The sequence below is a fragment of the Leopardus geoffroyi genome, chromosome B2 (genome assembly GCF_018350155.1).
Source record: "Leopardus geoffroyi isolate Oge1 chromosome B2, O.geoffroyi_Oge1_pat1.0, whole genome shotgun sequence".
Lineage (NCBI taxonomy): Eukaryota > Metazoa > Chordata > Mammalia > Carnivora > Felidae > Leopardus > Leopardus geoffroyi.
Genome location: NC_059332.1, coordinates 58,691,308 through 58,979,665, shown reverse-complemented (window position 1 = coordinate 58,979,665; position 288,358 = coordinate 58,691,308). Strand labels below are relative to the sequence as shown.

Below are 288,358 nucleotides of genomic sequence, written 5' to 3'. Positions count from 1 at the left end.
TTGTATTTGCCCTGTTACTATTAAAACATTGAATAGAAGTCAAGTTATTGCATCTAGGAAAATTATTATGTAGAAGCTTTTACTAATATGATGCTAAATGTATCACAACTTCTACATAGTCATGTGTAGAGTCATAGCATTGAATACCCCCTATAGATTTCTATCAGTATTATCAATTTAACTTTAATAAATGTGAAATTTAAATTGCTTGCCTAAGATAAAATAAGTCAACTGAAAGAGAAATAAATAAATTTGCTTTTTAAATTTTTGATTAATCCATACTAATTTATTTTGTCTGATAAAGTAAAATGATACAGTACTGTTTTTTTGTTCTAATTATCTATATTAAAATGTTTTCCTCTTTTAAAGGTTTGTGAATCTAATGCTTAGAAATTGAATAAATGAATGCAATTCTGTTTTTTGCTTCAATGGAGCTGTCAGAATTATGTCAACAAATTTGTCTGTTTGTGCCCAGAAGAGAAGCTACTCTAAACAATGTGTTTTTATTAAGACAGGCGGTATATAAAAATTGGCAAAAGATATTAAAATTCTTCACTAGCATCCTTGATAGTCTAGTACTTCTCAATCAATATGTTGTTTCTAAAATTTCATCTGCATTTGTTTATCTTACATATATTTATCCGTTTACCTCTATCAGTCTTCCCAAAGCAAATAAATTATACTCTTGTATATATTTTCTTAAATTGATAAACGTTTATGTAATTAGTAATCTAATGTGTTACCTTTCTAGAAAACTAAGAATTCATATATTTATTGTGGAGAAAATAATATATGTTTTTCAACTTATGGCATGATCACAATGCATCAAGAATGGGTAGATAGTATAACAATAACTAGACAGCAACAAGAACTCAGAGTCTATTATATGCATCCTTCATTATTAAAATATCAAATACTTTCATTCACAGAATGTGGACAAAATGCACTGCAGAGGCAAGATTATGTTAATTTTCCAAAGCAGTTACTTTTTTTGTTTAATGTTTATTTTATTTTTTTTTTTTAAATTTTTTTTTTTCAACGTTTATTTATTTTTGGGACAGAGAGAGACAGAGCATGAACGGGGGAGGGGCAGAGAGAGAGGGAGACACAGAATCGGAAACAGGCTCCAGGCTCTGAGCCATCAGCCCAGAGCCCGATGCGGGGCTCGAACTCATGGACCGCGAGATCGTGACCTGGCTGAAGTCGGACGCTTAACCGACTGCGCCACCCAGGCGCCCCAATGTTTATTTTTGAAAGAGAGAGAGCGAGTGAGCATGAGTTGTCAAAGATAGAGAGAGAGACAAGCATCTGAAGCAAGCTTCAGGCTCTGATATGTCAGCACAGATCCCTGTATGGGGCTTGAATGCACGAACCATGAGATCATGACCTGAGCCAAAGTCAGACGCTTAACCGACTGAGCCACTCAGGCTCGCCTCCAATGCAGTTACTTTTTTTTTTTTTTTTTTTTTTATTTATTTTTTTTATACTATATGAAATTTATTGTCCAAATTGGTTTCCATAAAACACCCAGTGCTCATCCCAAAAGGTGCCCTCCTCAATACCCATCACCCACCCTCTCCTCCCTCCCACCCCCCATCAACCCTCAGTTTGTTCTCAGTTTTTAACAGTCTCTTATGCTTTGGCTCTCTCCCACTCTAACCTCTTTTTTTTTTCTTTTTTCCTCCCCCTCCCCCATGGGTTCCTGTTACGTTTCTCAGGATCCACATAAGAGTGAAACCATATGGTATCTGTCTTTCTCTGTATGGCTTATTTCACTTAGCATCACACTCTCCAGTTCCATCCACGTTGCTACAAAAGGCCATATTTCATTTTTTCTCATTGCCACATAGTATTCCATTGTGTATATAAACCACAATTTCTTTATCCATTCATCAGTGGATGGACATTTAGGCTCTTTCCATAATTTGGCTATTGTTGAGAGTGCTGCTATGAACATTGGGGTACAAGTGCCCCTATGCATCAGTGCTCCTGTATCCCTTGGATAAATTCCTAGCAGTGCTATTGCTGGGTCATAGGGTAGGTCTATTTTTAATTTTCTGAGGAACCTCCACACTGCTTTCCAGAGTGGCTGCACCAATTTGCATTCCCACCAACAGTGCAAGAGGGTTCCCGTTTCTCCACATCCTCGCCAGCATCTATAGTCTCCTGATTTGTTCATTTTGGCCACTCTGACTGGCGTGAGGTGATACCTGAGTGTGGTTTTGATTTGTATTTCCCTGATAAGGAGCGACGCTAAACATCTTTTCATGTGCCTGTTGGCCATCCGGATGTCTTCTTGAGAGAAGTGTCTATTCATGTTTTCTGCCCATTTCTTCACTGGGTTATTTGTTTTTCGGGTGTGGAGTTTGGTGAGCTCTTTATAGATTCTGGATACTAGCCCTTTGTCCGATATGTCATTTGCAAATATCTTTTCCCATTCCGTTGGTTGCCTTTTAGTTTTGTTGGTTGTTTCCTTTGCTGTGCAGAAGCTTTTTATCCTCATAAGGTCCCAGTAATTCACTTTTGCTTTTAATTCCGTTGCCTTTGGGGATGTGTCGAGTAAGAGATTGCTACGGCTGAGGTCAGAGAGGTCTTTTCCTGCTTTCTCCTCTAAGGTTTTGATGGTTTCCTGTCTCACATTCAGGTCCTTTATCCATTTTGAGTTTATTTTTGTGAATGGTGTGAGAAAGTGGTCTAGTTTCAACCGTCTGCATGTTGCTGTCCAGTTCTCCCAGCACCATTTGTTAAAGAGGCTGTCTTTTTTCCATTGGATGTTCTTTCCTGCTTTGTCAAAGATGAGTTGGCCATACGTTTGTGGGTCTAGTTCTGGGGTTTCTATTCTATTCCATTGGTCTATGTGTCTGTTTTTGTGCCAATACCATGCTGTCTTGATAATGACAGCTTTGTAGTAGAGGCTAAAGTCTGGGATTGTGATGCCTCCTGCTTTGGTCTTCTTCTTCAAAATTCCTTTGGCTATTCGGGGCCTTTTCTGGTTCCATATGAATTTTAGGATTGTTTGTTCTAGTTTCGAGAAGAATGCTGGTGCAATTTTGATTGGGATTGCATTGAATGTGTAGATAGCTTTGGGTAGTATTGACATTTTGACAATATTTATTTTTCCAATCCATGAGCAGGGAATGTCTTTCCATTTCTTTAAATCTTCTTCAATTTCCTTCGTAAGCTTTCTATAGTTTTCAGCATACAGATCCTTTACATCTTTGGTTAGATTTATTCCTAGGTATTTTATGCTTCTTGGTGCAATTGTGAATGGGATCAGTTTCTTTATTTGTCTTTCTGTTGCTTCATTGTTATTGTATAAGAATGCAACTGATTTCTGTACATTGATTTTGTATCCCGCGACTTTGCTGAATTCATGTATCAATTCTAGCAGACTTTTGGTGGAGTCTATCGGATTTTCCATGTATAATATCATGTCATCTGCAAAAAGCGAAAGCTTGACTTCATCTTTGCCAATTTTGATGCCTTTGATTTCCTTTTGTTGTCTGATTGCTGATGCTAGAACTTCCAGCACTATGTTAAACAACAGCGGTGAGAGTGGGCATCCCTGTCGTGTTCCTGATCTCAGGGAAAAAGCTCTCAGTTTTTCCCCGTTGAGGATGATGTTAGCTGTGGGCTTTTCATAAATGGCTTTTATGATCTTTAAGTATGTTCCTTCTATCCCGACTTTCTCAAGGGTTTTTATTAAGAAAGGGTGCTGGATTTTGTCAAAGGCCTTTTCTGCATCGATTGACAGGATCATATGGTTCTTCTCTCTTTTTTTGTTAATGTGATGTATCACGTTGATTGATTTGCGAATGTTGAACCAGCCCTGCATCCCAGGAATGAATCCCACTTGATCATGGTGAATAATTCTTTTTATATGCCGTTGAATTCGATTTGCTAGTATCTTATTGAGAATTTTTGCATCCATATTCATCAGGGATATTGGCCGGTAGTTCTCTTTTTTTACTGGGTCTCTGTCTGGTTTAGGAATCAAAGTAATACTGGCTTCATAGAATGAGTCTGGAAGTTTTCCTTCCCTTTCTATTTCTTGGAATAGCTTGAGAAGGATAGGTATTATCTCTGCTTTAAACGTCTGGTAGAACTCCCCTGGGAAGCCATCTGGTCCTGGACTCTTATTTGTTGGGAGATTTTTGATAACTGATTCAATTTCTTCGCTGGTTATGGGTCTGTTCAAGCTTTCTATTTCCTCCTGATTGAGTTTTGGAAGAGTGTGGGTGTTCAGGAATTTGTCCATTTCTTCCAGGTTGTCCAATTTGTTGGCATATAATTTTTCATAGTATTCCCTGATAATTGTTTGTATCTCTGAGGGATTGGTTGTAATAATCCCATTTTCATTCATGATTTTATCTATTTGGGTCATCTCCCTTTTCTTTTTGAGAAGCCTGGCTAGAGGTTTGTCAATTTTGTTTATTTTTTCAAAAAACCAACTCTTGGTTTCGTTGATCTGCTCTACAGTTTTTTTAGACTCTATATTGTTTATTTCTGCTCTGATCTTTATTATTTCTCTTCTTCTGCTGGGTTTGGGGTGTCTTTGCTATTCTGCTTCTATTTCCTTTAGGTGTGCTGTTAGATTTTGTATTTGGGATTTTTCTTGTTTCTTGAGATAGGCCTGGATTGCAATGTATTTTCCTCTCAGGACTGCCTTCGCTGCGTCCCAAAGCGTTTGGATTGTTGTATTTTCATTTTCGTTTGTTTCCATATATTTTTTAATTTCTTCTCTAATTGCCTGGTTGACCCACTCATTCGTTAGTAGGGTGTTCTTTAACCTCCATGCTTTTGGAGGTTTTCCAGACTTTTTTCTGTGGTTGATTTCAAGCTTCATAGCATTGTGGTCTGAAAGTATGCATGGTATAATTTCAATTCTGGTAAACTTATGGAGGGCTGTTTTGTGACCCAGTATATGATCTATCTTGGAGAATGTTCCATGTGCACTCGAGAAGAAAGTATATTCTGTTGCTTTGGGATGCAGAGTTCTAAATATATCTGTCAAGTCCATCTGATCCAATGTCTCATTCAGGGCCCTTGTTTCTTTATTGACCGTGTGTCTAGATGATCTATCCATTTCTGTAAGTGGGGTGTTAAAGTCCCCTGCAATTACCACATTCTTATCAATAAGGTTGCTTATGTTTATGAGTAGTTGTTTTATATATTTGGGGGCTCCGGTATTCGGCGCATAGACATTTATAATTGTTAGCTCTTCCTGATGGATAGACCCTGTAACTATTATATAATGTCCTTCTTCATCTCTTGTTACAGCCTTTAATTTAAAGTCTAGTTTGTCTGATATAAGTATGGCTACTCCAGCTTTCTTTTGGCTTCCAGTAGCATGATAAATAGTTCTCCATCCCCTCACTCTCAATCTAAAGGTGTCCTCAGGTCTAAAATGAGTCTCTTGTAGACAGCAAATAGATGGGTCTTGTTTTTTTATCCATTCTGATACCCTATGTCTTTTGGTTGGCGCATTTAATCCATTTACATTCAGTGTTATTATAGAAAGATATGGGTTTAGAGTCATTGTGATGTCTGTATGTTTTATGCTTGTAGTGATGTCTCTGGTATTTTGTCTCACAGGGTCCCCCTTAGGATCTCTTGTAGGGCTGGTTTAGTGGTGACAAATTCCTTCAGTTTTTGTTTGTTTGGGAAGACCTTTATCTCTCCTTCTATTCTAAGTGACAGACTTGCTGGATAAAGGATTCTCGGCTGCATATTTTTTCTGTCTAGCACACTGAAAATCTCGTGCCAATTCTTTCTGGCCTGCCAAGTTTCAAAAGAGAGATCAGTCACGAGTCTTATAGGTCTCCCTTTATATGTGAGGGCACGTTTACCCCTTGCTGCTTTCAGAATTTTCTCTTTATCCTTGTATTTTGCCAGTTTCACTATGATATGTCGTGCAGAAGATCGATTCAGGTTCCGTCTGAAGGGAGTTCTCTGTGCCTCTTGGATTTCAATGGCTTTTTCCTTCCCCAGTTCAGGGAAGTTCTCAGCTATTATTTCTTCAAGTACCCCTTCAGCACCTTTCCCTCTCTCTTCCTCCTCTGGGATACCAATTATGCGTATATTATTTCTTTTTAGTGTATCACTTAGTTCTCTAATTTTCCCCTCATACTCCTTGATTTTTTTATCTCTCTTTCTCTCAGCTTCCTCTTTTTCCATAACTTTATCTTCTAGTTCACCTATTCTCTCCTCTGCCTCTTCAATCCGAGCTGTGGTGGTTTCCATTTTGTTTTGCATTTCATTTAAAGCGTTTTTCAGCTCCTCATGACTGTTCCTTAATCCCTTGATCTCTGTAGCAAGGGATTCTCTGCTGTCCTGTATACTGTTTTCAAGCCCGGCGATTAATTTTATGACTATTATTTTAAATTCACTTTCTGTTATATTATTTAAGTCCTTTTTGATCAGCTCATTAGCTGTTGTTATTTCCTGGAGATTCTTCTGAGGGGAATTCTTCCGCTTGGTCATTTTGGATAGTCCCTGGCGTGGTGAGGACCTGCAGGGCACTTCCCCTGTGCTGTGGTGTATAACTGGAGTTGGTGGGCGGGGCCGCAGTCCGACCTGATGTCTGCCCCCAGCCCACCGCTGGGGCCACAGTCAAACTGGTGTGTGCCTTCTCTTCCCCTCTCCTAGGGGCAGGATTCACTGTGGGGTGGCGTGGCCCGTCTGGGCTATTTGCACACTGCCAGGCTTGTGATGCTGGGGATCTGGCGTATTAGCTGGGGTGGGTAGGCAAGGTGCACAGGGGCAGGAGGGGCAGGCTTAGCTCGCTTCTCCTTAGGTGATCCACTTCAGGAGGGGCCCTGTGGCAGCGGGAGGGAGTCAGATCCGCTGCCGGAGGTTTGGCTCCGCAGAAGCACAGAGTTGGGTGTTTGCTCCGAGCGAGGAAGTTCCCTGGCAGGAACTGGTTCTCTTTGGGATTTTGGCTGGGGGATGGGCGGGGGAGATGGCGCTGGCGAGCGCCTTTGTTCCCCACCAAACTGAGCTCTGTCGTCCGGGGGCTCAGCAGCTCTCCCTCCCTTTGTCCTCCAGCCTTCCCGCTTTCCGAGCAGAGCTGTTAACTTATGACCTCCCAGACGCTAAGTCGCGCTTGCTGTCGGAACACAGTCCGTCAGGCCCCTCCGCTTTTGCAGGCCAGACTCCGGGGCTCTGCTTGGCCGGCGAGCCGCCCCTCCGCCCCAGCTCCCTCCCGCCAGTCCGTGGAGCACGCACCGCCTCGCCGCCCTTCCTACCCTCTTCCGTGGGCCTCTCGTCTGCGCTTGGCTCCGGCGACTCCGTTCTGCTAATCCTCTGGCGGTTTTCTGGGTTATTTAGGCAGGTGTAGGTGGAATCTAAGTGATCAGCAGGACGCGCGGTGAGCCCAGCGTCCTCCTACGCCGCCATCTTCCCTCTCCTCCCTGCAGTTACTTTTTAAAGAGTGTCTTAATACATAATTCCCTATTTGGAAGTATTTTGAATTTATGTCATTATGACTTTGGCAAAGATGGCAGCCTGAGATATATACAACTAAAATTACCATTGTAACATATTTTTTCTTTCCTAATACTTATTCCATTGACATGAAATAAATTGAACTATTTGGTTTTGTCCCTATTTCAAACAAGTAATAAGCAATAGTATATGTTTTCATGGTTTTGTATTTTTTAATATAAAAATGAACATGACTCGGGGCGCCTGGGTGGCTCAGTCGGTTAAGCGTCCGACTTCAGCTCAGGTCACGATCTCGCAGTCTGCGGGTTTGAGCCCTGCGTCGGGCTCTGGGCTGATGGCTCAGAGCCTGGAGCCTGCTTCCAATTCTGTGTCTCCCTCTCTCTCTGCCCCTCCCCCATTCATGCTGTGTCTCTCTCTGTCTCAAAAATAAATAAACGTTAAAAAAAATTAAAAAAAAAATGAACATGACTCATATAAATTGGTCTGTTTATGTGGACCATATTCATAACCTCCACCATTAGAGAGGTTGAGATATAAGGCCAAAATGGGTATGACAATCAGGTGAATGGTAATCTCAGAAAGAGTGATTTTATTATTAACTATGCTTGACTAGGTTAGATCATTTATGTTAGGAAAATAAATCTTGACATTTATATGGATAATTTTGTGGCTTACTTGTCAACCTTCCTGTGAGACATGGGTCTGATTAAACTCTGATTGAGAATGAGAACTGTAATACATTATTAATGAACTCAGGGTAATTGTAAAGTTTTATGACTTAGGGATCAGTGGAAATTGGTTCCATGGTCAGTTTGAGAAATTATGAGAATACACCTTGCACCGACAGTGCTGATAGCTTAGCATTAGTCATGGTCTTCCCACAGCCATGGCCTGTGACAACACTAATGATAGTCATTTTGTAGCGTGACCATGCATTAGAATACATTTAGAGGAGCATAAAATGTCAAATATTGGAGTAAAGATTTTTCAGCAGTTCTTGGCACAAGAAGTCTTATATTCCCAGAAATTCATGTTTCTTGGAATTGTGACCCATGTATAATAATATCAAGATTAATAGAAAAATGTTGATTAAAAATCAATTAGACTTATTTTTTTAAACAAGTATCATTTTGATTGTCAACCATATTGACAATCAAATTCCCCCCCAAAAAATACCATAAAAGTTTGTTCTTTAAGTGACAATTATGTCAATAAATTACTTTTCTCATTTTTTAACTGAACATAGGGCAGGATAAAAGCAAACTTAGATCTGACGTTTGTTGAATGACTTAAGTAACAAAGTAATATTAAGAATTTTCGGGTGCAATAAATAAAATTTTATATGATAAAAGAATATTATAAATTTATAATAAAAATATCAAATGATGGATATTAAAAACCCCAGGATGACATAATGGGTAAGGGCATTGACTTAGAAACAGAGGCTTGGAAGAGTCCAGGCTCCAACATGTCTCAGTTCTTGCCTTAGATTATTTATTTATCCTCACTAAATTTACTTTTGTTATCTTTGAAGTAGAAACGACAGTGATTTTACTAAAAGGAGTTTTTGTAAGGAGTCACTGAGATAGAGACAGTGGTCATTTTGATACCTGATATATAATGAGCACATAAGGTGGTTCCATTGTTATCATTTCAACACAGTGTTACCTAATAAAAATGTATTGACCATTTAAACTAGTACTTCATGATGAAGGGAATATTGAAATTACTGTTTATGCTTTGCTATTAGAATGAAAGGATTTGGGGGTCATAACTGTGAGATCTGCTTTGAGAAACCGTTATGATTTCAGTAAGAGCATTTCTGTCTGTATAGACTTTAATGCAGAATGTTTTTGTTTGCTGTTTAGCCTTCAGCTTCACTGTTAGACGGATTTGTAGATAAAAAGCCTAGGTTGTTTATAAAATTCAAATTAAATCAGAGAAACTAAGATGTAAATGTAAAAAGATGCAAAATAATGCAAAATTTGGTGTTTTTAGACTATTAGGATGTATTATTGTCCTGAGACAACATATTCTGCTTTCAGTAAACTGATTCAAATGTTAAGGACTTAGCTAATCATTTTTTTTATGTTTTTAAATCAATAAACAGCTTAGAAAAAACAATTTCACCATTTTTCATGTAATTAAAAATAATTTTTGAGATTTTTTATGACATGAAAGTTGAAGTATATCAGTTCTTACTCTCAAAATTATAGCTAATGCAGCTCACAGGTTCTTTGATCTGTCCATAATAGGCCCTAATATCCTGAAGCAGTGCCTCAATTATCATATCATTTGTTAGGTAAGTACTAGAAGCCATTCTTTCAGCCATAAAAGGAAAGTTGCCAAAGTTGTATACTTTGAATAAATTTAAAGACTGCCTCCCATTCGTTCACTTCCTAATAGCACCAGTACTATTCTGGTAACATCCTGTAACTCTCCACCTGGCCTGACTAAATCTCAGTCAGTGGACAGCTCTTTCCCTCATCCTGTTCTGAAAAATCTCTGTGGTGACCTGCTCTCACAACCTCCTTGGAGGAAATGTGCACCTTTTAGTGGCCATTGGGGAACAGAGTTTATGGAAAGATGGGTACTTCACTCCTACGTTCTCACATTCCTCCTTTTCTTTGAATCTTTAATGTTCCCACTTATTTTTTTTTTCTTTTCTCTTTGCCATCTCTTGTTAGTCGGTGATAGGAATAAAAATAGACTAATATACTGTGACAGAAGAAAAGTCTAAAATATTTCTGCCTTTCTCTTTTCTCTGTTACCCCAATTATGCCTTTCTCTGCCAATCAAAACAATGAATTACATTGTCAGAGTTTCTGGTTGTGGGAACAGTGTGGGGAAGGAGATGACTAGGGAAAACTGTAAGTAAACTTAAAATAGCTCAGCCTAAAATATATTCTTAACAATCTGTTTAAATTCAATACTCCGTAGATTTCTATTCTCTCTCAGTACTATCCCATAGAAATATAATGTGAGTCACCTATATAGTTCTAATTTTTTTCAGTAGCTACACTAAAAAGTAAAAAAAAAAGAACTTAAATTTTTACTTAACTCAATATTTTATATACAACTATTTTATATATAATCAATATGAAAGCATTACTAACATACGGTATGTTATTCATACGTTTTTTCTAGTTAGTCTTTGAAATCTGTTAAGTATTTTACACTTACAGAGCATCTTAATTTGGATACTAATTTTTCTTTGGAATTATTTGATCTGTATTTTCACTTATAGAATTTAAGGTTGAAAAAATAGACTTCTATACATCAAGTTGTCCAAACATATTGAAATTTTTTTCAAGTAACTAAAATGGGTAAGTTTTTAAATTTAAATTTAAATTAACTTAAATCAATTATAATTTTTAAAAAGCGTACTTCCTCTTGCACTAACCACATTTCCAATGCTCAACAGCTACACATGGCTAGTGGCTACCATACTGAACATTGCATTCATGAATGTTCCTATTTTAAAAAGTGCTTTTATTATAAGAAAGCAAAGTCCTTGATATCAGATCAATTGAATGCACTAACTCTGACCACTTTTGATATCACATTCATCAATTTTATATGTAATTGTTTTCTTTTTGTTTTTAGGGTTTTTTTTTAACGTTTTTACTTATTTTTAAGAGAGACAGAGCATGAGTGAGGGAGGGGCAGAGAGAGAGAGGGAGACAGAATCCAAAGTAGGCTTCAGGCTCTGAGCTGTCAGCACAGAGCCCAATGTGGGGCTCGAACTCACAAACGGCAAGATCATGACCTGACCCGAAGTGAGAAGGCCAACTGACTAAGCCACACAGCACCCCCTATATGTAACTGGTTTTTACTTACAAGAGCAACAAATACCTAAATTTGCCTCCTTGTTATTTGTAATCTATACAAACTACCCCACTTTGCGTGCATTATACATCCAACAGGATTATTGCTTTGGGTTTTTAGCTAGTCCACACTTGGAACTTCATTCATTTACATATAATAACTCTCAGCAGCTTAGGTTAATTTAAATATCAGATATTAGTCACATTCTCTTGACCTCCAACTTGTTTTAAAGGCATCATTTAAAAGACATTTTCTTTCATGGCACTCTTGCTTTGTTTTTCCATCTTCTGTTTTGCTCTTGTTTCCTGTAACTTCATCAGCAGTTGAGCTGTAGAGATGATAGATTAAGAAAGATGGTTTAACAAATAAATCTTTATGTAATTTATCCTGTAATATTTCAGATTGAAGTTACTGTTCTCATTTTTGGAATTTGTTTATCATAAGTGATGAAGTAACAGTCTGAAATGAGATTCCAAATCTGACTGCAAACATAAAGTGCATGCTGGCAAATAAATATGCAGACTGCTAGAATGCAATAAGCCTGTTCAGACTCCAAAAATTAAATTAAGGAATCATCGTATGGTAATATGCCACACAAGACAACCAGTGGGCTACACAAAATAGAAAAGGGAAAATCAATTATGATTCGATAATACCACTTTCTCAATTAATTAAAAATAACAAAAGTGCCTTGTTTACAGGAAGTCCAATGGCATAATATTCTGACAGCTCTTCATCTATGAATATTAAGCATTGCTTGTTTAATTATAGTGGAAAGTACAATTGAAATCATCTGAGAGAGAAACATATTCATTTGTTTCCAGAAACATTAAAACTACCTCAAAGTACTTAAGAAATTATTTTGAAGGTTTTCTCTTATAAATACAAAATGATACATTTATAAACATTTGAACATTTTATAGACACCCTAATTTTAAGGCAAATCAAGGAAATACAGTTGCTACAATTGTGAATGTTGGAAAATGTGCTTATAAGAAATTATTATCTATGTGATATTAATCTAGAAAAAAATGGAGTCTCATCTATGAAGTGGCCTATGTTCTAACATTCATGTTGAACAGAGCTCTTCTATAATAGAACTTCAATGCTTTTTTTTATTTTAACTTAGTTTTGATTTTGAGAAGAAATTAATGTTAAGAAGTTGTAATTCTGTTTGACATTGAAAATATTCATGTTATATATCTAATTTGTCAGTTTATGAGTTTATGTTAGTTGCTTTTACATTCTTCTGTTTATACCATGCAATTTTATTATAAACCTAGAGCATTTTCTTCTGTGCATTATTAGCTTAGCTTGTTAAGTAGGCTTACTAATGCAACCAGTATTTTGTTTCCTATTTGTCTCTCTTTCTTTAATAGTGACAAAGACCTTAATTCAAGCAGCTATCTTGTAAGTGCATTCCTTGACTAAAATTGTGGACCTTACATGAAAATGTCATTCTGCAGAGGCCACAACCACTCAGAGTTGATTGTTAAAATTAGCAATCCCCTACAGGTTTGTTCAAACTCAGACCCAGAGCTAGTAGTGCTTGGTATATTAGTAGATCCTGGTGTAGGAACTCCAGAGGAGTTGTGTGTGACTCTGCTGTTTCCGTGCTTGGTGCAGTATGTGTTTGCAGGTGAGCATAGGTAACTCATATACTCATTGATTATTGCGATTTCACCTCTGTGTCTACCTCAGTGTAGTGTGGATGATACCATTGTTCTTCCCTCTTATTTCTGGATTCTTTATTCCCAGTTCAGTTTATGGCCTAGTTTGGACCTGGGGCCCCAAAGAACATTCTGAATATCTGGGACTTGTATCTCAGCTGGGGAAATCTACTTCAGGTTGTTAGTTTCAGTGAGTGCTTGTTCTTTTAGATGTGGCCAACGTCTCTCTCTTCTACACTTCTGCTGTCGCTTCCCAGGTTCCTGATACCCAAAGTACTCAGCAGACCCTCTCCACTGGACCAACATGAGAGGGACAATGCAGAAAGATGAGCAATTCACTCTAACTGTGTAAAGGGTAAATCCCGCAAACTTTGGATTCAGACAGAACTAAAATTGAATCATAATTTTATTGCTTTATAAATATGTAAACTTGAGCAACTTAAGTTAGTTCTCTGAGTCTCAGGTTTTCCATCTTTAAACTTATGATGATGATAGCTATTTACAAATATATGTTGAAGTACAAAGCGTGAATATATATGGAGCAACTAGAGTGATGCATCACACATTATAAAGGTTCAATTAATGGTAAATAATATTACCATCACTAAAAAGAAATCATTTACTATATAGAAAAAGGTGATTTGATCTGTCCTCTTCTGAAGTGTGATATAATTTGTGTTTAAGAAAACTATGTAAGTTTGTGTGTAAGATCAGAACTCTTTCATTCAATTTTGGCTCTTCTGTATAGTTCTTTTTATTTAGAATGAATCAGAAAACACAAAGGAAGTTTTTTTTTTTCTTTAGTGTGAGACTTACTGAGAAAAAATGATACTAATAAACATATTATATTAGAGATATACCATATATACCTATTATCATTTTAGAATTTATGCATATCATTTAGGAATACATCATATAAGAATATATACTCAAATTTATTGTAAGAAATAAACTATATGATTACGGTGAGATATCTATCATTTTGACTCAGAATAATTTTTCATCATTATTCATTCTACCTTTATGAGAAAAGCAAAATTAAACCTTATAGTTCAAAAGATAACAGATATATAACACAAGCCTATTTTAGCTAATTTTTTCCTAATTTTTAAAGTAGCGATAAGAACATGTTTCTTAAGATGCTATAATAAAAATGTTATAGGGGCGCCTGGGTGGCAGAGTCGGTTAAGCGTCCGACTTCAGCCAGGTCACGATCTCGCGGTCCGTGAGTTCGAGCCCGGCGTCAGGCTCTGGGCTGATGGCTCAGAGCCTGGAGCCCGTTTCCGATTCTGTGTCTCCCCCTCTCTCTGCCCCTCCCCCGTTCATGCTCTGTCTCGCTCTGTCCCAAAAATAAATAAACGTTGAAAAAAAAATGTTATAACATGTATTTACAAATTTATTTTAAATATTTATAGTTATTTTTCTTTGGAGAATTTAATTTGTATAAATAACGTTATGATCTATCATCCTTATTCTTAAAACTGTCCAACAAAAATCAAATGTGGTGTAACCAACCTCTTACAGTTATATTATGTAGTTGTCATTTGGACTGTAAGGTAACTTTCTGTTTCCTCAAATCCAACTTGATTTACTGATTTACTGTTTTATTTTCTTTTCTGTCAGATAAAAGTTGCAGTAGACATTGATGAATGTGCTTCCAAGCCCTGTAAAAATCAAAGTATGTGGTTTCACCATAGTTACCAGCCAGATAAATAACGAGATATTTATATATTTTAGGCCTATCAAATGAATTTTCATTTCAAATGAAATTTTCAATTCACTACAGGTTATATCTGGTATGTTAACAATTCTCCAAGAGTTTATATAATTCTCCTTAGAAATGTTAGACTCCAGGGGCACCTGGGTGGCTCAATTGGTTAAGTGTCTAACTTCACCTCAGATCATGATCTTGCAGTTCATGAGTTTGAGCCCCGCATTGGGCTCTGTGCTGACAGCTCAGAGCCTGGAGCCTGCTTAGGATTCTGTATGTGTCTCTCTCTCTGCCCCTCCCTGCTCACACTCTGTCTCTCTCTCCCTCAAAATAAATAACCATTACAAAATTTTTAAAAAAAGAAATATTAGACTCTGAAAAACTCAGATTCTACCTTACTAATGCAAACTGATGTAGCAACTCTGGAAAACAGTATGGTGGTTCCTTAAAAAGTTAAAAACAGCCTCAGTGGCTCAGTCCTTTAATTGTCTGTCTCTTGATCTCAGCTCAGGTCTTGATCTCAGGGTCATGAGTTCAAGCCCTACATCGGGTTCCATACTCAGCATGGAGCCTACTGAAAAGAAAGGAAGAAAAAGAAAGAAAGAAAGAAAAAAGAAAGAAAGAAAGAAAGAAAGAAAGAAAGAAAGAGGAAGGAAGGAAGAAAAAAAGGAAGGAAAACGTAGAACTAGCTTACAGTCCAGCAATTCCACTAGTAGGTATTTATCTAAAGAATACAAAAATATTAACCCAAAGGGACATATGAACTCTGATATTTATAGCAGCATTATCCACAATAGCCGAATTATGGAAAGAGCCCAAGTGTCTATCGACTGATGAGTGGATGAGGATGTGGCATATATGGATACACGTATACATATACATATGCATATATACATATGTATATTACATATATACACAATGAAATATTAGCCATAAGAAAGAATGAGATATTGCCATTTGCACAGACATAGATGGAGCTAGAGAGTATTATGCTAAGCGAGATAAGTCAGTCAAGGAAAGACAAATACCGTATGATTTCATTCATATGGAACTTAAGAATCAAAACAAATGAGCAAAGTGAAGAAAAAGAGATAGAACAAAACCAGGAAACAGACCCTTAACTGTAGAGAACAAACTGATGGTTTTCAGAGGGGAGGTGGTGGGGAGATGGGTTAAATAGATAGTGGAGATTATGGAGGGCACTTGTGATGAGAACCAGGTGTTGTATGGAATTGTTGAATCACTATATTGTGCACTAATCTTACACTGTATGTTAACTAATTGAAATTTAAATAAAATATTTTTAAAATTATATATCATAAATGTGGGAACTAAAGTTCTATACAGATAGTATCCTAAGAAAGTTTTGAATCAAAACAAACTTACAATAGTATTTAGAAAATGCACTGCATACACTTAATAGTATAATTTGATTTCATCTAAACATGAATTAACCTGAATTTCCTCAGGGATTATTAATAAATGTCTCTTTTTCTCATAAAAAGTTTTCAGTAAAGCTAAGACTATTAAAAAAACTCATAAATTATTAACTAATATGTATTGTGCTTAATTGTTTAAAAGGTAGTTACAATATACAGACAAAGCTTGAATATTTATATAGTGTTCCCATCCTCTAACAATATTTACTGCTCTCACAATGTGAAGAATTTTTTAAGCTATTGGTATTATTAATTTTTTTTAATATTGTGAGTGTATGTAGGCAGTGTTTTTGCTAACCCATAGAATCAGTGAATCATAAAAGTGGGTAGATTATTAAGCCCTTGGTTTTAAACAAAAGTACCCAAACTTCTCGTGGGATACAAACATAGTGTAAAAGGAACAAGAATATTCAAAACAGTGACTAAGAACTCATGTTCACAGCTTCTAAGTCCTCCTACAAACATACTGAAGATAACAAGAAGATTGGATGAGAACCCACAACATGAAATGAAAATTATATATATTTTATTAGGCAGTAATTTTAGTATAATTATACACAATGAATACTTGCATTATATCATGTGATTTTAATACTGCTTCAACTTGTCCTTCTATAAGAAGATACTGAAACTCTTAGCCAATATGTCTTACTTATTAGAGTAATCTTGTGTGAATATTTCTTTTGCTTTCACATGCTTTGGTGAAGCATGCATCGGTGTACCCGGTCATTTTTTTTTTTTCTCTTGAAACAAAGGCATATCTTTATCTGGCTTGGCAGTGAATTACATTCCTAAAAATCTTCTCATTTAAAACCTTCTCCAGTGGCCCCTCACTTCTGCAAATCAGCTTCTTTTTTGGTACCGTTAACTGCTCTGATCTGACACTCTAGTTTGTCTTTAGAATACTGCTTTTCTACCATGTTGTACTCACCTTCTCACTGCTGCAAAGGGGAAGTGTAAGTTCCTGTTTGAAATGTATCTTGAGAATGAATTTCACCACACAACCTTTGTAAAATTACTAAACATTCCCTTTCTAGTAGTCCCTAACAGGTGTTTGTATTTAATAAGATTTTTCCACATAGTCTCTCCTAGGTCTTGCCAAAGTCTTGAGTAGACGTGGCCTTGATCAGGTACTACCAAGGGCAAAATCGTGTGATATTCACACAGGAAGATAGTTTTTGAGATGCAATACAACCAGTGAAAAAAACCTTACTGCTACACCTGCTAGGATCCTGAGACTCCTATATTGACTGAAAAACAGGAGCTAAAGAAATGAATAATTGCAGTTTGGAACCAGTTTTTGCCATGGGATCAACATATTGCAGTCTCAAAGGGAATTGTATACTTCTCATTTTTGTTTGTTTTTCAAAGTTGAAAAACAATTTTAACAGTTTATTTTCAGTTTTTATTATTAAAAACATTAAATCATACAAAATAAATACATATCATAGTAAGCTATTCTAAGGTGAACTAGGTAACATACCCTTATAACCACCACCCAGGTAGAAAAACTGAACTTTACTAGATACCCTTGAAGACCCTGTAGTGTCAGTGTGAACCCCTCCCTTCAAAAGCAACCACTCTTGTAACCATTACAGACAGACTCACTTTTGTGCTTTTTTTATTTCCTGTTTTTTCTAGACGCCATTGTTTAGTTGTGCCCATTTTTAAAATATGTTTTTTAAGTGTCTGGCAGAATTCAATTTCTTTACTCTTCCTGGGACTACCAATTCAAATTCAGAATTATAGACTATTATACTTAACATCTCCTGTATAATATCTGTATATTCTCTCCTTCATACTTAAAATCCTAGTTTCAAGAATACAAAGGGTGACTAAATCAGAATATCCCATTATTACTCATTTACTTTATACTGCAGTATGAGCATAAAATAATAGAACAAAAATACTAATGGAAGATGTCAACATAATTATGGATAATATATTAATTTTTGTTCATGAACTCTCTTAATTTCCCTCTAATTTTTTCTACTATATCTCTGTATTTTGAATCTACTGGAAATATGTACAATGCACTTTCCTTTTGATCCTTCATTTAGTTTATTCCTCCAAGCATATAGATGTATAATGCTTGACACCTATTCTTGTGTTGGTGTCTCTCCAATTATTTTGGTGCCTAAAGCTTAGACTTTAGGGGATTCCTCAGGGAGGGCTCATGGGAATAATAATCCTTAAATTCTGTGTATTGATAATCATAGATCTGTGCCTTTTATACTTGAGAGTACATTTGCTTGATATAAAATCCCTTGTTCCCATTTTCTTTCATTCTTTCTTACATATTGTAAATTTTCCTGAGTTTCTAAATATTTTATTTTCTCGTGGGGTAATGTTGCTCTTGAAAGTTTGATGTTAATCTGTCTTTTCCATTATAAGTTACTTGCTGCTGTTTTCCCCCTCTTTATGACCAAAAGTTGCATTTTCCTTTAAATTGCAGTAATTTTACTAGAATGAAGTGTTCTTGAATTATGTTTTTGATGTTTGTTTGTTTTCTTTAATTTTGTTTTTATTTTTCAGGAAATCTTTAATTCATACATTGAATCTTTGCCTGGTTTCAATATTTGTCTGTTTCTCTCAAATCCCTTATATATTTTTTTCTTCATTTCTGTTTTATTTTTTTTTTCTATCTTTTAATTATAAGTAATTATCTGCTGTGTTCATTCTTTTTATGTTCTTTTTGGAAATGCTTTACTTTGTGGATTCTTTTCTGAGTTCTGTGACCTCATTACTGAGTTTTTCTAATTTCTGTGTATGCTGTTCACTCATAGCTTATGCTATTTTCTTAATGTCTTTTAGCTCATTTTGAAGTAATACGTTGCATATTTGATCTGATTTTTTGACAATGTCTTTGTCATTTGCTTTCATTATTTCAGAAACTTTCACTGTCCATAATGATATTATTTCTTTTTCTTTTAATAACTTTGTATTTAAGTTAGCCTTGATACTTTCTGTTACTTATTTTCAAGTGTTAATAGTCTATTTGGACATTGAGAAAGACAAATAAGTCACTGTAGCTCTCTTTACCTCACAGAGCTCCCTTCCTGTTGTTTTCATCTGTTTGTCTATTGTTTTAGTGTATAATGGCTTGCCTGCTGAGATGCCCTAATTCTGTCCCTCTCCCCCAAATATGTCTGATCTCTCTCCTTCACCTCTGTTCTCCCTATCCTACTTAATTTCTATTCCATTTTGAACAATTTCTCCCCAGAGTGGGACCCTGTTTAGAAAGGCGGGTGTGGCAGTTTTGTGAATTTATGTAGCTATGCTTCTCCGAAGGCATTTTGACTGTTCTTTGTATTTGCCCATTATAAGAATAGATAAACATTTCTAAGCCTCACTACTGTTTCCAAGTTGATTTCCTGTACGTTCCAGTGAATACAGGATAGCTGTTTTGACTCTCTTATCTTTGGGTCTGTAAGATGCCCTACTATTTCCTATGGCTATCACTGGAATATATCCACTTAGCACATAGTTTGTAGTTCTTGTGAATATATTTAATAGTTGCTATTGGTATTGTGTGTGCATGTTCATGGAAATACCATGTCACTAAATTGTGTTTTAAATGGTGTGCATGGGTTTTTGTTACATTATCTAATTGTGGTCTGATTTTAGGCAGATATTCAGAGAACTTTAAAAACTATCCCAATATTATCATAATTTCTCCAAAATCCCATTCGTAAAACAGACTACTCATATTCTGTTTATTTATAAGTATTTTCATATATTTTTAAATTTATGTGAATTTTCCAAAAAATTTTTCTGATACCGAATAGGCTGAAAATTAAGATTCTTATTTGGTAGCTTAAGTATTAACACCATTTTTTATCTCTAGAATCACTTATCACTGTTTAATATGGGAGTAGAAAAAGAGGAACTACATCAGGAGACCACATTAAGCAAAGGAGAGAAACAGTGAGAAACTAAAATAATTGCACTTATTTTGGAAGAGTGCACCTAAAATAAGAGAAAAATCTTGGCAACAAAGAGAGGGAAAGAAAAAAATAAAGAAGATAATGAACAATGTAGTTTTCTCTTTTGTTTTATTTTCTTTGAGGCAGAATATTTTTAAATGCTGACAAGAGAAAAGAGTGAAAAGGGACATTTTGAATATTCATGAGGTAAGAGAAGAAGTAATAGAGGAAGGGCCCCCAAAACCATGGGAAAGGCTAACCAGCACATGTGTAGATGTGATAATACATAATATCCCCTTCCAGGGTGGATGGTAGAGAAGAATGAGTATGTGGTGGGCACAAGGAGCAAATGTGGTAAAATGTGAAGATTAAAAGTCTTGAACTTTATGGAGCTCTTTGATTGCTATTCTTTCTAAGGAGTAAAGAGTTAGTTCATCTCTTGAAAGGGTGTTATGTTAGCAAGATTAAAGGTTAAAGGAGTATAGAGAAATTTAGAAGTATACTCTGGTATCTAAGAAATTTCATGACAGCATCAGATTTTACCCATACTGGAGAACATGATTCCTTAGCAGAGTTTTGCATCAGCAAATTTGATTACTGCATTGATTCAGAGCAGTGTTTACCAACATTTTTTTAACAACAAAACACATAAAAATAAGTAGCATTTTATGACCATGGTGTACACTGATACGCCCCCTTGAAGCCAGAGATTGCTGGCCTCCAATACATGGCTGATCTGAAAACTGCCACCTGGCCATGGGCTCTAAGGGTCAATATCTAGGCTGACCTGAAACCCATGTGTTGCACACTGACACACATCTGAGAAGCTCTGACCAAGTTTTACTTTACCTGGTGAATTTTACAAAAGAAAACAACAAAGGAATTGAATATTTGCAAGAGAATGTGTTTATGGAATGAAAGAAAAAAGGTACAGAGACCTAGAGTTCAAAGTAAAAGTGTAGTGGGAGAAACTGAGAATGGGCAATAAGCATGGGTGATGGAGATCACAAATTATTAATTGAATAACCATATATCTGCAGAAAGACTGTATTTATTTAAGTGATGGAGCAGTGTGATGATGGGAACAATAGCCATGGCTTATTCTTGGGAGTGTGTAGGTGATGTGAATTGGATGTAAAGGTCATTGGAAAATAGAATGTTGAGGAAATGAGACATGCACCGAAATAATGGGAAGGGTAGTCCAAATAAATGTTGGCATTATCCAAGATAACAGAATTAGGATTGAAAAAAAGACTTCTCAGGCATTAATCTCTTCAGTACAGCAGGAGAAGTTGTAACAGGATAAGAAAAGTTAGCAATGAGAGTGTAGAAGATAGTGTCACTAATTACCAGTAAGCTTTAAAATACAATGATTTTGTTTCATGAATATGAGTTAATGGGCAGGAAACAGAGAATTTTAACACTACCTTCATACTGTTAATTTCCTACCATGGTATAGAATTAAGTTTCCTCTTTAAGCTGCCTCACTGAAACTATGATTAAATTATTAGTTAGATCTATGCTAATTCCATAATATGTAATATGAGATACTAAAAGTATCAAAGCCAAATAATATAATTTTTTTAATGTTAAGTTTGGGAGAGGGGTTTTCTCTCTGCTATGGTACGCTTCTTGCACTATTCTGTCCATCTATCATGCACTAGTGGATATTATAGAACATAGGGATATTCCTTTTTTTTTAAATTTGTAACGTTTATTTATTTTTGAGAGACAGAGACAGGGTGTGAGCAGGGGAGGGGCAGAGAAAGATGGAGACACAGAATCCAAAGCAGGCTTCAGGCTCTGAGTTGCCAGCACAGAGCCCTACATGGGGCTTGAACTCACCAACCCTGAGATCATGACCTGAGCTGAAGCTGGATGCTCAACCAACTGAGCCACCCAGGCACCCCAGAACATAGGAATATTCTAATGCTAATATTCTTCAGAAGTCTCTTTACTCCTCTTCGTAGCTAATCATTTTCACTAGTTAATAATTTTTATGTTAAATTTTTCCTTTTTAAATTCACTAAAGTGTTTTCTGTCTTCTCTCTGGATCCTGACTGATACAACCAGAGTAGCAACTGTTGATTTTTGGACTGCAACAGTGTTTCATGCAATCTAAAGCACACCTTTTTCATTTATTCACATGTTATCATTTCTAAAACCAGAGAATACCCAACAGTTGATGGTATGTTTGTCAATTTCTGGAGCATCTGGTAATGTGTGACATCTTACATTTCATTAACTATGGTGGTATTTTCCTGCTTTATCTGTGCCCTGCATACCAATCATTCAGGGACTGTAGAGGTAGGATCACTTATATACGTCCATATAGAAAAATATCCTCTTTTTGGTTTAGACATATGTATTTGATCCTGATTTTAAAAATGATTTTCTTGGATCTTTGAGTTAGTCTTGAAATTGAAATTTCCACCTGAATTCTTTATATATATTTATTTCTCACTTATTTTATATACTCAATTTTCTTTCCTTGTCTACTTGTCTTCCCTCCTTCACTCTAATCCAGCAGACACAGATCATTAGGATCAATGGTAGTGGAAGTAGATATCTTAATTCTTGAAAAATACATTGCCATTTTCTTTCTAACAAGGCAATTTTCATAAACTACTTAAAAGTAGAATTAGGCAATAGACCACTAACTTTTTGTGTTATGTCCTTTCAAGAATAATAATTCTACGTGCTAAATATGACTTATCATATTTGAATGACCCATCCCATTTGCTGTTCCTCCAGGATTGAGCAGATATTACATAGTCCATCTCCCAATTGTTGCATGCACAGTATCTCATTAGTATCCTCATAGTGCTATGTGTAACTATTTGAGAATGAATAAATACTTTTACTGGAGTGAGATTAGCGTATGATTAGCAAGTGTCTACTAAGAAAGGAACTGATTTGAAAGCATACAATCTAACCAATTTCGATAGCTTCCCTGATGAATTCAAGCTTGAATCAATTTGTACTCAGACTTTTGAATGTGTTGTAATTTTGACTAAAAACTGAAACAAGATTATTTCTGTAAATCTAATATCTCCTTTCTGAAGTGTTCTCGGATATAAAGTCTACTGTACCATGAAATAGGTCTGTTGTACTTTTCCTTTCAACTCTGATGACATGCCTAATAAACTCCTGCTTCATTATATAGAAAAAAAAAATCATTTCTGAGAATGAGCATTATAGGAAAATGGGTTTCCATATTGTTATTCCACCTGATAGACTATTAAGAAATCTGCAAGTGTATAATTACCAAGAGTAATCTTGTTATTACCAATTGTTCATGACCTGAAAATAGGTTCAAAATTGCTAAAGGCACAATCAGAGATAATTTCTAACATTTATGTGTCTCACAGCTTTAATAAACTTACATAATTTCACCAACTTCATCTTAACTCTAATAACAATATTTGTAGTTGGACAGTGAAAAGTATTAACATTTATTAAGAAACTGAGATTATTCATTAGCCGTCCAATAAATATGAGGATCCTTCTGAGAGATCAAGAATAAAAAGACTTGGTATTAACCCAAGCTAAGATTACATGGCTTTAAAAATGCCCTAACACCAATAAACAACAATGTCCTAACCACTTTATGTTTCTGGTTGTTATTGGATTAATTAAGTAGAGGCGTTGTAATAAAAACCTGTCCTAAATTCTACATATAATACTCAAGAAGGGATAGAGGGAAAGTATATTTCCAGTGTTACAGAGATATCACCCTTAATGCTGTTGGGTCCGTTGAGTGTTTGAACCAAGAAACAGCATTTTTCTTTCATGCCTCAGTTTTAACTAATGTATAATCATAGCACATCCATTTAACTGAGAATCAAAATGTTAAATTTAGTAATGATAATATCTGGAAGAATATAGTTTCCTATAGAATCCAAACGGGTGCACCCAGTCTGCAAAACAGAGTACTTGGTTGCTGCCTCCTACCTCTGTCATAGACAGAGATCAACTCCCCTGAAAACTGGACTTTTGAAAGATTAGCTCCACTTAAAAACTAAGATCTTTGAACCAACTCTGTTTTCCACCACCCAGGTAACTCACTGAACCATTTGTGGGAGGATAAATAGAAGGTATAAAGAAGCCAGGAGTTTTAAGACAAGGTTCCTCTAAGTGGAAATGAGGAATGGAAGAGAAATTTCCCCTTACTGTAGTTCTCTACCTCATTCAAATCCATCAGTGATGGAAGTATTGATCCTTGGATCAGATTTCTTGGCCATCAACTCTGATCTGGGTTGTAAATGAAAGAGCTGCAGTCTTGACGTGATTTGAAATTAGAGGATCCTTTCCCCTACCTTCCTGGCAAGACTTTATACAACATTATCCCCAGAAGTACTGAAGCTGTACTGAGTACCTTAACTCCTTCTTTTCTACTTAAGGAGAAACCTAACATATCATGCTATACAGTGAGATCTTTGTTTATAACAAATTCAGAGTTTCTAAAAAATATTATTAATCATACCCAAAGCCAAATACACATAAAAAGGAATTTGATACTTATAAAAAATTCAGTAGGATAAACAGCAAGTTCAGCCTCCAGACTAATTATTAATGAGTAGATTAATAATACTAACATTAATAAGTTTTTCTGAAGATTCAGTCATTTATGTATAATTTAAGAAAAATTGATTTTAGAATAGGTTAATTCTTATTCTAAAATTTTCCTTGAGATATATATATATATATATATATATACTCATATTTCTATATATTTTTGTATACTAATAATGGACTGCCTTCTGGAAATCATTAATTCATTTAAAATATTTACTGTAGTCCAACTTGTAGGAAACATTTTTTTGTTGATGGAGAAATAGTTAACCCCAGGACAGACAAGGTCCTTGCTCTTATGTAGTTAACTTTCCATTTGGAGAAAAGCCACATAACAAAAATAAGAAACACATACACACTCATATACACATGCATGTGTGTGTGTGCATACAATAAGTTCCACAAAGCAAGATAAAATAGAGTGATGTGAGAGAGTGTACAGTCAAGATAACCTCTTCAAGGAGTTTCCATGTATACCAAAATCTGAATAAGAGAGAATGAACCCCAGGAGAATAATGCTGTAGGTTTAGAGGGCTGCTAGTACAAGACCCTCAGGTAAAAAATGAGTTTGGTGTGTTAGGAATCTAAAGAAGTACATTGTGTCTGGAAACTAAGTTAATGAGAGAGGAGTAGTGTGAGTTGTGGTCTGAAAAGTTGTTTAGGGCCCATAGCATAGAAGGTAAACAAGTTGGATTATATTTAAAGTGCTCCCATAAGCTGTCATATTGGATTCACATATCATAACTATATTCTGTGTTTTTAATCACTCTGGATGTGAGTGCAGACTATAGTAGAGTGAAGGTGAGAACAAGGAAAACAGTTAAAATGATTGGTATTCTCACTTGAAGGGAGATAATTGTGATAGACTTGGACATTAGCAATTGAGATAGAGATAAATAGACAGATTTGGGATATTTTTTAGAAGTAAAGTTGCCAAGCTTTGCTGGTAAATTCAGTGAAAGTACGGAAGGATAAATAGCTAGTAAGTTTTACAGTTTATCATAGTTAATAAGGAAGGATGAAGATAGAGGGTTTTGTTTTGCCTACTTTGAATTTGAGATGTCTAATAGATATGCAGGTGGTATTGTCAACTGACACTTAATTAGTTGTTCAGCCCTAGAGTTCCAGTTAGGAATGGACATTTTGCTTGGGAGTCTGTTATGTAGAGATTGTGGCATGGCTGATATTTTCTATAAATCAATTGATCACTTGTTTTAAGTGAACTGATGATGGTAGGTAGAAAAATATATGTTTAAGTGAAAGAATTAATAAAAAATGATAGCAACAATCAGCAGACAGGAGAAGATAGGAAAAATTTTTAGTACCTAGGCAAGTCACAAAAGATAAGGAGTATGAAGAAGTTGAAGAGACAGATTAAAGAAATTATAGGATGATTGAGATACTATGTATGAAGCAGGAATCTGATTTTTAGGATTGCTTTTTGGCCACTGGATCATTCCTGTTTTATGGTTTCTGTGAAGAGTAACCTATCACAGTCAGATTTAGCCCACATGGAGCAAACAAATCAAGAAATCAGAAGGAAGAAAATATTATAAAACACAGATAAAAAGCTAGCTAAACATAGAAATGGAAAACTAAGTGTGTGTGTGTGTGTGTGTGTGTGTGTGTGTGTGTGTGTGTGTTTTAACCAGAATTGAAATACAGACCTGGAAATATATAAGGAACGAATGAATATTATTTATAAATTAATATCTAAAATGTATTTTAAAATAAGATATAGTGGGACTCCTGGGTGGGCTCAGTTGGTTGAGCACCTAGCTCTTAATTTCCGCTCAGGTCATGATCACAGGGCATGGGATCAGGCTCATCCGGCTCTGCACTCAGCATGCAGCCTGCTTAAGATTCTCTCTCTCTCCCTCTGCCCCCCTACCTGGCTCATGCTCTTTCTCTCTCTCTCTCTAATAAAATAAATAGAATAGAATAAATAGAATCCTTGATTATTCAATTTGTGTATCCTAAAACTCACAAACTAAAAGGATGCACGAATACTACTTTATTGAATGTATTCAAACTGGTTATGCTTAATAATTTGTCAAACAAGAGGAGACTTTATTGCTGCTCATTGAATCAAATTAGAAATGTCATTTAAATTCTATCTACATTTTGGCAATGAAAGCTCTAAAGTAGTATACATGCACACCTTAAATGCAGCTTCTTGTTGACAAATCATGTGGAACATGATCAGAAATTGAAGAGAGTCAATCATAAATTTTGTTTTTGACAAACTTTATGATATTCATTATATCACTTGGAATTTTAGTGTTTTGTTAACGAGTTGTCCTAAACAGGATTGGTAATGATTATCTGTCCTTTAGAGTTACAATACCATTGCCATTTATTTGCATTCAGTCACTGTTAATTTTTCATCCATTTAACAAATAGTTTTGAGCACCAATATGTGTCAGTAGCTATTTGAAGTGTCAGAGATGCCAGAATGGATATTTATAAACATACTTTTAAATCTTTTTATAAGCCTACATTTTTAGGGAAGACAGATCCATCCATAAGTAACTGCCTACAGGGAAAGGTGTAAATAATATAAAGGTGGAAATGACTACCTGTACCTGGAAAAGACAGGCAGAGGCTCCCTGAGATGACTTTTGATCAAAGTTTTAAAAAGGAACCAGGAAAAATCACAGGCATTTAAAAACCTGTTGATATTGCTTGGAGCAGAGAATGCATGAGAAAAGGGCAGGATAAGAAAGATACTACCTGGAAAGTAGGATAGGTACAGGTTTTGATATTTCTGTAGACTATAATGAGAGCTTTTTACTTTATTCTCTAAGTCTGTATTTCTCAGGCTCGGACGCTATACTTTAGGGAGGTGTATATAAGCCTTAGGGAAATTCACAAGAGTAATTGAAGCATCATCTTGTAAAGTTCCATACAAATTTATATGTACTATGCTATAAAATGATCTATATCTTCACAGGGATTAAATAGGGTGTATAACTCAAGATTTGCATGAATTTTAAGTTTAAAGTGTCAAATTTGGGAGAAAAAAAGTCTTACTGGTAGGTATCCTGTCAAACACTTGTGATAAATCCCCTGTCTTCATGAGTTAGGACTGCTTTAATGACGAGCTTCAAAATATGGATGAGGGGCAGGGATCAGTTGGAGGGTGAAATTGTAAGGTATTCCATCAAATTTGTCTTTTAGAAATATAGGCTGGTAGCAGCAAGCATTCAGTTTGATCAGAGATTACTGGGATCAGACCACTCAGAGACATATTTATGAATCATAACCAGAGGAAAGACATGGGTGATCTTGTTCAGTAAGTGTGGAGATGAGACAGACCCATGTTTCTCAGACTTTACCACAATGCAAGAAGAGTGTCATATTAACAATATAAATTAATATTTTATTAGTTCCTTCAACTCTTTGGGACCTCCAGGGTTGTAGGGATTTTCATACACTTATCATCACAAGACTTTAATAAGGCTGATGCAGCCTTCAGATTTCCCTTGGTTTGAGCAAAGTTTAGACAGTCTTCTTGCCTTCTTGCTTACTCCATTCCTCTACAGACTCCAAGTGGCTTAACCACAGAGGACCCTCTCCTCCCTTTTCTTAGAGCACTTCATCCAAGTCGTAAAACTGCCTCCTATCTTGAAGATTGGGAAAGTTTACTTTTCTTTTGTGTAAGGCCAACTAGCAAGTACATATAGCTTATGATTATAGGTGAGAGATCTTAAAAACTCTCTTATCCTTTGTGACAGTTGTAGTCAAGCTCAATCTGAGTTCTGGCCTCTCTTCTCTATTGCAGTAGCCATGAATAAAGTTTTTCTTGCTTGTTTAAATTTGGTGAAACATTTGCTTTGACAATAGGCTCTTCAATTTCCACAAAATTACATAACCCTGTCCTGAATACCGGTGTAAATAAACTCAATTATTTGCTGAAGCATGGAGTTTTGTTTTTATAAAAGCAACATTTCAGCCTCCCCAGTGTATATTAATCTAATCTAAACCTTATTTCAATTCAACATTTACCAAAAATTGGACTGGAGGAAAAAAACACCTTTTTAGGGAAGATCTAAATTAGCCTGTGCCTTAGATATCCCATAATCTATTTCTAAATATAATTAAGAAGAAACATGTACTAAATTCCTATGTAATTATTTTTACATGTTGGAACTTTAATGTATGTAAAAGCAGATTTTATTGATGGAAATTTCAAGAAACAGCTATATGAAACTCATCTTATGTCACTTGAAGGACGTCTTAGAAAAGTTACCCACATCCTCTTTAAGAGGACCCTCTAGTGACATTTCCTTCTGGCATTAGTCTCAAGAATAATTACTCCTTCTCTCGAATCAATAATGCATGGTTATATAATGAGCACTGCTAAATGGTGTAACTGGCCAGCTTTTCTTCTGTACTGCGTGCTAGAAATACTAGGATCAAGTTGGTAGACAACCTAAAATCCTTAAGATATGGCATTTTTAGCCATATTCCTGAATTTATTTTATAAACCCGCTGCATTTATTTTCTTCCAGCTTTGCCTTTGAGACTAAGTTTCTGTATTCTATTTCACTTGCTTTCAAATCTTCTTAACGACACCCTGACTGATACACACAAATGAATGGACGGATAGCTAAATGGATTAGTAGTATGATTATAGGGAACCCAGACTGATTTTGTTTTGGAACTCCTGACTTAGCTTTTTGGAGTGAACTTTGAAAAGGCTCCTTCACAGAGATTTTAGAGACCCTAAATCCTTGGCAGGAGACATTACAACAGCCAACATTTTAATAGATCCAGAACAGGAGATGAAGGGAAAGCCACATTTCTTTTAATAATCAAATGAATTATTCTATGGGCACAAATAACCAGAAATATATGGAGTAATTCTACAGAGTGACAGATATTATTAAAATGAATTAGTTATAAGGAATAAGAAATCTTACAGCAGGTTGCTTGGATTTGAATTACAGCTGTCACTTACCAGATGAGAGATATAATAAGCAAGTTTATATAACCTCTATTCATCTAAATCCCACACCTTCAAAATAGAAATAAGAACAGTGCCTGCCTGGGGGGGGGGGGGGATCCTGGGAAGATGGCGGCATAGGAGGACACTGGGCTCACCATGCGTCCTGCTGATCACTTAGATTCCACCTACACCTGCCTAAATAACCCAGAAAACTGCGAGAAGACTAGCAGAATGGAGTCTATGGACCCAAGCGCAGACCAGAGGCCCACGGAAGAGGGTAGGAAGGGCGGAGAGGCGGTGTGCGCTACACAGACTGGCAGGAGGGAGCCAGGGCAGAGGGGTGGCCTGCTGGCCAAGCAGAGCCCCCGAGTCTGGCTGGCAAAAGCGGAGGGGCTGGACTGTTCCGACAGCAAGCTGGACTTGCTATCGGGAAGGTTATAAGCTAACAGCTCTGCTCGGAGAATGGGAGGGCTGGAGGACAACGGGAAGGGAGAGTTGTTGAGCCCCGGACAACAGAGCACAGCTTGGTGGGGAACACAGGCACTCGCCTGCTCCATCTGTCTGGCCCATCCCCCGGCCAAAATCCCAAAGGGAACCAGTTCCTGCTAGAGAACTTGCTTGCACCACGCAAACACCCAACGCTGTCCTTCTGTGGATCCATCCCTCCGGCAGCTCTTCTGCACGACATATCATAGTGAAACTGGCAAAATACAAGGATAAAGAGAAAATTCTGAAAGCAGCTAGAGATAAACGAGCTCTAACATATAAAGGGAGACCTATAAGACTCATGACCAATCTCTCTACTGAAACTTGGCAGGCCAGAAAGGAATGGCAGGAGATCTTCAATGTGTTGAACAGAAAAATTATGCAGCCGAGAATCCTTTATCCAGCAAGTCTGTCATTTAGAATAGAAGGAGAGATAAAGGTCTTCCCAAACAAACAAAAACTGAAGGAATTCGTCACCACTAAACCAGCCCTACAAGAGATCCTAAGAGGGATCCTGTGAGACAAAGTACCAGAGACATCGCTACAAGCATGAAACCTACAGATATCACAATGACTCTAAACCCATATCTTTCTATAATAACACTGAATGTAAATGGACTAAATGTGCCAACCAAAAGACATAGGGTATCAGAATGGTTAAAAAAACAAGACCCATCTATTTGCTGTCTACAAGAGACTCATTTTAGAACTGAGGATACTTAGGATTGAAAGTGAGGGGATGGAGAACTATTTATCATGCTACTGGAAGTCAAAAGAAAGCTGGAGTACCATACTTATGTCAGAAAAAGTAGACTTTAAATTAAAGGCTGTAACAAGAGATGAAGAAGGGCGTTATATAATAATCACAGGGTCTATCCATCAGGAAGAGCTAACAATTATAAATGTCTAAGCGCCGAATACAGGAGCCCCCAAATATATAAAACAATTACTCACAAACATAAGCAACCTTATTGATAAGAATATGGTAATTGCAGGGGACCTTAACACTCCACTTACAGAAATGGATAGATCATCTAGACACACGGTCAATAAAGAAACAAGGGCCCTGAATGATACATTGGATTAGATGGACTTGACAGATGTATTTAGAACTCTGCATCCCAAAGCAACAGAATATACTTTCTTCACGAGTGCACATGGAACATTCTCCAGGATAGATCACATACTGGGTCACAAAACAACCCTTCATAAATATACAAGAATTGAAATCATACCATGCATACTTTCAGACCACAATGCTATGAAGCTTGAAATTAACCACAGCAAAAAGTCTGGAAAACCTCCAAAAATGTGGAGGTTAAAGAACACCGTACTAAAGAATGAATTGGTCAACCAGGCAGTTAGAGAAGAAATTAAAATATATATGGAAACAAATGAAAATGAAAATACAACAATCCAAACGCCTTGGGATGCAGCGAAGGCAGTCCTGAGAGGAAAATACATTGCCATCCAGGCCTATTTCAAGAAACAAGAAAAATCCCAAATACAAAATCTAACAGCACACCTAAAGGAAATAGAAGCAGAACAGCAAAGGCAGCCTAAACCCAGCAGAAGAAGAGAAATAATAGAGATCAGAGCAGAAATAAACAATATAGAATCTAAAAAAACTGTAGAGCAGATCAACGAAACCAAGAGTTGGTTTTTTGAAAAAATAAACAAAATTGACAAACCTCTAGCCAGACTTCTCAAAAAGAAAAGGGAGATGACCCAAATAGATAAAATCATGAATGAAAATGGAATTATTACAACCAGTCCCTCAGAGATACAAGCAATTATCATGGAATACTATGAAAAATTATATGCCAACAAACTGGACAACCTGGAAGAAATGGACAAATTCCTAAACACCCACACGCTTCCAAAACTCAATCAGGAGGAAATAGAAAGCTTGAACAGACCCATAACCAGTGAAGAAATTGAATCAGTCATCAAAAATCTCCCAACAAATCAGAGTCCAGGACCAGATGGCTTCCCAGGGGAGTTCTACCAGACATTTAAAGCAGAGATAATACCTATCCTTCTCAAGCTATTCCAAGAAATAGAAAGGGAAGGAAAACTTCCAGACTCATTCTATGAAGCCAGCATTAGTTTGATTCCTAAACCAGACAAAGACCCAATAAAAAAAGAGAACTACAGGCCAATATCCCTGATGAATATGGATGCAAAATTCTCAATAAGATACTAGCAAATCGAATTCAACAGCATATAAAAAGAATTATTCACCATGATCAAGTGGGATTCATTCCTGGGATGCAGGGCTGGTTCAATATTCGCAAATCAATCAACGTGATTTTACATTAATCACATTAATTTAAATTAATTAATTTACATCACATTAATAAAAGAAAAGATAACAAAATGATCCTGTCAATCGATGCAGAAAAGGCCTTTGACAAAATTCAGCAACCTTTCTTAATAAAAACCCTCGAGAAAGTTGGGATAGAAGTAACGTACTTAAAGATCATAAAAGTCATTTATGAAAAGCCCACAGCTAACATCATCCTCAATGGGGAAAAACTGAGAGCTTTTTCCCTGAGATCAGGAACACGACAGGGATGCCCACTCTCACCACTGTTGTTTACCATAGTGCTGGAAGTTCTAGCATCAGCAATCAGACAACAAAAGGAAATCAAAAGCATCAAAATTGGCAAAGATGAAGTGAAGCTTTCACTTTTTGCAGATGACATGATATTATACATGGAAAATCTGATAGACTCCACCAGAAGTCTGCTAGAACTGATCCATGAATTTAGCAAAGTTGCAGGATACAAAATCAATGTACAGAAATCAGTTGCATTCTTACACACTAATAATGAAGCAACAGAAAGACAAATAAAGAAACTGATCCCATTCACAATTGCACCAAGAAGTAGAAAATACCTAGGGATAAATCTAACCAAAGATGTAAAAAGATCTGTATTCTGAAAACTATAGAAAGCTTATGAAGGAAAGTGAAGAAGATATAAAGAAATGGAAAAACATTCCGTGCTCATGGATTGGAAGCATAAATATTGTCAAAATGTCAATACTACCCAAAGCTATCTACACATTCAATGCAATGCCAATCAAAATTGCACCAGCATTCTTCTCAAAACTAGAACAAGCAATCCTAAAATTCATATGGAACCACAAAAGGCCCCGAATAGCCAAAGTAATTTTGAAGAAGAAGACCAAAGCAGGAGGCATCACAATCCCAGACTTTAGCCTCTACTACAAAGCTGTCATCATCAAGACAGCATGGTATTGGCACAAAAACAGATACATAGACCAATGGAATAGAATAGAAACCCCAGAACTAGACCCACAAATGTATGGCCAACTCATCTTTGACAAAGCGGGAAAGAACATCCAATGGAAAAAAGACAGTCTCTTTAACAAATGGTGCTGGGAGAACTGGACAGCAACATGCAGAAGGTTGAAACTAGACCACTTTCTCACACCATTCACAAAAATAAACTCAAAATGGATAAAGGACCTGAATGTGAGACAGGAAACCGTCAAAACCCTCGAGGAGAAAGCAGGAAAAGACCTCTCTGACCTCAGCTGTAGCAATTTCTTACTCGACACATCCCCAAAGGCAAGGGAATTAAAAGCAAAAATGAACTAATGGGACCTCATGAAGATACAAAGCTTCTGCACAGCAAAGGAAACAACCAACAAAACTAAAAGTCAACCAACAGAATGGGATAAGATATTTGCAAATGACATACCGGACAGAGGGCTAGTATCCAAAATCTATAAAGAGTTCACCAAACTCCACACCCAAAAAACAAATAACCCAGTGAAGAAATGGGCAGAAAACATGAATAGACACTTCTCTAAAGAAGACATCCGGATGGCCAACAGGCACATGAAAAGATGCTCAACGTCGCTCCTCATCAGGGAAATACAAATCAAAACCACACTCAGATATCACCTCATGCCAGTCAGAGTGGCCAAAATGAACAAATCAGGAGACTATAGATGCTGGAGAGGATGTGGAGAAACGGGAACCCTCTTGCACTGTTGGTGGGAATGCAAATTGGTGCAGCCAGTCTGGAAAACAGTGTGGAGGTTCCTCAAAAAATTAAAAATAGATCTACCCTATGACCCAGCAGTAGCACTGCTAGGAATTTACCCATGGGATACAGGAGTGCTGATGCATAGGGGCCCTTGTACCCCAATGTTTATAGCAGCACTCTCAACACTAGGCAAATTATGGAAAGAGCCTAAATGTCCATCAACTGATGAATGGATTAAAAAAATTGTGGTTTATATACACAATGGAGTACTACATGGCAAAGAGAAAGAATGAAATATGGCCCTTTGTAGCAACATGGATGGAACTGGAGAGTGTAATGCTAAGGGAAATAAGCCATACAGAGAAAGACAGATACCATATATTTTCACTGTTATGTGGATCCTGAGAAACTTAACAGAAACCCATGGGGGAGGGGAAGAAAAAAAAAGAGGTTAGAGTGGAAGAGAGCCAAACAGAAGAGACTCTTTAAAACTGAGAACAAACTGAGAGTTGATGGGGGGTGGGAGGGAGGGGAGGGTGGGTGATGGGTATCGAGGAGGGCACCTTTTGGGATGAGCACTGGGTGTTGTATGGAAACCACTTTGACAATAAACTTCATATATTGGAAAAAAAATAAAATAAAATAAAATGCTTATATTAGTAAAGAAAAAAAAAAAAAAAAAAAAGAACACTGCCTGCCTCATGTTGCTATAGGGATTACAGAAGTGAGTAGATGTAAGCACTGTGTAATTGTGACCCAGCTGGTTTGATCTGTAGATACATAAACCATACACCAAAATATGTAATTTTAGAGAACATCACTTCCAGCTTTTCTCTGAAAATCTCTTCTTTCTAAAATAATAGCAGGAAAGAGATGCACAGAAACTCAATAAAACATTTTTTCACAGTTAAAGAAAGCAATCTTTTCTTCTTTTTGTGAAATGGAAATCATGCTCTCTTTGGCTTATTAGCTAGTGTATCTATAACTGAGTTGAATAGAAATGCCACCTTCAAGTCTCAGTTTATTTATAAACAAACTGATATATATATTTTTTCAAATTTATAAGAAATAATAAGGATATATCACAATTCATTAGCTTTTAACTTTTCCTAATGAAATGTATTTTTCTTTGCATTTATTTTTCTCTTCTTAAATCCATATTTCTGGTGCTATATGATTATTTTTGTAGAAAAATACTATTCTCTTATTCAAATATCTTATTAAGGTAGAGGTACTGATTATAAATTAGCTTCAAAATATGGAAAGTGGGTTTTTTAGAATTAACTACAAAATCTCTTTTGCATAATTGAATGATTCACAGAATCTGAATCGTGGCTGCATATAACACTGAAAACTTTATATATAGCACAATAGAAAATTGAGATTTAACTTTTTTGTTGTTTTGATTATAAAATTAAGAACCATATATCCTAGCTTACCTAATGATAGTCACAGAGCTAGGCATTTTTATGAACTTCACACCAACCTTATATATACTCATCCATTTAAATTCAGGTATTTCATGACAGATAGGATATTTTCTTAAAAGGTTATTGAAATTGTTACAATATTGGGGCATTTGGGTAGCTCAGTCAAAGTGTTAAGCTTTGGCTTTTGTCATGATCTCATGGCTCATGAGTTTGAGCCCCATGTCTGCCTCTGTGCTGACAGCCCAGAACCTGGAGCCTGCTTCAGATTCTGTGTCTCCCTCTCTGACCCTCTCCCACTCATGCTCCATCTCTCTCCCATTGTCTCTCTCTCTGTCTCTCTCTCAAAAATACATAAACATTAAAAAAATTTTAATTAAAAAATAAATTGTTACAATATTTAAAAACAAACAAAAAAACAAATTGAGCATTGAACATGCTAAATAGAATCAAAATGACTTTCAGTAAAAAACAACAGATTCTCTACCTTCAAGTCTGCTAGAGACAAACATTTTTAAATAGTTCCTTATTTTATTCTATTATGCCTTATTTGCTCATTGAAAAAATGTCTTTGCTCTTTTGAGTTTTGTGAATTAGAGATACTAGTTATTGGTTCTCCACTGTGAAAGGTGAATCTTCTCATTAATTCTTTTTAGGTTTTCCCCTAGTTGCTTTATCTATAAAATTGAAATATAAATAATAATAATGACAAAAACCAATTGTTATACATACCACTAATGGAGTTATTCATTGTGGGTATTAGAAATATACTCAGGGTGGTTTAACACGAAAATGATTTAAGTTAGAGATTATTAAAAGAACATTACATGTAGGACCTATAGGAGCATTTAGAATCAGATCTGGAAAATAGGCACAAATGAGGGAGTCTAGACAGCAGATAAGGCAACATCATATATGAACACAATGTCAGTAGGGATGAGCATTGACACTAGATAACACTGAGGCAGTGTTGTCAGTAGTCCTTGAAAATTGGTATGGTTGTCCTAATTTTGCCACCTGCAAAACAAATGAGTTCTCCATTCCTGTTTATTTTTGTCACCAGCTTACATTCACATTCCATGGTGGGTCCTGGATATATTAGCCCACTTTGGGTTGCATATCCACATTTTGGGATAACTGAGACTGGGAAAGATATATCTTGCATTTTCACCTTCTATTATGAGAAGTGGTCTCTAACTTTTATTAAAGAATCATTAAGTAGTTAATTATCCAGATGCAAAAGGAAGTTCAAAGGATGAATAGTGCAAATAAATGATAGACACATTCCACTACATCTTCTTTCCTTAAATGATTTTGAACAAAAACATACCTTTTTACTTAGAAACTGTCTAAACTAATTTGTGACTATGAAAATTAATTTAGTTTACAGTAATTGTGGAAGGAGATCACTCAGAGAATGTGACTGCCTGTTGATCCTCGTGTGTTAACTGGACATTTGGAGGCTCCTTACACCCTCCTCTGTCCTTAGAATATACATGCCACCCACTATTCTCACACTGGGAGCTGTGTTAAGGACATAACCTTGAAGGAGGAAGGTACTATTGAGATTATCTGTACTAAATAAATGACTGACCTAAGTTATAGACTATAAATAAACTTGAGATTCTGGTGGGTGGATGCAGAAATCTATTGGTCTTTCGGCAGCCCAAGACAGGCCTTGTATGTAAGTTCCTTTTATTAATAAACTTACCACCTACCCATCTGAAGTGGTCTCCTTCTTTTCTTCGGTCTCTTCTTGCCATCCATATACGGGGGCCAGTTTGCAGGCCAGCAGTAACTTAATGAAGCAAGAAGCCGAGAAGGTCATAGGTTTTGTTTTTGTTTTGTTTTTAAAGAATTGCATGCAGGACTCAAATGTGTATAATGGCCTGGTTTGAAGGAAAGTCAGTTTGGTTAACATTATACAGTCATATCAAACACAGTCATGTATGTGTTTAATTTAAGGAAATAATGTACATTTTGAATTCTCTTGGATTCACTGAAATGAAAGTAAAGCCACAGGTTTTCAGTCACAACAAAACAAAAAAAGAAAGAGTAAATATCTAGTTGATAGCATTAAGCAATGAAAATTTTTTGCAGACAAGTTGGGAGTCTCATATTTCTGAACTTAGGTCTTAGATTTAGCTGCAAGTTGCATCAGTGACACATTTATAATGAAGTGAATCCTTTGCTTGTTTCTAAATAATAACTGTGAGATTGAGGTAGATCAGTGCCTAAGTGAGGCCTGTGCAAATGTGTTGATCTTTACAGCACCTTCAGCTGCCTGTGTCCGAATGGATTTCAAGGTAGGCACACATGCTAAGCAAAACTGGGATAACTGAAGGTTAATTTGAGGTGGAAATAAATCCTTATTTTTAGAAGATACAATTCATCTAATAGACATGCATATTAGTTTCTTTTTCCGTGAGAACATTTGAATATATAATATCTACTTGGATTATTTTACTGCATCTTCACATAATCACAGAAACAGGTGTGTGCAGTGTTGAGTGAATATTTTTTTGTTTTTGTAAGTCAACCAGTGTTTTTTAGGAGATTTATCAACGCTAAGTCCATTACACTTATTTAAAACTTGTAACATTTCCTTGCATACCACATTCCATTCTGTTACTGGGGTAACTCTTACAGGGACCTTTGTCAATATTTATCACTCATTTTGATAAGAGCTGTTTATGTTTTTAAATATTTATGTTCTTTTTATTTACCTTAGGGGAAACTCTAATAATAGACCTTTGCTTTTCAATATTAGAAAAAGTAGTAAGACTCTCAATATTTTATATGCAAGCAAATACTGTCAAACGAGCATGATTGCAAGCCAAAATGTTGTTCAAAATCTAGCTCTCCAAACCTCTTCCTAATTCTATTCTTATGTGACTGATTTAAAAGTAAAAACACTGCACAATCTTTAAGCAAAGAGAAAGTCAAATTTGTTTTGAAAATCATGAATGAAACAGCTATTTATTCTATTGAATTTGAGAAACTGGTTTTATGTGGTTGACTTTAAGAATGACCATATCCAGGGGCGCCTGGGTGGCGCAGTCGGTTAAGCGTCCGACTTCAGCCAGGTCACGATCTCGCGGTCCGTGGGTTCGAGCCCCGCGTCGGGCTCTGGGCTGATGGCTCGGAGCCTGGAGCCTGTTTCCGATTCTGTGTCTCCCTCTCTCTCTGCCCCTCCCCCGTTCATGCTCTGCCTCTCTCTGTCCCAAAAATAAATAAACGTTGAAAAAAAAAAAAAAAAAAAAAAGAATGACCATATCCAGATAGTGTGCCCACTTATTAAAAACTTAACGTACTATTTATCATCAACAAAAACTCAAGATAATTTTTTAAAATTGTATGAGACAGAGCAAAAAGAAAGTCTTTTGGAGAGGTAAATTTTGGCATATTCCCAACTACAAGGAACAAACCAAGGTTTTTAAATGTGCTGTTTTTCTCTCACAAGGTTTTAAAAAGTGCTGTTTTTCTGTTGATTCATAAGGAGAATTACCCAATAAATATTTTAAGATTTAAACAAAGTATTTATTCATTCATACTATTATTTTTAATTTTCACTTTTTCCTCAGTTTAACCTTGATGTTCTAATGTCATATTTTCACTTAATATTTTGTCAGTGATAATATAAATAGGTTTTCTATTTAGTTAGGTATGCTCTTTCCTATTTAAATATCTATTACATTAATTTTTCTCCAGCCCAGATTTATTTCACTATTTTGGAGAAAAACATTTAAGAATATTAGAAAGACTTCATTCATCTAATTTGTGAACACCATGTGTTATGTGTCAATGCCAATTTTTCTAATCTTGTTCAAAATAGGCAAAAAAAAAAAAAAATAGCTATCAAAAGTCTTAAGAATCAGGGTGCCTGGGTGGCTCAGTCCATCCAGTGTGCAACTTCGGTTTTGGCTCAGGTCATGATCTCATGGTTCTGAGTTCAAGCCCTGGTCGGGCTCTCTGCCGTCAGCACAGAGCCCACTTTGGATCCTCTGTTCTCTCTCTCTCTGCCCATCACCCAGGAGCCCATGTGCTCTCTCTCTCTCTCAAAAATAAATAAACATTTAAAAAATTTTAAAAAACAAAAAAGTTTTAAGAATCAATTCAGTGTCAGTTTAGGCTATGCTTTCAACTCATTGCAAATCAACAAACAATCCAAGGACATAATATGAAAGGTCAGTTTTAGCAACACAAATTCTAAGTGAAACATTAAGGGAATATCTGCACTATAGAGCTAGTTAAAAGGAAATGTGAAGGGGTACCTGGCTGGCTCAGTCGTTAGAACATGTGACTGTTGATCTCAGGGTTGTGAGTTTGAGCCCTGCACTGGGTGTAGAGATTACTTTAAAAGAGAAATAATAGGGGCGCCTGGGTGGCCGGTTAAGCGTCCGACTTCAGCCAGGTCACGATCTCGCGGTCTGTGGGTTCGAGCCCTGGGCTGATGGCTCGGAGCCTGGAGCCTGGAGCCTGTTTCCGATTCTGTGTCTCCCTCTCTCTCTGCCCCTCCCCCGTTCATGCTCTCTCTCTGTCCCAAAAATAAATAAACGTTGAAAAAAAAAAAAAAGAAATAATGTTAAGGTTAGATATACAGTTAATGAATACTTCTGATTTGTTTTCCTTCCATATAGACCTGCTATGTGAAATTAATCAAAAGCAATGTGATTCATCACTCTGCCTCCATAACATTACATCTACAAAGTTCATGGATAAATTCAAATCCTTGTGTCCCTCTGGCTTTATGGGTTAGTAACATTTGACAACTGTGCCTTGTAGAGAACATTTAACCCTAGGAGACATACATAAGGATGGTATTGATTCGCTAGTATTTTTTTGTTTCTTTTTTTATTGCCCTTAGACTAACATTTGATTTGCATCCCAATAACTTGAAATATCTATTCCATCTCTAGACTCCAAAGCAGAAGATAATTTTTTCATATCTAAAGAGACTTTGAATACCTACCAATTCAGAGGAGATTAGTCTGCATTTAGTAATTCCAAGAGAAGTTGTTGCAGTTTGTAACAAGGTTTGTAAGGTGAAATGAATGGATTCTGACACTAATATACGTGGCATTCTTATCTGACAATTTTAGTTTCATATTATCACCCCCAATGGATTAGAAGATTTGGGCAGTTTTAAGAATTATAACCTGGCACCTGCTTGCCTTATTAAAACTTAATTTTTTTTTATTATTTGTTTCAAAGATTTAAGATGTGAAATAGATGCAGATATGAGTGCTTCATATCTGTGCAAGAAGGGAATCACCTGCATTGACCAACCTGGTAATTACTTTGGCCAGTGTGTGGCTCCATTTAAAGGTAATGAACACCAAGGGAAAAGGAAAAGCAAACATAATTAACTTTAAAAAGCATTTCTGTCTCTTATTTGAACTCATTTCAGTCTTCCGACATTATTAGTCCTTCGTTTTTTTAAAGTCAGCTTCTAAAGTGACCAACCAATTATCCCTTAGGCAGAAACTGGAGTGAAATGAGCTTTGTTTACATCCACTAAAACAGCCGAGTTTCTTATTTCTCTATTGAAAAGGCCACCGATACAACCAAATGATAAAGTGAAAAGTAACGACTGTAGTACCAGTCTATCATGATTTAAGAATTTAGTCCTATTAATTTAATTTCTCATGGAATTGTCAAGGTTAGTAATCCGTTAATAGATACTTTTTATTTGGTTTAAACTTTCATAATATTTCTTTAGCTTTAGTAATGGAGTTATAATTATTTTCAAAAACTAAATAAATTTATGCTTTGCCTTATAAATTATAAATTATAAATTTTGTAAATTATTGTATATAGAAAGGAAACTAGTATATAGAAAGTAAATCACTGGATACTTCCTTGGACTTCAGTATCTTTTTGTAAGATATGGAATTTGAAAACTAAAATAGCCAGTGTTCTTTAGAGAAACAGAACCAATGGGAGAGCTATCTACCTACCTACCTATCTATCTATTTATCTATCTATATCTATGTATTACAGCAATTCATTATGAGTAATTGGCTTATAAAATTATGGAGATGAAAAGTTTCATGATCTGTTGTCTGCAAGCCAGAGATCTAGGAGAGCCATTGGTTATAGTCTTGAATTAAAAGTTATAGTCTTGAATTAAAAGGCATGAGAACTAAGAAAACAGATGGTATAAATTTCAGTCCAAGGACAGAAGAAACCAATGCCCCAGTTCAGCTGGTAGGCAGAAAAGGAGCAAGTCCTCCCTTTGTTTAGTTTTTGTGCTACTCAGGCCCTCAACAGATTGGATGATGCCTAGCCAGTTTTGGAAGGGTAATCTGCTTTAGTGAGTCTACTGATTCAAATGCTGATATCACCAGGAAGCACCATCACAGATACACTGGAAAGAATGTTTAATCTGGGCAACCTGTGGTCTAGTCAAATTGACACACAAAAATAGCTATGGCACTGTTCAACTAAATACAATCAGTTTAAATATTTTTAAATATTGTACCTCATTTTCTTAGTTCTTCCTATAATTATTAATGAACAAATATGCCTGCTGACAAATTTCAAATGTTTTGTATCTGTATAAACTAAGTTATAGATTTCATTTTAAAAATAAAAAGTTTGACCAGTACCTAGATATTACTTTCTCAAACCATTTTCCAATAAAAGGATCTGTGTCTCTTTAGAAATCTAGGTGATTCTAGGCATAAACACAGAAAGTACAAATGAGTGTGGAGAATCTTGTAATGCCAAAAAGCAATGAAGTACTTAAGAAACAAAAGTATGAGAGTGTGTCAAAGGGCCATATGAGCCAACCCAAGGGACTCCCGATGACCAAAACTAGAATAATTTGAGCAAGAAAATAAAGGAATAATGAGTTATTACCCAAAATATAGAATAAATATCCATGAGTCCCTACTGAGAAAAAAATAAATGATTGATGAATAAATGAATGGGAATAATAGACACATCTTCTATACAGAATAATTCCGAATAATTTATGTAGATACTTTGCACTCGAGGAGATAGAACATAACTTCCTACCTCTTAAGTTTGGGCTGCAGGTAATGACCACCTTTCAAACTATATAGAGCAAGGAAATGGGGATTGGGAAGAGTTACTTTACAGTGCAGAAATCTGATAGACACTACCTCAGCCAAGTGATCAAAGTTAACATCAACAGTGCTAAGTCATGTTAATAACATAAATATTTGATATGAAGTAATGAGAATGACACTTTATCTTAGTTATTTTCTTTTTAAAAACACTTTACCCCAGGGGCGCCTGGGTGGCGCAGTCGGTTAGGCGTCCGACTTCAGCCAGGTCGCGATCTCGCGGTCCGTGAGTTCGAGCCCCGCGTCAGGCTCTGGGCTGATGGCCGGGAGCCTGGAGCCTGTTTCCGATTCTGTGTCTCCCTCTCTCTCTGCCCCTCCCCCGTTCATGCTCTGTCTCTCTCTGTCCCCCAAAAAATAAACGTTGAAAAAAAAAATTAAAAAAAAAAAAAAAAAACACTTTACCCCAGTTTAATCATGATAAAATCATCAGACAAGTTTCAGTTCTACAAAACTCCTGACAGTACTCTTTAAACTGTCAAGGTCATCAAAAACAAGGAAAGTCTGTGCAAAAGATTTTTAGATTGGTATAGTCACAATTATTTATTTTTGCTCTTGCTGGCCTTGCCAGAGGACACAGATACAAAAAAACTTATACCTATTACTGATTTCTATGGGTTTGCCTGTTTTTCTTTTAGGAATTGTATGGTTTCAGGTCTTATGTTTAAGTCTTGAATTGATTTTGCATTTACTTTTGTATACCATGTAAGAAAGTAGTCCAGTTGTTTGCAGGTAACTTGTCAGTTTTCCTTAAGGAACCCATCAAATGAAAAGGCAGCCTACTGAATGCGAGAATGTATTTGCAAATGATATATCTGACAAGCAGTTAATAGCCAAAATATATAAAGAACTCATACAGATCAACACCAAAAAATGAAAAAATGCAGTTAAAAAAGGGGCAGGAGACCTGAAAAGACACTTTTCCAAAGAAGACATACAGATGACCAACAGACACATGAAAAGATAGTATCACTAATCATCAGGGAAATGCAAATCAAAACCACAATGAGGTATCACTCACATCTGTTAGATTGCCTCATGTCAAGAAGAGAAGAAATAACAGGAGTCAGCAAGGATATGGAGAAAAGTGAGCCCTCGTGCACTGTTGGTGGGATTATAAATTGGTACAGCCTCTATGGAAAACAATATGGAAATTCCACAAAAAGTTAAAAATAAAACTACCATACGGTCCATCAATTCTACTTCTGGGTATTTATCCAAAGAAAATGAAAACACTAATGCAGAGATATACACACTCCTGTGTTCATTGAAACATTATTTAAATTAACTAAGATATGGAAACATAGGAAGTCTCCTTCATAAATAAATGGATAAAGAAGTGGTATACAGGGGCGCGTGCGTGGCTCAGTAGGTTGAGTGTCCGCCTTGGGCTCAGGTCATGATCTTGCGGTCTGTGAGTTCAAGCCCCGCATCGGGCTCTGTGCTGACAGCTTGGAGCCTGGAGCCTGCTTCGGATTCTGTGTCTCCCTCTCTCTCTGACCCTCCCCCACTCATGCTCTGTCTCTCTCTCTCTCTCTATCAAAAATAAAGAGACTTTCAAAAAAAATTTTAAAAAGTGGTATACAGCATAGGGTATATAATATTACAGTTACTATAGGGTGACAGATGGTCACTACACTTATGGAGGTGAACATTTCATAGTGTATACAAATGTTGAATCACTATGTTGCACACCTGAAACTAATATAATATCATATGTCAACTATACTTCTATTAAAAAAAAAAGGAAAGTCTGAAAAATTTTCAAAGCCAAAGGAGCCTAAAGAAGCATGAGTACTAAATGTGGTATTGTGGATTGGATTCTGGAAAAGAAAAAGACATTAGTTTAAGAAATCCAAATAAAATTTGGACTTTGGTTAATAATAATGTATCATGTTGGCTAATGTGATAAATGTACCATACTAAGGTCAGTTATTAATAATAGTGGAAACTGGTTGCAGAGTGTACAATACCCTCTGAACTATCTTTGTGACTGTTCAGTAAATTTAAAACTATGCTAAACATTTAAAAAGTCACAAAATAAGTGACTGCAAATAAATAATTTCTGATTCAAATAATTTATAATTAAAGAAAACAGAAAATATTTAAAACATAAATAGTCATTTTAGTTAATCATATATGATTTCACCTTGTCATGTATTGTAATTCACTAATTATAATGAAGGAAAGAATTCTTCAGTTAATAGCAGTGCCTTAAATTTGTAAAACCTATTAAAATGTTCAAGGGATTTTAACACAAAGGCATAAATAAAACATGTAAGCAAAAATGAAGTTAAACTATTATAAAATGAATGTTCCCAATAATGAATATAATAATTTTTCTCATAATAATGACATGTAATATAATTTATAATAGTACAAATATACTGTCAAAAATACATTTTTCACAACTTTTTAAAAAAAAATTTTTTTTTCAACATTTATTTATTTTTGGGACAGAGAGAGACAGAGCATGAACAGGGGAGGGGCAGACAGAGAGAGGGAGACACAGAATCGGAAACAGGGTCCAGGCTCTGAGCCATCAGCCCAGAGCCCGACGCGGGGCTCGAACTCACGGACCGCAAGATCGTGACCTGGCTGAAGTCGGACGCTTAACCGACTGCGCCACCCAGGCGCCCCATTTTTCACAATTTTTAATTCACTTTATATTAGTATACATCCGTCTGCTAGAAAGTTTGCCTTGTTTTACAAAACCTAGCTTCTTGTCCCACTTTTTCCTTTGCTTTTGGCATAAGCTTAATTATCTTTCACATATTTGGGACCGTGTGAATGGTCAGAACCAATAGAAAATGGATGGAAGTTTTAATCTCGTACTCTGGTCCATAAAAATGTCCTAAAAGTCTTTTGTTCCCTTTATTCTTCTCCATTCTTGTTGGAAGTGAGATGTCTAAAAAATTGGAAGAAAGAAGGACCAGAAGATAGAAAAGCATAGGTCCCTAAATCCCCCGTAGAAAGATGTCCATGGGTCAGAAATATCCCCCTTATACTGAGCGCACAGAAAGCATAAAAATTTTTATTGTGGTAAGCCATTAAGATCAGTAGTGTGTGTGTGTGTGTGTGTGTGTGTGTGTGTGTGTGTGTGTTTCAGCAACTAGCATTATTTATACTAAAAATTACTGCTTTCATCCTCATAAACACTTCCTTCAAAATTTCACTGGAATTGATTTTTAAATCCCATGAATGAATATATTTTTTGAAAAACATGTCTGTGTAATACAATTATGAATAATTTCTATAGGAAATATACATATAGTTTTTTCTTTAAAAAAATTTTAATGTTCATTTATTTTTGAGAGAGAGGGAAAGAGAGAGCGAGAGAGAACAAGTCGGGGAGGGGCAGAGAGAGAGGGAGACAATCTGAAGCAGGCTCCAGGCTTTGAGCTGTTAGCACAGAGTCCCACATGGGGCCCTAACTCACAAGCCTTGAGATAATGACCTGAGCCGAAGTCAGACACTTAGACTGAGCCATCCAGGAGCCCCTAAAATTTCTTCTTTTTAAATTTGTAAGTATTTATTCTCTGATTAAGTTTAAGATTGTTAGCAATTTTGCAATCTGTTTCAAAAAGAAATAAAATATTATTAAGAAATAATGAAACTTCAGCAAAATGCATTGAAATTATAAGATTTAGTTGGAAAAAAATATTTAGTTGATTCATCAAGTCAGTGAGGTTACTTGTATTGAGTAGATGGTTTAAGAAACTATGCCCCCAGGTGGGAAAAGTCCGGTCCCCTCCCTATTTTGTAAATCTCACACTCATTCATTTTACTGTTGATGGCTTCAGCCGTAACTTCAAGAGTGTATGCACTCATTGCCTGTCACGCCTAAATTATTTATTGTTTGACCACTTCAGAAAACATTTACTCACCTTTGGTGTAGAAAATGCTTAAACAATAAGCTATTTTATAAACTTTGTGTTGTAGCTTTCTGTTGGTATACTCCCAAGTGTTATTTATTGGTTCTTTTTTTGTACTAATATACACTTTGTTAAAGTAATGTACAAAATGTTGTCTTTTATAGGAAGGATATAATTCTGTTCTACTATCTCAGATTAATATGATTTTTTATTTTCGTAAAAATTGATGCCAGAAAAATAATATACATATTAAGAATTTATAAATTATAAGACCCTTTTTTTTGAAAATTTAAAAAATATGTACAGTTTCTATTAACCAAATATGTGGATTTGTAAGATCGATGTCCTTTGAGTGTTTAAGAATATACCCTGGTTCAAACATTTTGCCATGCAGAAGTTATATTTCATTCCTAGTTATAACTTATTAAAACATATAGCAGAGAAAGGAATTTATCCAAAAAGTAGATTGTGATTATAGAGTCTATTTATGGGGACAAAAGAAATAATTAGAAAAAATCTTTGTATAATTACTTCTGGAAAGCTGAACAATACAGTGTTTTTATTCATGTTATTTTCTAGCATTATAATTACAGATGTTCCTTAAAGAGTGCAGGTTTCACACATATTATTAATGCTATGTATCAATTTTGAAATCTGTACAATCCTCTCTCTTTTTTTAAAGAAAACATAAAGATGGATAATAAAGTCATTAATACAACAATTCTTTTTTCATGAGGTGTTCATCCACTAGAGTTAGCTGGTGGTTAGTTTTGATTTAATCTAGGCTCCCTTCCAAGTTCTAGTCTTAGGAAGTTAACTTAGCAAGTAAACATCAAAAATAGATTTCCTTCAGACATAAAGGGCATTATTATTTTGTTTTCTGTTTACAGTGAACCAAAATCTTCTTCAGCAATGAACAGAGTATTTTAGTAAATGCAAATGGGTTTTCACCTTCCCTAATAGAGGTAATTGTGATTTCCATCAAGGGAACTTAATGCTTAGAGATCCTGAGTGGTTCAGTTGGTTAAGCGGCCAACTTCAAGTCACATCATGATCTCTCAGTTCATGGGTTTGAACCCCACATGGGGCTCTGTGCTGAGAGCTCAGAGCCTGGAGCCTGCTTCAGATTCTGTCTCCCTCTCTCTCTGTCCCTCCCCTGCTCATGCTTTCTCTCCCTTTCTCTCTCTCAAAAATGAATAAACATTAAAAAAGTTTAAAGAAAACCTGGTATTTTCATATAAGAAAACAAGATATGGACTATATACATATTCTACATGTTTGGATACCACAGTTTTATATTTTAATTAAAGCAAGAAGATACAAGTCAGTCATTCACAATGAGCACTCTTCATTAATTAGTTTGTTGTCACAGCCTATCATTGCTTACTGGCACACCCTCTACTAAAACCCTCTATGTCCAACACTGCCAAAAAGTAATCAGTAATAATAATTTATCTTGTTGTGAAAAATGTACTAAGCATTGGTTTTTATGTTTCCGTGTATGGAATAACTAGGAATAAATAATTCCTCAAAGTGTTATCTTTTGCTCTGTGTATGTATACTTACTTGTCTTTCCTCCAGAATTAAATGCAATTGTGTATGAGGCCATGTTTTATAAATTCTAGTTATTACTCTTTGTTTAAAAAATATAATCAGTGCAAACTAATAATGTAGCCCTTACCCAATCAACAATTCTAAAAGTTATATCCTCGAAATATAATTCAAGTAAAGAAAAGCTGAAGCTGGCTAACTATAATGAAAATTGCTGCTGACAGACTCAGCCAGTGCACTTCTTACCAATAAAGCACTTAAACAGGCAGTCCATCTCAGAATTGGGAGTGTTTTCTAAGTAGCTAACGAAGACCACAACTCTCAAATTGCCTATTACACATTAATGATACTTTGAGCTGTATTAAGTTAATGTAATTCTCTATAGGAAAGTATGATTGATGGGGTGCCTGGGTGGCTCAGTCAGTTAAGCGTCAGACTTCAGCTCAGGCCATCTCACTGATCATGGGTTCAAGCCCACATTGGGCTCTGTGCCTGTGCTGACAACTCAGCGCCTGGAGCCTGCTTTGAATTCTGTGTCTCCCACTCTCTCTGCTCCTCCCCCACTCACGCTCTGTGTGTCTCAAAAATAAAAATAAAACATTAAAATTTTTTTTAATAAAAAAGAAAAGTATGATTGATAAATCCAAAATTTTAAGTTTATATTTACTTGCAACTAACAAAACTGTTGATTCTATAATTCATAAAATGAACCATTTGCATATTGAATTTCATTAAATGAAGGAATCCTGGGAGAAAATAATGTTGCATATATCATTGTTAAAGCAATAGTCTGTATTTTTGTCATGTTTTGGTGGCAAAAATTAAGTCGTTAGCCTTTACTTCTAAAATATAAAAGTTTCCAATATCTAATACAAAGAGGACAGGGCTTTGATGTAAATTACTGTTTGGTTCTCAAGAAAATAAGTGCTTAAACTAATAAGAATGTCATTTTAATAAGGCTGCGTATGTACAAGTAGAATAGAAATATTGTTTGAGCAAATGTCTTATCTGCTGAAGCTTTAATGACACATGTCCCTAAATGTGTAGCAATTGAGATAAAAGAGCAGAAATGGTAATTAGCCATTAAACATGTTTGCAAAAGAAAGTAAACAAAGAAGAAAGAAAACTCAGCAAAATAAAAATGCCTAAGTGTGTTGAAAGCTAGAATAATAATGCTGTTTTCCGGATAGGACACTCCGTTATGGGAACTTGTAATTAGAAAGCAGATTTAAGTACATATTTTTAAGTGCTTGTGAAGTGAAAAAGACCAGAGTACAGATAATGGAGCAATTAGTTTTTCAGCCTTCACAGGCCATATCTCAGTCATTCTTGGTTTAAACTACAATGGGGAGCTACGGATGCTGTAATTAAATGCTCCAGTCTAGTCAGTTCACGGCTATACTAAACATTCTTGGAGAACAGAATATTTTGGCTGAAAAATTTCTTCAACTCAACTACAGATTGGTTGAGTATATTAACAAAAAGTTAACTTGATTTAAGTCTTTTGATGAAAGTAATATGGGAATTATTTTGCAGAGGTCAAATAAATCAGACAAATTGTAAGGTACTGAGTTCATAATAAGAATACAATAAAAAATATTCATTTAATAGTTGATGTTGATGATTTAGTCTCCTATTTGTTCTCATAGCAATTTAAACCAGAGTACACGTTGGTTTGAAAACAAGTATTATGTTCAACTTCTTGGTGATTATATCATTACCTTTAGTCTGATAGAAATAATTAGATGCTGAGGTCATTTAAACAGCAAGAATATAGGGAACCTGAGTAGAGGATAATTATGTTTCTTTGTACTATTTGTACATTAATGTCTTTCTCTATTTTTAGAATTCATCAGTATTTAATATCTTGGTCACATATTTATTTAATTGTATGATTTCAATTGTATTTTCTATTAATTTCTAATTAATTATATTTCTTATTTATCATTTTGACATCCCCTACCTTATTTCTTTATAACCTGTAGACTACATTTGTACGGATAATTATATTTGATGATATTTCTATAAAAATAACATATCAAGTGGAAAAACTACTGTTACTGACTGTAAGAATGAGCATATTATATGGAACATGCTATGGAGTTTAATCAACAAGATGTTGTAGAGATACTCCCATACTCCAAACCCATCTGGGTAACCCAGTATGTGCAATGATAGAATGACAGGTCTGGCAGAGTCAGAGAAATGCTTAGCTATAACATACATTTTATACCAGTCAGTTTTGATTTACATTACCAAAGGGAAATAATGTACCCTTGACAGTCTAACAATTAGGGAAAATTATAATTAAGTTGAAATTTACAGAGAAGCAACTCTGTAAAATTGGAAAATGATGACACCACTATTTTTTTTTTAATTCTTAACTTCCTTGTTTCCTAGGGTATTTCTCACCTTTAATTTCTGGTATTATCCAGCATGTTGTACTCAACTCCTTTACCTTTTACCTTTTCACTTTTCAAATGCTTTTAGGTTGATCAAATCTATCCACATGTTTCAATGACCTCTTTCCCAGCATGTGGAGAACGGACTTTTTCCTTCAAGTTGAAAGAACTACATGTTGCTAATTTCTAAACTACTGTGATAGCTACGTACTATGAATATTCCAGGAAGAAATTTAAAATAAAATAAAATAAAATAAAATAAAATAAAATAAAATATAAAATAAGCTGAAGCAAAAGGAAGCATGGGAATTTGAAGGGCTCAAAGATATTCAGTGCAGCCAAAATTTATCCTGAGAGCAATGAGGGTAGAGTATTAAGCACCATCCAAATCACTAATGCCATCTAAGGAATACTAGGGCCAATGACAAGTAATTAATCTGGGAAAAACGTAATCAAATACGTATTTTGAAGGATTATAAAGTGGAGTTTCACTTTTTGTTTTTCTTTTATAGAAGCATTATATACCAGAAGAAGGGAAAAATTTAGGTGCTTGTAAAAATCAAGCTATTATCTAAAATATAGACATGGAAACAAAACTTTAGGTAACTAGACAATTTCAGAAGATAATTTAGGTGAGAAACCAAACAGGATAGGCTTTTATGATGTTCAGATGTGTGAAGTGAGAAAAAAAATATGCTCAGCATCCCAGGGTAGGTAAATGAATTATTGCTCTGGGGCCACAGAGATAGAAGAAGCCTGTTTAATGAAGAGAGAAATCAGCAGAGCTTCAAACATACTGAGTTTGTCAGACAATAAATTATTAAAGTAGAAGTCTCCCTTAAATAATCCTAATATGTGTGTCTAAAGCACAGTAGAGAGTAAAAAGCCTATAGTTTACTAAGACATCAGGAAGAAATGGATAGAATGACAAGGAAAGAATTCTTGGGATAGGCACTAAGGAAGACTAAAATATAAAGAATGGATAGAGAAGGGAATAAACAATGTGAAACAATAGAAGAGAGGGTTTCTATTAGGAAGGAATGGGAAGAAAGTGTCAAGTATTTTTTGGACAGCCGGGTGTAAATATGGTCCAGAAAAATAATTATTGGAAAGGCCTTGAAGACCTTCATAAGAAAAGTTTCATAAGAAATTGCTAGTTGTTGATGGTGGTGTTGAATGAAGGATGGGGGAGAAATAGATTAAATGAGAATGTGAAGCAAATTTATGTTGGCATCAGTATTCAAATCTGTGTGATATTTCCCCATCAGTCCTCAATAGCTGAAAAGGTGGCAGAGAGAAGAAGTGAGTTTGATTAACCAGGAATTGAGGAAATACAGAGAAAACTATATGTTTTTGTGCACCAATGAGTTATAAGAGTAATTCAGTCCCACTTCTTGACTCTGAAGTTTAAGTGGCATAGGAAAAATTCCTGCCCTTAGAGGGCTAAAAGCAGTATAATGGGGACGGTTTTAATGGAGCAGGAAGGTAGAAGGTATGTTCAATAAATAATATAGGAAGGTTGTTCATTGTAAAAGGTATACAGTGTGACAAGGTTGGGAAGACAATAGCAGTGGGAGGTTGGTTTACGGGAGAAGAAGCATAGAGATGAATGAGAACAAAGGAGTTAGAAAAGACTGCATGCGGTGAATATTTTATTTTGACAATTACCAGAGTTTTCAGATAAAGTGGACTTAGGAGGACTCACACAAAAAAGGCAAAAATTAATCCTGGAGACTTCTAGTAATGGTACCAGCATATAAACAAGCCATTCCTCAGATGACAATTGTAAACCCTGCACGAATTATAAAAACAACTATTTGAAGGCACCGATGAGTGACTAAAAGCAGGTAGAAATTGGAGTGGAGTCAACCCATAAACAAAAGAAACCTGATTGGACAAAATTTGTGTTTATATGGCTTTTTATCTGAGGAAACCTTTAATCTTCACTGTATGGACATTGGAAACAATAGCAGAAATCTTCAATCTTACATATGTTTAAAGTAAGAAGATATTTTGAGACTTCCAAAATAGCAAAAGTGATCCGCTAATGGAGGGAATGGAATATGAAGGAGCAGCAAGATCTCACATAAACTGCACACATCCCTTGTTAATGCTTGAGTGGCACCAAGGTTCCCAATGAAAGCAACCACTGAACATATGAAGGGCTAGCAGTTTCTGCTGCTTCCAAATCTGTGAGGTAGAATATGGAGTTTTCGTTTGGCTATGTCAACGTCCTGCTATAATTAATAGTATCATTATGTATCGGAAGAAAACAATCCGAGGACAAATATCAACATAAGGACAAAATATTATCACAGTGTCAAGAATGACTAAATATGACTACAGAGACTTCACTCTCAAAATACCTTCACTTGATATCTTGAAGGAAGTTCTTCAGGCTAAAGGAAATAACACCAATGGAAACTCAGATTTATAAGACATGAAGGCCTTGAGAATGAGAAACAGGCAAATATACAAAATATATAATTTTTCTTCTCTTTTTTATATTTTTAGTCTCTTAATTTCTTTAAAACATTTACAACTGTTTATTGTTTTTTTTGCCATTTTTTAAATTTATTGTGTGTGAGAGAGAGAGAGGTGAGGAGGGGCAGGGGGGGGGGGGGGAGAGAAAGAATCCTAAGCAGGCTTTGCACCGTTAGCAAACAGCCTGATGCGTTGCTTGATCTCACTAACCACGAGATCATGACCTGAGCCAAAATCAAAGAGTTGAACTCTTAACCAACCTAGCCACCCAGGCACCACAACATATACAAATGTTTAAAGCAAATTTTATAACACTGAATAGTGTGATTTATTGCATAAGTGAGTATAATGTCAGTGATAACAGTAGTATAGCAAATGGGGCAAATAGAACTAAATTAGTGTAATGTTCATACATTTTATGTGAAATAGTACAAACCAATTGTAAGTAGAATATACAAATGCCAATCCAAAGAAAAACAATTTAAAAATTAATGTAAGGATGTATAGCTATGGTTATAGCCAATAGACTAATAAAGATATTTAGCAAAAAGAAAACAGAAAAATATACAGACAAAAATAAACCAAAACAGACCAAAGCCAAACAAACAAAAAGCAAAGGACAATTGAAAATAAAAGCCAAATGGTGGACATAAATTCAACCATAGCATAATTAAATTGAATGTTAATGAATTAAAAACATCCAGCTGAGGGGGGCTTGGGGGGGCTCAGTTGGTTAGGCACCTGACTTCGACTCAGGTCATGATCTTGCAGTTTGTGGGTTTGAGCCCAGCATCGGGCTCTGTGCTGACAGCTCAGGGCCTGGGGCCTGTTTCAGATTCTATGTCTCCCTCTCTGTCCCTCCTCCACTCGTGCTTTCTGTGTCTCTCTCAAAATAAATAAATTAAAAAATATATTTAAAAACTTATAAAAAAACCATTCAGCTGAATTTCACATTGCCCAGTTATATAAAAACCAAGACTCAATTTTATTTAGTCTCAAGAAATGTGTATGAAGACCTAGATAAGTTTAAAAATGGTAAATATTGGGGCACCTGGGTGGTTCAGTCAGTTAAGCCTCTAACTTCCGCTCAGGCCATGATCTCACAGCTTGTGAGTTGGACCCCAGCATCAGGCTCTGTGCTGACATCTCAGAGCCTGGAGCCTGCTTCGGATTCTGTGTCTCCCTCTCTCTGCCCCTCCCCTGCTTGCACTCTGTCTCTCTCTGTCTCAAAAACTAAATAAACATTAAAAAACTTTAAAAACGGTAAATATTTAATATTTTTAAAAGCATAAAAATGTGCTGAAGCTCTATTTATATCAGAAAAATAAATTTGTGTTCAGAAGTAGAAAGTGATTATCATAATAAAAGGTCAATTCATCAGTGACCTTAGCTAACATGTAGAACAGCAGTATCACCCATCAGACACAAATTCAACAGAAATGATAGGTTGTTGCTGTGAGTCTCTATATACATCAGTTGTTTGTAACGTAGATAAAGATAATTGAAACAGAAATTAGTATCCAGGAATTAGTTGTTCTCATAGCAGAAACCTAGTATATGTAGCTCTGGGATGATTTGAGGAAGAGGATGCAAGAACAGTGAGGCAATTTTAATGACATCTAGAAGAACAGTGAGCACATTATTGTTGGGAGCTGGAGACATTAGGATCATGGTAGGTAATGGGCAAATACTGGCAAGAGTCTTGCCTGTGCTAATGTGGAAGACAGAAAATACACCCAAAGACCTCATAGAGTTGGCAAAGAAGATTTAAGAGTAAAATGTTGAAATTATCAAATAGCTTCATTTAATCGCCTGTGATAAAATGGGAAAGGAAGTAGATGAGTTAACGATGTGACTGTTTTCAACCAGATTTTAGAAAACATATTTTTAACTCAGGACTGCTGTGTTGGAAAATAAATATGATTGTTATTTCCAGACTCTCCAGCTGGCAACAGATTTTCAAAATGGACTCAGGGCAATGATCAAATCCAGGATATTACCAGTAAAATTGAGCTTCCCAGGAAGTTCATGGGCAAGATCAAAGGTGCATGGATTTAAAACCCTGTGTTAAGACAATAGTATAAGTTAAGGCAAAGGCACGGAGATCTCCTCAGCTAGACAAAGTGCTTCTAAAAGCCTTAAGGACATAGCCTAATTTTCACCCCAAGGTACAGAAGAAATACTTCAAAGAAATATTTAGGTCTGGCAGGAAACAAGCTGAGAAAGTTACTCAGCTGCAAACAGGAGCCATTAATTATGGCTGACAGAGTAGAGATTACAGAAGTACTATGGACTAGTCTTTACTATGTTTCTTCCTCCCTTTCCTCCCCCTTTTGAATGTATGTCCACTGCAGTATTCTTGTCTCTGCCTCAGCTTTGTATGTTGACAGTATGGGTGAGCAAAACATTTGTCTTTTTAATTTGTAGGTCTCTGAATCAAGGAAAGCTATATTCAAATGCTGAAACAAAGGAGCTATAATCAAGTAGCCTCTCCTACATCTGAACTTAATTTAAATAATGTTAGCCTAGATTTTAAGCCAATTCCAATGGGAGAAGACATTTATGAGTGAAAATAATATATTTTTCATATAGAGGTTGTGAGTTACAGTGACCAGTGGTTGGACTATGTCAGATAATATCTCAAACTGATCATTGAGTATTTATTTTGGTCAACTGGAGCTGACTGACTATTCTTGTCCATGTGTCTCTCTCTATGCCTACCTTGGGATTCCTTATAACATGGCAAATACAAGTGTAATCAGATTTCTTTAAGTCAGATTTTTGGAGCAGCAGTTCTCAAATAAATATGGTTTTGCCCCTCCTGCGGACATTTGGCAAAGCCTAGAACTATTTTAGGGAAGTGACAGAGGCATCCAGTGGTTATGTTAGGAGTTGAATTGTGCCCTTCCATAATTTATATGTTAAAGTTCTGATCTCCAGTATCTTATAATGCAATCTTACTTGGCTATAGGAACATTTCAGATATAAGCAGTTAAGATGAAATCATATAGACATAGGATGAGCCTCTAATCCAATATGACTGGTGTCTTTATCAAAAGGGAAAATTGAGACACAGACACACACTGAAGGAGATCACCGTGTGAAGACGAAGGCAGAGATCAGGGTGATTATTCTACAGTCTATGGTATGTCAAAGATTGCCAGCTAACCACCAGAAGCAAGCAGAGAGGCATGAAACAGATTCTCTTTCAACATCCTTAGAAGGAACCAACCCTGTCAACACCTTGATCTTGGACTTCTTACTTCCAGAATAAATTTCCACTGTTTAAGCTACCCAGTTTGTAATGAATCCCTGGAAAACTAATACAGGTAGAGTCAAGGGATACTGTAAGAACACCTTAAAATTAACAAAATAGCCTTACACAACAAAAAAGTATTTGATGAAAATGTCATTACTGCTGATATTAAGAAATCTCCTCTCAAAGTGAGTATTTTGAGAGGAAGGAACTAGAAACTTCAAGTCTTTCAAGATCTGTGTCACAGAAATTGAGCAAGTAACACTTCTGCAGGGTTTCACTAGGCAAATGTTCACAGAACTCATCCAGATTGAAGAAGAGGGGTCATAGTTATTTTTCTCTGCTGTAATCTGCCATGCAAACACAAATTATTTACATTTAATTTACAAGCAAAATACACACTCTCTTCTAAGAGAAGACCCTAAAAGCATAAGCATCAGGCTTACGTTGAGATTAGAAAATGAAACTTAGAAAATTAGAAACTTAGAAAATTAGAAAATGTTTTTTACAAAAGTTACAAAAACACAAAAAAACTTAGGGTTAAATTAAAATTTAAAAATGTCTATACAGAAAACTGTAAAACATGGCTGAGAGAAATTAAAGTTTTATAGAGATGGAAACAATGTAACCTGATTACTACACATTAGAAGAATGAATATGATTAAAATGATCTATGAATTAAAAGTCATGCCTGTTGTAATGTAAGAAGTGTTTCTTTTTTAAATTGGCAACTTGATTTAAAATATGAGAATATATGTACTTATAATGGCAAAAATAATCTACTGAGTGAAAGAACAAGTCTGGAGAAGTTATAATATCTGAGTTCATGAATTAATACCAAGAGATATTAGAATAGATAGATTAGGCATTAGTTTTATTAGAATAGAGTCAAGGAAGGAAAGAAAGAAGGGGGGGGATAAGAGAGGAAGGAAGGAGGGGTGAGAGAGGGAGGAAGGAATGGAGAAAGGAAGAAAAATGGATTAATGAAAGTGAAATGATATTACAGAAATAGAACCACATCTATACAATTTATTTTCAACAAAAGATCCAAAGCAATTCAATAGGAAAATGAATGTCCTTTCAACTTGTGGTAATGGAATAAATGGATATTTATGTGGGAAAGAATGGAATTGACTTCTACCTCATACCATACACACAACATTGATTTTAGACAATCATTAATCTTTATGTAAAAACTAAAACTATAAAGCTTTGAGGAGAAAAAATGGGAGATGTTCTTTTTGACCTAGGAGGAAGCTTTTATTTATTAGAAAAGTCAAAACAGAACAATACCCATAAAAGAAACAAAATATAATTTAGACTCATTAAATATAAAATTTTTACTTAGCAAAGATACCATTAGAAAATAACAAGAGGAGCATGAGAGAAAATATATGCATATATCTATCTGAAAAAGGACTAAAAAGCAGCATATACATAGAGCATCAATAATTCAATAATATGAACAAAACAAAGCATTGAAAATAGTTTGCAAATGACTAGAACCAACATTCATAAAGGAAGATATGCAAATAAAAAATTCTTATCATCATTTATCATCGAGGAAATGCAAAATAGAACTAGAAGAGGATTCTCCTCTAAAGTGCCTAAAATAAGAAAGAATTGTTTTGGAAATTGTGGAGTAAATAGAACTCTTATACATTGATGATACAGATTTAAAATTATTGATAGAAAATAAAATGTAAAACATTTGGGGAAACAGGAAGTTACTTTTAAAGTTAAACGTACACCTAACATAGGAACACCAATTGAATCCTAGGTATATAAACAAATGAAATCAAAATATTTGTCTATAAAAACCATTTATAGGAATGTTTGTAGCAATCTTATGCATAATTTTTCAAATCTAGAAACATGCCAAGTGTCTGTCAATATAAAAATTTATAAACGAACTAGCGATAGGTACATACAGTAGGCTATTACATAGCAATAGGAAGGATCAAGCTACTAATAAACAAGAATATTTCAGACGGTATGCTTAACAGAAGATGAGCAGAAAGGAGAATGTATTCTAAGATTCCACTTATGTTATTTCTCAAATAGGAAAAAAAATATTAAAAGTGGTTTCCAGAGACAGAGTTCATTGGGAAGGGGAATGCAGAACATTTTATAAGGTAATAAAAATGTTCTAAATCTTAAAGGAGTTTGTATGGACTAAAAAGTATGCATTCATTAAAAAAAATATCTACTGCACACTTAAGATTTATTATGTACATTTTTATTTTTTTATTTTGAGAGACACAGAGAGAGAGGATGAGTAGCGGAGGGGCAGGGAGAGAGGGAGAGAGAGAGATAATCCCAAGCAGGCTCTGCATTGTCTGTGCAGAGCCCACTGTGGGACTCAAACCCATGAACCATGAGATCATGACCTGAGCCGAAGTCACGAGTTGGACACTTAACCGACTGAGCCACCTATGCAACCCATATTCTTAATGTAAATTTTAGTAAAATACAATACCAAATAGATTTTTCATTAGTTTTGCTTAGCAGCTTTGGTTTTGGTTGGCAATTCTGTGTGTGTGTGTGTGTGTGTGTGTGTGTGTGTGTGTAATACAGACTTGAGTAAATCAGTGAATATACTGAGGATAATAGGAGTTAGATATCTCACTGGTAATGGAGGAATTTACAAATATGGAAAGAAAGAGAACTAAAAGACACTCCAATGGTATTAGCTATAAATTGGAGGTATGCATATGAATTTATGGTTCTTAATAAGTAGACATAGAAACATAAATGTGACAATTTACACGCATGCGTTATTATGTTATGCTATACTGGAATGTGCCCAGGGGTATTGGATGATTGGGTGAAGTTGCATGTATCGCCTTGAACCTGATGTGTGTGTTTATGTTTATGTATCTGCATGTATATCTGTGTATATACATATATATGTTATATATATGTATGTGTGTTTATATCTATATACCTATATAATATAGATAAAACCAGATTTTTATTTCTAAATATCAATCTCTATTTAAAGTGTCTGTGACGTTTTAGAGAAAAGACACATTCCAAAGGCAAACATAATATAAACCATAAATATCTTTTTGCATTAATAAAAAAGCAGAACTCAAAGAAAAATGAGAATTATCAAAAGGAGCCAGCTTTTTCAATGGGCTCCCTTTGGCCAAATGTAAGAAAATTTGAGCATTAAAATAAACAATAGAGTTGATAGATTAAAAATCATTTAACACTATAATAAGTGACGCTTCAGTTCTTACATAAATGCGTAGTGGAAAAATAGACAAATAGGAGGTACAAAATGAAAACTCTTCATTATAGCAGAATATCATGTAACAAGTATGAAAGTAATGATAAGGGTTGGAAAATCATCAATAGTTATTAGAAATAATTGGTGGAGAATTCATAAGAGATAGGATGTGTACATAGACTTAAGATATTTGTTAAATCTAGAGGGACAAATTATAAGTTTTTATTGAAATAATATCACCAATATTGAACAAAGGAACTTAACAATGTCCCCTGAAATGATGCACTGAGGACACCATATCACTTCTGTAGTGATTCTTCCAAAAGTACCTAAAGCCTGAATTTACATCATAAGATGACATCAAATAAGCCAAAAATGATGGGCCTTTTACAAAATTACTGGACTGTAATATAAAAAAAAATGTCAAGTTCCAAAAAGACCAAAAAAAGATAAATAACTGTTCCAGACTAAAGATAATCACAACTAACTTTGGGATGTGAGCTTGGATTTGATGCAGACCAAAAACAAGCAAACGAAAAAACTATCTGTGAAAGATGTTAGTGGAGTTATTGACAAAATTCAAATGTGTGCTGTGTGTTAAATAATAGCATTGATTTTGATAATTGTACTGTGCCAATATAAGGAATAACATTGTTATTAGAAAAGGCACACTGCTATACTTAAGGGTAGATAGTCATAATATTTCCAACTTTCCCTCAAATGGCTCACAAAAATGATGATATAGATTATATATAATAGAAGTACATGTAATATATGTAAATAAACATCAGAGGAATTATGAATGCAAATATAGCAAAATATAAACATTTTGTGACTGAACAAATTACTGGAGTTTTTTGTATTATTTTTAAATTTTCATGAAAGCTTTAAACAATATTAAAATTAAAAGTTAAAAAAATTGTCTTAATATTCCATGGTAACCACCATACACCAGCAGTGTGGATAGGATGAAATAAACAGATAACAACTAAACAACAATGCTGAATGTTTGTGAGGAGACAGAGCAACCAAAACCGTCATTAGTGGGAATAGAGGAAATGCAAAATGGTAAAGCCCGTTTGGAAAATCATTTGGCAATTTATTATAAATTAAACATACACTTATCATACGAACCAGCACTCAGGTATTTACTTAAACTCAAACACAAATGTCTCTACTGCAGATTTATACCTATATTCATATCCATCAAAAAACTAGAAATAACCAACATGCCTTTCGATAGATGCCTGGGTAAACAAATTTAGTATACCCATACAGTGGTATACTGCTCAAGAATTAAAAGGACCAAATTACTGATGACTTCGCTGTGTAAAAGAATCAACACAAACAACATATATTGCGTGATTTCATTTATAGGACATTCAGGAAAAGGCAGAAGTATAAGGAAAGCAGATAAGTGGTAGCCAGGAAGTTTATGGATGGGTATTTTTAATGGGACAGTCCAGAGATCCTTTAGGTTGATGTAATTGTTCCATATGGTACTGAGATGGGAGATGCATCAATCTATACATTTGTCAAGTTGATAGAAACGTAGGTACATAGTAAACTTTACTGTGTGCAAATTAAAAACAAAATCAACCAGGGTATTAGAGGGTACAATCACAGAATGCAGACTATCAGAAATAAATCCAACTTCATTACATATTTATGACCTAATCTTACGAAATGAAGAAGGGACTATCAGAGCTGACCTAAATAACTTTGAAAAACAGAGTTTGACAAGTTATAGTAAGGTAAATGCCAAAAAAAAAAAAAAAGAAAAAAAAAAGAAAAAAGTCTAAACATAAATGCCATATTTTGGGGTAAATTTGTTTCTCACAGAGGTAAAGTTTAGCAAGTCTGAAACTACTTTACTTGTATACTAGGGTTGAACATCTAAGTAAATAAATTATAGATAATGGGAACCAAGCTGCTCACCATCAGAAGGAAAAAACATTATAAATAAACAAGTGAGGAAGACTACAACAATATATGTGGTGATGTATTAGAGATATATGAATGGCCACTAGTTACCTGAAAGCATTTTCCAAAGTGCTAGGTAGACTTTTGGACTGTGCTGTCCTAAATAAACTTCAGATACAAGACTTTGTGAGTGAAATAAGTGACTTATCTCCTTTTCAATCTCCCCAAGGAAAGGCATTGAAGAATTACTAAGTGGTCATAGTAAGGTAATGACTGATAAAGAATTAGAAACAGGATACAACTTTACAAATAAAACACACATGGCAATTTAGAGTACTTTGGGTGATAATTTGACTATCAGGAATGTATTTATGGACTAATTTTCGAAACATATTTTGTATTTGAATGACTCAAACTAATTTTGAGACACATGTTAAAGAATCACTGCCCTGGGTAGTCTGTTTTAAAGACTCTTTCTTTTTGTCCCATTGAACAGTTTGTAAAGTTCCATTAAAACAGTGTTACATTCAGGGGTGCCTGGGTGGCTCAGTTGGTTGAGTGTTCCACTTTGGCTCAGGTCATGATTTCACAGTTCATGGGTTTGAGCCCCACATGGGATCTGTGCTGACAGTCTGAAGTCTGCTTCAGATTCTGTGTCTCCCTCTCTCTTTGCCCCTCCCCTGTACGAGCTCTGTCTCTCTCTCTCTCTCAAAAAATAAATAAATGTTAAAAAAACAATTTAAAAGAAAACAGTATTACACTCAAAGACATACATCTGCTCTGTTCTCTAAAATTCAAAGTCCATGAGGTCTGTTTTTTTTTTGGTTTTTTGTTTTGTTTTTTTTTTTTTTTTTTTTTACTGCTTGAATGTTTAACTCATCCAGACTACCAGTCTTACACCATGTGCACCCACTATATACTTGCTAAATGAAAGAATTCTTTTTTTTCTTTTTTGGACAACTTATATTCTCTAAATTATAATGGTTAAATAGATGAGAAGATCAGAATAAAATATTATGTATATCCCTATAGGAAAATATCTGGACTTATATATTCATTAAAACCCATTTGTTTAAAATCAATTCATTTGCATTTTCTTTGTTGCAGACATTTTACTAAGGATGACATGTGCTTTTCTCTTATATTGTTTTCAATAGATAATATCCAATTGCTTCATCTTTGGCATTTGATGGTTTATATGTTTAATGGATTTAAGGGAACTCAGGGCTCATAACATTTGTTATGGCTAAATATGTTTTATCGTGTGTATATTTTGTGAGTAACACATTGATTTTCAATGTTATGATGGACACAAATATACTCTGTAGTCTATTGAATAATTTAATCTCTAAGATATTCAGAAGAGCACTTTTTCTTGGCAATTTAAATGTGACTGAATATTCCTCGTAATGTAATAATGCTTTTCATATACAAGAAGAGTTTTATTATATAGGAATAAGATACAGGAATTCATCTGCTTCTGTTTTATTCAGTGTTAGGCTTTAACCTACATTCACTACCTTTAATCACTCTAGTCAAGGATTTATGCCATGAAATTGCTGAAACCAATCATGTGACTGATAATACTCAACGAATGCCTGGAGTACAGCTTTTTTTCAAGGTTATTTAAAAAGTCATTTTGGAGCACTTTCAAACAAGAGTGAATGTTAGTTCCTAGAACTTAATATTGGGGGCATTTTTTAAAAGCCATGTATGTATACTTCTTACATAGAATTACCAGAATTAAAGTAATAATTTTAATCAAAACCTATGATTTTCAACTGGTAGGCAACTCAGATTAAATAAAGCAAAATGGATATTTAATTTAAGATAATTTACATGAAATTACCCAGAATTTCTTACATTAAAGAACAAGCCAACAAACATCGTTTTGAAAACCTGAAGAGCAGAGGGAGTAACAATGCATTGTGAGTGAGTTCATTGAATCTGGGGCCAGATGTCCGGGACAGAGCATGGCTCCCCTACTGACATAATCAACCTATGCCACAATTACCTCATCTAAAAATGTGGGGATAATTGCAGTACCCACTCATAGATTCTTTGTGAGGAGTTAGCATACATAAATCACTTAAAATAGTACCTAGTGTGTTTTAAGTTCTAAGTGATTGTTATTTTTATAAATATTACCTAAATCATGTCTCAAGTGTTACCTTACATTGACTTTATGTACCTCACTAGTGATACAAAAGACTAGAAATATTTTCATTGCACTCTTAGCTTTATCCTTTATGTATTTACTCTGAGTAGAAGCTTACAGAAACTACAGATTTACATTTATGACTATTTTTCCAAAATAAATTTAATTTTATAAAATATGATGAAAAAATAAGACCACCTGGGAAGCTAAAGTTGTTTACATTAAAGAAGAGGGTTGTAGTCATGTGACCTAGGAGGCTCTGAGTCTTAACTAGTATTGTGCTATTCTTCAAACTTTTAACCTTACCAACTATTTTGCACTTGACATTGTTTTTAATGGGCAAATATGTGCCATAGTTTAATCTGAAATTTGAATTTAAATGTTTTGTCACAGGAGAAAAATTCTTGAAAATTTTAGTCCTGTCAGTGCCAATAAGATATATGATTGGGAAAATGGGTAGGCAAGGATCCAGACTGAATTTTTAGAATGTGTTCCTTGATAAATATTTGCTGTTCTACTTAAAAGCAAAAGATTTTGTATTATTTTAAGCGACCTCCCCAATAATATTCAATGTTGTGTCCCAAGCTTGCCTGTTCTTCATTAAACTGAGAGTCAGCATCTTGAAGTTTGTACACGGGATGAAAATATACAGTACTAAAAATGTAATTTTGCAAGTAAGCAACTTCCTTTTATATTTTATCTCAACATACCATTGAAGGTACTATTGCTGCTGCAGATATAAAATAAGCTTGACTATTAAAGGTACTGTCATTGTCGATATAAGGTTGTTGGTTATTCCCAGGTTAAATGTCAACTTCTTTTGTGTTCAATAATCTGTGTTTTGTAGGGTTTTTCCTTTTGGGATTTTTTTTTCCACTTCAGTGTGATATCTGGTTTAAAGGTGGTTTATGTAATATCATGGCTTAGAGGAAATTGTTTCATTTGTGTGTTTTACCTGAGTTTTCTCTGGCTTCTATTGAAGTTTCTCATAGTGCTTGATCTGTTTGCCCTTTTCTGCCATTGTATCACCCTCTGCTGAGAGACCAAGATTGATGTAAATTGTGGTCCATTCGCTTTCCTTGTTCATTGTAAGATCATTCTCTCATTCTCTCAAGCTCACCTCACCACCCTGCACTTCAGGGATTCCCTTTAGCTTTCACTGCTGCTAAATTTACCATGGCTATCAAGATCAGTGGTTCAGCCCTTCAGACCTTTGCTAAAAAATCATTTCACCCATGCCTACAGAAAGCCACATACCAGGGTCATAACGGACTACAAGGAACAATTACATGCCAACAGATTGGATAACTTAGAAGAAATGGATTAATTTCTAGAAACACTTAACCTACCAAGACTGCATCGTAAAGAAATAGAACATTGAATAAACCAATGAATAAAGAGAGTGAACTAGTAATCAAAAACCTCCTACCAATGGAAAGCCCAGGACTAGATGCTTTCATGGTGAATTTTACTGAGGGTTGAAAGAAGAATCTTTCTCAAATTCTTCCAAAAAAAAAAAAAAAAAAAAGAAGCACTCCTAAACCTATTTTAAAAGGCAAGTATTACCCTGATATGAATGTCAGATAAGGTCACTACAAGAAAATAAAATTATAAGCAAATATCCCTGATCAGTTGAATTCTTAATTGTATATGGTATCTGTTCTTCCCTTAATCAATTAATTAATGAATTGACCTAAGGGTGACCAACCAAAGTTTAACAGGAATAGCAGTTAATATATTAAAAAGATAATATTACCCTGTTATATTTCAGTAGCTTTATTGACATATAATTCATATATCATAAAATTCACAAGTTTATGCAATTCAGTGGATTTTAGCATATTCACAGATTTGAGCAACCATCATTGCAACCTAAATTAAGAACATTTCATCACCTTGGGGCACCTGGGTGGCTCAGTCAGTTAAGTGACTGACTTTGGCTCAGGTCGTGATCTCACAGTTCATGGGTTCAAGCCCCGCATCGAGCTCAGAGGATGGAACCTGCTTCAGAATCCGTGTCTTCCTCTCTCTCTGCCCCTCCCCTGCTCCTGCTTTCTCTCTCAAGAATAAATAAAACATTTTTAAAAAAAGAACATTACATCATATCTAAAAGAAACTCTGTACCCTTTAGCAGTCACTCTTCATCTCTCTCCCCAACCCTAGGCAGCCACCAGTCTATTTTCTTCCTCTGCAGGTTTGCCTATTCTAGACATTTAATATAAATGGAATGTGATGTGATCTTTTGTAGCTGGCTTCTTTCACGTAGCATAATTACCAATAACGTAGTATTTCTGACAGTTTTGCTATCTTTAGTATGTCATATCTTTTTTCTTTTATCTTCAATTATTCTCTTCTTTTTGTATAAAATACGTATTTACTTTTTTTTAAATTTTAAAATCTTCATTTATTTTTAAGAGAGAAACAGACAGAGTGTGAGTGGGGGAGGAACAGAGAGAGAGGGAGACAGAATCCAAGGCAGGTTCCAGGCTCTGAGCTGTCAGCACAGAGCCCAATGCTGGGCTTGAACTCACAAACTGTGAGATCATGACCTGAACTGAAGTCGGATGCTTAACTGACTGAGCCTCCCAGGCGCCCCATAAAATAAATATTTTCTAGTGTATGTTTTTGATTCCTGTCTTCACAGTCTTAACCACACACTTTATTATGTGGATGACTGAATTTTTTTTGTAAAATGGATGGGACAAAAAAATAACAGGACAAAGGTACTGAAAGTGTGATGAGACTGGATTAAGACCTGATGTTTGTTTCTATTTCTTTAGCAACACAGGTGAAGAAGGGGCACCTTCGTGGCTCAGACTTCAGTTCGGGTCATGATCTCGTGGTTCCCCTGCCTTCGGCTCTTGTGCTGACAGCTCAGAGCCTGGGGCCTGGTTTGGATTCTATGTCTCCTTCTCTCTCTGCCCCTCCCCTGCTCGCCCTCTGTCTCTCTGTCTCTCTCAAAAATAAATAAACATTTTAAAATATTATGAAAAAAAAAAAACACAGGTGAAGAAGAAAGCAAAGGCGGAGTTAAGAATAATTAGTTCATGTTTCTATGGGGGTCTGTAGCTCCATAAAGAATTTTATTATAAAAGAGTAAAATATACCTATTTGATAGACATTATTGCCAATGGATTTATCTTAATGTAAAATTTACTGTGTTTTAAAATAAATCTTAATGCAGAAATTATTGGGTTAAAAGAATTATATCACCCCTTTCTGCTTTGGTATCACATTACCTTACATCTTTGCCATTTTTCCAGTTTGTAGGCAATTGAGATAATCTAATACAATTTATTTTTTGATTTCCAAAATTGAAAATGATATAATAAAGAAAAGTAAATTTTCTTTTTTGTACCTATATATTTTTTTAAATAAAACTTAAGCTAGGATTGCAAAAAAGTTAAAAAAAATTGTAATACATTAAAAAAACATTAAAAACATTAATATATTAAAATACGTTAAAATGACACATATGTTTTTTTTTTTTTCTGGTGCTCAATCACACAAGGAATTGTAACTACATGAGGAGATATGTTAGTAAGCTTAACCACAGTAATCATCTCACTATGTATATCAAGTCATCATGTTGTACACCTTAAATATGCAGATCTTCCTCAACTCACAACGGGCTTATGTTCTGATAAACCTACTGTAAGTTGAAAATATCATAAGTAAAAAATGCATGTAATACACCTAAGCTAACGAACATCGTAGCTTAGCCAAAGATGCTTTAAATGTAGTCAGAATAATTATTAATCTTTAGTTGGGCAAAATCACCCAAGGCAAGCTTATTTTATGATAAAGTGTTGACTATCTCCTGTAATTTACTAAATACTGTAATGAAAGTGAAAAACAGAATAGTCGTATGGGTACAGAATGGTTGCAAATATATCAATTGTTTATCCTCACCATCATTGGCTGACTGGGAGCTGAGGCTGGCTGCCAACGCTCAGCTTCACAGAAGTGTATCATACTGCATATTGCCACCCCCAGGAAAAGGTAAAAATACACAATTTGAAGTGAAGTTCTACTGAATGCATATCACTTTGCACCACTGTAAAGTTGGAAAATCATAAATGAAGCCATAGTAAGTCAGGACCATTTATATATGATTTTTATTTAAGTTTTTTAAATTATAAATTCTAAAATATAACCAATACTTGTAAAATATATCTATATCATTGGCCACTAATACATGAGGATTCTGGGAAGATAAATGAGGAAATTTCTGAGAATTATGAGAAAAAATGTGGTTGTTTCCATTGTTCTGTCTCGCTGATCACTAACTTTGAGAATTAATCAAATCTTCAAAAAGTATAATTATACTTCAAAGTATAATTGGGAGCTGTGATTCTGGGCATTTGGGAGACGGAAAAAGAGAAGATGGAGATGGAGGAGAAAGAGAGAGGAAGAGAATATCTCCCCAGAAAAATCAGTGCCCTGATTTCATTAGTCTACATGAAATTTCTGATGGTAGATAATTACAGACCTCCCTGGTCATTCACAAGGCACAAAAATATTTATTACCACCTTAATGTTCAGTAAAGACAGACAGTGTCCTATAGTTCTTCTGTTTAGTAAGCATTGTTTCTCCTGTGCAATTTGGATAATAGACTTATAATGGATTTTAAGAGAATATAAAGAGCACATCTTTAATATTTCAATGTATGCTTCATGAAGAGCTACTCTCTTTACTCAATACATATCCCTATAACTCTCTGCAGAGACAAGAGTTTACACTGTCCAGGTTGATCCTTTCAAGTCTTTGTTGCAGATTGTAAAAGTCAGAGGACTTGATTTCTCTTTCTTGTATTTTTGTAGTGGATGCCACCATGCCTTTAGTACTGTCATTTACACCTCCTATATGACACATCCTAACAGAAATGTAACCTAACCTAACCTGTTATTTACTATTTATAACATTGTTTTTTTATAAATATCTGAATTCTGCTATCACTGAAGAATTTTTAAGCATTTTTCTTTAAGTTTATCTAAATCGTCATAAAAAATTCAAACCACTAGACTAATATAGACTCATATTATGAGCATGTTTAGCATTTTCACATTTTCATAAACATCTACATCCACTCAAAGCTTCCAAAACAGTATTTTCCTTTGAGTTTAACAATATCATAGAGAACTTGATACTAAAATTGATTCATACACTTGGAAGTAGCATACTAATTTGATTGATGCAAATTTCAATTAGAGGAAAAATAGTTCAGTTAAACATACATTTCTACCACCAGTGCAACTTCAGTTGGAACATAAGCATTTGGGATTTTGTAAATTGATGACACAGTTGTAAAAGGAAACTAATGAAAATAGGTTTTTAATTTTTCCCACCAACTATGTATGCAAATAAAATGCATATTACCATGGCTTCTCCATTTTAAATTGTGTCAACAAAATACAGTTTTCAGCAAAATAAAACCTCAGGTAAAATATAAACATTATGCATACATTTTTAAGTACAACTTGGAAATGCAATGTAATTCTTACTGTGAACAGGCTTAGTATACTTCATTACCACTTTTTAAGGAAGGATTTTAATGACTTCTTAATGCACATAGGTCCAAATCCTATGGACCGAAAAGCATTTTATGATCTTGTCCCAAACTAAGAGATATTATTTAAAATTTGTGAATTTCATTTAACTCATCCCCACCTTTATAAGATATTAACATCATTTTTTTTTAATTCCAGTGTAGTTAACACACAGTGTTACATTAGTTTCAGATGTGCAATATAGTGATTCAACAATTCTGTACATTACTCAGTGTTCATCATAAGTGTACTTTTAATCCCCATCACCTATTTCACGCATCCTCCCCGACCACCTCCTTTTTGGTAACCATCAGTTTGTTTTCTATAGTTAAATGTCTCTTTTTTGGTTTATCTCTTTTTGTCTTTGTTCATTTCTTTCATTTCTTAAATTCCACATATGTGTGAAATCATAGGGTATTCGTCTCTCTAAGAGACCTATTTCACTTAACATTATACTTTCTAAATCTATTCATATTGTTGCAAATGGCAAGATTTAATCTTTTTTATGTTTTATGGCTGAGTAGTAATATTCATACATATATTCATATATATTCATACATATATTCATATATATTCATACATATATTCATACATATATTCATATATACAATATATGTATGAATATATATATAATATATATATTATATATATGTAGTAAAATCTGGGATTCTGGGATTGTGAGTAACTTGTTTATTTCTAATAAATTTTAACTTGATAAATGAGCAATGTCTTGCAATATGAGTAGTACGTGATGTTGAGCGTCACATGATCACAACTGAGCCAATGGTTCTTTCTCTCCCTTGCTGCAGATTGTGGGGATCATCTCCCATGCTCAGAAGCTCAGTCTCAGGCTGTGGTGTTTGGCAGAAATAGAACATAGGAAGGTGCCAAGAATTGACACTAGTGGATTTTTTGTCACTTCAAAGCACCTATGGATAGTCCTTTGCTTTTCCATATAAGAGAAAGCTTAGGAATGCTTTGCTTCATTCTAGGTCAGGCTGCCTGCAGATATAGATCCTTTCCTCTGCTACTGTATTGTCAGTTACATTAAATACAGTTATGACAAGAGTTTATTAATACTGTACTATAGTCAGCATTGGTGCAAGTGTATACAATGGCCCCCATGAAGAAAAAGGATGAAAAGAAAGGCGATAAGAAGGAGCTGATTATGGTAGAAGTTAAGAAGGAAATCATCGAGAGGTACTAACAAAGTATGTGAGTGGACGAAATTCAAGATTTTATAAGAAGTCTACATCTAGGGGCGCCTGGGTGGCGCAGTCGGTTAAGCGTCCGACTTCAGCCAGGTCACGATCTCGAGGTCTGTGAGTTCGAGTCCCGCATCAGGCTCTGGGCTGATGGCTTAGAGCCTGGAGCCTGTTTCCGATTCTGTGTCTCCCTCTCTCTCTGCCCCTCCCCCGTTCATGCTCTGTCTCTCTCTGTCCCAAAAATAAATAAACATTTGAAAAAAAAATTAAAAAAATAAATAAATAAATAAAATAAAAAAAAAGAAGTCTACATCTGCACCTCATCTGCAGAGGAGAAGGAGAAAAAGGCTGAGGAATTCCTTATTTCAAATGAGGTTAGGGAGATGTGTAAAATATGGAAAAGAGTGCAAACTTTTGTATAAATGCACCACCCGAATAAGGCTGTCGCAGTGCAAGTGATGAATGTGTTTAATGACAACACAATGTCCCATTTCCACAAAATCCTCAAAAGGAGGCAAAAGCAAGTGTCATTGGATAGGTTCTTTGTTAAAGTTGCATGAATAGAAAAAAGATTCCATTGAGCCAATAGATAGCACTGATTCCTGTAGTGTTTTGTACTCTTTGTGTACCTATTGGTAGTGAAATTACTAGATCATGGTAATTGTATTTTTAATTTTAGAGGAATATCCAAATTGTTTTCTACAGTGGCTGCACCAGTTTGCGTTTTCAGCAACAGTGCACAAGGATTCCTTTTTTTCCACATCCTTGCCAACCTTGTTTCTTGTGGGTTTTTTTGTTTGTTTTTGTTCTGTTCTGGTTTTTTTAGTCATTCTGAGAGGTGTGGAGTGTTTTCTCATTATGGTTTTGATTTGCATTTCCCTCATGATTAGTGATATTGAGCATCTTTTCATGTGTCTGTTGGCCATCTGTATGTCTTCTTTGGAAAAACATCTGTTTATGTCTTTGGTCCATGTTTTAATTGGATTATTTGTTTTGGTTGTTGAGTTGTATAAGTTCTTTATATATTTTGGATACTAACCTTTTATCAGATACGGTATTTGCAAATATCTCCTCCTATTCTGTAGGTTGTCTTTTAGTTTTGTTAATTGTTTCCTTTACTGTGCAGAAGTTTTTTATTTTGACGTAGTCCTAATAGTTTATATTTGCTTTTGTTTCCCTTGCCTCAGAAGACATAGCTAGAAAAATGTTGCTACAGTTGATGTCAGAGAAATTACTGCCTGAACTTTCTCATAGGATTTTTATGGTTTCAAGTCTCACATTTAGGTCTTCAGTACATTTTGTATGTATTTTTCTGTATGGTATAAGAAAGTGGTCCAGCCTCATTCTTTTGCATGTAGCTGTCCAGTTTTCCCAGCATCATTTGTCGAAGAGACTGTCTTTTAACATTGGATATTCTTTCCTGATTTGTCAAAAATTATTTGACCATATAATTTTGGGTTTATTTCTGAGTTTTCTATTCTGTTTCCTGGATCTATGTGTTTATTATTGTGCCAGGACCATACTGTTTTGCTTACTTTAGTTTTGTAGTGTATCTTGAAATCTGGAATTGTGATACCTCCAGTTTTATTCTTTTTCAAGATTTCTTGGGCTATTTGGGTTTTTTTTCTGGTTCCATACAAATTTTTGTATTATTTGTTGTAGTTCTGTGAAAAATGCTGTTGGTATTTGGATATGGACCACATTAAATGTGTAGATTGCTTTGGGTAGTACAGACATTTTAGCAATATTTGTTCTCCCAGCCCAAGAGCATGTGATATCTTTCGTTTTTATGTGTTTCAACTTCAGTTTCTTTCATAAATATTTTATAGTTTTCAGAATACATCTCCTTCCTTGGTTAAATTTATTTGTAGGAATTTTATAATTTCTGCTGTCCTTGTAAATGAGATTGTTTTCTTAATTTCCTCTCCCTTCCAGGTAATCGGAATGCCTTTCACTTCTTTTAAAGTCACACCTTATTTTGTCAGAGCTTCCCAAGATAATCTCTCTTTTCATTGACTCAAAGTCATCTGATCAGGTGACTTTAATTATTTCCACAAATCCTTTCTGCAGTATAATGTAATATAATCATGGGAGTGATATTTATTACATTCTCAAATCTCACCCATACTCAAAAGGAGAGGATTCTACCGGTCATGTACCCTGGGGGTGGGGATCATGGAGGGCATATTAGAATTCCTCCTGCTATGGTGATTCTTTAACATGAGAAATTGACCACATTTACCACTTATTGTACTGCATTGATTTACTTGCTTATATGAGCCTTCATTGTTTATAACCCCAACTTCTACCTCATTGTTCATCACCTAGTAGGGGTTCATTAAGTATTTATATAGTGAATTAATAATATACAAATCATAGTATTCATGGTGCAGTATTCAAGGTACAGTGAACATAGTATCAAGGTACAGTGAACCCCTGAGTATTCTGTAAAAGAGAATATCATGAGTGATTTCTCAAATATGAGTATAAATTACTGTTCGGCAATCTAATGGATTATATGTATGCAACTATTTATGAAAGAGACAAGCTAAATTAACTTCTCACGAGCAAAGCAAAACACCTATTCTCACAATTAAATATTTAGAAGTAGGTAATTAGAAAGAAGGGTATGCATGAGAACTTTTTGTTAAGGATAATTCATTGTTTTATGTGTTTCTGGTGAATGTTGTTCGATGTCATTTCTCTTATTTTGCAAAGAAAATACTTTCATTATGATAAAATAGTATCTTGGAATGCACCATTTGCAATATACTTCAATTTCTCAATGTTTTAAGGAGAAGGAACAGGTCTTGTTCCTATTTGAATTCTCCACACTATACGATAGCTCTTGAAAAAATAAAACCACTTAATAGATGTTTTAATTTAAGGAACTACTTATTTTTATGCTCTTTGGAAGTAGTTTTTATTTTTACTTCTTTCACTGTATTTGGAACTTGAAGCATTGTGTGTTCAACTTAGTACAGTTTCTTTTGCTCTTATTTTATGGGCACTAACTATATTAAGTCTTTCACTATTATACATTGCTGATATCTTCAGCAGTTGCTAGGGTTGTCTTACCTTTTTTCTTGTTATCAAGAAAAAAAGTTGGGAGAACCATAGGCATCCTGAGGTTTTAGAATTTCTCCAACTACCACTGTAGTTCAAAAAATTTGAAAGCTTTCTCTCTTATCCCAGTTCATTTTATCATCCCTTCATCCCTATAGTTGTGAAGTTACTAAGAAAATCTGAGCAGTTAAAGGACTTATGGTTGCTGGATATGTTCTTCTCTCAGGTATTCAGCAAGGCACTTTTAGAAGCCTTAGAAGTATACATATATTCTACATGTTTGGTGAATGAATGCTATTATTTAAAAACTTGCCAAATAGTTAATATACAAATATTTTTACTATGTCTGGAAAACTGACACCTGAATAATGATTTTGCTTTGTTGAACAACTTAATGCTGTTTATGCTTCACTTTTTAAATTACCTTGGGTCAGCCATCTTACTTATATCTCCAAATACTTCTATATATTTTACCCAATGACAATTGCTTTATGTAGATACATTCTCTGAGTAAAATTTAAAACTTAGTTTCAGGGCTGAGGTGTTACTCAAGATTAAAGCCTTATCAAAATGTTCTTTTTTCATTGTTTACTTATTTTGAGTATAGCAACAAATCTATCAAGAAAAGCTTATAGTGATAGCAGCCTCCAGGGTACAAAAAACAAAACAAAACAAAACACAGGGAGCATCAAATCATCAATAACGTACTTTTTTAATTGCAATGTCTTCAGAGAACATCGTTGAACAAGAGGTATGAAGTATGAAGAAACAAAATGGGGTTTTAAAAAATGCTGTCACTTAACATTGCTGCCTGCTGGTACTTTGTTAGATGAAGCATAGAAATCATAAATAACATTTCTTTCTTAAATTGTAATGTAGAGAGAGAGAGAGAATCACAATGATAATATCGAAAAGAATTATGAATCTTTGCCTAGAGACTAAGTTGAAGGCATTTATGCAGACAAATGCCAAGCAACTGACAGCAGTCAGGGGGATTTGTTCATTAAGTAAACACTGACACTCTGATTCTTTCCTTTCAGGTTCTTCTTGTGATTTGGAGCCTTGTGAGGCTAGTAATCCTTGTGAGAGTGGAGCTGTGTGTGGAGAGACAATGGATCTGGAAATGTCTCCTCTTGGGTACCAGTGTCCATGTGGGAAAGGCTTTGCAGGTCCACACTGTGAGATCAATGTCAATGAGTGCAGTTCCAGCCCTTGCCTGCACGGTTATTGCTATGACAGTGAGTTCACTCAGCCGCAGCAATTCCTGTAGAGTAGTCCAACTTAGAATCTGACATAGTAATGAAATAACTCAGTATGCAACCTTGATTATTTACTGACTTTATCCTGCCCTGAATATCAAAGCCAACCCCGTTATTTTCACAAAACACCCCCACATCTGATGAATTCATTTATATTTTTATAAGTCATAATGGTAGCAAATGAGAAAATGTAATGAGATTTGGCTTCTATGTTCTAATGTTAGAATTAGCCTTTCTTTCCTTTATTTTTAATGGTAGGTTTTTAAGAGTGTTTATTTACAGGTAGGGGAAGCACTATTTTCAGTTACTTAAAACAAATCATTATTTTATCCCATCTATTACACACACACACACACACACACACACACACACACACACACACATTTCCTCCCACCAGAATATGTATTCCTTTAAATTTACAGAGGAAAAAGATGATAGGAAGAACAGGAAAAATCAGAGGTATGAAGGGGAGAAAGAAAAAAAAATACTGGGTATCATAACATGGATTTTGGGGCACCTGGGGTGGCTCAGTCAGTTAAGCAGCTGTTGATTTCAGCTCAGGTCATGATCCCAGTGTTTGTGAGTTTGAACCCCGAATCGGGCTCTGTGCTGACAGCAGTGAACCTAATTTGGGCCTTCTGTCTTCCTCTTTCTGTACGCCCCCTCCCTTTCTCTCAAAAATAAATAAACATAACATTTTTCAAAACATAGATTTAGCCATGGAAGAACCTGCCTAAGGTGGATAATTTTTATGGAGACACAGGCAAAATGGCACAAAGTAGCTCTGTGAACTGGATGTGGCTAAGGGGCATTAAGAGGAAAGAAAGAGCTAGAAGGATGTTGACAAAAAGCTGTCCATCTTATTTTACCTCTTTAAAATATATTTTTATGTGATCCCTCAGTAAATGGATAATGTAATCAAGGAAAAAACACATTTTAATAGAAAGTCATTTTATTTTGAAATTGTATAATTAACTGAATTATGAATTAATTTTCTTTAAACCAATGCTTTGCAAATGTATGACATTAAGGAATAACTCACTTTTTTCAAATTAAGTGAGGCAGCCCAAGTTTAAAACAACAGGTAGTAGTGGGGCCCTTGCAAACTGGAATATCCATGTAGATATTAATGTAGAATTAACTCTTCTAACACATATGGAAGCTAAGCAAGATACATTTTGGGGCTGTGGGCCACCTATTTGCTGCTCCTGATTTGAACCGACATTACCATCATTTTTCTCTTTTCTTTTTTTTTCTTCTTTCAGATTTTGTCACTTTAAAAATTGTATTTTTAAGAATACAAAAAATACAGGGGCGCCTGGGTTGCTCAGTCGGTTGGGCGTCCGACTTCGGCTCAGGTCATGATCTCACAGCTTGTGAGTTCAAGCCCCGTGTGGGGCTCTGTGTTGACAGCTCAGAGCCTGGAGCCTGCTTCCAATTCTGTGTCTCCCTCTCTCTCTGCCCCTCCCCCACTCACACTCTGTCTTTCTGTCTCTCTCTCTCAAAAATAAATAAACATTAAAATTTTTTTAAAGAATATAAAAAATTGTATTTTCAAATTACCTTGAAATAAATCACTATTATCATATTTCTAACCTCAGGCCCGTAGGTATTTGGGGATGCTGGGAATGACTTTTCAATTTCTGATGTTCACTACAAAATAAGGAAGAGGCAGGATGGTATGCCTCAGAGAGTGGTTAGCATCATTTTTAGATCTAGGTAGCCCTAGAATAACGGTTATATATGGTTATAGATAGGGCAGTTCTGATATATTCCAAGTGACCTATATTTATAATATTCATATGATTTTTGTAAGTTGTGGTGAGCATCAGCTATTGTATGGAAGTGTTGAATCACACTGTTGTGCACCTGCAACTAATATCACACTGTATATTAACTATATGGAATGTAAAAACTTAAAAAAATAATAATAAAAAATAAAAAAGGTCTAAAATATTTTAAATCATAATTCCTTATACAATAACAAAATATACTTTCAAATATGCTACTTATAATACAGTGCTACCTATTAAAATTTTGGAGGTCATATATAACGTATTATGGAAAATGTAAACTTTGGATACCTGATATATTAATCTGTTTGATAATAGAATGATCCATAGTATAATTTGAGATTTAACTACCAGAGAACCAAAACATTTATTAAAAATTAGATCATACATGTTAATAGCTATCAGCTTAATTCTAAGACATTATATTCTTAATATTTTCTCAAAAATAAAATAATTTGGTAAGCCAAAATTCCTGATTCAGTATTTATTACATGACTGTATGTGAGAAATAATGATTAAAATGTAAATATGCAATTTTAACTTTCAAACGAGTTTATTCACCATATTGGCAATACATTATTAAAATATCTCTGTATTTTCACCATGAAGTTTTGTCATATCGAAGCTTTGATTCAGTACAACTAATATATGATGTTTGGTGTATATTTAAATATTTTTAAGTATAAAAATACATCCAGAATCATACAGGGCTTATCTGATGAAAATTTCAATTCAAATGAAGAATGTGGAATAGTTATAAAGAAGAACTAATAAAAACAGTGACTGTATTTTCTGGTAAAAACAATAAAACCAAACCAGGTAATATTCTTAAAAAGTATTTCCTAATAAAATGTTGATAAGTTACCACATAGCCCATAGTTAACAAATTAGATGTGGGGGAAAAAAACATTTTTTGTTTCTCTGGTTTAAATTTTAAACAATTATGTATGTACGTTTGTTTATTTCCCCTGTAGTATCCAATTGAATTCCCTAAGCTCTCATGTGCTTCTTTTCTTAGCTTCTTAGCCCAGAATAGTCAACATTCAGAAAGCGTATTTCTTGATAATAAAAGCAAACTTTATTTCCTAACACTAATCTCTTTCAGACAGAGATTTGCTAATTTAAATGTCTCTATTGTTGTTGTTTTTCTTTTAAAATAATTCATCAATCTGCATAGAGAATATTTCTATCTACACAGAAAGTTAGTTTGACTCTGGTTTTTTGTCACTTGCCAATTTGCATCAGTATCCAGACTTGAATTTATAATCATTAACATTTTTAAATACCATTATGATTGATGATACTTTACAATGTCTTAATTACATGTAACATTTAATTTTAATTTGTTAACATATATAATGCCATCTATAATATATAAGGAAGCATAACTGATCTCATCTTTCTCATTAATTTATTTACAATTCTACTTGTATATTTATTAATTTTTTTGATTCAGTGAGATGTTAAAAATTAGAATGCTATGTTACATGAAAAAAGTAAAATAAAATCCTCTCCAGAGGGCTGCCATTCTTGTGTCTCCCTTGTCTCTTCTTGACAGCTGTGGACTGATTTTCTTTAAAGGCCCAGGTACAAGTGCTGTACAAAAGCATGGCTGCAGAAGTCTAGAAGCCAGCTAACTACCACACAATGTCTTGAAAATGCTGTTGCCACCCAGGACCTCAACACTTAATGAAAGCAATAGCAGATACACGCACAGAGGCAGAGTGGCAGATTACACGCTAAGTCTCAGGAATAATGAAAAACCCAGGGACTGACTAAAAGCAGCCATAAATCCTTGCCTGCTCTAACTGCAATTCATACTGTCACCACTTCCTTGAGATGCTTCCGAAACTGTTCTTTTTCTATCATTAATGATAAAATAGAGGACAGATTCTGATTATTACTTTTAAAAGATCATGATGAAATGTGAAAGCTCTTTTTAACTAAGGCTTAAGTGGTTGAATATCAACTTTCAGACATACCCACTTTAATGTAACTTGTCACACACAAACACACACACACACACACACACACACACACAAACTTTAACGACCAGTTAACTTCTTCTTTAGGTATTAAACCTAAAACAGTCCAGGAAAAGTTAATTGATGTAAAAGTAGCCTATTTATCATAGGTATTGTTTACTGATGAGACAGAGAGACAGAGAGAAGGGAGAAGAAGAAGAAGAAGACGACGACGACGACAACGACGATGATGATGAAAGCGGAGGAGGAGAAAGAGAAGGGGAGAAGGAGGAGGAGGAGGAAGAGGAGGAGGAGAAGGAAGAAAGAAGAAGAAAATTGGATATTTTCATTGTTGCTTTGTGAACTTATCAAATGTTTATTGTGATGGTTCTATTCAAATTATAGTTTTAAGCTAAATAGAACTGAGCAAAATAGTTATTTAGAAAATATTGTAGAGAGCTGTGAATTCACATTTTCTTTGGTTAAAAGTGAAATGTATTTAGTTTAATACAACATTCTTTAGAATGATTAGCATTACCCATACCATTATTAAAGACATATTATTTTCTCTTCTCTCTTGTTCTCAGTGATTAATGGCTTCTCCTGCTTATGCAAACCGGGTTTTGCTGGCCTGAGATGTGAACAGGACACTGATGACTGCATCTTGAATGCCTGTGAGCACAATTCTACCTGCAAAGATCTGCATCTCGTTAGTATCCATGAATATTATTAATGTACCTTAATGTGGGCAGCATAAATTAACCCATACAAATATATTTAGCATTTGTCTATATGTCATGTTGAGATATACATATATATGTATACATATATATGCTGATTAAGATTAGAAAAAAGCAATTCAAGCAATATTATTTTAACTTAATAGTAATAAAAAGGTGTTCTATCCACTCCTATGTATAATTGATGTAAATATTATAAAGCAACAGTTTCATTCTTTGGATTTACAATTCTTAGTAATACTGAATTTCTGTTAAATTTCAGAATTATTCTAAAAATGATGTTAGTCTTATATGTACCTACTTTTATATAATTCAAGGTATTTTATATATTTCATTGACATTTATAATCTTAAATTTGAGTTTGCTTTCTATCTTGTGTTGTATACTTCCATCAACTCCTTCATTCATCTGTGTTGGTGCTGTCCCTTCAGTACATATCCATTTGTCATCACCTTTGTCATAAGCATGTGCCATTCTGCCTTAAACGGACTGTGACACAGTTGGCAAATCAATGGGATCCCTTCAGGCTTCTCATTTATCAGAAAGCCTGACATAAAAAATATCTACTCAAGGTGGCTTCACTGACTGGCTTCAGAAAATAAATGACATACAACACAGGTTAATTCTTCAATACTAGTACAGGCTTATAGTTTATCCTTTAGCAACAAAGCTGATTTTCACAAAGGACTACCATAGTTGAAGTTAGAAGAAAATGCTTTGAAAGACAGACTCATTTTCATTGATGTATTTTGACTATCAGTGTACTGACATTGTTTGTTTTTACAGTGAAAGGATAATTTGTGGCAAGTGGTTTCTTTCCCATAAGGCAGGCATCCAAATGGAGAATTATAATTAATGTTTAGATGGCCATGACCAGAAACGGATGGTGCATCAGATGCCTAGATACCATTTAAGTATATATTAAGTATATGGCCCTGTTGCTTTGTCTTTGTTCCTATCAGATGCTTTGTCTTAGTCATAGTAATCCCATCCCACTTTGGGGGAATCCTGAAACAGTGGGCCCTGTGACTCTATGCTGGTCTCTAAGATAAGAGTGGCATTCTGTCTGAGATGTTAAGTAAAAGGTAGGTGTGACCTCTTCTAGCCCTCTAACATCTAGATTTTTTAAAAATGTTTATTTATATATTTATTTGAGAAAGAAAGTATGTGTGCACAGGGGAGGGTCAGAGAGAAAGGGAGAGAGAGAATCCCAAGCAGGTCAATGTTCAGCTCAGAGCCCCACGTGGTTCTCGATCTCACGACCATGAGATCATGACCTGAGCTGAAATCAAGATTTGGATGCTTAACCAACTGAGCCACCCAGGCACCCCAAAACATCTAGATTTTATACTTGTAATTACTGTTGCCCTTTTGAGAGCCCATGGAAGAGAATAGGGTGCTCCCAAATGATGAGTGACCATGAAGGTGGCAGAGCTGAAAGACATAAGAAACCTGGTGCCTCATCAGTTGTTGAACTCCTGACTGAAATCCCTTGGATCTAATAATGTGAGATCACTTATGGATTATTTTTTAATATGGCTTGAGTCAGAGTTTGTTTGTTTGTTTGTTTGTTTGTTTGTTTGTTTTTACTTGCAGGTAAGTCATTTAATTTCCATAGCAGTTAAACTTTATTTTAGGCTAGGATTTCAGCAATAACTTCAGCAATAATAGAAGTTTATTCTAGTAGAAAGAACTTCATACCCATCACTATGAGATTCCAGTTCTAGACCTGACTTTGCCACAGCTTATCTGTCTGATACTAAGCCAATCATTTGACAGAGGGACTGCAGCTTTAGAAACTATCATATCAAAGAATAGAACTTCCAAGTACAGTATTTCTCTCATTCATTTTATAAATTGCCAGTTAGCAGCTATTCAAACTAACTCTAGATTTGTATTAGTTTAAAGTCTTAATACCTGCTTCCAGAAATTGTCATAATCAGAATAAAGAAAAATAAGAATTTTTAAAAAGTGAGACTCACAGAAACAGTGAGTAGGATGGTTAACAGCAGCTGGCAGTTGGGGGAAAAAGGGAGACACTGGTCAAAGGGCATAAGCCATCAGTTTTAAAAAGATCTGATGTACAGCATGATAACTATAGTTAATACTGTATGGCGTACTTGAAATCTGCTAAGAGAGTATATATAAAGCGTACTCACCAACACCACCACGCACACACACACACACACACACAAGGTGACTATGTGGCATGAAGGATGTGTTAATTAACCTTACTGTAGTAAGCATTTCACAATGTGTACATATATTATGTCATTAGGTGTCAAGGACACTGTTCTCAGGCAGAATATTCCAATGCTCAGAGGTTATCTTCCAGGACCCAGTTAAAAGGTCAGTCTTTCCTTTGAGTTCAAGTCTGCCAAGTTAACTATTACACCAATATTATATTAAATATTGGATTTTTGTGTAGGATAAATACTATATAATTAAAAAGTAATACATTATATATTATAATAATAAATAGGAAAAAAAGCAGAAAGAGCTAAAAACTCATAATTTTTAAATAAAGCCTGGCTAAAAAAATATAATAATAATTGAAATAAAGCAAGGTCCAGAGGCACATTGGTGGCTCAGTTGGTTGAGCACCCAACTCAATTTCAGCTCAGGTTGTGAACTCATAGTTGTGGGATGGAATCCCCTGTGTGGGGCTTGGTGCCAGGCGTGGAGCCTGCTTGGGCTTCTCTCTCTTCCTCCTCCTGTGTCCCTCCCCTGGTCAGGCTCTTCTTGTTCTCTCTCTCTCTTTCTCAATCAATCAAAAAAAAAAAAAAAAAAAAAGAAGAAGAAGAAGAAGAAAAAAAAGTCCAATTTGAGATTCATATTTGCTATCTTTCACCAACATATTGGAAAAAGACAAACCATGAAATGCTGAAGGCTTTGGAGTATAAAAGAAAAAGAAAGCCATGGAGGGTGATGTTTCTGTAAAATATTTAATAATTATGATAAACAGAAAGATGACTTTATTCAACCTATAAGGCACTTACATTTGGCTGTAAGAGTCATCAGCCTGTTTTTGTTTGTTTGTTTGTTTTTGTTTTGTTTTGTTTTTTTATGAGCAGACCTTTCCAAACCCACCCAGGCAATGCCACTGACATTAGGCTTGCTTCTTCTTTGAATTTGGTATGGGTGTAGCTTTAAATTAGCATTTTTACATTTGGAGCATTTCTTTACGATTATATGTAGCATCATGACTATGAGTTTAGATAAAAAGCAGAAAATCAGAAGACTTTGAAACCAGGATGAGAAGTATTTTGTAACAATGAGCCAGTTTTCTTCTTTCCCTTCTTTATGGTTCAGTAAACCTAAAAAATCAATGAGAGAAAAAAGAAAACACTTGAGTGCTCAACACATAATAAGACACAAATGTTAAGAATGGGTAGAATAGGATTTATTTTCTCATGTAACTTTCTTAGTTATATTTGAGAATAAGTATTTCTTTGTGGTTATTTAAATATGTATGATCAAATTATTCAAGTATTTTCCCCCTCATTTTACTTTCATTTTCCTCTGTATCTTACATGAATAATGAATGCTTAATTTTGATTACAGTGAAGAAGCAAAACTAGTGCAGTAGAACAAACCTGGAAAGGACAAAGTTTTTATTCATATGCAACTATGTTAAAATTTACACATACTATATATGCTACTACACTACAGATATACATTTTCTGCCAAACACTCCAGTGCAAAATCCAAACTGAATTTATGTGTTTTCTAGTGAAAAATAAAACTGCCTTTACCTTCACCACCATATGTTTGAAAAATCCCATTTGTCATTTGAAATTGCCTATCTCCTCCCTTTGGGATTGGAGAGTAAACACAGAGGATCATGAGGGAGTAACTTCTGCCCCTTAGTTCATCTTGGCTGCTACTGACATGCCCATTTTGTCATTCCCATGCTCCTTTCAAATATGAGTTAATCTGCCAAATGATTCCAATCCTTTCATACCAGATTTGGCTCCCAGGACCTTCTCTGCATCCCTCAAGGGCATGGTGCTTAGCTAATTAGTAGTCAGGTCCCAGTTGTCCCTTAAACATATCCAATGGGAACCAGTAAAACCTCTGGTTCTGCTCTCTCTCTAGGATTACAAACCCTCCATCAGTGTGGAATCCGTCCAACTGTTCTCTGGCCAAATTCAAAACCCTTTATTTCTTTCATGCCCTCCCTCTGCATAAAGATTTGCTTAATCTCACTTGATGGAGAGTAGCAGAGACTCTGACTTAGTGTCAGAGCTTGGGAGCTCTAGAATTTTTCAAACACACCAAACTGCCTAATACTTCTTGATGGAGAAAAAAAAAAAAATCATTTTTGTGGCCAAAGAAGAAAGTAACAATTTTATTCTCAATAACTTCTGTTATAAAGGAAGATGAAAAAATTTATCAATTCTCAAATGTTTTAGCTCTTATGTTTAATCTCTACTATGGCTGTGTTGTATATTAGTATTGCTTTTAAGTTGTGGGTCCTGTAGAATGTTATCTGAAATACTAAACCTCCAAAAAAGAGAATTTTTATTATTCATTTTTCAAAAGCGATTAGGTTAAATATCTTGTAAGTTTTGAGTAACAAAAGGCTAGAGAGAAGATTTGGAGATTGACAATGATATGGATTTGTTCTATGATTTACTACAAGTCACAACTTATTGGAACCATAAAATGAACTGATAGAATAGTCACTGTCCACTATATTTGGCACTATTTTATTAATTTAAGAACAATGTAGTGGGGCGCCTGGGTGGCGCAGTCGGTTGAGCGTCCGACTTCGGCCAGGTCACGATCTCGCGGTCCGTGGGTTCGGGCCCCGCGTGGGCTCTGGGCTGATGGCTCAGAGCCTGGAGCCTGTTACTGATTCTGTGTCTCCCTCTCTCTCTGCCCCTCCCCCGTTCATGCTCTGTCTCTCTCTGTCCCAAAAATAAATAAACGTTGAAAAAAAAATTAAAAAAAAAACAAAACAATGTAGTTTTCCATTTTATTTAAATGCCAGAATATACATAACAAGTACTTATTATTAGACTTTTTAGTTTGATTATCGGTTTCTTCAATAAAATCAAAGAGTTGTACACAATTGCTCTTAACCAGGGGGTTGCCTTTGAAAATACACATCCTTAAAATTCTGATTTAGTAGATGGATCCATCTGGTACCTGGATATCTTATAATTCTTTGTGATTCTGATGTGTACTTATATTTGAGAATCACTGGACTGGGTATCTAGATGGCATTTTCTAGCTCAAAACGTCTGTGATATCACAAGTGGAGCACAAAGGTTTTTGTTTCATTTGTACTGACAACTCACAATTTAGCCCCTTAAAAAAGAAATAAACAATGGTTTGAAAAATCGAGAGATTTATCCTCTGAGTTTTTAGCAGCATATTTCATTGTATCTTTTATTTTGGATTCTTCCATCTGTTTTAGTGCTTTTGTTTTTAAGACAAAAAGAATAAATACAATTTTTTCATTCCAATCATTTTGTGAGGGAGATAATAATATATTGCTTTCTCTTCTTTTGTAATAACTTAGTGAAGTGACACTTTGTGTATTGATATTTGCTAATCAGAAAATCTATGCATGAAATTATAGTTTTTCATAGAGGGTGGGTATAATGGTTCAAATTGTATTTAAAGTATTAAAAATAATCAATCACTGATTAATTACAGTGATATCACAAAGGTTTATTTGAGTGTTTTGATCCATTTGATTAGTTGCAACATCTTCAGTAGTGAATATTCAGCCAAAAGTTTAATCTAAATCTTGAGACATTAGCTAACAACTAAACACATTGATAAAAGAGGCATTGAAATGATGTAACACAAAATGAAGTCCTTTTGCCATGTCCATTCTAAATAACCTATTTTTGTTTATGTATAATCTGCTTGTTTTTTATTACCCAAATCTCTACCTTTCATTATACAAATCCTTACTTTAAGAGTTTATTGAGAATAATTTAACATAACATTTATTATGATGGCTGTCAGCTTTCTATTGTTTCTATAATAGAGTAGATAACAAAATTGTTTTTCTTGTATAAGTCAAGACTAATATAAAAAATTAGTTCATTTATTTGATGGTTTGTACAATTCTTTCAATATAGTCCCCTCAATAGTAAATTTTTATCACAGTGAATATGCCTATCTGAAGTACCCCATTTCTTCCCCTCTAATCTGTTTTAATCTGTCATGGCCTTGAAATAGATAATCAAGTCTGTTAGGATTATATGCAAAGTAAAAGTAAACAGAACCTGAGAAAATATTTGTTGATCCACCTGAGTAAAGAGATACATGAGATTTAATAACTTTGGACTTGTAAAATCTATTTTGGAAGCTCAGACATATTTTCCCTTCTTCCTTATTCCTTATTCCAAGACTCATTATAGAGAAGTGAGATTTACAGATGGTTGAATTTTGAGGTTTAAGAAATCTATCAAGCAGAACTGCATTTCATAAATATTGTGTGAGAACATAACTGATCAGAGAGAGGAATTTTCCATTTTCCGACTCTCTAATAAAAATGGACAGTTTCCAGAAATAGTCCAGGTAAAAAAATGATTTAGAACTGATCAAATAATGTTTGCATTGCCAATATTACCCAAAATGCATCAATAAGTGCGTTTATTTTGAAAGAATTATGAGACAGAGTAAGCTTCAACTTATTTCAATATGAACACTGTATTATACTTTTATATTATTGCTTATTATCTTTACATAACTATAACTAAGACTCAACTATAGGCTTCACACTTTATATTGAGAATTTAGTAGATAGTTATAGTCCACAATAATTTCCTTTTTCCCAGAAATCATCCTTTGCTATTTGGATGTATGCCATTTTTAATTAGTTAAATCTATATAAGACTATTTTTAAAACTATTTTGTCATGTTTATATATTTTTTCTAAGAAGATAGTAAGAGAAACCCACACATACATACACACATGTGAACAAGTTGACTCAACAATTTATTATTAACTGGCAAGAACAATGGTCAAAGGATAGTAAGTCTTTTGTCCCCATCAGTAAAGAACTCCATTAGGTGCTAACCATGTCAGCATAACTCCCCATTCATCTATGTGGAGTTCATTAATGGTAGAAATTCCAAGAAATTTTGAATTGGAAAGTGGATGTATATTTGTGGAAGCAAGCATATGTGCAAATGTGTATGCACACATGTGTTCACATACACAGAAATGAGAATATATTCTTGTCCTTTTGGCCTGCCCTCCTAGTTTAAACAGATTTCAAGAGCTTTCTGGAATCGAGCTCTGGAGCCCAGATCAATTAATATTTGAACTTATCTTGGTTATAATATGTACATATTAATTACAGCTCGCAGATAAGTAGCCTCTTTCTGTAATTGATGAAAAACTTCGGTTTGAAATAATAGAGAGTGGCCTGTGGCATCATCTTGATTATAGTAGGGTTAAATTTTGCAGCATGCCCTTTAAAACCAAAAGGCTGCATGTACAAAAGAGGATGGGACTTTGAGATTGATAGCTTTGCCTTCACTAGATGTGTTGCCTTGAACAAGTCACTTAACCTTTGTAAGCCTCAGTCAGTTCATTTAAATAATGGACATATTAATAGCAACTTTGTTATGGAGATACTAATAGCAGAGTTGTTATGAAGATTAAATGAGGTACTGTCACATATAAAGCACTTTACAAATGTGTACCATGTTTCATGATAATGACGATGATGGTAATGATTTAACTGTTGAGAGAGAGAGAGAGACAGAGAGGTGGGGAAGGAGGAGGAGGAAAGAAGTGAGAGAAAGGAAGGGAGGGAAGGAGGAAGAAAGAAAGAGGAGAAAGAAAATAAAGGATAATGAATAAATGAATGAATGATTTGAATGGTGAGGTCTTTATATCTCCTTAACAATTTTTAGATTTTCTCATAGAGTGTGAAACCCATGGAGTTTGTACCCATGCCAAGGTCCCAGAGACTTGGCAGCTGCTGATAGTTTTTGTTTTCATGATCTCAGGCTATTGGGACTCTTGAGCCATCCTTTAGGGCTTGCTGTGAGATTGCTACATTTCTGGTTAAACACTCCGCATCTGATAGGCACAAAGCAAAACACCTTGTCCTGATCCCTCTCTCTTCAGACATCGGGCCTTTAATCTAGTTAGTGTCACTTACATCTTAGTCCCACAGCCTTCCAGGTCAGTTCCCTTGATTTAAGGTACCGGCCTTTTCTGCCCTCTCAGAGTAAGAAAATCTCCCTTCATCAAACTGCTGTGCTTAAAAGAGTGAGACCAAAAAAAAAAAAAACAAAAACAAAAACAAAAACAAAACTATCCTCTCTACTTAAAAATAATTGAAACAAAAATTCAAAAGAGACCAGTGTGATTGACATGAATATAAATGTGAATGATTATATGAACATATAGGCATAGATATTGGTCTGGAGTGTTATTACTGATCCTGTAGCTTTTTTAAATATACAGTCAAGGAATATGGCTTATCAGAAAACATAATACCACTTTTTTTTTCTGTAGTGTGGTTTGCCTTTCCAGGACTTCTACTATAGTTCATTGGTATATCATAGAACATATATTTTACGAAGAAAAACATAATGCTCATAGAAGTGAAGTAGTTTTCTCATGGTCACACAGTAATGCATAGCAGTTAGGGCAGGTCTGCAGATCACATGCTTCTCTCAAGATTTTCTTCGTGTCCTATACCATGCTGGACCTCTGAAAGTAACAGAGTTTGAGTGCAGTTGTCCATATGACTCACGCAACTAGGGAAGATGAGAATCCCAAAAGCAAGTCAGTATTTCAGAGACTCCTCAATAGACTCCAGCAGTCTCCTGTGCTGTTGCTAAAAATACATGCTTATTTTGGACTCACCTCCTGGGGATTCTGATTTAGCAAATTGGAAGTAAGATCTGAGTTTTTTGTTTTTTTTTTTTTAATTTTTTTCTCAACGTTTATTTATTTTTGGGACAGAGAGAGACAGAGCATGAACGGGGGAGGGGCAGAGAGAGAGGGAGACACAGAATCGGAAACAGGCTCCAGGCTCTGAGCCATCAGCCCAGAGCCCGACGCGGGGCTCGAACTCCCGGACCGCGAGATCGTGACCTGGCTGAAGTCGGACGCTCAACCGACTGCGCCACCCAGGCGCCCCAAGATCTGAGTTTTTAAAATACTCTGCAGAAGATTCACATGCAAAGCCATAATGCATAAATATTGGGCTATCCATGTCCTTTGAACTGCATGAAAAAGGGTATAGCCATGGCAATAGTTTGTGTTTGTAAGCCTCTTTTTGGAGAACAGAGCACCCAGCTAATGCTAATCTGTACCAGAAGCCTGAAATGGGGAATGTCCTGAGAGGTGTTGAGAAGACAGGTCGATTCAGGAAATGGTACTATCAACAGGTAATAGGAGGCAGCCATTGAGATTAAATTTTAAGTGTCAGCTTCTCATCTGCAGACTAACTGGGTCTGAGGAGGATTTAGAGCTAGAATTCTAAAAAGTGAATTTATGATTAAGATAGAGTTAGTATGCTAAACATTTCTTTCTCAAATGGGAACTTTTTATGGAAAAAGTGCTATCTTCCGCTAGTTCTGATGCTCTATTTTAGAAGCCCTAGTCATCAAGGAAATGGCTATTAAAGGACATTGGTGTGGAGGGAGCAGACAAACCCATTAAGGGACATTGGTGAGGATTTATTTGAAAGGCTATTGAACAGAATGGGGTCTTAGGGATTTTTTTTTCCAGAATATACAGTTTTTACTATACATAATGCTTGTTGGGTACTTGGCATTTGAAAGTGTGATGCCAACCGATTGCTACCCAGTGAGATTTTCCTCCAAGATTTGGGTGGGAGCTTAAGATAGGAATTTCATCCAAGATACACCAGATCTTTAATGTTACAAGCAGCCTGGCATAGGCTGAGAATGGCTATTCACTGGGTCTTGCTTAAGCTTGGCAAATAACCAGAGCTGTAGAGGGAATATTGGTTAGCAAAGATGGAGTTAGTTCATTAGTAGAAATGCAGTAAGAGAAACTTACAATCTAGGTGCGATTGCACTGGACCTAAGAGAGGCAATGAAAACAGGAATGCAAGTCTCTAGGCTTATAAGCAGGTTGCTAGAGAATAACTTACTTATGAACTAGAAATATAGTACTGGAAAATAATTTGCAATCTTAAAAAACTAAGCAGCTTTGCTCTGTGGTAGGATACTCAGCCTGGCAAACTCATTCAATGAGAAGCTAATGACTACAGTAACTGAAACAAGCTATAGCTTGGAGAGCTGGGGACTCAGACTACCTGAGAAGTTGGATCAGTTTATCCAACTGCTTAGTACTGATTGTGTGATAGGAAAGGACTTTTATTGCTCCCTCTGTAATTGTGGTTCAGTGCATTTTAGAACTCGGTGTGATATTTATTTTTGGTCAGTGAGAGATTGGCAGAATCAGAAACAGGTTATGGAGCATAAAAAGCACTCCTGGAGTGGGATGCGAAATTAAGGAGGACTCTAGCAATAGGCACTAAGAGAAAACTGAGAGTTGGTGGAAGTGTCATGAGGATATAGGAGTCTGAGAGGAAATATGCAGAAATATATTTCAGATTAATGATTGCTGTCCCACGCACTCAGATCAGGTATTTATTGCCTTGCAACAGATTTTAGAAGTCCAATTTCCATCCTTCAGATATTAGGAGTATGTCAAGTAAATGACCTCAATTCAGAAATTACCCAAGGTGAAGGCATAAAATTTATTTATGCAAATTAAAGCTTAAATACTAAAACTATTTAGTGAAGATAAGTGTCCTCAATAAATAATTTTAATTTTAAAGAATGACAGTTTTCAGAATTTGGCATTTGAGATATCTTATTTTTTTAATGTTTATTTTTTTAATGTTTATTTTTGAGAGAGAGACAGAGCATGAGCGGGGGAGGGCAGAGAGAGACGGAGACACAGATTCCAAAGCAGGCTCCAGCTTCTGAGCTGTCAGCATAGAGCCTGATGTGAGGCTCGGAACCCATGAACTGTGAGATCAGACCTGAGCCGAAGTCAGACACTTCACCGACTGAGCCACCTAGGTACCCCTTTAATGTTTATTTTTGGGGGAGAGAGAGAGAGAGAGAGCAAGAGAGTGCCCAAGTGGGGCAGGGGCAGAGAGTGAGGGAGACAGAGTACCCGAAGCAGGCTCCACACTGATAGCAGAGAACCTGATGCAGGGCTCAAATTCACGAACCATGAGATCATAACCCAAGTCAAAGTTGGACACTTAATCAACTGAGCCACCAAGGTGCCCCTGAGATATCTCATTAAATAAATGTATGTAAGAATGAACCAGTTTTTATACTAGGAAAAGATTCTTTTTAGATATTGTGGTTTAATCCAGTTATAAGTATATTTTAATAAGCTAAAAATTTACCCCAAATTTCTATTTTAATTAAAAGAAAACTTAACAACAAAAAATTCATAAAAGTAAGCCCCCCCACCTTCTTTTACATTATTAAAAACTGTTATACTGATAATCAAACATCAAAAAAATTCAAAGCTTTTGAAACCTTTTTCTAAGAATATGAACCTCTTCTCGTTTTTCCCAAATGGTACCAATTACTGCACTTAAGCCATCAGGAAGTTTGCTCTTGTGTTCTAGTAGAAAAAGGGAGCAGAACAATCTTCTCTTAAAATATACCAATCCAACTAGTTTTATCAATGGATTTCTGTCATTTGTCAGAATGTCAGAATGTCAACCATTTGTCAAATGTCATTTGTCAGAATGTCAAAAAGCCAGGTTTTTCTTTGATCTTGTGTGTTGGATTGGAATAAATATATCTACAATACAATCAAACTTTGCTCTGATTTTTTAATATGTTTTGGTATTTTGAGACAAACTAGGCATACTTTAAATTATAAGAATTTTAACTAAACCCAAAGCAAAATTTAAAATTGATACTACACAATTCCAAAGGAATGCAATGTGCAAAACATTTTCAATTTATTACATATTGTTCAAGTGTAATTTGGCTCTGATGGTTTCTAAGTGGAGACCATTGAATGAATAAATATCCCAACTCATGAAAATTTAGATTTAAAACCAAGCAATAGCTAATGTCATTATGATTTATTTTGTATGTCTGTAAAACATTGAAGGAATCACCATCAAGTATTAGTAAATTAAAAAAAATATGTGTATATGTACACACATGTATGTATCCTTACAACACACATTTTAAAAGATCTTCCTGTAGTTCAAGGCAGAGTCAGGTTAAGATTTTTGTATAAATTACATTTATTTTATATCGCATTTCCATTATCCTTTCTGTGAATGATTAATATATGTATATATAATAAATTGATGTGATTCAGAAAATATTATGCATTGTATAAAAATGTATACTCTTTTCCTATATGATATGGAGAGTTTTAGAAGAAAAGTAGGTGAAGCATAAAGAATGGAATGAGATTATCTTACTTTGCCTAGAACCACTTATAAAGACTTTTTCTTGTTTATAGAGAAACATTATAAAGATATAAAGATTTTCTTTTAATCAAGTTATTAACTTATAATAGAAATTCAAATATACCTTAATTCCATTGTGGGTGGCAAGAATCTTTACTTGCCTAAATCTTGAAAGATATAATAGATTAGAAAAAACTATATGATATGTAGAGAATCTCTCATGAAATAATGACAGATCAAAACTCTGCCTTAGTAAAAATGGAGGTGATATGAATATGAAGAGCTGTGACATAAAACAGGCTAGTTTCTGGAAAGTGTAATAAATAGGAAAAACTGAAAATAAGCTGCTGGATATTTGGGGCAGGACAAGAATATGTCCAGCGATTTAGGACAAACTTCCACACTTAGTTTTTATCTAAATTCTCTCAACCTACTTTAAAAAATACTTGTTCTACACCTGGTCTGAAATATACATTCAGTCTAAGATTGCCAGATCCAGCAAATAAAGATACATATGTTTGAATATTGCATGGGACATACTTACACAAAAAGAACAATGAATTTTTATCTGAAATTCAAATTGATTGGGTGCCCCATAATTTATCTAACACTGCTAATACAATAGGATCTTATTTTGATGTAATTTATGTATCAATCATCATATATGCCTACTGTGATGTTCCTGTCCTTACAAAAAAAAAGGAGTTTATTTTTTTTATCTTGCTTAGATAAGGAGAGTGATTCAATTTAGGTAGAGAAGATAAAATTCTTCTAGAACCACTTAGATTCTGGAGGGGAGTAGAGCATAATGAAGGACAAGAATGCAGTAAGTATCTCTCCCATCCTGTGTACTAGCAATTTAATCAAACAAATTCAACCAGTCCCTGAGGTGTTTAATGATAGGCTTAATTAGTGAGATCCCAAAATAATTTGTTACTTCTTATTGTTCACACAATTAACAGACAGATCAAAGAGGACAAATTCTGGCCCTAAGCAAAGTCATGACATTCATATAGGTTAAGATCTTTTCATAGGTTTTTGGTGATTTTTTGACAACAGTTGTCTTTAGTGGCCATTGGCTTTTGTTCTCAGATGACCTTTGATTGCATCAGTTCAGTTGCCACCTATTGAACTAATTTATATAAGGCCTTTCCTACATCTGCTTATCCATAAAACAAGAGATTATTCTTGCACCTATATGTAAAAGACTACACCATGAAATTAATGAATGTGATGGCAAGAGAGGACCCATATATATTCACTTTCTGATCTTCATCAAGAATTATAGATCCCATGAATTTTTAAAACAATTTATTATTGCTTTGTTAAAGGCCAAAACCTAAAATTTCCAAAAGCTGGGAAAGAAATGTTTATTTCTGCTAGAAGAAACTGGTTTTGCTGTAATAGGAGTAGTGAGGAGGATGAATGAGAATAAAACCTGGATTGCATCAGAAATCCACCAGGAAAATAGACCTTGGGCTGTACTGTAAGCTACAGAGGTAGTATGGATTTCTTTCCTGTGTCAAATAACTTATAAATCCACTGTAAATAAGTTTATGAGTGAATATTCTTTTCTAAGTTAAAATCATGTCTTCTCTGATAACCTGTAGCTAGCTAATTATTTTTTGTTTTCAAATAATTCAATTGTCTTGCTTTCCTTGTATACCAAGATTGATTACTACACAAAGTACTGAACTACTTTTAATTCTGTGAATGCCTCTTTAAAAACATTTATTAATTAATTGCAAAATTACTGCATGTTCTTTTGTAGACAGTTTAGAAAGGAAGGGGAAAAGACAAATTTTTTTTTTTAAGTCATTTCAAATCTTACTACCAAAAGAACTGTAACCAGTACATCCTGTTTTAGGACATTGTTGTGGAAATTATTGTTACATACGTTTTAGTTTCAGTTGTTTAATAACTTATCCCCTCCTTTAAATTTTTTTTTTTCAACGTTTATTTATTTTTGGGACAGAGAGAGACAGAGCATGAATGGGGGAGGGGCAGAGAGCGAGGGAGACACAGAATCGGAAACAGGCTCCAGGCTCCGAGCCATCAGCCCAGAGCCTGACGCGGGGCTCAAACTCACGGACCGCAAGATCGTGACCTGGCTGAAGTCGGATGCTTAACCGACTGCGCCACCCAGGCGCCCCATTTTTTTAAATTTTTTTTTTTAACGTTTATTTATTTTTGGGACAGAGAGAGACAGAGCATGAACGGGGGAGGGGCAGAGAGAGAGGGAGACACAGAATCGGAAACAGGCTCCAGGCTCCGAGCCATCAGCCCAGAGCCTGACGCGGGGCACTTATCCCCTCCTTTAGAAGACAAGTCATCCAGTAGGATAATCAGTTCAGAATGGGGTCATCTCTCCTTCTTCGAGATTGGAAGAGTAAAACAGGGGTAATTTATTTCTGGCCTTGCACATCTTTGGTTTGGCACCCATTAGTTGATCTGTAATGGTTTATCTTTGAATTATCCTCCAAAATTTAATATCAGAAAAAATGTTTTGTGAAAATAAGAATGTTCATCTTCTTTTGAAGAATCAGGATATTTGGTATGCCCAGGCCAGATTGTAAGATAGAAGGAATTCCTGGAGTTGGTAGTCTCTATATGCTTTAGACGGTACTCCACCTTTCTGCTTGCTCAGTTTACTGATTACTGAGGCCCTCTACCAGGTGTGAAATATGCTGGTATCTAAACACTACAAAATAGTGAAAGCTTGTCCCAAGGGCTGATCTTCAGTTTCATGGTTTCCTGAACTCTCCATTTAAAGACTAGGCTATAGGCTATTCTTCCACTAAGGCCCAAACAGTGAGAAATTACCCCAAACTGGGTCAAAAATTTAGAAAAAAAATAATAAAGAAAATATCCTTTACTTTTTGGAAAAACAGCATGTGACTTTTACAGTAACCTCATCAACATGTACTAACCAGTTCAGGGGAATGAAAAAGTGAAGGGGTCCTTAAAGGGGCTTTATAATAGCATCAGAATATCTTCTAAGTAATGATTTAAAATTTTGTGGATAACAATTTTTTTAATCATATCCATTTTATGTTGGGAGGGTCATATTTTGTGAGTAAAAACATCTAAGTACATTTTTTTTTTAGTTTTTTGGTGACGATGTTGGTGTGGATTCAAATGAGTGTGTATATATTTATTATCTGTTTATCTTGACACAAATTGCACATATACTTCTTAATTTCTTATATTTACACTGAAATATGAGTAGATTAATTGACATAATGCAGTTATCTATCTTTTTTATGTCTTCACTAAAGAAAAAGTGCACTCTACTGAGACAGATTCAGTTAATTAAGTCACTCTTACTTCATATTATATATTATTCTGTTTAGGCAGCATAACAATCCTGTTGACATTTTGCCCATGGGTGACCTCTTTCAAAGCTAATTCCTATTCAGTTGTCCTCTGTAAGTGAATGAAAAGATAAAGTATAAAATGAACAGTTTATCTTATTAAGGATCCAGAATATCAATGTGAAGGAAAAATAAAACTGACATAAGTTCATAATGTAATAAAATAAGAACCATTTAATACAAGATATCTATTTATTTAATAGATTTATGCTTGACATCCATTTCTCTGGCACAGGCAAACAACATAAGGATTGTTTTCTTAATTTCCCAAATAGATTTATTTGAATTTACTTATTTCTTTATTTATTTTGAGAAAGAGAAAGAAAGTGTGAGCAGGGGAAGGACAGAGAGAGGGGGTGAGACAGAATCCCAGGCAGATTCTGGGCTGTCAGTGCAGAGCCCAATGCAGGGCTACGTCTCATGAACCATGAACCATGATCATACACATGGTTCATAACCAACTGAGCCACTCAGGCACCTCCCCAAATAGATTTAGACCTTGTTACTAAAAAGCTGAAAAATAAGGATTCTGTGTAAATTAAATACAAAAAGATAATTATTAATAATTGTATAGAAGATTTTACTGAAAAGTTGCTAATTTATTAAGTATAAACAACTCAATAAGTAATTAGAAAATTTTTGCATTAGTTATAGAGTAGATCTTTAGTATTTTCTAAGACATCTATCATCAACTCTAAATGATGAAATATCTACTTTAAATTTTTAATGTTTAAGGGGCACCTGACTGGCTTAGTCTGTTTAAGCATCTTACTCTTGGTTTTGGCTCAGGTCATGATCTCGTGGTTTTATGAGTTCAAGCCCCATATGGGCTCCCTATACTTCGGATTCTCTGTCTCCTTCTCTTTCTGCCCATCCCCCACTTGCACTGTCTCTGTCTCTCTTAAAATAAATAAACATGAAATTACTAATATTAACAAAATTCTTTTTTTAATTTTATTTTTTATGTTTTTAACTTTACATCCAGGGGCGCCTGGGTGGCGCAGTCGGTTAAGCGTCCGACTTCAGCCAGGTCACGATCTCGCGGTCCGTGAGTTCGAGCCCCGCGTCGGGCTCTGGGCTGATGGCTCAGAGCCTGGAGCCTGTTTCCGATTCTGTGTCTCCCTCTCTCTCTGCCCCTCCCCCGTTCATGCTCTGTCTCTCTCTGTCCCAAAAATAAATAAACGTTGAAAAAAAAAAAATTAACTTTACATCCAGGTTAGTTAGCATATAGGGCAACAATGATTTCAGGAGTAGATTCCTTAGTGCTCCTTACCCATTTAGCCCATCCCCTCTCCTACAACTCCTCCAGTAACCCTCAGTTTGTTCTCCATATTTATGAGTTTCTTCTGTTTTGTCCTGCTCCCTGTTTTATATTATTTTTGTTTCCCTTCCCTATGTTCATCTGTTTTGTCTCTTAAAGTCCTGATATGAGTGAAGTCATATGATTTTTGTCTTTCTCTGATTGACTAATTTTACTTAGCATAATACCCTCCAGTTCTATCCACGTAGTTGCAAACGGCAAGATTTCATTCTTTTTGATTGCCGAGTAATACTCCATTGTATATATATACCACCTCTTCTTTATCCATTCATCCATCGATGGACATTTGGGCTTTTTCCATACTTTGGCTATTGTTGATAGTGCTGCTATAAACATTGGGGTGCATGTGTACCTTCGAAACAGCACACCTCTATCCCTTAGATAAATACCTAGTAGTGCAATTACTGGGTCGTAGGGTAGTTCTATTTTTAGTTTTTTGAGGAACCTCCATACTGTTTTCCAGAATGGCTGCACCAGGTTGCATTCCCACCAACAATGCAAAAGAGATCTTTCTCCGCATCCTCGCCAACATCTGTTCTTGCCTGAGTTGTAATGTTAGCCATTCTGACAGGTGTGAGATAGTATCTCATCGTGGTTTTGATTTATACTTCCCTGATGATGAGTGATGAGCATTTTTTCAAGTGTCGGTTGGCCATCTGGATGTCTTCCTTGCAGAAGTGTCTACTCATGTCTTTTGCCCATTTCTTCACTGGATTATTTGCTTTTTGGGTGTTGAGTTTGATAAGTTCTTTATAGATGTTGGATACTAACCCTTTATCTGGTATGTGGTTTGCAAATATCTTCTCCCATTCTGTCAGTTGCCTGTTAGTTTTGCTGATTGTTTCCTTTGCTGTGCAGAAGCTTTTTATTTTGATGCGGGCCCAGTAGTTCATTTTTGCTTTTGTTTGCCTTACTTCCAGAGACGTGTTGAGTAAGAAGTTGCTGCGGCCAAGATCAAAGAGGTTTTTGCCTGCTTTCTCCTTGAGGATTTTAATGGCTTCCTGTCTTACATTTAGGTCTTTCATCCGTTTTGAGTTTATTTTTGTGTATGGTGTAAGAAAGTGGTCCAGGTTCATTCTTCTGCATGTCGCTGTCCAGCATTCCCAGCACCATTTGCTAAAGAGACTGTTTTTATTCCATTGGATATTCTTTTCTGCTTTGTCAAAGATTAGTTGGCCATACCTTTGTGGGTCCATTTCGGGGTTCTCTATTCTGTTCCATTGATCTGAGTGTCTCCTCTTGTGCCAGTACCATACTGTCTTGATGATTACAGCTTTGTAGTATAGCTTTAAGTCTGGTATTATGATGCCCCCTGCTTTGGCTTTCTTTTTCCAGATTGCTTTGGCTATTCGGGGTCTTTTCTGGTTCCATACAAATTTTAGGATTATTTGTTCTAGCTCTGTGAAGAATGCTGGTGTTATTTTGATCGGGATTGCATTGAATCACTTTGGGTAGTATAGACATTTTAACAATATTTGTTCTTCCTATCCAGGAGCATGGAATCTTTTTCCAATTTTTTTTTTTTTGTCTTCTTCAATTTCTTTCATAAGTTTGCTATAGTTTTCAGTGTATAGATTTTTCACCCCTTTGGTTAGATTTCTTCCTAGATATTTTATGTTTTTTTATGCAACTGTGAATGGGATCGATTCCTTGATTTCTCTTTCTGTTGCTTCATTGTTGGTGTATAGGAATGCAACCGATTTCTGTGTGTTGATTTTATATCCTGCAACTTTTCTGAATTCATGAATCAGTTATAGCAGTTTTTTGCTGGAATCTTTTGGGTTTTCCATATAGAGTATCATGTCTTCTGCGAAGAGTGAAAGTTTGAGCTCCTCCTGGCCTATTTGGATGCCTTTTATTTCTTTGTGTTATCTGATTGCAGAGGCTAACACTTCCAATACCATGTTGAATAACAGTGGCAAGAGTGGACATCCCTGTCTTGTTCCTGACCTTAGGGGGAAAGCTCTCAGTTTTTATTAGCAGTGGGTCTTTCATATATGGCTTTTATGATCTCGAGGTATGCTCCTTCTATCCCTACTTTCTTGAGGGTTTTTATCAAGAAAGTTTACTATATTTTGTCAAATGCTTTCTCTGCATCTATTGAGAGGATCATGTGGTTCTTGTCCTTTCTTTTATTGACATGATGAATCACGTTAATTGCTTTGCGGATATTTAACCAGCCCTGCATCCCAGGTATAAATCTTACTTGGTTGTGGTGAATAATTTTTTTAATCTATTGTTGGAGCCGGTTGTCTGGTATCTTGTTGAGTATTTTTGCATCCATGTTCATCAGGGAAAATTGGTCTATCACTCTCCTTTTTAGTGGGGTCTCTGTCTGGTTTTGGAATCAAGGTAATGCTGGCTTCATAGAAGGAGTTTGGAAGTTTTCCTTCCACTTCTATTTTTTGGAACAGCTTCAAGAGAATAGGTGTTAACTCTTCCTTAAATGTTTGGTAGAATTTCCTGGAAAGCCATCTGGCCCTGGACTCTTGTTTTTTGGCAGATTTTTGATTACTAATTCAATTTCCTCACTGGTTATAGGTCTGTTCAAATTTTCTATTTCTTCCTGTTTCAGTTTTGGTAATGTATATATTTCTAGGAATTTTTCCATTTCTTCCAGATTGCCCATTTTATTGGCATATAATTGCTCATAATATTCTCTTATTATTGTTTGTATTTCTGCTGTGTTGGTTGGGATCTCTACTCTTTCATTCTTGATTTTATTTATTTGGGTCTTTTCCTTTTTCTTTTTGATCAGAATGGCTAGTGGTTTATCAATTTTGTTAATTCTTTCAAAGAACCAGCTTCTAGTTTCATTGATCTGTTCTACTGTTTTTTTGGTTTCGATAGCATTAATTTCTGCTCTCATCTTTATTATTTCCTGTTTTCTGCTGGTTTTGGGTATTATCTGCTGTTCTTTTTCCAGCTCCTTAAGACGTAAGGTTAGGTTGTGTATCTGAGACCTTTCTTCCTTCTTTAGGAAGGCCTGGATTGCTATATACTTTCCTTTTATGACTGCCTTTGCTACTTCCCAGAGGTTTTGGGTTGTGGTGCTATCATTTTCATTGACTTCTATATACTTTATAATTTCTCTTTAACTTCTTGGTTAGCCCATTCATTCTTTAGTAGGATGTTCTTCAGTCTCCAAGTATTTGTTACATTTCCAAATTTTTTTTTGTGGTTGATTTTAAGTTTCATAGCGTTGTGGTCTGAAAATGTGCACAGTATGATCTCAATCTTCTTGTACTTACTTAGGGCTGATTTGTGTCCTAGTATGTGGTCTATTCTGGAGAACGTTCCATGTGCACTGGAGAAGAATGTATATTCTGCTGCTTTAGGATGAAATGTTCTGAATATATCTGTTAAGTTCATCTGGCCCAGTGTGTCATTCAAAGCCATTTTTGCCTTGTTGATTTTTTGATTAGATGATCTGTCCTTTGCTGTGAGTGGGGTGTTGAAGTCTCCTACTATTATGATATTAGTATAGATGAGTTTCTTTATGTTTGTGATTAATTGATTTATATATTTGTGTTCTCCCACATTTGGCACATAAATGTTTACAATTGTTAGGTCTTCTTGGTGGATAGACCCCTTGATTATGATATAATGCCCTTCTGCATCTCTTGATACAGTCTTTATTTTAGAGTCTAGATTGTCTGATATAAGTATGGCTACTCCAGCTTTCTTTTGTTGACCATTTGCATGATAGATGGTTCTCCATCCCCTTATTTTCAATCTGAAGGTGTCTTTAGGTCTAAAGTGGGTCTCTTGTAAACAGCATATAGATGAATCTTGTTTTCTTACCCATTCTGTTACCCTATGTCTTTTGATTGGAACATTGAGTCCATTGATGTTTAGAGTGAGTACCAAAAGATATGAATTTATTGCCATTATGATGTTTGTAGAGTTGGAGTTTCTGATGATGTTCTCTGGTCCCTGGTCCTTTCTAATCTTTGTTGCTTTTGATATATATATATATATATTTTTTTTTTTTTTTTTTCATCTTTTCTCCCCTCAGAGAATCCTCCTTAAAATTTCTTGCAGGGCTGGTTTAGTGGTCACAAACTTTAATTTTTGTTTGTCTTGGAAACTTTTTATCTCTCCTTCCATTTTGAATGACAGCCTTGCTGGATAAAGAATTCTTGGCTGCATATTTTTCTGATTCAGCACAGTGAGTGTATCCTTTCTGGTCTGCCAAGTTTCTGCAGATAGGTCTGCTGCAAACCTGATCTGTCTTCCCTTGTAGGTTAGGGACTTTTTTTCCCTTGCTGCTTTCATGATTCTCTCCTTTCCTGAGTATTTTGTGAATTTGACTATGATATGCCTTGTTGATGGTTGGTTTTTGTTGAATCTAATGGGGCTCCTCTGTGCTTCCTGGATTTTGATGTCTGTGTCTTTCCACAGGTTAGGAAAGTTTTCCGCTATGATTTGCTCACATAACACTTTTACCCCTATTTCTCTCTCTTCCTCTTCTGGGACCCCTATGATTCTGATGTGGTTCCTTTTTAATGAATCAATGATTTCTCTAAATCTTAAATTCTGCTCTTTTGCCTTAATCTCCCTCTTTTTTTTCTGCTTCGTTCTCTGGAAGTCTGTCCTCTATATCGCTGATTCTCTGTTCTGCCTCATCCATCCTTGCCGCCACTGCCTCTATCCGTGATTGCAGCTCAGTTATAGCATTTTTTTTTCATTCTGGCTATTTTTTACTTCTTTTATCTCTGCAGAAAGGGATTCTAATCTATTTTCAACTCCAGCTAGAATTCTTATTTTCATGATTCTAAATTCTGGTTCAGACATCTTGCTTGTATCTGTATTGGTTAAATCCCTGGCTGCCGATTCTTCGTGCTCTTTCTTTTGTGGTGAATTCCTTCGTTTTGTCATTTTGAAGGGAGAAAAGGAATTAATGAGGTAGAAAAATTGAAAATGAAAAAAATTAAAATCAAAGAAATTAAAATTAAAAAAATTAAAAACACACAGACACAGAAATCGAGTAAATGATGCTGGATCCTACATGTGTTTTGGTCTCGGTGTTGAAAGTGGTTTGACAGATTAGAGAAAAAAAGGGGGGGGGGAGAAAAAAAAGTGATCGTTTGAGAATTTGCAAAAAATGAATACACTGAAGTAGTATAAAATGAGATGATAGGAGTAAAATAGAATTTGAAAAAATATACACAAAAGTAAAAAATACAGTAGAAAAGAATTAAAACAAAATATTTTAATAAAAATTAAAAATAAATATGATTTTTTTTCTTTTTCTGTATTCAAGAAAAAGAAAAGAACGTAAAAAGAGAAAAAAGATTAAAAACAGAAAAAGAAAGGAAATCGTTTGAAAATTTTGAAAAGTGAATACACTGTAGTAGACTAAAATAAAATGATGGAAATAAAATACAATTTGAAAAAATTTAAATAAAAGCAAAAAATATAGTAAAAAATTAAAGAAAATATTTTTAATAGAAATTTAAAGAAAAAATGAAGTATTTTTTCTTTCTGAATTCAAGAAAAAGAAAAAAATGAAAAAGAAAAAGAAAGAGAAAAGGAAAAAAAGGAAATTGTTTGAAAACCTGAATACACGGAAGTAGACTAAAATCAAATAATGGAAATAAAAAAATTTAGAAAAAATTTACACAAAATTAAAAAATATAGTAATAAAAATTAAAAATATTTTTAATAAAATTGAAAATAAAAAGGAATTTTGTCTCTTTCTGTATTCAAAAGAAAAGAAGTGTAAAAGAGAGAAAAAAAAAAGAAAATTGAATAGATGGACCTGCTAACAGATTGAAGTAGGACTCAAATTATTTCGTTTTCCCCTAGAAGTCAGTCTGTGTAGCGCTTTATAGTCCATAAACTAAGCTGGTGGTGAGACTTGTGTTACTCTTGAAGAGCAACATTGGCCCAGTTGGGCGGGTCTCAGTGTAATGGCTCCACTCTCCACTATATGGCGCTGCTAGCCTACAGGGGTGGATTGTTGCAGAGCTTGTAGGTATGTATGCATACGCTCAGGAGTAGTGAATGTGGCACCAGCCAGCTACCCAGTCTGTTCTCCCGGATCAGCAATCGTGCACCTGTTCTGTCTTCAGCTTTCATTCACTGCCCACTTTTTCACTCTCCATGACCAGGCCCCAGGCAGTACCTCTCTCCCGAGTTTTATCTCAGATGTGGCTATTTTCCCTGGCCCCTTCTTAAGGACTGCAGCTTTGATCTGTTCCACCCCTCTACAGGAGGGTCTCACCAAGCAATGGCCGAATGAGCAATGGCCGAATGTCGGCTGCATCCAGGATCACCTGCTGGACCCTGCTGCTGCCAGTGCCCTGAGACTGTGGCCAGGTGCCAGCCAGCCCCAGAAAAAGTTCACAAGATAGTGTAGCAGCAGCGTTTCAGAGATAATGGAAAATCACAACACACATCTGGCACCAGACTTCACCCTTAACAACCTTGTTCCAGCACCAGAGAATGTGGCCGTTTTCTTGGGTCTGCTGGGACCAGGTGGCTTCAACAGTCTCTACCAAATGTCCTTCCACCAGTGGAACCACTTTTCCCCGTGCGGCCCGAGAATCTCCTGGCCCCCATTCTCTTCCTGGGGATTCACCCTTTCCACCAGAGCACTGCCAGGTATGGAGCTGTGGAGTTGCAGACTGTGCCCTCCCCTTGTTTACAGTCTTAATGGAATTTAAACCCTCTCCTGTCTCCTTTCTCCCTTTTTAGTTTAGTCCCTGAGTCTGTAGGGTTTCCAATTTTCCACTTTCTCTCCAGCTGCTTTTGGGGAGGGGTGCTTTTCCCATATTCTTGCCCCCTCCCCAGTCTCAGTCCTCTCTCTGCCCGCAAAAGCGGCTCCTTACCTTCCGCGGCTTCTTGATCCCCACATTCACCTCTCCATGTCACATACCTGCTGAATTCTGTGGTTCAGGTTGTGCAGATTGTTGTGTTAATCCTCCAATCAGCTTTCTAGGTGTGTAGGATGGTTTAGTGTTCGTCTGGCTGTATTTCATGGATGTGAGACACACAAAAAACTTCCATGCTGTTCCATCATCTTGGGTCCTCTCCCCCTCCAAATTAAGTCTTTTTAAACGCTTCAAAATCATTTTTAAATCAAATACATTCATAGGGGTTGAATCTGTCAGTTATTATATAAAAATAATAAATCACAATTAGAACTCAACTGCAATGGATATCCGTGTCCCTGTTGATTGAGACTTTTGCCAACAGTCTCTAAAGTTCTTTGATTTTGATCTTCTATCAATAAAAAATTTTGTTTATATATTTCTGAAATATGTATTATTTATAAATTATGTATATGGCTTCCTCCACTAATAAAACATACACACAAAATATTAATAAAAATGTAATATAGTCAATGAACACAAATTTTTTAATGTTATAAGAAATCTAAAAATTTTGCTTATTTAAAAGTTATAATTGATGAGTACAATGTAGTTAGATGTGCTGTCTTGCCTTTTTTTATTCTTGAATTTTGCCATAGGAATTTGAAAGTTAGCTTCTAATTTCACTGTGTTAAAATATTTCCTTTAAGGACTGACCAAGATGAAGAAGATACTATACAGTGGTACTTAGTTAAAAATGGATAAAGTGTAACACCAGTCGTGCTTACTGAATCATTACACTTGCATTTCAACCACACCCGCTACGTATGTAAGTCCTGTGGAAGGAAAGAGGAAGTACTACTGCTGGCCTGGTCCTCTGCTCTGTTTCCCTTTTTTACTATAGGTACTAGTGTGGCCTGGATGCTCCTGAAATCTGTGGTTCCTTAGTTGAAAGGTAACTCTCCTCCAGTGAAGTGATTTATTTATTTTATTTTTTAATTCTTCTGAGACACTCCTGCTGGTAATATCTGACAATAGCTTTGGCAAGGCTAAACTCTCTTCTCCATCTGTCACTTACAATCCCCTCCTTGCTGCATTATGCATCCTAGCATTCTCCTTGAGCCCAAAGCCAAAGAGGAAACCCTCTTGAGAGAATCTCTTTAAAAATGGTCTGCAGTATTTCTTCCATCTCTTTGGATTCCACTACGATTGAGGCAGTATGACAAAGTAGTTAAGATATGGGGTCTGAAACCCAACTGCTGTATTCAAGTTGTGGCTCAGCCATCTATAGGCTCTATAACTTTGGGCTAATTGTGTCATTTTTCTGTGCTTCAGTTCCCCCAGACAACATGAGGACATATGTGGACATAGTTTTGGAAACAATTGCTGCTTTTGTGAGGTCATCAGGAAAAGTTAAAAGGTGATATTTAAGGAAAGATTTGAAAAAAGTGAGGGAGTATGGCATACGGAAATTTTGGGGAGATTTGTAAAGGTGAAGGGAACAGCATGTGTCAAATTCTTGAAGGAAAAGTATGTTTGGTCTGGCAAGAAACAGAAAAAGAGAAGAGTGTGTTTAGCATAGGAAAAGATTCTCAAGGATTAATTAGTTCAGAAAGAAAGTATGGAGGCAGATGATGACAGGCCAAGTATGCTATTACAAAGACTGTTTTAAACTCTGAAAGAGGTTGGGGGCAATTAAGGACTCTGCATAGAAGCTGACTAGTTTTATTTTTTCCTGGGGTTTAGTTCCCCCTTTGCTCTACCACATGATATTCTAATTCAGTGGCTTAACCTGTCCGTTTTCCCCATGTAAGCTTCTTGGGTGCCAGAACTATTAATTATTTATCTTTGAATCTACAGAGCTTTGTATACTGTCAAGATTAGATTTTCCACAATTATGTGCTGGAAGAATGAATTACAAAAAAAGAGAAAAATTCAGTCTTGAATTAGTCAGCTGAGAGCAGTGAAAAGAGCTGTGTTACCAAATTCCATAGATTTGATATTTTTGTTCAGAAACACTGGCTTTGTGACCTTAGGGCAATTATATAATCATAAACTCATTCATCTTTTTTTTACTTAATTCTGTGAACAAAACTATGGATCTCTTAAATTATCTGGGACTTGGTGTCCTTGTTTTTACAATGAGAGCTATACCTACCTGTAAAGTTCTATTCTCTCAAGATACCCAGTTCTAAATTAAGGGGATTGTGAGCCTCAAGGAATGTTTGTCTTAACTCACTCAAATGGGCCATTTCCCAGGTATGTTTTAATGAAATTGAAGACTGGAAACTGTCTCCCAACTATTAAAGCCTTAGGCCTATTGAGAAATCATTAGTTTTACAAAACGTTAAAATGCTTTGTCCCATTCAGTTTGACATTGCTAATGATCTTGAATCTACTTTTTCCCTTGATATTCTCATATTGTCTAATTCATAAAACTTAACAAAGCATATACTACACATAAACCTACATTACTCTTCCGTATAAAGACAATAGGGACGCATTAAAACATACACATTAATACAGATGCATAAAAGCAACTATATTAGTTACCATCAGACATGTTGTAATATGAATTCAGCCACTAATTATTGAAATATGCATTTAATAATTCATGTTTCATTAATAATGTAAAATAAAAATACAGCATATAAAGGAATATATGATGTGTTTAGTGTGGCATTCTGGAGAATTATCTTGAGGCTACAGACTAATTTAAAATATTATTGTTCTTATCACACATTCTGAGCTATTTCATGAAAACAGTCATATATTCTATTCATGACTTAGCTTTAACTTGGCTCCTCTAAAATATTCCTGCAGTATTTTTAATGCCTTGAGGGAGTAGGGTAGGATTTAAAATAAGACCATTTCTCTATAATCATTGCACATTATTATAGCATGTTGAAATAATAATAAAAGTTAGCATTGACGTATTTTATGTGGAGGGAAAAAATAATCTTGCAGCATATTTTCTGTTATTGCCCATTCTGAGGTAGAAAGTGTTTCTGTATTTTATTTTTTAATTTTAGCAATGGAAGACTAAACAAAGTCATTTATTTTACTTGAAAGATTTTCTACTATATACAGTCACTTGGAATGACAGGGTTTGTTGGTGTCTCTTGGGACTGCATGGCTCTTATGGTGACATCTCAAAGTAATGCCCACAATGTTGTCAGCTGCATTATATACTGAAAAAAATTTTCCTATGGTCCAAAGGATGGCGGTCTTAACGGAATTTTCAAATTGCCATCCATGTTTGTTAATTAATCTATGTAATAGTATATTTTTGAAAATATTACTATCCAGGTGACTATATTGCTTAAACATATTTGTATTTCATAACAGAAGAAGTCCTTTATTTTGATTATATATAATAACAATAACTATTTTGCATGACTTTTTGACCTTGGTCCTCATGAGTTGTTTATTTTTCCTCATTCCTCTTTTCAAATCCTATTCCATTTCTGATGTAATGGAGTCTCAAGGACCCACCTGTGACCAAGTGATCTTTGTTTTTTCTGATCACTCTTAACTATAGTCAGACACTTCCAGGGTACATGCTCTGATCTGGCTGCTCATAGAAATCTTGAAAAACTGCCAGCTGAAGCCAATATCTATCTTTAAGCCTCTTTCCAAATAATTTGTTTCTCTCTTTCTTTTTCCTTTGCCTTACCCCTCCAACACTTGATGGTTCTGGGGTTTTTTGTTTGTTTGTTTTGTTTTGCTTTGCTTTTCAGTATTTTATTTTTTGGTAGTGAATCTATATCAGTTGTGGAAGATATACTGCTTATACTTCAATTTTTTAATTTCTTTTTGATGATAAGATCTCATAAGGCAAAATGTGGCTTCTGAACCAGCTGCATTAGCATCAATTGGGAACTTTTTAGAAATGCAAATTTTCAGGTCTCATCTCAGACCTATTGACTCAGAAACACTGGTGTGAGACCCGAAAACTTTAACAAGCCTGCCACATAATTCTAATTACATTAAAGTGTGAGAATCATAGTCATAAGGCTTTTGTGTCATCTAGGAATTTGAATTTCTTCTTCCATCTACAATGGATTTGGCCTTGATTTTTCCCTTCACATATGCCTTGATTTGAATTTGCTTTTCTGCTTCTGAGTCATGTTCTCACTCAGAATACTATAGTGTGTGACAAGCCCGGATTATTTGATACCAAATATTTGACAATAGTGTACTCTTTTCATTATTCTGTACTGCCAGTCAAGGTGATTTTAGTGTAGATGCTCTCCTAGGACCTTATATTAACTTTAATGGCACAGCTTAATCTCAGCCTATAGAGAGACATCTCTTATTTATGAACTCTCCTTTTAAATCCTCAGCCCCTCAAAAAACTCAAAGAACAACAGTTTCAAGTGTAATATATCTCTCAATCAGATTTACTGTATTCAGTGCCATCAGGAAAGTCATTGTGATTCCTCTTCTTTTTCAAAGGAAATAGTCACCTAGCTCTACCTACACCAGCTCTGCCAAGTTTTCCACAATTGGTGACTTATGATATTAATATACTAATATAGTTTTATTTATATATGTGTGAAAATGTATTTGCATCTCGTTTTAATTTCACATTGGCTATGTCATATAATCATATGTGTGAGACATATGATTTGCATTGTAAAATAGGCCAATACTATAAAATTATAAGCCATGCCATTTTGAGGATACTTCATTTTATATTCATCACATACTGATTTTTAAGACCCTTCCAAGAAACTTTCCCGCAAAAGTGGCCATTTGATAGAAGTAAACATGTCCAACTTGACCACTTCTTTCACTGTCACCTACTTTTCAGTAATAATTATTTGTAGTCTTATCTTTCTTCCTGTACCTTTAAAGATTGGTGTGCATCACTCTAATGAATTCATTTAATAAATGTAATGGTAGCCAACTATTATTTTCACTTTAAGTAGTTTATTTTAAAATGTTAACTGAGGGGTGCCTGGGTCGCTCAGTTGGTTAAACGTCCAACTCTTGGTTTAGGCTCAGGTTATTATCTCACGGTTCCTGATTTCAGTCCTGTGTTGGGCTCTGCACTGAGCCTGCTTGGGTTTCTCTCTCTCCCTCTCTCTCTGCCCTTCCCCTGCTCATGCACTCTTTCAAAATAAATAAATAAACTTAAATAAAAAAACTCACCTGAACTTAATGCAATTATTTACATAGAGAGGTTACTTAAAACATAATTTTAAATGTTTTATCAAATCTGTTTTTGTAAAAAGGTCCTAATGACATATATCCTCCAAATCTTAATATTTAGTACCAATAAATTAGGTATTTGTTTAACATAAAATCTGTTTTCAAGATAAGTATTACTGAATGATTATGCTTTGCTTAACAAATTAAAATAAAATTTATGAAGTAGGAAAATCAAAAGGAGGTATTTTTAGGAGCTCATCCAGCAAAATATTCTTACAAGAATTTACTACAAGTAAATTACAAGTCCTTTGTAATTCTATTAGGCCTTCATTTATATGCAACATATAATCATATAGCCTAACCACGTTTGCCGGAAATGACCATTTGTTAATGATCAGTTCTTCAAGGTGTGTTTTTTTTTTAAGGACAACCTATTCATTTGAATGCAATATATGTGGAAGTCTGAATTACAATAGAAAAAGAAAACACATTTAAAAATGAAAAAGAACATGTCAACAGATGTCTGCATCTCACATATTATAAACACATACAGTGTCCAAATAACCAGAGGTCTTTTCTCTTGGGAAATGTTTCTTAAATTATTTCATAGACAGGACAAATTGTTGCTTTGAGTCTGAATTATACATTATGTATAGTCATGTACTATAAAGAACTGATTTATAAGGAAATCTGGAAAATAACGAAAACTGATTTTTGCACACAAACTAATACCGATGGGTGTTGTCAGAAACAAAATTATCATTGTTATGTCTTATTCAATAAGTGGTACACTTTTTAATCAGCCTTAGAAATTCTCAGATAGATATCAGGCTGAGGAGCTAAATGATAATAAAATATGTGCAGCTACTGACCTAATCAATTTCAAATGTCATTTTCAGAGAAATAAAAAGAGTTTGGGACTTGGCATGTTTTACTAAAATATGTGAGAGTTAAAATTATTGCTTCTACCTTTTTATTCATTGGGAAATTGCAGTCTCAAGTAAGTTTAAGTCTTAGCCTGCTATATATTATTTTTCTCTTACATAAAATGGACCAACAAATTATGGAATTAATTTTAATGATTTTAAAATCATATGCACACCAAAATTTCCACTCAACATTGTGTTCTTACCCCCAAAAAACTACCACCCTGTATGTGAAATCAATTGCATTCAATTCAATTCATATTTTTAAAGGACTTGTACATTAAAAGTCCATGTTCTTTATGCGGTGGCCTATACACAGACTAGAAAGATACTGGTAACCTTAATAATCTTTGCAAGTTATTAGAAAAGTAAGAGTGTGATGTTCACACAAATTAAAGCATTTAAATTTTTTTTTAATGTTTATTTTTTAGATTGAGAGAGAGAAAATGTGAGTGGGGGAAGAGCAGAGAGAGAGAGAGAGAGACAGAATCTGAAGCAGGCTCCAGGCTCTAAGCTGTCAGCACAGATCCCATGGCGGGACTCAAACCCACAAACCGTGAGATCATGACCTGAGCCGAAGTAGGGTGCTAAACCACCAACTAAGCCACCCAGGTGCCCCCAAATTATGGCAATATAAAGTAGAATGTAATATCTATCATATAAGAGAAAAGAAGAGTGAAGACACTGCTCTGCCAGTTGGGAGAAGAGAGCACAATTTTATCTTCCAGGAATTTTTGACTTTAGTAGAAAAGCATAGCATTTGGCATATTGTAGCAAAGTAACGACTAATATTAGAAGTCTTAACTCTCGTTCATGATGGTATTCAAAAGGAAATATGTGGAGGCCTTCCCTCGTTATTCTGATTCAGCAATACTGGCTGGGCCTGGCAATCCCACATTTTTATTTATTTTTAAATTGTTTAACTTTATTTATTTTTGAGAGAGAGACAGCGTCTGAGCAGGGGAGGAGCAGAGAGAGAGGGAGACACAGAATGCGAAGCAGGCTCCAGGCTCCAAGCTGTCAGCACAGAGACTGACGCAGAACTCAGACTCACAAACTGTGAGATCATGACCTGAACCAAAGTGGGACGCTCAACCCGACTGAGCTACCCAGGCACCCCGGCAATCCATCATTTTTAAAAACCACCTCAGGCGATTCAGATCAAGCAGCCAAAGGTAACATTTTGAGATCATAGGGGTTGCCTTGGATTTTACACTATGAGACATTTATTCTCTGTTACTGAAGTTAACACATCTTCAAGTAAGTTCTAATCCCCTATCATATTTCTCATTCTTTTGGTTAATTTAGCCAGAATCTGTTTCTGTTGTTTTCTAGGCTGTATAAATTATCTCTGAATCAATGCCTCTAGCTGCTCCTTAAGGTTATTTTTAGAAAAAGATCTAAATAGGGGACCTGGGTGACTCAGTCCTTAAGCATCTCACTTAGGCTCAGGTCATGATTTCACAGTTCGTGAGTTCGAAGCTCACATCAGGTGAGCTCATGCCCTGCTTCTTTGGGTGAGCACGAGCCCCACTTTAGGTGTGCCCCACTTCTCTCTTTCTCTCTCTCTCTCTCTCTCTCTCTCTCCCTCCCTCTCTCGCTCTCTCTCTCTGCCCCTCCTCAGATTTTCTCTCTTTCTGCCCTCACTCACTTGCGCCCTCTCTCTTTCAAAAACAAACAAACAAACCTGTTTTTAAGAACTTAAATATTTTGTTAATGTGCATATGAATTCTTAGGAATTCTTTAAAAAGCTCATATATGTAATCTGATGATGAAATTAAATACTAAAGTCTTTTTCATTCTACTGTTTCTATACTTTCCTCAATGTATGTTTGTTCTCTAGTTTAGTTGTATGAAACTTGATTTGGTTTTGAAAAGAAAAGAGAAATTATTTTTTCTATATGCTTTATTCTGTCTCATATTTTTTATTTAACATATCCATGTTTAGATTTACAAGAGTGTTTCATCATTTTCTCTTGGAAAATGATAGTAAAGCTCATTTGAAAAATGAGAAATAGGGGCTCCTGGGTGGCTCAGTCGGTTGAGCGTCCGACTTCGGCTCAGGTCACGATCTCACGGTCCGTGAGCTCGAGCCCCGCGTCGGGCTCTGGGCTGATGGCTCAGAGCCTGGAGCCTGCTTCAAATTCTGTGTCTCCCTCTCTCTCTGACCCAACCCCATTCATGCTCTGTCTCTGTCTCAAAAATAAATAAACGTTTAAAAAAAAATTAAATAAAAAAAAAAGAAAAATGAGAAATAATTGGGGCGCCTGGGTGGCTCAGTCAGTTAAGCATCTGGCTATTGATTTCAGTTCAAGTCATGATCCTGTGGCTCATGAGATCCAGGCCCCCAAATGGCTCTGTGCTGACAGCACAGAGCCTGCTTGGGATTCTCTCCCTCTCTCTCCTCTCTCTCTCTCTCTCTCTCTCTGCCCTCCCTCTGCTCACTCATGTGCACAATCCCTCTCTCTCTCTCAAAATAAATAAATAAATATTACAAAAATAAGAAAGAGAAATAATTCATGTATTTATGAAAAATGCAGTAATTCTGCAAAATAATAATTTTTCATCATTTGGTGTCTGAAATTGTACGTAAGTTTCTATCTTCAAGACCTAGAGCAGAATTTAGCACTGTTTTTAGTCAAACAAATGTTTCGTGAATTATTGTTTTTAGGTGTTCTCAGTTTGGTTTGCAAGATTAGTTTGTATACCCATTCAAATATAATCAAGGCACAAAATGTTATACTCTTAATTGAAGACAAAATGTTAACTATACATAATCCCTTCCCTCAGGACTCTTATAGATAGAGAGAAATAAACTTTGTTACCATAAAGTATGATTAAAAAAATATCACATGACCCATTAAGCTAAATTATTTGTTTTTTTGTTAAATATGTGTTGTGACACTCTCAATGCCAAGTGTTACTTGTCTTTATATCATAGGCTTTGGTGATTTTATAAACACATTGTGTGTGTGTATGTGTGTGTGTGTGTGCGTGTTTTCTCCTCTGTCACCCTGAATGTGAGCCTCAGGGTACTGTGACCTCAGAGTAGTGACCTTATGTCACTGATTGATCATTGTATGCTTAACATCAAAAACATAAAAAGGAGTCAGTAAATATCTGTTAGGTGAATGAACAAGATGCCTTTTCTCCAGGCCTGTTTTATGAAAGGCTGAGCTTCCTACAGATGTAATTTGTAAGAAAACACTTACTCATGCCTCCTATGAAAGTGACACTATGTGTGTGTGTGTGTGTATAGCAGTATATATGTTATATACCATATATACTCTTAAATGTATATATTATATATCTATATACATACATGTATTATATGTGTATGTATATACATATATATGTAATATAAATTAATAGAGTCTGATCCATATTTATTACATAGTATCATTTTTAAATTGATGCTTGGTATATGGAAGATATTTAATAATTACAATGCCTACAATTTTTTACCCAGCAATTTTTCTCAATAACTCAGTCATTTAATTTTGCTACATATAAATTAGAAGTGAATTGGGAACATGGGCTTTTGACTATAAAGCATGATATAGAATTAAGATCTGTAATTCTTAATGTTAATATTTGTAGTTAATAGGTATCAGATCTTTACAAAGAGCTATGTTAATGAAGTCACAGACACATTATATAACTATTACAACATTCTATAGTAATTTTATATATTAGGAGGCTTGGAGACTTTAGGAGATATCCAAGGTCACAAACTGTGTGGTGCCAAGGTGAGATTCTACCAGTCCTTTGAGACTCTACTGTTGGTAGAATTGCATATACCTTTTACTACTTCTGTAAGTGTGGAGATAGGCCAGTGACCTCTGTGATGGAAGATATGTTCTGAAAGTCTTGTCATATAATCTTTACACCTACAGCTAGGTGGGGCTAAATCCTAGTGGAGGGCAGTTGCATGTTATCTTGTAAGACCTTGATCTCTGTGTCATCCTGGCTTCTTCTTCAATCCTAGTGCATTCCAGGGGGATTCCGGGACTCCTGCTCTTGTATTTAAGTCCTGGTCCTGCTTCTCAGTTTTTACATCTCTCCAGCTTCAGGAGATGAGAGCTTCTTTTTTTTTTTTAAGGTGATTATTTTTATTTTTTTCCAATATATGAACTTTATTGTCAAATTGGTTTCCATACAACACCCACTGCTGATCCCAAAAGGTGCCCTCCTCAATACCCATCACCCACACTCCCCTCCCTCCCACCCCTCATCAACCCTCAGTTCTCAGTTTTTAAGAGTCTCTTATGCTTTGGCTCTCTCCCATTCTAACCTCTTTTTTTTTTTCCTTCCCCTTCCCCATGGGTTTCTGTTAAGTTTCTCAGGATCCACATAAGAGTGAAAACATATGATATCTGTCTTTCTCTGTATGGCTTATTTCACTTAGCATCACACTCTCCAGTTCCATCCACGTTGCTACAAAGGGCCATATTTCGTTCTTTCTCATTGCCATGTAGTACTCCACTGTGTATATAAACCACAATTTCTTCTCCATTCATCAGTTGATGGACATGTAGGCTCTTTCCATAATTTGGCTATTGTTGAGAGTGCTGCTATAAACATTGGGGTACAAGTGCCCCTATGCATCAGTACTCCTGTATCCCTTGGGTAAATTCCTAGCAGTGCTACTGCTGGATCAAAAGGTAGGTCTATTTTTAATTTTCTGAGGAACCTCCACACTGTTTTCCAGAGTGGCAGCACCAATTTGCATTCCCACCAACAGTGCAAGAGGGTTCCCGTTTCTCCACATCCTCTCCAGCATCTATAGTCTCCTGATTTGTTCATTTTGGCCACTCTGACTGGCGTGAGGTGATATCTGAGTGTGGTTTTGATTTGTATTTCCCTGATGAGGAGCGACGTTGAGCATCTTTTCATGTGCCTGTTGGCCATCCGGATGTCTTCTTTAGAGAAGTGTCTATTCATGTTTTCTGCCCATTTCTTCACTGGGTTATTTGTTTTTCGGGTGTGGAGTTTGGTGAGCTCTTTATAGATTTTGGATACTAGCCCTTTGTCCGATATGTCATTTCCAAATATCTTTTCCCATTCCGTTGGTTGCCTTTTAGTTTTGTTGGTTGTTTCCTTTGCTGTGCAGAAGCTTTTTATCTTCATAAGGTCCCAGTAATTCACTTTTGCTTTTAATTCCCTTGCCTTTGGGGATGTGTCGAGTAAGAGATTGCTATGGCTGAGGTCAGAGAGGTCTTTTCCTGCTTTCTCCTCTAAGGTTTTGATGGTTTCCTGTCTCACATTCAGGTCCTTTATCCATTTTGAGTTTATTTTTGTGAATGGTGTCAGAAAGTGGTCTAGTTTCAACCTTCTGCATGTTGCTGTCCAGTTCTCCCAGCACCATTTGTTAAAGAGGCTGTCTTTTTTCCATTGGATGTTCTTTCCTGCTTTGTCAAAGATGAGTTGGCCATATGTTTGTGGGTCTAGTTCTGGGGTTTCTATTCTATTCCATTGGTCTATGTGTCTGTTTTTGTGCCAATACCATGCTGTCTTGATGATGACAGCTTTGTAGTAGAGGCTAAAGTCTGGGATTGTGATGCCTCCTGCTTTGGTCTTCTTCTTCAAAATTCCTTTGGCTATTCGGGGCCTTTTGTGGTTCCATATGAATTTTAGGATTGCTTGTTCTAGTTTTGAGAAGAATGCTGGTGCAATTTTGATTGGCATTGCATTGAATGTGTAGATAGCTTTGGGTAGTATTGACATTTTGACAATATTTATGCTTCCAATCCATGAGCAGGGAATGTCTTTCCATTTCGTTAAATCTTCTTCAATTACCTTCATAAGCTTTCTATAGTTTTCAGCATACAGATCTTTTACATCTTTGGTTAGATTTATTCCTAGGTATTTTATGCTTCTTGGTGCAATTGTGAATGGGATCAGTTTCTTTATTTGTCTTTTGTTGCTTCATTGTTAGTGTATAAGAATGCAACTGATTTCTGTATATTGATTTTGTATCCTGCAACTTTGCTGAATTCATGTATCAATTCTAGCAGACTTTTGGTGGAGTCTATCGGATTTTCCATGTATAGTATCATGTCATCTGCAAAAAGCGAAAGCTTGATTTCATCTTTGCCAATTTTGATGCCTTTGATTTCCTTTTGTTGTCTGATTGCTGATGCTAGAACTTCCAGCACTATGTTAAACAACAGCGGTGAGAGTGGGCATCCCTGTCATGTTCCTGATCTCAGGGAAAAAGCTCTCAGTTTTTCCCCGTTGAGGATGATGTTAGCTGTGGGCTTTTCATAAATGACTTTTATGATCTTTAAGTATGTTCCTTCTATCCCGACTTTCTCAAGGGTTTTTATTAAGAAAGGGTGCTGGATTTTGTCAAAGGCCTTTTCTGCATCGATTGACAGGATCATATGGTTCTTCTCTTTTTTTTTGTTAATGTGATGTATCACGTTGATTGATTTGCGAATGTTGAACCAGCCCTGCATCCCAGGAATGAATCCCACTTGATCATGGTGAATAATTCTTTTTATATGCCGTTGAATTTGATTTGCTAGTATCTTATTAAGAATTTTTGCATCCATATTCATCAGGGATATTGGCCGGTAGTTCTCTTTTTTTACTGGGTCTCTGTCTGGTTTAGGAATCAAAGTAATACTGGCTTCATAGAATGAGTCTGGAAGTTTTCCTTCCCTTTCTATTTCTTGGAATAGCTTGAGAAGGATAGGTGTTATCTCTGCTTTAAACGTCTGGTAGAACTCCCCTGGGAAGCCATCTGGTCCTGGACTCTTATTTGTTGGGAGATTTTTGATAACCGATTCAATTTCTTCACTGGTTATGGATCTGTTCAAGCTTTCTATTTCCTCCTGATTGAGTTTTGGAAGAGTGGGGGTGTTCAGGAATTTGTCCATTTCTTCCAGGTTGTCCAGTTTGTTGGCATATAAGTTTTCATAGTATTCCCTGATAATTGTTTGTATCTCTGAGGGATTGGTTGTAATAATTCCATTTTCATTCATGACTGTATCTATTTGGGTCATCTTCCTTTTCTTTTTGAGAAGCCTGGCTAGAGGTTTGTCAATTTTGTTTATTTTTTCAAAAAACCAAACTCTTGCTTTCGTTGATCTGCTCTACAGTTTTTTTAGATTCTATATTGTTTATTTCTGCTATGATCTTTATTATTTCTCTTCTTCTGCTGGGTTTAGGCTGACTTTGCTGTTCTGCTTCTATTTCCTTTAGGTGTGCTGTTAGATTTTGTATTTGGGATTTTTCTTGTTTCTCGAGATAGGCCTGGATTGCAATGTATTTTCCTCTCAGGACTGCCTTCGCTGCATCCCAAAGCGTTTGGATTGTTGTAATTCCATTTTCGTTTGTTTCCATATATTTTTTAATTTCTTCTCTAATTGCCTGGTTGACCCACTCATTCGTTAGTAGGGTGTTCTTTAACCTCCATGCTTTTGGAGGTTTTCCAGACTTTTTCCTGTGGTTGATTTCAAGCTTCATAGTATTGTGGTCTGAAAGTATGCATGGTATAATTTCAATTCTGGTAAACTTATGGAGGGCTGTTTTGTGAGCCAGTATATGATCTATCTTGGAGAATGTTTTATGTGCACTCGTGAAGAAAGTATATTCTGTTGCTTTGGGATGCAGAGTTCTAAATATATCTGTCAAGTCCATCTGATCCAATGTATCATTCAGGGCCCTTGTTTCTTTATTGACCGTGTGTCTAGATGATCTATCCATTTCTGTAAGTGGGGTGTTAAAGTCCCCTGCAATTACCACATTCTTATCAATAAGGTTGCTTATGTTTATGAGTAGTTGTTTTATATATTTGGGGGCTCCGGTATTCGGCGCATAGACATTTATAATTGTTAGCTCTTCCTGATGGATAGACCCTGTAACTATTATATAATGTCCTTCTTCATCTCGTTACAGCTTTTAATTTAAAGTCTAGTTCGTCTATTATAAGTATGGCTACTCCAGCATTCTTTTGGCTTCCAGTAGCATGATATATAGTTCTCCATCCCCTCACTCTCAATCTAAAGGTGTCCTCAGGTCTAAAATGAGTCTCTTGTAGACAGCAAATAGATGGGACTTGTTTTTTTATCCATTCTGTTACCCTATGTCTTTTGGTTGGTGCTTTTAATCCATTTACATTCAGTGTTATTATAGAAAGATACGGGTTTAGAGTCATTGTGATGTCTGTATGTTTTATGCTTGTAGTGATGTCTCTGGTACTTTGTCTCACAGGGTCCCCCTTAGGATCTCTTGTAGGGCTGGTTTAGTGGTGACAAATTCCTTCAGTGTTTGTTTTTTTGGGAAGACCTTTATCTCTCCTTCTATTCTAAATGACAGACTTGCTGGATAAAGGATTCTCGGCTGCATATTTTTTCTGTCTAGCACACTGAAAATCTCGTGCCAATCCTTTCTGGCCTGCCAAGTTTCAAAAGAGAGATCAGTCACGAGTCTTATAGGTCTCCCTTTATATGTGAGGGCACGTTTACCCCTTGCTGCTTTCAGAATTTTCTCTTTTTCCTTGTATTTTGCCAGTTTCACTATGATATGTCATGCAGAAGATCGATTCAAGTTACGTCTGAAGGGAGTTCTCCTTGCCTCTTAGATTTCAATACATTTTTCCTTCCCCAGTTCAGGGAAGTTCTCAGCTATTATTTCTTCAAGTACCCCTTCAGCACTTTTCCCTCTCTCTTCCTCCTCTGGGATACCAATTATGTGTATATTATTTCTTTTTAGTGTATCACTTAGTTCTCTAATTTTCCCCTCATACTCCTGGATTTTTTTATCTCTCTTTTTCTCAGCTTCCTCTTTTTCCATAACTTTATCTTCTAGTTCACCTATTCTCTCCTCTGCCTCTTCAATCCGAGCCGTGGTGGTTTCCATTTTGTTTTGCATTTTGTTTAAAGCGTTTTTCAGCTCCTTGTGACTGTTCCTTAGTCCCTTGATCTCTGTAGCAAGAGATTCTCTGCTGTCCTCTATACTGTTTTCAAGCCCAGCGATTAATTTTATGACTATTATTCTAAATTCACTTTCTGTTATATTGTTTAAATCCTTTTTGATCAGGTCATTAGCTGTTGTTATTTCCTGGAGATTCTTCTGAGGGGAATTCTTCTGTGTGGTCATTTTGGATAGTCCCTGGAGGGGTGTGGACCTGCAGGGCACTTCCCCTGTGCTGTGGTGTATAACTGGAGTTGGTGGGCGGAGCCGCAGTCCGACCTGAAGTCTGCTCCCAGCTCACCGCTGGGGCCACAGTCAGACTGGTGTGTGCCTTCTCTTCCCCTCTCCTAGGGGCGGGATTCATTGTGGGGTGGCGTGGCCCATCTGGGCTACTTGTACACTGCCAGGCTTGTGGTGCTGGGGATCTGGTGTATTAGCTGGGGTGGGTAGGCAAGGTGCACGGGGGCAGAAGGGGCAGGCTTAGCTCGCTTCTCCTTAGGTGATCCACTTCAGGAGGGGCCCTGTGGCAGTGGGAGGGAGTCAGACCCGCTGCCAGAGGGGTGGCTCTGCAGAAGCACAGTGTTGGGTGTTTGCGAGGAGTGAGCAAGTTCCTTGGCAGGAACTGGTTCCCTTTGGGATTTTGGCTGGGGGATGGGTGAGGGAGATGGCGCTGGCTAGCGCCTTTGTTCCCCAACAAACTGAGCTCTGTCGTCCTGGGGCTCAGCAACTCTCCCTCCCTTTGTCCTCCAGCCTTCCCACTTTCTGAGCAGAGCTGTTAACTTATGACCTCCCAGATGCTAAGTCCCGCTTGCTGTCGGAACACACTCCATCTGGCCCCTCCGCTTTTGCCAGCCAGACTCCAGGGCTCTGCTTGGCCGTTGGGCCGCGTCTCCGCCCCGGCTCCCTCCTGCCAGTCCGTGCAGCGCGCACCGCCTCTCCGCCCTTCCTACCCTCTTCCGTGGGCCTCTCATCTGCGCTTGGCTCCGGAGACTCCGTTCTGCTAGTCTTCTGGTGGTTTTCTGGATTATTTAGGCAGTTGTAGGTGGAATCTTAAGTGATCAGCAGGACGCGTGGTGAGCCCAGCGTCCTCCTACGCCGCCATCTTCCTCGAACTCTCGAGAGTTTCTTTATAAGATTCCAAAGAGGTTTCCTCACTCTTACTTTAAAAAAAAAAAGTGTTATTATTTGTTATTATTCACCCTAATCTTTTTCTCAGTGTATCAGTGACACTTAGCAAGAGCCGCTTAATTCCATATTCTGATGATTCCTACTTCCACTAAACCTCCTAAGTGCTTGCATTTGCCTGTATATTCCCTTCTGCCATTTATTCCAATGAAGTTCCCAACTAGTATAATGCTTTAGTACTAACCATACTATACCATGATGTATGCATCCACACTATAGCTACAGCCACTGACTGAGTTCTCTTTCCCAGCTGACTCTCAGACAAGCCAGCTCCAAAAGGCCATTTTGCAGTTCATGTGGTAAACCACTCCTGGCTCCGAATCTTTTACATAGGATTTCCTGGGAGACTTTTTATAGAGAGGAAATTTTTTATATAGACTTTGTTGCAAAATACTCCGGGAACAATATCTGTAAGGGAGTGAAGGAAAGAGAAATGGACAGAGACAATTTTAGCAATGGTGTGGTTGTAACAGAGATTTTAGACAGTCCCACAGGAAGTGCTTAAGCTGAGTTACCCCTTCAGAGATGTCTCTGATCGAGGACAACGAGCTTGGTCTTTGTACCTTTGTATAAACAGGTAATTGGTTGTAGGCTATCCTGAGGCTTGGAGAGAGTGACATAAAAGTGGGCAAAGCAGCTCCCTTAAGTCAAGGATAAATCCTAGGAAAGGACTCAGCTATGGATTGTCAACTGCCAGTACTCTAGGCAGCAGGGGTTAAGAGAACTTCAGATATGAAGAGGAGTCTGAGTGGTGAACCACAGAACCCACAACAGCCTGTGGCGTTGACTAGTAAAGAAAGTAAACATTAGCTAAACAGTCTATACTTTGATAAATAGAATTTGAGATGCTAAATCAGCCAGCTATAAGATGTGATTATTTTGTTGTCTAGGAAACAACAACAAAATACAAACAAACAGACAAAAAAAAACTGCTTTGAGCCTCTGTGCAAAGCAAGCAGCCCCTCACTCCTTTTGAGAACAATAATTCTAAAAGAAAGATTGATTGAGATCAATGTATAGAGTTGTTGAATCATTATATTATACCCTTAAAACCAAAATAATACTTTATGTTAATTATACTTCAGTAAAAAAAGATTGAGTGAGAAGAATGTATTTAAGTATACAGAAGTTTTAAAATCATAGAAACCTTCAAATGTTCCTTTATTTAATATGTGAATGAAAGAATTCATGTGAATATACTTTGAATAATGTTTTAGCAGCATAATTATTCATTTAAGAAGAACAGTTTTAGAAAATATAAAATCACCATAATTTGCAGGCAGTGAAAAATTTATATGAATGTATTTATATTTACATAAATGTGTTACTGAGTAGTTTTAAAATTCCAAAGAAAACTTGGCCCAAAATGTATGTTTCAGCAAATGTTTTATATATGTGTGTGTGTGTATAGCATATATGTGTTTTATATTTATGTTTTTATATGTTTTACATATATACACATATGTGTATATATGTATATTTTATGTACATGTATATACATATATGTATGTATGTATCTATTTTGCTGTTTCTGAATAAGGAGTAAAAGCGGAAACAAGAGCTAATTTCATATTTAAGCAATGGTTATTTCTGAAGATATATCTAGTTTAATATATGATAATATCTTGAAGAGAGAAGTGTTCATCAGTTATGTCATTAATATAAGCACTAGTTTTTCTCACTTGCCTCTGAAGGCCTCATTCATCCAACTAATCACATTTGTAGAGAGTCTCCTTCCTGCCAAGTTCTAGTTTCTGGCGATTCAAAAATGATATGGACACAGTATTTCCCACATGCTCAAATTCACATTGAGGAGAGTTATAATTTAAAAAAATAATACCACACAAATGGCATAAAAGAAATATGAATGGATGTGGAGACCCAAGGATGGAGTAGCCATTATTTCTACATTACTGAAGGAACAAAAATCTTAATGAAGTTTACTCTTCCCTTTGAGGGATAAATAGGAATTTGCCAAACAAAATATTGAAGTTAATTCTATATATCACATGCTTATAAAATGGTCGTATTTCCTTTGTAGTTGGAATTCTTGTTATACTTGTGGAAAGATGTGAACAGGCTCAGAAAGAGACTGGAGTTTTCGTCTCAGAATAGGGAGGGCACTTTATTCAAAATTATAGAATTTAGATTTTTTCCTATAAATGGTAGTAGTCAACAGGGTCTTTTTCAGGAGCTGAGTAACTTGGTTGTGTTTAATTTTTAGAAAGGTAATTTTGGCTATTTTGAAGTAGGAATGAATATGGTCAGAGACACACAGATTATTAAGAAAGTAGATACCATAACTGAGGCTAACTCTAATAGCCCAGTAAAAAGGTAGTAGTAGGCAACTAGAAAGAAGAATTTAAAAAATAAAAATAAAAAAATTAGGGGCGCCTGGGTGGCGCAGTCGGTTGATTGACTGACTTCAGCTCAGGTCATGATCACGCAGCTCATGAGTTTGAGCCCCATGTCAGGCTCTGTGCTGACAGGGTGGAGCCTGGAGCCTGCTTTGGATTCTGTGTCTCCCTCTCTTTCTGCCCCTAACCCACTCGCATTCTGTCTCTGTCTCTCTCAAAAATAAATAAACATTAAAAAAAATTTTTAAATAGAAAAATTAGAAAAATTTTGAATATTAGTTTAATAGACTTAATAGAATGATATTTAAGAATGTAATGGAATTTAATTTGAAATCTGTTTTTTATGTGCTAACTAGAAGACTACCTTCATGAATAGAATGCCAGAGGATAGACAGATGAACAATGAGTAGACTGGAGATAAAGATATCTAGGACCTAATCCCTGGAACTGTGAAAATTACTTTATATGGTAAGAGGGACTTCTCAAATGTGATTAGATTCAATATCTTGAGATGAGGTAGTTGTGCTAGATTATGTGGGTGGGCCCTAAATGTATGACAAGTATCCTTAAAGGAGACAGAAAGAGATGTGAAGACACAAGAAGGCAGTGTAAGGACTAAAGCACCATGCTACAGTGCTGACTTGAAAGATGAAGGAAGGGGTCCATAAGCCCAGGAATACAAGGAAGCAGCTCTATAAGTGGAAATGTCAAGAAAATTGATTCTCCCCTAGAGATTCCCAGTGGAGCCCACATTACATGAACTATAGTATACATAACATTTTATACAAAAAAGTCTACAGGCAATAGGTATTCTTATTTGTAGTCAATACTATATGTATATGTTTCTATGTGAATGTTATAGTAATTTTCAGCCAAATATTTTGTCCTGTTCACTGAAGTACCAAAAACACTTAGAATTCCACTGATATCATATACCATTAGTAAATATTTGTGGAATTAAGGAAAAAACATTATATGAACTTTCTTTTACTTCTCTTGTGTTTTTCTTTGTCAATATTATGATGAAATGATTTAACAGCATTCATTTGTTAATCTTGAACATGAGGATAGTTTTATGTAGAATTCATTTCTGTGAACTCACCTATTATTAATGTTATTAATATAAATGTTCCATGCCCTTGCTTCTTAGGGAAAAGGGCTAATTTTATATTTCTTTGCATCTGCTCTAAAGCAATGGATAAAGATTATGTTTTGGAGAATTGTTTACAGGTGCTAATCACTATGGTAAGAAATTTCCCAAACATTTACCTTGCAAAATACAAAATATTTTATCAACAAATGTTGAATAAAAATTACCACATTTGAATAATCTTAGTGGAAGGGAAACAAAAGTAAATACACTTATGATTTAACATAAGATTTTATATTGATAAATTATTTTAATAACAACATAAAGCTGTAAAACATGTAGTAGTTCAATGAAATCAGTTGAAAAAGTTGTGATTTTGTTTGTTTGTTTTTAGTTTACTTATTTATTTTGAAAGAGACAGAGAGAATGTGAGCAGTGGGGAGAGGCAGAGAGAGAGGGAAAATCTAAAGCAGGCTCCATGGGGTCAGTGCGGAGTTTGATGTGGGGCTCAAACTCACGAAACTGTGAGATCATGACCTGAGTTGAAATCAAGAGTAGGACACTTAATTGAGCCACACAGGTGCCCGAGAGATTTTTCTTTAATGAATAAAGAACACTTCATAGACATTTCATTTTGAACAAACTGTAAATGTCTTTAGAGGAAGAAGAGGTATATTAGAGATAATAATTATTTCCAAATTAAATTGTAAAAATAAAAGTTTATAATATATACAAATACATATGTTTTTGAAAGCCTTACTTAAAAACTCAATAAAGAAAACTATATTTTTCATTTTAAACTCCAAATGATATATATCTAATTTTCAAGTTTTTAGAAGTATCTATATTGAGAATCTGTATTAATAGTAATAATTATAAAACATAGAGTTTATTGAGAAGTTACTAGATATCAGACTTCGTAAAATTCATTGATATCTTACACTTTTTAGCAGAAGGTGATAACCTCTTTTGTATAAATGTGTATTCATGCATGTTTCAACTAATATAAAAGGAATATAATTAATAAAATATATATTATGATATAACAGTATATCATATAGCACAGTTTAAAATTAAGTGTTATCTAAAGGAATATTTTGCTGTCACTGGTGTTTTATGTGTTTGTTGTAAATAACAAATCATTTCATGAAATTGTGGTATAAAAGAAGTTCTACTGAGATCATCTGACAACAGTGAACAGAAATAGTACTTAAAGATTTGGAAAGTGAACTTGAAATCTGTTTAAACATTCTAATTATGAATAGGTCCCCATAGCTACAAATAGTTAGAAATAGATGGGAGTTATCTCCATCACTTCCACACTACTGGGTCATAATAAAATCAAGCCAGGCTGACTTATGTTATAATTTTGGCATTTCTTACATTAATGATATCCCCATTCTCCATCTTTTGCTGGTCTCAGAAATTACTTGCATTAGACTTTCCTAGGCAATTCTGACAGTATTTCCAGCCATTGGACTCATTTGCAGTATCTTTCAGAGTCATGGGAATGGAAAACCTCTCAACAAGAAAAGGAGCACAGGGTAATTTATTTAACCAGGATTAGAATTTCTTTGGTTGCAGGCTACAGGGTTCACTACACCTGGTCGTGAAGGAGCAAGAGATGTCTCTGAAATATTTTAGGGAAGCCTGTGAAATGTTTAATCAGTCTAGTTATCTTGCATAATATTTTCACTAATGGATTCCTGTTTTTTTAATGTTTACTTATTTTTGAGAGAGAGAGAGAGAGAGAGAGAGAGAGAGAGAAAGTATGGGGGAGGGGCAGAGAAAGAGGGAGACAGAGGATCTGAAGCAGTCTCTGCACTGACAGCAGAGAGCCAGATGCAGGGCTTGAACCTAAAAGCTGAAGGTCATAACCTAAGCTGAATCCAGATGCTTAACCCACTGAGCCATCCAGGCACCCCAATGGATTCCTGTGTTTAACCTACACTAACAAAAAAAAAAAAATCTGGTGTTGGTCAGAAATAAAGATAACTAAAGTACTTGTCATAACCTTTAGAATGTAGGCTTCCTAAGCAGAATATTAACTTACTAAACCTAAAGAATTTTTGCAAAGGAAAAACATTATCTATAGGGCGGCAATTAGAATTACTTACACACGCGCGCGCGCGCACACACACACACACACACACACACACACACACCACAGTTCTGAGTGTTTTGAACTACATAAGAAAAGTTATTGAAACAGACCTGAGTATACTAATAGAGTATCAAGGAGGCACACAAAATAGGAAGGCCAAGGGGACATAATTTTCAGCCACAGTCAGCTCATTAAAATTAGAGAAATTTGTTGTTTTGCCACAAATTTATATACCACTTATTTCAACTCAATTGTTTTCTTAAAATAAATTTGTTCTCAAGTAATTTATTCAGATTGGATGCACTTTTCTTCTAATACAATTTAGAGTAATGACAAATATTATGATAAAATAAACTTGTAATTCTCATATATCAAGTGGTGTAGGTATCCCATTTTGGGAAATGCTATATGATAATCTTTAATCTGGGAAGTGAAGAAAGAGAACTAATGATCTGGTCAAATATGCTTGGAGAACAGGGGTACTTAAGTGAGCAGTATTGATAAAAGTAAAATAGCAAATAGAATAGAAGTGAAGTGTTCAAAGAGATGAGAGTATACGAGATGGTGTCAAAGTTGGAATATCATGATTTGAGGTGTTGGAGGTTGAAAATGCCTTAGGGGAAATGAGAACTAAGTTGCGGTTATGAGTTTGGTTTGTGGTTATGCTTCAGTAGAGGTGAAGACCAAGAAATCAGGGTTCATGGGTTTACAATGCTCAGAGAATTAACAATAAAATAAGTATAATGATAACTAAACTGTAATGAATTTTTAATATATGAGTACACAGAAAGAACTTCAAAAATATATATCCCAAATAATTATATTCTCAGCCCAGTTTTATAAGTGAGAACATAGGTTAAGAAAATTGTTCAATGGCATATGGACAGAAAACAGAAGTTAGGTTGCAACTTGAGCCCAGTGAGCAGTGAAAAGTGGTATTGGAATTGGCAGATGGAGAATGGGGTGAGATTAAAAAACATAATAAAATGAAAACAATATGTGAAAACATCTTATAAATTCCTTTTGGACTTGTACCACTCTAACAAAGAGGCATGAATCTTTTTAGTATCATTGCTAGATTGTGGTTGCCTCAGGGGTGACCAATGTAGCTCCCATGTACCCGTTGAGTATTTTAAACAGGAATTTTTATTTGTATACATTTATGTCTTATATATATATGAATTAGCAGTATGGGAGAGGGTAATTGATCCTCATGTATTATTCTTGTTCACTCACATCAGGTGATCACAATGGGACTTCTCTCATTCATGCCAAAATATCTTTGAATAATTGATAACTTACAACAACGAATACATACAACACTGTTGACCAACAGCAGAATGTTTCTTTGGGAAAGTTGGTTTTACAGGGCTATATTCTGAATCAATAGTTGAGAAATGTGAAATGTGAGAGGACATGAATATATTTTGTGACATCAATGTTTCCGGGGACAGATTTAGATTTGTAGATTAAATGCTTGTCAAAGCAAGCATTTAATTATGTGAAAGATATATTGGAAAAGAGAAAGGTATGTGAAAATCTACATTAGGTCACCTGGGGTCTATATCAGTGAAGATATAGTGAAAAATTATTCCAAAATTATTTTGTATTAAAATTTTAAATTAATTGCTTAAATTTTTACATTATTTTTCAAAAAAATAATTTCATAATACATGATTATAGACTAAGGATTCTGTATGTCACATACTCACAAAATAAAGTAATTTTAGTAATAAAATAAAGTAATCAAAGTAGATTATTCATACTTAGAAATTTCCTCTTAAAAGAATTTATAGTAACAGGATAAAAGAAATTATATGGAAAGCTATTTGTAAACTTCAAATCACAAGTCAAAATTTAGCCATAAGGATTCTGCTTCCTTTTTATATATGACAATAACTATTGATTTTTTTCAATTAAAACACATTAAGAGTAATTTCTTTTATGTTCTTGGTGAATAAATATTAATTATTGTGATATAATAAGACATTTTTATCTGTGTTTTAAAAATATATTTTGCTTCATGAGCCTGTGTGAGGATTTGGAAACAAAAGACAAACTTTAGCAGTGTCTCTTCTAAGAAAAAAATCTGTAAGTTATAAACCACTTACTGTTTCTCCAGCTGTCATTTCAGAGCATAATTTTGTTAAACAGGAATTAACAAATCACTAGGAGTGTTTCAGACAGCTGGTGGGAATGCACAATAGAGAGACCATTCTTGTTAATACCTGGCTTTTCTAGGTAATATAAATAAAATATTAAGAATATGATCACTTTGGGGCGCCTGGGTGGCTCGGTCGGTTGGGCTTCCGACTTCGGCTCAGGTCATGATCTTATGGTCCGTGAGTTCGAGCCCCGCGTCAGGCTCTGTGCTGACAGCTTGGAGCCTGGAGCCTGCTTCAGATTCTGTGTCTCCCTCTCTCTCTGCCCCTCCCCTGCTCATGCTCTGTCTCTCTCTGTCTCAAAAATAAATAAAAACATTAAAAAAAAAAAAAGAATATGATCACTTTAAGAAAGAAAAAGATGGTAAGAATCACCTAGTTTAATTTTATTCATTTAAAAATTAAGACCAGTAGTGACCAAGTTAGGTGAGTGGCTCAATAGCCTATATGTAGCAGTATTCTAGAACAGAATAAAATATCCTGATTCCTCCTCCTGGGTATATTACTCATTCACATTAATTTAATAACATAGGTGGTTTAATATATGTAGAAATTATTTACTTGTGGATAGAATGAATAGCCTTCATTTCCTGACTCCAAAGGAGGGAGGGAGGGAGGGAGGGAGGGAGGAAGGAAGGAAAGAAAGAAGGGAGGGAAGGAGGAGAGGAAAGAAAAAGGAGGAGGAAAGAAAGAAAGGAATGCCTGTGTCTAATTATCCTGAGGAGAGGGAGGAGTAGTGATCAAATCAATAACATTAAATTCCAAAATGCTTGTTTCAAAATTAATTAAATTTGACAATAACATATTTGCTTTTTGGAATCATTATTGGATTAGAAGGATATTTGAAACTGTAGTTCACTCTTTTCTAAACATTGTTACCCCATCCTAGCCCTTCATGCCCCCTGCTTTCTCCATTACAACACCTGTGGCTGAGTTCTTTTTCCACCCTTCTTACTACTGATTTCTATTGCAAAGGTGGCTTTTCAGCCTGCGATAAAACCATGATGATTACCCATAAGACAAAATGGTCCTTCTGTCAAGGAACTGTAACCTATAGATATACAAAGCATTCAAATTGTTAAGGTCATGAGAGACAAAGCCAGTTTACATTCCAACTCTCTAATCAGTGCTTTTCTAACTGTGATGTGCTAGAATTTCTCTTGGCAATTGCTAGGAAATAATTATGTTTTAAAAAGGGGAGGGGCGCCTGGGTGGCGCAGTCGGTTAAGCGTCCGACTTCAGCCAGGTCATGATCTCACGGTCAGTGAGTTTGAGCCCCGCATCAGGCTCTGGGCTGATGGCTCGGAGCCTGGAGCCTGTTTCCGATTCTGTGTCTCCCTCTCTCTCTGCCCCTCCCCCGTTCATGCTCTGTCTCTCTCTGTCCCAAAAATAAATAAACGTTGGAAAAAAAAAAAAATTTAAAAACAAAAAGGGGAAAATACAGAAACACTATAATATGTGGTATTTGCTGAAGGTTTAACTCTGAAAATAAGCTGGCATATTCAGATGGCATTAAATTCAGTTATATGTATATAATGTAGAATTTATGATATATATGCATCTGTCATATATGTTAGTTGTATCTATAATTATGTGAAATATATTATATATGTAAATATACATAATAGTGTTGCACATAAATGCTTTTTGTTTAAAACTAAAGAAAGCCTCTACCTAATCTTATAAAACTTAAATAAAAATCCTAATAAGTTAAAAATATTGTCAAGAGCCAAAGTTTTACAAAACATAAAACAATCCAAATAGCTTGAAAAATGTGTTCAAAATATCTTTATAATGTCTCATGTTCATTATTTTATTATTTCACTTCACTAAATTATAAAATGAAATAGGGTGGATGGATCAGTGTTTTTAGTCTGTGATTTGAGACTCTGTGTTAATGATGTCCTGAGGGGCAGATGGGGAAGGAAGAGGGTGTCTAAGACAGCTAAATGGGAAAAGCTTGGGGCTTCCTTCCCTTGCTTTAGTCAGAGCAGATCTGCTTTAAGTTGCTTTATTTCCTTTCACTCCCTAGGAAATTATGTTTGTATGAAGGTTTCTTACTCCTCCCCCGTTCATGCTCTGTCTCTCTCTGTCCCAAAAATAAATAAACGTTGGAAAAAAAAAATTTTTTTTAAATAAAATTAACAAAATTTTCAAAACCACTGGACCAAATAATCTAATGTTTAACACAGCTTTGAACAATACGTGATGTAAAATTTTGTGGGCTTTCTAATGTGCCAGAAAATGGAGCATAAGAAAAGGAGCTATGTATTATCTTTCTGTGAAATATTTTAGAAAGAGCCTGACAGGGGGTAAAAAAGTGAATTTTTGGTTTATGGTGCACTTGCATTATCTTTGTCATTTGACTTTCAGACCACAAAGTAATTGTCCCAAACATCCTCACTATCTGTAGCAGAATTGCATTCATATTCTGGCATCCTTATGTTTGTGATGGTCTCTCAGAAGATTACAGTTTTGTATTCTGTAATATTATATATGTCCTGGGGATAAAGCTTTGGGTAATAAGACTATATTGCCAGTTGTCAAATTGAGTCAATATGGAAAGCAGTATTCATGATATTGGAAATGTGTCTGATGGCAGATGAATTATTTTCTCATGGTAGCTATATTATCAGTAAAGAATAAAATTCTGGTACTGGTAGCCTAAGCCCTTTGAGTCTACTTTTAAATTTGATTTATTGTATTTATTTTTATTTTTTTAAGTTTATTTATTTTTGAGAGAGACAGAACATGAGTGTGGGGGTGGGGGGGGGGCAGAGAGAGGGAGACACAGAATCCAAAGCAGGCTCCAGGCTCTGAGCTGTCAGCAGAGCCCAAGGAGGGGCTCGAACCCACAAACAGTGTGATCATGACCATGAACCATGAGGTTATGACCTGTGCCTAAGTCAGATGTTTAACCGACTGAGCCACCCAGGTGCCCCTAAATTCTAAAAAAAAGGAAGGAAATGAGGAAGGAAGGAAGGAAGGAAGGAAGGAAGGAAGGAAGGAAGGAAGGAAGGAAGGAAAGAAAAGGAAGGAAGGAAGGAAGGTAGGTAAAAAAGGGAAGGAAATGTTAAAGGTAAGGAAACCTTTTGGAAAGGATTGCCAATAGTTTATGAAGGTAGGACATTCAATAAGAGAACTAAATTATAATGAAGTAATTATAATGAAAGAGAACTAATTGTAATGAAAGTGGAAATTTGCACTTAAAATCATTTCTTCATTTAGAATAGGAACAAAATACTTATCTGCTTTTCTTGTTACTAACAAAAAAATCTTTACATGAAAATGATGACTAATTTTCTTACAGGTTTATATTTCCTTTAGAACCTGTTTTTAAAGTTCAATATAGTTTGATTTATGCCCTATCCACATCCACATCTAACACATGGCTTTTCATTCTCTTCATAGATTACATTTTCCCAAATTAAAGAAACTGTGTTCTCTAAAAGAGTTCTGCCTTGAAACTACCACTCAATTTAGCATGTATTTTCATTACCTTGTTTCAAAATATGTTCAATCAAATTCAGCATTTATAACTTTTCACAGAAATTGTTTTTAAATATTCCATTAACTTTCTGTCAGAATAATACATATTATTTCACTTTAGATTTAAAGTGCCAAAATAAATCACTTTCTGTGGTTGAAAGAAATCATATTAACATAGTTTTGTTTATTTTTAAAAATAAATATTACTGTATTATATCTAGACCTGAGTATCATTATATCCAGTATTTAAGAATGTGTCTATAGCCAATTTTGTAAGTCTTTATAGATTAAAATGAATACTAAAAATAACATGAAAAGGAAACAGACTTTAAGTCAACAGGCAGAGCTCATTATTCTTAGAAGGACGGATATATTATCAATTTTACTTCATTTTTAGAAATTTTATTAAAAAAGACATCTTTGTTCTTCTGCCTAGATATGAATAATGAGTCAAAAAGAGACCACAATTTGAAAATTTTGTTATTTTTATTCTTTGGTGTATATATAAATTTTCAGGAATCTAAAAGGAAGTTTCACACAGGACTTCATTTTGTAAGATGAATTTTGTGGTTAGGTTTGAATCAAATATAATTATCTCAATATGTAAACACTGTTCATAATGGAACTAATCCCATTTTTCTTTTATTGGGATTATTAATCCTTATTTGTAGAACTTGTTTTTAGTTGAATGCTTATTTAAAAGGTTATTTAAATGTAATCTAAAATAGACTTTTTTTCTTGCTTGGAAAATGAGATGATTTAATATCTAGAAACTTCGTAAATAAAATATTCCCTATGACTATATTATTACCAATTAATGTCATATATATTTTATTTTCTAATATTCATTCTTTTAGTCAAATATAAGACAGTATTCCAAATAACTGATAACTGAAAAAAAGATTAAGTCTCTGCCTTTTTATAATTTATATTTTACATTAGAGAAAAACACAATAAAATATTTTTAAATATCATAAGTACTAAATGGAAAACATAATGTGTATATGAATAACTTATGTACTTTAAAACTACTGTAAAGGATAAAAATAAAATAGTAATTGTGAGCGAGGAAAGTATACCAGAAGAAATGATCAAGATTCGGATGTAATGCGACATTTTGGAAAGTTGGGCTGGGGAGTGAGCAAAGGTTTTCCAGGCTGAAGAATGTCAAAGCAGCATGAATCAGAGTCTGAGGAGTAGCTCAGACTACGTGACTAGGTCACTGGATAAAAGAACATTTTAGTTAAAATTCTCTGGTATACTATTGTAAGCCAGATATCACAGGAAGTTCTGTACTAAGTATTCATTTAATCTTCACACTCTTATCTTATCACATAGCATTCTTTCCTTTTTTTTTTTTTTTAAGTTTTGTTGTTGTTGTTGTTGTTTGTTTGTTTATTTATTTGAGAGAGAAAGAGAAGAAGAGGGAGAGAAGAATTAGGGGAGGGACAGGGGCGGGGAGACAGAGGATCTAAAGTAGATTCTGTGCTGTCAGCACAGAGCCTGATGTGAGGCTCATAGCCACAAACCGTGAGATCATGACCTGAGCAGAAGTAGAATGCTTAACCGACTAAGCCACCCAGGCACCCCAGTTACTATTATTTCTGATGTTCCTTGATATTAAATAATATGCTTATAATTATATAATAATAATTCATGAAGCTTAGTTGAAATCCCAGCTGTCACCAAATCCCTACAACCTTAAACACTGTAGTAAATTCTCAGGTGTTGGGTTTTCTAAAAATGTGTTTACTCTTCTTTCCCTGAAAGGGTAATTATTACTGGGCATAGACTTTTAGGGTGGTAGTTATTTTCTTTCACTCCATATGAAAATTGGTTACTGGGTTCTTGCTTCCACTACCGGGAAGTGAGGTGTCAGTCTTGGCTCTTTGAAGGTAATGTGTCTTTGTTCTTTGGCTGCTTTTAAAATTTGTACTCCATCTTTCATATTCCCTGGAAGAGTTTTCTTTGTACTCATCCAATGTAGGTCTGGAGAGCTTTCTAAATCAGTGGTTACTTTCTTTGCTATTTTTAGACAATTCTCAGTAATTTTTCAAATAGTGCTTTGATTTAATCTCTCCCACTCCTCTTTTTTCGTAATACAATTAAACATATTAATTCTTCACATTATTTCCCATATTTTCTGTTTCCTTTTTGCCTTCTCTATCCTTTTTAATTTATGTACCTCAACCTGGATATTTAATCCTCTCTGCTAAAATTTCTGATATTAAAATAATGGATTAAATTATTAAATTTCACTTATTATTTTCATTTTTTTTTAATTTTTAAATGCTTATTTTATTTTTAAGAAAGAGAGAGGTCCAGAGAGAAGGGAGACACAGAATTCTAAGAATGCTTCAGGCTCTGAGCTGTCAGCACAGAGCCCCACACAGGGCTCAAACTCATGAACGTTGAGATCATGACCTGAGCCAAAGTCGGATGCTTAACTGACTGAGCCACCCAGGCAGACCTCAATTATTATTATATTCAAATGTGCATTATTCCTATTAACTCTATATATGCATTATTGTGCATTATATGTGCATTATTCCTATATAAATCTATTATATAAAGTTGCTAGTGGAATTCTGTATCTTACCTTGTATATTTTTGAGCATATTAATCAGTTATTTTAAAATGTCTAATAAGCACAATATCTGGAGAGGCTATTTTTACTGTTTTTCTCTTGAGTTTTGACCATCAGCATTCCTTTATTTATTTATTTTTTTTATCAAATACCACTCTCTATCAAACAGTGAAAAGCTCTAATGTTAACTTTCTCCAAAGACCACTTAATTTTCCCTGGCAGACAAATAGAATATGGATACATAACCTCATTGTCATTGAATGGAGTTTTAGCATGATCTCAGCTGGGATTTTTGCTGGTGTGCCCTTCCTTTTAGATAGTGGCCCTCTGAGGTGTCAAATGAAAGCCAGGAGTTTTTAGCAGGACCATTCCATCTTGCAGGCCCATACTCCTGCCTCTAGCTTCCCTGCACTATAAGATGACTAAATCTTTGTTGTTCACTTTGGCTACTTTTGGCTTGCATTGGGGACAAGTGCCTCCAAAAGACTATTCATCAAAGTTTGGGCTCACTTTGCTCTTCTTTTCAGGGACATATGTCCTTGACAAAACTGAATACCAATATTTCCTTTCCATTTCAGGCAGATTGTGGCAAACTCCAACTACTTCTTTCTGCTTAGCTTCTATTTACCTGATTTTTTTTTTTTTTTTACTGTATTCAGCTTTTATTTATTTTTTATTATTTATTTATTTATTTTTAAATTTACATCCAAGTTAGTTAGCATATATTGCAACGATGATTTCAAGAGTAGATTCCTTAATGCCTCTTACCTATTTAGCCCATCCCTCTCCCACAACCCCTCCAGCAACCCTGTTTGTTCTCCATATCTAAGAGTCTCTTATGTTTTGTCTCCCTCCCTGTTTTTATATTATTTTTGTTTCCCTTTCCTTATGTTCATCTGTTTTGTATCTTAAAGTCCTCATATGAGTGAAGTCATATGATATTTGTCTTTCTCTGACTGACTAATTTCGCTTGGCATAATACTCTCTATTTCCATCCACATAGTTGAAAATGGCAAGATTTCATTCTTTTTGATTACCAAGTAACTATTCTGTATATACACATTGTATATACAAACCATATCTTATTCACCTGTTCATTCATTGAGGGACATTTGGGCTGTTTCCATACTTTGGCTATTGTTGACAGTGCCGCTATAAACATTGGGGTACATGTGCCCCTTTGAAGCAGTATACCTGTATCCCTTGGATAAATACGTAGTAGTGCAATTGTTGGTCACAGGGTAGTTCTATTTCTAATTTTTTGAAGAACCTCCATACTGTTTTCCAGAGTGGCTTCACCAGTTTGCATTCCCACCAGCAGTGCAAAAGAGATCCTCTTTCTCCCCATCCTTGCCAACATCTGTTGTTGCCTTAATTGTTAATGTTAGCCATTCTGACAGGTGTGAGGTGGTATCTCATTGTGGTTTTGATTTGTATTTTCCTGATGATAAGTGATGTTGAGCATTTTTTCATGTGCCGGTTGGCCATCTAATGTCTTCTTTGGAGAAGTGTCTATTCATGTCTTTTGCCCATTTCTTCACTGGATTATTTGGTTTTTGGCTGTTGAGTTTGATAAGTTCTTTATAGATTTTGGATACTAACCATTTATCAGATATGTCAATTGCAAATAGCTTCTCCCATTCCATCCGTTGCCTTTTAGTTTTGCTGATTGATTCCTTCACTGTGCAGAAGTTTTTATTTTGATGAGATCCCAATAGTTCATTTTTGCTTTTGTTTCCCTTGCCTCCAGAGACGTGTTGAGTAAGAAGTTGCTGTGACCAACATCAAAGAGGTTTTTGCCTGCTTTCTCCTCGAGGACTTTGATAGAGTCTTACATTGCAGTCTTTCATCCATTTTGAGTTTATTTTTGTGTATGGTGTAAGAAAGTGGTCCACATTCATTTTTCTGCATGACACTCCAGTTTTCCTAGCACCACTTGCTGGAGAGACTGTCTTTATTCCATTGGATATTCTTTCCTGCTTTGTCAAAGATTAGTTGGCCATACGTTTGTGGGTCCATTTATGGGTTTTCTATTCTGTTCCATTGTTGAGTGTCTGTTTTTGTGCCAGTACCATACTGCATTGATGATTGTAGTTTTGTAATATAGCTTGAGGTCTGGGATTGTGATGCCTCCTGCTTTGGTTTTCCTTTTCAAGATTGCTTTGGCTATTTGGGGTCTTTTCTAGTTCCATATAAATTTTGGGATTGTTTGTTCTAGCTCTGGAAAGAATGCTGGTGTTGTTTTGATAGGGATTGCATTGAATATGTATACATTGATTTGGGTAGTATTGACATTTTAAAAATATATTTTCTTCCTATCCAGGAGCATGGAATATTTTTTTTCCATTTTTTTTTGTCTTCTTCAATTTCTTTCATAAGCCTGTTATAGTTTTCAGTGTATGGATTTTCACCTCTTTGGTTAGATTTATTCCTAGGTATTTTATGGGTTTTGGTGCAATTGTAAATGGGATCAATTCCTTGAGTTCTCTTTCTGTTGCTTCATGTTGGTGTATAGGAATGCAACTGATTTCTGTGTGTTGATTTTATATCCTGAAATTTTGCTGAATTCATGGATCAGTTCTAGCAGCTTTTTGGTGAAATCTTTAGGGTTTTCCATATAGAGTATCATGTCATCTGCCAACAGTGAAAGTTTGACCTCCTCCTAGCCGATTTGGATGCCTTTTATTTCTTTGTGTTGTCTAATTGCAGAGGCTAAGACTTCCAATACTATCTTGAATAACAGTGGTGAGAGTGGACATCCCTGTTTTGTTCCTGACCTTAGGGGGAGAGCTGTCAGTTTTTCCCCATTGAGGATGATATTAGCAGTGGGTCTTTCATACATGGCTTTTATGATCTCAAGGTATACTCCTTCTCTCCCTACTTTCTTGAGGGTTTTTATCAAGAAAGGTTGCTGTATTTTGTCAAATGCTTTCTCTGCATCTATTGAGAGGATCATATGGTTCCTGTCCTTTCTTTTATTGATGTGATGAATCACGTTAATTCTTTGGATATTGAACCAGCCCTGCATCCCAGGTATAAATCCCAATTGGTCGTTATGAATGACGTTTTTAATGTATTGTTGGAGCCAGTTGGATAATATCTTGTTGAGTTTTTTTGCACCCATGTTCATCAGGGAAATTGGTGTATAGTTCTCCTTTTTAGTAAGGTCTTTTGTCCGGTTTTGGAATCAAGGTAATGCTGGCTTCACAGAGAGTTGGAAGTTTTCCTTCCATTTTTATTTTTTTGGAACAGCTTCAAGAGAATAGGTGTTAACTCTTCTTTAAATGTTTGGTAGAATTCCCCTGGAAATCCATCTGGCCCTGGACTCTTGTTTTGGGGAGATTTTTTATTACTAATTTGATTTCTTTACTGGTTATGCATCTGTTTCTTCCTGTTTCAGTTTTGGTAGTTTATGTGTTTCTAAGAATTTGTCCATTTCTTCCAGATTGTCCATTTTACTGGCGTATAATTGCCCATAATATTTTATTATTGTTTGTATTTCTTCAGTGTTGGTTGTGATCTCTCCTCTTTCATGCTTGATTTCATTTATTTAGGTCCGTTCCTTTTTCTTTTTGATCAAACTGGCTAGGGGTTTATCAATTTTGTTAATTCTTTCAAAGAACCAGGGGTGCCTGGGTGGCTCAGTCGGTTGAGCATCCGACTTCAGCTCAGGTCATGATCTCACAGTCTGAGTTTGAGCCCCACGTCAGGCCCCGTGCTGACAGCTCATAGCCTGGAGCCTGCTTTGGATTCTGTGTCTCCCTCTCTCTCTGCCCCTCCCCGCTCATGCTCTGTCTCTCTCTGTCAAAAATGAATAAACATTTAAAAAAATTGAAAAAAAATAAAAGAACCAGCTCCTGGTTTCACTGATGTGTTCTGCTAGGTTTTTTTGGTTTGGATAGCATTGATTTCTGCTCTAGTCTTTATTATTTCCTATCTTCTGCTAGTTTGGGGTTTTATTTGCTGTTCTTTTTCCAGCTGTTTAAGGCATAAGAATAGGTTGTATATCTGAGTCCTTTCTTTCTTCTTTAGGAAGACCTGGATTGCTATATACTTCCCTCTTATGACTGCCTTTGCTGCATCACCGAGGTTTTGGGCTGTGGTGTTATCATTTTCATTGGCTTCCATGTACTTTTTAATTTCCTCTTTAATTTCTTGGTTAGCCCATTCATAACATCCTTGTTCCAGTGCCAGTGAATGTGGTTGTTTCCTGGGGTTTGCTGGGACCTTTCCTGTGAGGTGGCCGCACAGCCTCTACCAAATGTCCTCCCAGCAAGGGAACCAACTCTCCCCGTGTGGCCCAAGGACTGCCTGGACCTCACTTTGCTCCTGGGAATTTGCCCTTCCCACCAGAGCACTGCCAGGTATTGAGCTGAGGAGTTTCAGACTCTGTGCTCCCTCTGTTTATAGATTCATAATGGAATTTAAATCCTCTCATTTCTCCTTTCTCCCTTTTTTGTTCAGTCCCTGTGGCTGTTTCCACTTTTCCACTTTTTGTCCAGCTGCTTTTGTGTGTGTGTGTATGTGTGTGTGTTGTTTTTAATTTTTTGATTTTATTTTTTTTACTTTATTAATTCTTTTTCTTCCTTCAAAATGATGAAATGAAAGAATTCACTCCAAAAGAAAGAGCGGAAAGAAACGGCAGCCAGGAACTTAATCAACACAGATATAAGCAAGCTGTCTTTTCCTGTACTCTTACCCCATCTCCGTCCTCTCTCTGCAAGCAAAAACAGCTCCCTGCCCTCTGTGGCTTCTCTCTCCCCCAGTTCATCTCTCCGCGCTATGTACCTACTGAGTTCTGTGGTTCAGGTTGTGCAGATTGTTGCATTAATACTCAAATCAGTTTTCTAGGTTTTCAGGATGGTTTAATGTTGATCTGGCTTTATTTCATGGATGCGAGACACACAAAAACTTCCATGCTGTTCTGTCATTTTGGCTTCTCCCTCTCTATTTACCTAATTTAAATAGGTAAATGCCCTAGTATGGAAAGCCACTATTGTAATATATTATACACATATATTTGATATATATATATTTGATATATAGTTATACCTATCAAACTGGACCACTTTGTCTTTTGTCTCACTGGTTGTATTGTTCACTATGCTAGATACATATCATCTTCTATCATGTTACTGTCTTCCCTTTATCCTTCTTACGGGTGTATTTTAAAACTACAAAAAAATATTTTGTCTGGAAGGATAATGTCTACTTAATACTTTGTATTAAGTGATAAAAATGATGTGGCTCCAACTTCATAAACCATACAAACTTTTTTCTTCTTTAAAAATATTTTTTAATGTTTATTTTTGAGAGAGAGAGAGACAGAGTGTCAGTGGGGGAGGAGCAGAGAGAGGGAGACACAACATCCAAAGCAGGCTTCAGACTCTGAGCTGTCAGCACAGAGCTTGGCGCAGGGCTTGAACCCACGAACCATGAGATCATGACCTGAGCCAAAGCCTGATGCTTAACTGACTGAGCCACCCAGGTGCCCCTCATACATTTATTCATTTTAGTAAACATCTTTAAATAAATTTCCTTCCTCAGCAAAACCAGTTCAAAACATTATTATTTATTTAATGCCAAGACAATATGGTTTAAAAATAGTATTTCACCATTAAGTGCTATTTAAAATTACTGGAATTATTAATTTTGCAATGTTGAATGAGAAAGTGTTTTGAAGTAAGAGTGTCCAAATTCAGAAAAATGCTTCTGAACTAAGTATGCAACAGATTAATAGAAATACTTGAACTCTGTGTTATTTCTAGTTAATATTCATTTCTGCTTCCTTAATAATGTATATTTTTAATATTAAATATTTAAAAAATCTATTTATCTCATTTTTTATGTTTCCTTTATGTACAGATTATATCATATATGATTAGATCATTGCTGTAGTACCTGACACTTTAATGATAATTATACCATTGCATTGATGATAATTTTCTTCTAATTACTAAATCGTCAAGAACACTGATAATTATTAGCTTTTATGGAACATATATCTTTAATGGGAGAGATATTTGATTGGTTTTTGACTCAATTATGAAATTAGTTTCAAATTATTACTGAGATATCAAAAGAAAAACCAGCAGTAAACCTGTGCTTTTGTCTTTACAGAAATGATTCATACCTCTTAGAAAGTGAACAGGGCACCTCATTTGTCCCACAGATTTCATGTACATGTTATCCATACCACTCTACCTTAATTTCCATCACTGAGTTGGGTAGTTTCTCCGATGTACCTACAGCAGATGCTTGTCTTGCTTACTATAGAATTGCCTTTCAAATCAATATACTCACTACATCAATTTTCATGGAATTCTTTTTTTAATGCTGTCAAAAAAGGGAAGAAAAAATGAGCTAACTACATTAAGTGAAAACTCCATATATAACCAAAATCATTGAGAATGTTAACAATGTGGGGGCCACAATGCATGAGAAAATTACTGCCAAAATCCAGCTAACCAGGAGTACTATTAATGAGTATGCTGGAGAATTAACACATATGTCAGGAATAAAACCCAGTGTTGATAACACAGTGGCTCTTATCCCTTTCTGCTTTTCAGCTGCTCTCAAGCCATAGCAAACCAATTGACCCTAATAACCCAAAACAAAATACTCAGTGGCATTCAAATTATGGTAACCTAAATGCAAATACATGGAGCATGAATTTATGCTTGTTTGATTGTTGTTTGATTGTAACGTTCAAAAGAAATTTGCTATATACCTCTAGCAAACATTAGAATCCTTTTGAAATCCATGTGGGTTACTTCTGTTTTTATGTTACTTTTCCTGTCATATTTATTCTTTCTCATATGTTCAACCAACATGTATTAAGCATCTGTGAGGTGCCAGACCTCCTCTTCAAGAAGCTGGATGTGTATTATAGAACAATTTCTTGAGTTTCAGAGAGCTCCTTTTCTGGTAGATGTAACTATGTAGACTTCTTAACTCTATTTGCAAGTAGAAAAACTAAGTGGCCATAATTAGCTACCATGGCTCTGTCTAATAGAAAAATAATGAGACCGTGTGTGTGTGTGTGTGTGTGTGTGTGTGTGTGTGTGTGTTTTAAGTTTTCTAGAAGCCACATTAAAAAAGGCTAAAGGAAGCAGGTGAAATTAATGTTAATATGTTTTAACTCTATGTGCAAATTATTATGATTATAGTATGTAAGTAATAAAATTATTAGTTATTTTACATTTCTTGAAAATTCAATGTGTATTTCGTACTTATAGTACATTTCATTTGAGGCCAGCCACATTGCAATGCTCTGTAACCACATGGGGCTAGTGGCTCCTGTATTGAACAGTGAAGATCAGAGAACAACTAACATTGATTTTAGTATTTTTCATTATTATAAATTTAGAATCTCTAAAGAGCCCAAATTCTGTGTTTTTTTTTTTTTAACAAGAGTCCTGTTCTTTGACAGTATTTTTAATATTTTAAATTATTGCCCCATGGTAATTTTGTTTGTTTTTCCAATCCTAGAAAACCAGTTTTATTTTTAGTATTTTGAATATTGTTATAGGACTACTCTATCTCTTAGCAAAATGATATTCAAAGTTTTTCAGTTTCAATCGACCAACAATAGTGTACTGACATAGATTATTTATAAGTAGTACAGGAAATATGTAACATAGTTATATATTTTTTAATGAGTGAGCTAGTTGCTTAGTTGTATAGTTAGTTTTACATACTTACCTTATTACTAATACATTATGTTTATATTAAGATATTTAACAAAACCAATAGTTCTGTGTGAGCATAATACATATTTATTTTTATTGAATTAGATACAAATACTGTTCACATAGTTTTTAAACTGTGGTAAAAGTAATTTTGGGGAAGTATTGACATTCTATAAAAATTGAAATAGGCATAAATTGACATAGATCAACATAGCCGAGAGTAATAACTGAATTATAGGCTTAATAGCAAGAAATAACCTAAAGGTTGTATGATTTTCATATTCCCATAGAGTTACCAGTGTGTGTGCTTAGCTGGTTGGGAAGGAAGTTTTTGTGAAGAATCCAATGACTGCAAAATGAATCCTTGTAAGAATAATTCCACCTGTACTGACCTTTACAATAGCTATCGGTGAGTAATGTGTTTATAATTTTCTTCGTGAAATCACTTGGAGTGTTCGTGTCTTTGGGATAATTCCAGAGATTATTTTCACTTTGCATCCATTAATTTAAAAAATGATCTCAAGATGAACAGCCATTTTCTGACAAGATAGCGTCAACATTCATTTGAAATTTGTGTCAAAAGTCGTAAATAATATTAAACTTGGAAATGCAATGTCCAAATCTGACACATGTTACAAATGCCTTCACTTCTTCAAAACATGCCTTTGTCATCTCAGTGTTGTTTTGGATCCCTCCGTGCAAAATGGGTGCCACAAATGACTTGTTAGTGCGTCTACTGAATTAAAACTTTCATTACCCAGAGATTATCATGAATTTGGATTACTTTAGTCAAATTATTGATGAATTTTACATTAATTACTCCACATATCCCGTAATCCAATTGTATTAGTTTTAGATGAGAAATCTGAAGAAGCTCTAAGTAGAAATTCTGAGTAGTTATTACTATTATTTGAAACATTTAGTAACCAGATCAATATTGGTAAAAAATAGCTTTTATCCTTTAACTTGTTAAGGTGTAGAGCGTAGAGAACTATACACTAGGTCTCTCAAGCAAAACCAGGTTTAGTGTAACTAGAATGATTTTCTTCTTGTCACAAAATCAGATTAATTGAATATAAATATATTTAGGTGATCATTTTCTCAGGGATAAATCAAAATGATTTCAGAGTGTCCTCTAAAATAACTTGTACTGGGGCTCCTGGGTGGCTCAGTCGGTTAAGCGTCCGACTTCAGCTCAGGTCATGTTCTCACAGTCTGTGGGTTCGAGCCCCGCGTCGGGCTCTGTGCTGACAGCTCAGAGCCTGGAGCCTGTTTCAGATTCTGTGTCTCCCTCTTTCTCTGACCCTCCCCTGTTCATGCTCTGTCTCTGTCTCAAAAATAAATAAATGTTAAAAAAAAATTTAAAATAACTTGTACACTATTCCTCATTTTTGGTGACTGAAATGGGACATAAGATCCAGAGTGATCAACAATAGGCAGTTTATTTCCTTTAAAGGCAATTCTGAAATAATCTGGCAATAGTTTGATTTATATTTCAATGACAGTAAGAGAAAAAATTAACAATTTTATTAATGTAGAAAAACTCACAATGGTATCAGTTGACACTAGTTTAAAATATGTAAAAATGTAAAAAACCAGAGCTACTTTTTGTGACATTATCAATTTTTAAAATTGACATATCATCATAAATTAATATTAACTGGCTTTCCATCTATATAGTAGGAGAAACAATCAGCTTTTGTTGAACTAGGAAAGAAAAACTTCCCATAGTTTCTATGCTTATTTTACTTTTCTTAAATGATTCTTTTTATTATAACCTACAAATTATGATATACTATATATACATATATATAAACACATATATGTATCAAAATTCTGATATATACTTTTTAGCATTCAGCTTTTTATGTAATTCCTAAAGATAATTTGTTTACACATTTGTGTATGTGTGTACTTACTGTCAATCACCTCCAGACAAACACCAGCAGGAACATACCTGTGGTTGAAAAAGTTGGGTTTATAACTCATTGCCATAAGGGAGAACACACACCATTTAAATCCATGTAGCATCTCAGTAAAAGGATGCTGGAAGGACTTATAGGTTTGAGTTTGTGAAATATAACTTTGAAGAGGGTTTACGAACGTGGGCCTTTGGCCTGGATAAGGAGACTGTCAGGAAGTGGGAAGAATTACCTACATTCATAATAAATCTTACCTAGAAGAAATGAAGACTGGACAGAGTGAAAGCTAAAATTTATAGAGACAGCAACCATTTATATCAACCATGATAGGAGAATGCTTGGCCATTCCTGTGGTTTAGATGGTGTTCAAGTTTTTGTCACCATTTAGATATGATTGTGGGGTAGGCTTGTCTTTGTAATGATTAATCAGGGTGGTGGAGTAACTATGTCTCATTTTGATGTTCTGTGAAATTATCTGTTGAAATGTTTACCAGGAGAACACCAAGATCTACCTGTAAACCTGCTTACAGTGCCTGACCAGCTCCTGGGTACCCTGGATGTTAGTTTTTGCTTTCTTATTCCCAAAATACATTATCATATAGACGTGCAGAAAAATGTATATGTATATATGTATTTATATGAAATCTGTGACTTATGTTTGTCCACCTATTTGTCCAAAATACCAGAGTGAGAATAAATATTAATTATTCAACACGATAATACTTTTATTTAGATAATTGCTATTTGCTATTTGAGATAGACATCTTGAAGATCTAAAACAAAACAAGCAACAAAGTTTATGAGGCTTAATTAAAATACATTTTAATATTCATGAGACACAATCAGTCTTTCTAGATAACTTTGACACCACTAATTGTGAACTCTTAATGACCTAAATTTATAAATATATCAGAAGACATTGCCACTTAACACAAACTCATACAGTCATTTTATCATTCCTCAGATTTTGATAGATTATCCATTTGGGGTTTGGTTTTCTCTTCTTTTTCTAGTTTTAAGGTGAATGGTTCCATCATTGAATTGAGGTCTCTTTTCTTTTTTAATACAGGATTTACAGCTGTAAATTTCACTCTAAGCATTGGTATCATTATATCTCATTTTTTTTGACGTTTTGTGTCTCTCAAAATAATTTCCTAATTTCCCATGTGATTTATTCTTTGGCTCACTGGTTTTGTTAAACTTTCACTTATTTGTGAATTCCCTAGATTTTTTTTATCTTGATTTCTACTTTTATTGTGGTAAGAAAACTTATTTTGTGTGTTACATCTTTTAAAATTTACTGAGGCATATATTATAACCTAACATATATCCTATAAGTACTTGAAAAAAGTGTGTATTCCACTTTAGCTGGAATGTTCTATAGGGGTCTTTTAGGCCTAGCTGGTTTATATCTTAATCAAGTCTTCTATATCCTATATCTTCTGCAACTTTGTTCTATTATAAAGTTTGCAATTGTTATTGTTTACCTCTTATTGGCTAATTTAATATTGTTTATCCATTTAATCTGCCATATTTTGCTTCATTTACCTAAGTTAGATCTTAAGGCTCTAGGATCTAATTGTTAGATCTTACTGATGGATTTAAATATTTATAAAATGTCCTTCTTTGTCTTGAGTAACATTTTTTTGTCTTAAAGTGTATTTTGCCTGATAGTATAGCTGCCTCAGCCCTTTGTTTATTATTGATGGCATAGTGTATATTTTCTGACTTTTTAGTTTTAACCTTTTGTGACTTTGAATATAAAGCTTGTCTTTTATAGATAGGATATAATTTGACTGTTTTTAAAAATCCGCTCTGTTAATTCCCTTATTGGAATGTCTCCTTAGGTTACATTTAACATTACTAATGAAATAAAGTTTATATGTGTAGTTTCTTTTTTTTTTAATATGTTATATTTTTGTTGTTGGTGCTGTTCCTCTCTTTCTCCATTATTGGCTACTCTTGCATTACTTCTTTTTCTGGTATTACATTTTAATTTCTTTTTATTTTTTACTTTGCATTTGTACATAGTTTCTTGTAGTTGTCCTATAGATCACAATTAACTTCTTAACTTAAAACAGTCTCCATAGTGTTAATACTGACTTAATTTCAATAGTATACAAAAACTTTGCTCCACTATAGCATTATTCCTTCCCACATCCTTCAGGCTTTTATTGATTATAAGCCCATCAACACAATGTTATATTATGTTTTATGTACTGTTTTTTAAATCAGATAGGAAACAAAAAGAGGATAAGCAAAAATACATTTATACTGTTTTTATACTTGCCTATATAGTTACCATCACCAGTGCTCTGTATTTTTGTGTGTGAATTGAAATTACTGTCTAGCATCTTTTCATCTTAGCCTAAAGGATTCTCTTTACTATTTCTTAAAGAGCAGATCTGCTATTGATGAATTTTCTGTTCTGTTTTATTTGGGAATGTCTTAATTTCTCCTTTAATTTAAAGGATAGTTTTAAGAGGTATAGAATTATTGGTTGACAGTCTTTTTCTTTCAGCATTTGAAGTGCATCTGGACTGCATGGTTTCTGATAAGTCAACTGTTAATCTTATTGAGGATCCCTTGTGCATAATGAATCATTTTCTCTTGATGCTGCCAAAATTCTCTGTCTTTTGAGGGTTGACTATCATGTGATTAGCATTATATGTCTTTAAGTTTATTTTCCCTGGAGCTCATTGATCTTCATGGGGGTGTGGATTAATAATTTTCATCAAATTTAGAAAGTTTGGGCCTTTATATCTTAAAATAGTTTATATGTCTTTTTTCTCTCTCTCTCTTCTGGTTCTAAAACTCTCACATGTGTATGTTAATGTTCTTAAGGTGTCCCACAGGTATCTGAGGCTCTTCATTTTTCTTCCTGATCTCCAGGATCAATAATCTTAATTGATTAACTTCAAATGCACTGCTTCCTTCTTCTGCCAACTTAAATATGGTGATGTGCCCCTCTCATAATTTTTTTAATTTCATTTTTTATACTTTTAACTCCAGAATTTCTATTGCGTTCTTGTTTATAATTGATATCTTTTTATATTCTCAGTTAGACAAAACATCAATCTCATACATTCCTTAATCATTTAGATATGGCTTCAATTTTTCTTTGATCACAGTTATTTTGCCTAATTTAATATCTGTGTTAAGTAAATCCAATATTGAGGCTTCTTCAGGGATAGTTTCTACTGGTTGCTTTATTCCTATAAATAGGTCATACTTTTCTTTCTCTGTATGACTCATCATTTTTTATGAACACTTAACCTTTTAAATTGGCAAATCTGTAAATCACATCCTGCTTCTTCAGAGTTGTTACAGCATTTTTTATTGTATTTATTTTTTTGTTTTTGCTATTGTTTCGTGATTTTTCCAAAGGAGTTAAATTTATAAATTATTTTGTCACGTGTGGCTATTCAAGTCTCAGCTTGGCTAATATAGCAGTCAATGAATGAGTTAGCAGAGACTTTTTTTATATTTCCTCAAACTAGTAAGTCTTCTAGCTTTACTGAGGGACCCTGTGTGTATATGTTGAGGTATGCAGTCAACACTCAGCCAGGCATTTTACAGTTCTGTCTTACTCTCCAGTATCTGCTTTCACGGAGGCTCAAGGTCAGTCAGAGATAAGAGATTAAGGTCTTTTCATGTGTTTCTTAGTCCTGTCCACACTTTCATTTCCCAAGAATAGGTCTACCTTTTCAAAGACCTCCATGAACATTTCATTCACCACTTTTTACCTTTAAGTATATTGGTCAGCCTTTTAGCCTTAACTGGAATCATCATTCCAAGCAGCTGCAATGTTAGGCAATTACCACTGACTGTTATTAATAAATTCCCTTTATAAGGACTTTTTGAAAAGAGTAAGTTTTGAGTCAGATCAAATAAATTCTATTCCTGAAAATGGAACTTTTCCATTACCAGACCAATGAAACAGTGACATTCCTGGGAAGGATCTTTTGGGTGAGCTCTAAACCTGTAATGCCCCTCAGTGGCTGTTAGGCTGCTGATTTCACAGATGCCATAATTGCAGTGCTGTTGGTTTTCAAGTCTATTGAAGAGCTTGGGAAAGGGGGATGGGAATACTGGACGTAACCACACAAAGCTGACTAGGTTTATGAAAGTCAACCATTTTTCTTGTAGAAACACTCAGATTTTTGCAAGTCTTTAGTTCATTTATAGAGTTCTGAGAGAGTTGATTGGATGTTATTGCCAGTGTTTTTGTTTCTTTTATGGAAGAGTAGATATTCAGAAGTCTTTCATCTATGATTACTCAAGTAATTATACAAAATTACATTTTATATTATTTATATGGGACAAAGAGAAGACAGAAACAGACAGAGACAGAGAAAGCATGGATTCTAGAGTTGCACTATCTAGATATAGGATATCAAGTCCTATCCTTAAAGATTAGTGTGAATTGGGTTAAGGAATTTTATTTATATCCCTAAGTTTTTTTTTAATCTAGAAATTGTGAATAATAATAGTTATAATTCACAGAGTTATGATGTTAATTAAATACAATTCTGTATACAAAGTATTTAGCTCATTTATTGATGTATATTAAACTCTAAATATCATTAGCTTTTATTATTCCCAACATTGATCTTGTTTTCAAACTATATGTATGAATAAAACTAGAGCAGTATTTTATAAATGATGAATCTGTGGGATCATATTGATATCAACTCGTTTCATTTTATATATTCATGTGTAGAGCAAATGAAGAACATTAAAAAGAGATTACATTATTCTTTGTAACTAAGGAAGAATTTAGTTAGAGTTTAGTGCTCTTTGAAGCTTTCTCACAAATTTCCACTGAACAAAAATTTCAGGGCTCTCAGTAAAAGATACAATGAATATCTTACTTCATTTTATGAAGAGTCAGTCCAGAGAAAACTTAACAGAAATTGCAAGGAAGATGCTTAAATTTCATGCTTTTGAAGGAATTCACATTGTGTATCACAATGAGTGCTTAACATAGCAAATATTTTTAATAGGTCAAATGAAAATTGCATTTCATTGACTATATGCTTATATCCCTTGAGAACAAAAATGTTATGAAGATGAGTATTTGCCAGAATATCAAATCCCTTAGGTGATTTGTGTGTTCTGAGTTACTGAACTACCTACGTGTGCTCATCTCTAAACAACTGGAGTTAACATAGTTTAGTGTTTACACAGTTTCAAGACATTAAAAAGCAAAATGGGCTAGGGATGTAATTTGAATGCTGACTGCAACCTGCCTTCTGCTATTCCTGGCATGGTTTAGAATTTAACTGCCTTCTTTATTTCTGATTTTTCTTCCCCCAAAGCAGAGTCAACAGCTTTAGCTACAGATGGGGCTCTGTATGGCAGTTATTGGACCCAGATGCCACACTCTGGAACATGTTTTGCCAACAGCATCTGGCTCCTTTGCTGTCTGTGTAATTGGCATCCGTGTTGATGCTTTGGCCTGTTTTTCTTATGGACACTACAAAGTAGACTTTCAGACGACATGAAGGTTTGTTCCCAGTTGACCATATGATTTTTTTCTTTTTCTCAGTTTATAATTTGTGCAAATGCATCCTAGATGCCTTAAATTATGTAACACTATGTATTAGAACTTTTCATGCTTCTTATAAGGATATGTTTAAAAATTTTTGAATGGATATGACTAATTTTTTTTTGAAATTTAATGAGTAGAAATAAAAATCTATGTTGACCAATGTGTTTTTAACATATTGAGTGAAAATACACAAGTCTGTATATTACTAGAGATCTGGGTTTTTTTTTCCTTCTTAAAAATTTTGTTTTTGTTTTGTTTACTTTGTGCAAGGAGCCCAAACTGCTAATATAGAAGTAAAATAATTACTAATATAAAAGTAAAACTGTAACAGAATTTTAATCCAGGCAATGTCAATACAATATCTGCCTTTAGCAGATGGAAGATTTTTCCTTAAGGAAAAATACAGAATTTGGGGGCACCTGGCTGGCTTAGTCAGTTAAGCGTCAGACTCTTGATTTCAGCTCAGGTCATAATCTCACAGTCATCAGATCTAGCCTGTGTCGGGCTTCACGCTGGTCATGGAACCTGCTTGGGATTCTCTCTCTCTCTCTCTCTCTCTCTCTCTCTCTCTCTCCCTCCCCCCACTCTGCCTCTCCCTCTCCCTCTCCCTCTCCCTGTCTCACTCTCTCTCTTTCCGCTGCTTATGCCCTCTTTCTCTCAAAAAATCAAATCAAAACAAAATAAAAACTAGATTTTTGAACAAAATATATGTTGGTATGTAGATTTTCACCTTCTTTTTGGAAAGCTACGCCATATTTTATTTTGTGGATATAACACAGTGGCAGTTTTTAATTTTTTCCAGTATAAACTATTATTTGGGGAAATTAATTACATGTGCCTCTTTGCACACATATATTTGTATATTTGGACATTAAATTCCTAGAATTGAAAATGCTGGATCAAAGTGTGTCATTCTTTAAGATTTAGACAGATTTTATCAAATTAATTTTATAAGCAGATTTAGTATTACATTCACATGAGCAATTAATGAAACTCTATGTACCATACAATTCTAGTTTGTATAAAATCTCTCAGTGAGGTTTATATATGCCTGCTTTAAATATAAGAAAACCAAGACTTGGATATTTTCAGTAGCATAAGCAAAATCACCGTGTTAGAAAAGTGCAAACCTAAATAGACTAAGGTCTGTGTGACTCCAAATTCATGATTTCAAATGATTGCCAACTGGTCTTGCCTTTAATATAAAATCATACATATATTGTCACTGCCTACTCCTCAGTTTCCAAGGGAGAGCAGCCATCACTGTCGTTCCAATGAATTCATGAATGATTAAATAGTTCTCTTTCAGTGGAAAAGTTGGAAACTGACATAGTTCCGATTTCATCAAAAAAGAGTAACTCAAGGAGTGAGTAAGTAAGTGACAGATGAATACATCTTATGAGCAATTATAACTTTACAAATAGGCTTTCGAATTCACTGATTTAGTAAAATTGCTTTCTGATAACAATAGTACAAAGGAAGGGAAGGGAAATCACTGTATTTTGTAGTTAAGGCTCTTAGGTTATATGTGGCATGGTATTATGTTATTTGAAGATAGTGATAAAGTGAAATCACATTCAAAAACCATTTTTGAATGAATAAATGAACTCTTTTATTCATTGAAGCTAGCTTGAAAGGTAAGAGGAAAGAGTTTTATTTGGCACCATGTTATTTTTCAGAATAAATCAAGTTCCTGGTTGTTTCCTACTTTCAAAAAGCCCCCCATATACACTTTGTATTATTAGTTTGTTAGGCCAGTAGTTAGTGTTCCTTACCTTCTGTTGTATCACCACAGTCTCTGCCTTCATCTTCTCATGGCATTCTTCCTATGTGCATGTCTCTGTGTTCATTTCTTCTTTTTGCTAAGACGTCAGACATACTGAATTAAGGCCCACTCTAATGACCTCACTTTAATTAGATTTCCAAAACAGGTCACTTTCTGAGGTACCGAGGGTTAGCACTTTAAGATCTTAGGAAGACCCAAGGCAAATTATTACACCCTAATGTATTCTGACTACAGATATTAAAACATTTTATATAGCCATAACAGCCCAGAATTTTAAAATTTAGCATAGATATACATATAGTCTCTTGAATTTTATTTGCAAAGCTGTGTAGGAACATATTTAAAGATTATTTTTATTATATAAAACAATAGCTAGAGAAAGTATTTGCATTAGATTATCTCATTATTTCATATAAACCTTAATAAAAGTCTAGATTAAAAATGATATCATAGGGCACCTGGGTGGCTCAGTTGGCTTAGTCGGTTAAGTGGTTAAGCATCTGACTCTTGATTTCAGTTCACATCATGATCTTATGGTTAGTGAGTTCAAGCCCCACATCGGACTCTGCACTGACAGCATGGAGTCTGCTTGGGATTCTCTCTCTTTCTCTGCCCCTACCCTACTCTCCCTCTCAAAATAAATAAACATAAAATATAAAATAAAATAAAATAAAATAAAATAAAATAAAATAAAATAAAATGTAAAGTAAAAAGTAAAATAAAATAAAATAAAATGTAAAGTAAAAAGTAAAGTAAAATAAAATAAAATAAAATAAAATAAAATAAAATAAAATATTATTGTCTTAGAATGGGTTTGTTTGCTTCTCTTTAACATTTGTTTTTTTTAAAAAAAAATGTTGACGGGGTCCCTGGGTGGCTCAGTCGGTTGGGCATCTGACTTCCACTCAGGTCATGATCTTGCAGTCTGTGAGTTCAAGCCCTATATCAGTCTCTGCACTAACAGCTCAGAGCCTGGAGCCTGTTTCAGATTTGTCTCCCTCTCTCTCTGTCACTCTCCTGTTCGTACTCTGCCTCTCTCTCAAAAATAAAACAAAAATAAAAAAATAAAAAAATAAATTTAAATGCTGAATTGTTTTATACAAAACAAGAGAAATCATAAAATTGAAGAAAAATGTAAAATAAAAGCAAAGCAACCCAAAAACACCCAGAAATGGTTCATTAGAAATTAAATGAGAACTACCAGTCATTGTTTGCTTCAGATGTGATGTTTCCTGTAAGAGTAATGACTATGATGGGCACAATGTGTTAAATTAAGGATTAAGGGTTTTGTTAATAAATTATTTTTTGTTGAACCATGGAAAAAAGATAGTTAACAATTGTACCAAAAGGGAAAGAATGTAAATGTTAGTCTTCTTTATGCAAAATCTGTATTTTCTTTTTTTTTTCCTTGAATAGGTCATTAATTAGAATTTCAAGTCGTGTTCTTAAAAATAATAATAGAGTATAATCAAGTACACTAGTCCCCTGCATTTTTCTCATTTTTCTAAATAGCCTATATTCTCCTACTGTTTCTTTTTTTTGCCATGGAGTAGACAGGGCAATCTTTTAAGAGAAACACCCTCTACATAAGTTACTCAATTGTTTTAAGTTTTTTAATTTTTAATTAGAGCATAATTTACATGTAATATTATATAAAGATCATACATACACAATGAAAAGAGTTTTTGCATTGTAATTACCCATGTTAAATATCACCAAAATCAAGATATAGAGCATATCCATCAATGCAGAAAATTTTCTGTCTCTTCATAGCTCATTTCTACCCTCCTTCCTCCTACTATTTATTGAACTTTCAAAAATTGTGCTTTTATAATGATCTCTGAGTAAACTATTCCAAATTCCACTAATACATTTCTTTTAAGCACAAAAAATAAACATATATTTATATGTTGTTTTTTAACAAAGGGTTTTTATAAATATTACTCATTTTCTTTTTACTATAACTATGTCCATATGATATATTGTTATTATTCCTTTTTCATTCATGAGAAAACCAAAAGTTATATAACTCAACTGATTTTTCAATAAGATGTTATTAACAGCAGCAGTATAGAATTTAGGACCTCTCCAGAACTCAACACTTTCCATTATTTCTGATGGCCACCTGCCATTCTTTTCCCTCTCAGTGGTAAAATAACTGTTCAATGTTAGGTTTTTCCTATACTGAGGAGTCTCAATATAAATTTAATGATGAAAACTTGCATATCTATATTTATTATACTATTAATTTTACTATTACTAAATAGTAATTTACTATTACTATTACTATTATACTATTAATTTTACTATTACTATTAATTTTACTATTTTATATTACTATTAATTATACTATTAATATCTATTTTTATTATAAATTGTTTCATTCTCTATGAATTGATCATGCAGATAAATTGACAATTTTTTTCTAGTATATTGGAAACCTGTATTAGTTTTCTTCATGGTTATTTCTTTTCTTTTTAGAGGGTCATTTTCTTCAAATTAGCATAAATGTCAAAGTGGCTTTGATTAGAAGTAATTCTGAACTCTCTAAAACATTATTGTTTTAGTGACACTATATTGTCATTCAAAATATAGAAAAAAGACATCTTTAAGACAATATGCACATTTACTGAATATACCTTATAATATTAAATATGCAGACATTTTACTCTGAAAATAAGATCTTTAGCAGGTTACCTAAGGTACATAATGAAAACACACCTTCACATTCCTAGATACTTATGAGAACATTCAAATATTTAATATTATTATATTAATTATATAATTAATAATTAATTATATAATTAAAATTAATAAATAATTAAAATTTGCTGATATTTTAAATGCGTGCCAGGATTCAGTAGTTTCCAAAGTAAGGAGACAGCTGATATGTACAAAGGCCTAAACAAAAGTTAGAAATCCATTCCATGATTTTTCTCCTAGGTCTTTGTCTAGAGCCCATTAAGTGAGATAGTCAAAAAAAATTTTTTTTCACAAAGTTACCATGTTACTTTATGCTTTCAAACTGCATACAGAATCAGTTTAAGAATGTTCATTTGAACATTTCTTTATCTCCAGCAAAGCCATACTTGAAGATAAGGCACATTATGTTTCCCAATGTCCCACATTAAGAGTGAAGCATACCTTTTTTCTTTGACTTCTATATGAAAAAATATCTCTCTTCAGAGGAAAACATATGCTTTATTTTATCAGAATTTATAATTGCCTAAATATTCTACCTATTTAGTCTTGATTTTTATTTTATTTTTTGTTTTATTTTTAATTTATTTTATAAGCCTATATTTTATTATTATTTTTTTCAATATATGAAATTTATTGTCAAATTGGTTTCCATAGAACACCCGTGCTCATCCCAAAAAGTGCCCTCCTCAATGCCCATCACCCACCCTCCCCTCCCTCCCATCCCCCATCAACCCTCAGTTTGCTCTCAGTTTTTAAGAGTCTCTTATGCTTTGGCTCTCTCCCACTCTAACCTCTTTTTTTTTTTTTTTTCCTTCCCCTCCCTATGGGTTTCTGTTATGTTTCTCAGGATCCACATAAGAGTGAACACATATGATATCTGTCTTTCTCTGTATAGCTTATTTCACTTACATTACACTCTCCAGTTCCATCCACGTTGCTACAAAGGGCCATATTTAATTCTTTCTCATTGCCACGTGGTACTCCATTATGTATATAAACCACAATTTCTTTATCCATTCATCAGTTGATGGACATTTAAGCTCTTTCCATAATTTGGCTATTGTTGAGAGTGCTGCTATAAACATTGGGGTACAAGTGCCCCTATGCATCAGTACTCCTGTATCCCTTGAGTAAATTCCTAGCAGTGCTACTGCTGGGTCATAGGGTAGATCTATTTTTAATTTTTTGAGGAACCTCCACACTGTTTTCCAGAGTGGCAGCACCAATTTGCATTCCTATCAACAGTGCAAGAGGGTTCCCGTTTCTCCACATCCTTGCCAGCATCTATAGTCTCCTGATTTGTTCATTTTGGCCACTCTGACTGGCGTGAGGTGATATCTGAGTGTGGTTTTGATTTGTATTTCCCTGATGAGGAGCGACGTTGAGCATCTTTTCATGTGCCTGTTGGCCATCTGGATGTCTTCTTTACAAAAGTGTCTATTCATGTTTTCTACCCATTTCTTCACTGATTACTTGTTTTTCGGGTGTGGAGTTTGGTGAGCTCTTTATAGATTTTGGATACCAGCCCTTTGTCCGATATGTCATTTGCAAATATCTTTTCCCATTCCATTGATTGCCTTTTAGTTTTGTTGGTTGTTTCCTTTGCTGTGCAGAAGCTTTTTATCTTCATAAGGTCCCAGTAATTCATTTTTGATTTTAATTCCCTTGCCTTTGGGGATGTGTCGAGTAAGATATTGCTACGGCTAAAGTCAGAGAGGTCTTTTCCTGCTTGCTTTCTCCTCTAAGGTTTTGATGGTTTCCTGTCTCCCATTCAGGTCCTTTATCCATTTTGAGTTTATTTTTGTGAATGGTGTGAGAAAGTGGTCTAGTTTCAACCTTCTGCATGTTGCTGTCCAGTTCTCCCAGCACCATTTGTTAAAGAGACTGTCTTTCTTCCATTGGATGTTCTTTCCTGCTTTGTCAAAATTGAGTTGGCCATATGTTTGTGGGTCTAGTTCTGGGGTTTCTATTCTATTCCATTGGTCTATGTGTCTGTTTTTGTGCCAATACCATGCTGTCTTGATGATGACAGCTTTGTAGTAGAGGCTAAAGTCTGGGATTGTGTTGCCTCCTGCTTTGGTCTTCTTCAAAATTACTTTGGCTAGTCGGGGCCTTTTGTGGTTCCATATGAATTTTAGGATTGCTTGTTCTATCTTCGAGAAGAATGCTGGTGCAATTTTGAATTGGGATTGCATTGAATGTGTAGATAGCTTTGGGTAGTATTGACATTTTGACAATATTTATTCTTCCAATCCATGAGCACGGAATGTTTTTCCATTTCTTTATGTCTTCTTCACTTTCCTTCATAAGCTTTCTATAGTTTTCAGTATACAGATTTTTACATCTTTGGTTAGATTTATCCCTAGGTATATTATGCTTCTTGGTGCAATTGTGAATGGGATCAGTTTCTTTATTTGTCTTTTTGTTGCTTCATTATTAGTGTATAAGAATGCAACTGATTTATGTACATTGATTTTGTATCCTGCAACTTTGCTAAATTCATGTATCTGTTCTAGCAGACTTTTGGTGGAGTCTATCGGATTTTCCATGTATAATATCATGTCATCTGCAAAAATCGAAAGCTTGACTTCATCTTTGCCAATTTTGATGCCTTTGATTTCCTTTGGTTGTCTGATTGTTCATGCTAGAACTTCCAACACTATGTCAAACAACAGCAGTGAGAGTGGACATCCCTGTCGTGTTCCTGATCTCAGGGAAAAAGCTCTCAGTTTTTCCCCATTGAGGATGATGTTAGGTGTGGGCTTTTCATAAATGGCTTTTATGATCTTTAAGTATGTTCCTTCTATCCTGACTTTCTCGACGGTTTTTTTTTTTTAATTTTTTCTTTCAACATTTATTTATTTTTGGGACAGAGAGAGACAGAGCATGAACGGGGGAGGGGCAGAGAGAGAGGGAGACACAGAATCGGAAACAGGCTCCAGGCTTTGAGCCATCAGCCCAGAGCCTGACGCGGGGCTCGAACTCACGGACCGCGAGATCGTGACCTGGCTGAAGTCGGACGCTTAACTGACTGCGCCACCCAGGCGCCCCTCGAGGGTTTTTCAACGTTTATTTATTTTTGGGACAGAGAGAGACAGAGCATGAACGGGGGAGGGGCAGCGAGAGAGGGAGACACAGAATCGGAAACAGGCTCCAGGCTCTGAGCCATCAGCCCAGAGCCTGACGCGGGGCTCGAACTCCCGGACCGCGAGATCGTGACCTGGCTGAAGTCGGACGCTTAACCGACTGCGCCACCCAGGCGCCCCTCGAGGGTTTTTATTAAGACAGGATGCTGAATTTTGTCAAAGTCTTTTTCTGCATCGATTGACAGGATCATATGGTTCTTATCTTTTCTTTTATTAATGTGATGTATCACATTGATTGATTTGTGAATGTTGAACCAGCTCTGCATCCCAGGAATGAATCCCACTTGATCATGATGAATAATTCTTTTTTTATGCTGTTGAATTCTATTTGCTAGTATCTTATTGAGAATTTTTGCATCCATATTCATCAGGGATATTGGCCTGTAGTTCTTTTTTTTTTACTGGGTCTCTGTCTGGTTTAGGAACCAAAGTAATGCTGGCTTCATAGAATGGGTCTGGAAGTTTTCCCTCCCTTTCTATTTTTTGGAATACCTTGAGAAGGATAGGTATTATCTATGCTTTAAATGTCTGGTAGAACTCCCCTGGGAAGCCATCTGGTCCTGGACTCTTATTTGTTGGGAGGCTTTTGATAACTGATTCAATTTCCTCGCTGGTAATGGGTCTGTTCAAGCTTTCTATTTCCTCCTGATTGAGTTTTGGAAGTGTGTGGGTGTTAGGAATTTGTCCATTTCTTCCAGGTTGTCCACTTTGTTCGCATATAATTTTTCATTGTATTCCCTGATAATTGCTTGTATGTCTGAGGGATTGGTTTTAATAATTCCATTTTCATTCATGATTTTATCTATTTGGGTCATCTCCCTTTTCTTTTTGAGAAGCCTGGCTAGAGGTTTGTCAATTTTGTTTATTTTTTCAAAAAACCAACTCTTGGTTTCATTGATCTGCTCTACAGTTTTTTTAGATTCTATATTGTCTATTTCTGCTCTGATCTTTATGATTTCTCTTCTTCTGCTGGGCTTGGGCTGTCTTTGCTGTTCTGCTTCTATTTCCTTTAGGTGTGCTGTTAGATTTTGTATTTGGGATTTTTCTATTTTCTTGGGATAGGCCTGGATTGCAATGTATTTTCCTCTCAGGACTGCCTTTGCTGCATCCCAAAGCGTTTGGATTGTTGTATCTTCATTTTCGTTTGTTTCCATATATTTTTTAAATTTCTTCTCTAATTGCCTGGTTGACCCACTCATTCGTTAGTAGGGTGTTCTTTAACCTCCATGCTTTTGGAGGTTTTCCAGACTTTTTCCTGTGGTTGATTTCAAGCTTCATAGTATTGTGGTCTGAAAGTATGCATGGTATGATTTCAATTCTTGTATACTTATGAAGGGCTGTTTTGTGACCCAGTATGTGATCTATCTTGGAGAATGTTCCATGTGCACTCGAGAAGACAGTATATTCTGTTGCTTTGGGATGCAGAGTTCTAAATACATCTGTCAGGTCCATCTGATCCAATGTATCATTCAGGGCCCTTGTGTCTTTACTGACCATGTGTCTAGATGATCTATCCATTGTTGTAAGTGGAGTGTTAAAGTCCCCTGCAGTTACCACATTCTTATCAATAAGGTTGCTTATGTTTGTGAGTAATTGTTTTATATATTTGGGGGCTCCCATATTTGGAGCATAGACATTTATAATTGTTAGCTCTTCCTGATGGATAGACCCTGTGATTATTATATAATGCCCTTCTTCATCTCTTGTTACAGCCTTTAATTGAAAGTCTAGTTTGTCTGATATAAGTATGGCTACTCCAGCTTTCTTTTGACTTCCAGTAGCATGATAAATAGTTCTCCTTCCCCTCACTCTCAATCTGAAGGTGTCCTCAGGTCTAAAATGAGTCTCTTGTAGACAGCAAATAGATGGGTCTTGTTTTTTTATCCATTCTGATACCCTGTGTCTTTTGGTTGGTGCATTTAGTCCATTTACGTTCAGTATTATTATAGAAAGATACGGGTTTAGAGTCATTGTGATGTCTGTATGTTTTATGCTTGTAGTGTTGTCTCTGGTACTTTGTCTCACAGGATCCCCCTTAGGATCTCTTGTAGGGCTGGTTTAGTGTGAAGAACTCCTTCAGTTTTTGTTTGTTTGGGAAGACCTTTATCTCTCCTTCTATTCTAAATGACAGATTGCTGGATAAAGGATTCTCAGCTGCATATCTTATCTGTTCCTCACATTGAAGATTTCCTGCCATTCCTTTCTGGCCTGCCAAGTTTCGGTAGAGAGATCCTTCACGAGTCTTATTGGTCTCCCTTTATATGTTAGAGCACGTTTATCCCTAGCTGCTCTCAGAATTTTCTCTTTATCCTTGTATTTTGCCAGTTTCACTATGATATGTCATGCAGAAGATTGATTCAGGTTACGTCTGAAGGGAGTTCTCTGTGCCTCTTGGATTTCAATGTCTTTTTCCTTCCCCAGTTCAGGGAAGTTCTCAGCTATTATTTCTTCAAGTATACCTTCAGCACCTTTCCCTCTCTCTTCCTCCTCTGGAATACCAAATTTGCGTAGATTATTTCTCTTTAGTGCATCACTTAGTTCTCTAATTTTCCCCTCATACTCCTGAATTTTTTTATCTTTTTCTCAGCTTCCTCTTTTCCCATAATTTTATCTTCCAGTTCCCCTATTCTCTCCTCTGCCTCTTCAATCCGCACTGTGGTTGTCTCTATTTTATTTTGCAGCTCACTTATAGCATTTTTTAGCTCCTCTTGGCTGTTCCTTAGTCCCTTGATCTCTGTAGCAGTAGATTCTCTGCTGTCCTCTATACTGTTTTCAAGCCCAGCGATTAATTTTATGACAATTATTCTGAATTCACTTTCTGTTATATTGTTTAAATCATGTCTGATCAGTTTGTTAGCTGTCGTATGTCCTAGAGATTCTTTTGAGAGGAATTCTTCTGTTTCTTCATTTTGGATAGAATTGCAGGTCATTTCCCCTGTGCTGTCTTGAATATCTTGAGTTGGTGGGCGGAGCCACAGTCAGACCTGATGTCTGCCCCTAGTCCACCGTTGGGGCCACAGTCAGACTGGTGTGTGCCTTCTCTTCCCCTCTCCTAAAAGCGGGATTCACTTTGGGCTGGCATGGCTGTCTGGGCTACTTGCACACTGCCAGGCTTGTGGTGCTGGGGATCTGGCGTATTAGCTGGGGTGGATGGGCAAGTTGCATGGGGGCAGGACGGGGCAGGCTCAGCTCACTTTTCCTTCCGTGATCCGCTTCGGGAAGGGCCCTGTGGCACTGGGAGGGAGTCAGACCTGCCACCGCTGGAGGGATGGATCCGCAGAAGCACAGCGTTGGGTGTTTGTGCGGTACAAGCAATTTCCCTGACAGGATCTGGTTCCCTTTGGGATTTGGGCTGGGGGATGGTTGAGGGAGATTGTACTGGCAAGAGCCTTTGTTCCGTGCCAAGCTGCACTCTGTTGTCCGTGGCTCAACAACTCTCCCTCCCATTGTCCTCCAGCCCTCCTGCTCTCCAAGCAGAGTTGTTAACTTATAACCTTCCAGATGTTAAGTCCCACTTGCTGTCAGAATACACTCCATCCGGCCCCTCCGCTTTTGCAAGCCAGACTCGGGGCATCTGCTTGGCCTGCAGGCTGCCCCTCCGCCCTGGGTCCCTCTCACCAGTCCCTATAGTGAGCACCGCCTCTCTGTCCTTCCTACCCACTTCTTTGGGTTGGTTGCGCTTGGCTCCATAGAATCCGTTCTGCTAGTCTTCTGGTGGTTTTCTGGGTTATTTAGGCAGGTGTAGGTGGAATCTAAGTGATGAGCAGGACGCGGTGAGCCCAGCGTTCTCCTACGCCCCCATCTTCGCCCTCCCCTCTATAAGCCTATTTTTTAAAGAAAAGCATGTATAGATATCACTGTGGTGTATATTAAATTTGACTTTGGTCTTCCTGGCAGCTTCTCTCCTGCTTTTCCGCCTGCAAGCAGATGGGGATATTATTCTTCTAGTCCAGCATGGTGTCTGCTCCCTGCGCTGGCTCTGAGGCTCGCTCTTCCTCTCTCACTGGCCTCCTCTCTGGGGCTCGCCGCGCCTCCTCGCTCACCCTCTCAGGCTGGCCGCTGTGCGCTGGGGGCTGCTCAGCAGCGCTGGGGTGCCGAGGCGGGTCCCAGGCACATTGAGGCAGAGCCGGGTGCCCCACACTCGCCTCAAAGTCGCTGGCGGCTCCAGGTGGCAGCGGCCAGGCAGGCAGGCCGGGCTGCAGGGGCTGCAGGTCCAGTGTGGACCTGAGGCTGGGCCTGGCCAGGGGCGGGACGCTTGCAGGCCGAGAGCTGGGGACTGCAGAGCCCCCGAGGGGTGGGCGCCGGTGGGAGGAGTGGGCTCCTGCCACCGCCTGGTCTTGGTTTTTAAAGTAATCACAATGTGTAGCAATTTTTACAAATATTGATCTTTAGAGTCTGTCTCTTTTTTCAAGAGTTTTAAACATTATGTTTGCACTTCAATTTTTCCTGAAAGACCCTGTATTTATGGGTTAAAGCCACTTGAAATATTTTGAGCATGTGAATAAAAGTCCTATGAAATGTGATTTGGGGGGTTTACCTCACATAAAATATACTAGGATTGTAAACATTTTTCTGTGTTCCTTTACAATATACTGGAGGTTAGGACTTAAATGGTATTGTGGCAGATTGTTAATCCTTGATTTATAAAATGATTAAGAATACAGCTATTGTTTTGCCCTGAACCAAAAATGTAGAATAAAAATTGAACATAAATGGCTCTCAAAATACTTTTCTTCTTTTTTTTTTTTAATTTTTTTTTTCTTTTTTTTTTTTCAACGTTTATTTTTGGGACAGAGAGAGACAGAGCATGAACGGGGGAGGGGCAGAGAGAGAGGGAGACACAGAATCGGAAACAGACTCCAGGCTCTGAGCCATCAGCCCAGAGCCTGACACGGGGCTCGAACTCACGGACCACGAGATCGTGACCTGGCTGAAGTCGGACGCTTAACCGACTGCGCCACCCAGGCGTCCCAAAATACTTTTCAATTAAAAATAATTAAGGGAGAAAAACATCTGTGTATGTATACACGCATATATAACCCCTGTGTACACCCCTGTGTGTGTGTGTGTGTGTGTGTGTGTGTGTGTGTGTACATTATCTAATTTCTAGCACCAAACCTTGCATCAGTGTTCCTTCAGTGTTTCAAACACACTGAAGGTTGTTTTGTTGTTTTGTTTCATTTTTGGTTGTTTTGCTATTCTTTCTGCCTGATATACTACATCTTTTTCTATCTCTCATCCCTTCTCCCAAAGCCTTTAAGACTTAAATATCACCTTAATATGGTCTATAATAAACTTCTCTTATTTCCAGTCCAGTATCCCATATTCTTTTCTTACTAGAATTACCACACTTTGTAATTTTGATGTTTTTTAAATCTATTTCTTTACTTTATGTCCCTGTCCTTTACTAGACTTATGCTAAAGTGCTTTATTTCATTAAAAAACTACACTACACCAAGCATCCTGCATGCTTCAAGAACCTGATGAAGGCTGTAAATAAATAAATTAATGACTATACATTCAATTAATGTTATAATGAATAAATGTGCACATACCTAGGCATTAAACAAATTCTGGTTTGAAATGTATTTTTTTGATAACTACTAAATATTCTTGTCCTGATTACCACATTCTTGCTTATGGTTTAAGCTCTATTGGACCTTTAACTTATTATTATTATTTTTAGTCAGTATGTCTGTCCTCTAGCACCAACTTTTAAGGATAGACACTTATTGCTATTCATTTCATTTAAATTATGTACTTGATACAAGTTTTTTTTTTCTTTCTTTCTTTTTGTTTGAGTTTATTTATTTATTGGGGGGGGGGCTCTGACAGAGAGGGGGGGAGAGAGAATACCAAGCAGGCTCCACACTATCAGTGCAGAGACTGACACAGGGCTCGAACTCACAAACTTTGAGATCATGACCTAAGCCAACATCAAGAGTCAGATGTTCAACTAGGCACCCCATGAATTGTGCTATGTGCTTTTTTTTTAAGTTTATTTTTTTTATTTTGAGAGAGAAAGAGAGAACATCAGCAGGGCAGGGGCAGAAAGAGAGGGAGAGAGAGTATCCCAGATGTGACTTGATCCTACAAACTGTGAGATCATGAACTGAGTGGAGATCACGATCAAGAATCCAGATGCATAACCAACTGATCCCCAGCAAGATATATATATTTTTAAAGAAACAGATCTCTTGAAAAGGATAATTTCCTTGTCTAGCCTTCCTTAATTATTGAAATCAAGGTGAAATTGCTTTCTTCAGAATCTGGGTTTCTATTTTTTCTGAGAATTTCACATTCTTTTGGATACATTACATCTTCTGTGTGGGCTTCACATTTTCTTATTTTAATGTATCCTTAGTGAATTGATTATTTCTTCTCTGTTCTCATTCAATTTCAGATTTTGTCTTCTCAATGACCATATATTGATCTGGCTCAAACTCTAGCCAGGCCATTTTTTTCTGAATGCATCTGTATACAGACTTAATTTTTTTAGAGCAGTTTTAGGAGTACAGAAAAATGGTGCAGAAAATACAGCATTCCCATATAACTTCCTGCCCCCTTCATACACACAGTGTCTCCTATTAGGCAAATTTTAATGGTATCTCCTATTTTTAACATCTTATATTACTTTTATTGTTTATTAAAACTGATAAACTGATATTAACATGTTATTGCTAGCTATAGTTCATGGTTTGCATTAGGCTACATTTTTTTGTGTTGTACAGTTTTATAGGTTTTGACAAACGCATTCAACATTATACTTGCATACATACAGAATGGTTTCACTGCCCTAAAAATCTCTGTGCTCCACCTATTCATCTTCCCTTCCCCTAATTCTCTGGCAACACTGACATTTTTACTGTATTTATGAGTTCTCCCTTCCCAGAATGTCATATGGATAGAATCATAGTATGTAGTTTTTTGAGACTTATTTCTTTCACTTAGCAGTATGCATTTAAATTTCCTCTATACCTTTTTATATCTTGATAGCTCATTTCTTTTATAGCTGAATACTACTCCATTGTATAGGTAATACTATTAGTGTTTTGTTTCTTTTTTATCTGTTTACCTACTGAAGGACAACTTGGTTGATTCCAATTTGGGGAAATTATTAATAGGCTACTATAAATGTCCATATGCAGGTTTTATGTGTTTACATGGATTTTCAACTTATTTAGATAAATGTCTAGATCTAGGAGTATGCTGAATTTTATGGTAAGCCTAGGTATGTTTACCTATGTAAGAAACTGTGAGGCTGTCTTCCAAAGTGGTTGAGCCATTTTGCATTCTCACCAGCAATCAGTGAGAGTTCCTGTTGTCTCCAGTCCCTAGTATCATTAGGTATTATCAGGGTTTTGGATTTTAGTCATTCCAGTAGGTATGCAGTGATATCTCATTGTTGTCTTACTTGGAATTCCCAGGAATATATGGTGCTAAGCATCACTACATATGTATATTTCTCATTTATATTTTCTTTGATAAGTATATATTTAAATATTTTCTCTATTTGGAAATTGTTGAGTTTTAAGAGTTCTCTGTATATTCTAGAAACAAGTCCTTTTTCAGATATATATTCTACAATTATTTTCTCTTAGTAAGTGCTTTATCTTTTGATACTTTTAACCATGTCTTTTTCAGAGCAGAGTTTTTAGTTTTAATGAAGTTGTAGGAGCTGAGGGCCCACCACACCAAGATGGGCCACAGAGGCATGAAGGTTATTCTGAGCTGAAGGCAAGTGAGAGCTTGTGGACCCAAGAGAAACTTTTGCCCCTCTCTCAACTACAAAGAAGAATTTCAATAGGGTATCTTTCCCAGAAAAAGGGTTGTTAGCAGAGATAAATTTTATCTGAGTGACTCATCTGTTTGGCAGGACAGGCATCTAATTACCACACATCTTCCTATCACCCTGTGAAGTGCATTCCTTTCCTCTAAAGTCCCAGACGCCTACATCCTTTTCCTTAGTTCAGAATGACATATAAACCTCATTTTGCCTGTATTTGGATTTCTATTCTGTGTGGATTCCCCATACACACACTATTAAATTTTATTTTCTCCTGTTAATATGTCTTATATGAATTTGATCCTTAGTCTAGCTAGAAGAACCCTTAAAGTGGAGAGGAATTATTGCTCATTTACAAAGCCCAACTTGTCATTTTTTTTTCTTTTATAAATTGTGCTTGTGGTGTTGCATCTAAATTCCCAAACCCAAGATTATGATTTTCTCCTATGTTATCTCTTAGAAGTTGTACAATTTTGCATTTTATATTTAAGTCTATGATCCATTTTGAATTCTGTGTTTTAGCCCTGTGTTCTTGAGCAATTTGGGGACTTAACAAGAATAGTGCTTATTTTTCAGTCTTGTTGAAATAGCATGTATATGGACCCAAATACAGTGTTTTGAACATAGGAGGAATTCACAAATATTAATTTCCTCTGTTTCATATTCCTATTTCTAATTTTACTCCTCAACATTTCCAAAAGCTCTATTTTCCTTAGAACTTTTCAACCAGATTTAGGGATCTATAGAACCCTCTAATAACATTTACACTATCCCTTGTCAGCAGACCATAGTTTATCTTCAGACATTATTTGCCTAGATTATTGTTATATATGCTGGAATTAGAGTTCAGTCTTACTTGCTAATGCTAGTATATTAACATATCAAAATGTCAAAATTTATCAAGATTTATTTTGGCAGATATTGAAAATGAGTATTTTTTTAAAGATACCAAAGAAAGAGTGTCTATGACTTTATATATCTTGAGATATTTATCAAAAAGCAAATTCAAAATAATGCAAGGAACTATGAAGAAGAGGTTAAAAGAACATATATAATGACATTTAAAAAAAACAGAACTGTATGTTATTTAAAGATACATATGTAGGGGTGCCTGAGTGGCTCAGTCAGTTAAGTGTCTGACTCTTAATATTGGCTCAGGATATGATCTCATGGTACGTGAGACCTAGCTCTGCATCACACTGCACTGTCAGCGCAGAGTCTGCTGGGATTCTCTCTCTACCTCTCTCTCTGTCCCCCGCCTCCTCGCATGTGCACGTTCTTTTTCTCTGTCTCTCAAAATAAATAAATAAACTTAAAAAAAAAGATACATACATAGATAACATTGTGAAGAAGTATTTGGAAATGATAAATCTCATTTAGAGGCAGTGGTTCTTTTTGAAGGAACAATGGAAAAAATACGATTGGACAGGGATTCATAAAGAGCTTCAAATAACTTGGGACTACCTTATTTCTTAATAATAGTGGGATATAACTGGCTTATAAAATTATTAAAGTAAAAAAAGACTCATTTAATCAATATTATACCTTGTAGCACCTGAACTATAGAACAAAATAATTAAATAAAACTTAAGATTGTGGACTTATTTTAGATATTGAAATGTCAATAGAGGCACCAGATGTAAATAATCTCCATTATGGATCTATTGTGGATCCATAGATTTTTTTTTCTTTTGGTCTATAGATGGCATTGATTTTAAAGTCCTACTTTCATTCCTTCAGATAAACTAACCCCATTTTGTATTTCAATCAGTGATCTTTAAAAAACTGAAGAATTTAAGCTAGTTGCTGAAATTTTTGCTATATTCATTAAACTATTAAAATAGTTTTTTTAATGTTTATTTTTGAGAGAGAGCGACAGAGAGTGAGTAGGGGAGGGGCAGAGAAAAAGAGAGACACAGAATCCAAAGCAGGCTCCAGGCTCTGAGCTGTTAGCATAGACCCAACATGTGGCTCAACCTCACAGACCATGAGATCATGACCTGAGCTGAAGTCGGACACTTAACCGACTGAGCCACCCAGGTGTCCCAAATATTAAAATAGTTTTAATGAGTTTTCCTTGACCTAATGATCCAACACATGCAAAAAAATGCAACATGTTACTATGAATTAAAATTAATGAAAAATATCAAGTGTTTGTAAATATTATTTTTACCAGAATTATATAATTCTTAGATATATATTAGAGAAAAAGAGTTTCAACTGTAAGTATGAGAAAATATGATTCAAACTGGTTTCACTGATAACAAAATCACAAGCTCATTTATCTAAAAGTCCAGAGATAAGGTGATCCACATGAGTAGGAAATCACCCTATTTCTCTGAGATTAACTTGTCTGAGCCATATTATGCATGCTGAATGTATTGTTGGGGAGTAAAAATTTACTCTGCCCTTCAAGGTCCTAGCTGGACTAAGAATCAAATTGGCATGAGACAGATTAACTGGAGAAAATCAAGTTTAGTTTTCTACATATGGAGAATCAACACAGACATGGAATTTCCAAAGACAGTCGTGCATCCAGACACTTATATGAGCTAAGGAGAGGGATAGGATCTGGAGACACAAAGGGGAGAAAGACTGTTAGCAGGAAGGCCAAAGAGATGTTTGGAAAACAAAGATTGCCCTATTATGCAGGTAAGTTTCTTAGGTAAAGAGGAAATTCTGTTAATAGCTTTTTACCTGGTACTGGCAGTCAGTTGAGAAGGAGGTAAAGAGCTTTTCTTGAATCTACTGGGTTTTGATTGCATCTTAACCAAGGTCACCCATCTTGGGACAACGTGTCCTTGGCTCCTACAGTGTCAATAAAAGTATTCCTTCATGGTGGCAAAGTGACAGGCATTAGCCATCCTAGTTTCACATATATACCTCATGGCATCAAATGAAAGAGAGAGAGCATAATTTCTGGAGGCTCCCTCATTAGAGGGAGAAAACATATTTCTCACAAGACCTTAGCAAACATCACGCCTCTTATGCATTGTGTCAAATAACCCATGCTAAATCAATGTTAATTAGTTTATACCTGAGTTCCTAAACAAGTTACTTCAGAAGCTGACTAAACTTGGCTGCACATTAGAACCACTTAAAAAATGCGAAGACCTGCATTGCACCGAGAGAGATTTTGATTTATTCAGCTTTTGATGCAATCTGAACTTTAGGATTTTCAAAAACTAGTGTGTAATTCTAACGTGTAGTCAAAGTTGAAATTCACTGTCTTAGAGCAATCATATTCACCCTTGACATGAGGTTTGGGCATAGAATCAACTTCCCATTTATCATGCGAAATACGAAGGAAGGAGTAGATACCTGAATAGAATCAATTACATGAAGAAATAGGCAAGAGAGAATGGGTGTCATACATAACTGATAATCTCCACACTACTTTCCCACCTCTATATTACAGTATCTATAATCTGAAATTAAAAATAAAAAGCCTTTGGCATAGGAAAATCAGTTATATATTTAAAGAGTTTAGGAGGAAACAGATGAACATAAATTATGTTAAATCTGACTGAGAAATGAATAGATTTATGTAGAAAACTAAAAAACAAGCAAACATTAAAAAATTCTAATATATATGTATTCCTTATTAATAAAAACTTTATAGGCATGATAAAAATGAAAAAAATAAGCTTAAATTTGTCATAAATGTTAAAGGATGTATTTAAATTAAAATGAATATAATTCTTGGTGTTGAACAGTTATTATCCTTAAAAACATTAACATATTGTCTGGTTTTAATGGTAGATGTTGCAACCTACTTTCAATGGAGACATTGAAGGATTTTATTAAACTGAAAATATGTGGGAAAGGGATAAACATTTTATTCCATTCATTGATAAAAATAGTATATTAATTAGTTGCTGAATAAATTACTAAGGACATGGGGTGCAGACAGATAAGATTTGATGGAGAAAGAACAGGAAATCTCTTAAAACAGAATAGGATGGGACCTTAATCTGATGGTCAATTGGACATCAACATAAATGCCTTGGGCAACTGGAGAATGGATCTGAGAGAGTCAACTGGTAGAGCTTCATATCTTAGAATTTTACATACCTCACAATTGCATCATCTAGTAGCACTGGAATTAATATATTAACAAATATTCTGAAGTATAACACTAGATGTAATATAGACATAAATAAAGTGGTGTTTATATATTCAAAACTTTGAATTTCAAACATTTCCTTTAGAAAATCTCAAAGAGGGGCGCCTGGGTGGCGTAGTCGGTTAAGCGTCCGACTTCAGCCAGGTCACGATCTCGCGGTCCGTGAGTTCGAGCCCCGCATCAGGCTCTGGGCTGATGGCTCAGAGCCTGTAGCCCGTTTCCGATTCTGTGTCTCCCTCTCTCTCTGCCCCTCCCCCGTTCATGCTCTGTCTCTCTCTGTCCCAAAAATAAATAAACGTTGAAAAAAAAAATTAAAAAAAAAAAAAGAAAATCTCAAAGAAAAAATTAAACTCAACAATATACTACTCAAATTAGAATATATTTTCATATTTGGAGCAAAACGAATACATGCATATTGATTGATAGCTTATACATGTCTGCACTCAAAACAAAACACTAAAAGATCATTTATTTTTATTTACTCACAATCAAGCCCTGGAAAGCAATATATTCTTTCAGCAACTTGATATGTTCAATTTTCCAGATTTCAATCCCACATGTGTCAAATTTGGACTATTAGTTTCACTGTACAACTTTTCTACTATGATTAGTCAACTTGACTTGGCATTTACTCACTGCTAAAGGCATCCCAAAAGGAAATGAAATCATTAGTGTCACTACAAAATATTTAGAGAAGACAATCTCTGCATCACTAAATAAGTCAGATATTTTACTGTTGAGCATATGGGAAGAAATAATAAACTTTCTTTCAATAAATGCTTCAAATTCTTCATATGACAAAAATGTATGTTTGTGGTACCTCTAATGACATGGTAGTCTGAAAACTCTTACTAAGATGTCAAATTCATCATAACTATCTGAATTGACACTTCCTACATCCTTTCTAAGTGAACAATGCCAAATTAAGAAGGAAGATAGCATCAGCCCTGGTGACAAGAGAGTAGCATCGTGCACTTGCCAGAAATATTAGGGATGTTAGCAACATATAGTGTGATAGGATCAGAGTAAAAAAAAAAAAAACAACAAATAAATAAAATTGCAGAGCTGTGTTCTAACAATTTTTCCAGCATAATGGTGAGGAATCTGGAGAAGGGCTAATCTTATCTTCTATTTTAGAAATGTGAGGGCTAGAGGCAAGCATCTCTTCTACCATTATAGGCCAACTGATTTCAGAAGTTGCTCTTCTGGGGGGCTTCAGGATTTGTAGAAAGCTATTGTAGCAGAAACCAGGCAGGGCAAAGAGGCTTCTCTCTGGTACAGCAGCACTCTTCTACCCAAGGTGAAAGGAAATACCAGCAAGGAAAGTGGACACATCCACATCAACACTTTGGCAACGATGCCAAGCTAAGCAGAAAGTTAATTGATGGATGATGACTTCTGGTGCTGTCACCCAATAACAGAGATGTCCTGCAAAGAAAAAGTGAAATGTGTCTTAATCAGATTTCCAAAGAATGATGTTAAAAGGATTGAGCAATCACCAGGTTGACAATGAGGGGATCCAAAGGGAATGCATTCACCTTTATGGGCAAATACTACATACAGATCTCTATATGTAAAAGGTAAAATAGAACACATAAAAGAAAAAGCATGGGTTAGCAGTCCATGCAATAGAATGAAAGTAGGCTTCATAATTTAGATAAAAAGCAAGCCTCTGAAAATAGAAGTTGTTTTATTCTAAGAATATCACATGATCTAAGTGAAAAAGTTATTGGTACAGAATTCTATTAAGGAAAAAAAATTTCATCTCCTACTTAACACATTGTTCAATATGTTATATTTAATAATAATAGTCTTAAAGAGTTGATTTCAGGTTCATATAAAGAGTTCATGTATTTCAGGTACTTCTCAATATTTTATGAGCAGTGGCTAATATAGTCCCTACGTGAGAATTATATTTTATTGTTCCAGTTTTTAGAGAATGGATTCTCTGAGGTATAACCTATCCAAGTTTACACAGCTGCTATATAGCGTTTGACTCCAGAACACATGACCCTCTGATAACATGTTTTTACTCCTTATGCTTTACTGTCTCTTATAAGCTTCTAAAATTTTTCTATAATTCCAGAAGCATATACATTCAAACATTATGTCACATATAATAGGAATTAAAATTTTACATTAGAATTTAAGTGGTATTTATTTAATGACAATTTAAAAGGATATCTTTATAACTCATTACTTGCAAAAGTATATCATTTTATTTAATTATTCCAGATAATATAACCAGTACCCTCTTAATGTCATTTATATTATTCTGATTTTTTGCTGTTATAAACAATGAAACAAAAAAGAGCATAAAACATATTTTTGTGCCCATGCATGTGTATATTTCTAGAAGTAGAGTGAAAGCATTTGGCACTCACTCATAGTGAATGCATCACAGGTTGCATCCTGTGAATCCTCAGGAATCAAACTCTGAGATGGAAATTTATGTTGGAAGTTTATTGTGGAGTACCCTTGATGTATGTGCAATGTTTTTATACATCATTTACATCATGATAAAGTTTTTTTTTTTTAAATAGAATACTTGGGGGCATAATAAAGATGCATAATTGGGCAGAAGCAGAGGATGAATTGCAATGGAAAGACATCAGAGGCTCCCAAATTCCACCAGGAACTCCAGAACAGGGATGGCCCAATAGAGTTGTCCCATATGGAGGCATGGGGGTTTAGTCTTTTGCTCTAACCATAGGGGTCTGTGTAATAATTAATCTACTGGGGTTTGCCATCACTAATACCACTAATAACTCTAATACCACAGAGCCTGTTGAGTTTCCTAGTGCAAAAGACAAATCTACTTGCATTTTGGCCTGAACCATTTACCAAGTCTTCTGGTCTGGGACTCATGTAAAGTGTCCAGCCATCTATATCCTTGCGTGAGTAGGTTGGAACAATGTTTCTGCCATTAGAACCAAAGAGGCCTTCCAAGTGTTGTGCTTCCCTTTTGGTGGTGTGTAGTATAAGATGCACTAATTTGTATTTAGTGTGTGAGGTAGAAGATGAAATAATCTGTCTTTATATTTGAAGAGATATCTCAGGATGCTCTATAACATTGGATCTCTAACAACTTCATTTTTGTGATGGGAGCTTGAGTCTTCATAAATTTTATCAGTCACTGCCTGGACCATGTGTATCTTCACAAAGTTTTCATCATATTTACCATTTATTGCTCTTCCAGGTTGATTAACATAATAATGAATAATGTCATAAATATTGTGGATCAGTGTGACAGTCTGAAGAATGTCTGGACAGTCCAGTTACCTTCAGATTATAATACAGTGGGAGAGATAATGTAGCCTTAAGACATTAGATGTATACTGTTTTCTGTTCCAAATGATATACACTGTTTCTGAGCCTCCTGCCTGATAGGAAGAGAAAAGAAAAGACTTCTGCATTCTTGGCCACATACTGTGTATCTGAGGCAGTGTTACTCTGCTTGGTCAAATGTGCCATCTAGGACAATGGAAGCAAATAAACTACTACTTAGTTGAGCTTGACTTGTCTGTTGTCATCTTCAAAGTGATATGTATATTTTGTAGGGGCCAATCTGGTGAATGGAATGGAGAAATAAGAGTGGATCTGCTTTTTGCCTCAATGGTGGCACCGTTTATGCTTTTCCCATAGGGTGATATCTTGTTTTTTAAATCATGTTACTGGCTGGAGGGTGGGAGTTTAGTGGGGAGACAGGTTTAATGGCTTCCAATTAGCATTCATTATGATTATAATTTCCAGACAAAGAAATGGTGTGAAAGTTCTACCAACTTAAAAGTCCATTCCAGGTATATATATATTCAGGGTCTGGAAAACAGACCTGTGAAACTAGCTGTGAGCTACACCTGGGCCAGGTGCATTTATTACCTTGCTTCCATATTCCTCCATTCTAAAACTAGGGCAATGAAGCTTCTGAAACCTATTTTTCAATGTCACGTTGAACTCAAGTCCAGTATCCTTGAAATGTTTGCCATTCTTTCTCCTAAATGTAGTTACAAAAGTAAATGGCCATAGATCCTGCTGTTGGAATCATTACTATATCTTGTAGTGATATGGTGTGTTTTCTCCAGGGCACCTGGCCTCTCTTTCAATCAAGTGGGTTTGAGGTCTGAAAACTGGGCAAAGGATCATCATTTTTAACTGGAGAGGCTACCATCAGCCTCCTAATTATCCAGTCTTGATTTATTTTGATTACATAAATTGGAGAATATCCTTATCTACTCATCTATCCTGCCCCTACAGACAATGTGTTTTATTAAATGTCTCCATGGTTCTCTGAGGATCAGGGCCCCCCTTACTACCCCACTAGCCTTGGTGATCATTATGATTGTGCCCTACTTGTTCTGAAGATTATGTGTCACCACCTGGTTCTTTTAAATTCTCCAATCCTATCATCTCTATTTCTTACAGGAGCTAATTTTGGTAATAGTATCTCCTATAATCAGTTCTATCATTCAAGGGACGACTGACACTAAGATTCTCAGTGAAGCTGATGCTCCTCTGAAAAGCATATGTGTTAACCACTTTAATAAAAAGAGTGGTCTCCACATCGTGCAGTAGAACGAGATCTGTTTTGTGCCCTTACATAAAATACTTAGTTTAGCATGCTTATTTTTCTGAACTTTTGATTTCTTTTTCCACTGTTTAATAATTCTGGAATCTCTTCCATAGTTAATATGGACCACCAAGTTATGAAAGTTTCTTAGGATTGACTAGCCAAGTGCCAAGAAGGAGCCAGTCAAGAAATAGGGTCATACATATAAATACCTTCCACATAGCTCCTATGAGACAGATGACCCTTGAATGAGATTTCTCTGCTTCTTCCCTTGTCCCTTTTCCTCTTTTCTCATCTCTGTTTTCCTTATTTATTTCTATAATCTAATACTTCCTTTAAAAAGAAATAAAAGGCAGTTTGGAATATTATCTAGATCATTTTAAAGGGGATAATTTTAAATTTTAATGAAAAAGTAAGCCCATAGTAATTTTTATGTCTCTAAATATTTATTATCTTTCCTCTTAAGTATTTTTATTTCACATATTTTTGACATTAGTTAACCAAAATTGTGCTATAGTTCATAAACAATTGTATGTATTATATGCATACAGCCTAGAACTAAGAAGGTACAATTAGTAATTAGTATAAATTCCTTATACATATATATGTCAAACACACACACACAGTTTCTAACAGTTATAGCATTTATTATACTGCTAGTCCCAACAACAAACCAAAGATTTATTTCATTTCCTATTTGCTTATAATACATTTTCAAAATGTATGAAAGTACTTAGGCTTTTGCTTGCTCAGTTGATTTTCTTTTGCAACTTAAAGTCTGACGTTTATTAAATTTGGACTTTAAAATGTTTCTCCCTGTAAAACTTCTGACATACTGCACATTTATGAATTATTTTTCAAAATGTTCATAAATTTAAGTTCCATATCTCAGTACTTTCATTCCTTTAAATAACACTCTGCCTCTTATTTTGTATTCTAAATGTCTGTCTCCTACTCAAATTGTACTTAAAAGAAAAAATATGTATGTAGAGATTTTATATATTCTCAAACTGTATTTAAAATGCTATATATATATATATATATATATATGTATATGTATGTATTTTTAAATGCAGTTTGAACACTGTGTTTGAACACATTGTATATACTTTATAATCTACATTCTCATTCACATGCATGCATATACTTAGATAAACACTTAAAGAATAAAAACTGTAAATTTATCTGAATATTTAGAAAATTATATGTAAAAGCAGACTTACTTTGACTTGTCCAAAGGACCCATTTTGGGAAAAACCAAGAGCCAGAAGAAATACTTACTTGCTCAGGAAAACTGACACACCATCAATTTGTTTTCTTTACACACACACGCACACACACACAAACATACACACACCCTGTCAAAACACAAAAATGAAATATAGTGTATAAGAATTTAAGGATATTAAATTCATGGGGCGCCTGGGTGGCTCAGTCGGTTGAGTATCCAACTTCAGCTCAGGTCGTGATCTCTCGGTGCATGGGTTTGAGCCCTGCATCAGGCTCTGTGCTGACAACTCAGAACCTGGAGCCTGCTTCAGATTCTGTGTCTCCCTCTATCTCTGCCCCTCCCCCACTCATGCTGTCTCACTCATGTGCGCGCTCTCTCTCTCTCTCTCTCAAAAATAAACATTAAAAAAACTTAAAAAGATACTAAATTCATGTATTTTATATATAAACTGAGGTTTTGATTGAAGTTGAGTCATGTAATTATTCATGTTCCTCATATTTATAGCATTAAGCCATATCCCTATATCAATAGGTAAACCCAAAGGATGGTATATTCAGCTTTTCTTTGTAAGCATTTTATTTCACCTTATTTAGATTGTCATTAAAAAAATTCACTTTCTTTTTTTTAAATTTAACTTTGAAGATTATTTTCTTATGTTTATTGTAGCTTTAAAAACCCTAGTAAAATCTGACCATCTGTCTCAGTGATCAAATATCACATTCTTACAGTTTCCATATTATGATCATTATGGCAAAAATGTTCATCTGCTTTTACTGTCCAATATTTAGTTGGATCTATGTTCTAGTCCCAGATTTAAATGTGTAAATTTTGGGTTTTCTCCCAAATGCAACATGCATTTCACCGGATTCTTTAGGTTTTAAATGTAAATCTACTAGAGGTTTGACCCAATGCATTTTGTGTTTCTGCTTGGCTGGAACATCCACTTCTTGCTATGAAATGAGGAATCCTTTGAATCTTGAAAAAGCCTAGAATTATTTTTGGAGATGCTGATCAACAACTTGAATTCCACAACTGTGAAAAAGCCTGTTGATCAACTGTATTTTCACACAGCACAGGAGATTAAATCATGTAGAATATTGGAAATGTACAGATAATTTAAATAGAATTATTCCAAGGAAATATCCAAATAGTTCATTTACATCAAAATGTACATTGCTTAAAATTAAGTATAGAAAATAATTTTTTCAGTATATATAAATGATTTATATATTCTGTCTATAAATAGATTAATAGTATGTATCCCAATATATAAAGAGTGGATCTCTGTCTCTTTCCCTCCCTCCACCTACCCTCTCTTCACCCTTAAAAAAACATAAAAGAAAGACTTGTTTTCACCAGTCAAGTGCTTGTAGGTAATCTGACTAGTATGATCCTTTCCTACTTATTCTGTGCCATATAAATATTTTATAAAATATAGGTCCAATATAAAACATTTAAGGTTATATCACATAATATAGAGGTGCTATTCTATATTTTTAATAAATTAGCTTTATATTTTTGTTAAAAGTGGTCAATGTTAAAATTATTTGATTCTAACTTATTCCTGATAATGCTTGTTAGAATGGCCCTTGAATTTTTATCACAAGCTTTAACTTTTCCAGAGTACCATATTTGAATATCTTACTACATATAGGACAGCGTCCTAAATCATGTGGTTAATTTAAGTAACTATATATTAAACATCAGTAGCCTCTCATCTTCTGCCATCCTCTGTATTATTTCCTATTTCACCCAAAGGTAATCACCATTACCTTTCTAAAATAATATAAATAAGCTAAAATCAACCAAGAACCCCCCATTACTCCCTCTGCTTCATTAACTTACACTAATCATTGTCCACATTTTCTCAAACCTACATCAGAAATGTACTTTAAATATGGTATAACTAATTAACGTCTTGGCTTAGATCCTCATAATCTCTTATCAACAATAAAACAATAGCTTCCTAAATGATATTCATGCTACCAAGCTCTCCCCATTTATCCATCTTCTACTCTATAGCAATCTGTGTCACTACTGTACTTAAAAACAAAAAGAAAGTGTTAAATATCTTCAAGGGTAGAATGTAAAATAACTTAGTTTCACTGTCGTTGCTGTTGTTCAGTCTTGCCTTGCTATAACTTTTTAGGCCGTTCCAATTGTTCATTCCACCCATATACAATCTTCTTATGTTTTACATCTTTACACTTGCATGATGCTCTTCAGAATGGTTTTTGAACCCGTTTTCTTGTTTTTTATTGTTACTAATAAAATAATTTATTTGACACAAATTTTACCAGTCTAAGTGAGCTAAATGGTTTTCCACATTTTATTGCAAGAGGATTGCAGTGGCTAAAAGTATAGTAGTGAATATCTTAGAGTTCATTATTAATGTAGTTTTGTTAAGGTATACCTGATGAGATAACTACATATGAACAACAGGTGAATGGATAAAACAATAAAATACAAAGCGAATGACTTAGCTGATAGCCTGTATTTTTTAAATTTCTTCCTTTTTATGTGCCCTCAATGTTTTAAGACATTAACAAAGATAACAATTCTATTTTATTACTTATAGTATTACTATTTCTTTTTCACTTGCTAGTTTCAATTGGGATTTTATTTTGCATCAAAATAATGGCCGCAACAAAGAATAAGTGGATTAATTCATGTAAGAAGACTCTTTTAAGTTATGTATACTGTTAGATTTGTATTTATAAGTTTACAGCCAGAAAAGCTGGTATACTTATACAAAACAAACATACATAAATATTGCCAAATATTAATCATTGGATGTCAATATTTCTGATAAGGTGAGCATATAGAATGGTTAATATTTAGAAATGGGAATCTACTAAGATTATTTAAGCTAATGATATTTTTCATGAATATTCCTTTGTCCCATTTTATAACAATGGCATCTACTTTATTTTCTATTCTTCGGTAGTTTAAATCAACATTTAAGAATTGAAATGTTGTTCTTACTTAGAAGGAATTCAGTGTATTTTATGCCAGTGAATTTTTGGTTATCTCACTAAGGAAGACAGCAAATTAGAACATATTAATCTACTTTTAAGTATACACTAAATTAGTTTTTGAGTATTTATTACTAGAAATCATATCCTCAAAAAGTCATAGAGTACGTGTTTTTGCTTGTTTGTTTTTTCAATCCATAAAAATCCTGCTTCTAGCTGTGAGTTTGGAGAATCCTGCCAGTTCATACTGAATCCAGAAATTATTTCATAGTACAAGCTAAAAACCAGACTGAAGCTCTCACATAAAACATGTTTTTCCATTCATCAGACTAGTTTCTCTGATATGTATAAAAGCAGATTCAAATATATAAATGTATAGGTCTGTTAGTTGTAAATAGTGACTTTGTTCTTTAGAACTTTATTTTCTGCAAATATCCATTCATCTCCAGAGGCCTCACCTTGGCATCATCAGTCCTGTTGACATATGGCCAGATGCTTTCCTGAGGATTTGATCCTTGTAAGGACACCACATGAAATTTTGAGCCACCTGTTATGTGAGAAGATAAAACAAACAGTCAGCACATATGTTAAATATTCAAACATTATTGGTTACTCACAGGGAACTTTTTTAGTCAAGTTGAAATTATGTACTCATGAAGGAATAAAAGAAAAAGAAAAAGATAAATATTTATGCAACAGCACTTTAGAAGTAAAGCTACTTTAAATAAATTCACTGAAGTTATTGTATTGAGATTTGATTATACTTAATTTTAATATTATTACACAACATCTTGGATATTCTTATAATGGATTTGAAACCTGCAAGAAAGAAAAAAAGAAAAGAGGGAACCTTGAAGGAAGAGGTCTGGGCTTCAGATCTCAAGTTGCCAACCAGGTGATTTTGGATCAGTCACTTTTATCCTTCGCACTTCTGACTGTCTCATCTATAAAGTGAGAATAAAAAAATACATTTTTCTACCTATTTCAAAGCTTTATTGGAGATATCAAATTGAATACTATATTTGACCATTTTAAAATAAGATGTGGTTGACAAATAAGTGAAAAGTACCACTAGAAATTGAAGCACTTCTCATTGTTGAGATGCATATTTTATTTAAGCATAAATAGGATAACAGATATATATATATATATATATATATATATATATATATATATATATATATATATTTTAATTCTGTGACAGCACCTAGAGGCCACCATAGGTGGGTAGGCAATATTGATGTCAGGCATCATGTATGCTTTTTACTCATTATATTATTTAATCTTTATAATAATTCTTGGAGATTACCAATTTCAATAAACTCTCTGATCCTCAATTTCCCAAGTGAAAGAATTCAGATAACTCTGTATGATTCCAACTGAAGACCATATATCCATCAATATTTATAATATTTTCAACATATGTACATGAGAATATAGAGATTCAGAATCACAATGAGGAGCCAGAAGTTTAATTAATGGAGGCTAGTCATGGAAATGTTTATAATATAAGGTCGTATATGGGACACATTTTTCAAAGGTATGACAGACAAATTTTAGAGCAAGATGAAATCATGGATTAGAAAATAACTGAGAGTATAGTCTTTTTTGGAAAACATTCATTTTTCTTAATAGTATAATCAAAAATGAAGACAATAGCACTTTAGACACTTTTGTTAAATCAAAGGGTACCATGTAAATCATTGTACTGGAACAATAGGCCTAAGCCAGGACTATCTAGGCAAACCAGGATGTATAGTCAAGAAAATAATGTCATTTCCTTTTAGAAGAGAAAATAAAACATCCACATTTTTTACTCACTCTAAGAAAATAGCATATTCATAGATATATTTTTACATTTCAGAGTTACAGATTGTTTCAGTTGTGGTTTGCCTTGTAAACATACCTTACAAATAAGTACTCAATTTGCATTGTAGCAGTAACTTTCTGCACACTACCAACTTAAAAAACAGCTGTAAATTCCACTTTTTTTAGTTTGTATTCAATCTTATTAAACTAGTAAACATATTATTAGTCAATTATGCCTAAAGCTATCTTTCCCCCTATTCATTTTAGTGTTTATTTCAATGAGTATTATATCTATTTAGAATTCATTTTCAATTCATTTCAAATGGCACAAGCCAATCATTCAACTATTTCCTCTCACTATATTGGTATATTCTGTATTTATTAACATAGTGCAAATGAGATAACTTATTCTTTCTTTTCTTCCTTCTCCCCTTCCCCTTCCTTGTTTCCTTGTCCTCTTTTTTTCCCCTATTCTATCTCTCTTTTTTAGCAAGATGTTGTTTATCATGAAGCAAGTTAAATATTTCAGGAATATAATATTCTTTTCAAGTTATTTTAAATATTTAATATATCAGTAAAAAATGTTTTTCTGAAAATAATTCTTCTAATATCCTCTATGCCTTGTCTCATGATTTGTCACTTGCCAAATAACACATTTACTTTAGATTTAGAGCTCTACCTTGCCCATAGACTGACATGAGTGCTCTCGCTCTCTGAACAGGCACACAGTTTTTGATTGACTTCCACTCACCCTGTTGGTGGACAATCCTCCCATTCATTCCATATTGGCAGGTTTCAGTATTACTCCATTCATTTCCTGTCCATTTCCCTTGTTTGAATAATACATTACATGGACAAACATTTTTTTCTGCTCTGTTAGAATCCTCCTCCTCTTAGGAAAAGAATTAGCCTAGTTTGATGGAAGATGTTTGGTTAAATTGCTATTTGAACTCAAAAGTTTCTGAGAGAATGACAGATGCCAGATGGTTGAGGGTTAGACCTAGCTAGAGTCTGTAAGGTACAGATAAGATCCAAATGCTTCACTTTTTAGTGATTTGCTTTCTCTTCAATTTTCCCACATTATTCAAATATTAGTAGGAAAGATGTTCTTAAAAGCATGCAAAAGTGAAATGAAAAACTTGCTTAGCATAAAGGAACACCTTGTTATAAATACTCTGGTGATTATAAGAGTCACATGTTGCTAAAGACATTGCATAAATATCATCTCAGGCTTCTAAACAGTGAAAATTATTTTGCATAAAAGAAATAATTGAGGAAATTTTGTCAATTGGTAATTAAAATCAATAGTTGCCAAAATTGAAATTGGTAGCGCTGTTGTTCTCTGATCTGTGTCAGTGGCCTACCACGTTAGAAAATGCTTCTTAAACCTTATCTTTGCCATTGCGGTCAGTTTTGCCGTATTATACATTGAATTGTCTCAGGAAATTAGGTAAACGATGTTTCTAAACTATGCTTATTAATCTTGTTTAAATAAAAATACTACAAATTAGTTCAATGTAGTAATACATTCAAAATTCAAAGAATACATTTGAAACAGCACTGTTCATACTTGTTAAAATTTTATTTCAGCTGTGAGTGTACACCTGGATGGACTGGACAAAACTGTAGTGAAGAAATAAATGAATGTGACTCTGACCCATGCATGAATGGAGCTCTGTGTCATGAGTCTTCCATTCCTGGGCACTTTGTATGCCTGTGCCCACCCTTTTATACTGGAAAATTTTGCCATCAACACTATAACCCCTGTGATCCACTCAGTGACCCTTGCAGAAACAACTCAACATGCTTGACTTTGGTTGATGGAAATCATTATTGTGTGTGTAGAGAAGGTAAGAGCCTGTATTTGTTTTAATGTTATATTTCACTTTTTTGTCTGTTTGGTTTATTTTGTTTTTATGGTATTATGACTCCCTAAAAATGGGTGAGAGAAAACTTACATATATACATTGGAGATGGGGGAGTATTTGACTCCAAATATAGGTATATAAACAGACCACAGAAATAATCTAAAAAGTTAACCTAAATAGCATGATGTCGGGGGGCCAGGGGGAGTGGGTGAGGGAAAGGCAAAACTTCATAGATTTGGGCTCTTTTTTGTTGTTTTTTAAGAAATCTTCTTCTATTGTTAATAGCTTCTTTTTCTTGAATTTTGTCCATGTAGTGTTCCTTACAATAGCAGTTAGTTAGAAATGAGCATAGATAGAATCTAGGGTAATCAAATGCTTCACTGTAACTTCCCTCCTGGAGGGATCTATGAACACCATTTATGTCTGCTGTGGTTGCTAAGCCAGTATCATGTGACTCTTGTGGCTACTTTGTGCGATAAAATAGAGCCTATGAAAGGGATAGAGGACGGGCAGATCACAAAAGACATTATTGGAGCTCCAAATCCAGCTATTCCTGAAGTGAGTAACTTCCGGCTTTCTGGGTCATATCAAGTTATTCAAGGTGCTTGATTGGGATCTCTTCAGATGTAACTGAAAGAAATCTGATTAGTGATCTGATTAGGTGATCTGCATAAATGTTTACTGTTCATGTATTGCTGACTACTCAAGAGCTATTACTATCTTCAGCAGGAATGCTTCTATCATAAAACTAGCACATTTTCATTATAACTGGAATGTGTTTGTCATAAGCACAATATAAAAACCATGTTGTGTATAAAAGCCTACAACTGTTAGTTATTTTCTAATACCAACTTATGGGTTCATGTCTCTTTCCTTGTTACTGATTCTACTAGAATAGATGTTTATTAAAAATAAGGATAGTGCTTCTTTACTCTTCTGTCCCAAAAGGTCAGCTTAGACTGTACCAATTAATTGGTATCTTAGTCAAAGCTGTTTTTGTTTGTTTTTATGAAACCTCTAGAAATTCCTGATGTATAAGAAAATCTATTGTAAGGATATAGAGGCAAGTCCTTGAATGTACATACATGACAGAAACTTCTGGACCTTAGGAGGGATTGGAACTACAAAGTGGAAAGCCATTAGCAATTGTTTTTGCAAAAATGATATGGGCTGTATAAAACAAATAATATGGGCATGTAAGGTATATGGATAAATGTTTGCAGGAATGAGTCAGGAAAAGCAAGATAGGAAAAAATGTGAGGGGAACACCTAATACCCTGAAGCCCTCAGTAATTATAAAGTAAATAATTTAAATGAAGAATTTTCCTTTTAATAAATGTTGAGAGTGAAACTTTATGAAATATTATTCAGTAGCAAGGAGGAGCTGATTTATTTAGCAGGATTACTCTGTGATGCTTTACTTAGCCTACTAATATATTCTCAGAATAGAAGCAATGGATAGTATTTATTGAGAGGCAGTAGCCTATTTCCTCTATTAAAATAAAACCTCCTCTATTTTTGCCAAAGACAGTTTTTTACAAGACAGGTATATTTTGGGGGCATGTTATTTTTTTCCATATAAATTTTTTGACAATTTATTTGTAATTCACAGATGTACTTAATGAATTTATATAATCTAGTGAGATTCCTTTCCTGTTGAGGGATGAAGGAAAAATAAGTTCAGAGATATCATAAAACCTTATCAACTATCATATTAGTAATAATATTTTCTAGTCTCATGAACATCACAAAAATATCTTGAGGACAATTTAGATTTATTTCATCTTGTATATTAGTAAAATCTTGTTGGTTTATTTTTTTTCTTGAAAATTCATCGTTCTACTTAAGGGATTAAGAGAGATATGAGCACTGAAATCAATGCTTTGGACAGAGTAGTGGGTGGGCACAACGAATCATGTGTTTCTAACTGTGATTCAGCACAAAGAGATATTTGAAGTGTACATCGTTTCTAAACTATTTTGCTTCATATATATATTTATGTATACATGTATATGTGTGTATATATATATATATATATATGAAATTGAAAATTTTTTTGAAACCTAAGGAAATGTAGGAGTAAGTTTCTGTAAATGAGATCTAACTACTGTAAAAAATGTTTACTTACTATTGCCTTTAATACTTCAACCTCTGTAGCAGATCAAACTGAAGTCTGTGACATTGCTTTAAAAAACTACCTCAGAATATTAAAAAGAGGGTGACTGTGGAATAGCTTAGACACTATGCCCTGAGTTACTTTAATACTTGTTGTTTGAAAAAGTATCTACGTCAAAGGCATCATATTATTTTTTTAAAGAAAATATTCTGATCAAATTCAATTTTGAAAGTACTGAAATTTAAGGGCCACCTGGGTACCTCAGGCTGTTAAGCATCCAACTCTTGATTTCAGCTCAGGTCATGATCTCACAGTTCTTGAGAGATTGAGCCCCATGTTGGGCTTTGGACTGATAGAGCAGGATTAGGATTCTCTTAGAATTCTGTCTCCTTTCTCTCACCTCCCCTGCTCGCACACACTCTCTCTCTTTCTCTCAAAATAAATAAACTTAAAACGAACAAACAAAATAATAAAAGTACTGAAATTTAAAACCATGAAGAATTCCAAGACTTAACCTCATATATAGATACAGGATTTCGAAGCTCCACTGGAATTCTTTGCAAGCTGTTAGTGTTTGCTAAGTGCCTAGGATATAGGGTATCATGAGGAAAGAGATTTAAGGCTTAAGGTCTTGGAGTTCAGCATATGCATTTTTGAAATTCTGTTCACAGTTTTTACTCAGTCTGTATGGTCTATCACAATTTAAATATGAATATAAATAAAACCTCAAAGCCAGAGTAGTAATGTGACTATGTACTAGATAACTAAATTATAAATGGCATTAAAATTCACTCTGAAGAACAGCAACTAGAATAACTGATACTATGATTCATCTCAAATAGAATGCTTACCAGGTAAACTACTTTGGTTAGTGTGATTGAAACTTAGAGTCAAAACAATCTAATCCATTTGGGTACAATGTGAGCAACTTAAAAATTATAGGTGTAGTAAAACACCAGAACTATGGTGATCATGTTTTGCAAGAGAAAGTAAAGGCAGTGCTTTTGTCTTCTGTTTAGAACTGAGGTAAGTTAACTTTATCCCTATGAACATTCACCATTTTCTAGTGGAAAATAGGTAGATAGAAAGGTGTCTACCAGTAACAATTCAATACAGGTTTGTTTTGTATCTAATCCTATTTGTTTAAATAATTTCTGTGGTAAAAAAAATAAGTGCTTTAATAAATATAAAAATAGCACATCGAAAGACAAATATGATTCTTCAAGATTCCTGGAAATAAATGGGTTACTTTAGGTACCTCATATAAAGTGTTAGGTTTTGGTGATTTAGTATGCAATCAATTAGCTTACCTCAACATTTATGCTGTATATATATATATATATATATATATATATATATATATATTTTTTTTTTTTTTTTTTTTTTTTGTCTCTCTGAACTATGTTCTGCCCAATCTTGCAAACAGATGTTGGTAGGGTTCTAGAAATCTAAAAATTGTATTCTTTATTAACTGATTCAACAAACACATATTGATTTCCTACCATGTGTCAAGTCTTGAAACAGGTTCTGGGGAAATTAAGCATGGCAAAGACACACCCTCAAGGAACTTAAGTTCAAGGAAAGACACATAAATTAACTAACCAGTAAAGTACCACGTTCCTACTTTGTAGATGCAAAGTTTGTTATGGAGTGTGAGAGCTCTGAGTTATGTTCCACATGATTCATAAGAGGATCCCCAGCAGCCTTGGAGCCTTCATTGCCCATCGCAGTAGCCTACTTATTAAGCCCCTCTCTCCCCTGTTTTATCTCCCCACTCCCTTGCAGGAATTCCTGGGATCACCTCTCAAATAAGCTACCTGAGTACATATTATTATCTCATATTCTTATTTTGGAAGAGCTCAAGCTAAGAGAGATAGAAAACTCCATCTCTCTGGCAATTATGATTGATCCACATCAGCATGGGACTGGAATATTGGCACTGAGAGCCCTTCCTTGGAATTGACACTAAGGAAAGAGGCTTCTTCTTTTTTCCAGAGTTTTTCAGTGGATGCAGCCAACTCCATGTTCTCTTCACATGGAGATCTGAATTCACTAGGAGAGAAGTGTTTGTGAAAGAATAACTCATCCTGGCAGTTCCTATGGTTCTTTTATAAATTCTACAGACTATGGGGCATCCTTCCAGCTAGGCTACCCAATAAATGCCATTCCTTCTATCTAGCTTAGTATTTTTGTTTATATTGTATGTGATCAAAAGAGTGATTTCTAATGCATATAGTAAAGGGAAAGAGCTAATAAAGTTCAAGAGGTTGAACAAACGCAGTTCAACTTCAGACTGGTAGAAATGAAATATAAGAATGGCATGAGGGTTACGATACAGAGGTAGAGATGACTATAGATAAAATGCATGTGGATAAAATGCGTACAGCATACAGTGGAGTTATTAGTATGTGTGTGTACAGTGGGAGACCTAAAATCATTTCAGCTTAAAGTATATTTTGTTTCTCATACTCTCTTTAGGAAAGCTTCTTTATATTTCTACTTTGAATTATATCTTGGTTTGTAGGCAAGAACACCACCTTATCCACTACTTTTAATTTACAGGGCTTAGTTTCCAAATGTACCCACTTCATCCATATGTCTCCAAGGTGAAAGGAGAAAAAGTTCTTTTTTTTTTAAATTTTTTAATGTTTATTGATTTTTGAAATACAAAGACAGAGAGTGTGAGAACTGGGGAGGGGCAGAGAGAGGGAGACACAGAATCCAAAGCAGGTTCCAGGCTCTGAGCTGTCAGCACAGAGCCTGATGTGGGGCTCGAATTCACCAACTGAGATCATGACCTGAGCTGAAGTCAGAGGCTTAACCAACTGAGCCACCTAGGTGCCCCGGAGCAAAAGTTTTTTAAAATGACACTTTACAAAGGATTAGAATGTGGCAAAGAGTACTTGTAAAATGTCACAGTGGAAGGAAGAATCAAATCATTTACATGTGCTGTCGATTTACAATTGGGATTCTAAGCATGATGGATTTGTAGTACCAGAGGAAGCAAGCAGTTGCATTCAAATGTGTCTATTACTCCAACACATATACAATTACTACGGTAATGCCATGTTACCTGAGGTGTATAATTCCAAGCACCAAATAAATGTGTCACTTGACAATATAGTTTGTCTAAATTAAAAATTACTCTTTTTGAGAATTAAAAATATGTGCTTATGTTGGTAGCATGTATCTATTAGGTTTAAAGAGCTGTAGATATTTATATTGGGGAAATTCTTCAGAGAAAATATATATTGTTGCTAGTTAACTTTAAAAACATGTCAATAATTTATTGTATTTTAAAATATTAGCTTTAAGAGGTGCCTGGGTGGCTCAGTCGGTTGAGAATCTAACTTCAGCTCAGGTCATGATCTCATGGCTCATGAATTCGAGCCCCGTGTTGGGCTCTGTGTTGACAGCTCAGAACCTGGAGCCTGTTTCAGATTCTGTGTCTCCCTCTCCCTCTGCCCCTCTCCAACTCTCTCTGTCTCTCTCTCAAAAATGAATTAAAACATCAAAAATTTTTAAAGAAAATGTCAGCTTTTATACTCATTTTTTTTAATTTTCTTAAAATCAGTGTTAAAACCATATTAAGCCTACTAGAAATTAGTTCTGTCTTTTCTATTTCATAGAGTTAAATGCAACTGTTTTGTAATAGTTGGTTAATTTTTCAAGACAATGCTAATATTTGTATTATATTGTTTTAAAATAAAAATAAAACAATATTTAAAAAAATTCTGACTTGCCAAGAGAAAGATATCTTTTTTGTTGTAGTTGTTTTCATAAAGTTTTAAAATCTAGATAAATTAAAATTTTTAAATAAAAATATAGGGACACCTGTGTAGCTCTGGTGGTTGAGTGTCAGACTCTTGATTTTGTCTCGGGTCATGGGTGGAGCCCCACATAGGGTTTAGTGCTGAAAATGGAACCTGCTTAAGATTCTCTCTCTCTTTCTCTTTGTCTCTCTTTCTCTCTCTCACTGTCTCTCTCTCTCTCTGCTGCCTCTCTCCCCCACTTATATGCCCTCTCTCTCTCTCGGAAAAAGAAAGAAAAAAGAAAAATAATGTGTTTCTAATGCTTTTGAAAATCATTCACTTTTAATATTTTTAGTTTTTATTTTAAAATGTATGATTTTAACACTAACTTATTGAATACATAAAAGATATGCTCTAGTTTTTCCCCTATTTACTTTCATTCCTAGTTCCAAGTGGTATTACTTCTAATGGGAGAGTTGTCAAGGTATAGCCCTGAATAACAAAATGTTTCTTAATCAAGTTTCCCGAAAATCGAACTATTGTTAATGTACTTTAATCTATGCTATCCCCGGGGCGCCTGGGTGGCTCAGTCGGTTAAGCGTCTGACTTCAGGTCAGGTCACGATCTCACGGTCGTGAGATTGAGCCCCACGTGGGCTCTGGGCTGATGGCTCAGAGCCTGGAGCCTGCTTGGGATTCTGTGTCTCCCTCTCTCTCTGCCCCTCCCCCGTTCATGCTCTGTCTCAAAAATAAACGTTAAAAAAAAATAAAAAAAATAATCTATGATTTCCCCTCTAAAGAATCATGTGAAAACGATTTTTTTTTTTAGAAATGAGAAAATATTAAGTGATTTTAAAGATTATGCCTATAGTTGACACCGATTTGGCTCCTAAACATGAACAGTAAGTTTAGTAACTTACCATTATGCTTTAGAGGATGAGAAAATGTAAAAATATTTATTGATTAGTCACATGCGTTCTCTATGACAATGTATAGGCAAGACATTATAAGAAAATCAGTTTGTGTGTAAAAAACCCTATTGCAGTTAATAGAGTCAGCTTAATAGTCTGGATAGGGATAAATAACTGGAGAGTAGCATGGAATGAATTAACTGTACTTATAAAATTTTGACAGACTTTTAGTTGTCACTGCATATATTCAAAACAAATACCCTTCACACGAATGAATATCTGCTTCTAACACCAAGGACTATGGAAAGTATAGTTTAGGACTAAGTATATATACATTTTTCTCCTTTAAACCCCACAAACACAAGCTTTCTTAGCAAAGCTTCAGTTTTTTTTAAATGCACTCTGTGTCTACTTTATTTCTTTCTCCCAATGTCTATTGAATTGTAGCAATCTAATTTCCTCAACCCATTGACATGTTGCTGGTTGGTAACAAAGCTCCATCTCAGAAATGTCAAACTAAATGAATAAGGCAAAATCACAAACACAAGGTTATTCTGTGAGCTGCCTGAGTTTCCAGGTTCTGAATGTTCTTCCGATTTATCAGCCCAGCTGAACTCAGGGAGGTACACTGGCATTACTTCTCTAGCTAGCCAATGCCTCTGAGTTCCAGTGCCTCAAACGAACACTTCTAAGAAACAGCTTAGTGTCAGAAGACTCTACCTCCTAGAGAAAGCTAGTCATGCTTGAAGTAGGAATAGTGTAATGCATCCACTGTTCTAAATCTTTAACTTTTTTTTACATATATATACGTAAAAAAAAAGCTTATTATGTTATTTATAACTATGCTGTAACAGTTACAATTTAAATAGGATAGCATTATTGGATTGATGAATGGTGAAATGTGTTGGAATGATACCCTTGCTTACCTAAAATTAGGAGAACCATATTAACTTGGAAATAACTCTTTTTAATTTTATTTTTAATACTGACAATACAAACCTAGTACATGAATGAAATTGTAAGCATGAAACTTCAGAACTTAACTTGCAGTCTTTGATAATTGAGTAAGAAAAAAATAGAACAAATTAATAATGATGCTTTTCCTAAAGACTACCTAATCTGCTAGACACATAGGCACTGTAGGTTTCTTCTGATAAGTGTTTCATAGTGCATCTTTATTCCGTCTTTCTACTTCTAACCTATCGTCATCTCTATATTTAAAGTGAATTTCTTTTAGAAATCATGTAGTTGGTTCTGTTGTTTTATTTAGCCTGGCTGTCACTGCCTTTTATTGAAGTATTTTTTTAAAACCACGTTTGATATAAATATTGGTGTATAATGGCTCTAAATGAATCATCTTGCTATTTGTTTTCTACTTTCTATAGTACCATATCTCTACTTTGTTCCTTTTTACTCTTGCCTTCTTTTGGATTAAGTAATGTTTAAGTTTCCATATTATCTCCCACCTAAAAGCAGCCAGATTTTATAAGAGGTAATACCAACTTGCCAAACTCCCAAGTAGAAGCAGGTTTGCCACTTGACTTGGTGGTAGACACCACAGAGAATGGCAATGGCTAATAGCACGACGTGAAAGGATGAAGTAGGACAAGCCCATGTTCTCTCCTGGGACTGTAAATGAGGAAGAATAGAGGACATTCCATTCAGCAGTAGATGCTGAAGCTAAAAGATCGTGATAATAGAAATAGAGACCAAAGAAGCAGTGCTATATCATCTCCATGCTGATATTACAAATGATTTCAAACTTTCAACGTGAAGAGATATTTGAAGATAGAAAGAGGAGGAGAAACTTTATGAGATAGAACTGTGGTAGGACGATGGCCATTCATGGGTCCCTAGATCATGCTCTTTCAGATCCTAGCCTATATGCCAATAAAAATTACAGGTTTTATAGAACACTTGAATGACATGTTCTTCAAACTAAAAAATCTGAGTAGATATTGTCATTTGTAATGTCAGAAATTTGCAATTATTTGGCACTTAGTTATAGCACTGGAAAAGTAAGATAAAGGAAAATCCTCTTGTTTTACACATTCTCTAACTAGATTACAAAAATATTAGCAAGAAAAATGAGTATAAGACTATATTTCAATTTACCTAGTTAATATAGAAATATGGAAATAATTGTTTAAATTGTCATCATAAATATTAAAATATTAAATGCATTTTAAAAAGTGATATACTGATTTTTTTCTGACACAAGTGTTGAAATAATTACAAGTGCCTCTCATAATTCTGTACATTTTTTTTCATGTTCTTTGTTTTTTTAAAAAATAACTGGCATGTGTTTAAATGGATGACTGATTATGTAGTTATGGATCAAAATAATTTGTTTTCTTTGCATCATTTGGATATGGAAAGTAATTAAATAATTTGCCTCATCTGCTAACTGCCTTGAATAAGTTTGATTGCTGAAGCTCAATTTTATGTTAAGATCAGCCGTCACATTAATTCATTTCCTTTCCAGATTGTTTCAGTTCTTCTTGTTCAAACATTTAAATACCTTAAAACAACAGCAACATTAGCAACGACCCCACTTTCCCAAAGGATTGAGTAAAATATTCCTCCCCTGATTCTTTCATTTGAACTCATTAATTAGAAACTAACATAATTTTATTCATATGTTATGTGAAATAGAGTTATATGAGAGGCCATAGATGAGGTGTTTTCTCTTTCTTTATTTAATTTTTTTCCCATAAACTTCCTCTAAGAGCATATTCTCCAGACTCTTTACCACTGACTGATTTTCACACTCTAAAGTGAGGATTGCTCATCTATATCCATCTCATCCTTCCGCAGGATTTGAGGGTGAACATTGTGAAATTAATGTGAATGAGTGCTTCTCTCTTCCCTGCCAGAATTATGGTGACTGCGAAGATGGAGTCAACAATTTCAGGTACAGAAAACCCAAAAATATCTGGATTCAAGTTTATGCATCTAGATGTATCTAAATATATCCATGTTTATAATTTCAATTGACAAATTAAACAACATTTCTGGTTATTAACAATTTGCCATGCTACAATTATTTGAAGCTTTGACTTTGTATGTTTATATTAATGAACTCATTAAATGTCTTGTTTAAAAGATGTATTTGCAGACCTGGGTTTTCTGGACCTCTCTGTGATCTTGATACAAATGAGTGTTCTTCTAGACCTTGCAAAAATAATGGAACCTGCGTGGATCTGTCGAACAGGTTAGAGACTACATTTACTGATTCAGTTATTTTATATACATGATATTTAAATAGTAAAGTGAACATATATGCACCCATCATTCAACTTAAGCAGAATATTCCCAGTATCCTTAACCCAAGTACTTACTTGCTTAAACCCAAGTACTCCTCTACTTTCCCATACAATTGTATTGAATATCATGATTTTTGTAGTTGTTCAAGATTTTATTTTGTGTTTGTTTTTTAAGTTTTATTAAAATTTCAGTTAGTTAACATACAGGGTAATATTAGTTTCAGGTATACAATATAGTGATTCAACACTTCCATGCATCACCTGATGCTCATCACAAGTGCTCTCCTTAATCCCCATCACCTATTTAACCCATTACCTTGCCTTTAACATACACTATCAAGTTGGGGCACATGAGTGGCTCAGTCAGTTGAGCACCGGACTTCAGCCCAGGTCATGATCAACTTCAGCCCAGTTCACAGGTTCGTGAACCTGTGGGGCCCTGTGCTGATGGCTCAGAGCCTGGAGCCTGCTTCGGATTCTGCACATCCCTCCCTTTCTGCCTCTCCCCCACCCATGCTCTCTTTCTCTGTCTCTCTCTCTCTCAAAAAATGAGTAAACACTTAAAAAATATACAGCATTAACCATTTCATTTGTATGCCTGCCTCAATAAAACACTTAGCTTGCATATTAATATAAGTGAAATAATATTGTGTATCATCTTCAGAAACAATTCATTTTGTTAAATATTTCTGCATTATTCATGTATCAGTTGCTCAGTTTTAACTGTTGTAGAATATTCCATTTAAACATGTGCCAACATTTGTTTATAATTCTCCTGATCATAGATATCTGGTTTATTTGACTCTTCTTTCTTAGACATAATAATATCATTTCGGTTTTCAAATATTTCCCCAATACACAAGTACTAGTGTTACCTTAGTTTGGTATCTAAAAATGGAATAATTGCACTATTGAGTAGATGTTTTCACATGTATTATATCATTTTTTTTCAATTCACTTTGAAAATGGAATATTCACACTCTCAACAAAAGTGGAAAAATGTCCCTATTTACATTCTTACATATTTCATTTGGGCTTATCTGCTGTGTGCAAAATTGTATCTCCTTGTGTGTGTGTTTTTTTTTTCTATACTCCCATCATAACTTATGACTTTAAGCATTTCTTCAGCCATTTCAAAATATTTAATTTTTCCATCCTAATGCAATTTTTAAGTTTATTTATTTATTTTGAGAGAGAGAGAGCCTGAGTCGGGGAGGGGCAGAGAGAGAGGAAGAGAGAGAATCCCAAGCAGGGTCCACATCCTCAGCATGATGCCGCAGACGGGGCTCAGACTCACAAATCCATGAGATCATGACCCAAGCCAAAACTAAGAGTCAGATGCTTAACCAACAGAGCCACCCAGGAGTCCCTAATTTTTCCTTTCTAGAAATGCCTATTTATGGCATCTTCCCATTTATGTTTTCTTCTTCTTGATTTGTAAGAATCTTTATGTGTTTTAATTATTACTGTTTTCATTAGTTGTACTGTATGTACTAAAAATATTCTATTGATTGTGGCTTGACATTTCACCATCTTTATGATGTTTTGAGTGCTAAAATTTAATTTTAATCTAACCAAATTAATGTGTGTTTATGGGTTGCGTTTTTCGTCTTGTTTAAAATGTTTACACTGCTTAAAGAAGAGCTAATAGCTATTCTTCTCAAACTATTCCAAAAAATAGAAGAGATAGGAAAACTTCCAAATGCATTCTATGAGGCCAGCATTACCCTCATAAAAAAAAAAAAACAGATGAAGACACAACAAAAAAGAAAAGGAAAAACCGAAAATATTAGCAACTCAATTCAATAATAGATTTTTAAAAAACTGTTGGCCATGATCAAGTAAGATTTAATCCAGGGATTCAAAACTGGTTCAATATTTTTTAAAAAGTTTATTCTATGACAAAAAGATGTTGCTTAGATTTCCTTTTAAAATATTTAAAGTTTTCGGGTAACTGGGTGGCTCACTTGGTTAAACATCCAACTTCTGCTCAGGTCATTATCTCATGGTTCATGAGTTCAAGCCCCAAGCCCCTCATGGAGCTCTGTGCTGACAGTTTGGAGCCTGGAGCCTGCTTTGGATTCTGTGTTTCTCTGGCTCTCTGCCCCTCCCCAACTAACTCTCTGTCTCTGTTTCACTCAAAAATGAATAAACTTCAAAAAAAAATTTTTAAATAAAATAAAGTTTCACCCTTCACATTTAAATCAATTTATCTGGAAAGTGTGTGTGTGTGTGTGTGTGTGTGTGTGTGTGTGTGTGTGTGGTATGTTGTGCATGTATAAGGTAGGAATCTTACATTCATTTTTCCATATGCTATACCAATTGTGCCTGCTATATGTGTTGCATAAGTTCATCTGTTACTTACTGCTTGGCCTGACCTACAACACCTTCTTGGTTGCAGATCAAATCCCTATAAATGAATATGTTTATTTCTTTGCCTCTATTCTGTTTCCTTATTTCAGTTAGCTATCTATGTGCCAGTACCATAAATCTTAATTACTTAACTTTGAAATATCTCAATATTGGTAATGCAATATTTTTAATCTTCTTCCAGAAGCTTTAGTTATTTTGGACAGTTTCTTCTGTTACAATCAACATGTTCCACATAAATCCCTACATTCAAACAAGCGAACAAAGACTGGGTAGAATTTTTATTGGGATTTCATTGAATTTGTAGATCAATTTGAAAAGAATTGCTATGTCTTTATTTAGGTCTTTTAAAATATCTTTCAAAAAAACAGTTGGACAAATTCAACCGGACACACATTGATTAGGATAAATAAGACTCATTTGCCGGATCACTATTGCTCTCCAGGCACCAAGGGCTACATTTGTTTATCTTAATAGAGATCTAACATCTAGAATTGCTCTCAAAATTTATATCACAACCTTCTTGAGTTTCTGATAATCTTCTATTATTTCTACTATTTTGTATGGCCATCTGGCTTTTGCACTGTCTAATCTAGTGAAGTAAATAGAAACATGCTTTGAATCACCACTCCTGTAACTCACAAGGCTTGAAGGGGACACTAATCACTACAAGTCCCATAGGGATACAGAATTGCTTTTGGTTTGAAACCTTGATAAGTCTAAAGGGGCATTTCAAGACCTTCTAGTTGGGCTTTCCTGCGTAACAGTTCTTATTCCAATGTGGAAATTCTATTACTAAGTATGTTGACTACACTATATATTCAGAGACTCTGGGGGAAAATAAAATGACAAAACAAAAGATGAATTTGTGATCCATCTACCAGACCTAAATAAATGTGCACTCCTACTGGTGGAAAGAGTATTTCAAAGATAAGCATAAGTTTAGGGCCATTCGTTTCCCAGGAACTTAGAAGGCCTGAATATCTTTCTTTCATCAATGCGCAATCATACTGGTAAATGGCCTCAGAATCCTCTGTGGAAACCTTCAGGAAGATACATGAAACACCTGCGACTATATGACAAGATCCTTCTTCAAAGGGACTCACTGTCCTTCAGTTGAGACCCTGAGTCCATGACATAGCATAAGTCTGTAATTGTGTAAGAGGCTAGGAATCCCTACATAGGCAAATTGAATTGTGTTTCTGTACTGCAGACCTACGTACTTAATTCTATTTATGTTTCTCTGATTTATGTGGCTATTTCCTCATTTTTAAATATTATAGTCAAGCATATCCAACAGTTTTTATCCATTCTTGGATCCCATTATTCTAACTTATACTGGGGAACCCAATTTTACTTTAACATCCACATTCACTCCAGCCTATAAAGGAAAATCACCACAAACTTCATTAAGACACTGGTGCTCCCTCACCAACCCTGTTCTTCATTTTGGTGAATAAAATGCCCTCCTGGGTGAATGCAGTTTCTTCCTAGGAGATAGGAATGCCTTCCTTTATTCTCTTGGGATAGAAATTAAGGGGCAACTGAACAGCTGACACATGATAGATCCATTCAAGCAATTTCCATAACAATAAGCCTGTGAACTTCTCCTAATATATACCAAGAATACCCTGGCACTTCTACATCACTAATCTCAGCTGAAATTAACTCCTGTTTTTGATTAGCCAATTTATCTAACACCATACCCAGGATGCTAATATTAGCACACTGAATCTTCTCTTCCCATCCATGTTAACACATTTAGCTCATTAAATTTTATATTTATTCTCCTTTGGTCTGACTACCTTAGATTCATTCCCACACATGCTCCCCAACTTTGTGACAAAACAGATTGGTGGGGTTATGCATCTCTTCTTGGGTATATAGCATAGTTGTTCCCAGTTAAGTGTTTCCATCTTTCATCCGCAAAGTTGGAATCTAACCCTTTTTATGGGCTGGAACCAATAAGAAATGATGGGGCATGAGCAAGTGAAAACTGGCAACATTTTGTAACTCAACTCCTTCAGCAGAATATAGAGGAGGGCCCATATGCAAAAACGCACAGATTCCATAAGACACAGGAGAGGTTTAGCCTCTATCACTAATAGAGCTTAAAGTGAATTCAAAGGTTTAAGTTCCTTAGCCATATCTATCCTTTGTCTACAGGGTATATGAACTCCTTCAAAGTTACTATACAGACTATACAGGTTTGTTGTTGCTTATCAGCAACTGAAAACTCTGCTTAAAAAATAACTATTATTAATAGTTTCACATCTGTGGTTTACAGGTATTTGGCTATCATATAGGCTGGGGTCATCTAAATTTCTCTAGGACCTAGCTGAGGAGGGAGAAGAGTTTGCCAGTCTGTTGCTCCTAATGTCTCTCATTTTTATTGGACTGGTATGTTCTTCTCACAGAGTGGCAGAAATTCAGGAGAACAAGCAGAAAACATGCAAACCCTCTTAAGCCCTAGGCTCTGAAATAGTGCCCTTTATCCTTACCTGTATGTAGATCACTGTGCAAAAACATAATTGTAGCCATGCCTGAAAGTGTGGGGCAAACACTCTTCCCATGGTGAAGCTGTGGCCAGGAAGAAGAGTGGTAAAAAATTAAGATTAAAAAAAACAAAGAAAACAAAAAACAAAAAACGCTGTCAACAAACAGAAGATAGGATCAGTAAATGGAAAATAAACTCACAGAAAATATGCAAACTGAAGCCTGGGTCACAAACTGCCTAGCATTCCCAATTTTCCCTGTGAGACTTAGGAGAGAGCTCTGAGTCAGAGAGAATGAAATGAATGAAATGAATAGTAGAATCAAAATGATCTTACAAGTCTAAATGAAGGTGCTTCACATCAATTAATTTTACGGCTTTTGAAGACCACCCTTCCAAGTTCCAATATGAGATCTCAAAAGAGTTAGAGGAAGAAGTCAGACAAAATGCCCTCTGTTTAAAAGAGAACCCTGTGGTAGATTCATGAACATAAAAACTGTAAGTTCATTTACAGAGAACAAAATTGATTATAAAGTTGATGTTGACTCTGCAATGTAGCTGATAAAATCAAAGTGTTTATGAAACTTAGAATATCCTAAAAAGCTTGATGGAAAATAGCCAACTACTAATGGTGAGCAGTCTGGCAACCAAAATGCAGAATGCTGAAGAGTTTTTGTAAACCTTAATCTTCAAGCTTGGCTCATATATAGGAAAAACTGCTGCCAATACAATATACTGCCTGAAACAGCCTCTTCCTGACATGAAACAGATGTTGGAGGTTTCTGGATATGACATTTGACCACCTGATTACTGTTGAACTGCCTAGTACCATTATCTTTTTCCAAAGGCCCTTCCCAGTAATTGGAAATGTAAGAAAGGAAATGGGGGTGTCATGGCCTCTATTCACAGGCATCCTTCAAAGATGATTATATAATAAACAGGAAATATTTGGAACCCCAAGGCGATTTTCCTCTGAAAATGTATGTAACATTATTTAGTAAAATATTATGTAAGAAAATGCCAAATCATTTTCTCAATTGGCTGTACTATTTTGCATTCCCATCACTAGTGAATGAGAGTTCCTGTTGCTTCACATTTTTATGAGGATTTGGTATTGTCAGTGTTCTGGATTTTGGCTATTCTAAAAGGTGTGTAGTGTATTTTATTGTTGTTTTGATTTGCATTTCCCTCATGACATATGATATGGAGCATCTTTTCATATGCTTATTTGACATCAATAGGTCTTCTTTGGTGAGGTATCTGTTAAGATTATGGGCCCATGTTTTATTTGGATTGTTTTTCTTATTGTTGAATTTTTAGTATTTGTATATTTTGGATAATAATCCTTTATTAGATATGTCTTTTGCAAATATCTTCTTCCAGTCTGTGGCTTTTATTGTTATTCTCCTGACATTGTCTTTCACAGAATACATTTTTTTTCATTTGAATTAAGCCCATCTTATCAATTCTTTCTTTGTCATATTTAAAAGACAACCAAACCCAAGATCATTGAGATTTTGTCCTTTATTTGAGTTTTTATAATTTTGCATTTTTCATTGAGTATTTGATCCATTTTGAGTTAACTTATACAAGGATTTTAAGGTCTGTGTCTAGTTTTTTTAAATTTTCAGTGTGGATGTCCAGTTGTTCCAACACCATATGTTGAAAAGAAAAGAAAAAACATCATCTTTTCTCCATTGAATTGCCTTTGTCTTTTGTCAAAGGTTAGTTCACAATAGTCATGTAGGTATATTTCTGAGTTCTGTATTCTGTTCCATTGATCTATTTTTCTGTTCTTTTGATAATACCACACTATCTTGATTACTATAGGTTTATAATAAGTCTTAAAGTCAGGCAATTTCAGTTCTTCAACTTTGTTCTCCTCAACATTGAGTCGTTAGCTTCTCTCTATAATTGTTAGAATTGTTTTATTAATATCTACAGAATAACCTGCTTGAATTTTTATGGGGGTTTCATCAAATCTAGAGATCAAGTTGGGCAGAACTAACATCTTGACAATATTGTCTTCTTATGCATGAACATGTAGTATCTCTCCATTTAATTTTTCTTTGATTTCATTTATCAGAGTTTTGTAATTTTCCTCATACGAATCATGCACATATATTATTAGATTTATACATAAATATTTTATTTTGGAGGTACTAATATAATATTTAGTGAAATTTTAGAACGTATTTGGAAGAATGCATATCAACCTAAGAATAGTGATTTCTTCCCAGTAGAAAGGAATGAAAAATGAATAGGGATGTATCCAAAGGGTTTTCAAATATACATTAAATACATTTTCCTTAAAATCATTCAGCAACTTGGAAAAAGATTGAGATGTGTTAAATATAGATGATGGGTATATGGGATTGATTATTCTAGTCTCAGAAAATTGCTTTGTTTACATTGTTATAATAAAGTCCATTTTCAATGCATTAAAATCTTTCAAAGACAAAAAAAATCATCAACAGCTGAAAAATAGGTAATCACATTCTGTTTTCCAAGAATATGTTTTTTGATACAGGACTTTCTTTTGGTGTTTTTTAGCATGTTGATATTAACTTACCATTAATTTTTTTTGAAATAATATAACAAGTCATTTAAAACCAATCATTGTATGTTTGTAGAAATTAAACTGTAGGGGCACAAATAATTAAAAATATTAATTATTATATAATGTACTTTGTTATTGCATCTATATTTTTAATCTGTTCCATTCTCTCTTTCGATTATTGAAGCTGAGGCCTGCAACAATTAATGACTAATTATTTAAAGATGAATTCCTAGAGATATGACAGTCCCAATTCAACTACAAACTATTGAAAACTGAACATTAGAATTGACATTTTCTGACCTTATTACATATGTTATCCATTAGAATTGTCCATTTAAGCCACAGTCATCAGTTTACTTAGATAACTGACAGTAATATTTAGCTACTTAAAATGGACTGCTAAAGAAAGAATTCACCCTAACAATTACTATAACAGTGTTTTGTCCATTCAAAGGATATGGAATAAGGAAAATTTCCAAATGGCTTATGTGATTATCACACAGAAATCATCAACAAGAATATTTTGACCAATCAGTGTGTGATATTCATGAGTTCAGCAATTCTTTGCTGTACAAAGTTGAAAATGACTGGTTAATGTATATTTAAGAGATAAAAATCAATAGATTGTTCAATAAATTGGTTGCCTAAAAACCAGTTATTAATCTAAATGACTTATAATCTACTGAAAAATTTTCCATCACACCATTGTTTCCACACCCATGTGTGGTAAAATTATAATGACCTATAAAGACTATTTTAAAAGTAATCACTCCATTAAGCAAATATATTGGGTAGAAAAAAGTTGGTTTACTTTTTCTTCTTCCTTTTCCTTGAGATACACAGAATGTACAGTATCTTAAAGTAAAGCATCTTAAAGATGCTAGGTTAAAACAAAACAAAAAGTAAACTGTGCGTGTCAAACATAGCATGTCTATTATTCTCTTAGATTAATATTAAATTTGATAGTTTTTCCATGTGCAAATTTTACAAGCATTGTATTTTTTTATTATATATGTTTTTATACTTAAATATGCTTTTATTCATTAAAAATTATAACACAGATTAAACTTACTAAAATTTTAAAATATTATTTAAAAGACTTATATAACTTTTGTCATAAAATTTTAGTATAATAATCCTTACCCATGTAACAAATATAAACAGCTTGTTCATTTTAAGATTAAGAAATGTCATTAATTATAATGAACTATGGCTCAGGAATGCAATATAGAATTACAAGAAAGAGCTATAAATTGCTTTAAAATGAATTATAAATTGTCTCAAAATTTTAATAGCTGTGACATAGGCTAAGTTTTCTTAATATTTATTTATTTTTGAGAGAGAGAGAGAGAGAGAGAGAACAAGCCGGGGGAAGGGCAGAGAGAGAGAGGGACAGAGGATCTGAAGCAGACTCTGCACTGACAGAGCCCAATGCAAGGCTCCAACTCACAAGCCCTGAGATCATGACCGGAGCCAAAATCAGATATTCAACAAACTGAGCCACCCAGGCGCCCCAAGGCTAACACATTTTAATCATAAAGTTTTACCTGCAACAGTTTTTGTAGTTTATTTTTGTCTTTGAACTCTATTTTTTATAAAATGATCTATTAGAATAAATATATATTAAATCTTAATATTACAAATGCATTTTATTTTTATTTTTTTAAATATTTTTAATATTTATTTTTTTGAGAGACAGCAAGAGACAGAGCTTGAGAGGGGAAGGGCAGAGAGAGAGGCAGACACAGAATCTGAAGCAGGCTCCAGGCTCCGAGCTGTCAGCACAGAGCCCGATGTGGGGCTCAAACTCACGGACTGTGAGATCATGACCTGCGCTGAAGTCGTACACTTAACTGACTGAGCCACCCAGGCACCCCCAAATGCATTTTAAAATTAAAACTCATTAAAATCTATATTTTGGATCTCAAATATGACTTAATTTAACGTTATATTTTAAAGTATCTCAGCTTTCTAGAAACATAAAAACAATTTCTTTACTTATTAACTAGTTTCTCATCTGAAATAAGATGAAAACAAGATAAAGGAATAATTTAAGGCAGGAACACATTTTAGAGCTACAAGCCCATGTGATTATCTTACATTTTCCCTCTCCTTTCATTATGGCAATATCACTTTATGTAAAATGAAGTTACTGCTCTTTACCCCTACATTTTTTCAATGTATTGAATTTTCTTTAGAAGTCACCTGTTAAAATTCATTTTAGTTTTGGAAAAGTATGGTGAAATCCTATCTGGAAAATTTAAGGTCACTATCAAATTAAAGGAAATTTGAGCAAAAATTGTTCCATACCTTGGCAACCTATTTAAGCTTAATTCCACTAAAACTTATGAAATAAAGCCTTGACTTTAAGTTAGAAATTTCCATGTTATCAAAAATATGTTATTAATTTCATGGCCTTAATTGTTGCTTTGGGACAGGCGATTTTTAATGTATGCATATTTGTGTTTTAAAAGTTGTTAGAATAGGGTTTCTTCAAAAGAATAAAATGTTTTAGAGACTTTTAATGTATAGTTCAATACTACCATAAGATTAACTGGGTCACTTAAGACATTAATAAAAATCAAGGTTCACTTTTATTTTTTCCTCTCAGCCTAGGTAGATGTGATCTGAATACTGTAGGGATGAGGGTCTCAGCAAGTAATGATGGAAGGAAACATACACCAAAGCTGAATAATTGCATATTTTAGCTGGAGGCCAATGGGAGGAGGAATCTGGTGGCATTCCTTTCAGACACTCCTTATGCAGTTTCATTTGAAGGGCCAAAGTAGGTGCGGAGAACAAGTTGGCAATGAGCTACACTTTGCCTATCTCTCCTATTTGGGAGAGGAGGTGTGGGGGCAAGAGCAGGGAAGAGACAGAAGGAGGTAGGAGGTGGGGGGTAAGGAAGGGAGAGAGTACATGTATACATTTCAGTTCTCCTGGGAAAGACGAGGTAGGCACAGAGATTCAAGGTGGATGCTCTATTCTGAAATAAAGATTTGACTTTCATGGAAATTTGCCCTATTATTATATAATAAATGAATAACTTTTAGTAAAATCTATAAAAGAATCCAGGAAGCTAAAGTTCAGAAGATAACAAAACTTGAAAAATGAGCAAAAGAGAATTCTAGGTAGTTGAGAAAATCTGAATCTTCTCATACTTCCTCAAAATGATACAAACAAAAGAATAAAACCAAAAAGAATCTCATATCTTCACCATACAAGAAGACAAAGAACATGAAAAGTATTTCACATTAACTAATGGAGGAAGTAAATATGTTTAAAATAATAACAAGGTTTCTCATTGTTAGAAAAAGAACGGCAAATACAGAAATCAGCTAGACTAAAATGAACCCTATTATGTTAAATTAGAATTGGGAAATTAGTATGAACTCATACTTTTATATGTATGTGTTTATAATATACATATATACATATGAACACACACAACAATAAATATAAATATGGGCATATATGTGCCATATGTATGTACATATAGTTATACACACATAACTATATGTATACATAAACATAAATACACATACACATAGAAATTATCTTGGTTTCTAAATAACATGGTTCTAAATAACTTGGTTTCTAGGACTTCTAGAATAAATGGCTTATTCTAGATCTGGAAAAAGAAACGTATAAGATAAACCTAGAATATCTTATGTTAGAAAGTAGGAAACTGTTCAAAGAATGATGGAGATGTCAAAAGGATAGAGGAGAAAACTTGAAGAGGTCCTTACTATCCAACTCTCAGACGAAGTGAGCATCAAATAAATAAAAAATAGTTATATATTTGACCCACTGAATAAAATAAAAAGTCTTGACTCCATTTAGATACAAATCCATAATTGAATGAATGGATGGATGGAGGGAGGGACGGATGGATGGATGGATGGATGAATGAATGAAGTAATTAATGAAAAGGAAAAGCCCATCTTAACAGTCAAATGTCATCTAGTAAATGTGAAATAAATGAGGAGTTAGAAAAGCACTATTGGGGGACGCCTGGGTGGCTCAGTCAGCTAAGCTCATGACTTCTGTTCAGGTCACTATCTCATGGTTCATAAATTCGAGCTCCACATCCCTGCTGTCAGCCCAGACCCCATTTCAGATCCTCTGTCCCCCTGTGTTTCTGCACCTCCCTGCTCACGCTCTCTTTCTTAAAAATAAACAAACAAAAATAGATGAAAAAATAAACATTTTTTTAAAGTACTGTTTGGCAAAGAGTATAGAGACAACTGATTCAATTTAGAAGCATCAGTGGAGAATATCTCCTATTTTAAGTTGGTTGAAATCTCCAGATTCTAGGGTACATGATCATGACAGTGAAGCCATTCAGGAACCTTTTTGTAATCACAGAAAATAAAATTCGTGTGGCAAAAGGCAAGGGATGGGTATTTCCAGATTTTCAAAAAGAAAGAGGAGGAAAAGAGAAACACATATATACATACACACAGAGTGAGAGAATTCTGTAAATTTAATGAATAAATGTTTATAATAGATTGAGAAAATCAGTGATAATTATTATAAGTCCATCACTGACAGGAAAGATGTCCGAAAATATTTTTCTAATATTCATTCTTCTAGAGTAAAGAATAGATTCAGTAATTTCTGGAAGTATGATAGACCTGTCCTAAATACTTGCAACAGATGTATAAATTGGGTTCAAAGTCATTATCTGATACATTTTGTTTTAATACACCATTTTCAAACCTATCAGTGTGAAAAAATTATTTCCCGGATGTACCTTTTACTGCCACAACTGAAAACACTGTGAAACTCCTACCTACTCTGTGATCCCTCGGAATCATCATTGATTCACTGGGAACACACGACAGCAATCAATGAGAGTATCATTAACGAACATATCTTGATTTTAGTAAAGTATTTAAAAGATTCATTACATCCTCTGGACTATATTGAGCAAAATATTTGATGAAAAATTTTTTTTCTATTTGAACACAAATGCAAGAGTCATAGTAATTAGATCACTCTAAAAAGTGATTTTGGTCAAAATCTTAGTTACATGGAGTGCTCTTGAGAAATACAAATCTTTTTTTTTACACAATCATGACATTGCACATGGAATTTTAATGCCTTCTGTCCAACTGGTACAAAAACTCCACTCTTTATTGACTAAACAGTAAAACCTTTCCTGTCACCTTCTCTAACAGCTCTGTTTTTATAGGACTTCACACTTTTCTCTATTGGCATGTATTTCCTGTAATGTTTACATATCACTGCTCCTAACTTCTCTATGAGAATTTAAAAAATAAGCCCAAGCCTTATCCAAGCACTTGGATCTGGGTACATGACTAGTGTCTGACACTCAATTAGTTAATGTATGATGAGTGAGCAAAAGAGGAGCATAGGCATGTTAAATTTCTGGTGGTTGTTTTTGTAATTACAATTATGTTGAAACAAGTTAATTAGGAAGAGTTCCCTTGAAAAATCAGAATAAAAATCTGTTTCAAAAACATTACAAGAAAACTTGGGAAAGCACTTTTATCTAGACTTCTACAAAAGGAGAAAGAAAAAGAAAAAATATATACAGCTTGTTTTTCTAAGTGTATTTTTCTCTCAGTTTAATTTTATCTATGGAAATTATTCATGTTCTCATGAATGTTTTTCTCTATGAATATACAAGTTAAAAGATTAAATTATTGCTTTCTCTTAACTTTATTTATTGGTTTATCATACACACACACACACACACACACACACACACAAGACTAAAACTAGTCACAATTCCATTTCCGGAGAATTGGTCTTCTATCATCTGGCAAATAGATACAGATTGACTAAATATTGAAACAAACATATGTTCAGCACAATATCTGGAAATAGACTAAAAATAAATTCAGGGTGACTCTGCCACATATAGTTATAACCATTCTCAATGGCAAGGCTTTTGAAAGACCCTTCCTCTATTAAATGCATGATACTTTGAACCTGGCATCTAATCATTGAAATGCATCCAATTTCTTCAACATCTGTCCATTGAAATAAGCAGTAATGAGATTGTTTTTGCTAAAATGATTTTTTAAATTTAGCCAGAGTGCTTCTATATCAAAAATATCATTCAATAAATGGGCAGAATAATACCCAGTTGTTAACATAGGATATAAAGTTTTATGATTATAAATTATAAAATGAATACAGTACAGAATTAAGCTCAATAGTATTTATCAAAGTTTTATTAATTATTTTCCCCAATACATTCATTTTTTAAAAAAAATTCCCCACATAAAGAACATTTAAGGGGAAGTATATCTAGAAGTTTGTTGAAGGAAGTCATTGAGATGATATGACCTTGTGTTGACCTGAAAACTGGATCCCGGCAATTAGGAAGCAACTCACTTCTTCTGCTTGTCCTTGGCATGTATGTTCTGTCCACTAGACAAAGTTTTGAGAGAGTAATGCATTATTGAGACCATCTGGACTTGATACATGACAACCTCATTAATGCTTTTATATAAACTTTTAAGATTTGGGGAGTGTGTGTGAAGATCTTCCTGTCTTGTGGATGCCCAAGACATGCCTGGAATGTAAGTTCCCTTGCATATTAAGCCTGTCCCCCACCAATTTGGAGTGGTTTGCCTCTTTCTTGTGGCTCTCCTTGCTTTGAATCTGTGGGGACCAGTTTCGAATTTCACTTGAGGAACTTCCCAGGGTGTGAACCAACAAAGGTAATTTGTATTTTCTCTAGAGGGGAAAAAAATGAAAAGAAAATACTACCACTTATTTAAATTAAAAGGCTGAAATTTAAAATATACATATACGTTATGTGTATATGAAATGCTTTTTCTTATTACATACAACTTCTCATTTTCCTGCTTTTCTCTAGAATTATGTGCATTTGTGAGCCAGGTTACCATGGATCTCTCTGTGAATTGGATATGAATGAATGTGAAATCTCACCTTGTCTAGATGGAGAAGATTGTGTCAGCGGAACTGGTGGATACAACTGCCTCTGTGCTCCTGGTTATACAGGTAAACCTCTATCTGCCCTGTCTGTATCCACATATGGCTATCTGTAAACAATGGGGATCTTATATTTATTCTCCAAAACCTGAATCAACCTGACACATGCAGGTAGCACAGGAAGTGCAAGAGACTTTAGTAAAAGAAATTAGTAAAAACAAAAATTATGCTTTTTTAGTGTATCATTTGCTAACAACTAAGAAATATATGAATAATATTTCAAGGTATTTTACACATTTATGATTTTTGAATTGAGATGTATCTGAATTATATTTCTATTTTTATAATACAGAGAAGTATCAGTGCACGAATAAACTAAGAAATAATACTATCATATCAATTACACAAATGTCATCTAAAAATATAGTAAGGTTAGCTCTTTTAAATATACTTATATGCCAGAAATCAAGGAACCATTGTGAACTTAAACTTCTAGCAGAAAAATATGATTTGTCTTAATATCAATTATTCCACAACACAAATGCTATCCAAATATAAAGACAATAGTCATCAAGGAACTAAGGAAAGAAAAAACATATTAGCCTTCTAAACTTTGGCTGAGAAACTTTATGAAATACAAAAAGCTATATTATTTTTATTACCAATATTAATTATGTGAATCCAGAAAAAATGTATTGAAATCTCAAGTTCCAATTTATTAATGTCTGATTTCTATACCACTGGGATCTCTTGGGTTCCTTTCCTGAGGGAAACTAATTAAGTGTATCTAATATTACATTCTATTCTCTCAGGCATAAAATACACTAGAAAAATAGAAATAAGATTGGAAAGCAAACTGATAAAAAAATTAGAGGTATTTCTATTGGATAAGTGATCAAAAGGCAAGAAAAAGTTAAGTGACATGAGCAAAGAATACACAGGTACTTTCCTAAGGAATCCTGATGGCGTCAGAGAAGGTTACATTGGTAACAATTGTTATATGCACAGAAGTTTCTGCTTAAATTTAAAAAAAAAGGCTTGGGGCGCCTGGGTGGCGCAGTCGGTTAAGCGTCCGACTTCAGCCAGGTCACGATCTCGCGGTCCGTGGGTTCGAGCCCCGCGTCGGGCTCTGGGCTGATAGCTCAGAGCCTGGAGCCTGTTTCCGATTCTGTGTCTCCCTCTCTCTCTGCCCCTCCCCCGTTCATGCTCTGTCTCTCTCTGTCCCCAAAATAAATAAACGTTGAAAAAAAAATTAAAAAAAAAAAAAAAAAGGCTTAAACTCATATCTACAGATTTTATTACATAAGGAAGAGGCATTAAATTTTGACTATAAAATAGGATCCTTTCTAAATGCCATGTCACTCATCAGATCCCAAATTATTAGAATTTTTATTTGGGACCATAGATACCACCCGGCAATATCATTTGCCATGCCATTGTTTTCTGCTGCTTACTGCTTGTAACAGTGTTAAAATAAGAAATGACACACTGAGTTCAATGTGAGTGAGAAACACATTTTGTAAAATTATTTGATGTAACACATTGTTCTGATATTTTAAATTCATTGTAAAATTTGAAGGTTTAGCATTTTTTTCACAACCTCTCTATTTTTATTGAAAGCTGATGTGCTCAGTGTTGTTTCAAAATTTAATATTGGGGGCACCTGGGTGGCTCAGCGGGTTGAGCATCCCACTCTTGATTTTGGCTCAGGTGATGATCCCAGGGTCCTGAGATCAAGCCCTGTATAGGGTCCACACAGGGAGTGGAGACTGCTTGAGATTCTCTTCTCTCTCTCTCCCTCTCCCTCTCTCTCTCCCTCCCTCTCTCCCCCCACCTGCCCCTTTCCCTGGTCATGTATGTGTGCTCTTTATCTCTCCAAAAAAACAAACAAAAACAACAACAACAACAACAGCAACAAAATAAGATTGATTTGCCAATTAGACACCACAGTGGAAAAGTTGAGTACACAGTCAGCTGTATGAGATAGTCTAGAATGAAAACATAAATTGTGAGAGTCTTCAGATACAACTATAATACTAGATAAGATCACGCAAAAGTGAATGAGAGAAGAGGACTAAGGACTGAGCCCAGGAGCACTGTAATATTTAGCAGTCCATGAGAGGAAGAAGAATCAATACAGGAAATTGAAAAGAGGAGTCAAAGATACAGGAAGAAAAGCAAAGGAAGATGAAGTGCAGAAAGCCATGTAAATTCTTTCAAGTAGAGAAAATGATCAACATTGTCGAATGTTACTATTAGGTCACATAAAATAAGGACTAAGTACTGAGCATTGGAGAAGCAGTGGCAATGTCATTGGTGACGTTATCAAGGAAGCAGGATGGTTGGAGTGGAGGGTGCAAAAGTCTATTTGAAGTGGATTTAAGAGATAATGTGAGAAAATTAGATTGCTGAGAGTGAACATGCAAAATTTATTAAAGGAGGGTTTGCACTTTTTAAGATGGAAGCAAGAAATGGGACAGTAGCTTGAGGAGGGAGAGAGATTTAAAATAAAAGTTTTTTCTCACATACTTAAAAAATAACTGACTGCTATGTGGAGAATAGACTGCAGAGTTTCAATAGAAGCAGAGAGACAAATCAGAAGGCTTTGGAATTACAGTTGACCTTGAACAAGGGTTAGGGGCACCAACCCCCATGCAGTCAAAAATCCATGTATAATTTTTGACTCTCCCAAAACATTACTAATAGCCTACTGTTGACTGGAAGTCTTACCAATAACATAAACTGTTGGTTAACATGCATTTTGTGTATCACATGCATTATATACTGTATTTTTACAATAAAGTAAGCTAGAGAAAAGAAAATTATCAAGAAAATCAAAAAGAAAATACACTTATAATACTGTACTTTTTAAAAATATCCATGCATAAGTGGACCCATGCATTTTAAAACCATGCTGTTCAAGGGTCAGCTGTAGTTTAAGTGATAGATTAGATCATAGTAGAGATGGTGAGACATGCCTATATGTAGCATATTATGCATGCTCAAAATATTAATGAATAGATGAATATTAATAATATACAAATATTAAGGTTACCACTCAACAAATCATTGATTAATCAAACTATGTTCCCTTTCTATCTTTGAAGAAAAATTATTTAACTCCCTCTCACTGATTCATTGGGTTCTGAAACACTTTTTATTTACTTTTACTTTGGGGACTCAAGCTGTTCTGGAATGATGCTCTCATAAATATACATCAACGAGGCATACACCACGTAATTGGTTAGTGGGAAGGCCACTTATGATTCCTTGGGCTTCCATTCAATCTCTAAATCTGACTTTGGCCTCTTTTCCAAGGAAAATTTAAATGTCTAACTCAGGAAATTATGCTTGTGTTGGGGTTAATTATTGTAGGCTTCTCATATGAAAAGAAATGAGCTTTCTTCTTAATTTCAAGATTTATTGGAAAGTTACAAATACCCACCTTACTTGCCATTGTAAAAGTGGATTTTCATACCTGGTTCGATGGATTAGTACGAGCCCTCAGATGAATTTACTATGGAGTAATTGGGGGTAGTCCAAGTGTCTCTGTTAGGCACAGTCATTTCTGAGATGATTTAGCTGTCATTTCAGGGCAGGTGTATCAGAGACTGGCAGCTTGCTACATGGCTTCCTGGAAGGGTGGGAGGATTAAATTCTCAGACTTCTACTAGATAGCTATGACCATAAAAAGAAGTCATTCATATTTACTCTCTCCCTAATATAGATATATCTGAGAGAGATTATAACCTGATATACCCCAAATGATATTAATTGCTATGGTGAAAGATTGTGTAGGAAAATGATTACATGGGGCTGGAATAAGGTTAGGGGTTGTGGAGGCAAATTTAAACACAGCAGTTAGGGAAGGCCATGGAAAGACTGATTTTATTTAAGATTGACATACCATTTGGTACACACATCCATATTGTATAGATAAAGTGGTAGATTGAGAGACAGTAAGACATCAAGAACCAAAAGGACACTTAATAACCTATGAAGATGAGAATATTTCTCTAATAACAGGTTTTTATATTTTTATATAACTGGACCATTAAGGGAAGAGGTTAAAACAACAAAGAAGTTTTTATATTTCAAGAGGATATTAGAATATTCATAGTGTGTATATATAAAATTATATTTAAAAAATCATTATCACATCACAAATCAAGTAAGAGAAACACTTAAAATTTTAGTTGTAGTTGGCAGTCTAGCTAGTGTCTGCGAACTAGGAAAAAAAATAGGAACTGCACAAGGACTAATCTAATTTTAAATTTTCAAAGATTTGCATATTTCTCAGAATGCTTTCATTTCCATACCTGTGTGTAATGTGAACCCTGTCTTAGCAATGATTTAACCCAAAGTAGGGTGAGGAGTGGGGCGATGATATTTTAGGGCAAATATAGAAAATATAACAAACCTGTGCTCAGAAGCAACTTCTTTCAGTATTTTAAAATATTTCTTCTGGTTTTGGGGCACCTGGGTGGCTCAGTCACTTAAGCGTCGACCTCAGCTCAGGTCATGATCTCAGGGTTCGTGAGTTTGAGCCCCACGTGGGTTCTGTGCTGACAGCCCAGAACCTGAAGCCTGCTTCATATTATGTCTCCCTCTCTCTCTGCCCCTCCTCTGCTCCCACTCTATCTCACTCTCAAAAATAAACAAACATTAAAAGATTATTTTTATCTTAAAATATTTCTTATGATTTTTACTTTCATATGTCCTTTTTTTTAGTTTATTTATTTATTTTGAGAGAGTGAGAGAGCACACACATGCAGGTGAGGGAGGGACAGAGAGAGAGGAAGAGAGAATCCTAATCTGTCTCCATGCTGTCAGTTCAGAGCCCAACTAGGGGCTTGATCATGAACCGTGAAACCATGACCTGGGCCAAAATCAAGAGCCAGAATCTAAACCAACTGAGCCACCCAGGCAGCCTTACTTGCATATTTCTATATAGTATATTTATACTACTATTTCTTTATTTTTTTCCAATTTTTTACATTATCTAAATAGTTTTTCCTATAGAAAATAAAGATTTTGCTGTGTTATCACCATTTCTATTAACCAATTTATACATGTTTTTCCCACTACTTTCTCCCAAAATGGTTATATCTAAAATCTTATTAGGAATTAATATTATTATTAATATTACTATAATATTACTATAACTATATCAGTTTTCCTTTTTTATTTTCATTTTATTTTTACTGATTTTGATAGACATATTTTCCAATACCTTTATTATATTGTTAAAATCATTTGCCTCTCACTTTTAATTTCCAAAAGCTTTCTTCATGTCTAATGTTTTTAGGTCATCCTGTAATTTTTGTTGCTAAGAAGTATTCTCTTTTCTCTATAATAGTATATATAGGGTTTCAATTATTTTATCCTTTGCATTACCTTAATTTGCAAATTTCATTTTTTTCCTCTGTGTATGTTTTCTTTTTTTCCATGTATCTCTTTATTTAGAGGTGTGTGTGTTTATGTGTTTTTAAAATCAGATACTCCCTGAGTATCAGCTAATATCTCAGAGAGAACCAGTAAAATGTTAATTGAATATTCTGAGTGAATGAAAAGCGCTCAACTGGGGACTTTTGTACTGTGTGTGAACATAAATACCACATATTTTATTGAAAAAATCTGAAATGTCATTACTGATGGGATTTTCCCTTTCACTGGCTTTCCTGGAAAGGCAGGTAAAGAAAATGGAGATACAGATGGGATTATTAGCAGGGAAAGATGACACGATTTTGATAAGCCAGAATCTTAGAGCCAGTTAGATAGGTCTGTTTGTTAGAAACAGCCAACACATTTTTAGGAGAACAATATTTAATAGTCAACTTTTTTTTTTTCCTAATTGCTTAAAATTATTACTTCAAATCTCTAGTGAATATATAATGTAAAAATTGTGTGTTAGTGGAACTTTGGGAAAATAAACAGACCAATAAGGTCTCTAGCACAAGGCAAAGTGGTACAAAAAGAGGACAGAATAGAACTCCTGGGTGGTCCAGTCAGTTGAGCGTCAGACTTTGGCTCAGGTAATGATTTTGGGGCTCATGAGTTCGAACACCGCCTTGGGCTCTGTGCTGACAGCTCAGAACCCTGTCTTTCTCTGTCTCTCAAAAATAAATAAACATTGGGGCGCCTGGGTGGCTCAGTCGGTTAAGCGTCCAACTTCAGCTCAGGTCATGATCTCGCAGTCTGTGAGTTCAAGCCCCGCGTCAGGCTCTGGGCTGATGGCTCAGAGCCTGGAGCCTGTTTCAGATTCTGTGTCTCCCTCTCTCTGACCCTCCCCCGTTCATGCTCTGTCTTTCTCTGTCTCAAAAATAAATAAACATTAAAAAATTTTAAAAATAATAATAAAATAAATAAACATTAAAAAAAAAAAAAGAGGACAGAAGTCATTGGAGGAAAGGAGCAAAGTATTGGATAAGAGGTTGGCATAGCCTAGCTGAAGAAGTAAGTGGGAAACTCACAAGTCTTTCAAGAAATCTTGCTCATTAAGACCACTTCCAGACCATGTTTGCCACTTCCTCCACCAAGTCCTAATCTCCCCTGTCCCAGTCTAAATTCTATGGCTCACAGTTATAATCACTGCTTCATTTACTTCCATTATCCTACCTCTCTCCCATTCCATAATACTCACATTAAAAAACCTCACCTCTGATGTTAATCCCAACTTTCCGTATATTTTTCACTCACATGGATTGTATAGGCCAGGAGAAACACACACACACACACTTAGTGTTCTTCCCTTCTAAAGCGTGGACCTTAAGGAAGCCCTGGGTGTAGCATGACAATGTGCCTTATCTCTAATCAATTCAGTTTCCCAGTATCCTACCTATTATTTCTAGTTCTCTCTTCTCTTTTTAAATACCCATCACCCTTCCTCTACTTAAATTTCAACTTATAACTCTGTCTCATATTCCTGAGAAAATACAAGTGATCAGAAAAGATTTTTTTTTTTGATGTTTATTTATTTTTGGGAGACAGAGAGAGTGACAGAGTGCGAGCAAGGCAGAGAGAGGGAGACAAAGAATCTGAAGCAGGCTCCAGGCTCTGAGCTGTCAGCACAGAGCCGGACATGGGGCTCCAACTCACAAACTGCCATTCTGTGTGAATTTTCACTCATACACTGCATTTTTCCATTTTTCTCCATTCCTGTCCAAAATTAACCCTTCCCCCGGCAATTTGATTCTGTCCTTTATCACTTACTATTAAAGGATATTCATCCTGCAATTACTGTCTGTAACATAAATTATTCTCTCCATACTGTCACTACTACTAGCATGTAAATGTTAATATTTACCTCTTTCTCATCTTTTATATCTCTGTTAAACTAATACTAATTTCTTTTTAAATGTTTATTTTTTAGTGAAAAATTATTTTTATTAATAATATGCCAAAAATTTTGAAGAAGTGGTCTCATCTCAACACGTTTTTGTTTGTTTGTTTCTTTTGCTCTTCATCAGCTTTTTTTTTAATATGAAATTTATTGTCATATTGGTTTCCATACAGCAACCAGTGCTCATCCCAACAGGTGACCTCCTCAATGCCCATCACCCACTTTCCCCTCCTCCCACGCCCCATCAACCTTCAGTTTATTTTCAGTTTTTAAGACTCTCTTATGGTTTGTTTCCCTCCTTCTCTAACTTTCTTTTTTTCTTTTCCCTTCCCCTCCCCCATGGTCTTGTGTTAGGTTTCTCAGGATCCACATAAGAGTGAAACCATGGTATCTGTCTTTCTCTGTATGACTTATTTCATTAGGCATAACACTCTCCAGTTCCATCCATGTTGCTACAAAAGGCCAGATTTCATTCTTTCTCATTGCCACATAGTATTCCATTGTGTATATAAACCACAATTTCTTTATCCATTCATCAGTTGATGGACATTTAGGCTCTTTCCATAATTTGGCTATTGTTAAAAGTGCTGCTATAAACATTGGGGTACAAGTGCCCCTATGCATCAACACTCCTATATCCCTTGGGTAAATTCCAAGCAGTGCTATTGCTGGGTCATAGAGTAGATCTATTTTTAATTTTTTGAGGAACTTCCACACTGTTTTCCAGAGTGGCTGCACCAGTTTGCATTCCCACCAACAGTGCAAGAGAGTTCCCATTTCTCCACATCCTCTCCAGCATCTATAGTCTCCTGTTTTCTTCATTTTAGCCACTCTGACCAGCATGAGGTGATATCTGAGTGTGGTTTTGATTTGTATTTCCCGGATGAGGGGTGACATTGAGCATCTTTTCATGTGCCTGTTGGCCATCCAGATGTCTTCTTTACAAAAGTGTCTATTCATGTTTTCTGCCCATTTCTTCACTGGATTACTTGTTTTTCGGGTGTGGAGTTTGGTGAGCTCTTTATAGATTTTGGATACTAGCCCTTTGTCCGATATGTCATTTGCAAATATCTTTTCCCATTCCGTTGGTTGCCTTTTAGTTTTGTTGGTTGTTTCCTTTGCTGTGCAGAAGCTTTTTATCTTCATGAGGTCCCAGTAGTTCATTTTTGCTTTTAATTCCCTTGCCTTTGGAGATGTGTCAAATCAGAAATTGCTGTGGCTGAGGTCAGAGAGGTCTTTTCCTGCTTTCTTCTCTAGGGTTTTGATGGTTTCCTGTCTTACATTCAGGTCCTTTATCCATTTTGAGTTTATTTTTGTGAATGGTGCGAGAAAGTGGTCTAGTTTCAACCTTCTGCATGTTGCTGTCCAGTTCTCCCAGCACCATTTGTTAAAGAGGCTGTCTTTTTTCATTGGATATTCTTTCCTGCTTTGCCAAAGTTTAATTGGCCATACTTTTGTGCTTAGGAATTTGTCTATTTCTTCCAGGTTGTCCAGTTTGTTGGCATATAATTTTTCATAGTTTTCCCTGATGATTGCTTGTATTTCTGAGGGATTGGTTGTAATAATTCCATTTTCATTCATGATTTTATCTATTTGGGTCCTCTTCCTTTTCTTTTTGAGAAGCCTGGCTAGAAGTTTCTTAATTTTATTTTTTCATAAAACCAACTCCTGGTTTCATTGATATCCTCCACTTTTTTTTTAGATTCTATATTATTTCTGCTCTGATCTTTATTATTTCTCTTCTTCTGCTGGGTTTGGGGTGTCTTTGGTGTTCTGCTTCAATTTCCTTTAGATGTGCTGTTAGATTTTGTATTTGGGATTTTTCTTGTTTCTTGAGATAGGCCTGGATTGCAATGTATTTTCCTCTCAGGACTGCCTTCCCTGTATCCCAAAGCATTTGGATGGTTGTGTTTTCATTTTCATTTCTTTCCATATATTTTTAAATTTCTTCTCTAATTGCCTGGTTGACCCATTCATTCTTTAGTAGGGTGTTCTTTAACCTCCATGCTTTTGGAGGTTTTCCAAACTTTTTCCTGTGGTTGATTTCAAGCTTCATAGCATTGTGGTCTGAAAGTATGCATGGTATGATCTCAATTCTGTTATACTTATGAAGGGCTGTTTTGTGACCCACTATGTGATCTACCTTGGACCGTGTTCCATGTGCACTCGAGAAGAAAGTCTATTCTGTTGCTTTGGGATGCAGAGCTCTAAATATATCTGTCAAGTCCATCTGATCCAATGTATCATTCAGGGCCCTTATTTCTTTATTGATCCTATGTCTAGATGATCTATCCATTGTTGTAAGAGGGGTATTACAGTCTCCTGTAATTACCGTATTCTTATCAATAAGGTTGCTTATGTTTGTGAGTAATTGTTTTATATATTCGGGGGAACCCATATTCAGCGCATTGACATTTATAATTGTTAGCTCTTCCTGATGGATAGACCCTGTAATCATTATATAATGCCCTTCTTCATCTCTTGTTACCCTTTAATTTAAAGTCTAGTTTGTCTGATACAAGTATGGCTACTCCAGCTTTCTTTTGACTTTCACTAGCATGATAGATAGTTCTCCATCCCCTCACTTTCAATCCTAAGTGTCCTCAGCTCTAAAATGAGTGTCTTGTAGATAGCAAATAGATGGGTCTTGTTTTTTTATCCATTCTGATACCCTACGTCTTTTGGTTGGAGCATTAGTCCATTTACATTCAGTGTTATTATAGAAAGATATGGGTTTAGAGTCATCGTGATATATGTGAGTTTCATGCTTGTAGTGGTGTCTCTGGTATTTTGTGGTCCTTGCAACATTTCACTCACAGAATCCCCCTTAGGATCTCTTGTAGGGCTGGTTTAGTGGTGATGAATTCCTTCGCTTTTTGTTTGTTTGGGAAAACCTTTATCTCTCTTTGTATTCTGAATGACAGACTTGCTGGCTAAAGGATTCTTGACTGCATATTTTTTCTGTTCATCACATTGAAGATTTCCTGCCACTCCTTTCGGCCTGCCAAGTTTCAGTAGATAGGTCTGCTACTACACTTTTGTGTCTACCTTTGTATGTTAAGGCCCATTTATCCCTACCTGTTTCAATATTCTCTCTTTATCCTTGTGTTTTGCCAGTTTCACTGTGATATGTTGTGCAGAAGATCGATTCAAGTTACGTCTGAAGGGAGTTCTCTTTGCCTCTTGGATTTCAACGCCTATTTCTTTCCCCAGATCAGGGAAGTTCTCAGCTATGATTTGTTCAAGTACACCTTCAGCCCCTTTTTCTCTCTCTTCTTCTTCTGGAAATCTGGTGATACAGATATTGTTCTGTTTGATTGCATCACTTAGTTCTCTAATTCTCCCCTAGTACTCCTGGATTTTTTTCTCTCTCTGTTTTCAGCTTCCTCTTTTTCCATAATTTTATCTTCTAATTCACCTGTTGTCTCTTTTGCCTCTTCAATCTGCACTGTAGATGCCTCCATTTTATTTTGCACCTCATTTATAGCATTTTTAGCTCCTCATTTTGCACCTCATTTATAGCATTTTTTAGCTTCTCATGACTATTTCTTAGTCCCTTGGTATCTGTAGCAATAGATTGTCTGCTGTCCTCTGTACCTTTTTCAAGCCCAGCGATTAATTTTATGACTATTATTCTAAATTCTTGTTCCATTATATTGCTTAAATCGGTTTTGATCAATTTGTTAGCTGTTGCTACTTCCTGGAGTTTCTTCTGAAGATAATTTTCCATTTCCTCATTTTGGGTAGTCCCTGCAGTAGCCTCAAACTGCAGGGCACTTCCCCTGTGCTGTCTGGAGTAACTTGTGTTGGTGGGCAGGGCCACAGTCAGACCAAATGTCTGCCCCCACTGCTGGGGCCGCAGTCAGGCTGGTGTGTACCTTATTTCCCCTCTTGCAGAGGCAGAACTCACTGTGGAGTGGTGTGGTCCCTGTCTGGTCTACTTGCACACTGCCAGGCTTGTGGTGCTGCTTTGATGGGATCTGGCCAAGGGCGAATTAGCTGGGGTGGATCTGCAAGGTGCACAGGGGCAGGAGGGGTAGGCCGAGGTAGCTTTGCCTTAGGTGGTCCCCTGAGGGAGGGGCCCTGCAGCAGCAGGAGGGAGGCAGGCCCATCAGAGGGGTGGATCCATAGAAGCACAGCTTTGAGCATTTGTGTGGTGCAGGCAAGTTTGGTAAGGGGAAGTGATTCCCTTTGGAATTTCGGCTGGGGGATATGAGAGAGAAATGGCACTTGCCAATGCCTTTGTTCCCCCGCTGTGGAGCTGAGCTCTGTCCTCCAGGGCTCAACAACTCTCCTTCCTGGCGTCCTCTTGCCCTCCCCACTCTCCGAGAGCAGAGCTGTTGAGTTTTAACATTCCAGATGTTAAGTCCCACTGGCTGTCAGAACTCACGGAGTCTGGCTCCTCCACTTTTGCATGCCAGACTTTGGGGGCTCTGCCTTGCCTGCAGTGCTGCCCCTCCACCTCCCCAGCTCCTTCCCGCCAGTCCGTGTAGCATGCACCACCTCTCCGCCCTTTCTACCCTCTTCCGTGGCCCTCTCATCTATGCTGGCTTCGGAGAGTCTGTTCTGCTAATCTTCTGGCAGTTTTCTGGGTGACTTAGGCAGATGTGGGTGGAATCTAAGCAATCAGCAGGACCAGGTGAGCCCAGCATCCTCCTAAGCCTCCATCTTATTCTCTCCTCTCCAATGTTTATTTATTTTTGAGAGAGAGAAAGAACGTGAGGTCAGGGGAGTGCCAGAGAGAAAGAAAGACAGGATCTGAAGCAGACTCTGCACTATCAGCACAGAGCCTGAAGCAGGCCTCGAACCTAAGAACCATGACGTCATGACCTGAGCCAAAGTCAATGCTTAACCAAATGAGCACCGAGGCATCCCTCATTTCTCTCTTTTTAAAACAGTATTATCAAATCTGTTGTCTATATTGAATGTCTATTTCCTTACTTCTCTTTCTTTTTCAAGCCCATTCCCTAATAATGCTTTTAATCCTAAGACTAAAATCAAACTCTTCTTGTTGTAGGTACAAATTAGCTCCATATTGTAAGATTCAAATACAAATTATTTTTCCTCATGTTAGTCATATTATCAGTAGCATTTTATCCATTCTTTTTACAAAAACACTTTCTAATTTTGGACTACATGTTTCTGCCATCACTAATGTTTTCATTGTTTCCTTTGGTGGATCCTATAACTGTTTAAAATTTCATTTTTGCTCTCCCTTCATTAGATATATTTGGTAAGTGATTTCATCCATGATTTTGTTTGTTTAAATACCATACATATATTGAAAATTACTGAAAATTACTGAATTTGTTTCATGAGTTCTGGCTTCTCCCCTGAACTCCCAACTCTTATATTCAAATAATGACTGAACATTTCCACTTGGATGTTCATAAAACATCTCAAATTGATTTCCCAGTTCTAAGGATTTATCTCTGCTCTGCAGCGGTATTTTCCACCTCAGTGAATGGCATCATTGTTCACCAATTTCTCAGGCCAAAATCATGGAGTTATTCTTGACTGTTTATACTTCACCATGAAGTCCATCAGCACATCTTGGCTGATCTTCAAAATATATTTTAATTCAACTAGGTCTTACAATCTGTATTACAATCACTCTCATCCAAGCTAGCATCATCTCTTGCCTAGACTATAATATCTTAACTTATTTTTGTCTTTCACTCTTTTTGCATTAAAATATATCCCTCAGCCAGCACCCCGAGGGATCATTAAATATACATATAATCACTGCACTCCCAGGCTAAAATCCTCCAGTGCTTCTTATAATACTTTGTAGGTGGCACATACTCTTTGCTTTGGCCTGTAAACCCTATATGAGGTATCAGGCTGGTCCCTGGCTCCCTCTCTGATTTCATTTCCTACTACATTCTCCCTCACTCCCCCAGTTAACCTACTGTTCTGTCTGGGTACAAATCATGTCCCTCAGATATGAGCATAGTTTTTCTCCTTCATTTCATCAGGTCTCAAACGTGAGTTCCTCTTATAGGCCTATCTACATTACATAAAAATAATACTATTTTCCTCTACCTACTTCTTTTGTTCCTCCATAGGAATCAATTATCACTGTCTAATAATTATACCACTTAGTTATTAAATTATCTTTTCTGACTAGAATTGAATATCTTCAATAGCAGGATTTTTGCTGTCTTTTGTTCACCTTTGTACCTCATTGCCTAGAAAGGTGCCTAGGACATTAAAAGCATTCAAATATATATATGTATATATATATACATATATATACGTATATATATATACATATATATACGTATATATATGTATATATATATATATATGGAAGGACATTATACACTAAAAGTAATTTGATTTCTTAATTAGATTTGATTTTAACTTTTTTATGTGTTAATGTACATAACTACTTAGTGATTATAGATTTTTAAGTGTTTTCACTTTTCATTTACTTTCCATAATGCCATTAAAATAAACTTTTTTAAATAGGAGATAAAATTCTCACTTTTATAATGTTGATTTATTGGTACTGTGGCAAACCATTCAGAGAAGATTTTACTGCCTGTATGCTGAAAAAGAAAACTGTGCATATCCGGCTCATTCTGAATTAAAAGCATATATACGTGAATCCATAACACCATAACACCAATTCTAAATTCAGGGGCAATATAATTTGATTTAATATTACTAAGTAAAATAGTTATATGAGATAAATCCAAAAGTGACCTGAGATGTAAAATTTAGACCTTTTCTATTACTCATTAACTCATAATAAATCTTTCTAAAAGGAAACCAATGGCAAATTAAGCCAAGTGACCTTATCTTTGATGATTCTTTATATAATATATAACAATCTTGAGGCAGTTAATATTTTATATCCTACAAAATAAGATGCTAAAAATAATGGTTGGGATGATGTACTACCTCATATAAGTGTATCAATTATCAGATATTTATAGGTCATTATCCACTTGTATTTAGTTTTCTAGGGCAACACTATTTATATGTCGTAAATGTGTCCATCAGATATTTTACAGAGTAATTGGGCCTAGAGAAATTCTATAGATACGTTATTAAAATATATTTTATATTCTATCATTAAAAAATACTTTATTATGCAAGCAAATTATTAATCAGAATGATGCTCAAGACCTTTGAGTACCCAAAATAATAATTATAGGACAATTCAAAGTGTTAGGTACTGAGGTGGTTTTGTTTCTTAAGTTTTCCTTCTTCCCACGTTCTAATCATGTATAAGCGCCCAAAGGAAGAGTGGGTCAAATTATGAGTTTTATTCATGAAGGTTCAATAACTTCTTTTTTTTTTATTTTTTTTAACGTTTATTTATTTTTGAGACAGAGAGAGACAGAGCATGAATGGGGGAGGGTCAGAGAGAGGGAGACACAGAATCTGAAACAGGCTCCAGGCTCTGAGCTGTCTGCACAGAGCCTGACACGGGGCTCGAACTCACAGACAGCGAGATCATGACGTGACCCGAGGTCGGCCGCTTAACCAACTGAGCCACCCAGGCGCCCCATGAGGGTTCAATAACTTCTAAAATACAGGGCTTTCTGATAAAGCCATTTTGAAGAATATACCTGTAACCTGTGTCCTGAAGTAAGAATATTGTAATTCTAACAATCTCTCCATCATAAACAGAGACTTTGGTACAAACTGAGAGAAGAGTTAGGTGTGCAGAGCAACTCCAAGTAAGATTTACAGGTTTCACTTCTTATAGGTTTAAAGTCAACTGAATGATAAAGACCAAATGCACATAGAGTGTAGCAGGTCTACGGGTGTATTTCCAGAAAACAGGCCTTGAAATACTTTCTGAGGTAAACTTACCAAATACATCTGGTCCCCAGGTCACCCCCCTTTTGGCCAGCCTCTGATTTCAACTGCATTTGAAGGGGATAGTTCTGAGTGCTCTCAGCTCACCTCATCATGACAGTTCCCCATGTCAAGTGCTTGTTGAATGTCTGTTCCATCTCTAGAGTCTTTTCCTATACCATGGAGCCAGTTTAGCCTCCACGCATGCATAATTCAAAATACAGGAGGTCAGCGCCCTCAAGGTATGCTTCAAACAATGAGAGAGTGAAGACAGTTTATAAATAACCCAACCACTTTCCTTTCTTGCAACTAATCCTGGTTATATATTATTCACTCAATATTTCTTTTCTTTTTAAGTTTATTTATTTTGAGAGGCATGGGAGGAGCAGAGAGAGAGGGAGACAGAGAATCCCAAGCAGGCTCCAAGCTGTCAGCACAGAGCCCAATGCAGGGCTCTAACTCACAAACCCTGAGATCATGACCCAAGCCCAGATCAAGAGTTGGACACTTAACCGGCTGAGCCACCCAGGCACCCCAATATTATTCACTTCTTAGTCATTGTACAATCATGTCCTCTACAAAAGTATCTTTAATGAAGCTTCTTCTGTTAACTTTTAATTTTTCTCTGGTCTCACTCTTCCCACTCCCTCATTCTCACTTCCTGAGAAACTCTACAGAATAAATTGAGTCATGATCTCACATTCTGATTTTAGCAGAATCCAAATAAGACAGTAGGTTTATGACGTAAGAGCAGGAATCCAATGAAGCTTCCCAAAAACTGAGGCATGGAGCATATTTCCTACTTTTGGAAGCATGGAAATGTTTGCCATCAGTCTGTGAGACATTGCTATTTGAAAATCAGCTTTTCCTTAATTGGCTAGAAAGGGAAGGAAAGAGAAATGATGAACTTACACCCGTTCTACCCCTTTTGGCAAGTGGGTCTGAACCTATTCACCTATTGAAACTTGGCAAAAACATAACCCCACAACTATCAAAAATGAAATGTATTGCCTATAAGAGAAACAATATGCTTACTTTTGAGACTGAAGTAATCTCCTAGCATTTAAATGACTGTTGGTAGCAGCTCCAGAAAGTCAATGTTTTTCATTTGCAGTATAGTTCCTTCCCACACTGTCTTTATTTAACTGAAATGTTCTGTGATTGTGTATAATATAACCATATTTAAAGAAACATTAAAGGCCTTCTAAAATCAAAGCATCAAAGCATTAACAGGCCAGTTAACCCTGGCTTTTAATCGGATAAATAATTAGAAATATAATCCATTGGAGAGCAAAGATCTTTGGAGACATTTGTGATTTGAAATCTTGACCCCCAATAACTCTAATGCATAGAGTAGAAAAATGCCTTCCATCTGGTGGAAGGCATTTAATGAGTGATTAATCCCACTGCTCTATTTTAGTTCCTTATCCTCTCTCTCTCTCTGAGACATTCTTTCACCTGGTTTTCTTGTCTTGAGTGTTTTTTTCTCTAAGTCCTTTTGGTAATAGTTACCAGCATTATCTGACTAAAAACACAGAACTAATCACGTGAAGCATCTTTATCAAGGCACGCTTTAGTAAGTGTGACTATTGACACCCCTGTGCCACTTATCCTCCCAAGTCCTTTCACTTAGCTCCTACCTTGTGTCAACTTGTCTGGGTGATGGAAAAGTGAAAAGGGCAGGTTAAACCCCTTGACTCTGTGCTGCTTATATTCTCATGAGACCCTGACAGAACTCAAGCTTTCCTATACTTACTCTCACAGTCATTTCAATGGAGACAACAGCAGGTGAGGATTGAGGAAAGATGAGATATTATCTTTTCATCTTGAAACACAGAAGAGCCAAGTAATTCTCCCTGGAGGCAGGGAACTCATAAGAGATAGACTTTTGCCTGACCTCTGCCACTTCCTCCTCAGGTTATAGTCAGACTTTGTCCTAAGCCCTGTGTCCTCAAGGAAGCATCCCCAGTCAATCCGTTCTCCTTCTATCTTCAAAAGATCAGAGTTTTGACTTTTTAAACCACAGCTTTCCACTGTTTAATTATTATGCATGCACCTTGCTAAATGCGACCCACAGGCTGAATCTAGTTTTGTTTGTTTAAGTGGTATGATTTATAAACATAAGATTTTAAAATTAGGACAAGTCATGGTACTCTTAATTTTCTCTTCTAATGAAAATTTAGAAGACCTAGAAACACTGGGCATATATAATTTTTTTTCTTTAATTTTGGAAACAACAGGCTCTCTGCGAGGAGTGTCTGCTTCCTGGAGATAGGGCACATACTGTCCATTTTACCTGAGTTATCAACTGCACTTATTTATGCTGTTTACCTGACCACTGTATGCATTTGAGTTTGTCACCACCAAAATTTCAGAGGACCAGAAAGACAAGATTCTCTATTCTCAATACCTCTACTCTCTTCATTTACTGTCCTTATCCAGAATCCTTTGTCTATTCTTGGATGAAAACTTCAGGTGGGCTGCTCATTTTATTGGCAAATTAATCATCCCTTTTCTTTCAGCTCTTTGCTCCTCAACACTTGACTTGCTTATCCTTTAGAGGTATAATGGAAAGATACTTTGTGCCTTTAAACATTTGGGATTTAAATTTTCTGGGGGAAATTTCCATTTAGGAAAATGCTTATACTCATAAAAACTCACCTTCCCCAAAGAGGAGTAAAAGAAAGCTAAGATATATTTGCAACATTTGTGCAGAGTTTTTGAAATAGTGATTAGCTTTTTGACATTGTATTGGTGTTTGCTTTTAGAGTAAATCCTGGCTCTGAGAATGTGAATGTAGTTATACCTTTATTTAGTCAACTCACAAGAGTTCTTTTATCTTTTTGCCCTCTCTGAGGAAGTGGAGGAAAGATAGCATTTTTTTCTCCCTAATATATTATTTAAATTTTATCTAAGGAGTTATATGAATATAATATTAATCTCAGGACTAAAAATATGTGTTGATTCTGATCACTTAAAAACATTTAACTTCAGTGCCATCGTGCCCACCTAATCTTTACACAAGATCAATTAAGTAGACATGCAGATGCTTTCTGCCCCAAGACCAAACGGGGCATTTTTGTGTATGTATGAAGCATTCTGGGAAAAGCTAGGGGAAAATAATCAAACCATGGTATGTTCTCAAAATATGCATTAGAGTCTTTATAGACTCTAATGTTTAGAATCAGGAACATCACACTCAACTGTCCAATTAAAACAAAAATAAACGTCCCAGTACCATTTCCCTAAATTTACTAAACCTATTCAACCCACCTTACCCAACATACATCAATTCAAATATGGAGCTGAGTTAACTGTGGTACAAAGCACTGAATAAGCACAGTAGTTTATGTCTAAAAGCACCTGAAACTCCTTTGATCAAAAGGCCAGTGATCAGTTGGGATGGCATTTTTGAGGCAAAAATCTTGCCCTGCTTGTTTATTGTTCTTCCATTATTTGGGGTATACGGAACATGAGTCCCCAGTATCCTAAGAGCCACCCTATGTCTTTTCTAGTAGTTATTTTTAGAAGATACTATCTGAGAATATTAAAAAAAGAAAACCAACTCACATCCATTCCTCTTCCTTATCATTTTTTTAACATTTATTTTTTGAGAAAGAGAGAGAGAGAATAAACAGGGGAGAGGCAGAGGGAGACGGAGATACAGAATCCAAAGTAGGCTCCAGGCTGTCAGCACCTGATAGGGCCTGACGTGGGGCTCAAACTCGCAAGCTATGAGATCATGACCTGATCTGAAATCGGACACCTAACCGACTGAGCCACTGAAGCACCCTCATTTTTACTTTCTGTTTGAAGAGATAAAGGATAAAGGCATGAGTTTCAGATTTTATATTGTTTTTTTGTGTTATATGAATAAATATGTTACTATATTTCTATTTGTAATTGTAACATGTTATGTTAATATTTTTATATTTGTTATTTATAAAATATATAACTATATTTTCAAACCTGCCCATTTTAGGTATAGGATGTTAGTGTCCCTCAAGTGAGTTTCACAATTCCTTGAAATCCCCTTCAATTCTCCTCTCCTGGGTTACTGAATCTTTCTTAGACTAATTACTGAAGTGATGTTTTCAGTCAATATCCTTGCTTTCATTCTTGCAATTTAGCAATAAATTCTTTTTATAGAATGGCCTTATATAAAATTCAGATCTTATAACTCTATATATAAAACACTTCACTGGATTCTTTTTTTTTTTTTTTTTTTTTGGATAAGACCAAAACTCCTTAACCCAGCACTCAAGTCCTTATGCAATCTTTTCTCTCAGTTTTATAGTAAACCATCATCCCTTTTTTTTTTCTTGCATTTTCTTTGATGCATTGTCAGGTCAATAGTAGCCTAATGCTGCACCGTAATAACTATGTCATTCACCTCACTTCATCTCATCATGCAGGCATTTTGTCACCTCACATCATCACGAGAAGGATGAATACAGTATAATATTTTGAGAGACAAAGACCACATTTATTATTAGTTATATCTCTTACTTTAAATTTAAGTTTATCATAGGTAATATGTATAGGAAAACACACTGTATATATAGGATTTGGTACTATCCAGGCATCTCCTGGGGTCTTGGAATATATCCACCATGGACAGGGGAGACCACTATAACATCAAAAAACTTAAAGTGATTTTTTAACTTAAAAATATGATTCAACAAAGATAAAAATGATAGTATCTACACATTCTAAACTAGGCAATCTTTCAACATTTTTTGAAATATTCTATTTTTTCTTTATATATAGTATGAGTATTGGAATGCTCTGTGATATTAGACTACTCCTATAATGTACACAAGGATTTTAATTAACCACAGGCTTTTATTAAATAAATGGAATCAAAATTAATGATGCTTTCAGTGAAGCTTATCTAATGATGGCAATTGTCTAATGAAAGTTCATTGTGTGACAAATGTTAATTGAAGATAAAAGACCAGGAAATATACACAAGTAATTACAAACCACTTAGTCTGAATGCATGTTTTCAAAAGTAGGATCTCATTTGATATGATTTCCTAACAGGGATTAGGAAATTTCTGGAAATTCAAAGGAAGTTTAAATGTCACGATTACAAAAAATTCAGAGATGAAAACAGCTCACTTCAGTAAGTGAATGTTAGACTACATAGTATAATAATGCAAATGACATCTAAAAAACAGCTCCTGCCTTCAAAGATAACAAAACCCTGCCAAGCAGAGAAGCCTTTATAGAGAACTCCACAGAACATAAATAAGAGAAGGAAGAGAAAGCCTTCAGATTTTGTTGGCAATCAAACACTTCTGTTGTTCTGAAGGCTGGGCAAAATTTGGGTTCACATGTCCTGAGGCATCCTGACTATTAGGTTGTGAAAAGCAGGAGGAAAGTGTTCCTCCTGTGGGCCATACTTAAAAACCCTTATCATATGCTATTTCAATAATCTGTGTTAGGCATTATTTCGGCTTACGAGTGAGAAGACAGGCCAACTTTAAGCATGTTGTCTGAGGTCTAATGTCGCTTAGAAGATTTGGAACCGTTATCCAGGTATGGCATTTTCTAAACTGTATAACTCAATCTGCAAACTTAAGGTAAAAACAAACTAAAAAAATAGTCTGTAAACTTAATTATAAATTTCTAGGATATCAGTCAACTAAAGCCAAAAATAAAGTATGACATATCTTCTCATTGATATTTCTATGCTTCCACTTAACTATCTGGATTTGATTGACATTTATTGAATGATAGTTATATTCTAAATTATATTATTATATTATATTTACTTTAAATATATTATTTATATTATATATTATATTATTTAATTATATTATTGTATTATTTTAATTTTTAATATGATCCATCTGCTGATTTTATTGAAATAGGAACATTTACATTCTCAGTACAGCAGAGCCAATTTAAAATATTTATTATATAGTAGAATGTCATTGAAAAAAATCAAAATTTTAATCTTTAAAGATATAATTTATACAACTATAATATCTTATTATAAAGTAAAACTGTAAATATGGCCTAATAGCATGACTTAATGATAGAAATCTAATATCAGAAAAATATAAGTAAAAATGGCAAACAGCTTTAGGAGCATGGGAATTATAGCTAACCATCAGCCTTTTGAGCATATTTAACATTCCTTCATTTGAGGAAGGAAAATCCTATTGCTTTAAATATTTTAAAGGTTGCTGAATAAATAATAAACCATAGAGAAACATGGCCTATATAGGTATGTTAAAAGGAAATAAAAAACGGATGAGATATTCGCTTTCATATCTGTACTTCATAAAATGACTCTCAGACAATTTTGGTGGATGAAACAGATTCCAAAGTCTAAGAGAGACAATCACAATTTCTTGATGCCCTTAGTATGCAGTTAATCAACAAGAAAAGGATTGTGTTAAATGGTCCTCTAAAGAAGAAAGAGCTAAGTTTCCTTAAAGTGCCTACTTTATAAATAAATTCTAGAGATGCGTGAGAAAGATTTGATTAAATGTTATGGTATTGCCAGACTGATGTCATGTATTTTTAGGAGCATTCAAAGACTGTATAATAAGAGCAAGGCAGTTTGCTAAATGTGATATGATGATAAAAATAAGATTAAAATAAATTATTTAACAAAGGAACAAAACCGAATTATTTTCTGGTGGTACATCATAACCTCTGAATATCTTCAATTGACTACTTAAAACCTAAAGTATATATATAAAAAGTATACACACATACACACACACACACACACACACACACACACATTTTATTATTTTTTTAAATCTTATCTCATTTCTATCTCACCTCAGTAAAAGCCTTGAGCCACAAAACTGGGTGCCATGTATGATACAAATATCTCTTTCACACTAACATCCAGTCCATTATAAAGTCCTATTAGTTTGCACATCAAAATATTTCTCAGTTAGTCCACTTATTTCCCCTATTACAACCACATCAGTCTAAGCTACCATTATATATTATTGAGCCTTTAGATCTAGAATCTTAACTGGTATCTGTGCTTCTGAATCCTCACCCTCCTTTTTCATAATAGCAAAATAAACATGATTTAAAATATGTATAATAATAAATTACTTTACACCTGCACTTGAACCCCTTAATAATTTTCCCTTATGATTACAATAAAAGATAATTCCATAGGATGGTCTAAAGACCCATATGATTTGGACACGGATTTTTAAATATCTGCACTTCCTATTCCATCTACATTAAACTTGGTTTATATTTTGCTTGTTTGTGTCCTGAAACACATCTCAAAATCATTCTTTATACAGAAAACACTTACTTTTGTTTTTCTTGTCTGCCAAGAATGCTTTCCCATTTGATTTCACGTGACTGACTTCTTTAGATATTAACTCAAATATCACCTTCTCAGAAAGTTTTTCCTATAGAATTAACCTATCTCCAAACTAATATCTATTATGTAATCTTCTTATTTCTGTTACAGTGTTTACCATAGTTTGAATATTCTTAGCCTGTATATTTCTATATTTTCTATCTTCACATGTTGTAATATATGCTCCTGGAGAACAGAGAGATGTTTCTGTTCCCAACCTAGAAACATCCCTAGCATATGGTAGACTATCAATAACTGGATTTTGAACATATGAATACATTCTGATAAAGTAACCAACATTCTAAGATGGAAAAGATGGAGTCTTTAGAATATTTCTGTATCTTCAGATCACTTTATTAACCTGTCTAAATCAACTCAAACAAATTTCTCATCCTTAGAAGAGTTCATTGGAAGTTACAGCATTTCTGCACTTCTCCAAAATTATTTTTGTTTCCTTTTCAAAAGCAATAGTGCCAATTTAGCTTTAAATTTTTCACATGAATGGGGCCACCTGGGTGGCTCAGTCGGTTAAGCATCCAACTTCAGCTCGGGTCATGATCTCACAGTTTGTAGGTTTGAGCCTCGCTTAGGGCTCTGTGCTGACTGCTCAGGGCCTGGAGCCTATTTCTGATTCTGTGTCTCCCTCTCTCTCTGTTCCTCCCCTGCTCATGCTCTGTCTTTCTCTCAAAAATAAATAAACATTAACAAAAATTTTTAAAAAATTCACCTGAGTGGATAAATCCAGTATAAATCTGAAAAGATAATTTTGCCATTAGACAATGGGTGAAGTCATGAGAACTTGTCCTCCCATTTGGCAAAATCCCCTTTTGATTGACCCGTGATTAGTATTAAGAACTCTAAGGGGTGCCTGGGTAGCTCAGTTGGTTAAGCGTCCGACTTGGGCTCAGATCATGATCTCATGGTTCGTGGGTTTGAGCCCTGCATCAGCCTCTGTGCTGATAGCTCAGACCCTGGAACCTGCTTCAGATTCTGTGTGTGTCTCTCATTCTCTGCCCCTCCCCCGTTCACCCTCTGTTCACTCTCACTCAAACATAAGTAAACCTAAGAAATTAAAAAAAAAAAGAACTCTGGGTTCCAGTTGAGAAATAAGGATTGGACCTACCCTTCTGCTGTAAACCCATGTAAACCTTGCAAAATATGCAAAGCAACTCTTTTCCTTTGAACTACAGAGCATCCAGAGATATGAATTGTTTTCTTCCTGTTCAAGAAGATGATCTTCACATTCAAACCAACCTTCTACCTAGGGATAGTTTCTAAACTAAAGCCTAGAAGTTAAGACTCATATGGAGAGCAGTGGTGTTGTAGAACAGGGGAAATAAACTTCAGCATTTGGGGCTGCTATAGGGGATAAAATTTATATGGCAGGGTATTAGAAAGGAGGTGTCTGTTCCTTTGCATTCAACAATTCTAGTACAATATTCCAATACCCAAGAAGGATTCAAAACATATAAATGTCAGGATTCATGCTCACATTATTTAATCAGAATCTCTAAGTTTGTAACCTAGGTGTCAGTCTTAAAAATCTCCCATGTGATTTTAATGGCTTGTAGGTTGATTGATACTAGAGAGAAATGCACTTTTTTTTAATAACACATTTTTTATTTAATAATAACACATTCCTAGAAAGAGGCATACAGTCTAAGTCTGAGGTTAGACCAGGACACAGAAACCTCCATCCCCCACCACAAATATAGTAGCAAGTATACAATGGAGGAGGGAAAAGAGTGCATAGAAAGTCACCTGTGGTACAGACATGCAGAAATAACCAAAAGCTGATGATGGTAACTGTCATTGAGAAAAGTCCTCCACCCACCAATGCACCAACCCCTAAATAAGGCACAAGGCAGCGGAAGCCCAGTGCTAGACAAATGTGAAGTTTGTGGTAGAACAAAAGCCACGTCAAGATCAACTTTTAAGTAGATTGACTCAACTGCTCCTACTAATGTCCTGACGAAAGAGGAGGCATGCCCATATGCAGTCATAAGTAGTATTTCACTTGGCCTCTATCACTCTATACCAATGTCTGTTATTCAATTTAAAAAAAAAAAGACAAGGTACACAAAAAGATCAATTAGAAAAATTTGTCAAGAGGCAAAGTAATCAACAGAACCAGACTCAGAAATGACCTTAAGTGCTGGAATTACAAGCAGCATATTTGATATTGATATTAAACTTTAGAACATTAAAATTTAGAGTAAGTATTATTAATATGTTAGAAGATCTAGTACAGATGGAAACTAATATAAATGAGTAGATGGACAATTATAGCAGACATGTAAAAATAAGAAAAAGTTAAATGGAAGGTCTAGAATTATTAAGCAACTTCAGGAATTTTGGTATCTTCTCTGACATGTAGTGAGCTTGGAAGTCATCACTCCTATCTTTAAAACACCACCACCAACAACACCAACAACAACAACAAACTGAAAAACTGAAACATCACTCTTCTTATATACTGACTGTAGGAGTGGCACGGTGCTGGGAATGGGTGTTACAGCAAGAGAATGTCTTCTCTTTTCCTACTAGTTTTTATGTAGCTAGATTTTCACTTACCCAGGGTACAGGAACCTTTCAACTAGTTTCTGGATTTCTCACAGAATTGATCCAGGTGTTGATGTTAAATCAGTGTATCCATGGGAGGATGGAGAGTCTGAGGTTTCCTATTCTGCCATCCCATTTCAAATATTATTTGCAGTGTCTTTCTTATTGGTATTCTTTCAATATTTCCTTATCAGTAGTATTCAGCAATTGCCTTATGGTCTTCTTTGGTGTGATATTCCTTTTTGTTTATTCTTTGGATAGTGGTTTGATGAGCTCATAGGATCATTTTTGCATAGATTTAATCAAATTTTGAACAAATATTCTTATTATTTTTTCAACAGCATGTTTCTGTTTTCTGCTTTATTCTAGCAATCCTAATATGAGAGCGCATGTATTAGACACTTAATATTTCCCATAGGTTCCAAAAATGTGTTCTCTTTTTTATATTTTTCCCATCCTGTGCTCATAGCTTTTCTCCACTCAGCATAGTTGCATAGTTCTTATTGCTATATCTTCAAGCTCAATGTCTACTTTTGTGGATGTTATATGTTCATTTGGAGGGAATGTATATTGTAATGTTGTTGGATATAATACTCTGTATAATTTCGATTGGAATGATTTGGCTGATAGATTGTTCAAATCTGCTCTACTCTTACTGATTTCAACACCTCTGTTTCTTTCAATTTGAGAGAGGCTTTAAAATCTCCAATTGTGAATATATATATATGCCTTTTAAGAAATTTTAGTTCTACCAACTTACGATTATGTTTCATGTTTATTTATTTATTTTGAGAGAGAGACAGAGAGAGCACAAGCACAGGAGAGGCAGAGAGAAAGGGGGAGAGAGAGAGAGAGAGAGAGAGAGAGAGAGAGAGAGAGAGAGAGAATCTCAAGCAGGCTCTGTGCTCTCCGTGCAAAGCCCTACGATGCGCTTGAACTCACAAACTGCGAGATCATGACCCGAGCTGAAATCAAGAGTCCAACACTTAACCGACTGGGCCACCCAGGCACTCCTTAATTCTTGTATTTTAAATTTATGACCCCAAACTGGAAAGACTGATAATGTTCAAGGAAAAATAATTAAAATTTGAAAAACTCTTTCTGGACGAGAAAACAGACTAGGCTAATTCAGACTAGGCTATTAACATAAATAAATGAACAGTTCTGCACTTTGATCCAAACCTAACTGCATACTCCATATATAAATAAATATGCATGTATTTTATATACATGAAGTACGTAATATTTATTATATTATTTATATTCATATATATTATAATATATTGCATATATATGATATACAATATATATGTCTTATACTAGAAGCATACTTCTACATGAAGTAGAATTAGGAGTTGAAATTGGACTATACATTTAAATATGGCATAATAGAATGATACAGACTGAATTGTTTCCAGAAATTTAATAATTAGTTTTATGAGGGGGTCATGAGAGCCCCGCCCTTATGAAGGACTTGGGCCCTTATAAGAGACACCAGCAAGCTTGATCTCTCTCTCTCTCTCTCTCTCTCTCTCTCTCTTTCTCTGCCATGTGAGGACACAACAAAAAGGTGACCTTCTGCAAGCCTGGAAGAGAGCTTTTACCAGAACCCTACCATGCTGGTATCCTAATTTCACACTTACAAACTCCAAAATGTGGGAAAATAAATTTCTGTTGTTTAAGCCCCTCAATTTGTGGTATTTTGTTATGCCAGCCTGAACAGACAGACTTTGTCATGAAATAATATGGCTTCTTTATAAAGGCATTAGTAATAAAGGGAAATGTTTCAAAGGGAAGAATATTGTTTGTCAAAGAAAGAGGCTTAGTGACAGAGTCAAGTGCATCCAGAGTTTAAAAGTCAAGATAATGTGAGTACTTGAAAACATTATATGAGAGATTCTGTAGATTTACAAGGGATATAATACAGTCAGCTGAACTCGAAGCACTGGTATAAAATACCTTTGCGTCTCTCTCATTCCAAATAATGTAAACAGGCAAGAAACAAAAATCCTTTCATTTGCCTCTATGGGTCTACTGTATCTTAAATCTGTGTTAATGTCCTAGAGCTGCTGTCACAGCACCACAGATTGCGTGATTTGAAAAAACAGAAATTTTTTTCCCCTTATTGTTCTTGTAGCTAGAAATCTGAAAACAAGGTTTCAGGAAAGCTGTGCTTTCTGAACATTCTAGGGAAGAATCTGTTCCATGCCTCTCTCTTAGTTTCTGGTGATACCCAGCAATCTTTGGCTTCAACCACCATTTCTCTCATGAAACAGTTCTCCTAAATGTTAACCAATTTACCTCCTTCTGAAAAAAAGTTCTGAGTATTTTTAAATCTTCATCTTACTTGGTCATTTGACTATTCCCTCTTTCTGGATTTTTTTTTCTTTTTACCTCGTTCTTACCTCTATTCCACTTTGCCATTTTCTGGATCTGTCTGCTCCTTTACAGGCTCAGTCACGTCTTCCCGGTTATTAATTCCTGAAGTCCCTTTAGGCATTAATTACCCTATGCCTGTTACCCTGCTCATTCATATCCATCCACAATTTCCATCTATGGAAACTGAGGAAATCACCTCAGTATCAACAAGTTAAAAACTATTGAGTTTTGAACTCAAAACAGTGAAAGGCACAAAAATCATCCATTGTGTCAATCAGGAATCTTAAAGATATTCCTAACACCCTCTTCAGTCCCTGCCCCTCCCCCGACCATTTCCAATTCACAACAATGTTGTATTGGTTGATAACCTAGATATCTCAAAACCAACTATGTCTCACCATCTCTGCCATCACCAGCCTAGTCTGATATTCTATTGTACGGACTTGGTCTTTTTAATTACTTTGGAGCTCATTTATCTTTTTCTGCATAGCAACTAGAGCAATTTTATTTGCACAGGTAGTCTCTATTATTTTATCTCTATACTCAAAAAACCTTAAAAGCTTTCAATTATTCTGTCTATCACAAATCCTACAATGGTTCTGAATACTTTTGCAATCTAATCTTCAGCATCTTTCCTCTGAATTTATGTCCTCCAACTATTTTCGTCTTATTTCTGTCTTTTATAGACCTATGCTTATTTCTGAAAAGCTCATTTATCTCCTGTTCAGCTTCTACCAGGTCTCATTTTAAGTTACTTCTTCAGGGAAGGCCCTCTCCTGACATCTAAGAATTAGTCTAATAGATGCTTTCATAGCATTAATTATCCTACCTTCATGGTATTTTTTTCATTATTTCAATTTTACATATATTTGTGTAATTCATTGATGAATGTGTAACTCCCTGTTAGAATGTTATCATAAAGAAGGCAGGGAGATACTGTTTTTGTTCACTGAATAGAGTGACTGCCATGGAATAAGGTTGCTATTATGCTGATTTGGTGTCACACAATGAATGAATATGGGTGGATATTTTCAAATAATCTATTTCACTTCAAAAGTAGGGGTAAAGTTTAGGCAAATCGATTTTAGATTACTACAGAAAGAATGTTCTAACATATATTCTTGTTAATAAATGAAATATGCTTCCTTGAGAGTTGGATATTTACTGAAATAAATATCAGGTGATTTTAAGTGTTAGCTCTTTTACTACTGGCAAAAACCATGCATGAGATATAAACTCAATTTTTGCAGATAAAAAAAGCTCTTGTGCAATAGGAATAATTTTAGGAATGACTTTCTAGAAATGCCTTAGTATAATCTCCTCCCCTTTGAATGTGAGTGAAACCAATGAAAATGATGCGATGTCAGTTCCATGACTGTGTTAAATTATATGGAGAAAGGAAGATTATCTGGACAGACCTAATTTATTACATGAACATTTTAAGAGCAGAAAGTTTTCTCTAGCTGGTGAGTAAAATGAGAAGTCAAAGAGATTCAAAGCATGGAAAATGACTTAACCTGCCCTTATTGGCATTTAGGATGCAAGGGTCTAATCTTAGAAGTCATGTAGTTTACCTTACAAAGAAGGTCTGTGGCTGGGGCACCTGGAGGGCTCAGTTGGTTAACCATTAGACTCTTGATCTCAGCTCAGGTCATGATCTCTCAGTGAAATTGAACCCCATGTGGGCATAGCCTACTTGGGATTCTCTCTTTCTCTCTCACTCTGCCCCCCCACCACCCAACACAGACACAAACTCACACTCACTCGCTTACTTTCTCTTTCTCTCTCAATATAAATAAATAAAGTTTAAAAAAAAGAATGACCAAGGAAATGGAGATATTGGACCTACAGTGTAAGAAACCAAATTCTATCAATAACCTGAATGAGTTTAGAAGCCAGTTTCTCCCCAGGGCTTCCAGATAAGAACCTAGTCTGGTCAGTACCTGATTTCGGTCTTTTGAGACCCTAAGGAGAAAAACTACTTAGCCTGCCCAGACTTTTATCCTATAGAACTGTGAACTAATAAATGTGTGATGCTTTAAGCTATTAAATTTGTGGTGATTTGTTATGCAGCAATAACAAACTAATATATCTACTGAAGGATAAATCATTCCTCATACATCTTATATCTAAAATGTGGCAAAGGTAGGACTAAAGCCCAAAACATTTCTGATTTCTAATCTCTTAACAGCTTTTGCACTAAATGCCCACCTCACTATACAAATATATAAGGGGCAAGAGGCAAAAAAGACAATGCAGGTGGATCAGAAATTGTATATTCTTTCTTGTGTTATAGACAGTGTAGTACCATTTTCAAAAGCTGTTCAGGTGGCGATTAGGAGATCCAAGTTCTAATTCTGCCACCATCATTAGCTTTATTATTTTTCTACACCTGATTTTTTCTTAATTAAAAGGAGATCCCTTCCAATTCCAGTTCCTATTAATTCTGTTGTTTGTTTCTCTGGCCGTCAAACAAGGTAGCCTTAAAATATAGGAACTATCCTGACTTATTTTTTGTTATCCCAACAGTGTGTAGCATACATCTATCAGTGCATATCTCATCATTGTAGGTGGATGGTGGCTTTCCTACAGCTACCTTAGTTCTTCCTTAGTAACTATGAAGCAATGAACAGAACTTCTGAAATGTAAAAATGATACTTTTCTATATATGTCACTGTAAACCTTGAAGCTAACTTTCGTCTAGGAAGCTCACGAGGAAAAAAAAATACATCCCTTGGAAAGAATCCATTTCATCATCTACAAACCCCATTGTTAGTTACTGAACCTGGATGTGTGATTACATCAGGAGCATTTCTTAGGATGAAATTAAATTGTGATAATTGTACTTAAGAGTACATTGCATACCTTAGTTAATAGTTCACAGCCACTGCCTGTATAATAAGGAAGATTATGAAAGATATATTCTTTAAATGAAAGAGTTCCTTGTTTTGTATCTTCAAGATTTTAACATGGCTTTTCTTTCCCACTGGTTCATCTTCCTGGCACACAGTGTCCTTGTATTGCTCTTAATCATTCCTTTTTGATGTTCTCAAGAGCAAGGTCTGAATCAGTAGCAGCATTATACTTGATAAATATGTTCTGTTTTTCACTCCATTTCCTCTGATTATAACCTGATATAATCTACTTTTGTCTATTTGAGTAGGAATGTATAACAATCGTATTCTTCTAAGGATTTCAGTAGTTTAAAAATAATATCAGTTTTAAAAATTATAAATACGGAAACATAAGTTAAGAGTAATTTGAACATTCTAAAGCAGGCTGGCTTTTATTGGCTATGTGAATGCCAGTGCATTACTGTTTAACATGTGTTTAAATGTACTGTGACTCCAGCTTGTCTAAATGATACTCAGTTTCTGTATATGTCTAATTTGAAGTGGATTACCATATTTTAATGGTAAATGAAATCGTTAAAACAAATAGTGGACAGGAATTGTTTTATAAGCCTGACTACCTTTATGTCCACCAATACTATTTGCAGATCTGCCAGAAAAATATATGACAAGAGTATTCAAACTGCATGATTCAAGATGTTCAATGATTACATATGGGACTGATACAGAAATTTATCACCTGATAAATAACATTGAATAAGTCACCTAGGCACAGTCTGTGAGCTTTCATCTTCTTTTTGAACATTAAATATTGGTTATTGCCATAGGAAGAATTTTACACTGGATGGACTCACACTATGATCCACAGTGGCAATCTCTAAATTTATCATCCTCTCCTTCACTTGTTCTGTGTACTATTACCCAGGTCATGCTATTTACACCAGCTGTATTCTCTTGTACAATGCAACTAAGACATTTATCCTCCAGCTCATACACCTGATCTCCTATACTCCCTCCCTCCATTCCCACTGGAAACAAGCTATTTGTCATAATTTTGTCTCCTGGGCCTGTTGATTGTTTGAAAACATCAACCCATCATTATAAATCTCTCTCTTCAATCTCCTAGCAATGCTGTTAACTGAAAAGACTTCCCCAGAAGTGCTTCTTGCTTTTACAACCTTTACTATAAAAGCAGTTTTAACTCCTCATATGCATTTTTCAAACCTCTGGGCCATTGCCATTTACCTCGTCTACAACTCAAGATCAACTACTAAAATGTGTAAACAACTGCTTTTTCAATAATCAAGGCATAGCCACAGTCACTAAAAATTATTTTTATTTATTTATTTTTTCAACGTTTATTTATTTTTGGGACAGAGAGAGAGACAGAGCATGAACGGGGGAGGGGCAGAGAGAGAGGGAGACACAGAACCGGAAACAGGCTTCAGGCTCTGAGCTGTCAGCACAGAGCCCGACGCGGGGCTCGAACTCCCGGACCGCGAGATCGTGACCTGGCTGAAGTTGGACGCTTAACCGACTGTGCCACCCAGGCGCCCCACTAAAAATTATTTTTAAATAATGATATAATCATTCTTAAAATTTATGAATAAAAAGTTTTAAAGAAAGTTACCTAAGAAATCACCCAATCATCTAATGAAAATTATTATAATAAAAATCATTTTCTCCATATACAGTAAGGTGAAAGTGACAAGCATTTGTTTTAGGTACTAGAACTGCATGAATGAAGTTTTTTTTTTTTTTTTTTTTTTTAAAAAATTTTTTTTTTCAACGTTTATTTATTTTTGGGACAGAGAGAGACAGAGCATGAACGGGGGAGGGGCAGAGAGAGAGGGAGACACAGAATCGGAAACAGGCTCTAGGCTCTGAGCCATCAGCCCAGAGCCTGACGCGGGGCACGAACTCACGGACCGCGAGATCGTGACCTGGCTGAAGTCGGACGCTTAACCGACTGCGCCACCCAGGCGCCCCTGCATGAATGAAGTTTTAACGAGCTCAGAGTCTTGCAAATAAATAATTAGCCTCATTGTGGCAACTATACATATTTATATGGTGATGAAGGAAGAAACTATCCACTCTAATGTATCAGAAAATTATCCAAAGATAATGTGGCATATGGATTTAGATTCAAAGGAAAATGCACCTTCACAATTGGAGAAGGTAGGAAAAGGAAATCTAAATTATTGCAGATGGAGCATCTCCAGTGAGTGTCAAGGGGTATGAGTAGAGTTCCATTCTATAAATGGTTCACAGTAAGGCTAAAAAGGTATAGAAAATGTGAAGGGTATTATATTTCAATAAGAATTTTTTTCATGGAGAAATTATTGAAAGTTATCAAGCAGAAAACATATAAAATATTATTAGCGTTTAAAAAAAATAAATTGATATGGTAGAAGTTAGTGTAAATCCAAAAAGGATGTTGTTGAAATAATGTCCTTTTTAGAAAAATAATGTCCTTAAAACACATTTGAGATGTAGTGAAACAGAGCCAAGGCAGTTGCCAGGGAAGTAGAAAATTTTTTTATTATTAAAAAGCTGGGAATGGGATGGGGTGCCTGGGTGGCTCAGTTGGTTAAGTGTCCAGCTTCAGCTCAGGTCATGATCTCATGGCTTGGCCCATGAGTTCGAGCCCCACATCGGGCTCTGTGCTGACAGCTCAGAGCCTGGAGCCCACTTCATATTCTGTGTCTTCCTCTCTCTCTCTGCCCTGCCTCGCTCATATTCTCTCTGTGTCTCTCTCTCTTTCTCTCTCAAATAAATAAATATTAAAAATATTTTTTTAAAAAGTTGGGTATGGGACATAAGGAATTCATGGATGACTCAGACTTCTCTAATTTGTACTTCTGAATAGAAAAACGAAGAACACAAGATATAAGAGAATCAATAGTAACTAAGGGAAACAGTTTCTTATTATTATAGTAATTGAATATATTAATCATATTTGTTAGAATTCTTATAAATAAATAAATTTTTCTGAGCTGGAAATTTTTTTCCAGTTTTATTGAGATATAATTGTATGGCACTGTATAAGTCCAAGGTGTACAGCATAATGACTTATATACCTTATTAAATGGTTACCAAAATAAGTTTACTTAACATTTATCATGTAATTTGGTTGCCAAAAAGAAAAAAAAGAAAAAAATATGTGTGTTTTCCTCTGTGATGAGAACTCTTAAGATTTATTCCTTCAACAGTTTTCAAATGTACTACACAGCAGTATTAGCAATAGTCATCATGTACATTACATCCTCAGTACTTACTTATCTTATAACTGGTACTTTGTATATTTTGACCACATTCATCCAATTCTCCTAACCTCTACCTCCCCCCACATCTGGAAACCACAACTCTGATCTATTTTTCTATGAATTTTTTGTTATTGTTGTTTGGTTGGTTATTTGGTTTTTTAGATTCCACATGTAAGTGACAGATCATACAGTATTTGTCTTTAACTAGTTCACTAGAATCATACCCTTAAAGTCCATCTATGTTGTTGCAATGGCAAGATTTCCTACTTTTTTATGGCTGAACAATTGTCCATTTATATAGATATATAATATCTAAATATTATATAAATATTACTATATTTGTGTATAATAATATATAATTATAAATATATAGTTTATATCTATCCCACAACTTCTCTATCCATTCATTCATTGATGGGCACTTAAGTTGTTTCCATGTCTTGGCTCTTATAGATAATGTGGCTGTGAACATGGGAATGCAGATATCTCTGTGATGTGGTGCTTTTCTTTCCTTTGGATATATGCCCAGAAGCGGAATTGCTGGATCATATGATATTTTTAATTTTTTGTCTAATTTTTACTGTTTCCCATAATAAGTTAATTTTTTATTTGTATTAATGTTTGTATTATAATTTTTGAATAAAGTAAGAGAAAACTGTAATACTGAATCACATTAGTTGCATACAGAAAATCTAATCCTTCCCTCAAATATACTGTATTACCACATTAAGTTAATATAATTATGTTAATGTCAAAATCAACAGTGACATCTCAGTTTAGATTTCAAAAATTCTTATCACTGAAATATTAACTATTGCTTTGATAAAATAGCGGGTAGTAAAGCTATGAAATGTCTCTGCATTTCTGTTGAGGATAACATTATATCATCTTTTCATGTACAAACTAGAAATACAAACTGTGAAAGTCCTATAGGACTTAATTTTTCCATATACACTTGCAAAATCCTGGCCCCAAATTGTTCTTCCCAATCCCTGTGGCTAAACTCCAAAATTGTCTAACCAACAACTACTAACCTATGACCCCAGACTGGCTGCTCAACATCCTGTTCTGTTACTAACACATCCTCATTTTCCCTACACCTTCTGAGAATGTGAACAGTGTTCAATTCTAGGAACAACTTGAACTTTGAATAATTTTCATCAACCATTAATCTTCTTCCAGAACACATATATGAGAGCTGTTCTTTAATATTGCAGTGTTTTAAAAAGTTTTGAGATAATTGTTCGTTTTTCTTATTTCTTCTTCCAGAGAGCTTCTTCCAGAGAGCTCATTGTTGGACAAGTTTTGATTTAATTCTTCAGTACTAGTCAAAAATAAGAAATAAGAAATATGGAATTTGTACTTTAAGTCTTGGTAACAGGTAGCCATTGAAAGTCTTAAAGCAATAGAGTAGCAATACAGGAATTGCCTGTGTAAGACAATCAATTTAAATATTCTGTGAGCATAGATTAAGTTGAAAAGAAACAAATAATCTCTTACATGATTTTAAATATAAAGTAAACAGAGATCTGATTTAGACTTGTGGCAGTGGAAATGGAAAGGATTAGATAATCCCTTAATGCAGCAGACTTATAAAATGATTAGAATTGAATTACCTCACTGTTTTCCAGAGTGGCTGCACCGTTTGCATTCCCACCAACAGTACAAGAGAGTTCCCATTTCTCCACATCCTCTCCAGCATCTATAGTCTCTGATTTCTTTATTTTAGCCACTCTGAATGGCATGAGGTGGTATCTCAGTGTGGTTTTGATTTGCATTTCCCTGATAAGGAGTGACGTTGAGCATCTTTTCATGTGCCTGTTGGCCATCTGGATGTCTTCTTTACAAAAGTGTCTATTCATGTCTTCTGCCCATTTCTTCCCTGGATTATATGTTTTACAGGTGTGGAGTTTGGTGAGTTCTTTATAGATTTTGGATACTAGCCCTATGTCTGATATATCATTTGCAAATATATTTTCCCATTCTGTTGGTTGCCTTTTAGGTTTGTTGATGGTTTCCTTTGCAGTGCAGAAGCTTTTTATCTTGATGAGGTCCCAATAGTTCATTTTTGCTTTTAATTCCCTTGCCTTTGGAGATGTGTCAAATCAGAAATTGCTGTGGCTGAGGTGAGAGAGGTTTTTTCCTGCTTTCTCCTCTAGGGTTTTGATGGTTTCCTGTCTCACATTCAGGTCCTTCATCCATTTTGAGTTTGTCTTGGTGAATGGTATAAGAAATTAGTCTAGTTTCATTTTTCAGCATGTTGCTGTCCAGTTCTCCCAGCACCATTTGTTAAAGAGGCTGTCTTATTTCCATTGGATATTCTTTCCCGCTTTGTCAAAGATTAGTTGGCCATACTTTTGTGGGTCCAATTCTGGAGTCTCTATTCTATTCTATTGGTCTATGTGTCTGTTTTTGTGTCAATACCATGCTGTCTTGATGATTACAGCTTTGTAGTAGAGGCTAAAGTGTGGGATTGTGATGCCTCCCGCTTTGGTTTTCTTCTTCAATATTACTTTGGCTATTTGGGGTCTTTGTGGTTCCATACAAATTTTAGGATTGCTTGTTCTAGCTTTGAGAAGAATGCTGGTGCAATTTGGATTGGGATTGCATTGAATATATAGATAGCTTTGTGTAGTATTGACATTTTAACAATATTTATTCTTCCAATCCATGACCACGGAATGTTTTTCCATTTCTTTATATCTTCTTCAATTTCCTTCATAAACTTTCTATGGTTTTCAGCATACAGATCGTTTACATCTTTGTTTAGGTTTATTCCTAGGTATTTTATGATTCTTGGTGCAATTGTGAATGGGATCAGTTTCTTTATTTGTCTTTCTGTTGCTTCATTATTAGTATATAAGAATGCAACTGATTTCTGTATAATAATTTTGTATCCTGCGACTTTTCAGAATTCATATATCAGTTGTAGCAGACTTTTGGTGGAGTCTATTGGGTTTTCCATGTATAGTATCATGTCATCTGCAAAAAGTGAAAGCTTGACTTCATCTTTGCCAATTTTGATGCCTTTGATTTCCTTTTGTTGTCTGATTGCTGATGCTAGAACTTCCAACTTTATGTTAAACAACAGCAGCGAGAGTGGACATCCCTGTTGTGTTCTTGATCTCAGGGGGAAAGCTCTCAGTTTTTCTCCACTGATGATGGTATTCGCTGGGGCTTTTCGTAAATGGCATTTATGATGTTTAAGTATGTTCCTTCTATCCCGACTTTCTCGAGGGTTTTTATTAAGAAAGCATGCTGAATTTTGTCAAATGCTTTTTCTGCATCGATTGACAGGATCATATAGTTCTTATCTTTTCTTTTATTAATTTGATGTATCACATTGACTGATTTGCAAATATTGAACCAGCCCTTCAGCCCAGGAATGAATCCCACTTGATCATGGTGAATAATTCTTTTTATATGCTGTTGAATTCGATTTGCTAGTATCTTATAGAGAATTTTTGCAGCCATATTCATCAGGGATATTGGCCTGTAGTTCTCTCTCTCTCTCTCTCTCTTTTTTTTTTTTTTTTTTTTTTTGCTGGGTCTCTGTCTGGTTTTGGGAATCAAAGTAATGCTGGCTTCAGAGAATGAGTCTGGAAGTTTTCCTTCCCTTTCTATTTTTTGGAACAGCTTGAGAAGGGTAGGTATTATCTCTGCTTTAAATGTCTGGTAGAATTCCCCAGGGAAACCATCTGGTCTTGGACTCTTATTTGTTGGAAGATTTTTGATAACTGATTCAATTTCTTCACTGGTTATGGGTCTGTTTAAATTTTCTATTTCTTCCTGTTTGAGTTTTGGAAGTGTATGGGTACTTAGGAATTTGTCCATTTCTTCCAGGTTGTCCAGTTTGTTGGCATATAATTTTTCATAGTATTCCCTGATGATTGCCTGTATTTCTGAGGTATTGGTTGTAATAATTCCATATTCATTCATGATTTTATCTATTTGGGTCCTCTCCCTTTTCTTTTTGAGAAGCCTGGCTAGGGGTTTCTCAATTTTGTTTATTTCTTCAAAAAACCAACTCTTGGTTTCATTGATCTGCTCTACTGTTTTTTTTTAGATTCAATATTGTTTATTTCTGCTCTGATCTTTATGATTTCTCTTCTGCTCGGTTTGGGGTGTCTTTGGTGTTCTGCTTCAATTTCCTTTAGGTGTGCTGTTAGATTTTGTATTTGGGATTTTTCTTGTTTCTTGAGATAGGCCTGGATTGCAATGTATTTTCCTCTCAGGACTGCCTTCGCTGCATCCCATAGCGTTTGGATTGTTGTGTTTTCATTTTCATTTGTTTCCATATATTTTTAAATTTCTTCTCTAATTGCCTAGTTGACCCATTCATTCTTTACTAGGGTGTTCTTTATACTCCATGCTTTTGGAGGTTTTCCAGACTTTTTCCTGTGGTTGATTTCAATTTTCATAGCATTGTGGTCTGAAAGTATGCATGGTATGATCTCAATTCTGTTATACTTATGAAGGGCTGTTTTGTGACCCACTATGTGATCTATCTTGGAGAATGTTCCATGTGCACTCGAGAAGAAAGTCTATTCTGTTGCTTTGGGATGCAGAGCTCTAAATATATCTGTCAAGTCCATCTGATCCAATGTATATCATTCAGGGCCCTTGTTTCTTTATTGATCCCATGTCTAGATGATCTATCCATTGTTGTAAGAGGGGTATTAAAGTCCCCTGCAATTACCACATTCCTATCAATAAGGTTGCTTATGTTTGTGATTAATTGTTTTATATATCCAAGGGATCCCATATTCAGCGCATAGACATTTATAATTGTTAGCTCTTCCTGATGGATTGACCCTGTAATTATTATATAATGTCCTTCTTCATCTCTTTTTACCCTTTAATTTAAAGTCTAGTTTGTCTGATACAAGTATGGCTACTCCAGCTTTCTTTTGACTTTCACTAGTATGATAGATAGTTCCCCATCCCCTCACTTTCAATCCTAAGTGTCCTCAGCTCTAAAATGAGTGTCTTGTAGATAGCAAATAGATGGGTCTTGTTTTTTTATCCATTCTGATACCCTATGTCTTTTGGTTGGAGCATTGAGTCCATTTACATTCAGTGTTATTATAGAAAGATATGGGTTTAGAGTCATCGTGATATATGTGAGTTTCATGCTTGTAGTGGTGTCTCTGGTATTTTGTGGTCCTTGCAACATTTTACTCACAGAATCCCCCTTAGGACCTCTTGTAGGGCTGGTTTAGTGGTGATGAATTCCTTCAGCTTTTGTTTGTTTGGGAAAACCTTTATCTCTCCTTCTATTCTGAATGACAGACTTGCTGGCTAAAGGATTCTTGGCTGCATATTTTTTTCTGTTCATCACATTGAAGATTTCCTGCCATTCCTTTCTGGCCTGCCAATGTTCAGTATAGGTCTGCTACTACCCTTATGTGTCTTCCTTTGTATGTTAGGGCCCGTTTATCCCTAGCTGCTTTCAGAATTCTTTCTTTGTCCTTGTATTTTGCCAGTTTCACTATGATATGTCGTGCAGGAGATCGATTCAAGTTACGTCTAAAGGGTGTACTCTTTGCCTCTTGGATTTCAATGTCTTTTTCCTTTCCCAGACCAGGGAAGTTCTCAGCTATGATTTGTTCAAGTACACCTTCAGCTCCTTTCTCTCTCTTCTTCTTCTTCTGGAATTCCTATGATACAGATATTGTTCTGTTTGACCGCATCACTTAGTTCTCTAATTCTCCCCTCGTACTCCTGGATTTTCTTCTCTCTCTGTTTCCATCTTCCTCTTTTTCCATAATTTTGTCTTCCAATTCACCTATTCCCTCTTCTGCCTCTTCAATCTGCACCGTAGCTGTCTCCATTTTATTTTGTACCTCACTTATAGCATTTTTTAGCTCCTCATAACTATTTCTTAGTCCCTTGATCTCTGTAGCAATAGATTCTCTGCTATACTGTATGCTTTTTCAAGCCCAGAGATTAATTTTATGACTATTATTCTAAATTCTTGTTCCGTTATATTGTTTAAATAGTTTTTGATCAATTCATTAGCTGTTGCTACTTCCTGAAGTTTCTTTTGAGGAGAATTCTTCTGTTTCATCATTTTGGCTAGTTTTCTGACCCTTATGCATTTTAAAAGCTGGCTGTGGTGGCGCCTGTGTGGCTCAGTTGTTAAGTGTCTGACTTCGGCCCAGGTCATTATCTCACAGTTCGTGAGTTCAAGCCCTGCACCAGGCTATGTTCTGACAGCCTGAATCCTGGAGCCTGTTTTAGATTCTGTGTCTCCCTCTATCTCTCTCTTCGCCTCCCCAGCTCATTATCACACTCTCTGTCAAAAATAAATAAACTTAAAATAAAATTAAAAAAAAAAGCTTGGTGTGTGTTCTGCACCTGGGAGCACTGCTATATTAAAGGAGGGTCATACACTGCCCAGGGCCCTGCCCTTCAGGAGGTGTTTTTTCAGGGATTGTTACTTGCTCTCTGTTGTTGTGGCTTTATTTTATTATCCTACTCCTAGTAATATTTTGGACCTTCCACCAGATGTGCTTTTTTTGTTCCTTGGAATAGCCCTGTAAAGGAAAACAGACAAACAGGAGACAAAAGCATGCAAACACACAAACAAATAACACAAACAAACAAATAAACAAAAACAATAACCTAAAGACTAAAAAAAAAACCCCAAAACACCAACTATTTTTTTCTAGCTTCCCATTTTCTTCCTAGTAGATTCAGTCTCCTTTCCTCCCAGGCTCCGGTGTTCAAAGTCCTTTGGTGTCTACACTTCCTTGTTTGAGAGACACGGGAAGTATGGATTCCCTCTACTTCTCCACCATGTTGGCTCCCTGACTGCTCCTCAACATATTCACTTTAATTACAATTATTTGCATGTTCAGGAAGGTGAATAAATGGTTCATAGAATTTTTAAATGTGAATGAACACGTGGAAAAATTCTGTTCTTCCTTTTTTGGCATTAGTCTGTGGATTAATTCTTTTTCTTTCTCTAAGTCTACATCATGCATTCTCAATGAAGTTGGAGGATCTTACTTTTTTATGTGTAAGACATAGTTGCATAAAACATATATCTCTGGCATTAAAATTTCACAGAATGGGTGATTGGGGGGAAAATGTCTCAAAAGACTATAGGATTTTTTTTTTTTTAAGTTGAGGAACACTGGTTTATAACAATGCTGTCTAATAGAACATTCTATGATGATGGGTATGGTCTATTCTGTGATGTATATGACTATAGTGACAAGATACATGTAGCTATTAAGCAGTTGAAATGTGCCCTGTCTGACTAAAGAACTGAATTTTAAATTAAATTTACCTTTAATTAAATTTAAATCACCACCTGTACCTATTGCAATATTGGACAGTTCTGTATTCTAATGAAAACCTGATTTGAAGTCACATGTGTCAATTATAAAAACCAAATCATTTGAGCAATTATGTAACAGTTGCCACTAATTAGATTTTTTCTTTACATGACAATATTTAATATCAGTTGTTTTATGATTCTATATCCTATAGATTTTCTATCAGTTCTCAAAGGCAATAGGATCCTAACTCATCCCAAGAAATGAATCACAAATTTCAGGGCTATTCATTAGTCGGAAAGTCTCTTGCATTTTTCCTTTGGAAATTGAAAATATTCTGGATATGAAGGAATCCAAGATGCCTTCCTCCCATCAAGTGGCCCCCACCTAGGGGCCAACCCACTAATTCAAAAATAGGGAAGGCTCAATTCTCAAAGCCCATATTATATTATTTACTTTCATAACATCCTCACTTAGAATTTCAAAACACAGTGAAATCAAAGACTGCAAATTACATTTTTTTTTCAATTTGTAATGATTTATCTTATTGCATATGTCCCAAGATGGGAGGCAAATAATCTTTTCTTACCCAGTTCCAACCTAATAATATTTAATAGCATCCTACAATAATTACAATAAACTTGGAAATTTTTTCACCTTGTTAATATTGTAGCAAAAATATTTATGGTAAATATTATGACAGGTTTATAGATAAGGTCTAGCAAAACTAAGGTCACATACCTAATTAGTCACAGAGGCAAGATTCTGAGTCAAGTCTACTTGACGCCAAATTTGTGTTCATAATCAATCATGACAATGTAATGTTAGTCCTCATGCAAGTAATAGTAAAATATGCCATTTGGAATGATCTTGATATATGAGCATATGTCTATATGTGTATATGAGTACAAAAGAACTAGTCAAATATTCTAAAATCCTAAAATGTGGTAAATTAAATTCTATGGGAAAATTATTTAAATGAGTATATCATCACCCATAATTTTTAAATGAGTTTATATTCACTGTAAATTTTTACTATAAATAACATTGCTCTAAGTGGTATAATGTACTATAGCCACAGTGCACACAATTTAAAAGACCAAGTAAGACAATTTTGGTATTTTTGTCATACTGAAATTAAAATAAAAAAAATCATTATATAACTGATTGAGTCTACAAAAGAAATATATTTGGGGTCACTAATTATTTAATGAATAATGAAATTTATGTATCCAATCTAACTTTTCAAAATGAAATAATGGGTTTTCATTGTATTTATAGTGAACTACTCAAGCAAAAATTAATTCAATATGATTGCCTTGGATCAATGCAGCAGAAATAAGGGCAGATCTAGAAAGCATAGCAAAATGTTTTTAATTACTAGATGTTAATCATCAAGAATAATGACAGAATTTTTGTTATGAATAGAATATATAATTGGTAAGATCTAGGAAGGAAGCAAAATTAATTCTGGTACCTTAAATTATATACATGTCATATATTTTTTTAAACTCTTTCTTGAAATATTGAAGTTCTTCAAGTACAGATTATAATTTACCATGGAGCTGTAGCTCCTCCTAGTTGCTTAGGTTTTACATGTAAATGCAAAGGAATGTATTATTCATTTAGAGTCACAATTAACCAAGTCAAGCATTAAAGAAAATAATCATAAGTGGGGTATAAGGAAACAAATGTAACTGTCACTTCTCTTACCCCACACATATCTATAGAAAGTCTAGGGCAATGTGAAGTATACCAATTCTGTTAGCATTTACTTAATGAATTAAAGGCTTAGCATGGTGTCATTTGATGTACATATCAAATAACAGTTTTATATGTATACATATACACAAACACACAGACACAAAGAGAGAGACTCACTACATAATAGCTGATATTGTTATATGTCATTAATTCTTAGAAAACATTCAAATTAATTTTTGAAAGGAAGATAATGCCTAATGAAAGAAATTGCTACTATATCTGCAAGTCTGATTATGATACTTATAATGTTTTATCTGCATCTAACCAGCACCTTGAAGCAAATGAATTTATGGAATTAACCACCATTTGAAAAGCTGCCCTAATGAGCTTCTGGACCTAGATTTTCAGACATAAGAAATCAATGTAAAAGATGCATGTAGGCATTAAGTTTGGTAGAAATATGTTTTCTTGTTCTAAGTCAGTTCTTAGTTTTTGTTTTCATCAATTTGTGGTTGATTTTGATGAAAAATTAGATGAGGAATGGGAACATACTCATATATATCATCAATTTGCACCAGAATTTCTCTTGCTGGGATGATTTCAGAAGAGTTAAATTCATAATGACTTTATGTTTTCTCCTCCTCTTTAATAACAGATAAAAGACAGTGGTGTGAGAGTCACATATGATACAAAGCTGCCATTTCCCTGAAAAGACCACACAAAGGCATTTTCAGATTTATGTTCTCAAACAACATGTTAGCTAAGTGTCTTTTTTCCCTGCAAAATAAATCTTACAGATGTACCAGAAATATATAAAAAGCCACTAACAGGTAAAACAAGGAGAGAGAATTCTTAAATTTGAAAGTTGTAGTGAAAAAGAACTCTTGGGTTAAACCTAGTAGACTTATTGATACACATAAATACATCATGAAACAAAACTTGTATGGAGAAATTTAACTATTTCTTTATTTTGAAAAAAAGTATAAGACAAAGTAATATTTTAGAAAATGAAATGGAGTTTTAGATAAAAAGTTATATGGGGGCGCCTGGGTGGCGCAGTCGGTTAAGCGTCCGACTTCAGCCAGGTCACGATCTCGCGGTCCGTGAGTTCGAGCCCCGCGTCGGGCTCTGGGCTGATGGCTCAGAGCCTGGAGCCTGTTTCCGATTCTGTGTCTCCCTCTCTCTCTGCCCTTCCCCCGTTCATGCTCTGTCTCTCTCTGTCCCAAAAATAAATAAACGTTGAAAAAAAAAAAAAAGTTATATGATCTGTGTACAGAGGAAATGAAAGAACAGCAATCAAGAAAAGTCTCTCCATCTGATTTTTATGTATCTTACATTATAATTAAAAATATATGTGCATTCACTTGGTTTAATGTGAATGTAAATAAAGTTTAAGTTGTGTGACAGAACTGTCATTTCTGTATTTGGATTATTAGATCATTCATTCATTCAGAAATCATAAACTTTCTGCACTTGTGTTTGGTACAGAGATAAAAGATAAATCATGTAAGGGTGCCTCTGTGGCTGAGTCAGTTAAGTGTCAGACTATTGATATTAGTTCAGGTTATAATCTCAAGATCATAGGATCCATGGGCACCTGGGTGGCTCAGTCGGTTAAGCGTCTGGCTTCAGCTCAGGTCATGATCTCACAGTTCTTGAGTTCGAGCCCCACGTCAGGCTCTGTGCTGACAGCTCAGAGCCTGGAGCCTGCTTCAGACTCTGTGTATCCCTCTCTCTCTGCCCCCCCCCCGCTCGCACTCTGTCTCTCTCTCTCTCAGAAATAAATAAATTAAAAAAAAAAAAAGATCATAGGATCCAGCCTGCATCAGGCTCTGTGCTGAGAATGGAGCCCACTTGGGCTTCTCTCTCTCTCTCTCTCAAAATAAATAAACTTAAAAATATATAAATCATACAGACTAGTGAAAGAACTAGACAGCAAAACCTAAAGGGATGGGAGAGAGGAGAGGGAGTGAAAAAGTTAAAAGGAGTCTATCAGATGCAGGACAAAATATAATAAATCCTAAACAAGCATGAATATCTTTATACTGCCATCTTTAAGACAATGTCTGCCAGAGCAGATGCAAAACAAAATTCCAAATGATGCTTCATTTAAAAAGCACATCTAAAACTAAATTGCACAGGAATACTAAAAATAAAAGACTAAGGTACAATACATCAATAAATTTGAACTAAAGCAAGCACAAGTGGCAATATTGCCATCAGAAATCAGAGTGGTCCTTTGAAAACACATTGGTTAGATATAAACAATGTGAAAACATTCTATTTTTAAATTAGAGTCTAATCCATCAATATACAATTTTTTTCATTAAAAATGTACAATACATGCAGAAGGTAGAAATAGGAAAATTATAGAAAACTCAAAAGCAAAGAATGCAAAATACCTAGTAACAGTTGTCCAGTGCTATAGCATTATTTGGATAACATATTAGAAGTAGTTTTATAATTAGTTTTATGCATAGTACATAGTATCTGGTCACCTGACTTTTTAAATTAGCAATAACATGTTCTTAAAAATACCTCATAATGTTTATTAATTTTTCATGGCATGACTTTTAATAGCTGCCTAAAATTTCATCATAAGGAATTAGTATAATTAATTTCAAACTTAGACATCTGTATATATTCCAATTTTCACTTTTATCAAAAATACTGTGGGGCGCCTGGGTGGCTCAGTCAGTTAAGCGTCTGACTTCGGCTCAGATCATGATCTCACAGCTTGTGGTTTCAAGCCTCATGTCAGGCTCTGTGCTGACAGCTCAGACCCTGGAGCCTGCTTTGGATTCTGTGTCTCCCTCTCTCTCTCTGAACCTCCCCTGCTCTCTCTCTCTCTCTCTCTCAAAAAATAAATAAAAATTTAAAAAATACTGAAATAATCATCTTCCTAAGTATATTTGAAGCATTTATGAGCATGTCCTTTGGACAAATTTCTAAAGTAGAATTTTATGGGAAATGCATTTGGGCATGTTTGTCTTTTGCCACAGATGAAGAAACTGTTTAGAGCATTTGGCTAAATTGCTTACTAAATCCTGTTGTTTTCTGTATTTTGATGGATTGCTGTAATTTGAAGACCAACCAGGAATGCAAGAGAGTGTGTATTTTACTGCATCTTCACCATTACTTGTTGTTGCTATTATTACTTATTACTTATTACTTATTATTACTTTTTTAAAAGTAGCCACTTCTGGGGCACCTGGGTAGCTCAGTGGGTTAAGCATCCTACTTTTGGCTCAGGTCATGTCTCACAGCTTGTGTGTTTGAGCTCTGTGTTGGGCTCTGTGCTGACAACTCAGAGCCTGGAGCCTGCTTTGGATTCTGTGTCTCCCTTTCTCTCTGCCCCTCCACCACTCACACTCTGTCTCTCTAAAATTAATAAACAAAAAATTATTTTTAAAATAGCGACTTTTTTTTGGTGAAAAATTAAGCCTCATAGTTTGAATACCCATGTCACTGTTTGCAAGGGAGGTAGACACCTGTGAAGTTAAATATTCATTTGACATAATATTTTCTCATAGAAGAAATATTCCCCTGTGTAAATTATAAAGAGTAACAATAACTGAAAAGGAATATATGTATGTATGAAAGTGCTCATATAGGTAATCATTTGGACAAAATTAAAATATAAAAAGGGAATATACAAAAATATTAAGATTATGAGATTATAGAAATTATTTTTATTTTTGTTTAGTTTCCAGCATTGTTTTAAAGGTTTATTTATTTATTTACTTACTTATTTAATTTTTGTGGCAGAGACAAAGTGGCAGAGAGAGAATCCCAAGCGCGTTGCCTGCTGTCAGCACAGAATTGCAGAACCCAATGTAGGTCTCAGTCTCAAAATCTATGAGACCATGACCTGAGTTGAGATCGAGTAAGACACTCAACCAACTTAGCCACCCAGGTGCCCCTATTTTCCACTATTTTCTAAAATTTAATATGGTTTTATGAAAAAAGAAAGAAGAAAGAGAAATTTGATGATGAGCTAAAATGAAACGGAGATACTTTTTTGTGTCACTTAATTTTATTGTCATTATCATCCTCACAGTTCAGTTCTTACTGATTAACAACTGTGCTGATGAAACTGCCACCCCACTGTTTCCCTTGTCTCTAGCCTTGACACATAGTTTTCAATGGTCATTCTTATTCTAACAGAATAAAGTTGACAACTCCCTAATACATTCACAGAATTATTTGAATGTTTAATGAAGACTCTCATATTTGATTCCCTGGGTTTGAATCCCAGCTCTCCCAGTTAATAATAGCCTGATTTTTAAGAGGTTTCATATCATCCTTGTGGCTAAGTTTTATCCATAATATTAACATTCAAATGGTACCTAAGCCTGTTGCTGTGCTATTACCACAGTGCTTGCCTAGTACATACGACTCAATGAGTTTTTTTTTAATCTCAATAGGCTTTATTTATTATTTAATTTACATCCAAGTTAGTTAGCATAGGGTGCAACAATGATTTCAGGAGTAGATTCCTTAGGGGCCCTTACACATTTAGACCATCCCCCTCCCACAATCCATCCAGCATCCCTCTGTTTGTTCTCGATATTTAAGTCTTTTATGTTTTGTCACCCTCCCTGTTTTTATATTATGTTTGCTTCCCTGCTTTTATGTTCATCTGTTTTATATCTTAAATTCCTCATATGAAATATAAATACAGTCCTTATATCAGTGAAGTCATAAAGTATTTTTTTTCTCTGACTGACTAATTTCACTTTGCATAATACCCTCCTGTTCCATCCATGTAGTTGCAGATGGCAAGATTTCATTCTTTTTGATTGCCGAGTAATTGAATATATACACCACATCTTCTTTATCCACTCATCAGTCGATGGACATTTGGGCTTTTTCCATACTCTGGCTATTATCTATAGTGCTGCTATAAACATTGGGGTGTATGTACCCCTTTGAAACAGCACATCTGTATCCCTTAGATAAATACGTAGTAATGCATCTGCTGGGTCATAGCGTAGTTCTATTTTTAATTCACTTTTTAATTTTTTATTTTATTTTTTTTAACATTTATTTATTTTTGAGACAGAGAGAGACAGCATGAGCGGGGGAGGGGCAGAGAGAGAGGGAGACACAGAATCGGAAACAGGCTCCAGGCTCTGAGCCATCAGCCCAGAGCCCGACGCGGGGCTCGAACTCACGGACCATGAGATCGTGACCTGAGCCGAAGTCGGACGCTTAACCGACTGAGCCACCCAGGCGCCCCTCACTTTTTAATTTTTTAATGTTTATTTATTTTTGAGAGACAGACACATGGCACGAGTTGGGAGGGGCAAAGAGAGGGAGACACAGAATCTGAAGCAGGTGCCAGGCTCCGAACTGTCAGCACAGAGCCCGATGTGGGACACGAACTAACGAGCTGTGAGATCATGACCCAATCTGAAGTCGGATGCTAGACGACTGAGCCACTCAGGAGCCCCTCTATTTTTAATTTTTTTGAGGAACCTCCATACTGTTTTCCAGAGTGGCTTCACCAGTTTTCATTCCCACCAGCAGTGCAAAAGAGATCCGCTTTCTCCACATCCTCGCCAACATCTGTTGTTGCCTGAGTTGTTAATGTTAGCCATTCTGACAGGTGTGAGGTGGTATCTCATTGTGGTTTTGATTTGTATTTCCCTGATAATGAGTGAAGTTGAGCATTTTTTCATGTGTCGGTTGGCCAACTGGATGTCTTCTTTGGAGAAGTGTCTCTTCATGTCTTCTGCCCATTTCTTCACTGGATTATTTGCTTTCTGGCTGTTGAGTTTGATAAGTTCTTTATAGATTTTGGATACTAACCCTTTATCTGATATGTCATATGCAAATATCTTCTCCCATTCTATCAGTTGCCTTTAAGTTTTGCTGATTGTTTCCTTTGCTGTGCAGAAGCTTTAAATTTTAATGAGATCCCAATAGTTGATTTTTGCTTTTGTTTCCCTTGCCTCCAGAGACATGTTGAGTAAGAAGTTGCTTCGGCCAAGATCAAGAGGTTTTTGCCTGCTTTCTCCTGGAGGAATTTGAAGGATTCTTGTGTTACATTTAGGTCTTCCATCCATTTTGAGTTTATTTTTGTGAATGGTGTAGGAAAGTGGTCCAGGTTCATTCTTCTGCATCCAGTTTTCCCAACACCATTTGCAAAGGAGACTGTCTTTATTCCATTGGATATTCTTTCCTGCTTTGTCAAAGACTAGTTGGCCATACGTTTGTGTGTCCATTCTGGGTTCTCTTTTCTGTTCCATTGATATGAGTGTCTGTTTTTGTGCCAATACCATACTGTCTTGATGATTACAGCTTGTAGTACCTCTTGAAGTCGGGGAGTGTGATGCCTCCTACCTTGGTTTTCTTTTTCAAGATTGCTTTGGCTATTCAGGGTCTTTCTGGTTCCATACAAATTTTAGGATTCTTTGTTCTAGCTCTGCGAAGAATGCTGGTGTTATTTTGGGATTGCATTGAATATGTAGTAGTATTGACATATGGGTAGTATGGCTTTGAGTAGTATTGACATTTAACAATGTTCTTCGAATCCAGGAGCATGAAACATTTTTACTTTTTTTTGTGTGTCTGCTTCTGTTTCTTTCATAAGCTTTCTATAGTTTCCAGTGTATAGATTTTTTTACCTCTTTGGTTATTTTTATTCCTAGGTATTTTACGGTTTTTGGTGTAATTGTAAATGGGATTGATTCCTTGAGCTCTATTTGTTGTTTCATTCTTGGTGTAAAGGAATGCAACTGATTTCTGTGCATTGATTTTATATCCTACAACTCTGCAGAATTCATGAATCAGTTCTAGGAGTTTCTTGGTGGAAAAAATTTTTTGGATTTGCCATATAGAGTACCATGTCATCTGTGAAGAGTGAAAGTTTCACTTCCTCCTGCCAATTCAGATGTCTTTTACTCCTTTGTGTTGTCTGATTGCTGAGGCTAAGACTTTCAATACTATGTTGAATAACAGTGGCGAGAGTGGACATCCCTGTCTTGTTCCTGACCTTAGGGGGAAAGCTCTCAGTTTTTCCCCATTGAGGATGATATTAGCATTGGGTCATTCCTATATGGCTTTTATGATCTCGAAGTATGTTCCTTCTATCTCTACTTTCTTGAGGGTTTTTATCAAGAAAGGATGCTGTATTTTGTCAAATGCTTTCTCTGCATCTATTGAGAGGATCTTATGATTCTTGTCCTCTCTTTTATTGATGTGATGAATCACGTTAATTGTTTTGTGGATATTGAACAAGCCCAACATCCCAGGTATAAATCTTACTTGGTCCTGGTGAATAATTTTTTTAATGTATTGTTGGATCTGGTTGGGTAATATCTTGTTGAGGATTTTTGCATCCATGGTCGTCAGGGAAATTGGTCTATAGTTCCCCTTTTTAGTGGGGTCTTTGTCTTGTTTTGGAATCAAGGTAGTGCTGGCCTCATAGAATGAATTTGAAAGTTTTCCTTCCATTTCTATGTTTTGGAACAGCTTCAAGAGAATAGGTGTTAACTCTTCTTTAAAAGTTTGGTAGAATTCCCCTGGAAAGCCATCTGGCCCTGGACTCTTGTTTTTTGGCAGATTTTTGATTACTAATTCGATTTCCTTACTGGTTATGGGTCTGTTCAAATTTTCTATTTCTTCCTGTTTCAATTTTGGTACTGTATATGTTTCTAGGAATTTTTCCATTTCTTCCAGATTGCCCATCTTATTGGGATATAATTGCTCATAATATTCTATTAATATTGTTTTTATTTCTGCTGTGTTGGTTGTGATCTCTCTTCTTTCATTCTTGATTTTACTTATTTGGGTCTTTTCCTTTTTCTTTTTGATCAAACTGGCTAGTGGTTTATCAATTTTGTTAATTCTGTCAAAGAACCAGCTTCTGGTTTCATTGATCTGTTCTACTGCTTTTTTGGTTTTCATAGCATTCATTTCTGCTCTAATCCTTCTTATTTTCTGTCTTCTTCTGGTTTTGGATTTTTTTTTTTTTTTTTTTTTGCTGTTCTTTTTCCACCTCTTTAAGGCATAAGGTTAGGTTGTATATCTGAGATCATACTTCCTTCTTTAGGAATCCTGGATTGCTATATACTTTCCTCTTATGACTGCCTTTGCTGCATCCCAAAGGTTTTGGGTTGTGGTGTTATCATTTTCATTGACTTCCATATACCCTTTAATTTCTTCTTTAACTTCTTGGTTAACCCATTCATTCTTTAGTGGGATGTTCTTCAGTCCTCAAGTGTTTGTTACCTTTCCAAATTTTTTCTGTGGTTGATTTGGAGCTTCATAGCGCTGTGGTCTGAAAATATGCACAGTATGTTCTCATTCTTTTTGTACTTGCTTAGGGCTTATTTGTGTCCCAGTATGTGGTATATTCTGGAGAATGTTCCATGTGCACTGGAGAGAATGTATGTTCTTCTGCTTTAGGATGAAATGTCCTGAATATATCTGTTAAGTCGATCCAGTCCAATGTATCATTCAAAGCTATTGTTTCCTTGTTGATTTTTTTTTATTAAAAAAAATTTTTTTAACGTTTATTTATTTTTGAGACAGAGAGAGACAGAGCATAAACAGGGGAGGGTCAGAGAGAGGGAGACACAGAATCTGAAACAGGCTCCAGGCTCTGAGCTGTCAGCACAGAGCCTGATGCGGGGCTTGAACTCACGGACCGCGAGATCGTGACCTGAGCTGAAGTCGGGCGCTTAACCGACTGAGCCACCCAGGCGCCCCTCCTTGTTGATTTTTTGATTAGATGATCTGTCCTTTGCTGTGAGTGGGGTGCTGAAGTCTCCTACTATTATGGTGTTACTGTTAATGTGTTTCTTTATGTTTGCAATTAATTGATTTATATATTTGGGGACCCCCATATTTGGTGCATAAATGTTTACAATTATTAGGTCTTCTTGGTGGATAGACCCCTTGATTATGATAGAAGGCCCTTCTGCATCTCTTGATACACTCTTTATTTTAGACTCTAGATTGTCTGATATAAGTATGGCTACTCTGGCTTTCTTTTATTGACCATTAGCATGACAGATGGTTGTCCATCCCCTTACTTTCAATCTGAAGGTGCCTTTAGGTCTAAAGTGGGTCTCTTGTAAACTGCATATAGATGGATCTGGTTTTCTTATCCATTCTGTTACCCTATGCCTTTGATTGGAGCATTGAGTCCATTGATGTTTAGAGTGAGTACTGAAAGTTATGAATTTATTGCCGTTATGTCACCTGTAAGAGTTGGAGTTTCTGGTAGTGTTCTCTGGTCCTTTCTAGTTTGTTGCTTTTGGTATTTACTTATGTATGTATGTATGTATGTATGTATATATTTTATTTCCATCTTTTCTCCCCTCAGAGTCCCCCTTAAAATTTCTTGCAGGGCTGGTTTAGTGGTCACAAACTCTTTTAATTTTTGTTTGTCTGGGAAACTTTTTATCTCTCCTTCTCTTTTGAAGGACAGCCTTGCTGGATAAAGAATTCTTGGCTGCATATTTTTCTGATTCAGCACACTGAATATATCCTGCCACTCCTTTCTGGCCTGCCAAGTTTCTGTGGATAGGTCTGCTGCAAACCTGATCTGTCTTCCCTTGTAGGTTAGGGACTTTTTTTTCCTTGCCTTCATCTCCCTCTTTTTTTCTGTTTCATTATTCTCTATAAGTTTGTCCTCTATATCACTGATCTCTGTTCTGCCTCATCCATCTTTGCTGCCGCTGCCTCTATCCATGATTGCAGCTCAGTTATAGCATTTTTAATTTCATTCTGACTAGTTTTTACTTCTTTTATCTCTGCAGAAAAGGATTCTAATCTATTTTTGCCTCCAGCTAGTATTCTTATCATCATGATTCTAAATTCTGGTTCAGACATCTTGCTTGTCTTTGTGTTGGTTAAATCCCTGGCTGTCATTTCTTTGTGCTCTTTTTTTGGGGGTGAATTCCTTCGTTTGGTCGTTTTGAAGGGATAAAAGTAATTAATGAGGTAGAAAAATTTAAATTAAAAAAATATTAAAATTAAAATGTAAAAACACTCACACACACAAAAATCAAATAGGTGAGCTAGATACTAGGTGTGTTTTGGTCTATGTGTCAGAAGTTGTTTGACAGAACAGAGAAAGAAAAGGGGGGCGAGAAAATAAAGGAAATCGTTTGAGAATTTGAAAAAGCGAGTACATTGAAGTAGACTAAAATGAGATGATGTGGGGAAAATAGAATTTGAAAAAATATACACAAAAGTAAAGAATATAATAGAAAAAATTAAAGAAAAATATTTTTAATAAAAATTAAAAATAAATTTGAATTTTTTCTTTTTCTGTATTCAGGAAAAAAAGAAAGAAAAAAGATTTAAAAAAGAAAGAAAACAAGGAAATCGTTTGAAAATTTTAAAAAGTGAATACACTGTAGTAGACTAAAATAAAATGATATAAGCAAAATAGAATTTGAAAAAAATTACATAATAGCAAAAAAACTGTAAAAAATTAAATAAAAATATTTTAATAGATATTGAAGGTAAAAAAGAAGTTTTTCTCTTTCCACAATCAAGAAAAAGAAAGGAAATGAAAAAGAGAAAAAAGGAATAAGAATGAGAAAAAGAAATAAAAAGGAAATTGTTTGAAAATTTGAAAAGGTGAGTACACTGATGTGGACTAAAATAAAATGATGGAAGTAAAATAGAATGTGAAAAAAATTACAGGAAAGTAAAAAATATAGTAATAAAAACTAAAGAAAAATATTTTTAATAAAAATTGAAAATAAAAAGGAATTTTTTCTTTTTCTGTATTCAAGAAAAAGAAAAGTGTAAAAGAGAAAAAGAAAAAAAAAGAAAGAAAATTGCATAAATGAACTTTCTAACAGATTGAAATAGGACTGAAATTACTTCGTTTTCCCCTAGAAGTCAGTCTTTGAAGAGTTTTATAGTCCATAAACTAAGCCGGCTATGAGACTTGTGTTCTTGAAGAGTGAAGTTGGCCCATTTGGGCAGGGCTTAGCGTAATGGCTCCGCTCTCCACTAGATGGCGCTGCTATCTTACTAGGGTGTATTGTTGCTGTGCTGGTAGGTGCCTATGCTCAGGTGCGGGAGCAGTGAAAATTGCGCCACACGGCTACCCAGTCTGTTTTCCCGGATCAGCAATCGTGCACCCATCCTCTGTCTTCAGGTTTCGTCCACTCCCCGCTTTTTCACTCTCCGTGACCAGGCCCCAGACAGTACCTGTCTCCCGATTTTTGTCTCAGATGCTGCTGTTTTCCCCGGCCCTTTACTTCTGAAGGACTGCGGCTTTGACCCGTTCCACCGCTCTGCGGGAGGGTCTCACCGAGCAATGGCCAAATGAGCAATGGCCGAATGTCGGCTGCACCCAGGGAGGCTTGCTGGACCCTGCTGCTGCCGGTGCCCTGAGACTGCAGCCAGGGTGCCAGCCCGCCCAGAAAAAGTTCATGAGATAGTGTAGCAGCAGCATTTCAGGGATTATGGAAAATCACAACACACATCTGGCACCAGGTTTCACCCTTATTGACCTTGTTCCAGCACCAGCAAATGTGGCCGTTCTCTGGGCTCTGCTGGGACCAGGTGGCCTCAAAAGGCTCTACCAAGTGTCCTTCCAGCAGTGGAAATGCTTTTCCCCGTGTAGCCCGAGAACCTCCAGGACCCCACTGTGCTCCTGGGGATTAACCCTTCCCACCAGAGCACTGCCAGGTATCAAGCTGTGGAGTTGTAGACTCTGTGCTCCCCTTGTTTACAGTCTTAATGGAATTTAAACCTTCTCCTTTCTCCTTTCTCCCTTTTTAGTTTAGTCCCTGTGGCTGTTTCCAATTTTCCACTTTCTCTCCAGCTGCTTTTGGGGAGGGGTGCTTTTCCTGTTTTCTCCCCCCGACACCATCTCCATCCTCTCTCCACCCACAGAAGAGGCTCCCTTCCCTCCATGGCTTCTTTCTCTCCAAATTCACCTCTCCATGCTGTGTACCTGCTGAATTCTGTGGTTCAGGTTGTGCAGATTGTTGTGTTAATCCTCCAAACAGTTTTCTAGGTGTGCAGGATGGTTTAATGTTGGTCTGGCTGTATTTCATGGACGCAAGACACACAAAAAACTTCCATGCTGTTCTGCCATCTTGGCTCCCTCCAAAATTGACTTAGTTTTAAAGTGTACTTCCCACTTAAGTAAATTGTGGAATTAGGCATATGGAGAATAGTAGAAATAATATTATTCAGAAAATTTTTCATTTTTTCCATGCAGCTCTGTATTAAAAATAATAGCGAGTACAGTTGAGTTTACTATGAGCCTAATTGATTTGACCTTTAGGGACCTTCACCTAGAAGTTGTTCTTCCAAGTTACTGTACCTGATTTTTATTTATGATTTTGCATTTTTATTATTATTGTCATTATTGCATTTTTTATTATTAAAGAAGAACCCCCAAATTTTATAAGCTGAACAGGTTTCTTATTTCTAATCAGGAACATTTATTTTCTACTCTATCTTGGTTCACAGCTTGGGCCGAGGGACTGGTTGGTCTGCTTTGTTTCCCGCAGTGTTTCTCTTTGATATGTTAGATTGCTTCACAGAACCTAAATCAGTCTTGATGTCAGAATGTCTCTGTGCATAACCTGGAGGGTATGAGGTAAACAAAATCTTTAAATTTAATCAAGACCCTGGATTTAGGGCCCATTCAAATGAAGAATAAAACTTTGAGCTTTTCATTGATCTCCTTGGTGGAGTTCCTGGTGGATTTGTCAGAAATAAGAGAAACATGCATTGCAAAATGTCACACATTTTGTTCACAGCCCCAGGACTCTGTAAAGTGCTTCCATTTGTCAGCTGCCAGTCACATAATTGTAGGTCTTTTAATCTTACTTTTTTTTTTGAATTATTAAAGAAAGATTTCAAGTGCTTAAGATATATTTCCTCTCCATAGAAATATAATTTGGCCTACTAAAGGCATTAAAGGACTGGTTCTCTTCTGATTGCTACCAAATACAAAAAATTACAATTTAGTGAAATTCAACAAAATTTAACTAAATGTCATTTTATTTATATGAGGTGCTTTTCAAAATGTATTTATGATATTTATCTTCAGAGGTCATAATAAAATTATGTAATGATCAGTTTGATATAAGCACGTAAGCACACCCTAATGTTTCTGCACCACATGTCATCCCTTACTTATCAGAGGTGAAGTCTGGATAGTCAGTAGAGAGCCTGGGTCAGCCAAGAAATGTGAGTCACATTGGGTGGTTAAATACATGGACTTTTCTTTTTTTTAGTTTTTTAAAAAATTTTTATTTATTTTTGAGAGAGAGAGTGAGAGAGAGAGAGACAGAGTGCAAGTGGGGAAGGAACAGAGAGAGAGGGAGACACTGAATCTGAAGCAATCTAGGCTCTGAGCTGTCAGCACAGGGCCTGATGTGGGGCTTGAACTCACACACTGCAAGTTCATGACCTGAGCTGAAGTCTGATGCTTAACCAACTGAGGCACCACTACATGTACTTTTCAATATTTTGACACTAGTCATGTGTCAGTATATCCCATTGAGTATCAGCCATGTTTATCTAAAATGAAATTGTCACATATTCAAATTTTAATCATATCAAGATATTCTTTCTTAGTTATTTTTTTTCTTATTTTCATTAAATGTAAACACAAGTAGCCTAAAATACAATTCTTTTTACAAAATCGCTTTCTTCTCCAAACTTATTTTTTATGGCTCTTTTATAATATTCAGTCTTGTCTACTTAAGTACTTTCTTTGTTATGTAAAGATTTTGATATGCATATAAGATAAAATAAGAATTTGATGTTGAAGTAGATTGAATAAGGTATGCAGAATCAGAAACAAAGAGTTGTATGCAATTATCTCTATATATAATAAACCATAAAGTTAATCCTAATGATCTCAGTTCTTAGCCTTATGAGTTGGAAGATGGAGTGCAACAGTCCGCTGATACTCAATAACACACACTAACTGCATGTAGGCTATTCTGGGCACTCATTCAGACTAGCCTCCAATAATCATTCTTAAAGTGTGTCCTCCAAGGTATATATGTGTGAATTTCATAAGTTCTGACAATATTTTAACATGTTCGTTTCAGTCAACACCTGAGATAATAAATGATTATCTATACATTAGAACAGGACTCTGACTTATCTCTCTCACTCTGTTATGAATTTTTTTTAATTTTTTTTAACGTTTTATTTATTTTATTTTTGAGACAGGGAGAGACAGAGCATGAACAGGGGAGGGTCAGAGAGAGGGAGACACAGAATCTGAAACAGGCTCCAGGCTCTGACCTGTCAGCACAGAGCCTGACGCGGGGCTCGAACTCATGGACCGTGAGATCATGACCTGAGCCGAAGTCGGCCGCTCAACCGACTGAGCCACCCAGGCGCCCCTGTTATGAATATTAACACTTTCTCTTGTCTGATATCTTCCACTTTTAATCTGTCCTCATATACCTATTTGCATTTACATATACACTGCATACCTTCACCTTGAACAACTACTCACTTTTCCAAAGCTCTCAACATAGTTGCCTAATTAAATACATGGCTCATTTCACATGCTTCTTGACTTCTTCATTTGATATGATCTAAAAACAATAAGGGAGCAACATACATGAATTGGAATATTGTTTTTGCTTGTCTTAGCAATTCTGTGAAGGGTACTTTGAATCTCCTTTTTAAAAGTTCCTTCTAATGGTGTAGTAATTGTTTTTATGACTTTTCCAATGAACTATGAAGTACTCTAATGTCAGGCCACATTCCTGTGGTAATGAAGTCTAAGAGAGAGAAGCTATCATTTAATCCTGGCCTGATATTGAAGAGTTGCCTCCATTCTTTTCATAAAAGAGGTATAAAAAGATAAGGAGAGACAAGATTCAAATGAGCATCATTATCATCATCATTTTTATCATCAAATATTTATTGATACTTGTCCTATGCCCAAAGCTCTAAGGACTACTATAATGAATTTTAAAATTCCTTGCCCAATCTTGGGCTAGTTATAGATAGAAAAAGAAAGCATCAGTAAAAGTTCTTGGGAGAGCTTTTGAAAATAAACACGGGTTAAACATCATCTCCATAAAATCTTTCCTCACAACGAGAACAGTAGCAAAATGATTGTTAACTAAATGCTTAATCCACCCTTGTTTAATCCAATACCTAATATGTTAGTACTTTTATTCGGAAGTGCAACATATAGTACTGTAGGGCATCTCTTGAGATCAACACATAAAATCTAATTATACTTGTTTTATGGCATTTGAAGGTTCAAACTTTAAAATCACATAATTTTATTTTTGCATTAATGATATATGTTTTGCTAATAACTATAATTTATTTACCTTCAACACTTTTTTTTTCTAACCAAATATTGTGAAGGAAAAGTTCATTTCCTAGAAAAATGTTCCTAAGTCAGGCTTCCCAAAAACGAAACTGAGATTTACATGCAGGGAACTTCTTGAGGATATTTTCAACAACAGTACCTGTTAGAGAGAAACAAGAGTAGGACTGGGAAAGAAAGATGTTGAACTAACAGGTAGTTATAACAGAAGCCTCAGTTAATCACCCAGGCATGCTGAAGCATCCTTCAGAGTTGACCCAAATTGAGTCACTCTCATACACCATATAACAACCAGTGAGAGAGCCCAAACTTGAGCAAGGCAATTCCCTTTAGCCAAGGAAAATTCAATTCATGGAGAAGAATTCATATCCAAACTGTTGGAAAGCAACACCTCCAGCAGCAGGAGAAATGAGTTCCTTTATTTTGAACAAAGATCTGGGATGCTCATTACTTCATATACCACAGTCAACCACAACTACTTTCAAAAATAAATATACTTCATCTGAAAAGTGTTTCCCATAAATTCTGATGTGTCTGGTTTTTTTCTGAGTAAATATACAAGAGGGTGATGACTGGAAAGAACTATAACTTCTGCCACTGAAGCAGTTTTTGTTACTATAGCTGATATACATCTTCCTGTTCTTTGCAATTTCTGTTACTCTCATCCTTATTTGGTAAAATATGCTAGTTAGTGGTTTGCCTGGTGCAGTAATCTAGAATGTTATGCCTGAGTTCTGATCTCTTAGTAAAGCTGTTGGTGCTGTGTTTGTCTATTTACTGACAACATTGGACAAAGAAGTACCAACATACTATACTTAAAACAATTGGAAATATATTTATCAAACTATTCCAAATGGTTATCTCTGGGAAATAAGACTATGTAAGACTTTATTTCATACGTGCTTAAATTAGTTATTTATAATTGTCATACTTTTTTTGGTTAAAATTAATATTATAATGAACTAAAGTTGCAAAACCAATTCACGGTCTCTCGTGCATTTTTAAGTGCAAACAAAGAAGAATGGGGCGCTTGGGTGACTCAGTCGGTCAAGTGTCTGACTCTTGATCTCAGCTCAGGTCTTGATCTCTTGGGTTGGTTCCTAAGATCGAGCCCTGCTATAAGCACAGAGTCTGCTAGGGATTCTCTCTCTCCTCTCTCTCTGCCCTCCCCCCTCCCCCCACACCGCTTCTGTCTCTCTAAATTAAATAAATAAATAAATAAATAAATGTGTAGATGTGTCCATTTGAATTTTCAAAGTCATTGATTACTAAGTCCATTGATTATGTGAGTATTGTGTTTCTGCATTAATTTATTAGGTCATTCATATGTATCATCCTATTATGTCTGTTGTAATCATTTTCAAAATGTCATCATAATTTGGATATTTTCAACATTAGATGAGTAGACTCATCATTGACAACATGAGAAGTTTTGTTTTTGGAATTTTATATGAAGTAAAAATAAGTAGGTATGATCTCTGTCCTCAATCATTAAGTATGGAATATAAGACAATATTTCAAATAAGTATACTTTAAGGATAATCTGATAAAAGTTGTTAGCTAATTTTTGTTAGGCAATATTAAAAAAAAAAAAACATTTAAAAATGAGTTAGGATTTTAAGAGGGCCTGGGTAAAATCATACTTCCAATAAGCAGATAAGGGTATAACATTCCAGGAAGAACTATCAGGATGTAAACATAGATATAGGAAAATATAATATTTAATTCTAATCTAGTTTGATGAAAACAGTGATTCATAACATCTGCCTGTGCTTTGGAAATATCTGGAGAGATGTTTTTGTTAGGATAACATAAATGAAAAGGATTAGGAATCAGAAAAGTCATTTTGGAAAACTTGTCCAACATGTAAGACTGACCAGTTGGAGAAAGTTGGGTGAAGAGGGCTTAGAGAGAAAGTAAGACAAGGAATACAGACTTGAGAAAAGTTTGTTAGATAGATAGATGATAGATACATAGACAGATGACAGATGATAGATAGATAGATAGATAGATAGATAGATAGATAGATGATAGATGATGATAGATAGATATTTGCATATATTATTTCTGTTATAACATTGTCTATGCATACAAATATTTTACTGATCACATTTCTCAGTTCATATACTTTAATGGCTTATTTCTCTAAAGGATTCTTTAATTTCTACTGTGAAAATGTTCAGTACAGAGGCACATGTTGAGACAGTCTGGTAAAGAAGGTTTTGACACAGACAGGGGCATGGGAAGTCTTCCAAATTCCACAAGTTATCATATACTCTGCTTAGAAAAGGAGTTGTCTATGCTATTAATGAAATAAAGGACTCTAATGTTTTTGAGGACTCTAATATTTGAAAATATTCCAAATATAAACTTGTCTGTTGTGGATATGTTTGCCAAAATTAAAACATTTCTTTCCAAAGAAATAATATTGGTAATATGGGTTGTATGTTAAAAGCACTTAAACTTCACTGGGCAGAAGATGTGTGGCATGAAATTCTATAAATGATTTTAAATAAGATCTAGTGTATTCACAAATACACAAATCTTTATCTAGAACTGTATGGAAACCTATTACATCTGAAAGTTTATTCTTACTAAAAATATTTTTCAGGGCATAAAATGACTTTAAAGCTGGGAGTCTCTGGCACAGAGAGCAGACTTTTTTTTTAATGTGATCCCAACTATGTGCTGTCAACCATCAATGTTAGTAAATTTGTTTTCTTAATTTCTTAATTTTGTATGTATACCATTTACTCCTGGTTTATGCAACTCTATTGCATTTATAGCTTTCTATAACCACTGAATCACTCCTTTGCCTGTCCAACTTTTTAAAAAAGATAGCATAGTCTAAAAATTAAGTCTAGAAATATTGTTAGCTGAAAAAAAAAAACAGATTAAGAATCAACCTGTGATCCCAAGAAAAAGAAATAAGTAAAATCCTATAAAATTCTCATTTTTTTCTTAATATTTAAAAACTATATAATATTTTGGTCTCTTTAGAGATATATTGATATTGCATAACTATAGAACTATTATTCTAAGATATATTTTGTGGCTTTGTAAGCCCCAAAGCAGACAGCAAGATAGCAGAAAAGAAAAGAAGTTAGGCCATAGCAAAAAAAAAAAAAAAAAAAGAAAAAAAAAAATTGTGATGTTTCTTCTCTGGTCAAATGAAACCCATAATGTTCTCATTAAATTACTTGGAAAATTTTTGTTACACTGTGATGGAGACATGCTGTGAAAGTACATACCAGGTCAACGAGAACTAAGTATGGAAGGAGTCCAGAACTATGACTGATCCCAAATAGATAGATGCTCAATAAATCTGTGTTGGATACATTGAAGAGTAGTAGGAAGTATCTGGCATATAAGGCAAAGTAGGCAAAGAACTAAGACTGAGATTTTGAGCAAGCCTTAGGTAATGTCTAACAAATACTAATAATATTTCTTTTTGATTTGCTTGGATTCATGGAGACAATGTCAAAGCATTCAGATTCGAATACTGTAAAGAAAATAAATGAACCTACTGTTATAATTAAACACCATTTCTTTTCTTCTTCATGCTGCTAGAAATGTATATGTACTCTCTGTAAGTCTCCCAACTATGCTACAATGTAGATATTTTGATCCATAGTTTGAAGATGACTAATTTAAAGTTTGGATGGGTTGGCAATTATGTTTTATTGCTTTTTTTTGGTTATTTTTCATTTCTTGAACATAATAATGTTTTTCCATTTATGGTGGTAATATACAATTTCTATTTTTGGCTTTATTATGGTATAATTGACAAAATTGTAAGATTATTTAAAGTGCACAACATGATGATTTGATACATGTGTACATTATAAAGGGATTCTCCCATGTAGTTAATTAACACCTCAGAATTTTTATCTGTTTTTAAGAGAATATTTCTCTCTTAACATGTTTGAAATTATACAATACAATATTATCAACTATAGTCACCATGTTATTATACATTAGATCCTGAGAGCTTATTCATCTTATAGCTGAAAGTTTGTGTGATTTTACCAACCTCTTCCTATTTCCTCTACACCCAGCCCCTGACAACTGCTTTTCTTCCTTTTCTGTGGGTTTGACTCTTTTTCTTTCGTTCTCTTTCTTTCTTTCTTTCTTTCTTCTTTTTCTTTCTTCCTTTCTTTTCTTTCTTTCTTTCTTTCTTTCTTTCTTTCTTTCTTTCTTTCTTTCTTTCTTTCAAATTCCACATGTAAGTGATACGGTACAATATTTGTCTTTGTCTGATTTACTTCACCTAGCTTACTGCCCTGAAAGTTCATGTTGTCACAAACAACAGTATTTCCTTCTTTCTCAATGTTGGTAATTATGTATGGGAGATCATTTTAAACCAAAGTCTAACACTCTCCACACCTTTATTACTTTTTAACTTGTCATGAATTCTTCTCTGTTTGAAGGTAGGGAAAAATAGAGATTCCATTAAATAATTCCCCTCGACTGCACAGATAAGACAGGCCTTTCAGGCACACACCTCAGAGACATCAGTTTATTCCAGATTCTGATTCTCACCATTCCAAGGACTAACAGTTTCCCCAGATTCACAAGAACTGTTTTGTTCTTGTTTGGGAAGAGTCAAAGACTTCTGAGGAAAAACGAAAACGAAAATGATGTGTAAAGCAAAATATAAATACACACACACACGCACACTCCACAATGAATTGAAGGAAGGAAGCATTGAACTAGACAGACAAAATTCATGCCATCTTAGAGTTAAGCTTGTAATGGGAAAACTAGACAAAAATAAAAACATAAATGAACATATTTTTATTTGCTATGGGGGAAAATATTAAAATTAGGATAACAGTGATTGTGAATACGGAAGGAGATGCAGTTTTATCTAGTGTAGTCAACTAGGCCTCACTGAGAAAATGGTATTTGAATAAACACCTGAAGAAAGTGAAGGAATGAATTGTGTGAAATCTAGGAAAAGAGAGGGCCAGGAAGAGGAACAAAGTCTTTGAGGAGACATAAGTTCAGTGTAACTACAGCATAGTAGTCAAGGGTAAGGATAGAATATAATGAATTAAAGAGGTGAAAAGAGGGCACAATCTATACAGTGCTGAAGGATTATGGTGTTAAAAATGAAAAAAAAAAATCGCTTACAGGGACAAGAATGTCCAAGTCAGCTAATCATTACATTCTTATTCTCTCTGGAAGTTACCTAGGAAGTCAAATTAATACTATAATTACTAAATAAAACAGTAGGGGAATGAAAAATTCCCAAGATAATGTTGATGATGTTTCTACACTGAATTTGAGACATACTTGCCCTCTCTACAGAGAATAATTCAACAGCAAAGAGTAGTATCTTCTATCAAGTCTCCTGCTCTAAATAGTGCTAGATGCATCCTGCCAAATTCCCTTTTATCGTTTTACCCCTTGCGCTACACTTTTCTGGTGAATTGAACTTCTCTTTTTAACTGAAATTTTTGTCACCGATTCTGCCAATATTCTACATAGTCCTACAGAGACACTTTTTACCTGTCATGTTAATTAGAAAGATGCCTCTGGAAACACCAAAATCACTTATTTTATACAATGTAGTTGTGATTTTCTGTCAAGAAAATGGTATTTATTTTGTGTTAAATATGTATCAGGCCCTGGACTAATTGTTTTAAATACATAGTTTTACTTGATCATCTCAATAAACCTGTGATGTCCTAATCAATGACTAATGTGTCTTCACTAAAATTACTATTGTTATAAATATCTGTTCTTTTCCATTGTGGAAGACCGCTAATGCCTATTCCACTTACCATAGGCTTTCTCATGTGACTTGGCAAATGAAATGTAGGTGGGAGATTTAAGAACCAGTATGTGTTTGCCAAGTGCCCTTTTCCCTGTCCCACGGTGATGACAATGTCCCAGGTAGGAGATATTCCATTAACCTGGGGCCCAGAATGAAGATAATGTAAAGTGGGTATGCTCCCCTTGGTCATGGAGCTGTGTGACATGAGCCACTGAGATTTAGGAAAGGGGGTCCAGTCCGTTTTTGGTTTTATTATTAATAGCCTAATGTGCTCTATAATGCTTATGTAATCCATATTCTGAACCTAAGTTTTTATAGTCCTTTTAAATATGGCTGTGGATTTGACCAATTTACACACATTATTTTTATAACATCATTAATATCCAAAGTTCTATTTAGGTAATAACATTTATGATAAAAAAAAAAAAAAGTAACCACTATGTAATAGAATTTTGACTTGAAAACTGACAATCTTCTATATATGGTATATATGCCATATATATAGATATATATAGATATGTATATAGATATATATGATTAGATAACTTGAATAGATAATTCTACTATTATATAGATAGATATAGATATAGATATAGATATAGATATAGATATAGATATAGATATAGATATATAGTAAAGTTAAGTTATGATATCACTTTGTGAAATGGCTGCCTATCTGCCAATAGTCAACTTCTTTCCTGATATGCAACCAAATGCTGAGATATCTAACTCACCTAGAATGTACGCTTTCAAACTATTTATCTGAATTTTCTCAGATTCCTTTTCTCCACAAACATCAAAGCTTTCTTGATCCTCTTTTTCAGACATGGACTCAATTACTTCATTTCTTAAGTTCCCAAAGCACTCAGTTTCCTCTCTCATTAGGATAGACACCATACTGTTGCATATTAAGATGTGGTGTGATGGTATAACATAGTGGCTAACAGCAGGCACTCTGCCATTTACTAGCTGTGAGATCTTGCGGTTTATTTTCTTACTCTCTAAAATGGGAAGACCAATTTCCATATCAAAAAATTATTATAGTTTAAATAAGTTGATCTATATAAGTTCTCAACAGTACCTGGCACAAAGTAAGTTCTCCAAGTATCAGTTATTTATTATTATTATTATTATTATTATTATTATTATTATTTTCTTCATTGTAATAAACTTATTTACTTATTACCTTCTCTTTATTTCCAGCTAGCTTATTTATAACTATCTGTTTATAAGCATTATGATAACTATGTGTTTAATAAGCTTATCTTTATTCTCAGCTAAATATTATGTTTCTGGCTATTAGAGAAAATTTTAATTGGAACTGTTAAAAGATAAACTGAGGCATATTAAAAATTTTGAGAGCTACTTTGCCCCAAAATTGAATCCAATAGGCAGCATCCATTTAATACATAGAATGGAGCAGAGGAGCTGTACAAAATGAAAGAGTTTTATGGCCTAAAGGGAGCAGAAACTAGGAAGTTATTCTAGGCAGGAAAGCAGGTTGATTATTGCACTCATTAGGGCATGACAGAGGTCTTTCAGGCAGACTACCTAACTAGTGCCAATCAGGTGATTCCTGACTGACTGGTTTAAGATTCCTTTTCTAGGAGAGCTGAAACTGTAATTAAGTCTTGGTTTGGTGACATGACTCTATTTGGGGTCTATTGTCTTGTTTTTAACAGTGTCTATTGTATTACTCAGCACAGTAGCTTATGCACATATCATAGTAGTTGCAGAATTGTCCATTTAAACTAATGATCACAAGCATAATTCCAGGAGACTGATTTGAATCCCAGTCTACTGTTATGGCCTGTGTGACTTGAAAACATTATTAAAACTCTCCAAACCCTTGTTTATTCACCAGTGAGCTAGAGTCAATGATATCTGCCTCCTGGTTAGATGACCATTAACTGAGGTAATATATGTAAAAGCTTCAGCGCAGGGCCTGATGCATCAAGAAGTGCTCAATCAATGGTAGCTAGGTGCTCAGTAGGGATGAACACAATGACTAAAAGATTATGCCAACCATTTTTACCTTGTCTCTCTACTTTCTCCTAGTATCTCTCACACGTAAAACCTAAAATAGAATCTAGCTTTCCATTAAGCTTTGTTTATGTTGTTTTCCAGATGTTTTCTAATTATAAATATTGCCTCTGACGTCACGTTTCTGGATTAACAGGGTCACTCTCTTTTCTTGTTTTGCTGTGTTTTTTTTTTTTTGTCTGGTGCCCCTAGTTGATCACAGAGGTAACTCATGGTAGGTGCTTAATAAATATTTAAAACTTGGCCTTTGAAAACACTAGGTATTTCACCAAAATTAGGTTGCATTTAGAAATCTCAGACAGTCCATTAACAGATTCACCAAGACCAAATTTAGAAAAATTCAAGCTCTTTCTTAACTTGTGTCGGTAAGAAATGTTAAACTGTCAAGAATCATTATTAAAAAAAAACTATGATTACTATTTACAGTGACAACTTGATATAATTCATTACTTCACTAATATTCTCAATAAGCAATACCTCACACTAAAAAAAATATTAAGTAGATTAAGCATGTGAATTGTTTTTCTCATTTACATTAAATTAGTAGTGTGCAAGTTCATAGACCTCTAAACATGTTTAACCTTGAAAAATGTTTTCCTTTGCTACAATGTGTCAAATTACCTTTATGGAGATGGAATCTTCATTTCTTGGTGACATTTACCATAATGAACAAACTTTTGAGTTTTGCATTTAAATGGTCTCATGTTTTGTCTTGTCTCTTCTGTTGTAGGCATCAATTGTAATGAAGTAAATATAGATGAAGGTCTATCAAAGCCCTGTCTCCATTGTGGAGCTGGCACTGATGGCATCAATCATTGTACCTGTGACTGCAAGAGTAGCTTTTCTGGAACACACTGTGAAGCAAATGCAAATGATTGCCTCTCAAATCCTTGTCTACATGGAAGGTTGCTATTTTTATTTTTCTATTATTAAATCCGAAAGTAAATTTAACTCACAATATTTAAGACTTAATGTCAAGGGAAAGTTGATAAAGATAATTTTAATTACGCTCTTTCATAAAACAAGAGCCAAGCACAGTTAAGATGACAGATGCTGCCTGTTTTACTTAATGCAGTGTACTGATACATTATCTCTGCCCTTCTTTTACTTCTGCTCATTAGCATAAAGTAATGTTCAATAAATGTGGATTAATTGGACTTTAATATACTTAAAGGTAACTGCTTTCAGTAATAGAAGTAGAAGGTAAGATGATGAGACATTCTATTATTTGCTCTGTGAAGGGATAATGCCACACACTTAGTATTTAAAATGTCCCTAAGTAGACTTGTTCTCTCATCCCTATGTGCATGTAAGGTATTGTTTGACATTATGGAATTGTATAGTGACCATCCTGCTCATGGATAGAATATTAGTTTATGCAAACTGAGACCCTGGATATTTCTAGGAGATGCAGGTGGCAAAGAAGAATGGCTCATAGATGCACCAGACTGCCTCTGCAGCAATATTTTTCTTTTCTAGTCCTGCCACTGACCTTGTAAACAGGGAAGAGAGGATGAGGATGGGTAGCTCATTGCAATGCAGTTTGGCCATAGCTGACTTCAGTTCCCTACATGAACTCTAGACATACTGTTTATCTTTGAAACTGTTCTTTCTTTACATTGCCATGGGGAAGACGGCAAAAATTAAAATTGATCCGTTCTCTCAGTCCAGTCACCTTGAAGGATAAGAAACCAGGAACAGGGGCGCCTGGGTGGCGCAGTCGGTTAAGCGTCCGACTTCAGCCAGGTCACGATCTCACGGTCCGTGAGTTCGAGCCCCGCGTCGGGCTCTGGGCTGATGGCTCGGAGCCTGGAGCCTGTTTCCGATTCTGTGTCTCCCTCTCTCTCTGCCCCTCCCCCGTTCATGCTCTGTCTCTCTCTGTCCCAAAAATAAATAAACGTTGAAAAAAAAAAAATTTAAAAAAAGAAACCAGGAACAGACTCTGCCTTCTGTTGCTTATGGGAATGTATTTTTTTACAGTAACTAGAAAAGAAAAACTTTAAATGGTGAAACTCCCTTGAAATTAGACTTTATTTTCTTAATTATTTAAAAATTTAATTCTGTGTTTCAGATGCATAGATCTCATTATTGAATATCAATGTTCATGTGTTACAGAATGGACTAGCTCAAGATGTGAGATCAAGATTAATGTAAGTTTCATAATTTTTATTAAATCTAAAGTAATTTAAAATAAAAACCAAACTACTTGCTATGGGTTTCAAATTAATGAACAGTTATTAAAGATTTAACTGCTCTTTCAATTCTCTCCTTTGGAATTTCTACGTTGTTCTAAACAGAATGGAAAATCACAGCTTCTGTTCAGTTTTCCTCCTCTATCTCTTGTTATCATCAATTTATACAATCTGGATCCCTCAATAATTAAGTCCTGGGGTGCCCCTGGGGGACTTAGCTGGTTAAGCATCTGATTTTAACTCGGTCATGATCTCGCAGCTTGCAAGTTGGAACCCTGCATTGGGCTCTGTTCTGACAGCTCAGAGCCTCGAGCCTGCTTCAGATTCTGTCTCTGGCTCTCTCTGCCCCTCCCCCACTCGTGCTCTGTCTCTCTCTCTCTCTCTCAAAAATAAATAAACATTAAAAATTTTAGAAAATAGTAATAATTACTTCCTGAAAGTGGTCATTGTCAAAAGAAGCCTCAAAAGGCTTATGCTTTGCCCTCTACCTTCCCCATTCTGGTCTTGAGACTCACAGGTGTCTGTGGATGTCTAGGGATGAGAGGAGTTTAAATTGATCCAGATATCACAAGAAGAAAGTAAATAATGGATGTATGTGCCAAGAGGTGGTACAGGTAAAGAACACCAATACCTGTAACACTCTCAAGATCTGTTTACCAGTTTTCAGAAATCTGTGATGTGATTGAGTCATGGTATTTTATGCCTCATTTATTGAGAAATGTCGGTTACCTGAAGTTTAGGATCATATTTGGTAGATGAGAAACTTGTGAGCCTTCCTGAATAATGGGACATTCTTCCAAATCTTTTCTGTCTGGCATAGTAAAGAAAGGAAGTAAAAGGACTAAAAAGAGCCTTTAATATTGTGAGACTATGGATATTTTATTTAAATCCTTTGTCTCTTTCCCTTATCAGTAAAATATAGCTATAATAGCTCCTACATCACAAAGTCATTGATGGGATAATGCACATGTGACATGGTAGGTACGCAGTAAACAGTCCTTTCAGAGGGAGTGATGGGGTGGTTAAATGCATTAAGGAGAAACAAGATTGAGTCATTATTTTGCTGCTTACTTGCTACCCGCTGTGTGTTCTTGGATAAATTATTTATATTCTGAAATCATATTTTAACTATTCAATGAGGGTAATTTTAGTAACACTGTCTTGGGTTGTTGTGAGGATTCAATTAGATAATACATGTAAAATAATTACCACATTTTCTGACACATTATTTTTTAAAACTTATTTATTGATATTACATTGATTTGGTTCTAGATAGTGAAGCCATACTTGATATGGAAAAGGAAATGTTGTAACTAATAAGTTCCTTGGTGGAGAATGGCCAAGGCATCTATCTTGTTTACACATATTGCCTACGGCAATCTCTAAAACCCTCTTTTGATAGTATAAATGTGGCATTCTTTTCAGAATTAAATACATAAATAAATAAATATTTTCTTTGCATACAAATTTATATATATTCGTATACACATACATACAATATTATGAGAACCATTCTTAAATTCTACCTATATACTTCTTCCTAATTCTACCTAGATTTTCTTCCTAATATTTTTATTTTAACAAGAGACCGGATTCGTTATCCTCCTTATTTAGTGACTTTTTGCTTCACTTAGTGTATTTTAGGAACCATTGCATCATAATACATAGAGCCATGACTCATTCCTTTCATTTATTTATTTATTTACTTACTTACTTATTGATTTATTGTCCATTGAGGCATTTTATCTGCACATGTGTACTACATTCCTAGAAAAAGGATCAAAGTTGAATTAGTAAGACCCATATAAAGCTTATGTGTTTTTACGGTTTGCTAGGAACTGAGAAGCTTGAACTATGTAAGTCATACAGAACAGCAAGGGATAGTTAAAAGGCATTGATTTTGGTACCTTAAAGCTATCTTTGAATTCTGCCTCCACTTGTCAGGTCTGTGATTTGGGGTAAGTTTATTTTATGGGGTAAGGATTTTCCCTCCTGTGTGTTTTCATCATGCTTCTTTATGGTCCATGATACCAGTTGAGGTTGTCAGTACAATGAAACCAAACTGGCAGGACAGGAGCAGATTATTCTGCCAGCCATTTTTCTAGATCTTTGAGTTGTACCTCAAATATGGGGCTGATCACTCCATACATGTTTAACCTGCCTGTGAGGTTCACAACAATTTTCCCAGTTCTTTGATCATCGATGATTTCAAATTCATCCATGTGATCATGCTTCTTCATTATAGTTAGAAACCAGACAATGACTTTGGAGCATGGGCTATTAAAAACCTGGCATTTGCCTCTCTTTTCAGCATTGTTAATGCTCTTGAGAGCATCTGCCAGGACATTCATGAGCCACATTATGGCGTCGTGGAAAGATGGTGGAAGGACCCTGACTCATTCCTTTTAATAAGTGTTGAAGAATTTCACTTATTTAATGAGACTATGAACATGCCAACTTCCCTAGATCCTAGTAAATAAAATCATTTTCTTTGTTTCCTAATTTGATGAGGAAAATGTGACATGCATTGTTTTTATTGTTTTCCTAGGTTATTATCAAGATTAAGCACCTTTCCATAAGATTATTTGTTGTTTGTATTTCTTTGTGCCTTGTCTATTCAGAGCCTTTGATGAATAGTATTTTTTTTATTTCTTGCTTTTTCCTTTTTGGTTTGTATATATTATTCCAAATTATGGGTAAAATCCACTGGGTTCTGCAAAATCACAAATCTTGTCTAGAGCTTAGCTACTTTTACTTTATAAGACTTGTAAATTGTGAGATTTTTATATTTTATTTTTACTTTTTTCTTTATGACACTGGGCTTTGCATCTTTCCTTAGAAAGTCTTTTCATACAGCAATATTTAAATTATTTTCTTATATTCTTATATTTCTTATATTTTATAAGAAATATATTTTATTCTATATATTTTATTCTTATATTCTTATATTTCTTATATTTCTTATATTCTCATCCAGTACAATTTTAGGATTAATAACACTTTTAGTACTTTAATTCACAGTGAATATATTATTATGATTGATAAAAAGTAGGGCAAATAATTTTCCAAGAGATTTTTTTAATGTTTATTCATTTTGAGAGAGAAATAGATTGGGGTAGGGACAGAGAGTGAGAGAGAGAGAGAATCCTAAGCAGGATCTGTGCTGTCAGCATGGAGCCCAACTGCAGGACTTGATCTCATGAGCCATGAGATCATGACCTGAGCTGAAATCAAGGGTTAGAAACAACTGACTGAGACACCCAGGCGATCCAATTTTCTAATAATTTTTATCAAAGGATCTGTTATTTCTCTATTGATTTAGGTTGCCTCATTTTTCATGCACTAAGTTCCTATGTATGGGTCAGTTTTAGGACTATTTATTCTGTTCTGCTTTTTTAAATTTCATGCTGTTGGGGTGCCTGGGTGGCTCAGTCGGTTAAGTGTGTGACTCTATTTCGGCTCAGGTCATGACCTCACAGTTTGTGAGTTCGAGCCCACATCAGGCTTTGCACTGACAGTGCTTGGGATCCTCTCTCTCCTTCTCCCTCTGCCCCTCCCCTGCTTGTTCTCTCTCTCTCTCTCTCTCTCTCTCTCTCTCTCTGTCTCTCAAAATAAATAAACTTAAAAAATAAATAAATAAAATTTCATGCTGTCATCTATATTAATTATTGCAGTTCAACAGAGTTTTTTTAAGTGTCTTTTTAAATAATACATTAAGTACACTCTAAATATAATTTTGTCATTCATTTTGCAAATATTGGATAATTTGTATATATGAGAAATGGAGATGAAATAATTTTCAGGCATACCTCCTACTCACCAGCTCCATTTGGAGATATCTATATAGATATAAATGTTATCTTTACCTATTTATTGTAACTTCCTCTATGTTGTAATGCCCAGATAATAGCCTCTAATGGGCGTTCATGGATTGATGTCCGAGTCTGTCTTTCTAGGCTAGAGACCAGAGCAGTAGAGAAACATGGGCAGTACTCATTGAAAAGAACATTCTAGGTCAGTATGGGGCAGAGTGTTATATCTGAAGCTCTTTGGACAATGAGAAGGAAAAGTTTATGTTAGAATTTGTGGGGAAAACCATAAGCCAAGTTCTTTTGTTCTGTTTTTGTTTTTGTTTTTGTAAATCTGACAATTTGAGGCAGGCTTTACAACATTAGAATTAATTCTACAATAAAAGCAAATCCATGATTGGGTATAGGATGTTGTGGTTAGTGACAAATGTAATTAACTCAACTCTGGGTACACATACACACACTCACTCACAGAAAAGAACACAGAGTAGGGAGATATAGAAAGCAGATATTGGGGCTGAGAAAGATAACTGCTACAAGGGAGAATTTTTTTTTAAATACCAAATTATAAATATGTAAGAAAAGTACTAAAATGGGAAACCATAAAATATGATTATAAAATAAAAGAAGGAATCAAGACATTCTCAGCTGAAGGAAAGCTAAGAATTTATCATGAGCAGATCTAATTCAAAAGAAGGACTAAAGGAAATTCTTTAAATAGAAAAGAAATGATTAAAGAAAATAACTGTGTGTGTGCGTGCATGTGTGTGTGTGTGTGTGTGTGTGATTGTGTGTATGTTTGAATATAAGCTGAAATTTTCATAAGGGGCTTCTTATATAATAAGATTATTTACCTTTATCTATCATATACATTATGTACATTGACTTTTTTGTTGCCAATGTTCAATTAGTATGTAGTGGATTCTGACATTCAAAATGTTTACATTTACTGATATACTTTCTAAAGGTTCTATGATTTGTGACAAGTTCAACAAGGACTTATTCAAAAAGTTCTACTATTTTTCTTATTTCCTTTTTATTTGCAATTAAATGATTGATCCATCAGAATGGTTTTCAGGGTAAAGTTTGAGTTGTAATGTTGCCCCAAATGTCTATTTCCCAGAGGTCATTGCAAGGAATATCTATGTCCTTTGATTAAAAACATCTTTAAAATAAAATAGATCTCACAAATGGTAATATTTGTCACACACTCAGGATACCTTTCTTTCTCACTTTATCACTGCAGATAATTCTACATTAACATACATAGTTCTACTTTATTCTTATTAATATCCTAGTGTATGGAGGTACCATATTTATTTAATCAGTACTTTCTGGATGGAGATTTATTTTAAGTGTATTACTCTTAAAAATTATCTATATTAGGGGCGCCTGGGTGACTTAGTTGGTTGAGCGCCGGACTCTTGATTTTGGCTCAGGTCATGATCTCACAGTCTGTGAGATGGAATCCCACGTCAGGCTCTGAGCTAACAAGAGTGGAGCCTGCTTGGGAATGTCTTCCCTCCTCACGCTCTTTCTCTCCCTTTCTCTCCATCTTGCTCTCTCTCTAAATAAATAAATAATAAACATTTTCTAAAAATTATCTATATTAGATGAAAAAGTGTGAGTTAATATTACTCAATTTCATTGCAGGAAATACTTATTATTACTTTTAAAACTCTGTCATTTGTGTGTGTGTGTGTGTGTGTGTGTGTGTGTGTGTATTTCCTTTTGGCCTCAGGGTATAGGATGTTGTGGTTAGTGACAAATGTATTTGTCACTAAAGGCTATTCCTTTCCCACCGTATTTGTTTGTTTTTTGGGAATGTTTTCCTACATATTTTTCTCACATATTTTCTCTATCTGTTCCATCATTTTTCTTGTTTCATGAGTCTTGAATTTCCAAATTAGAAGCAGATTTCTATTATCCCTAATGCAAGAGTGAGCCCAAATCTGAATCAGAACAAACCAGTGGGCAAAAGGAGTTGTACTTCCTTTCCCAACCTGTCTTGGCCACCAACACCAACCCTATGTCCCTTATAATGTTACAGATTCCTTAATAATATATTCAAAGTGCTCTCAATCTTTTGCATTACTTGCCCATGCTTAACCCCTCATTTTTCCAAGTTATAGCACATTATACTTCCAAGATTTTGAATATATACTTTAAGTCTTTAGATTGTTTTCTCCTCCTCCATCTCCTCCTCCTTCTTCTTATTCTTTCTTCTTTCTTCTCCTCTTCTTTTTTTTTTTTTTTTTAAGAGAGAGAGAGAACACAAGCTGGACAGAGGGGCAGAGAGAAAGTGAGAATCTTAAACAGACTCCATGCTCAGCATGGAGCCCAATGTGGGGCTCAATCCTATGACCCTGGGATCATGACCTGAGCTGAAATCAAGAATTGGGCACTCAACTGACTGAGCCACCCAGGAACTCCCACGTTTAGGTTTCTTTTTTTTTTTTTTTATGTTTATTTATTTTTGAGACAGAGAGAGACAGAGCATGAATGGGGGAGGGGCAGAGAGAGAGGGAGACACAGAATCGGAAGCAGGCTCCAGGCTCTGAGCCATCAGCCCAGAGCCCGACGCGGGGCTCGAACTCACGGACCGTGAGATCGTGACCTGAGCTGAAGTCGGATGCTCAACCGACTGAGCCACCCAGGCGCCCCCACGTTTAGGTTTCTTATGCAACATCCCTTTGTTTACCTGAGGAAATAGTATATATTAAAGTGTTAGCTTTTTAAAATGTCTTTAGAACTCTACATTACTTTTAAAGAATTTTGACATTCTTCATTGATGTTCATCATTCAGCCCTGATGTACTTTTCTATATTTGATTCATTTGTGTATTTCAGGCTGCTTCTGAGACAGTGGTTTTGCAGTGGCTCTCTTTCCTGGAATTACTATCAGAAACACAGTTTCCAGGAAACTATTTTTCAATAGAGGAAATATTTACTACAAATATCCCAATTTTGGTATTTTATAATCTTGTTTAATTTATTGAAATAACAAATTAAAAATGCATTTTCTTTACATCAAAATATCATAAATCAGATTAATTGGGAATCAAAATCTTCTTCCTATTAACTGCTTTAGTCCCATATTCAAAACTATATTGGAAGTAAATTTTAGAGATATTTGGAGATATTTAGTCTTTACCATATACATTGTCATATTTCTCGGCCAAGAGATTCCTCTGAGAGAGAAACCAAAGCTTGGTAGTACAATGAGCTCTAAGTTGGAATTCAAGGCATTTTGTGTCAGTGAGATTCTACTCTGACATCATCTTGCTATAGGACATTGGTGAAGTCAGTAACACTTTTGGGCTTGTTTCATTTTTGAGAATAAAATAAAATTTTTGGACTAGATTTTTTCTACTCAGTGTTTGGTCCATGGTCTATTAGCATCAGACTCACCTAGGAGTTTGTTAGAGATGGAAAAACTCAGGCCTCACACCAAATCTTTTGAGTTTAAATCTTCAATTTAACAAGCTACTGAGTATTCATTGTCAACTTAAGTCTTAGGAACAGTAGACTACATTAGTAGTTTTTATTCAGAGCTACACACAATTTGAGAAATTCTGTGGCTTTCAATAAGTCTTTGCATCAGATAAGTTAAGGCTGTAATGGGTACCTTGTTCTATTTCCATTCTTCAGATAGAACAGTTTCATGATTATCTGTTTAATATATTGTTTCTCCAAGATCTTATTTGAAGAAAGTAGTCCACTATCTTAAAAACAGCAGTGTAAAAAAAGAAAACATATGATTCTATGAGAGAAATACTATGATAAAGATGATCTCAAGTAAAAACTTTCTGTTCTTCTGGGAAGTTCAGAGATCACAGAACAACTTCTGCATCTAAACTATACAACTCAGATGGAACACAACTATCAGAGAGATAATTGACACATTTACTAGCCAATCTGGTAGTTTGCTCTGGCTAAGCAGTCCATAATGAATACATCACTGTTCTGTTACTGCTACGCTTCTGTACATTTCCTGGCATGGTGTTTTGAATGCAAGTTGAATGAACATAGTATTGGGGTATAGCTTAATTGTCCAGATTGCCCTGATCTGCAACATCACTCTTAGCTTTGTTTTCTTTCTCTAAATACCCCAACCTTTTACTTTTCTCATTTTCTGAAATTAAATTAGTCAATTCTTCTTGGCAATCATTTTATTACATTTAAATAGAGTATAGCAAAATAATATAAATTATGATGAACAGAAGGAAAGTCATCTGCCTTAAGTTTTGCACCAGGAAAGATTAAGAATTTTAAATGAATATTTGATTTCTTTTTCTGGAAAGAAATTGCTTTTGTATTTCCATTAAGCCTGCTAATTAATTTGGTAAAAGATTCTTGTTAACCCTAGAGACAGAACTTTTGGCAGTCTAAAAATGATCCTTTTCTTCCTATGGGAGACATAATTCAATTAGTTTATGTAATGCTTTGTAATAAATCATTCTATATATACCCAGCTGTAGGACTAAGAAGGAAACATGTTGTTTCCCTGTTATTCCCTGTGGAATTCTGCATTTACATTCCATGAAAATAACTGCAGTATCTTTACAAAGTCTACTAAGTGCCCTCAGTTATCCTTAAGGAGGTTACATTCTCAGCACAGGTGGAACAAATATCCAAATGGCATTCACGTATAAAATCATGCATTTAACTCTATCACTTGGGCAAGTGTAAAAGATCACCATCTGAGGTCAAGCATGACTTGAGTTTTATAATCAAGGGCACAATCCATTTCTTATTGAAAGGGATACTAATTAAATTCTCTAGTGATTTTGACATCCTTAATTTTCCATTTGATAAATGGTATGAATGCAATGGTTTCACATTAGCCTTTTCAGTGTGAGTTTTATTGTTATGTTAATATTTTTTAAAAGTCACTAAATGTTTCTAAGCATAAATGTCTAACTAATGATAGTTCTAGAAAATACCCATTTTCAGAGTAAAATATTAAAGAAATATCACATGTTTGCCTATGCTCTAGCTTCTTGTGTACCATAGTTCTATGTCTATCTTTGAAGATGTAGTAACTTAGATTCCTGAGTGCAAATGATTCATATTTCTGTATATTCATTAAGAAATCCTGGGGGCACCTGGATGGCTCAGTCAGTTGAACATCCAACTTCAGCTCAGGTCATGATCTCATGGTTTGTGAGTTTGAGTCCCACCTCGGGTTTTGTGCTGACAGCTCAGAGCCTATGACCTACATGAGATTCTGTCTCCCTGTCTCTCTGCCCCTCCGTCACTCACACTCTGTCTCGCTCTTTCTCAAAAATAAATAAACATTAAAAAATTTTTAAAAAGAAATTATGTGTAGACAACATATTAAGAGTACATAAAAATGTTTTACTAATGATGTCACAAAGTCCCAGAAATTATTTCTCAGAATTATAGGTGCCAATATTTTCAGAGTTAACATTACCTTGAAAAATGATGTCATACCATGTTTAAAGCACCATGCTTTTTGCTTTCCAGAATATAGGCACATGTATAATATCTAAAATGTAAACTTAAGAAGCATATAGCATGATATGGTAGACATTAATATACCAACAAAATCTGATTTACTATTGTAAGGAAGTGCCAAATGACTGAAATAGAGGCTGACAAGGCCTGTGGCCTTCAGTATATAAAGGAAAAAAATATAACATTTACTGAACAGCTGTTATGTTCCAAGAACAGGGCTAATAACTTTATATTTACTATTTTATTTAATTCTCACAGGAACCTGTATGAAGTGGATGAAATTGTCACCATTTTATGCATAAATGTACCTACAATAAATAAAATACCATTTATTTAATAGGTGGGTAAAAGTAGCATAAAAGATAACAATATTCCAATGCTTAAAAAGTAAGAGACAGATATTTTCTAGGTTCCACAAAGCCTCTGTCTGTACTTCTAGAATTATAGGATGCAGAAATGCCAGACACAAATTTGGGCAAATGCATGGGAAAATTGGCTAATTAAAAGATTATGATTGGATACACAATAAGATCTGGACCAGGATGGAAACATATGAGGTGCCTGAATTTCCCTCCTGCCCTGGCTGCACTGAATGTACAGCTATGCACAGAGCAAGTCCCCTTGAGAGAAATTCAGAAACTACCACACATTGAGCAGCTGAGAAAATACCCACACTGAAATTGGTAGGAAAGGCTGAGACACACTCTCACCATAAATCCCACTCCTGCACACTGCCATACAGTGAAGAAGAAATCCCTAACTTCCCTCTTCTCTTTGAGAAGTTATGGGTTGGACCCCACCCTAACATCCCGAATTTTAAGAATGCATAAATCTAGAGCTTTTGTATGCATTCACAGTTAAGTTGTTAACATGGATATGCCATGCTCTAAAATAGACAAAATACAAAAGTTAGTTGCATTTATTAATTTTTTAAATGTTTATTTATTTTGAGAGAGAGACAAAGAGCAACTGTGAGTAGGGGAGGGTCAGAGAGAGAGAGAGAGAGAGAGAGAGAGAGAGACTAGAATCCCAAGCATGCTCTGCGCTGTCAGCACAGAGCCTGATGCAGAACCTGAATTCACGAACCATGAGATCCTGACCTGAGCTGAAATCAAGAGCCAGACACTTAACCTACTGAGCCACCCAGGCACCCTCCAAAATTTTTCCATTTCTATACACAAACAATGAACTATCAGAAAGAGAAAATAAGAAAGAAACCCCATTTATAATAATGCCAAAATGAATAAAATACTAAATTTAAGAAGGAGGTGAAACATAAATTTAATATAAATTTAACCAGTGTACCCATACACTGAACACTATAAAACATTGATGCAAAACATTCAAGAAGGTATAGGGAAAAAAAAGAAAAAAAGAGAAGATATTTCCTATTCTTGGATTGGAAGAATTAATATTGTTACAATGTCTGTAGTATCGAAAGCAATTTATAGATTTAATACCACCCTTATCAAAATTCCAAATGGTTTTTCAAAGAAATAGAAAAAGCAAACCTAACATTTGTATGGAACCACAAAAACTCAAAATAGCCACAGCAATCTTCAGAAAGGAGAACAAAGCTGGAGGCATTAAACTTCCTAATTTTAAATTATATTCAGAGCTATAGTAATTAAAGTAGCATGGTTTGGCATAAAAACAGAAACACAGATCAATGGAACATAGTAAAGAGCCCAGAAATAAATCTATGTAAATATGGTCAATTAATTTATGACAAAGGAGCCAAGAATGCACATGAGGAGAGGATAGTCCCTTCAAACACTGGTATTTGGAAAACTGATAGCCTCATGCAAAATAATAACTGGACTTCTGTCTTACACCATCACAGAAACAATTCAAAATGGGTTAAAGATTTGAATGTAAGACCTAAAACCTTAAAACTCCTAGAAGACATAGCTGGTAAATCCCTTGATATTTGATCTTAGCAATCTTTTTTTTTTTTTTTTGGAGTTGACACCCAAAGCAAATGCAACAAAAGCAAAAATAAACAAGTGGGACTACATAAAACTGAAAAAGCTTCTGCACGGCAAAGGAAACCATTAACAAAATTAACAACTACCTATGGAGTGGGAGAAAATATTCACAAACCACATATATAATAGGGGATTAGTATCCAAAATATATAGAGAATTCATACAACTTAATAGCAAAACAAAGCAAAGCAAACAAACAAAAACCCCAAATAATCCAATTTAAAAAAATGAGCAAAAGACTTGAAGAGACATTTCTGCAATGATGCTGTACAAATGGACAGTAGATATATGAAAAGGTGCTCCACATCACTAATCAGGGAAATGTAAATCAAAACTGCAATGAGATAATTGTCCCAACCTATTAGGTCTATTAGCAAAAACATAGGAGATAACAGATATTGGCAAGGATGTGGAAAAAAGGGAACCCTTTATGCTGCTGATAGCTATGTAAACTGGTAGAGTCACTATGGAAAACACTATGGAGGTTCCTCAAGAAATTAAAAATATAACCATCATATGATCCAGTAATCACACTTCTGGGTACATAGATGAAAGAAAATAAACCATCACCTTGTAAAGATATCTGTAGTTCCATGTTTACTGCAGCATTATTCACAATAATCAAGGTATGGAAACAAACTGTGTTCATCAATAGATGATTGGATAAAGAAAATGTGGTGTCTGTATATACAATGAAATATTATTCAGTCTTAAAAGGAAGGAAATTCTACCATTTCCAACAACATTGATAAACTTGGAGGACAGTATGCTAAGGCAAATAAGCCCAACTAAAAGACCAATACTACATGGGTTCACTTGTTAAAAAATCTAAAAAAAAAAAAAAATTTTTTTAAAGGCTGGGCTTACAGAGACAGAGAATAGAATAATTGATTGCCAGAGGGTAGGGCATAGGAGAAATAGAAAATGCTGGGAAATCATTTTCAGTTATAAGTTGAACAGATTATGGTGATCAAATATATAACATGGTGACTATATTAATAGCACTACTCTACAATTAAAATTTGCTAAGAGAGTAGAACTTCAGTGTTCTCACTCCCTCTACTCTCAATAAGAAGAAAGGTGAATATGTGCAGTGATAGGTGTGTGTATTAACTCAGTGGTGGGAATCATTTCACGATGTGTATGTATATGAAATCATTATGCTGTACACTTTAAATATAGTGCAGGGTTTTTTTTTGGTCAATTATACCTTAATAAGTCTGAAAAAGTAATATACATATTAAAACAATTTGGGGGGGGAAACAATTATGAATGGAATAAAAGCAGATATTAAAGATGCCTTGTTTTGTAGATGTAAGTCCATTGCGAATGGGCTGTTCTAAGTATGTGTTCAAACGCAGGATTCCTTTGAGAGTTAATAAAGGCACTATTAATCACCCTAAGACAGCAGAATTAATCTAGGGCTGTTCCAGGCAAACTGGCATGTATACTAAGGGTCAGTGAATTCCTGATATTATATACATAGGAAATTTGTTTTAGCATCATTATTTGGGTGTGTAGGGGGGTAGGTATTCACTACCATGGTACATGTTGTAGCAAAGTTTAATAAAGTTGTTTTTTTTTTCTGAAAAATCAATAATGGGACATTTCTGGTGATAAAAGACGAAAATCATTTATTACCAAAAACATATTTCAGTTTCTAGACGAATGGAATATCAGATAAGCTTGCATATTGATTTCTTAAAAATATTTAAATAAAATAAGTTTAATAAAATGTTTAGTCTTATCACTAATAATCAAATTTGATTCTTTATTTCTTAATTTAGAACTGTACATCAACCCCTTCTATAAATGAAGACTTCTGTCAGAAATCAGTCGATGACTTTACTTGCATTTGCCTGAGTGGATACATTCGTGCATATTGTGAAATACATATTGATGGTTGTGCTGAGCCTGGACTGAATTTGGTCCTCTGTCTTAATGGAAGTATTTGTGTTGATGGACCTGGACACATGTTTTACTGCAGGTCAGTATTTATTTAACCACAATTAACTAAATATATATTTAGGAAAGCATATAAACATCATAAGAGTGATGCACGCTGAAATATAAATACTAAGTTTTTGAGTACGTTTTCATCTTAAAAAAATGAAATCACAAATTTAAATCAACAATTCTAAGGAAGCATTTACTTTCATATTTTTCAAAATACTATATATTCATATAAATTCCATGTTGGACTTCTAAAGTTTATTATCTCTCATTTTATAATTGTTTCATATCCCCTATCCTTCCCAGAACTGAATTGTTTCTTTTCTTAAATATTACACTACATGAATGACACATAGATAATTCATATTTATAATAGACTTATTACAAAGATTCATTAGTCCTCCTGCTGTACTTACAATTCTAAGATCTTAACAATTGATAAAAAATTTTTATGTGCTAAGATTTATAAAAATAAATTAATGCGTCACTGTATTTTTGAACCAACTACTATTTAAAGTATCTTTTAAAAATTCTTAGGAGATAATTTTCATTACCTTTGTTTTTTATGATTACATAATATATAAATGGTTTTTATTTTGAGAATTTAGCCATTACCTGTTCTATTTGTAAAATATAATTGAACCCACATATTTAAAAAATAGTGTACCTTTTCTGTTTCATTCTGATTTTTGAGAGCCTGATATTAAGTTAAAACCTGTGAACAACTGTATTTCTTCTAAATATCTTAAATTTTGGGAAGGTTGAACATGTTTATTTTGGTGCATAGTTGTTTAATAGTAAAGTGTATCTATTATTTTTATATTTTATCAGTTATTTAAAAAATATTAATATATTCTGCATTATGTTTATTATTGACACCACCATATTTTCTTTGTTCAATATCTACAGTGTGTTTTTGCCCTTTTATTTATTTTGATCTCTGCTGTATTATCTTATTTAAGGCATATCTCTAATGAAGTACACATAGGTGATTGCTTTACCTAAACCCAAGATTATTATTGTTTCATTTAACATATACATACAGTGTTCAGTTATTATTATGACACTGTTATTCTTTATTACATATGACCTAACATGCCATTTTTATTTATAGTGTGGTTGTGTGTGTTGTCTCTGTTGTGTATCGTATTTTTAGCACGAATTTTGCTTATTTTACTCTGGTAGTTTGATAAAGTACAGAAAATAAAGATGTTTCCAATATAATTGTAATTTTGTAAAATATCATTATAAAAATGATCAGTTGAGCACTGTAAGGATCCTCTGATTGAACCTAATCAGTGCCTGGATGAAGTCAACAACAGTAAGTTCAACATTTACTTCCAATTAATACAATGTTATAAATGAAGGTTCGAGTCATGGAAACTCATTCTGTTCAATAAAAAAAATAGAAATAAGTGAACCTAAAACTAAAATGTATATTTTTATAACCTTGCTAATCAAGCACTATACAAGCTATGCTACAAATGTTCCGTTTAGGAGATGTTATCCATGGGCTAGTTAGGCTGACCTTTCTTAAAGCATGAAGTCAGTGGAATCTAGACTGAAGAGGCCTGCTTCTTTTCCTAGCTTATCTCCCAGGGACATAGGCAGCCATTACAGCTACAAGGTTATTCAAATTACATTTCTTTTTTAAGTAGACTCCACTTAAAAAACACAGGGCTTGAACTCAAGACGCTGAGATCAAAACTTGAGCTGAGATCAAGAGGGATGCTTAATGACTGAACCACCCATGCACCCCCAAATTGCATTTAAATAAGACTTGTCTGTCTTCAAACTTCCCTGCTGATTCAACATTCCTGTAAGCTCTTGAAAGTCTGTGAATGGTAATTAAATGCCTTGCGAATTTCAGTTTCTAGGGGATTTGCACAGTGACTGTGAGTAGCCATAGAACTGTTGGTGCCAAGTTAGCACAATGATCAAGCCATTTATTTAAAAAGAAAACTCATGGGAGAGACTGTTTTGCAAATTGAATCATAGATTTGTTTGTGGGTTAAGGATTAATCTGTGATATATTTAAACCATAATAAAATAATCATCTTTCTTTATTTAAAAAATTGTATCAAACCTACTGTTAGATCCTATTTTTTTCCATTCTTCAAGTTAAATCAAAAAAGCATACTCTTAGAAATGTGGTAAAATTTTTGTCATTGTCTTTGTTATGTTCATTTTCCTTCAGTGTTTACACAAATCAGTGTTAATATTTGTGTTCTCATTGATGGTTTATTAGTTAATCAGCTTTCTAAATTTTGTTTGATTTTAAATGGGGAAAAAGTCAAAGCCTATAAATTTCCACCTTCTTTTTGATGTCGTTTTGTTAGTAAAAGATTTCAGCCTTTAATGATCTATAGAATATTCTATACTATTGGTTTCCTAATGATTTTGAGAAAACTAATTTTCTTCTGATTAAAAACTTATCCTATATGACAAACTTGGAAATTTGAAACTGAAAACCTAAGATATTTTGTTGTGTTCTTAGCTTAACATATGAATTAGAACTTGGAGAACTACAAATTTTTAGACCTTATTATTGTTTGAGGATTATGTAGTTAATGTTGTTATTTTGCTTTCATTTCCATCATTGTAGAAAATAAACAAGAGAATGGCCTATTCTCATGAACATTATGTTTATGAATGCAATTGATTCACTTGCTTCATAAAAGCTGATACATGATTTTTAATTTCTTTAATTAAAAACGATGTATAAAATA

General features: G+C 35.1%; 1 protein-coding gene, 1 long non-coding RNA gene and 1 pseudogene across 2 annotated transcripts; 1 reads left to right on the top strand and 2 right to left on the bottom strand.

The window, feature by feature from the left end:
• Positions 1-73,475: 73,475 nt before the first annotated feature.
• LOC123609907 (protein eyes shut homolog) lies at positions 73,476-285,679 on the top strand. Its single transcript, XM_045500917.1, has 11 exons — positions 73,476-73,503; positions 74,318-74,515; positions 78,881-79,002; positions 140,932-141,050; positions 179,837-180,096; positions 189,710-189,806; positions 189,999-190,106; positions 204,439-204,584; positions 270,938-271,112; positions 272,279-272,357; positions 285,464-285,679. Exons 1-11 carry the CDS (start codon positions 73,476-73,478, stop codon positions 285,677-285,679), a joined length of 1,548 nt encoding a protein of 515 aa, XP_045356873.1.
• LOC123608568 lies at positions 215,253-215,422 on the bottom strand. Its single transcript, XR_006717307.1, has 2 exons — positions 215,369-215,422; positions 215,253-215,333 (listed from the first exon to the last, which is right to left on the bottom strand). It is a non-coding gene; the product is annotated as an uncharacterized LOC123608568 (long non-coding RNA).
• On the bottom strand, positions 274,369-274,780 carry LOC123609363 (annotated as a pseudogene).
• Positions 285,680-288,358: the final 2,679 nt, after the last annotated feature.

What these genes read in the sequence shown, in the direction of transcription:
- LOC123609907 (XM_045500917.1), top strand. Translation starts at nt 73,476, where the DNA reads ATGGTTGCTGGATATGTTCTTCTCTCAG. An exon ending in GACCTTTACAATAGCTATCG is followed by an intron (nt 141,051 to 179,836) that starts GTGAGTAATGTG and finishes ATTTTATTTCAG; the next exon opens with CTGTGAGTGTACACCTGGAT. An exon ending in GATGTGAGATCAAGATTAAT is followed by an intron (nt 272,358 to 285,463) that starts GTAAGTTTCATA and finishes TTCTTAATTTAG; the next exon opens with AACTGTACATCAACCCCTTC.